General features: G+C 37.2%; 36 protein-coding genes and 4 long non-coding RNA genes across 74 annotated transcripts in view; 21 read left to right on the top strand and 19 right to left on the bottom strand.

The window, feature by feature from the left end:
- Positions 1-13,479: 13,479 nt before the first annotated feature.
- LOC116649785 (uncharacterized) lies at positions 13,480-14,641 on the top strand. The gene is made up of 2 exons (XR_004302732.2): positions 13,480-14,220; positions 14,326-14,641. It is a non-coding gene; the product is annotated as an uncharacterized lncRNA (long non-coding RNA).
- A 12,956-nt stretch (positions 14,642-27,597) lies between these two features.
- Positions 27,598-29,078, top strand: LOC138910988 (uncharacterized). The gene is made up of 2 exons (XR_011416246.1): positions 27,598-27,733; positions 28,676-29,078. It is a non-coding gene; the product is annotated as an uncharacterized lncRNA (long non-coding RNA).
- A 17,994-nt stretch (positions 29,079-47,072) lies between these two features.
- VhaM9.7-d (Vacuolar H[+] ATPase M9.7 subunit d) lies at positions 47,073-47,642 on the top strand. Its single transcript, XM_002055785.4, has one exon. It carries the CDS (start codon positions 47,119-47,121, stop codon positions 47,383-47,385), a length of 267 nt encoding a protein of 88 aa, XP_002055821.1. The 5' UTR covers positions 47,073-47,118; the 3' UTR covers positions 47,386-47,642.
- A 1,476-nt stretch (positions 47,643-49,118) lies between these two features.
- AhcyL2 (Adenosylhomocysteinase like 2) lies at positions 49,119-53,086 on the bottom strand. The gene is made up of 9 exons (XM_032432882.2): positions 52,869-53,086; positions 52,310-52,723; positions 52,176-52,248; positions 51,129-51,198; positions 50,495-51,054; positions 50,320-50,426; positions 49,693-50,255; positions 49,507-49,627; positions 49,119-49,279 (listed from the first exon to the last, which is right to left on the bottom strand). Exons 3-9 carry the CDS (start codon positions 52,224-52,226, stop codon positions 49,273-49,275), a joined length of 1,479 nt encoding a protein of 492 aa, XP_032288773.1. The 5' UTR covers positions 52,227-52,248; positions 52,310-52,723; positions 52,869-53,086; the 3' UTR covers positions 49,119-49,272.
- A 3,571-nt stretch (positions 53,087-56,657) lies between these two features.
- Positions 56,658-61,107, bottom strand: LOC6632255 (uncharacterized). 2 transcript variants are annotated; one of them, XM_015170478.3, is made up of 3 exons: positions 59,052-59,193; positions 57,918-57,955; positions 56,658-57,146 (listed from the first exon to the last, which is right to left on the bottom strand). In XM_015170478.3, the coding sequence occupies exons 2-3, from the start codon at positions 57,928-57,930 to the stop codon at positions 56,875-56,877; spliced, it is 285 nt and encodes a 94-aa protein (XP_015025964.1). In that variant the 5' UTR covers positions 57,931-57,955; positions 59,052-59,193; the 3' UTR covers positions 56,658-56,874. The 2 variants fall into 2 exon arrangements, with proteins under 2 accessions (XP_015025964.1, XP_002055819.1); XM_002055783.4 differs by lacking the exon at positions 59,052-59,193 and adding an exon at positions 60,799-61,107 and having other exon boundaries at positions 56,660-57,146.
- On the top strand, positions 59,780-60,802 carry LOC138911003 (uncharacterized). The gene is made up of 3 exons (XR_011416275.1): positions 59,780-59,888; positions 59,961-60,066; positions 60,348-60,802. It is a non-coding gene; the product is annotated as an uncharacterized lncRNA (long non-coding RNA).
- A 3,403-nt stretch (positions 61,108-64,510) lies between the features above and the next one.
- On the top strand, positions 64,511-65,977 carry LOC6632234 (uncharacterized). 2 transcript variants are annotated; one of them, XR_011416274.1, is made up of 4 exons: positions 64,511-64,677; positions 64,746-65,189; positions 65,255-65,744; positions 65,815-65,977. XR_011416274.1 is itself a non-coding variant. In XM_002055782.4 (3 exons), exons 1-3 carry the CDS (start codon positions 64,628-64,630, stop codon positions 65,691-65,693), a joined length of 933 nt encoding a protein of 310 aa, XP_002055818.1. In that variant the 5' UTR covers positions 64,512-64,627; the 3' UTR covers positions 65,694-65,977. The 2 variants fall into 2 exon arrangements, 1 of the variants encoding a protein (XP_002055818.1); XM_002055782.4 differs by having other exon boundaries at positions 64,512-64,677; positions 65,255-65,977.
- On the bottom strand, positions 65,254-68,315 carry EMC2A (ER membrane protein complex subunit 2A). The gene is made up of 4 exons (XM_002055781.4): positions 68,147-68,315; positions 67,593-68,001; positions 67,375-67,531; positions 65,254-67,314 (listed from the first exon to the last, which is right to left on the bottom strand). Exons 1-4 carry the CDS (start codon positions 68,178-68,180, stop codon positions 67,033-67,035), a joined length of 882 nt encoding a protein of 293 aa, XP_002055817.1. The 5' UTR covers positions 68,181-68,315; the 3' UTR covers positions 65,254-67,032.
- A 694-nt stretch (positions 68,316-69,009) lies between these two features.
- LOC6632487 (xylulose kinase) lies at positions 69,010-72,107 on the top strand. Of its 2 annotated transcripts, XM_002055780.4 has the most exons (6): positions 69,016-69,309; positions 69,958-70,079; positions 70,142-70,969; positions 71,100-71,321; positions 71,382-71,571; positions 71,644-72,107. In XM_002055780.4, the coding sequence occupies exons 1-6, from the start codon at positions 69,247-69,249 to the stop codon at positions 71,878-71,880; spliced, it is 1,662 nt and encodes a 553-aa protein (XP_002055816.1). In that variant the 5' UTR covers positions 69,016-69,246; the 3' UTR covers positions 71,881-72,107. The 2 variants fall into 2 exon arrangements, with proteins under 2 accessions (XP_015025940.1, XP_002055816.1); XM_015170454.3 differs by lacking the exons at positions 71,382-71,571; positions 71,644-72,107 and having other exon boundaries at positions 69,010-69,309; positions 71,078-71,216.
- On the bottom strand, positions 72,028-75,318 carry Sf3a1 (splicing factor 3a subunit 1). The gene is made up of 7 exons (XM_002055779.4): positions 75,109-75,318; positions 74,853-75,017; positions 74,620-74,791; positions 73,098-74,566; positions 72,864-73,042; positions 72,311-72,481; positions 72,028-72,248 (listed from the first exon to the last, which is right to left on the bottom strand). Exons 1-7 carry the CDS (start codon positions 75,215-75,217, stop codon positions 72,147-72,149), a joined length of 2,367 nt encoding a protein of 788 aa, XP_002055815.2. The 5' UTR covers positions 75,218-75,318; the 3' UTR covers positions 72,028-72,146.
- A 2,456-nt stretch (positions 75,319-77,774) lies between these two features.
- Positions 77,775-83,497, top strand: Irc (Immune-regulated catalase). The gene is made up of 11 exons (XM_032432865.2): positions 77,775-78,079; positions 78,748-78,856; positions 79,939-80,269; positions 80,320-80,512; positions 80,574-80,752; positions 80,818-81,392; positions 81,450-81,597; positions 81,673-81,840; positions 82,732-82,849; positions 82,916-83,078; positions 83,308-83,497. Exons 1-11 carry the CDS (start codon positions 77,968-77,970, stop codon positions 83,339-83,341), a joined length of 2,130 nt encoding a protein of 709 aa, XP_032288756.1. The 5' UTR covers positions 77,775-77,967; the 3' UTR covers positions 83,342-83,497.
- A 1,253-nt stretch (positions 83,498-84,750) lies between these two features.
- Positions 84,751-89,897, top strand: LOC6633106 (epidermal growth factor receptor kinase substrate 8). Its single transcript, XM_002055777.4, has 7 exons — positions 84,751-84,879; positions 86,848-87,247; positions 87,300-87,538; positions 87,942-88,629; positions 88,697-89,081; positions 89,151-89,491; positions 89,554-89,897. The coding sequence occupies exons 2-7, from the start codon at positions 86,849-86,851 to the stop codon at positions 89,647-89,649; spliced, it is 2,148 nt and encodes a 715-aa protein (XP_002055813.1). The 5' UTR covers positions 84,751-84,879; position 86,848; the 3' UTR covers positions 89,650-89,897.
- Positions 89,898-90,996: 1,099 nt separating this feature from the next.
- On the top strand, positions 90,997-103,540 carry Pxd (Peroxidase). The gene is made up of 9 exons (XM_002055776.4): positions 90,997-91,395; positions 100,811-100,983; positions 101,046-101,252; positions 101,320-101,531; positions 101,593-102,337; positions 102,473-102,629; positions 102,702-103,071; positions 103,127-103,232; positions 103,287-103,540. Exons 1-9 carry the CDS (start codon positions 91,393-91,395, stop codon positions 103,393-103,395), a joined length of 2,082 nt encoding a protein of 693 aa, XP_002055812.2. The 5' UTR covers positions 90,997-91,392; the 3' UTR covers positions 103,396-103,540.
- Positions 103,541-105,250: 1,710 nt separating this feature from the next.
- Positions 105,251-106,952, bottom strand: LOC26531402 (uncharacterized). Its single transcript, XM_015170800.3, has 3 exons — positions 106,596-106,952; positions 106,305-106,535; positions 105,251-106,239 (listed from the first exon to the last, which is right to left on the bottom strand). The coding sequence occupies exons 1-3, from the start codon at positions 106,831-106,833 to the stop codon at positions 105,296-105,298; spliced, it is 1,413 nt and encodes a 470-aa protein (XP_015026286.2). The 5' UTR covers positions 106,834-106,952; the 3' UTR covers positions 105,251-105,295.
- A 571-nt stretch (positions 106,953-107,523) lies between these two features.
- On the bottom strand, positions 107,524-109,962 carry LOC6633130 (peroxidase). The gene is made up of 5 exons (XM_002055775.4): positions 108,619-109,962; positions 108,219-108,558; positions 107,964-108,162; positions 107,791-107,896; positions 107,524-107,712 (listed from the first exon to the last, which is right to left on the bottom strand). The coding sequence occupies exons 1-5, from the start codon at positions 109,935-109,937 to the stop codon at positions 107,631-107,633; spliced, it is 2,046 nt and encodes a 681-aa protein (XP_002055811.3). The 5' UTR covers positions 109,938-109,962; the 3' UTR covers positions 107,524-107,630.
- LOC6632874 (uncharacterized) lies at positions 109,862-123,240 on the bottom strand. 4 transcript variants are annotated; one of them, XR_011416037.1, is made up of 14 exons: positions 123,072-123,240; positions 122,805-122,940; positions 122,621-122,731; positions 122,387-122,546; positions 115,140-115,175; positions 114,300-114,429; positions 113,915-114,163; positions 113,044-113,859; positions 112,809-112,980; positions 112,583-112,754; positions 111,484-111,609; positions 110,876-111,020; positions 110,304-110,809; positions 109,862-110,247 (listed from the first exon to the last, which is right to left on the bottom strand). XR_011416037.1 is itself a non-coding variant. In XM_002055774.4 (13 exons), exons 1-13 carry the CDS (start codon positions 123,158-123,160, stop codon positions 110,581-110,583), a joined length of 2,571 nt encoding a protein of 856 aa, XP_002055810.2. In that variant the 5' UTR covers positions 123,161-123,240; the 3' UTR covers positions 109,862-110,580. The 4 variants fall into 4 exon arrangements, 3 of the variants coding, with proteins under 3 accessions (XP_002055810.2, XP_032288785.1, XP_070062844.1); XM_002055774.4 differs by having other exon boundaries at positions 109,862-110,809; XM_032432894.2 differs by lacking the exon at positions 115,140-115,175 and having other exon boundaries at positions 109,862-110,809.
- A 577-nt stretch (positions 123,241-123,817) lies between these two features.
- bdwf (bedwarfed) lies at positions 123,818-125,369 on the top strand. The gene is made up of 2 exons (XM_002055773.4): positions 123,818-124,284; positions 124,349-125,369. Exons 1-2 carry the CDS (start codon positions 123,892-123,894, stop codon positions 124,919-124,921), a joined length of 966 nt encoding a protein of 321 aa, XP_002055809.1. The 5' UTR covers positions 123,818-123,891; the 3' UTR covers positions 124,922-125,369.
- An 838-nt stretch (positions 125,370-126,207) lies between these two features.
- Patr-1 (Protein associated with topo II related - 1) lies at positions 126,208-131,639 on the top strand. Its single transcript, XM_002055772.4, has 5 exons — positions 126,208-126,362; positions 126,550-127,279; positions 128,216-129,729; positions 129,797-130,042; positions 130,110-131,639. Exons 1-5 carry the CDS (start codon positions 126,318-126,320, stop codon positions 130,386-130,388), a joined length of 2,814 nt encoding a protein of 937 aa, XP_002055808.1. The 5' UTR covers positions 126,208-126,317; the 3' UTR covers positions 130,389-131,639.
- Positions 131,640-138,386: 6,747 nt separating this feature from the next.
- On the top strand, positions 138,387-157,311 carry Dad (Daughters against dpp). Of its 8 annotated transcripts, none has more exons than XM_015170459.3 (8): positions 138,387-138,667; positions 139,739-139,953; positions 144,910-146,305; positions 151,526-151,579; positions 151,637-151,771; positions 156,328-156,540; positions 156,603-156,753; positions 156,815-157,311. In XM_015170459.3, the coding sequence occupies exons 3-8, from the start codon at positions 145,243-145,245 to the stop codon at positions 156,981-156,983; spliced, it is 1,785 nt and encodes a 594-aa protein (XP_015025945.1). In that variant the 5' UTR covers positions 138,387-138,667; positions 139,739-139,953; positions 144,910-145,242; the 3' UTR covers positions 156,984-157,311. The 8 variants fall into 8 exon arrangements, with proteins under 8 accessions (XP_015025945.1, XP_032288911.1, XP_070063515.1 ...); XM_032433020.2 differs by having other exon boundaries at positions 139,622-139,953; XM_070207414.1 differs by having other exon boundaries at positions 139,504-139,953.
- A 2,015-nt stretch (positions 157,312-159,326) lies between these two features.
- Ns1 (Nucleostemin 1) lies at positions 159,327-161,914 on the bottom strand. Its single transcript, XM_002055770.4, has 5 exons — positions 161,788-161,914; positions 160,843-161,728; positions 160,070-160,332; positions 159,613-160,011; positions 159,327-159,554 (listed from the first exon to the last, which is right to left on the bottom strand). Exons 1-5 carry the CDS (start codon positions 161,807-161,809, stop codon positions 159,379-159,381), a joined length of 1,746 nt encoding a protein of 581 aa, XP_002055806.1. The 5' UTR covers positions 161,810-161,914; the 3' UTR covers positions 159,327-159,378.
- Positions 161,915-161,959: 45 nt separating this feature from the next.
- mRpS11 (mitochondrial ribosomal protein S11) lies at positions 161,960-162,941 on the top strand. The gene is made up of 5 exons (XM_002055769.3): positions 161,960-162,225; positions 162,290-162,420; positions 162,486-162,586; positions 162,646-162,711; positions 162,781-162,941. The coding sequence occupies exons 1-5, from the start codon at positions 162,020-162,022 to the stop codon at positions 162,886-162,888; spliced, it is 612 nt and encodes a 203-aa protein (XP_002055805.2). The 5' UTR covers positions 161,960-162,019; the 3' UTR covers positions 162,889-162,941.
- Positions 162,942-163,846: 905 nt separating this feature from the next.
- Positions 163,847-170,268, bottom strand: Keap1 (kelch like ECH associated protein 1). Its single transcript, XM_002055768.4, has 6 exons — positions 170,187-170,268; positions 167,221-167,537; positions 166,892-167,149; positions 166,144-166,826; positions 165,883-166,088; positions 163,847-165,060 (listed from the first exon to the last, which is right to left on the bottom strand). The coding sequence occupies exons 2-6, from the start codon at positions 167,527-167,529 to the stop codon at positions 164,261-164,263; spliced, it is 2,256 nt and encodes a 751-aa protein (XP_002055804.3). The 5' UTR covers positions 167,530-167,537; positions 170,187-170,268; the 3' UTR covers positions 163,847-164,260.
- Positions 170,269-170,523: 255 nt separating this feature from the next.
- On the top strand, positions 170,524-171,303 carry LOC6632467 (lysophospholipase-like protein 1). The gene has a single exon (XM_002055767.4). The coding sequence runs from the start codon at positions 170,593-170,595 to the stop codon at positions 171,289-171,291; it is 699 nt and encodes a 232-aa protein (XP_002055803.1). The 5' UTR covers positions 170,524-170,592; the 3' UTR covers positions 171,292-171,303.
- Positions 171,304-171,306: 3 nt separating this feature from the next.
- LOC6632466 (probable histone-lysine N-methyltransferase set-23) lies at positions 171,307-172,293 on the bottom strand. Its single transcript, XM_002055766.4, has 2 exons — positions 171,554-172,293; positions 171,307-171,496 (listed from the first exon to the last, which is right to left on the bottom strand). Exons 1-2 carry the CDS (start codon positions 172,236-172,238, stop codon positions 171,348-171,350), a joined length of 834 nt encoding a protein of 277 aa, XP_002055802.2. The 5' UTR covers positions 172,239-172,293; the 3' UTR covers positions 171,307-171,347.
- A 686-nt stretch (positions 172,294-172,979) lies between these two features.
- LOC26530357 (protein midgut expression 1) lies at positions 172,980-176,161 on the bottom strand. Its single transcript, XM_015170754.3, has 4 exons — positions 176,094-176,161; positions 175,931-175,989; positions 173,342-173,542; positions 172,980-173,272 (listed from the first exon to the last, which is right to left on the bottom strand). The coding sequence occupies exons 2-3, from the start codon at positions 175,963-175,965 to the stop codon at positions 173,350-173,352; spliced, it is 228 nt and encodes a 75-aa protein (XP_015026240.1). The 5' UTR covers positions 175,966-175,989; positions 176,094-176,161; the 3' UTR covers positions 172,980-173,272; positions 173,342-173,349.
- Positions 176,162-177,910: 1,749 nt separating this feature from the next.
- Cad86C (Cadherin 86C) lies at positions 177,911-240,069 on the bottom strand. 7 transcript variants are annotated; one of them, XM_015170477.3, is made up of 13 exons: positions 199,352-200,050; positions 188,665-189,332; positions 187,864-187,947; positions 187,687-187,812; positions 187,474-187,623; positions 187,241-187,355; positions 184,375-184,567; positions 182,433-183,759; positions 182,218-182,366; positions 181,495-181,585; positions 180,942-181,144; positions 180,427-180,881; positions 177,911-180,342 (listed from the first exon to the last, which is right to left on the bottom strand). In XM_015170477.3, exons 2-13 carry the CDS (start codon positions 189,328-189,330, stop codon positions 178,235-178,237), a joined length of 5,667 nt encoding a protein of 1,888 aa, XP_015025963.1. In that variant the 5' UTR covers positions 189,331-189,332; positions 199,352-200,050; the 3' UTR covers positions 177,911-178,234. The 7 variants fall into 7 exon arrangements, with proteins under 7 accessions (XP_015025963.1, XP_015025960.1, XP_015025961.1 ...); XM_015170474.3 differs by lacking the exon at positions 199,352-200,050 and adding an exon at positions 239,128-240,069 and having other exon boundaries at positions 177,911-180,881; XM_015170475.3 differs by having other exon boundaries at positions 177,911-180,881.
- On the bottom strand, positions 210,236-212,235 carry TTLL15 (tubulin tyrosine ligase-like 15). Its single transcript, XM_002055764.4, has 4 exons — positions 212,059-212,235; positions 210,816-211,996; positions 210,555-210,759; positions 210,236-210,486 (listed from the first exon to the last, which is right to left on the bottom strand). Exons 1-4 carry the CDS (start codon positions 212,110-212,112, stop codon positions 210,370-210,372), a joined length of 1,557 nt encoding a protein of 518 aa, XP_002055800.2. The 5' UTR covers positions 212,113-212,235; the 3' UTR covers positions 210,236-210,369.
- Positions 214,120-219,864, top strand: LOC6632418 (cyclic nucleotide-binding domain-containing protein 2). 4 transcript variants are annotated; one of them, XM_002055763.4, is made up of 9 exons: positions 214,123-214,414; positions 214,945-215,049; positions 215,104-215,247; positions 215,309-215,420; positions 217,207-217,340; positions 217,403-217,543; positions 217,606-217,749; positions 218,992-219,318; positions 219,412-219,863. In XM_002055763.4, the coding sequence occupies exons 1-9, from the start codon at positions 214,205-214,207 to the stop codon at positions 219,781-219,783; spliced, it is 1,689 nt and encodes a 562-aa protein (XP_002055799.2). In that variant the 5' UTR covers positions 214,123-214,204; the 3' UTR covers positions 219,784-219,863. The 4 variants fall into 4 exon arrangements, with proteins under 4 accessions (XP_032288923.1, XP_032288924.1, XP_002055799.2 ...); XM_032433032.2 differs by lacking the exons at positions 218,992-219,318; positions 219,412-219,863 and adding an exon at positions 218,132-218,272 and having other exon boundaries at positions 214,120-214,414; XM_032433033.2 differs by lacking the exons at positions 218,992-219,318; positions 219,412-219,863 and adding an exon at positions 218,544-218,603 and having other exon boundaries at positions 214,122-214,414.
- Positions 221,745-234,326, top strand: LOC26531126 (serine-rich adhesin for platelets). 2 transcript variants are annotated; one of them, XM_032433026.2, is made up of 17 exons: positions 221,745-223,039; positions 223,914-224,449; positions 224,518-224,590; positions 224,696-225,246; positions 225,316-225,388; positions 225,492-226,048; positions 226,117-226,189; positions 226,294-226,850; positions 226,920-226,992; positions 227,709-228,232; positions 228,302-228,374; positions 228,471-229,027; positions 229,088-229,160; positions 231,168-231,227; positions 232,628-232,702; positions 232,773-233,999; positions 234,070-234,326. In XM_032433026.2, exons 1-17 carry the CDS (start codon positions 221,806-221,808, stop codon positions 234,231-234,233), a joined length of 6,480 nt encoding a protein of 2,159 aa, XP_032288917.1. In that variant the 5' UTR covers positions 221,745-221,805; the 3' UTR covers positions 234,234-234,326. The 2 variants fall into 2 exon arrangements, with proteins under 2 accessions (XP_032288917.1, XP_032288916.1); XM_032433025.2 differs by having other exon boundaries at positions 232,625-232,702.
- LOC138910915 (uncharacterized) lies at positions 234,030-235,366 on the bottom strand. Its single transcript, XR_011416122.1, has 2 exons — positions 234,388-235,366; positions 234,030-234,207 (listed from the first exon to the last, which is right to left on the bottom strand). It is a non-coding gene; the product is annotated as an uncharacterized lncRNA (long non-coding RNA).
- LOC6632417 (abnormal spindle-like microcephaly-associated protein homolog) lies at positions 236,087-236,886 on the bottom strand. The gene has a single exon (XM_002055762.4). It carries the CDS (start codon positions 236,711-236,713, stop codon positions 236,252-236,254), a length of 462 nt encoding a protein of 153 aa, XP_002055798.1. The 5' UTR covers positions 236,714-236,886; the 3' UTR covers positions 236,087-236,251.
- Positions 240,070-240,558: 489 nt separating the features above from the next.
- On the bottom strand, positions 240,559-243,305 carry Mcm5 (Minichromosome maintenance 5). Its single transcript, XM_002055761.4, has 4 exons — positions 243,059-243,305; positions 241,891-243,001; positions 240,920-241,741; positions 240,559-240,855 (listed from the first exon to the last, which is right to left on the bottom strand). The coding sequence occupies exons 1-4, from the start codon at positions 243,211-243,213 to the stop codon at positions 240,739-240,741; spliced, it is 2,205 nt and encodes a 734-aa protein (XP_002055797.1). The 5' UTR covers positions 243,214-243,305; the 3' UTR covers positions 240,559-240,738.
- Positions 243,306-244,177: 872 nt separating this feature from the next.
- Positions 244,178-246,137, top strand: Art1 (arginine methyltransferase 1). Its single transcript, XM_002055760.4, has 4 exons — positions 244,178-244,318; positions 244,371-244,682; positions 244,933-245,162; positions 245,229-246,137. The coding sequence occupies exons 1-4, from the start codon at positions 244,316-244,318 to the stop codon at positions 245,848-245,850; spliced, it is 1,167 nt and encodes a 388-aa protein (XP_002055796.2). The 5' UTR covers positions 244,178-244,315; the 3' UTR covers positions 245,851-246,137.
- A 1,058-nt stretch (positions 246,138-247,195) lies between these two features.
- Rbp1 (RNA-binding protein 1) lies at positions 247,196-250,219 on the bottom strand. 3 transcript variants are annotated; one of them, XM_015170472.3, is made up of 3 exons: positions 250,069-250,219; positions 248,494-248,866; positions 247,196-247,576 (listed from the first exon to the last, which is right to left on the bottom strand). In XM_015170472.3, exons 2-3 carry the CDS (start codon positions 248,820-248,822, stop codon positions 247,483-247,485), a joined length of 423 nt encoding a protein of 140 aa, XP_015025958.1. In that variant the 5' UTR covers positions 248,823-248,866; positions 250,069-250,219; the 3' UTR covers positions 247,196-247,482. The 3 variants fall into 3 exon arrangements, with proteins under 3 accessions (XP_015025958.1, XP_070063107.1, XP_070063106.1); XM_070207006.1 differs by having other exon boundaries at positions 250,058-250,150; XM_070207005.1 differs by lacking the exon at positions 250,069-250,219 and adding an exon at positions 249,963-249,984.
- Positions 250,220-250,734: 515 nt separating this feature from the next.
- mRpL37 (mitochondrial ribosomal protein L37) lies at positions 250,735-252,922 on the top strand. Its single transcript, XM_015170777.3, has 4 exons — positions 250,735-250,978; positions 251,036-251,383; positions 252,108-252,388; positions 252,449-252,922. Exons 1-4 carry the CDS (start codon positions 250,803-250,805, stop codon positions 252,871-252,873), a joined length of 1,230 nt encoding a protein of 409 aa, XP_015026263.1. The 5' UTR covers positions 250,735-250,802; the 3' UTR covers positions 252,874-252,922.
- A 669-nt stretch (positions 252,923-253,591) lies between these two features.
- LOC6633110 (uncharacterized) lies at positions 253,592-255,380 on the top strand. The gene is made up of 4 exons (XM_015170463.3): positions 253,592-253,884; positions 254,249-254,404; positions 254,473-254,639; positions 254,695-255,380. The coding sequence occupies exons 1-4, from the start codon at positions 253,751-253,753 to the stop codon at positions 255,303-255,305; spliced, it is 1,068 nt and encodes a 355-aa protein (XP_015025949.1). The 5' UTR covers positions 253,592-253,750; the 3' UTR covers positions 255,306-255,380.
- Positions 255,381-255,860: 480 nt separating this feature from the next.
- Desi (DM4/DM12 domain-containing protein Desiccate) lies at positions 255,861-258,115 on the bottom strand. Its single transcript, XM_032433001.2, has 5 exons — positions 257,928-258,115; positions 257,227-257,362; positions 256,994-257,147; positions 256,732-256,921; positions 255,861-256,167 (listed from the first exon to the last, which is right to left on the bottom strand). Exons 1-5 carry the CDS (start codon positions 258,020-258,022, stop codon positions 255,954-255,956), a joined length of 789 nt encoding a protein of 262 aa, XP_032288892.2. The 5' UTR covers positions 258,023-258,115; the 3' UTR covers positions 255,861-255,953.
- A 1,319-nt stretch (positions 258,116-259,434) lies between these two features.
- On the top strand, positions 259,435-265,383 carry LOC26531016 (cylicin-2). 5 transcript variants are annotated; one of them, XM_070206732.1, is made up of 4 exons: positions 259,435-259,576; positions 259,720-260,961; positions 261,021-261,164; positions 265,180-265,383. In XM_070206732.1, exons 1-3 carry the CDS (start codon positions 259,533-259,535, stop codon positions 261,091-261,093), a joined length of 1,359 nt encoding a protein of 452 aa, XP_070062833.1. In that variant the 5' UTR covers positions 259,435-259,532; the 3' UTR covers positions 261,094-261,164; positions 265,180-265,383. The 5 variants fall into 5 exon arrangements, with proteins under 5 accessions (XP_070062833.1, XP_015026271.1, XP_032288732.1 ...); XM_015170785.3 differs by lacking the exon at positions 265,180-265,383 and adding an exon at positions 261,615-261,754; XM_032432841.2 differs by lacking the exon at positions 265,180-265,383 and adding an exon at positions 261,583-261,754.
- On the top strand, positions 265,240-278,047 carry LOC6632885 (protein anoxia up-regulated). Of its 5 annotated transcripts, none has more exons than XM_002055756.4 (7): positions 265,241-265,383; positions 269,669-269,695; positions 270,760-271,251; positions 271,363-271,475; positions 272,006-272,136; positions 276,710-276,911; positions 276,972-278,047. In XM_002055756.4, the coding sequence occupies exons 1-7, from the start codon at positions 265,309-265,311 to the stop codon at positions 277,768-277,770; spliced, it is 1,839 nt and encodes a 612-aa protein (XP_002055792.2). In that variant the 5' UTR covers positions 265,241-265,308; the 3' UTR covers positions 277,771-278,047. The 5 variants fall into 5 exon arrangements, with proteins under 5 accessions (XP_015025953.1, XP_002055792.2, XP_015025952.1 ...); XM_015170466.3 differs by lacking the exons at positions 276,710-276,911; positions 276,972-278,047 and adding exons at positions 272,314-272,472; positions 272,841-272,933; XM_015170464.3 differs by lacking the exons at positions 276,710-276,911; positions 276,972-278,047 and adding exons at positions 272,314-272,472; positions 272,835-272,933.
- A 1,236-nt stretch (positions 278,048-279,283) lies between these two features.
- LOC6633108 (synaptic vesicle glycoprotein 2C) overlaps positions 279,284-281,934 on the bottom strand; it is a 4,583-nt gene continuing 1,932 nt past the window's right edge. For both annotated transcript variants that reach the window (XM_002055755.4, XM_070206731.1), the window contains exons 5-9: positions 281,371-281,788; positions 280,566-280,698; positions 280,222-280,505; positions 279,738-279,865; positions 279,284-279,421 (exon numbers count right to left, since the gene is read on the bottom strand). In XM_002055755.4, the coding sequence (XP_002055791.2) occupies positions 279,375-279,421; positions 279,738-279,865; positions 280,222-280,505; positions 280,566-280,698; positions 281,371-281,788 (1,010 nt within the window). In that variant the 3' untranslated portion in view covers positions 279,284-279,374. The remainder of the gene's footprint in view (positions 279,422-279,737; positions 279,866-280,221; positions 280,506-280,565; positions 280,699-281,370; positions 281,789-281,934) is intronic.

Here is a 281,934-nt window from a genome sequence, read left to right as displayed (position 1 = left end):
TTACCGAATCGAAGTTAAGAATCTAGTCTTCGTATTTGTATATTTGAAAACTGAAAGAAAGAAAAGAAAATATAAATAGGTAAATCAGTTGCAATAGCCCGACTATATTATATATGACTCAAAGAAAGAGTTTGATTGATATTGCAGGCCAAAATAACCCAACTTACATAATTAATGACTAATAAATACTTCAAATACCAACCTTGCCAATTTCATGTTATCGACTTTATTTATTTTCAAATATCTTTGTAAACTGTTTTTTGAAACTTAATTCTAATTGGGGATTCCAGTAAAGATGAAGAATTTAAAATTTATATTGAGTGGAATTTGGGTGGAAAAGTCTAAATTATCTTGTCCGGGCACGGTGGCTATTCCCGCTAGTAAATAGAGCTCTACCCATATTTTTGTTATTAGTTATTTGATATAAATAATCGCAAGTTTCAAAACGAAACAATAATAACCTTATGTGATAGAGTAAGCTAGTATTCTTATTTTGTACATTCCAACGGCCTAACTAAACGAACTAAAGGTCTTCGTTCAAATTAATTTCCAAGGATCTTTAAGAAAATTCACTTGAGTCCTCGGTTGAAAATGAAAATCAAATGGTGGAAGTTTTGATAAGAACTTAATGAATTATGTTTCATGGATTTTAAGCAAACTTAAATATATTTTTGCTCAGATCGGTTTGAAACTCATTTCGAATATCTTTTAATATATGTTTGCGAAGCATTTCGCAAAATTCATCCACTTTTGACACAAATTTCAGGGCAAAAGTCGAATGTCAATCGAAAGTTCATTTCGTGACGTGAAGTTTGCAATAGTGGATAGATTTAAATTTTCCACGAGCTTCGACCGGGTAGAGCAAGGAAATATCAGCTGGTAGTAGTATATATATTAAGTTGACATAACCACAAAAGCTGTTGCATAATTGAATTATAAATAATAGCACCTATATATATATAAATTTATTAATTTAACATGACCACAAATGCTGTTTCATAATTAATTGTCATTTAGAATACAACTTAAATGAATTAGTTGCATTGAACTCACCGACTCGAGGCGTTGATAAGGTTGCTCAATAATTTATACAAATCAATACAAATTATGGGCGGCCAACGTAATGTTTATTTAGATTGGAGCCCTCGTAAAACTAAAAATAAAACACACAATAACGAATTTAAGCGTCGTAAATTTGGTGCAGTTATTTAATTATTGTTGTAGTATTATTGTGTTATTGTATCGATTCATTAAGTTTTAAACATCATAATACATGAAGCACTGATTTTTATTGCCATTAGCCGCAGCGACCCGACCAGCGATAATACCTCTGACTATCGATATCAAGTTGTACGACATCATTTATGAGTGGCTGGGCACTCGCGCGCAGTCAAATCACGCACCAAGGTCCCATCGATGGATGCTCAAAATTGGCCAAAACGGGAAATGGGAGCTTAAGGAACGCGCGATTGTGGGACGGCTATGAGGGGGATAGGGTTGGTTGGATTCGTAATCTAAATAGGGATTAACACAGACACTCACGCACACAGGCCCCAAGGCAAGGGCCAAAACGAGACGATGCACAGAAATTGAAATCCGCGACGCGCATGCGAGATAACGACTCCGAAATTGTTAGAGAGCAACTAACACTAAAAAAATTAAATTCAATATTTTTTGTTTAGACAAAAACTGAACTGAAACGAAACCCGAAAACTGGCGAACCGAATGCGAACGCGAATGCCGCGAGAGCGAGTCTCGAGCCAGCCAAGAGACAAACGCCGTGCCCAAGTCAGCTCTCACGTCAAGTTAATGCAAAGATCTCACCGGGGGAACACACAGAGAAACACACAAAACATTTTTACATAGTGTTATTTTGGTTTTTATTGCCCTACCGATGGACGCAGAGGGTAAGGGGGCATGGCCTGGGGCTGCGGCTGCGGCTAGGGCTGGGACTGGGGCTGGGGCATCCAGAGAGCGGCTGGCGAAGCAGCGAACAAGTGAACATTTAAAAAGCAGCGCGCGATCTTGCGATCTTGGAAGCGAGCAGCACTAGACATGGGGGCGGAGTGGAAATGAAAGCGAAATTCGGTTCAGCCTCATATTAAAGCTCGCCGACAAAGTTCACAATATATATATTTTTTCTTCATTTTATTTTATTTTAATTATAACATTTGTGCCCTGTGTGTTGCCTGTGCACGTGTATAGGTGCGTGTTAACTTTGTGTGCGCTTATTCAAAAATAAACATGAACATATAGCACACTCATATATATATAAGCTATATATATATACATATGTTATATATACAAATATGCTTGGTGTACACGGCTCCGTCGGAAGAAGATCCAATCCAAAAGTCCCAACTACTTCTCATGCCTCAACGAACTTTACGGATAGTTGGCCACGCTCCAGACCCTTGTCCCTGTCGCCATTTCATAAAGTGTCGCAAGAGGAGTTGTATAGAAATACAAATAAAAATGGAAGAGAACGTTGCTCAAAATTGCCGCCATTCTAGGTCAGATATAATCATGTTAAAATGCCTTGTTGAACCTATTCGACAAAGGAATACCCTGCATTAACTATTATAATTCCTGCTCATATAATGCATAATTTAAACAAAACTTTATTTAACAATACAGTAACTATATTCTTGTCTATATACAAAACTTTTCCTCCTGACTGACTGCCCATCTAAGCTCTAGAAGCCTCATATTTTTACGGTATTAACCTTATGTGTAAATGACGGAAAAGCTTTGTATGAAAGTTTTCTATTTTCCATCCGATCGTCCTCAAACTTGTTTTCAAAGATACTAGTGAACATTTATTGGAGACGTGCTTTAGAGTTTTTCCTTCGACTTAAAGCTGCTCAACGAAGTACATAAATTACTAAAAACGTCAATTCCCATGAATTGAACATGAACAAAAGAGTTTGTCCAGACTAATTGGTGATCAACGCACAGCCCAAAAGGGAATGAAGACTCCTTGTGGGTCGAAAGCGAGCGCTGAAAAGGGTTTTAAAAAAGTTGACGAGCCCAACGGAGCCAATTAAATCCTATCTGCTTTTCTGAGGTGTTTGAGCGTCAGGTAGCAGATAATCGGCTCAACATATAATAAATAAAAACAGATTTATTTCTTTTTCTAGCACTAACATTTTTAACCTAATTAAGTTTCTATATAAACAAAAAAAATGTAATAATTCGAAAATCCTTGTATTTCATTAATACTTCTTATAATCATAAATTGCCAGAGATATGTGTATTAGCATAAGGCAATATTTTCTTCACGTGAGTTTCGATGTGCTTATGTCAAAAATAAACATTATTTTATTTCATTTAATTTAATTTTAATATACAGACATGCCGTTTTTTCCTGCTTTAATGTTGACAGATAGAATTAGATGTATGTCCTAAAATTACAAGTTTTTGAGATTTATGGGTAAATCAGTCTGCCTAATCTAGCAAGAGTCTGAGACCGAATTAAACAGATTTTTGTAAGAAAAGCAACATAAATCTCAGCAGAAGCCATTATAACAAAAGTAATTGTTGTTGTTGTTGTTGTTGTTGTTGTTGTTGTTGTTGTTACTGCTGCCGCTGTCGTTGGCATCCCTATGTGTTTGCAAACCCGTTTGGGCTGACAACGCTGTGGTTGCCAATCAAACCTGTTCAGCATCAAGTGCAAAAAAAGCAGCTCTAAAATTGCAACTTAAACGAAAATCAAGTTAAGCTTTAATTAAAAACCTGGAAAACACAATTAAAACCCAGCCAGCAGCAGTAGCAGCAACAAAAACAACACATGCAATTAACAGCGGCTGAGGCGAGAGAAAAAATAAAGTTTAGAAAAATCTTGCCAAAGTGTTGTGAGTAATTGGCCAACGGGGCTAAGCGGCAAGCCAACAAGAGGGCAGCGAGGCATCGGGGAACGGACCAAGCCGCTGGCGGGGTATCGGAGTCGGGGCTGACTGTTTGCTAATGCTGTTGCCGTGGCTAGCGACGACTGCTGGCCATGAACGAACATACACACATGCACATGCATAAGTACATACACACACATAATTGTACATACATACATACGGTGATCAGCGGCGCGCACATCAACTGCCCCGCCCCGATCCTCGGAGCGTGGCCTTGAGGCGGGCCGATTGCGGCTGCTTTGTTACCTGACGCAAGCAAACAAGTTGAGCGGGCTGCCGCCGCGAACAACCCTCCCACTTGCCTCCCAAGGGGGGTCGAAGGCAGCGTGGCAAGTAATAAGCGTGTTTCATAAATTGAAAGCTGCCGCCGCGGCAAAAGTTATGAAAACGGAGGAAAGCAAAAAAAAAAACCCATTTAGATTGCAATCTGGCGGCCAAACCGGCGAAACGAGCGGTGACCGTCCACTGGACGCCGCACTGGCCGTCACTGGCGAGTGGGAAAAGCGCTTGATTCGAAAATGGCCGTCAGCAGCAGCAGTACAGGTCGCCAGTCACTGCAAGTGGATGGAAGGCTGCGGGTAGTAGGAAGTGAAGCCGGTGGGCAAATGTACAAACACGAAACGAAACGAAACGAAACGAACGCGGCCATAAAACGCTTCAAATTTGCGGCTTTCAGCAACAAACAAAGCAAGAGCAAAGAAGCAGCACAACAACAACAACAACAACAAAAATCAAGTAATTATTTTTATTAAAGAAACAGCAACAAATACAACAAAACTGAAACACACACACACACATATATATACACATACAAGCAAGCGATCTTTGTACCTTGGCAGGCCAGAAAAACTGACTGGTGCAGGTTTAATTGGAGCTGGTCAAATTCGGAGAAAGGAGATGGAGGCCGGAACCCAAATAAGTGAGATAAACCAGTTCTTCTGAGCTATGCTACTTGCCCCATGGTTGCCCGAATACAAACTTCACCAACTCAAGAATATTAACAGCATTTGACAATCTTAAATATTTCAGTATTAGAAAGAAACGTCCACGCGATGGTTGTTTTAATACATCAAATAAAAAGTTGTTATTGTTTTTTTTTAACAGTTGGATGAATATGATTTCTTGCTAGGCAGGCTCAATTTGAAGACGTAATGCTGTGTTAGATCAAAATTATGATCGATATTTTAGAATTCAAAGTCTTTCAAATGCAGACCTATTCAGTTACAAGGAATAGTATCCCAAAAAAAAGCAATTATTTAAGTCCCATCCCTTTGCTACAGTTAGAATGTAAAATGAAAATGTAATTCATATGTTTCAGTACTCTATTCGATTATCAACCCTTAGTATGAGCACAACCAATCGAATATGTAGTCCTATAGCATTAGGCCATGCCATTAAGCCTCTGGATAAGTGTAAAGTCAAGTTAGTTGCAATGACAAAATCAATAGCAATCAGACAAATTCAGTTATCAACAGAAATGGCGGTGCCGCAAAAGAGCTGTCAAATTTTATGGCTGACTGGATTACAAAATGGTTAAACAAACATCGGGACTGCAGTCAGCGCAAGAAGAAACTTGTGCAAATATTTGAAGTATGCAACTGTAGCAACAAAACCAACAAAGGCATCCCGCCACTGACGGCCAAAGAGCTGCAGCTGAAAAGGAAGTTGAAATGAAAAGAGAGCAAAATAGTAATTTTCCATCCTCCATAAATAATGTTAAGCGCCACGGCTGAGGGAAAAACATGCACGGTCCATTAACTTTCTGCGCAGTGCGGAGTCGGGGGCACGGAACACGCTGCTTGCCACGCAGCAAGCAGCAAGCAGCGACGTCAACATCAATGCGGCCTCGACATCAGACCCACATGTGGGTCCCGCGAGTGCGTGTGCATTTGTATATGCAAGTGTATTTGTGTGTGCATGTGTGTGCGTGTGTGACAGACATTTCAAAAGCTACGCGAAATTTGTACCCCAGAAAAAAACAAAACCCCAGAGATACAAAACATAGTTAAAAACTTGACTTTTTAAATGCGATTTGCAGCTCACTTTACCAGCCTCGACTTGTGTGTTTGTGTGTGTGTGTGTGTGTGTGTGCCCGCAAAGGTTCACCTGAGGTCCGGCACTTAAGTAAAGTTGAATGTGGCAAATGTTTCTGCTCTGTCGGAGGCCGCCGAGTAATTGTCTTAATTTTTAATATTATTTTAATTATTTCTTTTCGCTTGCACGCTCAGATGTCATGCTGAGCTTTGCATTTAATTCCTAAGAGCTTATAAATTTAACTGTGCGGCGATTAAGTCGGCGGGGAAATGCATTCAGCTACTAATGCGCAACGTCGTTAAGCCGCACCTCTGTCTCTGCTGTGACTCAGTTGGAGGCTGATTGAAATAGCTCAAAAGGTTAAAACGTTTGGGCTGCCTTGTTTGCCGTAATTGCGGATAAGGGGCTGGCTTAAGCTTTGTAAAAAAACACATGCTTATTATTTGCATTTAACGTTGTGCATTTTTACATACAAATAACGCGTGTGTCAAATTTTTTAATTTTTAATCATAGTTCAATATAATTAAAATATAAAAATGTACTTCTTTAAAATCTGGAACTTCACTTAAAACTAAAAACAGTTGTATTCTCAATACAAATTTAACAAGAAAATAAAAAGGGTATTATAATTTGTGCAAATGGCAACGGGCAGAAGAAGACGTTTCCGACTTCATAAAGACAACGCAAATATTCGATCTGGCATTGGCCGTCCGTCTGTCTCGCTTTATGTATAAAAGCGTCTATCAGCTAGAGAGTCAAATTTCTCTCAGTTTTCTTTCAGGAAAATCTCATAAAGATCTGTCAAAAAACACTCAAGCCGAACGCGTTTCCCATAAGAACAGTTGCGCTTTAAATTCTTTCTATTAATTAAGAAAATTATTTGCAGCACGATTAAACAATTATTGAAAATACTAAAAACTATTCAAATCAAAGTATATCATATTAACCTACATATGTAAAAATAACCTTTTTAAATGATGCATCCGTTGGAAGTACATAAAGAGATATATACATGCATACATATGTGTATATTGTATGTTCATAGGCAATAGGTGCAGCAGCTGCAACAAACACAAAAACAAAACGAAAAAAAACTAAAAACAAAAAATGTTATTCAATGGCTGCGTCTCTGCCGCCGTCGCAATGACAAACTCAACACAACCAGCAAAACTCACCATAGCCAACAAACACGCAGGCATGCTGTTGCTGTTGCTGCTCTGCTCTGTCTGCTCTGCTCTGCTCTGCTGTTACTGAGGAACATTGGTAAGAGCGAGGCGACGATCGGTTGATCGCAGCCCTGTTACGCATTGACTAGAGCGAGATGCAAGACCAATGGCTGACACAGCAGGGACTGCCCACTTCAATTGGGAGTAGAAGAATACAAAGCGGTAGAAAAGGCAATGAGAGGCTGTACAGAGAGGAGATCAAAAATCATGGAAATACTTATAACATGCTTAAAAAATGCAAGCGCACTTTGTGGAATTATTGAAAATGATAATAAAATTAAGCGTTTTTTAATTGTTTGGCATGCTTTTGTTGTTGCCGGCGATGAATTACTAATAAAATGTCAAAGCAACTCAAACGACGCTTAAAACGTACAACAAATCACATCCACTTTTGTTGCTTTTGTTTGCGCATATTAAGTGCCATGCACCAATCCCCGCGCCACCACAATCCCATCCGTGTGCCTAGTGAAATTATTGCTAATATAAAAATATTTTGTAGGCTCATAAAAGCGACCACGCCGGCACAGACACTAGAAGTGGGGGCTAAAGAGTGGGGCACAGGAACGCTGCATATCAGACTTGGGTATTGATGTGGGTGTGGATCCTGCTGTGTATGTGGTTATGGTCTGTGGTATCCAGTGAGTGGGCGGTGGTGTCTATTGATGCTCGTCGCCTGCAATCGCCAAACGCAAATCGTACAATATTTTAAGGCCTAATTTTTTGACGAGTTTTTAAACGATTGTAAAACTCTTTTCTCGCTCGCCCGTTTTTACGAGTGCGAGGCCATTCAAGTGTTTGAGCGAGTGAATTATGGGCCAGGCCCAAGATAGCAACGCCCGCCGTCGTTCTCGTTGTTTGTTGCTGGCATTGTAGCTGTTGTTGCGGTTTATGTGCTGCCACAGTGGACCAGGTTGGTGTGACAAAGCCGAGTAAAGTGAGTGGCGTTTATTACGTGAATTATGACACCGTCATCACCATCACCCGACTGCTAACAAGAGTATCACTATTAATAATAGTTAATTAATTTGAAGACAATAAAAGTCGTAGCAGTATTGCACAGAAATGAGGAGTTCCCTTCAGTCCATGAACCAAAGTAGTGCCCTCGTAAATAATCCAAATCGCAATTAATTATACAATTTTTTAATTGCCAGCAATTCTAGGCGAGCCTTCACATTTGGCACATCAACCGCAATCAATCACTTAATGTAGCGTGTGACTAATTGGCCAAACAAAATATTGTGTATTTATCTTTAGATCATCTTAATAGTGATCTTAAATGCTTATATCTTTTATATTCATTCAATTTTATTAGCATAACAAAAATTTATGACGATTTCAGATGAGTGTTATTTCTCGGTTTATTTCTTATATTTTCAGTTGGGCCAATTCAGTAAACTATTTAAAATCAATACGCATTTATGACTGATCCTGAAGTCACTTATAAATACACTTGTTCGTTGCTTTCGTTCAATATCCATTCCCGCATAAATATTGTAAAACAATTATCACCTGTTGCAAATTATTCCGATTTTATGGCCAGCGCGTAATATAGGTGGCTGTGCTACCTCGACTAACACGCGCCGCCCCATTCCCAGTCTCATAGCGCTCATAAATGCTGCAGAGACATCATAAAAATGTTTGAAGCACCGCCGACACCAGCCCTACAACATCATGAACATTAACAACAGAAGCAACACCAACAGCAACAAAAACAGCATCCATAAATCCCGATTATGGTTTTTGGATTTATTGCAAGCAACGGCAGACACGCAGCCTAAGGCGAACTGCCCAAAAACACGATCCTTGTGTTAATGCAGCTTTTGCATTTCGAATCTGTAGTTTGAGGAAAAGAGAACTCTCAACTTCTCAAGAGTCTCTTTATGAAACATAAGTGATACCAATATTTGTTGTATTCAGTCAATGTTTCCTTACATCGACATTACCAACACGACCAATCAACAGATACAAGGGGAGCACTCTTACACCTAGAATATTTTTAACGTTAGAACGATTTAACTAGGTTATTGGCAGGATCTATCTATATGCTCAAAGTTATAGCTACGTTATTAAACACACACATTCCAAATATGAATAATCGACTTAAGCTATTGATATATGTATAATTAAAAGCCTACATATTTAAACTACATTTGTATAATTACACTAAAAACACTCAACAATAAGTGAACAAATATGTGACACTGGGAAAAGTTAAATTAAGTTACTGATGAAATTTAAAATATATTCCAGAAGTATTTTAATCGGTTCTGCGGCAGTAAAAAGAGCTTCTCAAATTGGATGCCCTCCAAAGTCACGGTATCAAAAAACGGGCAAATATATTAAAATCCAAAAAAACATTTGTACATTGTTTATGGAAAGAATTCTGCGCAAACAAACAGCTCCAAGTCAATTGCGATTGCCAAAGGAATTTCATTGTATACGTGTTGAATCGGAGAATAACTTTGCAGCTTTGCAGTTTGTTCACCTCCAGTATCGAGGAAGATATTTTAAAAATAATTTTAAGGATACATATAAACTATCTATGTGTATTTGTGCATTTGTACTTGCACTCAGCATACAAGTCTTTGGGCATGTGGGGAATGTGGTTCCGCCTCTGGAAAATTGCGTTTCATCTGACAAACGAAATGCTCATTTGGGTGTTTCTATGATTATACGGCCTAATCAGATGCTTGGCATTACCGGCGATGATGACAACTCCGAGCTGACCAAATAAAATGTGACACTTTTATGGGGCACTTGGAATGAATTCCGTGAATTTTCGACAATCCCCCAACATTTCTGGTCCGTTGAAGACGAGGATGCACAGGCGAAGACAACAGCGACAGCGGTTGATGCGCATTTGCATACGTTAAATTTACATATGCATCTAACAGACGCGGCCCCATGCCCCATGCACCATGCCCCATGCCCCATGCTCATGTCCATACCAGCATCCATTAGCCGCTCACCCAAAAAGATGCTGAACGGGGAATGAGGAGATACGAACATCATTGGTTGCCTGGTTTGTATTGTACAAAAGCATTTTACGAGTTTGGTGCTGCCAGGCACAAAGCGAGGGTAAATCTGTATTTGTGTTTGTGTTTGTATCTTTATCTGTAACTGCATCTGTGACTGGCAGATGCCCAGGTCTATGCGCCAAGGCTTAAACAAGAGCATAAGCTGCACGCGCATCAAATCAAAATATGTACATCTAAACACATACATATAACAAAAATGTCACAGTACTCAAGTCGAACCTGCTGCTTTCTGTTGCCCAGCCTCAGCCAAGCCTTGCTCCCGATTCCTTTGAGTTTTCAGTCACAGCTCCTGTCGAGCTCTATTTGCGTCCAGTTAACGCGACGGGCCATAAAAGGCAATCGGCCGTAGAGCTAAATGCCGGCGTACAGACACTGTAACAGCTCCCGGGGCTAGAGGCGAGATTCAAATTTTCTGTTTAGCATTCTTTGCGCCCCGCTAGTCGTCTTGCCCTCGTCCTAGTTGCCTTACACAATTCGTTTTATGATTTTATTGCATTTACGCATATTGCGATGCCGATGCGATGTCGATGCCCAACTGATTTATGGATGCGACGGTTAGACGAACCCTTTCGCCAGCCGCCTTTCGTATTTCCACTTTTGCTTATGCACAAATATGGAACTCGGGCTATTCAAAACTTAAACAAAGGGCGAAGAGACCGTGAACAATGAAATTAGAGCAGCGTATTGAGGGAGGTACGTCGATTCCAGAGATTGGGAATACAGGATGAAGGGCTGCCGAACTGTCGGGACGTAAAGCGGCCGTGCCACCGGGGTGCGTCTGCAACGTTTATATGCACAAAAGGATTGTTTGTGTTTAAGGCTCGCTTATGTAACTTATTGCCGATATATCCGTTTACCCTCTGCTAGAAATCATTTGCAGCCCAAAAGTTAACAACTTTCTGTAGCCTTCGCTCTGTAAGCATGACAGGGCAAATGGCACAGACAAAGACATTAAAAAAGAGGGAGGGAGAGAGAGGTAAATACAAATAAACAGAGCATTCGCAGCTTTAAAGCTAAAACAAATGCTAACTGATGTAATCAAAGAAAAGAGACTACTTTTCCAACTTATCAAGAAATATAAATTTTCTATATATCCCGTAGATTATAATGAATGGATTATAGATTTGGTGTTCTGTCGTGTCATTTATACAGATCCAAAATATGTCTTTTTGTTTAACAGCAAAGCACAGCTTAACTTAAGAACGGAGCCTCGCAATGTGAGACTGCTTTCATCGGCATGCAGGGCATCAAACGAAGACCACTCTGAGGCACGACAATCTTCAAAATGCACACAAACACATAGGGGAGACCGAACTGAGAAGAGATAAACAAACAACAAAAGCACCTAAAAGCATAAAAATTGATAGAAAAGAAAAAAGGAACTCAACATTAATACCTATAAATCCATCGAAGTAATGGATCGGATAAGAGGCGCTCTATCAAAATGCACACAAGTTTCAGCGGCTATGCCGATCCCCCCGAGTGGGTTGATATGCTCAAAAGGGTACCCGTGACCGAGCTTGTCAACTTGGAACAGGGCAATCAAGCCGCAACGAATCACCCGGATGCTAAAAGTGCCCTGTAACTGCCCCAAGATGGGCACGAATAGCATTGACTATCGCAAAGTATAGGCAAAGGCGTCGGCAATGGCATCCCTGGCTACATATTTGCCAACTAGTATTCCTTGAAAATGGGTGTCACTCTTTCCTATAAAGCCGTGTATGCGCCTGGGCACCATATGACACTGGATGTCCTACCACCAACCCGTTTCCCATACCTACCCTCTGATTCCCTCTCAATATAATGCTTGCTGCTGTCGCGGGCTGATCAAAAATTCTATATACGTTTCAAATTTAATATGTGCATTTATCCCAGCCCCGTCGCACTTTTATTCCCCCTCACTGCACGTGTGTATTCACGTAATAGTCACTCATATACGCACGGGGAGAACTCCACTGATTGTTAGTCGCTTCGGTTATGGGAGCGAAAGGGATGCAGTGAATCAGGCAGCCATTTGATATTTTCTTTATGGGACTTAAATATGTATAAGCCCGGACTTGTTTACGTGCTGGTCGCATACGTGTGTGTATATCTGTGTGTATGCGTGTGTGCGTATAATATTTCGACTAAAAATTCACGCCCTGTATTATTCTATCAACACCTCGGCATTGTCGCTGTATTCGACCCCAAAGCCCAAGCAGCTCCACAGAAACAGAACCACAACCCGCGTCCTAACCCCACTGCGCGTATCAGCGGCAGACGCTGCATACAAAATGAGATTTGTGCCGCTCGTGTTAAGTCAGGATTTTTGTGGACTGACGAACACCAACTCGTACCGACTTGAGAGGAGGGAATGCAAACAAAGGGCGGCGGGAATTACGCTTTTATCCAAGCTTTGCCAAAGAGAAGGCCTGTTGGAAACGCCTGGCTGTACCCAATTATATATTCCACTGCTTCGTAACCTAAGGCAAAATCAGGTTGATGTACACAATTTTTTAACTCGAAGAAATTATTTAAAAATCGTTTTATATAAGTCAATTAATCTATTTTCATAGTTATTCAATTGTCGATATATGTTCCCTGATTATCAGTGCCTTATGTCTTGCCTTATGCAAGCTACGCCCATGCAGCGCGATATGAATAGTAAAAATCGAAATTAGAATGATTAGTTTGTAATCTTTGATTTTGGAACAGAACTATCCATATTTCTCTATTCTGATTTAACCACAACCGATTGATAAACATATCAGCGAATAAATGAATGAAAATCAAAGTGCTTAAACGCAAAAGGGTTATAAGAAATATTTGCTGGGATCTGGGAAGGTAAATAAAACAAATTGTCAGTCAGTGTTATTACTATACGGACTCTTACAAATTAGCCCTTGAAAGTTTTGAGACATGGTCAACAAACATTTGAAATAAACGGAATCTTTTTGTGCACTAAATAAAGTCCTGCGATGCCAATTAATAAATATTAAATGCCGCTCATATAAATTATTTTGCTTCAATGGCAGAAGAGATACCCCTTTTGTTTGCTTTTATAAAAAAAAATACATATTTTTAATTTGATATAAGAAAAACTTAATATTCTAGCACCCGTATTTTCGTGCATTCCCTGTGATTCACTCTCCATTTCATTCTTGTTTATTATTAATAATAATTGTTTTTATTTGTAAAAATTAATAAAAGTTGACTCATACTATTTGGTTTTTGAAGAGGATTACAGTTAAAATGTATCAAGACATTTAAATTACATTTCGAAGCTGGCTTAAATCTATAATTCATAATTTGCCTTTAGAAGGCAATAGGAAAAAACTCAATACAGAGAAAATATATAAAGTTGGCACAACTCGGTGCGTGGGAGCAATTCTGAACACAAATCTAAATTTCTGTGAATGGACATTTGAATATTCTTTTGTACTATTCTTGGGCAATGGCAGCTCAAAGTTGACATTTTAAGTGCCGCGTGTGGCCGGCTTTGTTTTTCCCAAAATATAGTTTGTGTAATGAAGTTATTACGAGTCTTAATGCTGAAATTTATGCGCAGCCATTAAAAATCGAAAGACACGTTTTTTGAATATTTTAGCTTTTTGCCGTCGCCGTCGTATAAATTAGGCGACGTGACTTGTGTGTGTGCGCTCGAAGATAACGAACCGCATTCACAGGGGGTGTGCGGGCATCTGGCAACTGGCAACTGGTAAGCGGTGAGCGGTGAGTGTCCAGCCTATTATCGGGCATTATATCGCAGAATTTACAATGCAAATTCCAAGCTCTGGCTTAATCGAAGTGTGCAAAATGGAGTCCAAGACAAAGGGTCGCCGCTGCACTCCACCGAGTCACCGATGATGATGGCAACCGTGAGGATAGAGGCGTGCGATCAGTAGTGGTTGCTCTTGATATTGCCATTGGTGGATGTTGTTTTTGATTCAGCTGCGCTTGCCACAACTCGTGGAGTGGTTTGTGCGAGCTTCAAGAGCAGCAAGTTATCCGCGGCAAGCAAGAACTTTGTTGCAGGTTGGCGGAACATATTAATTGCATTTTATTGGCCTAGCCCGACAACTGGCAGGGGCTGCAACTGCTTGCAGTTTAATAACGCGCATTAAAATCACAAATTTATAGCTACACGCAATCCGATTTCACGACTACTATTGCCATAGCCTTAAAAAACGAAACCGCATTGCCGTCGTACTGGCAACGTGTGTAGCCCCAACTGGTAGCCCCAATAGTGGTAAAAACAGCGTGGATTGGAATCTTGTGGTCCAATGCATATGAAAGAGGCCGTGATTGCGAGCTTGGGGCCCCAGGTCGCCCTGTCTTAGCGGCCATTGCGATTGCCTTGTAAGACAGACAGACAGAGATACAGACAGATGCTAGAGAGAGAGGCCGTAAAACAAACGTCAAAATAATTAAAATATATCCATGCCTTTCGAAACAATCCGCAACACAAACGGCTTTTTGCCAAATTTCATTAAACATTTTAATTGCTCCCGTTTTGTGCGGGGACTTTTGTTCCCAAAATTATTGCATTCCTATTCGGGCCAAATTAAATACAATTTCATTTGTGCTGCTCAAAAATGTGACCCAAAAGGGTTGCCGCCCCCTGGCAAAAGACCCCCTTACATTTCCCCATTTTTAAGCACTTCAGCACGCAACCAACCGCCAGCTCAACTCGAGGCCAGACTTTCCGCCACATTGCAGCACGCAATTTTAAAACAACAAGCATCACGCGCCAGCCTGGCACCCTTTAAGCCTCTTGCCCCTGCACAACAAAGCAGCCACACCCTCTTGCGGGAGTGGGTTAGAGTGCGAAATGGCCCAAGGACCAAGAGGACCAAGACCGCCAGCCATGGCATTCTGATTTGGCGCTGCCTTGCTTCGATTGCGTAACTTGCGTTTTGTCAGGGTGCGGGCAATGCTGTCTACTCAATCCTCCCCTAAGTTGCTGTTGTTCTTCTTCTCCATGTAAATATGTAATTTCCTGCCGGGGTGCCATTGTACACTGCGACGACAGTGCCCGGCCCCAGGCCTCTCCGACTAACCTTCCGTGGCCGCAACAGCCGTCGCACTCTAAATTTAGTTAATGAACGCTGTAGTTGTTGTTGCCATTGTCGTTGCGAGACAGCAGCACAGAGAGGGCATCAACAACTGCGGAGCGTTCACACACAGTCACCCACGCGTGTAGACACAACATGCTCGTCCATGCAGCGTCAGCCATGTCAGCCACATGGATACACTCACGCACACACACATTTTTGAAAGTAAACAAAATTAGACATGATTATGTTTGTGCCTCAGGACATAAAATAAATTGGCCTCCAACTAATCCCGGAGTGCACGTGAAGCTTCAGGGACGCTTCTCCATAAGTTTGTGTTCCTTATCTTGGGCCCCCTCCACCGGACGAGCCAGCAAAGTTTGATATTTGTTTTTGCCGCCATTGAAATCAAAATGTCCACTTGAAAATTACAATGTTAGTTAAGGATTAAGTGGCAGCTGAATACTAGAAAATCTTCATCTGTAACACAACCTATAGCACCTACACATAACTATATAATTATACATATATAAATATGCGCTACAAATCGATTTAAAATCTTGCAACAGAACAGACACTCGTAGAAATGTATGAAAAGTACTACTTATTTAAATGCTATCAATTTCTTAGAATTTGTAATAAATTTCCAAGCTTGGCTAACAAACAATGCTACTTCAAAATTATTATCCGAATAACATATATATGAAGGAAACAACGAAGTCAGCAAAACTAAAAAGCAGCATATCAGCGTACCTGTTGTAGAACACCTTACGAATACCAATACAGATTTATTGCAATTCTAATGTTAACAAATGCAACCACCCAACAAGTAAAATTGTATATAAAGCGCACTCAAACACATGGAGAGAACAGCAACACGAATTATATGAAGTAAAGTGCATCGCAAAAGAGGGGGAGATGTGCAGCGGAATATGCAGCAAAAGGAAAAATATGTCAACCGCACTTGCAGAACATTGCAGAACAGTGCAGGCCATACAAATAATGACAATGAAGAGAATATAAGCCATAGACAGACGCGCAAAGACAAGACTAAGGCTAGAAAGCCTACTAATCCAACGAAGAGAAGATATATATATATAAGTATATATATATAAGTTTATATATATATATAGTAATTCACAAAGAATACATTAAACTCACATTAAATCGCTTGCTAAGCAAGAAGATGACACAAAATTAGAATTAATTTAAAAAGAAATGGAACATAGAATGTTTATTCAGTGTTTTTAAAGGCACAACTTGTATGTTATGTGACTAATATATATTTTTATATGTTTTGGAAAGAATTCAAATGTAGATTCCTTGATTTATATACATTTTACTATTATATTGACTTGTCATATATCATATAAGAAAGCTGCATTAAGTTGAAAGAGATCACAGTTACATTGACAAAATATTCATTTGAATAAGTGCTGTGCCGACGGCATCGATTCTTGGGACTAAAAGCCCCTGGCGAACACAATCTAGAACCAACAAAGAGCGCAAGTTATGCTGTCAACCCGTGAATAGCCTTCAGAGCCAGTTCCATATGTGATCTCAGCGGAAGTCAGCCCATGCAGACGCACAGGCGTACGTAATATGGAGCACTCGCACTCGTGGAGCTGGCTATTCCACGAAACTGCCAGCGGACATTTGAGAAACGGCTGCACGTTTGCATTTTCCTTGGGAATTCAATGTGCGGGAAATAGAAAGAAATGAAAATGTTCGCGACGCTGATGCCAGGTTCTTAGAAGAAGTTTCCACATGTTCAACGCGCGGCTCCCGCCCAATCCCTGTTCCGTCTCCGGCTCAGTGCCCGCTGCTGTGCCTACACATGCTCTGGATATTTCTTACTTCCTTCCTCTGTTGAGGATGCTATGTAATGTAATATGTAATTCGAATTCTTCACCTAAAAACGATTTTATTGAGGCTCGCTCCTTTACGAGTCGTTCTGCTTGCTATCTACCATAAGGATAACTCTATCCAGTTCGTCAGTGTGTACTCTTTCGAAGAGTATTACAATTTTAGCAAATGACCACAGCGAATAGCTTCTGTTACAAACATTCGAACTTGCTTCAACATGTAGTTTGATTCAATCCGTTTTGAACCAACGATATAGTATTTGTTTTTTTTTTTTTACTGTCAAAAAATTGACTTTAAACTTTGTTCGAAAGGTCTTTGTTCAAATTCATGCCTTAGTCGGGCTTCAACACATTTGGAATAATATTAATGACGATTCACTTAAGCCGTGCTCCACACATACTAGAAAATGCACCATCCTAGGGAAAAGTGGGGGTAATTGGTTATTTGAGCAGAAAATTTAGTTTTATCCATTTCCGAAAATTTCACCATGCAATGTGGAAAATGTCTCAAAGAACTATTTAAAAATTCATTTGAATTAGTTTTTGTTATTTTTTCACCGGCGGGAAATATGTCGAAAATTTTAATGAACAAATCTTGGACCGAGCATGGCCAAAGAATCTCTAGTTCATATTCGGTTAACTTTGATTAAATACAAATAAGTTTATTCTAATTTGTATAATAAAGATTTTGCAAGTTTATTCTTGAGTTTTGCTAACGAGAGTTCGCCCATAATCTACGTGTCAAACACATTTAAAATGAAAACGTTTTACTTTGAGAAAATATTTATAAAATGTTTCGGCAATTCAAACTTCCAGGCTCAAATATTATTCAAAGGAGTTTCACTGTAAAATCAAGCTAAGTAAGACTCCACTCATAATTGTGATCAAAAATACTCAAAAGCATATGATATATAACATATGTATGTACGGCCACTTGGAGACGGATATCGCTTAATCAACACAGTTTGTCGTCCCGATCAATAATATTTATAAATAGCTTATGGAATCGAAAATGCCCGTAATTCAAGGCCAAACTATAATATTCTCTGCGAGGATATAAAATGCATGCCCAACGGATAAAGCATACATAAATATATCATCCAGTCAGAATATTTCGAAAAAGAGTAACACTCCATCTATCGTCGGATAAGAATTTACGTATCTTCCCGTTTATCGTAATAATATATGACGAAAAATACAATGGTCTTTTTCTTATTTATTACGTTCTCTTAGTATTATAAAGTTATAAGAAGGAATTAAAAAGAATGGTCAAATGCATATGCCATTTAATTTATAATAGCCGATTGTTTTCGCAAAGAATTATAAGTGACTCTAGAAGTGTTCGGCTAACGAACTGTTTAGCTCTACATTTTCCAGTGCGCGCTCTGTCGTCGAGTCTGCGCACTAAAGTCAATGCGCAGTCTATACACAAACCACAGTTGCCAACGTCCCTAGCGGGGAATAAGTGTACTAAATAACAGAGTTTTTAACTCCAATTGCAACCTACCGTTGATATGATAACATTCTGTAATTATTACTTATTTATTTATTTCCCTGAAACTCCAATTGAAAGATTTTAATTCTTTCGTACATTTTATTCATATTTGAACCTGTAAACCTAAGTGAATTTAATTGTATTATTTTTTCACAACTTTGTTTAAATAGGCTTAAAAACTTTTCGCTATTCTTTTGTTGCTTGATTGTTATTTTTAAATATTTTAAATATATTTTAAATATTCAGAAATGACCATAACACTAAACTTAAATTACCAGCTAATAAATTGCGTATTCTTAGTATCTCGCAATATAAAGTTTTAAATATTTGCAATTTAAAATAAAAGTAACTTGAGCTGACCAATGGAAAACGTTCTACCTACCAAACAATTTCTCTGAGTGTATGCACAGCCGCAATGGCAGCAGAACCATCATGGCTGCCGCTGAGAGGGTTTGGCCAACCACCACCGCTGACTATGCTAGTTGTACGCATGTCGCCTGAAAAACGATACATACACAACACATTCATTTAGGCCCTGCCCCTTCTCAGCAAACTGCTTGTATCAAGAAGCTAACGTTTGTCCGGTCAGCCGCTTAAAAGTTTTCGTTTGATTTCGCCTTTATCAACCCGTGCGACTGCAATAAGAGTTGATGGTGCCCCGCTCCAGCTCCAGTACAGCTAGACTGTTAAGCGACCGCATAACGATTAGACACATTTATGAAATTATTGCCCCAATTACACTGCTTTCGAGGTGCAGGTGCGAGTTGCCAAGCGCGACACGCAATGTATTGCAAAGCACGACGGGGACGGCGACGACGGGGACGACGGCGACGATGACTGGTGCTAATGACTTTAGTGGGGCCAATAAATCCATTCAAGCGCACAAACAGAGCAAGCCATTCCTTCATCGAGTGGCCGAGCTATTAAGTGCGCCATCAACGCTCAATTAAGGATAGATTTCGTCATAAAACGGGCACAGGATAAGGCCACAGACTTTAGCGGTTTCTACTGCTATTCACACCTGATCGTTAATGAAGTGCACGCAGTATGAACGGAAGAGCACTTCATTGATCCTAATTATTGCTCTTTAACATTTAAGTTAAAGTGACTTTATTGATCAATTAATAATTATTCCTTCAAATGTCAACCATAAGTATTTGTGGTAATGTTAACTTATTTTATTAAAAACAAAAATGTCAGATAATTGGTATATCTACACATATATTGTAAATATACTGTGGACAGCTCGTATTCTATATATAAAGCCATTAATTGCATTCAAAATAATTCGTCCTCTATTATTTCTACTATAGTTTTAATACTCTGCACACAAAGTTAAAAATGGTTTATTGACTTTTTCAATGTCCGTCGCGCTGTCTGTGTACACCGTAATTGAAGCCAAAGTCTTGAAACGTGGTAGCATAACTTTAACATTAACATTCAGCGGACACTCCTCCCATATTCGAACATTTATGAAAAAATGCATGCCTGAATTATTTTGGCAGATATCCAGGCAGATGCACAAACAGCCAGAAGGAGAGACGGACCGATACGGATAACTACATTAGGCTAGAGAGATGCTTATTGGATTGCGGATGCGTCGGCGCCTAATAGTCTTAGAATTCATTTGAAAGAGCTGTGGCATACTTTAAGTAAGTTTCAGTACTCAAATGTATAATGCAAGGCATATTTTACTTTTTAGGTACATTTGTACTTCAAACACAAAGATAAAAGCAAAGTTCTATGAAAAAACCTAGCAGTAAGCGCACCCACTGCAAATCTGTTTTTTTCATCATATTGGCTTAGCACTGTTGTGGGCGGCTCGACTTGCCGCACTTAAGGCAGCCCATTTCATACCCGATTCATATGCAGCTACGGCAATTGCATAATACAGCTCATGCATATGCATCCAACAACCGGTATTGTCGGGGTAGAGGTAATGGCAAATGGCTGCGACGTGAACCTATTAAGTGACAGCAACCTTGAAGCGTAAAAGTTAGCACCTTAATCGACCTTTGCCAGAGCAGGGACTGGCCGAGGGCACAATTTCCAGCAAACAATCGCGTTCACATTCTCATTCACATTCACACATTTCGAATTCGACAGCAAACAACAATCCACAGAGACATCGGGGAGACGACGGTGTTACTATATATTTATAGAACTTTTATCTCCGCTTAGAGTTAACTTACATGACGTCCGCTTAATAGCTGTGATTGCAGTTTGCAAGTGCAGTTGCAGTTGCAATTGGGGTTTAGAGTGCAACTGGGCCGCATTCGCTAGACGAGTGCAGCTGCCATCGACGGCATTTTTTTGTCAGTCTGGCAGCTTTCTTGCATTTTCACTTGCGGCACTGTACGTTAAGATACTTAATGTGGCACTTTTAAATGTTGTATTATTTGTATCTGAAACTGGTGATACAGAAACTAAAGTGCTAGACCGAATTGTGCGAATGTTTTGTCTTATTGTTATTATTTGTCGTGTGTATTTTTGTATTTTTATTTTTTTTTTTCTTGTACTTTTTTTTTGCTTCGTTAGCGTTCGGTTTGCTGTGCTCGGTTCTCACGCGCTGCGATCCGCTCTACACTAACAAGAAGTTTATGACCAAATGCCATAAAATTCGTTGTAAAAAGTCGACGAGGCTGGAAAATGTGTTTTCCGTTTGCTGCTGCTCCTTTTCTTCTTCGTCTCTGTGTACGCCTTGCTCTCGTCTTATGCTCTTGCCTCTGCGTTAGTTTTTAATTTTGTTTGCGTGTGTTTTTGTTTTTGCATTCGCCTTTTCGTATGGCCTCTCCGCAGTCGCGTCGCGCTGCGTCGTTGGCTCCGTTGACTCTTTGCGGTCGACGTCAGCATATTTTCGGCGCTCTGCCCGCCCCTCACTTGCCCTCTCACTCTCTCACAGCTGGCATCTCGCTTGCTCCCGTGCGCAGGTCCGCTTTGCTGTCACACACACACACACACACGCACACACACACTCACCAACAGCTCCCTGGATTCGGCTATGTATGTATCACTATCTGTATACGTTAATGCGCCTGGCATCCCTATCTCCTGGTTCTGTGTATTCTCTACATAAGAACGAAAAAACTGCCCCTGTGCTCAGACGTTGTTCTCCGTTGTGTTTCATTTTCGTTCGTAGCCATTTTATTGCTCCCTCGGCTTGTGTGCGCGCCTTTGTTTTGTATCCATTTTCTCGGTATTTGCCTGCTGGCGCTGTGAGGCAGTTCCATTCACTCGCTCTCTCAGCTTATTTCTAATCAGTAAGCTGTACGCGTTGTCTTTTTAAATTAACCTTACACACACACATGCATATGTCCACATACATATGTACTTTATAAATAGCCAACTGAAGATATTATACTATTTGCCATTGCTTAAACCTATTTATTAAAATTTTAAATGAACAGTGCTGTTTTGAATATGCTGATGAGGCTCAGTTCAGCATAATTATTATTTAATTAGTATTTACACGAGCGGTCAATATAATTTTATTAAATTCTGTTAACAATGTTTAGCAACTACACATTATATATAATTCCAATTCGAAAATGACAGCTAAATTCATTAGCAAACAAATATATTTTAAATTGTCTAAAATAATATATGTTGCCAATACTTTGAGGAAACTCATATAAATTTAGGTCCAAGAAATATAAGAATAGTAATACGAATTTTAGCAACACATTGGTGATTTAACAATAAGCAATATACGATGAGCAATATATTAATTTTAAATATTTTCCAACAAACACATTTTCATACCATGAGCCCATTAAAAATGGGCCCGTCTGCACGTCCGTCTGTCCGCATGTATGAACGCAAGGACTTCACAACCTATAAGAGCAAGAGACTTGAAAGAAGAAGACTGTGGGTTCAATGCTATTACCACCTGCTCGCTGCTACCACATTGATGTAAATCAAATAAATAAACCTATTTATACCACCAATATAAGCCACAAGTTAAATGCAATTGACTTTTTGAAAATATACAAATATCATATACCACAATAAGACCTGCTGTTTAAAATGTTATCAAGATCAGTTAAGAAACACATAAGTTATAAAATAAAACATGTTTTGGCTGGCCTCAAGTTTGGAGCAGCAAGCGTAAATTGCAAGAATTTCTGTATACATTTACATACACATCCATATCCGTCTTCTGTGAATTCTATTAACAGCATTGCAATTGCGATTATATTGTTTTCTCTGCTCTATTTTAATTCGTTTCTTTTTTCTCTTTAATATGTAATTATTGGTGTGGCTGTTGAGTAGAGACGACGGCAAGTCTGTTGCGAGTTCGAATCTTACCGAGGCATCTACGTTTGTGGAAAGAAGAAGGTTCAGGGTATCTCTTAGTCGGGAGCTCCCTACTAGAGCCTTTTACTTGTCAGATTATAAATATTAGCGAATAATTAATAAATTATTTTCTTCTTTTTCTAAGAGTTTGGAGATAAGTTAAAAGGGAAAAAAACATAATTTGTAATATAAATTTCCGCTATGTTAAATTTAAGCTGATGGTGTTTTAGATCGGGGAATTAAATAATGCTCTGAATCTAACTATATGTAAATTGTATGAAATACACATTTAGATCTTAGAAATTTTGCTTATACTATTATTGACACTGAGTGAGATATTTATCAATTAATTTATGCATTGCTTATGGCGTTAATAGTGCTAACTCCTGCAAGCCTAATAAAGAATAGGTGTCCAGAAATAAAATGAACTTTACAATACACGTTTAATTAAATTGATGGAAGCATATTTAACATTAGCAACATGAAAGGAGCCTTAATAAAACACGTAGCTGATAAATTGACAGCCCACGCAGGCTTAATTTTCGTATGTTTGTGAGTGTCGTGTAATTCATAAATAACAGAAATTAATGTTTGTGTGTAACCATGTAAGTATGTTAGCACACATATATAATACCTACGTGTGTCTGCTGATGGGCAACTTAATTTCCGTAGCATGCTAATGCAGATTTTGTCTCGCCCCACACGCATTGTAGCCGTTGTTATTGTTACCGCCATTTTCGGGGGTTGCAAGCTTAATGGATATTTCCCCCTTTTTACGAGCTTCCCTTCTGGCGGGCTCGACTCCACGGAAGCACAAGCAGGGCGGAAGCCTCAGTCCACAGTCCCCAACCGGAGAAACCCGTATTGTATTTGAGTATTTTACGACATTAATTCCTTTGCAAGTGGGGCCCAAGGGTGAAAGACGCCATTTGCAAAAGCAAGAGCATACCAACACAAACACGAGCCCAGCCGCATCCCGCATCCACATTCCACATCAAAACCATTATTATTTACAAAATCCGAAAGTTAATCATACGAAATGCCTTCTCTGCCAAGCAGAGCGGTACTTTCGCATCTGGATTTGAGCCGGGTCCGGGTCCGGATCCGGGTCCGTACCCCGAACGGAGAGTTTTCCAATCGTAAAAGGCAGCCACAGCTGCTGCATGTGGCTTTAAGCATTTAATACTTTTGGTTTGATTGCCAAACACTCCGCCAAACATTGGGTGAACAATTGCGAATCAGTTTGCATTATATCCACGCCAATTTTAAAACTTTCGGATACCCTGTAAATGTATTTCAAGAAGCTTGCAGCAAAGCAGAGATACTCGCTGTCAATCTTTATTGATCAATTTCTCTTTTTATCAATTTGTACGCTTTTTGGCCCTCTTTGGCCGGTTAGCGCTCGCTCGCTATTCAATTTCCATTTAACGAGTACTTAATTTGAGCAAGTGTTTGCTTGGCTGTAAATATTTATTGCCGTTGCCCGACGGCTGTTTTGTCTCTCCTTGACGTTGGCCCATAGCTTCATAATTTTATTGTGTTATTGCTGTAGTTATGCATTAATTTTATTGAGATAGTCGTAAATGGTGGCACACAGATCGACAACAGCCAAAATGCCTGCCATAGGAGCCAATTGGGCCATTTGTAATTAGCCAAACACAGTTTTTCTTCCCTAATTAGCAGCAGTAGCAACAACAGTCGCTTATTATCGTAATTAATTAAACGCCAGTGCAATTAAAATTGTAATTGCTATCATCACTCGTATAGCTCAGGACTCTAGAAATATTTGAGAAACCCTTCACCAATTGGATTGGAATTAATTAGATCGACTGGGAATTGGGAAGGTAACCCTCGGCTTAAATACCTTTCACATAACTTTTCAAATAAATAGGCATTCGACCTTTACGAATTTTCTGCTCATGCTTCTTAAACGGACACACAATTGTAGTAAAAAGTTATTCTGAATGAGACAGAATATATTTATGTTTAATTAGGACTACGAAATGAGTCGATGTACATATCATTGTCCGTCCGTCTATTTAAGCGATTCGACCATAGACTAAGACTAAATACCCAACATTCATCTGAATGCAGCTTGAGATTATTAGTGCATATATTCTTTTTGAATGAGTCCTATATTTATGACAATAATTAGAAACAAGTGAGAGGTATTAGTCGGGAGCTCCCGACTAGGGGATACCCTGAACCCTCTTCTTCCAACATCAAATGCATATATATATTCTATTTTAGAAGCTATATGTCAAGTTTGGGGACTCTAGCTCTTATTATTTACCAAAATTGCCCAAAAAACAGGATATCGATATCTATTTTTATCGATTGCTTGAAAACGGAGTAAGTTATCGATTATGCTGATCAAGAATATATATACTTTATGGGATAAAGTATACAGTATACCCTTATACCATTTTTAATGGGTTCAGGGTATAAAAAGCACAGTCGATCCGAAATTCAATTGAACTTGCAAAATATCATCCTTAACTGCTGTTGATTTAATTCAAAAGTGTGAGTGTTATTTTATTGAATTGAGTAAAACTACTAAAGTTTTACATGATTAAGAAAAATTCAAAATAATAAACAATTATTTTGTTCTTCCAACAACTATATTGGTTGAATATGCCTAGCTTAATAAGAAACGAAAATATAATATATATATTTTTTCAAAACTGAAAAATAATTCCACCATTCTAAAATATTTTAATTTAATATCTAGGGCGGCTCATTAAATTAAAAACTTAATTGTGTGTTTTGCCCAATAAAAGCTTTGAAAAGGCATTTACTTTGAAGTTTTATGATAATGACTAAAAAGTATAACACTAAAAAGTATAAATGCAATTTCAAGCACCAGTAAAATTTCAATTTTAAGTCAAATCTTCCCGATCGATTGACTTTGAAAATGGCTCTTCGTTACCCAAATATTCCATTCCATCTAAGTAATTGTTTGACCGGCTACTGGAATATCAATTCAAAACAGTCTATAAATTTAAAAGTTAAGTGAATAAGGGGAAATAATAAATGAAGAAAGCATGTTTTTAGCATTTGAACACCTGCATTTTTAAATAATCAATCGACCACAACTAAATCAAGATAATACGAGGAGCTATTGTAAACAGACATACCGACATGGCTATTGATGCTTCTCAAGAATATATGCTTTGTCGGATTGGATGTGTCTCCTTCTAAGCGTGACACATTGACATTTGACAAGATTTTAATGCAAGGTTATATTGAAAACTATGTGAAAAACAAAAGCTAAAACAAATAATGAACATATTGACGCCGAATATCATCAATTGATTGTAGAGTTTCAGTAGAAAAAATCGACCAAAATTTAAGTGATATAAAGAAATTTTTTCAATGTACATTGAATTTTAAGCAAAATGTAAATAAAATCTTCTAATCAGGCCAATTTAAGATTTAGCTGTTGAATATGAACTAACTACAACACAAATATCAAATTGTTCTTAGAACAGCTTGAAAAGTTAGATACTTGCATCGAGTATCGAGTCGACTAAAGAATATTTCTCGATTCGAGAACTCTCTGCATATAATATAAATGTTTGATACCAAAAAATAGGAGACAATCAGACAACAAACATAAGAAAATAGAGTTTAAAATTAAAGCTGTACTTCGGATCTGGTCGCAGCCATATCAAACCCCGAATTTGTTTTTACAGTAACCGAATATTAAATCGGATTAGTTGGACAAAAAAGAGACGTTTCATAGCTCGAAGGGAATCAAATTTTTGATAAAGAAGAGTTTAGTTTAAATTTTATTTGAATATTTTCATATTTTACAATATTGTTATCCAGTTTTATTTTGTTTTAAAACTTTTGACAATTGGATATTCACAAACAACTTTCGATAATTGCCTTTCAATGAAGCATTTGTACCAGTCTAACATTTAACTTTATTTGAACCATAATACGTTACTTATTTAAAGATAAACTGTTTTTGTTTAAGTAGAAGTATTTGATTATCAACTGATTTTTATTCCCTTGTTATTTTTTTTATTGATAAAAACACATCTTACATTTTACACATACCTTTAACATAACTTTATTCTGGCAATGCAAAGAAGATTCGTTTGCTCCAATTGGACCATTTATCGTCTGACTTATTTGCACCTCCAACGGAGCTTCTTCATTTTATATGAGTTTCTTATTGAACACACACAAAGCACTGCTCTATAGTCGTAAGGTTCAAGTGTATGAGATAATAACCGACCGATAACTCGGTACTATTAACGATTTGCTTGCTTAATGCTCTGTATGGATTACTCAAACAATTAACTTATTGAAAATGGCTTAACTGTGATTGGCGCTGATAATATCGAGTTAAGATTCGGTTGACTCTACGGTTTATGGCTGACACACCGCGGTTTTAATTTCGACTTTATGCGGCGATGATGACGACGACAATGACGACTCGCGGGTACTAAAACTCCATTGTAAAGTGGTAAATACTCGGGCGGCGCACCGTAAAAAACGCCAAGCGCCAAAACCAGAACAACAACATTAAAGAGGTATACACACACACTTACAAACTCACTCGCACACACCTATGCACATACGCAAACACTAACAGCCAGTGGCTTGGTGTGTGTAAGCCAAATTCGAAATCACCACTTTGCGAGTTGAAATCTCTTGGCTTTCGGTCGGTTCGCTTCGCTCTCGTCCAACTCGCTGCTCGCTCGTGATTTCCTGCGAGCGACAACCTCGGGCCTCCAGCTGCAGCCCTGTCTCCGAAAGGCCCGCACTGTCGCTCACCATACAAAATGGAAAATTCGAATTTGAATGAGGTTCCATTCAGCGCAGAGGTAAGGCGGCATTTTACAGGCTCTCAGATTGACTAATTGGTAAAAAACGTAAGAGCTAGGAAGATAGAATTTTCTCAAAGGGTAACATTTCTTAAATATTAAGAGGAAATAGTTTATTGTATAATACATATATATATTATTTAATAATATATAATCTCTATAAATAGTTTTGAAAATATATTTGCTTCCTCAGTGGAAAATGCGGATCAAGTCTTGGCTGATTAGCTTTAAACTTATTTTCGTGTTCCTACATAAAAACTCAATGAATACGAACTTGGGGATTTTGGGAATCCCATCTGAAATTTTGGTAATTTGGCGGAATACGGTTCCAATTTTTCTAATGGTAGCCAAGTATATAATTATCCTTGGATAATTTAATTTAGTTATTTAATAATGTCTCATATACCATATTTTGAATTTGAATGAGATTGCGAGTCAAGCCCATTCAGAAATGAAAAGTTTAATTGGAAATTGTTGTCCGTGTTTATTGTTGTAGTTATTTCATGATTTGATTCAGCGGAATTGAATTACGAGCCAATAATTTACGATTCGATTCAGTGAGCTTGAAAATATTTTGCAATTTAGTGAAATGTCGTTTCCAATTATTTTGATATTTTTTGGCGAGCAAACAAAAATGCCGCACAGCAACCCTCGAGTCGGCCATCTTGAACGGATATTTTTGCCCATTTGCCCGCTTCTCTGGTCGCAATGGCGCACTAGGGGCTGGCAACTGTAACTGCAACTGAAGAGTATCGGAAAAGAGGTTGCTACTGTTTCGTGTTTCAATATCCAAAAGGCGGCGACGACGACGGCAACGGCTGCTAATCGAATGGCATACATTTAGGAAATTGTCCCACACATTTTCGCATTCCAATTTCGTGCCGTCCAAGGAGCAGGCACAGAACATTTTACGACTCAAAATAATCGTTGTTTTTCTTTTAGTCGAGCTGCTTGCCGCAGGACACCCAGAAGGGGCGAGTTGCGGACTTCTGACGTGCTATTGCGGCCAGATACCAGGGATTGGACGCAGCTAGCTGCTCGCTGCTGGCTGCTGATTGTGGCATAAATTTAGGACAGCCGCCCCATTAAGACAGTGACAGGCGCAATTTATGAGCTCTGCCAGCGCTGGCAGCGGCCGCAAGGCTTGGCTCTCATATTCTTCGCTTGCCATTTGTGTTTATTTATGTGCGCACCCAGATACAGAAACACACACACAAGTTGGGCTTGGTCTACCGTATTTTTGAAAGGGCACAATTAAGCTGGTAAATTTTCTAACCCACCGCGCAACCATCGAGAAGGCAAGGACATCTGCGTATTATTGGACGCATTTAAAATCTCTTAAAGCCTCTAAGCGGCTGCAAGCTTTTCTGCATTCACTTTACGCTTCAGATGGAGCGCAACCACAAACCATTATATGGTTCGCCTTCGGCGTAGTCACGAAACTTTCTGGCGTTGGAAATTAAATTTCCTAGAATGAGTTGGATCACTGACCGCTGTTTATCCATGCCTGCTATTTGCCTGCTTTTGATATATAAATCGAATAAGATCGGTTCTACTTGCCAAACAAGCAAATTAATGAAGTCAAGAGATGCCCGTAGAAGTAGGTTCCAAGGAATTTGGGTTTAAAGATCATTTTATATAGATGATCATCAAATTGCATTTATAAAAATTAAAAAAAAAAACCAGAATTTATATCGTATATATTGAAAATGAAATTCGTATTTCTCAAAAATGTAATCCATTCAAAATGGGGAAAAAGGTTATAACAGTTTTGTGCAAAACTCTGTTACTGGCATCAATTATATATATTCTTGATCAGTATCAAAGGCCGAGTAAATATGCAACCTAGTCTCTCCGTTTTTAAGCTACAGTCTTTGCATAGATCTCTCTTTCTGTTTCAGGCTCGTATGTCGGATCAGACCACTTAATCAGGAAGCTGCCTAAGAAAGGTTAGGTCGGAAGTTAAGTTCTTATGATATCTTGACAAGCCCTTGCATTTATTAGTCTCATTAATTAAGATTGAACTGCTATCTCAAAAAGCTTTTTAGCAAGAATCGGTCGAAGAATGAATTTTCGTATGGCAAAAATTCTACAACATTCTCTCAAATTGGGCAAAGCCGTAAGCCAAATGCCGACAAGGGAAAAAACATTCACCTATTTTTAAGATTTTATTTTTTAAAACGGACAGGACTAAGAATCTCAATTACTCAAATCCCAAAACATATATGCGTATCGAAAACATGATTATATTTGGGACAGCTATTTTAAAATATTTGTTATTTGCGTTTGCGACGTTATTTCTTATGCGTAACAACATAAAATAACGTATGTAAATGACATTTTTCAAAAAGTCCCATAAAACTGAAAGATTTTATTATAATTTGTTTCTATACTCTGTTAACGAACGAAAAGCAGAGTATATCGGCTTTGCATCGTCAGCCTCACTGTTCGTTCGCCAAAACGTTTTTCGATTTTGCGTTCTCCGAAACTCGTGTATTAAAAGTTTGTTATTCGTCTCCGAAAATGAATATCTGCCGCTATTTCACTTCAAACGTTTAAAAATTTGTTAAGCAGACACCTTTAAAGATCCAAATTAAAGGCATCAATCATTTTAAGCAGAGTATTGTGCAGTCGATTACACGCGATTACAACAATCTTAGTTGTTTTTTCGCTTGCTTTGTGTGTCATACATACAAGAAAAGTTCCTAAAATAATGCGATGCATTTGACATCAGCTGTCTGCGCCCCATTTTAATGTAGCCGAAAAATGTAATTTCCGTCGTCCACATTTTTGCCACAGGGCCATTAAAATGATGCACAGCTCCATCGGCTTCATCAGCGTAAAAATTGAGGCTGGCAACAATGACGGCAAATGAAATTAAGCGACTGCTGCGAACGATGCGGAAGCACGGAAGGCGGCGGCTCACAGGCAACAGGATACCAACAAAATGCGATGGTAGTGGTATCTCTCATTTGCTATTAGCCATTGAGAATACGCCCCGTGCAACGATCTCGATAAAAGCTTTGACAGAAGCGGATGACTTTATATGTGTAGGTGCATATACATGTGTATCTTGTATATTCAGAAACCTATAGAATCTAATAAATATATTCTGTTTCACTGTGAGGCTGGGCAGTAGTAAAATTCTGTATATAAATATAGATGAAAATGATAGGGCGAGCGAGAGAGCGAATAATACGAAACGGGTTTTAAAATCACGGCAGCCATTTATTATTTCTTTAAATTGCCTATTACAATTTTTACTATCGAAAGAAGAGAAGTTGTCGTCTCTAGTACTCAAGCTCGTCATTGTCACTAAAGCAGAGCTTGCTACGGCTCCCATTGGATCTGGCGCTTCTTTCTTTGTGCACAACGGGTGAATGGCAAAAGACACCCATTTGTCAGTTTCCACCCTTCTATTACACTTCTAGGGTTGAATATCCGGATTGAATCATTGTGGAACTTGAATGAAACTTAAATGTAAATAGCTAACTCCAGCCCTGCGCTTGCACAATTTATGAATGAAGGTTTCAACTAATTGAGACATAAAGTTCATTTAATAGCTAATTTCAGAAAGCCACCAATAAGTCATGAAATCAGTGTAGACTATCGCTTAACTAAGTATTATAACGTTGCGAGGCTTGTCAACTACATTTTTGATTTGCATAATCAGGCGGAAGAGCACAATACTTTTCTGAATTCTACAAATCAATAGACAACTCTAATTAATGTTCCTAAGTTGTTGGCAGGAATGCGAATTATCGAAACTTTTTAGTTCGATATTCAAAGAACGCTAGCAGATTTATAGCGGACCAATTAACAAGCTTTAAATCTGTGATCGATATATGTTATACTTTCACTCTCTTTTTAGCAAGCATAAAAATCGATAGACACATTTGTAGTCATCAAGCAGACCCACAGAGGTTTCAGGTCCACGACCAGGGCCGTGCAAAACCCGCTTGTGTAAATATATATATTTATACAAATAAAATGTATATATATCAATATTAATGTATGTATGGATTTTCCAAAGTGCGCAACTGCGGAGATTAAAGTTTTTAATGCTATTGGGGATACAAAATGAAGAGCTTCTGTATGGTAGAGGATCAAATATGGTTAAAAACAATTTTGTAATATTTAGTATTCGCACAGACAGCTAAAACAATACTGGAATATTTAAGGATTAATAAAAATATGCTCTTTCTTTGTCGGAGATGCTCACATTGCCGGCAACAGTCATGCCAGGTAGACTTTCTGATGGCATGGCAAGTTACTCAAGGAGGGTATAATTTATGTAAATATGGTGGATGCAGCACCATCATGATGCGGATCATGTTCGAGGCTCCAAGATGGCCGCGTAACGTGCTGGCATCGGCTGGGTAATGGACGCTTCCACAGTCCACAGTTCTTCAGTACTCGAATTCGAGATTTGTTGCCGTCCTCTGGACTGCACAGCTCGCGGCATGCGTTCAATTACAAACACATAAATTCCCATTTCCATTTGACACATGACAACCCATAAAACTTGTTAAAAAGTCCAACAACAAAGGCCATCAACCTTTTGGTGGTCAGAGGCTGGGACTGCGACTGGGACTGCGGCTGTGAATGTGGCTGTGGCTGTGGCTGGGGCTGCGAATGGGACCTGGCGATGGACGCGCGAAGAAAAAGAGCCCAGAAAATACAAAAACTGTATTCAAAATGGTAAAATCTGCTTCACAATATAGGCGGGTCGCACATAAAAGACGCGGGTTCCCTTTTTAACGGACGTTGAATGATATCAGATTTCTTTTCATTTCTGTATTTCGTTTCGATTTGGCTTTCAGTTCGGGTTTGGGTTTGGGTTTGACTTCGGTTCGGCTTATTTAACTCAAGATAAAAGAAAATGGCGGAGTCGCATTAATTTTATGGAGTCCACCACAGGCTCATTATAAAAATCCCATTGATCAGCCATTAAATGCACGCTCAATGTTACCGGGAACGTGGAGCACCACAAAGAATATCCCAAACGCGCTACCTAGTCACATTTTATGTGACTAAGCAACATGTGTAAATGCATTTGCCTATTCGAAAAGATGCCTCAAAGGCCGATGCCTTGCCCGTACTTCTTTCTGTTACCAAGCCCCTACAGCATTTACACTTAGTTCTTTGTCTTAGATATTGTATTATATATTTTAGTGTAACTTTATTCAATAAATAAAAGTTTCAGATAACTTAAATATACTACTTGACGACCCCTCTAGTCGATGTAATTTTCTTTTATACACAAAAAATGCATGTAGCACATAAAAATGATGGCCTGAGCTCTATTTTTTTTCGGTTTACATGCGCTCCAATAGCCGTGGCTGGACATTAGACAAAGAGGACAAGCTCCCGATAATTTAAAATACAATTCCTTTAAGTATGTCATATGATAACTTCATGTTAATGTTGTTTATACAGACCGGCAGACGGATAGGGAGATATATCAGCTAAAAAAATTATATATGTATATATGGAAAAATTATTTAAAAACGGAAAAACAGTTTTTCTTTTATGTACTGAACAAAATATATCCATGCAGAAATGTTAATGCAGAAAACTGAAACTGGGATAAGATTGATTAAATGGCAGTCACTCATATAATAATAGTGAATATTCCCCGGCCTTGCCCGCGCCAACTTGAGTGCTGGCCAGTTCCCGCCCTTATAAAATTATAATCAAGCTTATATTCCTTATTCTCCTGCCTTATTCTCCAGGTCTTAAGTTATACCTTATAGAGATATTTGAAAATAAGTTGAGAGTCCATCGAATAAAAAACCAAAAGTTAAAATGAACGGTTTCTAGCCATACTTAGCCATACTTAGTCTTGTGGGGACAGCCAACAAATAAACTTTTTTTTTCATTCAATCTTTGACACGCATTTAAAAATGAAAAGAATCGAATTATGTTTTATTAAAGCTGTTAATTGCTGTGTTTGGACTGCATCCAAAAGAGTTTGGCATGTACGAACTGGTTGTTTGAATATGATCTATATTCGACGTCTGTGGTATCCATATGATGGATTATTTGTGCAATGTGGATTGTTGCGGCATAGTTAGGCTCGTATGTGCTTAGCTTAGCATGTATTGAAAACCAAATTCTGTTTTCATCTAACTATATGATTTATTATCACTGAAAGTATACATTATATAGAAAGGGACAGGCAGATGTAGATAGGCTGAAATAACTATACACTTTACATTTACTTCTTACTATGTAACTTATATACAAGACCTATACGCCAAAAATTGGTTTATCTAGCTCCTATTTGGATTATATTTGATCTAAAAGTATGGTTAGACGAAAGTGTGTTGTCGACCTAATCAAGAATATACCAAATATACCCTTTTTAACCCATGTTCATCGGCTTGAGCGCATACAAATAAATTTTGTTACCTTACCTTTAATTCAAAATTAATTAAATATCAGCTTAACCGTCCTGAAAAAATCTGGAGAATGTTGCGCTATGCTTTTTCAAATTATTCGACAAAGTAAACAAACTTGAAATCCACTTTGTGACAGCAATCCACATAATCTTCCCAAACATTTGATGCCATTAAAACGAAATTGACATTTTCGGAAACTTCGTTGTTGGCAATAAAATCGCTTCTTTTCGTTTTTGTGTCGTTAATTCCTACGCATTTTTTTCTCTTTTTTTTTGGCATTCGCAGACAAAAGCAGGTTCAACATTGTCAGAAATAAAGTCTTAGACGTTGAATGGTATGGAGCACTTTTTAGTTTAAGGCAATGGCCGAGCCGCGTCCTTTTACGAGTTCACGTAAACGGACTGGACCCGCCAGACGGGCGATTTGGATTTACGATGGCAAAGGCGCTCTAATTTCGCTTAGATTTTGCAATCGACGGAGCAGAAGCGGACACTTAAATGCGGAAACCACGCGCAGTACTTTTATTACTGCCAGCATTTTGGAGAAGTGTCCTTTGAATTTTTAGAACTCACACTCTAAAGCGTTCCACAACTGCTTGCAGCATGCACATGAGTATATCCAAGCCGCACTCGCACGTAATATAGACCGATCTGGAGGCAACACATGTCGAACACCGCTCAGCCCGAATGTCGCACTGATTTGCATCTTGGGATCTCCAGACTTTGCAGCCCAACTGTTCCACATCCGCAAATACATACATAGACCGTTCTCGCTGGCCTTGAAGCGCAGGCACCACTCGTCTATATCCCATTCTCAAAGGCGCACCCCTAACTCTTTCATGTTCCGAAATGTGTTTAGAAATCGCCCCTTTCATACAGAGCGCATTGATCTCAAGGTCACACACCTCACCTGACGAGCTACATTCGGGGCTCAGCTAAATACTATTTTACGCAATATTACACGCACAAAGTGTCAATAGTCCTGCTTTCTATTTTCGCAGATGAGTCACACTAAGTGTGTGCCAAGGTCGCCATTAAGTTTGCTTGCAGAAAATATCTATAAACGTAGCCAAATGTCCACTGTTTCCGAAAATACCGTCAGGATGAATTTAAATTATTATTAATGACTATGCAGAAATTAAAAACTCAACTGCCGACGGTCTGGCTTATGACCCGAACTTAATAAGAAAGAATAAAAGGAGAATATCATGGAAAATGGCAAGAACAATTCACTATAGACTATAGACTATCTCTCTATCTATCTATCTAGACTATCTATCTATCTATCACTTAAGATAGATAGATAGATTGACCTCTTTATTACGCCAAATGCTCAGGCACTGTAATAAAAGTTGTTCGAAAAACCACAAGTCTCTATTTTAGTCTGAAATAAAAGCAAATGTTTCTTATATAAAGATATTATGTTATACATTTAAGATTGATAAATAGTCATGTGAAGAATGTCCGCTTTGTAAATGCATAATACATTTTAAATCTATTACCATCTAGACTTTCCCGAACCGATTTTATGCACAAATATACCCAAAAATGTGTCCGTTGTTTGTGTTTTATATATATATTAATACTACCGAGAACTGCCCGAACTTTTTAGATATTTTCTTTCTACTAAGTACACGCCCGTGGAAGTCAGTCAGGACAAACAGTTTTATGTATAGAGATATATATGTTATATAAACATATAGAAGAAGAGACCCGTTGTCGCAAAACTCAACTGAATAATGTTGCAAATGCAGGTGCTACCGAAATTGTTTGCACTCTACGCATTCAACGTACTCCCACGCAATCTATTATTTACCAATCCATTGCAAATTTAAGCATTAAGCTTATCAGATCCACTGGTCTGGGTGGATGGAATTTCACAAATCGCTGAAACAGGTATTTATTAAGTTCTCATGTAGAGCTTTGAAAATAAGTCTGAAGCAAATCGGACAAAACTAAAAACTTCATCAGAAAAATCTTTAAATCGCAGTTTCCAAAAAGGAAGCTGTGATTTTGCGAAAAATGTGAAATACGTCTTAAATGATTTTTTATATAAATCCTTGGATATGAATTTGAGCGTGGAGCGTCATCAACCAAATCCTTGACTTCCACTTCCACCACGGAGGAATGCATTTTTCGAAAAGTGTGAAACAACCCTCAAATGAATTTGAGCAAAGATCTTTGAAAATGAGTTTAAGGCTAATTGAATGGCAAACAAAATAATTTCATAAAAACGTTTTTCACGCTTTTTCCATACTTGCGGGTGGAGTTTTCCTTCCACATTATTTAAATCATAAGTTAACTACAGTCAGCTTCTTAACTCTTACAGTTTGGACTGTGCGTTAATCCCCAAACAGTCAGTCAGTCAGTCAGAACAAACAGTTCTATATATGGAGATATGTATATATACATATATGCTAATGGTTTTGGCGACCTTTCCATATTGAAAATATTTGTTGGCTGTAATAATCATAAGCAGTGAAAACTCAATTGTTTTAAATTATTTTCAATATAACTGAATAATAAAGATTTAGTGTTATTACATATATATAATGAACCAGTTTATTAAATTTGGTCAACAGTGGCAACCATGTTCACGACATTTGGCAGCCATTATAAAGATAGGCTCCGCCCCTTATACATGTTAATGTATCTCTTATAAATTATACTCAGCCTCCTTCTCCATTACAGAATTCGACGTCTTAACGCTACTGCCGTAACAGTTATACTCCACATGTAACCAGAATTACTCCACACATTACGAAAGTGTTTTACATCCTGTTATTTCGTTAAGTACATTGAATTTGTCGCGGCAATGTAATGCGCCATCTATTGTTCGTGGTCCAGCATAATGTTAACTTAATGTTAATTGATATCGAGGAAGTTTAACAGCCTGCTATCCCTGGTCTCTCTTACGCTCATCCCTACTTTCTGGTGTAACAGATCATCCAACTAGCGAGAGCTTGTATATATATATATATATTTTTTTTTTTGGTAATAAAAATAAATAATATAATATAAAAAATAAAAAACACTCCCAAACTCTTTCGCAATAACGCAGATCTCCACATATTATTGACCAAAGCGACATCTATCGTTAATGTAAGACTGTACACTTAACAGAATTTGTCTAGATAAGATAGAATAACATTTTTCTAGAATCAAATTTTGTAAGGTCAAGAGCTTAAAAAAAAAAAACATTTTTCATATAAAATAATGTTTACTCTTTTTAAAAATTTAAATCAATTTTAATATAGTAAAAAGTTCTACTTAAACTATTATTGTGGAATATCACAGATGCATTCTTAATGCCCGTTTAACAAACTGCTAGTTGAATTGACGCATTGAGCAACACTACACACAGCCTGTCGACAGACTGGCAGCTCTGTTAGCCACAATATCTTTCTTTTGCTTATGTTTTAATTTGAGTTGATTTATTTTTACCTGGATGAAACTTTCAAAAATGTTGGAAAGGAATATGTTATAATATATATTATGATGTTTTTGAAAGCCCTTATATTAATTTGCCTAATTGCGTCAGACGTGAACCAGTAATAAACGTTTCTTTTTCGCCCATGATGCACACATTTGTGTGTGTGTGTGGTGAGTTCGAAGTTCAAAGATTCCCACTAGAGCACGCTCGTTCGCTATGTCCGCTGATAGCACGGACAATCACAGCACAATCCGACTAAATTTCACATAAATATTGTGCACTGCTAATAATAACAAACTTGTCTACCTTTAACATAAGTATCGGTTCATAGTCCAATTTAAAATAGATATATCTTTAAAAAAAAACCTGATCGCAAAGTATGAATACCACATGCACGAAGATAGATACCCTAGTTATACATGTACATAAACCAAATATTTCTTTTTTGCCTGTCTGGCAACTCTGCTGCCTTAAGCACGCCATTGCATTTATATACATACATAAATACATTCACATTTCCACGCAGCAAGTCCCGCCCACAAACTGTAAGCGCAGCGTAAATTCTTATCTGTGCCCTGCAACATTGTTTCAGTATTTAATGTGTGTGTATGTGGTGTGTGCTTGTGTGGGTGCTTTTATGTGTTTCTATGTGCGCGTGCGTATGTATTTGTGTTGCGCTTACAACAGTTGGTCGACGGAGAAGAATGAGTTTGATGAGACTGAGGGTTGCGAGCCCGTGGCTCCATTTTGCAGAGCCGGATTAGGCAGCAGCAGCCCTTAAGTGCCGCCATTGCCATTTACCGTTTACCGTTATCTGTTACAGTGTGTGCGCGTGTGTTTGTGTGTGTGTGTGTGTATCTGTCTTACGACTGTACGTGATCTCTTTATTCATTTCTCGCCGGATACCGTGTGAACATTTATATTGCACAAGGCACCCGCTCGCCTTTTATCGCTAGCCATAAAGCATAAATTCGAAATGTTGATAGGAAGTATTTTGTTTGCAGTCACGAGTGGAGCAGAAGGATTGCCAGAATTGTCTCACGCACGCTTGAATAGTGCAATTGACTTAAAAAGCAATAAAGCAGAAACTTTATTCTTTTTAATGGCGATTCAGTTTACTTTTTGCCTCATGTCCTTGATAAAGGACTGGCAGACCTTAAAAATAAATAGACAAGAATCTGGTAGTCGGCTGCAACCGACTACATAATACGCTCTACACATTGTAAAAATAGCACAGTTGCGAAAAAAGGAAGAAGATATCTTGAAAAACCAACTTTTCCCACAAAAAGTTCCAAATTCTACCAATTAAACCTTTTGAATGGATGCGTACTTGTGTCTGTGTGTGTTCATGTGTAAAGGAAGCTTAAATGATAACTCGACTCTAAATACAGGACACTTCCAACTGGAGCGCTCTTGCTTGTTTTTTCAAACTTAATACTATATCTTTTCCCTTTAAATATTTCCAGCCCCTTAACCCATATTTTCACTAAGCGTTTTCGCCATTTACTGCTATTACAGTCACGGCGACAGTTTTAAAAAACACAACATAAAAAAAACGTTGCCTTAAAACCCACATTAAAATTAAAAGACATCGATTTTCAATCAAAGTAAAAATTAAACGTAATAACCAAATTTAAGCTGGCGATAGCTTTAAAAATAATAATATTTATTATTATTATTTAATTATTTATTTTTTATTTACCAAAATTTCTCAAATAACAAGATTTTGATATCGAATTTTATCGATTACTCGGAAACAATGTCGATCTGCGCGCAATAGTACGACCTACAGCCAAATTAAATTTCAAGTCTCTAGCTGTTATAGGTTCTCAGATCCTTGCATTCATACATACGGACAGACAGACGGACGGACAGACGGACGGACGGACAGACAGACGGACCTGGCTAGATCGACAGGGCTCGGTCGGATACTTCCTTCTGCCTGTTAATTACATTTGCCCTCTTTACCCATTTTAAAGCGTATAAAAATATTATACTATTTATTTATTTATATCTATAAAAACATTGCGATCAATTAAGACATTCTAAACGAGAAAGTGTGGTACTTTGTTGAGAGAGGAAGATAGTAAACTTGAAAATAACTAAACTTATGAATACTTAGCATGGAGTTAATAAACGATAACAAGATTTAAGCTAATGTAAATAAGTGGGTAAGCCTTTTTTAACAGTGATTGGCTTAAACATAATTCCAGTATAGATTAGGATAAATTTAGCGTTATAAATATAACAATCAAAATTGTGCAATACAAATGCAAAACACAAATTCCAAATAAAAGTCTGTAGTTTTTGCAGCTTCCAAGATAGACGCATTTAAACAGACGGACGTGGCTAGAGCGACTCAACTTATAAGGATGAATGTGTCTTTTTGCCTGTTTTGTCACTAACCAAATTATAAATATAAAATCTGTCTAGTATTGCACTACTATATCTAGCTTTATAGGAAGAATCGGTTGATTAGAAATAAGCATTATTTCTATGGAAAAAATACGTCGTTTTAAAGATATCTCCACTAAACTCATCAGTTACGAGCTTCAAGTTTCTTCAGACATTTGTATTGCATTCTTACAAGAGTATTTAATCTTCGGCTTTATTAAGTTGTTCTTAAACAAGCATTGTTTTTTTAATTTTGCCATTTAAAGCATACAACATTAATATTCAATATTGGGATTACAATCTGAAGTGTTGTGATGTATTACATACATAGTTTGTCTACAAATCTTTAGGTAGATATGCCAGTTATATACGTTATACCACACATATTGACCAAAAGATCTGTAGGACATTGTCGACAAATGTTCCTGGACTTACCGGTTGATTGCCAAGTAAAGCTATCCCATGCAACTGTATTTTGTCGGCTTTCAAGAAACTGGCCAAATCGAATTGCGATTAATTCATCAGTGAACACTTAACCAGCATACGAGATGGATCACACACTTTCAGGAAAGTCACTTGCCGTCGGCATAAACAAATATTCAAATACTCAACACGGTGGCGATAACCATATAGATGTTAATTGGCTATTGGCCACTAACCATTAACAATTCCAGATGAAATCGAGGAGTCTTTCAATGTCACTTCACTGGCGAGTTCGTGTTCGTTTTAATATTATGGCGGTTGTAATTTAAAAAGGGCTATGGAAAATGGCGCTAAATATTTATGAGAGTTGTATATACAAATTTTGATATTTTTTACGGTACAATATGGTTTTGCTGAACGGCGGTTAACGTCCCTTTTATTGTTATAATTGTTGTAACTGTTATTGCTGTTGGTTTATTATTTTAACACTTTCGTAAAACAGCGCGCCGTCGGCCAACTGCTCAGAGTCAGTTGGAGTTGGAGTTTGAGCTTTGCGATGTGCAGAACGGAACGTCATCGGGAAACGCTCGAACTGTGAATGCGATGTGCGAGTTTTCTGCTGGGTGTGAATAGCTGTTAGATTCCAAGAATTGAATCACATCCACACCACCAAAGAGCAAAACAACACAAAACTACGCCGACTCCGACGCCAATGCCAACGCCAAAGCCAAAGCCAACGCCAACGCCAACGCCGATGCCAAGAGTCACAGTCACAGTCACAGTTAAGGGGACAGTGATACCGATACCACTGCCAATACCAATAAGTAACAACAACAAAGCGAGCGTAACGAACCGACAACCGAGCGAAGAGCATCGGTATATGTATTGGCAAGGAACTGAACCCCGCTGGCAGAGGCAGGGGCAGGGGCAGACATAGCACACGGGCTCGTAAATAGAAGATAAATAAATAAATAACTGGGCAGGGTACACGGATACACTCCTTAGATATACGACAGTGCTATATATCTTGCATGCTCGCTGACTGCCAAACATATTTACCCACACTCTCAGGCCACAGAGCCTCTGAAAGACATTCAACAAAAGCCGACATAGCCTTTAACTTCGATGTATCGGGAATTTGGGGGTTGCAAAATCGCTCCACTCGCGACATCACCAAAAGCAACCCCCTTCAATAGTGCCGGACCGCGGCGCAGTGCGCCATACATGCCTCCGGAACGTGGTGGTAGAAGCAAGTCTCTGGAAAATCAATGGCGATTGATTGATGCGTTAAACAGTGCGCAAACTCCGTTCCTTCTTGTACGCATGTGTTTTCATATGTGCATACATACACTTTGTGTCCACTTTATCGCGTGGCATGTAAACTTCTTCGAAATGTTCGCCATATCCATCAGAAATCAAATCTAAATTTAAAAAAATTAAATCAGTAAGATATCTACATATGCAAACACCAACGTCTCAAGCTACACTCTGTTGCCACACTTAATCTAGTTGGAAGTACCCGACTAGCAGATGAATCCAGCACTTTCAATATTAAGAAAACAATTTAAATATGTAAAGTCGAATTCCCGTCGCTTGATGCACATTTTAAGTTGCGGCTGTTAATAACTTCGGTGTTTATAGTCCGATCTTTCGGAAATTTCCTGTGTATATAATATATAAAATATATATATATAAATATATAAAATATATTTATTCCGTATATATAACAAGACCCTACATGCCAAGTGTAGTGCAACTGACTCTAATAAGTTTCATTCATGTTATGCCTAACAAACCGTGTCAGCATTAAACTGGTAGGAGATATTGACAGTAAATGATACCAATAAGTACTACATATATCCTGGACCCATTGGAAATTATAAGGATTATTTGCAAATATATATATTGTTGTATACAGAAGGAAACATCTCCGACTCCATAAAGTATATATAAGTATATATTCTTGTTCATCCTCAATTGTCAAAGCAATCTAGCCATTTCAGTCAGATGTCAGACCCTTTAAGCTTCAAATCATTGATAACATGACTTGATTCCAAGAGAATGAAATCCTTCATTTCGTATAATGCATTAAATATTTTTTTGGATACTGCCCCACCCATCTATTACATCACTCAACCCATTGAATAAGTAAAAGTGTATTTTTTTTGCTTTAAGTCGGTTATTGATATAAAAAAGGTCTAGGACATCGCTATATTTCTATAAGAGTCTTTCAGTCTGTCTGTCCCTAATTCGAATGAGATTCGAAAAAAACTATATCAAGTATTGGACGTTGTCGAGCTAGACGCGCCCCTATTTCTAGCCATCGATACAAATAATAAAAGAAGTGACTCAATAAATAGCTGTATGAGTATGAGTGCTCTAGTCGGGAGTGGCCGACTAAACAAAAACTCACGTTCACAGTTACAGTTTTCGCTGCGGTTGTGCTACTTTACTTTGGGCCATAGTGTGGGATATCATTTCTAGAATATCATCGGATATTATTTTCCGATCTTTATGAATTTTTCAAGAGATTAATATATCAAGGATATCTTCTATTCGAGCCATTCTTACCGATATGATAGAAACTTACTTTAAAATTCTTACAAACGAACTACAAAATTATGTTTTTAAGCGTTTTTGAAAATTCAACCTGCAACTATGGTAAATGTTCGGAAAACGGTTGCATGAAAGTTGCTTGTTTACAATACTTCAAAAACAATTTCAGGGTTCATTGTGAAAATTCATCTGTTCTTGGATGATAAGAAAGTGAGGGGATAAGCTCATTCGAAAAGATACTTTCAAAATTAAATTTGAGACGCTAAAATCGCTGAAACACATATTCATTTAATCTTATGGGCTTTTAGAAAAGTTTGACGCCGTCCTTACAACCTTTCACCCGCTCTTCGGGGCGGATTTTGGATATATTTTTTAAACAAAATAGTATATTGAAGAAGAGATTAACTTTTGCGAGTTGACTATTTACACTTATAAAGTCCTCTGCGTCCAAGAATGCGTTCTAGCTCGCACAACGATCCAGTCTCATGAAAGAAGAGTTTGTCTCCAGTAACTTGAGATGTGACCCGCTTAGCTCTAGTCGGGAGAGGATGGCGAGATTGTACTGTCCCAGATATATAGAATACGGCGCAATACGCTTTTTCTGAGGCATCACAAAAGTCGTGCTCACTCTATATTGAAATGTTGGTGTTTTTTAAGTTGAGCAGTTTGTTGAGAAGTGATTTACATCTCAATCTCCATTTCCTCTAAAAGGGCTTGACGCTGTGTTCTCCTTGAAAAAGATCTTTCACATATATTTGTATTGGCTTAACTGAGTTGCAAAGTGTAAACGGTTGTAATAACATTTTTCGTTCTGTTTTAATTTCAATTGTACATCAAATGCCAAACGATGGTAACCCCTTTCTGTACATTTGCTATCCTAGTTTGGGGCACGGCGTCAACGCAACAGCTGCGTCGCATAAGAGTCCAAGCCGTACGTAACAACTGACGCCATCGAACGTGATCTCCATCTAACAAAGGTCGGAGATCAGTTAAACTTCTTCAGCAGCCAATACGCTGACAAGTTACTGCAGCACACAAAGCCAAGGCCTGGCTGACCCCATCCGAGAGAGGCGCCTCCGGCTACACCCAGGCGACCTCCCTTAGAGGCGTATTATCCAAACGTCTACTACCCCATCATTGCAATTTTTAAAATTTTTGTTTTAATTTTCTTTATTTTAATTTTTCTGTTATCAGGAACAACTTATATTAAATTTCTATGAATATTTACTAACTACTTATTCTACTGGTAAGTCTTATATACAAATTTACAGTGGTGACTATATAAATCGATCAGGGAGATCTATTGGGTGAGACCTTCGCAGTCTCTCCCGCGTTCGGACTCCTCCAATTCTACGCCTATTTAAAAGATGTCTAGCCAGACGATTAGGATGGTTTCTCAGTCGCGCTACAAGGTCTTTTTCCGAATCGAAAGTTCTCATATACTAGGGGGCACCAGACAGATTTTGATTTTCGTTAGACGTGACTTTGCAGCAATACCGTATACCTGTATTCCTTAACACCAGGCGGGAGCTATGAGCTGCATTGCAAATTTCATATAAGTAACTACACATTTTTCCCTGAGCTATTCACTTGATAGAGGTCAGAATGCACTGTTTGATTCCAACGCAAAACATATAATGAGACAAAAAAGACTCACCATTAAACTAAAATGGGAAACGGAAATTCTGGATTCCAATTTTTGGTTTATTAGTCGATGGACTTCAAACATATTTATATAATATACTTCTTAAATAAAATTCAATATAGTAGTGGTACATGCAGGAAAATGGGTGGAAAAAGGTTGTCTAAAATACGAAGCAAAAAGCGTTGACCGACAAATGCCAGACAAATAATCAGAAACAGAGCAGCGCATCTTCTATAAAAATTGTTAATTTCAAAGAAACTATTTCACTTTAGCGAGGAATACAATCCCTAAATTTAGGTCAATAGAGATAAATAAGAGAACGTAAGACGATATATTTACAAGCCGCTTCAATGAGCATGACCTGACATGTGCCAACAAAGGCCGGGTGTACAGAGAGCTTATATTTGCATCCAACGTCAACTGAAAGAACTCACACTGAGCAATTCGCTGCGCTGCAACCGTTCTACACGCTCTCTACCAAGCAAACCGTCGAGGAGTTTTTTCAGGCTGGCAAAGCGAAGCGCCAATAACTAAAACAGCAAAACACAGCAACGCGACCGCTGGGCTGATATTTACCTGTGAGCTGTGTTGCAAGTTCTGCGTTACAGCCGCCAATGTTGCCGCCGCGGGCACTTCCTTTATTGGTGTTAAAACTGCTAATTGATGGAACAAACAACGCGTGCTGGCTCTTTGTCACACCACTAATTCAAATTTCAAAAATCCCACGGCGGTGTTGAGCATATTTTTCATAGTAAGCAACAAGTAAAGAGAACGGTTTATATTTCAGGTATTGAACATAAAACGTTCGCGCAGACATACATATGTAGTTCAGAAGCACAATTTACTGTTCTACTCTGCATTAATGTTTAATTGGCTTCATGATAAACATTTTAAAATTGCTAAATTATTGATGATCGCCTGTAATATATAAGCTGTATGGGTTTGGAGATGTTTCCTTCTGCTTGTTACATACAAAATAATTATACCACTCTATGGGCTTAGGGACAAAATTATCCAGTATAAACAATTGTTAAGCACTTATTTTGTATTCCTCATACATTTATGTATTTTTATTCTATTAGAAATTGAAACGCAGTTGACAGCTGACGTCGAAACTCATTGATAAGAGGTTTCTCCTTAAAGTATTAAAATAAAGTTGAATATAATAAAAATAAAAAGCATAATGAATACACATATATGATGTACATTCATACCATTAATTATAAAAATAATGAGTTGTACAAAATACAAATTTTTTCTACAAATTTAGCAATAAACCTTATTTTACCACTAGCATGTTAACAAAAACGTTGGCTTTGTATCAAAGTTAAAATTCTCGACCTAAACGAGTAGCATAATAGAGGTCACGTAGTGTGTACAAACTATCTGAAGTAAATCTTCCAATTACAGTCAAATATTTTGACTCTGTGATATTAAAACAAAGAGAGGAACACACCGGAACAGATAGAAGGTTTTGTTGCCTTGAGATCGAGAGCGACGACTTTGTTTTTTCTTGCCGCCGAGAAGGGCGCTGTGTAAAGGTGAAATCACACTTCACGCCGGATTTGCATTTGCTTGCGATCCAAAAAACATGCGAGGCAACGTCTTGAGCATGAGAACCGTGATTTATGGCATGCAATCAATCCCAGACCCGTCAAGTTGGGCATGTACTCCAAAACAGATTTTAGTTGCAAGTTGAATAGTAAGTAAGGGATTTATAAAACTGCGACCGTATTAATAATTGTTGCAAAGACCAGAGGAAAACAGGCGCACTAGCATTTGCCATATGATTTCGCGACTTTGGCGTGCTTCATCGGGGGCTGATCCGAAATGGAATTTAAGATGGCCGCAGGAAGCACTCCACCACTGCGAAATGACTTTTGTTTGTCGGGTTGGAGGCGGCACCGGCTGTCTTGATACTTATGGCGAGAAAATGGAAAATTCGATGTCGCCATAAACATTTATTGCTACTTTGGGAAAACTCGATTACAGCCGGCCGCCGGCCGCCGGCTGCCGGACTCAGTCCCCCGTGCCAATGCGCAGCCGCCATTTTACGAGCCGCGCCTGGGCACTTATGGCATCATCAGAACAGGGGCAGCACCACATAGCACATGGCACGCATGGCCTGAATATTGGACCCATGCAGGCAGTCTACCGCTCATCAGGCCCCGTTGAGCTGAAACGGATTTTGTGCTTAGTCAGGATGCGAGTATGATACACATACTAGTACTCGCATCGACTGCAGTTTTATTGGTCCTGGCACTCGGGAAAATGTATACAATTTTCATTTTTATAACATTTACGCTTCAGCGCATGTCTTCAGCCTCCGCGTACGGCAATAAAATGAGGAAATGTTCGCAATCATAAAAGTTTACGAGCACAAGCACCCAAATTGGGTTTGCACATAACAAAGTTTTAAGCGAATATTTTGGCGTCAAAAAAAAAGCATTTCATTCGCCCTGAAATCCCTGAGTATAATAGGGATACTTGTCAAAACATTCTATACAACACAAATGTGAATCATTCCAAAAATGAACAAAAACTCTAGTCTTATATTATTTACCATCTTTTGGGTCTTATTCGGCGCAATTGGCTGGATGGTGGCTGCTTTCTTTAAGGAGAGGACCCTTATACGTTGTTGCATCTTACTAACCGCCGCCTGTTGCTGGCTCGTCTGGCTGGTTACCTTCCTAATGCAGATGAATCCCCTGGTTGGGCCACGCGTTGGTCAATTGAATATTTTGGGAATGATATCATACTGGGAGACCTCTTACATGCACAATGAACCGGACCCATAGCCAAGCGCACTTTCCAGCAATGTTTTCCTTCATGCGAATAGCCGGCTTAATTGCCTTTCAATTAAGTTATAATGCAGATAATTTAAGTAAATTATATTAGCGCCTCGTTATGTTAATATCAACAATAACATTGCTGAACTTGAGCATTGGCCTATATTGTCACCTGTTGAGCCTATTGTTGTTGTAATGTTATCAGTAGAGTTCCAAAAAACTCTAATTTCCAAAGATATAATATAATACATTTTCCTAAAACACAAGCAATTTTTCGGTTAGACATTCTAGTCCTTTGCCAAAGGTCGACGCCTTTAGGTGGACCTCTAGATTTCTGCTGGCATTTAGCATGTCGCTACAGAAAAAAGAAAATACCAAGAGTGTCAAGACACCTCCTAGAGGATGTCTCATTTTATACCTTTGAAGACGGAAGTAGTCCCGTCAACGATACGTGGAGTTGGCGTTCTCAAAAATGACAAAAAATAAATTCCATATAACACCGTAATGTGGAAGAGCACTTAAGTTAGTATGCTAGGGTGTGAGGGGTAAGGAGCACAACGGCACGAGAAAAGGAGGGAAAAGGAGGAAGAGCCTGGCTGAAGCATCAAGTTTGGTGACGCTAGCTCTTATTCACCCAATTTTCTCACAAAACAGGATTTCAATATTGATTTTTATCGATTACTTGAAAACGTGGCAAGTTATTGAATATCGGAAACGAGTTCTGCGCGGGCACTAGGATGACCTACAGCTAAAATTTCAAGTCCTTGCGTTCACACATACGGACAGACGGACGGATAGACAAACGTACTTGGCTAGATCGACTCGACTGTGATGCTAATCAAGATTGTAAGTATATACTTTATGGGGTCGGAGATGCTTCCTTCTGCCTGTTACATACATTTGCACAAATACATTATACCCTTTCTACCCATCTTCGATTGGTTCAGGATAAAAAAATAGAGCTATATTCCACTCTTTGTGTTTTAGAATAGTCGAATATTATGATTGAGTTCAACGCAAAAAAATATAGGTCATTACTTTTCGATTCGATACAATAGCTCAGTTGGACCATTTGTGTTTCGTGTCAGAGTGTCGCATACAAAAGTATATTTCTGTAGCTCGAGCCTTGCTTCAGGGTATCTTTCAGTAGGGTATTCTCTTGTTTAATTTTATGTTATAAGCTGCTGTACATAAGGTTGCGCCACCTGTGGCTTATTGTATGAACCTTATTAGCCAGAACTCAAACCAACTGCCTGTTCAGCCTGCCAAGAGCTAATGGCTCTAAAACTCTGGTGAGAATCAAAATGCAGAGAATGCTGAGTTTGAAATTATGATTTAGCTATATAAATATATATTCTATATATAAATAGCTACTTCAAAGGCGTAAAAGACATTAATTTTAAATTCTAGTGGTTGTTCCTTTTTGATTCTCATATATAAATAAGCATAAGCTCTCATAAGCCTGGTCACCATGGCATGAAAACGGTTGCTTAACCCACCCCCGTTTGAGCTCATTTTATACCTTAATGGGTAAGCAAGGTATAATGTATTTGTGCAAATGCATGTAACAGGCAGAAGGAAGCATCTCCCGTCCCATATAGATATAATCCATAACTCCCTGCTTAAGTTATTGATAATGCTAAACCCATACCCATAATATTATATCGATTGAGGAGTATGGGGTATTTTATAGTTGAGCAGACTCCACCGCAGCTTTCTCATAATTCAAAACAAGATAAGTGTTCAGTAAATTTCTCTATTTTATTAAAATAACAACAAATAATAACATTTTTGTGAAACTCTTAATTAATCTACATCTCTGATTTAAAATCCCGGGTCAAAATGAGTCCAGATAATCCAAGATGCGTTAAACAATTAAATGACGCCCAACATTGATTAATATCTATAAAGGTAATATGAGATATATATGTTAACAAACTTTTCTTATTTTACTTAGATAATATAATATAATTATTTTTTTCAGTTTGAATTTGCTTCATAGCAATTAAAAACCTTAATTTTTGGCAGCTTAGTTTTTTGTGTTGTATAAGAAATGAAATATATAAGCAAATACATATGCATTTGCTATTTTAATTTTTTAAATGTTAACGTCTTTTAAGACTTATTTACCTGTAATAGTTGGCTTTGAAAGGCCCAGCCTTACTTAAGCCCAGGAATTTCGCCTGTGCGTCGGTCAACTCGGTCAAATGAGCATCAAACGTCGATAGATGCAAGCTAGCTACATATTCATCTGTGAATTTGCATTGGTAATGAGTTAACAAATTTTATCAAGTCCAAAACAAACAATTGACTTGCCCATTTTCTTTGGCAGTAAATACACATCCGACTTGTAGCGCCCCGGTGCTGAGTAGAGTTCAATTAGAGCTAGTGCTTGCGTGGAAGAGGCCACGGATACGACAAAGGATGAGATGGTGGAACACGACAGATTGACCAAACGTCCTTCAGCTAGGAGAATGATCATCTTGCCGTCTGGCCAAGTAATATGTTCCACCTGCGAGCGCACTCGCTCCCAAGTTAACTCCGGTGTATGTAAGCTGCTTACATCTATTTCAGAACAGGAATGGCCCATGTTGCAAACGATGCATCCGTTCTTCATGCGATTCATATGATCACGTGTGACGACATGCTTATTGCCGGTGGCGGTTACCACCACATCTACGTTGCGTATGACTTCTCCCAAGCGGACTACACGAAAGCCGCTCATGGCCGCTTGAAGTGCACAGATTGGATCTATCTCTGTTATGTACACGATACAGCCCTGCCCTCGGAGGGCTTCAGCGCAACCTTTTCCGACATCGCCGTAGCCACACACCACAACCTGCTTTCCTCCAAACATGATGTCTGTCGTGCGCTTCAGACTAGTTCAAAAATAATTTATTAGCAATGAAGGCAGATTGCTGGTTTTAGCAGTTATATGTTTACCTGTCCAGTATTGAGTCCCGACATGTATAATATGTGTCAAACTTGTTCTTTGTCACCGAGTCGTTGACATTGATTGCCGGCACGGTGAGCTTGCCTGCTTTTGACATCTGATGTGGAAAGGATATCAGATTAGCTAGCTTGCAGGGGATGTGTACTTGCGCAGTCGAATATGCACCTGGTATAGCCTGTGCACTCCTGTCAAACTCTCCTCGACAATGCCCTTGATCGATTTGAAGTAGTCTGGATACTTCTTTAGCATCAAATGGGTAGCATCCCCTCCATCATCCAGTATCATGTTAGGTTGCCAGCCCTCGTTGTGTATGCACCTATCCAGGCACCACCAAAAATCCTCTTCGGTCTCTCCGCGCCACGCAAAGATCGGTACTCCAACCTCCGCCAATGCCGCCGCCACTGCATTTTGTGTCGAAAATATATTACAGGCCGCCCACCGAACGGATGCACCCAGTTGAATCAGAGTTTCAATGAGAACTGCTGTTTGCGCATTGATGTGAGTGCAACCCACTATTTTCGCATTTTTCAGCGGTTTGTCTGCAGCGGCTCGTTTGCGCAAGGTCATGATTCCCGGCATCTCCTGCTCGGCGATTTCAATCTCCCGGCGTCCGAATGCGGCCTTACCAATATTCTTAACGCAAAAGTCAGAGCTGCCATGGGAGTTGTTCTGCTTTACGTCCTTTGGCGATATCTCGTCCTCATCTGAAGTTTCTGTGAAACATGCTGTGTGGTAATAGTTGGAAAAATAATCATCAATAATCAGGTCACTTCTTTAATTAATTTTGATTCTAACTTACCTGAACTAAATGAACAGGTGGAAACGTCGGAGAATCGACGAGCTACGATACTTGATTTCTTCACTGCAGTCTAGAGTAAAAAAAGTTGAAATCTACAGTTTGTTATATTTATCCAATTAATAGAAGAATTTCAACAAACAAAGCTTAAAATATTTATAGTTTTCAACTAGTTTAATTGGACTCTGTGTCCAATTCGAGCTCCACTGAGAACTCAAATACAGTTCGCAGCTGGTATTTGGCATCGGTTAGAGTACCGACGATAAATCCCCGAGCCAATTGAGTCTGTATAAGCGTAAAGCAGGTCGAAAATTGCGCCTTCATAGATCACATGCCAATATCTAAGAAAGCGGGCACATTAATTGATTCCATAAATGTGTATTTTATGTATTTGTATCCGTATCCCAACCCATCTGCTAACTGTTGTGTAAATTTCCATAGCCGTATTCATAAAACATTTAACATATATACATATAAATACACATATATATACTATTTAAATATACATGTATATGCGAATGTAAATTGCAAGAGCTGTTGCTTTATATCGACTCGCAGCACTTGTAAATACTTTTAATACTCTGTTCGTTAGTCGAATATGAATATATTGGTTTTATACAATGCACGTTTTGCTGTATACTTATTCTCGTGTATACCCCTTTCAACTGTTGAAATATTTGTGGCGTTGTTTATTAGGGGGCCGGCTGACAGAGCAAATTGGGTTGAATGTATTCGACATTTGAACACCGTGTACAGAGTATTGCCCAGTCGATTACCTATCGCTATTGCAACGTTTCTCACCTATTTCATTCTGGATTTTTTATTGATTTTTTACTGAAAAGCCTCTCGTGCCAAATGTTTTATAGCCAAACTGCTAAGATTGGCGTTTGTTTTCATACATTATTTAGTAGTACGCGCAGCAACTTGTAAAATTTGTTGTTCTATATACCAAATGCAGATATACATATGCGCATATATATATATAAGTGTGCCAACCAATTACGAACCCCTGAAACTGCAGATGGATGAATGAATATGAATATTTTTTACCTTATCGGCCAAACTCAGGTCGGCAAATGTTGTCTCGGGCATTTTACTCATCTTGAAGTCAGTTTTTTTTTATCTGAAAATTATTGCGTCAATATTATTTACATCGTTGGCTGAGTCGACCTTTGGGAACTTACATTTGACAATGTCAAAACTGGTTCTATGCTGAATATGTTTCAAGTTTGTCAACAATCGTATTCGTTGTTTGTTTTTTGCTTGTTTTCAGTCTGCCTTTTTATGCACACACGAGACACACGAGACCGGCTCTTCGGATCGGGGAGTACCAGCGTCGATACCAGTGGAGATCAAACCATTTACTAGATCTGCCTTTGCCAAACTAAAGCTCAACATTACCACCGCGCCTCGAATGTGATCGCAGCGGAATCGGACTCAATGCACTTTGTTCAATCTCCGTCTCAGTCTCCCTCTTCGCATTCGTCTGCGTCGTTGTCTGCGTCACTATTACTGGGTCGAGTGCGGAACGTGGAGTGCCGATGCCTTCGTGTGCTTTCGACTGGCGTAAGCAACAAACTGATTCGCATCAACTGGTACTGGTTATGTTTATGGGGAGCAGAGCGATCGTATAGAAATAAAGAAATAACACAATTAAAGAACGAGAAACGAGTGCAACAAAAAGTCGAGCAAAAAATTTGCTCAAATAAAAGCGCACCAACAAAAATAAGCATGTTATCTTACTCAAAGCTGTTAAACGCTCTCGCACACTGTTCCCGTATTTCGGCTCTCAGCATGAACAGAGAACCCTTGCCGCCTGCCATCTTCACCTGTGCATGGCTTGGAACTACGCGCTTATCAAAGTTGACTTGACTCATTTAGTGACTGTTCCGATTAGCAAAATCAATTGGGGCTTCGACGTAGTACGTAGCTAGATGCCTAAACCAAAATAACTATGTGATCGCATTATAACAGTGCAATATTCCTTACAAGCATACGTTCACAATCTTATATTCAAATTCAGCTTGCACCGATAACTGATTGCCGCCCTCTCAACTCAAATACTTACATACAATGCTGGACCATCTCAAAAAATCTCAAAATTAAGTAAAATTTTCATTGGATTAAACGATAAATTAGTAATATATATACATGTATAAGATCGATTATTTACACCGGCAAAAAACAAATGGAAAATCTAAAAATATAAAGTAACAAGTACGAGTGCTCCAGTCGGGAGTGCCCGACTAGGGGATACCCTGACCCTTCTAAAATTTAAAAAAAAAAACCTTTTTCTGCTTACACTGTATTATAAAGAACATAAATTTGATGACTACATTCTTTTTAAGAGTCAGATACACTAAATGCAGGACGTAGCACACACAGATCACTTTTCACTTTTTGGATATCTCATTTTAGGGGAAGTAAGAAGCAAGGATCGAACTATAAACTCCGAATATAATCAAAAATTCATTTGCAATACATAGTGTGGGGCCAAAAGTAGAAACAGTACGCGGAAACAGTGCGTTTCTGTTATACGCCCCTAGATACGGTAAAAACATTTGAAAATCTATACGTTTTGTGGAAATCGACTGAGCTATCGAATAAAATTATTATAAACTTGATCCAAGCCAGTAATAGAAGGACCTATGTCTAAATTTAAAGCCCTTAGCTTTTCTAAACTCTAAGCTTGAGCCTTTGCTGAACTGCTGGCTGCTAATGGATGCGATGTTCTTCTGGAGCCTGTTCAATATTCTTCTGTATATCCTGTGCAACCTTAGAGCTCCAGTGCGCACGTAATCTGTGCGTAGCCGCCTTTTCAGTGCCAGAAGTGGGACTGCCGCCAGGTGGATTGAGTTTCGAGGGGGGTTGTCTGAATCGGGTCTATCACATGAAAAGCATGTTGGGCTGCTCGTCGAAACTTCGCCAAGAAATTATCGACATTATGGGAATCCTCGATGTCCTCCAACGATGTGATCATATGCAAATGTGGTTGAGATAAATGATTAAAATGCCGGCACCTCCTCAAGGACCTTGTGTAGTTTAGTAATAGTATGGAAGTATTAGTTGTCTTTTCAAAATAATGAATCGTAATCGTCCATTGTGTACATATACATAAATTGTTTTATCTTAAATATGCGTGTACCTTAAAGTTAAATAACGCTTACATTTAACTGCACATTATGTATCTAGGGTATTTTTTGCTGTCTATGAGTCCTGTTATATTAGGGGTTGCTCATTAACTTTATATACTACGTGCCATTCCGCCATTTTTGCTGTCAATGCCCAATAGCTTGATTGCAGAACATTTAATTAGATGCCAATGTACCTTTTAGCATGTTCATAAAATGGAGGGAATTTAATAAAAGAGTCTTTAGTGAATCATCCACCATCAACAAAAAAAAAAAAAAACGCTGGGGATGCTGCGCACCAGTTATGAGACAACTGTCGGGAAGGCAGCTGAGGGCGTAGCAAAATGGCCCGTTTAGGTCGAAGTGATGAGAAGGGATGAAATACATATCAAAGAGTTCCTAATAATATTTTATTGGGCACTTCCTTTTAGAAATCACTTTGCAAAACGGTGTCACTATTCATTGTGCATGATAAATAACTATTATACTAGGTGCTTCTGTTGTGATTTATTTGTAAAAATTTTGCTATATAGGCTCAACTGAGCCGATTGAAAATTAGTAATACGGGTATATTGGTTTTCTGTTTCTTGTGGCTGGTAAAAGGGAGCATTACCAAACCTATAAAGTATATATTTTTTTAATCATCATCAATAGACAAGTTGATCTATCCGTCTATCCGCAGTATGGTTTTTTTCGATAGCCTGCTCCGCTGCAAAAGAGTCGATAAGAGAACCGAAATAAAAATTTCTTGATTCGTTCGGTTGAAGGTGGTTGTGGTGCAACAACAGCAAAGAGAATTAAGTAATTAAGTTTTTTTTTTATAAATTTGTTTATTGTATTGAATCAAAAATAGCATTCATTTTTATTACAACACAGTTAACTTAGGTGGTATTTCGCCAAGTCTGGCTGGGTCCTCAGGCTTTTTCGTAGACAAACGTAGTTGGGGGTAGTTGAGGTGGCTCTAGGACGTATCCTGTGTCGTGGTTGGAGGAGATCCTTAAAGAATCTTTCCTTGAGTCGCCTGACTCCCAGCGAGGTCTCTTGCTACCCGGTTACAGTGTTACAAATATTTAGATAAGATATTTTTATAAAATTCAACATTTACGAGCAAAACAAATATCTGCAAGGGTACAAATCTTGGGCGTGCTGAAAATAACTTTAATTTTAATTTCTCTTTTATTCGGAATCAAACTGTATGAGGGATTTGTTCGGCCTCCAACCTATTTATAACGATATACATAAGAACTTATCGGAAAATCCACTCTTTTGGATCAAATATGCAGTTCAAAGGTTAATAAACGAAAGTTTTTTCTACTATAAGCTACACACCACGAATATAGAATGGATGAAATATTTTGATTTAAGCTTTTTATACCCTAAACCCATTAAAAATGGGTATAAGGGTATATTGCATTTGTGCAAAATCCAAATGTATGTAACAGGCAGAAGGAAGCATCTCCGACCCCATAAAGTATATGTATATATTCTTGATCAGCATCAATAGCCAAATCGATCTAGCCATGTCCGTCTGTCCGTCCGTCCGTCCGTCCGTCCGTCCGTCCGCCTGTGCGTATGTATGATATCAAGGATCAAGGAACATATAAGAGCTATACACTTGAAATTTTAGATGTAGGGGCTCCTAGTGCCTGCGCAGATCGAGTTTGTTTCCGATAATCGATAACTTACTCCGTTTCCAAGCAATCGATAAAAATCGATATCGATATCCTGTTTTTTTGCCAATTTTGGTAAATAATAAGAGCTAGAGTCACGAAACATGATATGTTGCTTCTAAACTAGAATATATATAGAATATATATATATGAATTTGATGTTGGAAGAGGAGGATTCAGGGTATCCCCTAGTCGGGAGCTCCCGACTAGAACCTCCTACTTGTTAAATGTTAAATGTAATTTGAAATAGCACCGATAAATTAAAATTTGTATGCGTTACGTAAATGAGTAAAACAAATTGTAAGCAAAAATATAATATAAATTCACTTTGTTTAGTGAAATGTTAACAACCTTGAGATACAATTAGCTAAGCTCATTGCACGAGCTGAGCGATCTAAAACTAAATATGCTCTCTACACAGCTATATTCAGAGATACAATCTTTTCAATTAGCTTGTAACTTTCAATGATGATTTGTCGTATTTTCTGACCATAAACAAACTTATTGCTACGAAGACATGCAGATACTTCTTAAATTCTAATTCATGCATTTATTTAATGCCGAACCCTGCACAGTACAAGGGAAACTTGTCTATAGATTTCTTTTCATAGAGCACTTTACAGTTCACACGGTATCACAGCGGGACAAAAATCTTATATGTACATGAAGAGTGGGATATATGGCATTTGTTCATTATATTTGTTTATCTTCAAATAAGTGTTTGTATATGCATTTGAATATAGTTTGTGTTCATTAATGAAATCATTTTATTGCAAACAGTCTGTTATAATTTGCATTTAAAGCCTTAGTTTTAGGTCTATTACGCATTATTTACACTCATATTTACACATTGTAATATTACTTAAATCTATGCATGTTTATATACATAATCCTACTTAATACCGTCAAGTGATATACAATGCACATTCGCATGCCATCGCACTGCTTCTACAACGATCCGACCTTTTCCATGAGGTACCAGGGCAGGAATACAGATGCAGCAACAACGGCTACACATGTGGCACAAAGGGCAATCGTTGATGATAGGTTTGTGATCGAGAAGTGCTCTTCTTTGTGATCCAGTTCCTCGTTTGGGTGTTTTTCGAATTCCAAGACCTCCACATCGAAACGAAATCGTACCTTCGATGATGGTGACTCTTTACGCCACACCAAATGACCTGAAGATTCTCTCCGCTCCAGGCTCCATTTCGGATCGTGTACTGTAAATATTAATACAAAAGTTTATATTTTAATAATTCAAGCTTAATATTTAAATAAAATCAGTAATCCACCAATAACAAGTAAGAAGTTCTATTCGGAAATGCCCGAAAAAGAGATACCCTGCACCCTGAAAGAAGCGCTGAGCAATAGAAATGTATGAATTGCCTCGCAGATCATGTCCAGTCAGCATCATGATTATCAAAGGGAATCCAGATGATATCTGTCATTCATAATTTCCTACTTAGACTTGTTGTTTTGGATTCTGTTTAGGTTTAGGCACTAAACGCTTGTCTCGTCGACCATTCATAAATAAAAAATTAAATATATTGAACAATACAATTTAAAAGCTCATTTCTTTAGACAGCGCTCCTATCTGGCGAATCCCACGCTTCTTAACAAGGAACTAGTTTTCATAGAATCAGATATACATATATGTGTTTAATGGGGTCGGAAGTGTTTTCTTCTATTTTGTGAAAAAATTATAATAAGATATAAAATTGTTAACATTTTTTATATTCGACGGAGTCTTAAGGAACTTGTAACCAGTAGACTGAGCCTCTAACTCTTATAGGATCCTTGCATTCATACATACGGAAGGACAGAAAGACGGACAGACAGACGGACATGGCTAGATTGACCCGGCTGTTGATGCTGATCAAAAATATATGTAATTTTTGGGGTGGGCGATACTTCCTTCTGCCTGTTACATACATTTGCACAAACACTTTATATCCAAACATTCTCTTAATACTAATAATGCATATATTCACCTGATCCAGTCATTTCACTAATTTTCAATAGAAAAATTCTGAAAAAAATACAATAAATAAAATTAATATAATCGTGCAATTGTAAACAAACAGTTCTTAATTGTAATTCAATGAGTGAGCGGTGCATCGACCTTCGATGTTTTTGCGCCCATGAAAAATAAAACCGCCACCTCGAAATCTAAAACGACAATCTAATTAAAATTCTGGACTTGTAAATCATTTAATTAAAAACATGGATAATTTGTGACTGCCCGAATCTCAAATCTCTCTCTCTCTCTCTCTACATTTTTGTCTGTCTCTTAAGTTCGTACTTATCCATTGAATAATCATGTTAACTAATATGACTTTATAGGAGTAGCTCGTTAGCAGACAGAAATTATTCGGGTTCAACCCATTCTTGACTATGAACGCGGCTCAAGCTTTGTTACCAAGACTTTAACTCGCCCCACCACCGATTTTTGCTTAGCGAGAGAGGTAGACCAGGGGGCCAAGGTCTAGACAGTAGTGGAATATTGACATCTACTAATTAAAAAAAAGAGATTCAAATGAATTACGTTAAATAAACAAAAACAACAGCTAATAATTTCTCGAAATTCACAAAGCATTTATAAGGACAAAATATTTTTCAGATTTTCCAGATTATTTCAAATGCATTGCATTTTGAAAACCAATTGTATGTATTTCTTAATTCAAGCTGAAAATAATAAAAAAAAAAAAAAAAGCAGAGAACAGATGCGGATGCTGCATTAGCTAAAATCTCAACGTTGTGCATGACGTAAGACAAACAGATTTATGGAAGCGAGAGCGCTTTTTATATTTCACTGTAAACACACTCTCACGAGTGGGTCACAGTGTCACAGAATTAATTTGCATACGGTTTGAGTTCAATAACTGAAAGTGTAGTAACAAGACCTTTAAGAAACAGAAATTGAAATAAAGAAATTTCTGTTAATCAAACCAGCACTTATATTCATACACATCTCTTTTGGTTTATGCATGCATGTATGTAAGGCGGCCTTAATTGACGACATGTTAATAACTTTTAGTTACATTTATTGCTTTGATTTTTTTTGTGTACATTTATATTATTTATGGTATGTACGTATGCCTATCACACACGAACACTAAACTGACCTTTGGCATTTGATTTGTTTGCTTATTTGTTCCTTTGTTTAGCACTAAACAATGCCGGTTTTGTTGGGACTTGTTGCTGCTGTCACTTTTTAGCACAACTCGGTAACAAACCGCACGAGGAACTTTGCCCAATGAGTGACCACTTCATCGAAATATATATGAATGTATGTAGGTATGTATGCAAGTATCTCAGCTTACGACGGTTGCCCATGATTCAAATAAAATGTCTCTGGACTTTGAGCAAACTGCGTGCTCTAGAACATCCACATGAATATACATACGTTGAAAATACATAAATATAAATATAAGTATGTATATATACATATAGCAACTTACGCAGCAACAATGATACGGAATCCCATAAATACGTACGTACGTATGTACGTACGGCGTGTATGAATGTGCATATACTACATAAAGTTCATGATCATAAATCAATCATTTTATATTTAAGCTGAATTTATTGCAGTGACTGTTTTTATATACTTCATATTCAATATATGTACACCGTATTCCTACATTTACAGATACATACATATAAAAATATAGTCATATTTTAAATTGGTTCATGCTATTGTTGTTGCTACTGTCAGTGCCGCCGATATGATAAGATTGACAAAGAAGGAAACGGCAACGACAGCTGGACTTTTTCTTTAATCAATGAACTCGCCTGCCCACCATCCCCTATTTATATCAGCTGATTTCAGGTCGCTCGCCAAATTCCCACAACTAGCAAACACTAGAGCTTACACAGTAAAGTTTCCGTAGAGCGAATCCTAAAATACTATTATATTAATATATATCATACAATTGGAACTGGAGCCATCGAGTGAGGGGGTGGGTAATCAGACAATACCTAAGTATAAAGGAGATATAGGTATATAAATATGTATTGTATGTGTCTTGCAGTTCTTTGGTAAAGGTCATTATTTTGGTTTTATACTGTACTCGAACTATCAAAGTAGAATAGCACTAAAGCGAAATGCGGACAAATCAGCACAAAAATTCGTGGAAGGTAAACACGCGCCAGCCCCATCAATTGATAAGCGTACAAATACCTCTTTAGGTTAATTGATATATGCACATACATATATGGTATTTTGCATTCGTATGTGTTTTGTATATGAACACACACAAGTAGCTTTTGTTTTAAAGATTTTTTTAAAGTATATTTTTGTATACGAATGTATGTACATAATTGTGCACGACTGACACATGTATGTATGTGTATTTGATATTTTTGTTTTGGTTTTTAAATAACTATTTGACAGTATTGATTTTTTTATTGTTTTGCAGTGTACACTACAAAAAAATACAATCAAACAATGCAAACATGCACTGTTAAAGTTCTAACGAAACAAAATATTTAAAAATTAGTTTTAAATAACAAAACGCCGACTAGAAAATACCCTAAGACATACTTTTTACCAATTTTCAATGGGTTCTACTAAGTAATTTTTCAAGTGGCAGCCGTGTATAATGTATGTAATATATGTATGTATGTGCTTATGTATGATGTGTAGAAGTGGCGCGACCATCAAATTATGTAAATCACTTTAGCGTACAACGCGGTAATCAAAATAGATTTTTTATTTTGTAGTTGGTTCAATTGCATTTCTGATTATTTACGCGTTGTATGTATTTATGTAATGCATATATGTAAATACATAAACATGTTGTTGCACACACATACATATTCACATATATTTATACGCAGCAGTGTGAGCTGACGTGATTTTGTTATTACCGTTTTGATTGCCAAGCCGAAAGTCGACTAAGGCCAAGCAGTGCTCATTAATTTGTCAACAGCTGATGCACGCACACCAGTCACAGTGGTAGAGCGCAAACGCTTTAATGTATGTAGACAATTGAAAAGGGGGCCGAGGGCAGTCGCCGTTAAAGTCGATCTTGGATTTGCGTATTCGGTCACGTTTACACGAACTACTCGCCGCGCCCAACTATCGAGGTCTAAGCATAGACACAGACTGTCGTTGCCTCGTTCCATTGTATCTCTAGCAGCCGGGCTAGAGCGACCGCGGCCCCAACGCCAGCTGCGAATGAGCAAGTAAAAAGAGCGAGAGACCGAAACTGACTGTTTGGAGGCTCGGCTCCATGGCGCTTTTAACGATAACTAGCCAGCGCAGCTCAACATGTACATATGCATGTATTAATGTATGAATGTAACTAGGTCTGTGCATATTTATATGCATACATACTGTGAATCCAAATAAACAGTGGTACAAGTAGTTCTGCCCAAATTGTACCCACGTCGCCAATAACAACGACATTTTATTTTAAATGCAGTATTTGTTGCTTGAAACGATAAATTGATTTTGTTCAAATCTAAGTAACAAGCTGAAGGAAGCATTTCCGACCCTATAAAGTACATAGCCACATATACATATGTATTTATATATACATGTATATATGGTACTTGACTAGGACGACAAGCCAAGTGAATATAGCCATGTACGTCTGTCTCTCTGAATTTATCAGCTCGTCGATCTTGAAAGCTATATATGAGCGATTTTAAGTTTGAAACAAAGATTTTCGTATATCATATCTTAAGGATTTTCAGATTAGGTTTAAAGCCAGGATAACAGCCGAGGATACCAAGGTTTGTCTGCAGGCTGTCGTACAGCAGATACAGATTCAGAAAACTACATTTTTTGAACGCCTTCCCCCTCTCTTAACATTACTGAGACACTTTATTTTTACCTTTGTTTCCGGATAAACGATATGCTGAAACGACATGCTGAAATTCGTTCTTCCTATTCATACATGCGCATATACTCAAAGTCGTACTTACGCCAACATGTACGCCGCTGGCTGTTTTCTTTATGATCCGTCTGTGCTTCTATTTCTCTTATCCATCCATAATAAATTATGGATACTTCTCCTGTGGAGCATAATTGGATAATTGCATAATTGTATAAATCCACTTTTTCAAGGTTTTTTTTTCCCAGCAGCTTTAGCAAATACTCTTCCTCTATTAGCTTTTCCAATTCTTTCTCATGCTAAGTTCTCATACTCATTCCTGTTAATATCTTAAACGGAGATATTTTATATTTTAGGATTTACTAAGTTAGTTAATAATGCGATGACTATTCTATTAAGTAGCTCGACCTGGCCGTTTCCTCATGGGGCTCCAGTTGCTACGAGTAACTTCTGGATTTTATGTTCCTGACAAACTTAATTTTCTTTATTCTTTAAGCACATTAAAGTTAAATCTCTACTTATAATCTTGAATTTAAAAAAAACTTCACTGTTATATGAATCTTCAATTCCGTTGGACATCGTAAAGGTTCACCAGCCTTGTCGTTTGCATTCAAATGCCCTTCATACTTGCGTTGTTTGGATTCACCCTCTATACACTCCATACAAGACTTAATAGCCACGTAGACTTGAAAGTTTTGGAATATATCTTGCTTATGGGCTGTGGAAATTATCTCATTTTACATATTAGAAACTTTTCAAAACCTACACGAATTTGTCTAGTTTGGGAGTAAAATACATTTCCTTAGATGCGATTTCTTTCCGGCCTATGTACTCACCAGATGACATTAATGATCCTCAGAATTATACTAAAAAATAATCAGGGGATTAAGAAATCACGAATGGTACGAACCAGAATTCGCTATATGCTAAATCTAGTGTATTATATAAATCTAGCATTATTATATATTATTTATTGATAACCCAGATGGGACGGTACCAGATCTGGTATGGATTCCTCACTTATAACCACTATTAGGAACTATTGAAAGGTATTTGCCAAGTCGGAACTTAAATTAGACGAGATAGTCAAATGCGTAACACTATGAATGTCCTTAAGCTTGTAACTAATCGATGCATAGAATCGATTTTTACATTTTTAAACGCTCTATTAATTATTAGCAATACTTTGCACGTTGCATACTTGCCCCCTCTTCTCTCTTTCGTGATTTGCCTTGTATCCAACTATATTACACCAATTTTTTGCAGTCTTTCGATAAATTATTACTACTTTCACTCCTGAACAAAGTCTTTCGACTTTAAGATAATTATCTAGATTAAAAAAAAACATAGTTTCATCTTAATTTTATTTTATTAATTATTTTTTTCATATATATTATATAAGAATATGAGCTGCATGGTATACACATACTAAGTATATTCTGTTTTATATCTGGAATTCCCTTAATAACGAATTATATCCTACTTTCCTTATTCTAATTAGATTACTAGCGTAGTCATACTATGATAATATTCAAGTTAATTTTTCCTTATGGAACTTTCATAAAGCTTCTGCCCCTTTTTTTTGTTAGCTTTTCAGTAAATTAATTCTTCAGTGCCTTTTAAAAGAATTCCGATCCCTTAAATTATGTTGACTGTTAAACAATAACTGCTCTGCCCCTTGGAGTTGCTTCCTACCACAAATGAACTTTTGTAAGTCGGTCCAATGAAGTTCGAGCTCTCGGAGCCACTAATCAATGCCTGGAGAACCAAATTCAGTAAGTGCTATAATTGAATCCTCAACATCACTCAATGTGAAGGTCATGGTTACAGATCGATAAATTGTTCTAGTTTTCAGACTTATATTTCTTCGAATATAGAAACAAGTGATACTTTTATGGATGAAGATTCCAGTTCGATCGAAAGATATGTGGCGGGGGAGGCTTAAAAACATGGATTTCATTTTTGTCGTACTGAAAATCCGTCCCTTTTCATTGCTATTAAAAATAGCTATATAATGGGCTCGGTTGTTTTTAGGCTTTGAGTTTTTTGGTGCTCGTAAAAATACTCATAACCAGGACATAAGGCTGAATATTTATCAACGTATGTATTAGAATGTATTTGAGAAGCTCGCTCCTTATTATAATCTGTTTATAAATTTAAAAAGAAAATATGAAATTTTGGAACTTCTTCTAACTGTCTCGGATTTCCTGCAGCCTTAGGGCCACCAAATTTGATAGATTACTGATAATCTTTGTCAAAAATATGTAATATGCGCCCAGATTTATGTGAGCTGATATGCCTTTTATTTAACTTCAAGCCTGAGAACAGCGAGTATTCTAGATTCTAGATATACCGTTAATTTATATCGTACATAGGCAGAAAACCTACGATACAGATGAAACAGAGTCAATGTGCAGTCATGCCCCAACTAGTACAAGTAGAGTATAAACAAAGACGAAACCCTGGCTATTAAGCAGTACGTTCTCCTATTGTTGTGCTGTGTAAACACGCTTGTGTGGATGCTTTACGATGTGAGATTGTATACGAAGAGATATGCCTACATGTGCAAGCATACATATGTAGCTGCTTTATATGCATGTGTAATTGTGTGCGCATATATATGCACTTTCATACATGTATGTATGTACATACATACATATGTATATACTGAGTCTAAAAGACTCAAAATCTTCGCTTTTGTCACTTGCTCTGTTCTTGTCGCTGGGTGGCGAGTGTTGTGTGATTATTTTGTTCAGTCTGCTGAAAGCACTGGACCTAAGCCCAGCGAACCCAAACTGACGAAAGCAAACGCTATTCAAAATTAAGATTTAATTATCTGGTAATGAGTTGGTGCAGGCATGTCTGAAGAATCAGCGTCTGCCCGTTCGCACTCAGAAGATCTTTCTAGGTATCTGTCTATTACTTGTAATGGTTTAGAGTGGAAGTTATATTTATTGATCGTTATGCCTTACACAGCAACAATTGTCGCTTGCAAGAGGTGCTTAAGACGTGTGCTAACATTCAGTCGCTGGAGTCGCTGTATCCATGCCCTCCGCTAGACAACGACTTTAACGACGTGTACATTTCGTCTACTACAGGGGAGAAGATGATCACTCCCAATCCATGCTCGTTCAGTGGACTTATATCGAACAGCAGCTGCGGCAGCGAAGAGACTTTTACGGACATCGTGCTCGAGGAGGACAACCGAATCTCACTGGCCTACGAAAATTTATGTACCATTCCACGAAGACTGGCAGACAAGTTTGCTGCGCAGACCAAATTTCTCGATCTCAGTCACAACAATTTTCAGAATCTAAAATTTCTTTCTTTTTTTGAAGAACTACATACGCTCATTTTGGACCGCAATAGCAATCTAGATGTCAACACATTCCCCTACTTGCCCAACCTAAAAATTTTGTGGTAAGGATGAAATATCAGTTAGCCGAAGTAATTGCCATGTGACTATTTCTATGTTTATCGTGTAGGATAAACAACTGCGATATTTGCAATATAACCGACTGGATTCATCGCATAGAGCGTCAATGTACCTCATTAGAACAACTTTCCTGCATGGGGAATCCTGGAATTCAGACTGTGTTCAAAAACCAGGGCTCCGAGATGCCTGCAGCCCATGCCCGCGAATACATATTTCAAGTTCTTCCTAATCTGAAGTTCCTGGACGGTGTATCACGGTATGCGTTCAATAATGCAGATCGCAACACGGACCACGTCAACCGAAATCGTAAGGCTGAAGCATCGTCTTCGTGTGCCTCTATGATTGGACAGGGGCACGAATCAACCAGTGCATCTGAAAAGCCATGTAGAGGCAAAAAGGTCACGTCACCCACGATCAGCTTTAAGGAATTTTTTCGCCTTAAGCCGGGAAAGAAAGCACAGAGCGGATGTGGCTCCTCTTCAAACTGAAATCTACAGAATATATTACACTGGCGAACGACTTGTGCAGATGTAGTGCCAGTAAGATGGTGTCTTGGGCTTTTATTTATAGTTCGGCTGGGTAACATGTGCTTATCAGTGCCGCTTACAGGCCTTTGTCATGTCCAAGCTGGCAGTCTACTGCACCCGATTTCACCTACAGACATTTATAATCTATTTATATGCATATGTATTAATGTGTACATACTAAGCTTTGTTTATTGTAATGGATTTAAATTGCTTTGCGAAAACAACAACAAAACATTTGAAAATAATACTTCTGTTTGATTTGATTTCCATAAAAACCATGATTAGCTACATCTTTTCAGTTCATGATAATATTAAACTACGTGAGATTATTTGATTGAGACGCCCAAATAGAGCCTTGCTGAAAATTCATTGAAAATGGCAAAAGAGAGTTTCATACATTCGAATTCACCGGTCCGAACACCTACTGGCCCAAGCGAATATACTTGGGCAAGTTTCATGTTTTTATTTGTCAGACGAATGCTTGGACTTGAAATACCAGTACATCAATTTATTTGCGTTGAAGGAAAAAGTAACAAATAGGTATTTAAAATGATGTTTTTTTTTGTCTTTACTTATTGTCCTATACCAATGCAAACATGCTAAACTAGCAAAGATAAACAAATTATTATTAAAAGGAAAGATGTGTCCACTGCATCAGTGATCACAAGCTTTAAATGCACATGGACAAAACAAAATTTCAGCTAAGGTCAGAACAAGGAACACAATATTTCGCTTATATTTAAAAACAAAATATTCAGGGAGTCAGCTCGTTATTGCTGAGTTTGAGAAGTAAAACTAAGAAATACCAACCTTGGTTTATATGATGTACAGATCTGATCCGGCCTATTCGCTTATAAATACTGGCTGCAACAATGCAAACTGATCAAGAATACTTTATATTTTATTATATTTATTATACGTGAACGATCATTCAATTTGATGAACATTTTGATTGGTACGGCAATATGTGATATTCATCAAATAATGAGGCTGACAATGAATGCTAAATTACCAATTTTCCTAGCTATACACATTTATGCACTCTACGCTTACAAGTTGATCGAGCTGATGGCAAAAAAAAATAACAAAATTATAACATGAAATATAGGTTGGCTAAACTGCAATTTTTGATTCAATTTGAATTTCACTTATATTAAAACTCATGAACATGTATTATATGTGTATATGGTATGGTGGTTACTGCTTTAAAAATTATAGTAACGTTTTAAAGCATATTTGGAAAAGTTTACGTTTAGTTGGGTAACGCATCTATGCTAACTATATCAGCAGCAACTGCAGGTCAATTTGACTTGATCTCCAGAGTACCAAATGCAGAATCCAATGACGTTATCCATTTGTCATTGTTATTTATCGATGAGCGCTTGGCGGTGTGGTCCAATGCTTGTTCCAGTGCCCATTGTGCCAATTTTTGAGACTCTTTACGCTTGAAGCTTACAGCTTTCGAATTAGCCAAAAAGCTGCAGCACAAAAACAAACCGTAAAGTGCTCGCAAATTGTGAGGATTTAGCTTGATAGCCTGCGAGTAATACGTGCGTGCTATTTCTATATTTTCTACTCCTCCCTAAATGTATAAAGTTGTAGATAAAGTGTTAAGAGCCGCAATATGACGATGCACACTTACCATAGTGTAGCGAATGTCAGCAAGTCGCTGATGTATCAGGTGACTGTGGGGGTTGTGTAGCAGGACTTCTTCCATACAAAAGGCGGCCTTGCCGTACTCACCCTCGCTCAAATACAAGTTGCAGAGCTCCTGCCATGCTTCCTGATCGGACATGAATCTAACAACATAAATTTCATAATTAGCACTTACTCACTTAAATATAAAATATATTTCACAACTTTTTCAGATATGCATTTAGTTCCTTTATGGCATCCAAGCGCAGTCCCCGTGCCTTCATTATGGCGATTTTCCTTTTGCGCGGCGCCGCATTTGTCTCGTCCTTCTCAATTATACCATCTAATACTTCGTTGGCGGAATCGTATTGTTCAAGCGCTTCCAATCGCATGGCCTTAAACTTCATCACTCGCAAGCTACCAGGAAACTCGGCACTGAGCTGCTTTGTGCACTTTGTAGCAATGTCGAAACGTGCGGTATCCAAAGCAGCAACAATGACTTGCTCGAGTATCAAGTGTCTTTCATTGCCTGTTTTATGGACTTTGTCTTCGAGCACGGCTACCCATAATTGTACCACCTCCTCGCTGTGTCGTCCAGACTCCTCGCGCCATTTTCTAAATTGATCTCGGACATCTGAAAATATATTCCACGTAATACACATTTTATTTTATCAATAAGTACTAACAAAATTTACAAATCTATTCAGCTCTAATAGGTGTATAAAGCATTTTTATTCAACTAAAAGTTAATAGTAAGTGTCTCTTATGTGAACATTTACCTGACCAACTCATTTCTTCGTAGTTCAGCGACATTTTACTTTTAACTATTGTAATTTATTAATTGTCAATTTGTAAAATAATAGATGAGTTAGAGAAACATCGATAGGCAATAATCATACTGTGTACACGATACTTATGCTGGTACTTTTTCGATATTCTTATACGATGTCTTGTCGATAAATGTAAATGGCTGTAACTTTTTTTATATTTCTATTGAAGTGTGTTATTTTTTATGAGAATCTTTTATTTTTGTGTAACTAGACAGAAAATCTGAAATTGAATGCAAATGATAGCTGATTTACCATTTTATATTTAAAATTTCAATATTATTCTTATTATGGAATTATTATTGATTCCAACTAAAATTTAAATCACAAGCATTCTATGGACAAACCGGAAAATACCCGCCAATATTTTTCAATGTTGATTTCATATATTTTTAAAACAATGCACTTGGGGGGTTTGTTGCCATTTTGTGATAATAAATGCATACAATACTTCTTACGTCATGAGCAAATAGTACTGTTAACAAAAACAAACAGTTTAAAGGAAAATAAAGACGAGTGTGACCAAACAAATTCACAAATATAAAGCAATTAAGAAAAAAGCAAGCCAACAATAATTATTTAGCTTTGGCGCAATCTCAACCCCTTACCGAAATTGCATTGAAGGTGTCATATTCATTTTATAAGTGAAAAAGAAATAGTTGTGGACAATAGTTCCTATATTATATGACTGTAGAGCACTACAGTGGGGATATTCAATTTCTTTTACTTCGAATGCAATATATTGATTGTCAGAGTTGATATTAGATGGTTCGATATATCGAATCAGCCCCACTCATAAAAGTAAAATATCGATGAACAGCGTGGATCCCACCAATCCGACAAAAAATAATAAATGCTTACACCTGTGACGCCAAGATTAAATCAGTTGGGTGTGTGTTCCTTCCAAAGCGTCAATGGTAGTTTATTAGCAAACCCAAGGTGCTCACAAGTGGACGATACTGTTTAGAGTTTACGCAAGCTAATAATTCTTAGAAAACGACTATAAAATAATTATTTCAAAAGCGGATCAACACAAACGCTATATAAACACAATGCCTCAACAGGAACAGGACTCACAACAAACATTTTTGGGCTTCGATTTGAGTACGCAAAAGGTAAGAAATGCTCATGCAAGTTTATGGTTTGCTCCTGTACGGTTTGTTTGACTTTGAAGACACCACCTCAGATCCACTTGCTTACGCGGCACGCGGATGGTGCCTAGTCGATGTAGCCTAGTAAATGTTATTGTAAAAGGTCAAATGGTTGTTGCTAAAATTACTAACACTTCTAATCAGAAACAAATTTTTATTAATATGCATATATATTTAGAATTTGCTTATCGCTCAGTTCGTACCCTCGAACTTGACTTTTATATGTAAACCTGTACGTAATCTTCAAGGTGCCTCCGCAAACTGTTTATTTCCTTTCAATAGCCTTTGCTTACTAACTTAATATGACATCAGATCTACATACCTTTGCTTAAGCGCCGACCAATTCGGAGGTTTTCTGTGCAAAAATTTAGTATAGGGCGTAGGGCCATTTGTCAATGATTCTTGTTGTTTGTTTAGAGATTAGGTAGGCAAAATAAAATGTTAGCGAACTTTTTAGGAGTTTATAATTTTTAACTTTTTATTTGCAAATACGACGCTATAAAAATGTATATGCTGGGATAGCCAGACGAATGCATTGACATCTAACTACCCTTTAGACCGTCTTCTAACGATAGTTGATTGTGATTGCTACTGACAACTTGATTTTTTCAGCTTAAGGCGATTCTCTTAAATGCCGAACTGAAAGTTATTGCCTCGGCAGAGGTTAAATTTGACAGTGATTTACCAGAGTTTCGAACCACAGGAGGCGCCAACCCGGGCCCAAATAAGTTCGAGTAAGTCAAGTAGATTTTATGGGATTTCAAGTTCGTTGATCTAATTTAAGAGACCTTATTAGGTACTTTGTTCAGCCTGTTATGTGGGTAAAGGCTATGGACATTGTTCTGGATCGATTGGTAATACAGGAGGTTGATCTGAGCACTGTTGTTGCCATTAGTGGCTCTGCCCAGCAGCATGGCTCCCTGTACTGGTCAAAGCACGGCATTGCTGCTCTACAGACTCTAGATGCCGAAAAGTTTCTGCATGCGCAAATCGACGATTCAGCGTTTGTGGTGAACAGAACGCCTATCTGGATGGACGCATCAACTTTGAAGCAGTGCTTCGAAATGGAAACGGCCATTGGTGGACAGACTGAAATGGTTCAGATGACTGGTTCCAAGTGCTATGCGCGCTTTACGGGGCCACAAATACGAAAAATTTACCAGCAACGTACTCACGCATACGAGGACGCGCAGAGAATCTCGTTGGTTAGCAGCTTTCTGGCTTCGCTGTTCCTTGGGAAAGTAGCGGCAATTGACTACGCTGATGGCTCAGGCATGAACTTGTTGGATATTCGCCACAAAACGTGGTCAAAAACTTGCCTTAATGCTTGTGCGCCCGATCTGGAGGATCGCTTGGGTGAAGCAGTGAGTGGGTTTTCTATCCTGGGAAATGTCAGCGAGTACTTTGTGCAGCGCTTTTGCTTTCCGCCTACATGCAAAGTCGTTGCCTGCACGGGCGATAATCCTTCTGCTCTGGCAGGAATGCTTGTCGACAGAAATTGGCTGAGTATATCACTAGGTACCAGCGACACGCTGATGATGAGTCTGGAAGAACCGCCTAATCTAGAAGAGGGACACGTACTATGCCATCCAACGGAATCGCATGAATATATGGGTCTTTTGTGGTATGTATACAATAATTTTACAAAAAGTGCATTTTCCCTATGTTTAAGTGGATACATTTTTTGTATTTTTGTTAGAATATATAGAAACCAGCTTGACATTCTTTTCAGATCTCCTACTTTCGTAATTTAGTTTCAGAAACGGGTCAATGGTTCGCGAAGCGATGAATAAATCAGAGGCTGACGGCAACTGGGAGAAGTTCAATGAGTTGCTGGATTCTACACCACGTGGTAATTTTGGCAACATGGCTCTGCACTTTAACGAAATGGAAATCATACCCAAGGCGAAAGGAACGCTTCGCTGGAACAAGGACATCCATCCGAGTTCTAATGACGCCGTAAAGGGTGTACTTAAGTGAGTGTAAGATAAGAAACATTTGTGACCCCCTATAACCTCCTGTATCTTGTCTAATAGATTTAGCTCGCCGCAAATTGAAATTCGTGCATTAGTGGAGGGTCAAATGCTACATCATCGTGCTATTGCGGAGGACATGGGCTTCCACTTCGGCAACCAGACTAAAATCCTTGCTACCGGTGGTGCCTCAGTCAACCAATCTATTCTTCAAGTAATTGCTGATGTTTTCAATGCACCTGTCTACAAACAAGTGAGTGATACCTCTTCCGTTTACGAGAGACCCTTTTTAAGTGTGTTCCTTATATGCGTTGCTCTGTTACAGAATGAAAGTGAGGCGGCGCTTCTTGGTGCCGCATATCGAGCAGCGTATGCTTTCTATTTAAATAAGAATGAGCAGAGGGAACCCATTAACAGCTATCGCGACTACATCCTCAGCAAGACGCCAAATCACCTTAAGCTAGTTTGCGAGCCGAATAAAGATAGTGAGACCGTATACACGCCTATGTTGCAACGATACAGGGATATGGCGCGCGTTCTCGAAGGTCAATTGGCTCACTGAACCTTTGTATAATCCCTACGTGGTCGTCTTTTGTAACTCCGCGCTCCACGAATTAAATATTGAATATCACCCAAGCACTTTGGACACCACATTCCATACTCCAAATTTTATATACTGATATATACAACTAAAGTGCAATTAACAAAATTATTCTGTGATTAACCATTTTTATATTGATTGATTGTAAAAGCATTCACAAAAATAAACTTTTACATGTTACAAATGAATTTTATTAAAAGGAGCAAACTCCTTATTTCTTTCCTTCGTTACTTCTTGCGTCCGCCACGCTCCTTGACTTGAAGGTGTACCGTAGTACCACTTAACAGGTTGTAAAAGGCCATGGTATTGCTATCCTTAAAGAACATACCCTGAAAAATAGAACGAAATAAATCGAAGAATTTTGTAAAATCCGAAGTCGAGCAATGCTTACCTCATAGAATATTTTTTGTTTTGCAGGTGGCATGCCTGTTTCGTCCTGCAATTTGGCCTTTAGGTTTGCAATAGGGTCGGTTAGCGCCAGTGTAACGGCAATCATCTGACCATTAAGCTTCCATTCCGATTTCTCGGTGTTTGGTACCTGCACCTGTATGGTTACAGGGCTCTGCAAAAAAATTTTAATAATTTTTCAGAAAATTTGTATTAAAACAAGTAAGTTTTCTGCAGTCGAGAATGCCCGAGTAGAAGGTACCCTACACGATACACACGACCGGAAAAGCCTCCTTCTACCTGCGCTCCACACATTTGCACAAAATCAAAACATACTTGCAATAAATTTTATAATAAAATGTGTCAGGGTCTAAACCAAAAAAGCTATATACATAAATATAAAAACACTAGTGTCAAATTAATCAATCCTGCCCGTCTGACTACTGGTAGTATCTTAAATATTTACATATCATAATCCTATTATCATCGACTAATACATACAATAAAGCATCTATGAGTCGTCATATATATATATGTATCAATAAGTCATAACCAACCTTATGAAGAGCTATGAATTCTGCTTCGGGCACCAAGTTATCCTCAGAACGTATTTTCTTAGTAGGAGGCTCATCCTCAATAGGCATTAACTCAACTGGCGGCGCAGGAGAAATTTGCTGCGGGCCGCTTCCAGATGGCATGCCCATGTAGCCACCAGTGCCAGCGCCGTAAGGTGTTGCTAAAACAGATCCGATTCGATTAGATGTAAATTACAAGTCAAGTATGTAACATACGTATCATGGGTGGTCTCTGCATCATCATTACTGGATTGGACTGCGACATGCTGTGTTGCGACTGCTGCTGGTGTTGATGGAGCGACGACGGCTGCTGATGCGATTGGTGATGATGGTGCTGAGCATGGTGATGAGTGACACCACCACCTTGATGATGCTGTGCCTGGCTATTTGTGTGGCTGGTGTGTTGGTTCTTTGAAGATAATGGTTGCGGAGGCGCGGAAAGCGTCGCTTTGTTACCCACAGGCTTTGGTCCAATTTTCTCTTTTTCTTCATCGTGCAGCAGACCTTTCACTTTGTGAATTTGATGTATTTGGTCTTCGAGCGTGATATTAGCACGTGCTGCTCGCGTGGCCGCTTCCACACTGGATGTGTGACCGTCCCAAGTGACGCGATCATCCTTTTTGGTCTCTTCTTCCCCAAGCTTTTTTCCAATGACAGTCTCTTCATCACCCACACCAAAAATATCTGTACGGCGCTCCGCCAACTGTTTTAAGCTGGCCTCGATAGCCGTTCCTGCTGCGAAAACATTGTCTTGGTTGATCTTCTCTACTGTGTGCTTGTCACGCTGCTCCACCCAGCGTGGATCAAGTAGTCCAATGCGCATATGCTCCGACACTTTAGAGGCTGGGATTTTCTCGCCTGTGATTGGCGATATAAGGTATTCATCTGTTGCCACTGGCACCGGCTTCGGTTGGACCGCCTTTGGATCGTATTTTTTAACCACAACCTTGTCGTGTGTGGGGGGTAGCATGGGCGCGACAGTTGGCTGCATTTTTGTAGTTGGCGTATCCTCATCACTAGAGGCCTCGTCCATGTCCTGAACCTGCGTGTTATCACGTTTTGCGTTTGCTGGCTGCCCATAAGCCGTAGCGTTCTTCATTTGAATGCCTACGCGATTCTCCATTTGTGAGAGTTTGACACCACCGTCCATGTGACTAACCAATGGAGAATCTACCTCTTCATCAGACTCGATTTGCATTTCAATGTCGCCCTCTTCCTCCATTAAACGCTCTTCCATTAACACACGAGCACCGACTTCATCGGGGTTAGTTGGTGGTGGGAAGTTGCCGCTTTCAAACGGCTGATAGTCAACCGTCTCTACTACGACAAAATCATGCCAGTCGATTTGCGCGTAGGCTACACGCTCGCGTTCTATCTTTTCCTCTTCTCGGCGACGTTGCGCCTCCTGGTGTCGTTGCCAATTGGCACGGTATTTTACCTGTTCCAGCACTAGAAGCATACTAGCGCGGCCGGGTGCGCTTTCGGTACGCAGCTTGCCCAGAAGATCTTTTGGAGGAATAAGTACCTTAGTATACTGTTCTAAAAGCTTGGTAAAGTACTGAAATAGTGAATGCTGCGGTCGTAGAAAATCAAATTGAAAGTTTCTTTGCTCCCTGCTCATCAGATTTGTAAGAAACTGACGTCCATTTCGGGCCACAAATTGAGCGGTTAACTTCACAATGTCTCTAAAAAAAAATCTCAAACATTATAGGAATCATTTTGGTCAGCTTCAACTCACAAGTCTAACGCAGATATAGAAGGCGGATCAGCAATGAATTCGAATTCCGCCGGCGGCTCTTTTGGTACAAACTGTTGTTCTACTACCTGTTTTAACAGCTCCTGCTGCCTCTGCTGCGCCGCACTCGTCACTGACAGCTGCTTAATACCAGTTACTGCGGCGTTGCTGGAATCTATTTAAATAAGGAACACATTACTATACAAGTCGATATTTGACCAAGGAATAATACTTGCCGTTTCCTTCGCGGAACTCGTTCACCTTATGCCTGTAATAGGCATGATACGGATCGCCTCCATTTAAAAAGTTAAATTTCGGGTTACCCAGCTCGTTTTGCCGGATGCGAGCCTCAAACTCCGGACCGTTACGAGCCACGAAGCTAGCGGTCTTGTCAACAATATCTAATTAGTTAAATATAGTTTACTGAGCATAAAGAAAACCTTCAGATTAAAATAATTATATGTATTTAGAGTTTGTTTTGTAAAAGGATGCTTCTAACTTCCGGCGGCGGATATATAATGCCAATGATGGGCCCAGACATTGGCTTGGATTGATCATTATTGAACTGATCGTTGGAGATATCCGTTTCAAGTAAAGGCATTGTTAAAAACTGCTTCACGCTATTTTATGTATTTATATATAAATGCATCAACACGAAAACTCGGCAAAACCCAGCTAACTAAAGTGTGACCGTATTATGAAAGAATGAAAATACTACGAGACAACTTACAAATACTTATTTCTAAGTGTATAATACCAAAACTAATACTACCAAAATGGATGTTTTTGTACCCGCATTTTGGGTCAATAGTAAAATTAAATTAAGAGAAAACTAAATAAACTTATTTTGAATTTTTCAGCGGCTTTTATCATATAAAATTATAAAATAAAATTAAATTATGTAAAACTCTGGTCCTTTAATTTTTATTTCATACTACTCTTTTTATATAGTTAATCATTATGTTTTGGTTGTGCGAACTTAAGTCTCGACCTCACCAAGTCGATTCATAAAGTGGCCGTATTTGATGCCATATATATTCATTGCATTTTGATAGACTTCTGGTATTTTGTAAGATAGGCTTTTGGAGGAATTTAATAATATAGGCTTATTTCTAGTATTTACATTAATTTCAATTAAATTAATAGAAAATTGTGTGAATCTTATTTTAAGCGAATAACGAAAGATATATTTCGAAATTACAATTGCTTGCTGTTAATAACTATGCATTTCTACATTTTGGTATTTTTTTTATACTGTAGTGCTGTAACAATGACAATGACATTTGATGACAATGACATTTGATGACAAACGAACACATTTGGTTTGAATATTGAGTGCGCGTTTCTCTTCATTCTGTGTTTAAACCATCAAATTAGGTTGTAAAAGTTTTTAAGTGTCAACTGGGAATTCTTAATATTCGGGATATTTTAGGCTTAACTGTATTCAAAACATTTATTATAGTCTTTGCTTTTTCAGTAAAAGTGCTTAGTCAAAGAAAGCTACCTATTTAGATCCCCTTTGGCCTTTGGAAGGAGAGCATATAGGGGCTTCGTGGTGTATCTAGCAAGCCACCAAATGGAAAGAGCCAAAAGACTCGCTTGGCCGCGATCGGATGTAGAAGATTTATCGGTAACTGTTGATGTAAACAACTTATCTGTTACTATTGGTGTTAAAACATACATGTGCAAACTTTACTCAACTGGAAAGCTTTAAATAAACTCATAAATATGGTAATATGTATTATTTTACAAATAAATATGAATACATGTTAAATAAAACTTCAACTTTTCATAATTCCATGTCTAATGGAATTGCTGCTGGCTCTACCGAAGACGAGCTTAAAAAGCCAAACAGCTTATAACAAAAAATATTCTTAATTATAATGTTATTGGCTTGTAAGTTAATACAAAGATGATTAAATGTCGTCAAAGCTGGATAGGTCGTAGAAAACATATTGGGAGCAAACGGGTATAATAGCAATTTTGAGGATGTAATATAAAAATTTAAAATTGCTGTGCACACAGTTGGTCAACATATGCATACAATATATGTAATTTGTATAAGCTCAATTAAAATTCCTGCGAGCTTTAATACAAATTGAGATTATATTTGAATTAAGATAAACATTTAAAAATTGAATTCACATGCATTGCCAGAAGCATATTAATATGCACTTGTACATCATCACGTATGTTTTGTTCATATATGTACATCAGTATTTATGCATGGATGTTTAGTGGCAGGCATATTTAATTTGAATAACAATTGGATAACGTTCATTTAAATATGCGTAAAACAAAATGAATATATACAATTTGTGTAGTCAATATTGTATTAAAAAAATGTTTGAAAAATAAAAATATATCAAAATTTGTCTTGTTAAAATAATTATCCCGACCACTGTCCATATATTCATTTGTATGTTGGTGGCGTTTGAATAACTGCTTTGTATACAAAGCGAAGTTTATATTTCATGTATTTAAAGCCACACACATACATACATGCATATGTAAGTATACTGTCTTTGTATGAGCATGATTATCGCAATTGTACAGTTTCAGTGTATCCAAATATAAACATTTATACATAATAAATTTAAATGTCCCCAACAAAGAAAGATCATCCATAAATAAGTGTAAGTACAAGAGTGTACATATGTGCGTATTTGGCGAAGAATCAAAACAAAGTTTATATTATTTTATTTTCCGCTTAGACCTATGAATACCCTATTCACGAAAGTGTCGTATGGAAATTTACTAGACAAATATAAACATAGTAAAAATATTCTGTATATTATATCTAGAAAAGATAATGTCAACATGAAAACTTAAACATGCATATATATGCATAGAAAATTATTTTAAAAATTATACAAATAAACAAACGGTCCGAAATATAAAACTATCTATTTAAAATTAAAATTTGAATCTCTTACAATATAGATAGCTTAATACTAATTTTTTAGATTGGACCATTGATTAATAAGCTTGTGAAGAATGCAACATTGTGTAAAGGGTATATCGAAGTCAAGCTTCCAATCAGAGCATTACTACTTGCTCTTCTCTCGAGTGTTCGATGAGTACTCATTCTGCTGATAATGACTAAGCGCAGCTCAGCTGCGTAGTCTGTTGAGATTTGCATATCGTTCAGTAATATACGAACCGCCCGAGAGATACCACTGAGCGGCTTGGGTAGAGATTAGCATCGTTGAAGCGCAATTACATTTCTTATCAACAAGCTGTGAAGTGGCTTCAATTGTATATTACTTAATGTTTGTGTTGATAGAACGAATCTTGTTTTCGTAGTCACTTTTTGAGATTAATTTCGTGGACAAGCCAATATTAAAAAATATGAAATTCATAATGGGGCTACCTATTTATCTTTGCCTGCCCGTTTTTCTAATACTCTTGACGCTAGCAGCGAGACCCGGCAATAGTGCTAAGGTGCTTGAATTTCCACAATGTAAGTTTATTTTAGAGTAATGCAATTGCAAATATAAGTGAAAAAGTGTTAATATTCTGTAAACCGTATTCTAGGATGCATGATTATTAATATTTATCTGTATATAATCAATAAATAACACTAAAATTATTATTTACGTATTCAAACGTTATGCATGTATAATCTTGTATGTAAACTTGCGTGCATATTCATATATAAAATAGCAGCATGGTTCCTTCGTTTGTTATAAAACTTTCAGGACTTGTAATTCGATCGTGTTTTTCAACTAAAGCGTGAGGCTCCAAATTAAATTTGGTTTTTATCGGGATGGTCATCAAAAAAAAAAGAATATATTTTTGATCAATGCATACTATACGATAACCTTTATAAGGCAGTTTGCATCTATACCATTTCTTAAGTCCGAGACATGTTCAAAAACTCTAATCTGAAGATCGATATCTATCGAGTTCGGAGAAACGAACTGATTATATAAAACACACCTATTCTGCAATGTAAGAAGGTGGAACTGCTTCTGATTAAGGATACATTTACAGTAATTCGTCGAATCTTTGTCTTTTACATGTATTTTTACAAACTATTTAACAATTTTTACTTATTTCCCATGGTTACACTAAGTGTAAAGAGTTCACTTTAAAAACTTTAGTCTAATTGGATTTATTTTCTTACAGCTCATCTTACTTTAAGCAAGAATGTGAAGGAGTACTTAAATGGAATTTCGCCAGCTCAATGGATGGAGTTCGTAACTTCAGGAATTGACTCTATCAATAGACAAAAAAGGTTGTATTTAATTAAAATTGTATAAGTGTATGCTTTTAAGAGTAATATCGCTTTAGTCGCGAGAGTCCCGCTTAGAGATGCACTGCATCCACCGCCGAGATGCCGTCACAAACATTCTACCTATCCTATATATATATACTTGTTTCATATCTAATCTTTATGAAAGCCTTTTTTGCTTCAGTTTTCTTGTTATATCCTTGTATTGGGCATGAATTTGTCGCGAAGAGCGGTGGAAACGCCTTCAACCCTATAAAGTATTTATGGAAAGTAGGAGGAATATCAGAATATCATCGTAACCTTCTATTACATCAATCTTTAGGATATAAAGCTTTTGTCTAAAGGAAAGTTTACGGTATCCTATATGGGAATTTCTTCGTCGTGTCGAAGATAACCGAAGGTTGCCAAACAAAAAGAAAAATATATACACTTTATGGGGTCCAAAATGCTTCCCTCTGCCTGTTACATACATTTGCACCTCAAGTCCTCATATATATATTTATCATGTGTATCATGTATCATATTTCCAGCCTAACTTGACCTGTTTTTAAGCCCTGACCCAGTTGAAAATGAATAAGCTTTCGACTTTGGGTTTCGGGTATGTGGGTCTGCGGATGGATCGAGCTTTCACCTTTTTTGACCAGTTCTACTCGTACTTTCTTAGATTACATGGCAAAAATGTATGAAAATAAGGTTAACTGGTCATTTTATATATTTTTAAATATTTATATATAGTTTATACATAATCTCATTACATGATCGTGTGGGGTTAAAAAGTCGGGTTAACAGGCAGTTTCCCAGATTGCGATAAACTGAATATTTAGCTTTATATATTATTATTTTGCATCTATGAACTGATTGCTGAGATGCTGTATAATCAACAATTTTTTTTATAATTTTATCTTACCAATGGAATTAGTTGCAAGCTTCACTAAGCACGAATTTTGTCGAGCAAGATCCTATTTTTAATTGTAGCTGAACAATCTAAACCAAACTATCCAAAGCTTTACTATGCTTATTAAAAGTATACGAATGAAATCAATTTCTCTTACTGATTATTTTGCAATTTCAAATGCATATTATAGACTCGAAGATAATCTCTTAAACTCTGACATCACTGTCCAGCATGGCAGCCTCTCACACGCTCAATTGCTGGATACTTTACCGAATGAAAAAACGAAGCTTGACAGTGACATTGCGCTAAAAATTCTGAAGGCGAGTCTATTCATGTATAACAGCAAGTGTGTCCCTCTAGGCATCTCTAGTGATGAGTGCCGTGAATACCTTCGGACAAAGCCGCTCCCCGAGGGCAGCGCTCTCAAATCCGAGTGTGATAGATTACTGCACAGTTCACGCGCTGGCCACTATGCTTTTAGGCGTCTACTGCCGCGCCACTACAAGGATGGCTTTCACGAGGTGAGTGGACACTCAATTTGAGCTATTGTTGATTGTAATTTGGTTTCCAGATGTTCGACGAGGATAAACTACCCGCTGCTTGGTCCATAAGCATGGCTTTGTATGATCGGGAAAATGCAGAGCAGAAAACTGGCTCTAGGGCAAAGAGTGAACTAGATAATGGTCGAAATTTGAATTTAGTTCTTGTTCAGTTTGCACAGTTTATAGAGCATGATCTAAGCAAGACAGTTTCTCAGTCGATGAGTAAGTGGCCGCAAATTTATTTAGATACTGCATTGCCAATAACAATCATTTCTTATGTTAGGCAATGGATCCCCGATCGAATGCTGCAACCGTAATCAAAACAATCTGCAGCCCCGTTTCCATCATCCGTTGTGTGCACCAATTCTCCACAATGATAAATACAGTTGGCCCAACTGCCTGAACTATGTAAGAAGCGCCCTTGCTGTGGGGGAGAGCTGTAGCTTTGGGGCTGCTGAGCAGGTGTGTGTGTTTAAGAAATATCAATGCCAGTCAATGAGTTCTTAGGTCAAATTTTTGTATGACAGCTCAACCAAGCGACTGGCATTTTGGATCTGTCCCAGCTTTACGGTTTCACAGATGTAGCAGAGCGCAAAATGCGCACGTTGATCAACGGCACCTTAAAGTCCAGCTCGAACAGAAGCCTCTTGCCCATGACTTCAGAAGATGAATATCACACCTTCTGCGCTTGGAGCGACAATGCAAATGCGACCACCTGTTTTGTGGCGGGGGACTCGCGTGTTAACAGCAATCCCTTCTCTATTCTGATATATACAATCTTCATGCGCAACCACAATCGCATTGCCGCTGAGCTGCTGGCACGTAACAAGGGCTGGAATGATGAGCAGCTATTCCAGGCGGCAAAGGCAGTCAACATCGATATTTATCGACGAGTTATCATGAGGGAGTGGCTCACAGAGGTTCTAGGCGAGGAGAGCGCCGCTGAAGTGCTTACTACACCACCAGTAGTTGCTGACCAACGACTGTTTGAGGTTTCCAATGAATTTGGAGTAGCTGCTATCCGTTTCTATTTCTCAATGCTCCCAGACGTGCTGCACGATCTAGCCACCAATAATGAAGTTGACTCAAAGAGAGTTAGCAAGTAAGACAATATACATATTTTTGTTAATATACTTTTCATTTTTGCTGATCATTACAGCAATATCCTGCCGCTAACGAATCTATTTGAGCTAAAAAATGAAATATACAAGCCCCAACTAGGGTATACGGCCAAAAAGCTTAACGTGATCCTGCAAAGCTTACTCCACGAGCGGGCTATGAAAATGGATGCTTCCTATGTAGGCTCTGTAAGTATTTAAAACAATTGATAAAGTTCAGTTTTCTGCTATACAAATTAAGATATTATTGAAACCTCATTACAGATTGTGTGGCATGAACAGACGAAACCGGCGCATGCCGATATTTTGGCATTTGACATTCAAAGAGGTCGGGATCATGGCTTACAACCCTATTACAAGTATTTGGAGGCATGCAGTAATAAGACAAAAATTACTGATTGGAAAGATTTTGAGCCGCTTATACCAAAGGAGGTAAGCAAATGACTTTACACACTTAGCTTGGTAGCTAGTGAATGCATTTTAGAATAATTACGGTGCTGAATATTTATGACCGCTGTGCTCAGGACTCAAGTATATTTGATTCCATGTGTACAAAAGTATAAGGCTGTTACTCAAAACATCAATTTGTTATGCTCTGAACCCATCAAAAACGGGTAATCGTTGTGTGCCAATGTGTGTAATAGGCAAAATCGAGAATCTCCGACCCCATTAAGTATAGCATATATACTCAGCTGTGATGGTAGCTCAGCGCGCAGTTCAGAGAACTTCCGAAACTTGCCCCGTTCTAGGCAATCAACATAAATCGGTATTGAAATACGGGGTTTTGAGCACTTCTCCTGGCTCTTCTGAGCTAGAGTCATTAAAGTTGACCACTAGAATTGCGCTAAGTATGTATACTTACTTACTTACTTACTTTGTGTACAAATGTAGTGTATTTCATTTTTTTTTGATACCGCCCCCTTTCCAGCAAATTCAAAAATATTAATATTAAAATTCGATTCACACATCAATTTTAGCCAAATTTGATCAAGATCGCTTAAGGAACACAGAATTCTTGTATAAATATGCATAATTATGTTCACATGAGTGTTTTTGTATACCCTTGCATGGTTAATATTGTATTATAGCTTTGTCGTGAAATCGGCAACGCATAGAAGGAAAGATCTTCGTTAAGTATATATGTTCATGATCCGTATCAACAGCCCCCTCGATATAGCCATGCCCGTCTGTCCCTCTGTATGTTTCGATGCGAACTAGTCTCTCAGTTTTAAAGCTATCGTCATTTAATTTCATTCAATTCACTTTAATAAAATTAACATTTACATAAATATTTATTATTATATTATTTGACTCTAATTAAAGCTCGTGGATAAACTAAAGAGCGTGTACAAGAGCTGGACAGATGTGGACCTTATAATTGGAGGCATTTCGGAGCAGACTATTGCCGGAACTGTTGGGCCAACCTTTAATTGTATATTGGGTAAGAGACTGGAAATAATTTCTACAGATACAGTATGCTTTAACCCATGAAAATTAACCATTTCAGCTGAGCAATTCTCTAAAATACATCAGCGTCATCAGCAGCAGCAAACGCAAGCTCATGCCAATCTACTAAATGCATACAGTTCCATAAACGGTACCAAATTGTTGTGTCTGAACTCCAATGTAGAGGCTGTACCAGAAAATATCTTCCGATTGCAGTCCGACAGGTGAGTGTTGCTGAAGTGCGTCTTAGTGAAATGTACTTGTTGCACAACTACAATCGCAAATCTCAACTCACATGTCAACAAAAGTCGCTATCAATAAGACAGGCAGCTCTGAGTCACGATGCAGTGCAAAAAAGTTGATTTGCTTTTAATATTCAGTTAAGGGGTAGTGTGATAAGCGACCAAAGTAATTACATACGTATAATGATTGATTTCTTACTTTCATTTGCAGCAATCGCCTGGTTAATTGTGATGATGTGCTATAATTTGGCGATGGCAGACGCGAAAACGAATTAAAACAGAAACCCAATTTATACAAAGATGATTTGAGGTGATGTTCCTAATCTTGACTGATACGCCAGATTACGCAGCCACTTGTAAAATATCATTGAACTATTCAATAAATATTTTAACAAATATAATCTTTTAGTTACTTGTACTTTTTCAAAATATACCCATGTAGTTGTAGTTAATATATAAAATGTAATATGTTTCTCCATCCGTATGTACAAACGTTTCATTCTAAGAGACTTTATATTTGGCACACAGGTGCGTTTAATAGCTCAATTCCTTATATTTCTCGAGAATACTCATATTTTATAAGAACTTTTTTATATCCGGACTCAAAGTGGGAATGCTATACTACCTCACTATTTTTATACCCCGAACCCATTGAAATGGGTAAAAAGCGTATAATGTATTTGTGCATGTTGTATGTAAGATGTGTTGTATTCTTGATCAGCATTAATAGCCGAGTCGACCTTGCCAGGTCCGTCTGTCTGTCTGTCCGTATGTATGAACGCAAGGATATCAGAACCTTTAAGAGCTAGAAACTTGAAATAAGTAGCTGAAGTAGCTGTAGGTCCTCCTAGTGCCTGCGAGGATTGAGTTTGTTTCCGATAATCGATAACTTACACCATTTTCAAGCAATCGATAAGAATCGATATCGACATCCTGTTTTTTGGGAAAATTGTATTGTTGCTTCTAGAATATTATATATATCGGTCTAGATTTCAATGCCTGATTTGATTATTAAATGGCACTTTGCTACTGATTGCTAAGGCGTTATTTGGTCGAAAGCATATCTATTATATAAATATACCTAAAATATATATGTGTGAGTATCGGTGTTGACTATTTTTTGATAATGTTGCTAGTAAAATATGCGGCGTCAATAAGCAGCAATGAAAACAATAACAAAAGTTTGCGTGCCAAACTTGGGTCTGCCCGACTAGGGGGTTCCCTAAACTCCTCTACACATACACACGCACACGCCGCCTGTTGCGCAGTTTACGCTGCGGCTGCGGCGGGGCTGTTTCTTCCCTTAGCCACACACTATGGGAAATACTGGTGATTAAATTTGATTACAACATTTTTTTAATTTGAAAAAAATTTAAATATTAAAAACGCGTGCTGCACGGGCACCAGGATTCAACTTCAAGCCTCTTACCGCTATAGTTTCCGAGATCGAAAAGAATATATGCACTTTATAAGGTCGGAGATGCTTCCTTCTTCTCGTTACATACATTTGGAGATAACCATTATACCCTATTTGATACCCCATTTTCAATGGGTTAAGGGTATAAAAAGAACAGGTAGATAAAAGTGTTTTTTTTTTCGTACGGAGAGATAAGACTTACCCGAAACAATTTCGAGCAATCAATTAATAGTCGCTGCGCAGAGAACCAACTGATATCGCTCCATTGGGAGATTGCCATTGGCAGTTAGTTCAACTTTGATTCGCGGCGTGTCGAGAGTGGAAGTTTTTGAAAGAGCAGCTCAGTGCCTGAATATCTCCTCTAAGGTAAAGCATTGCTCATCTCGCGTATGTGTATTAATAGAATAAGTCATTCGCTAACCGATCGATAAGAAAACGGCAGATATACAAAATAAATCAAGATCTGCAAGATAAAGGCGATATGGATGTCATTATCGCATGTGGTAATGATGTCATGACAAAAAAAAAGTTTGAAAAAATAAAAAACGACTTAACCGTCATTAGGGACTAACGATATGTTGGTTTACCTTTAAACAAATGGTTTATGTAACGGGCGGTTTATAAAAATTGCTTCATTTGCCAAGAATTTTCTACCAAAATGCGATAACTGGAAAACTGTGGCATTGACAATAAGGTGCAAAGCATAACCAGGCGATATATGGCGTTTATCTAATCAGCACGGCAGTCACGACATTCACAAGCGTACAGGTGTATTGCAGAAACAATACCCCGCAAATAAATATATATTTTCGTTTTTCTAATAAATCATCATATTTATATATGTTCAAACTTATTGGTACGGATTTTTGTAAATTGAAATTTACTTCGTTTAAGAATCAGTCGCACGGAGTTGGTTAAACGCATTAGCAACCGAATAGAACTCTTGTCGCATTGCAATGGTCAAACCAGGTTACAGGACATTAAAATATTTTCGATCCCTGGTGGTTACGCGTAGGTGAATATTCATAGAACACAAAAGCATAGCCCGATTATATTCATTTTTGTACATCGGCACAAATCAAGTAGGAAGTTTCCATTTGGCTGCGACCGACTGAACAATACTTTGTTCTCCTTGTAAAGAGCTTCAGCTGCACCTTAAGGAAGTATCGATTTTGCGTTTTGTTTGGGGGTATGTCCACCAAATTTGATCACTTTGTCTGACGATATATTATTCAAGTCTTCAGTTTAAATATCATCCAAAAATTGTGCTCTAGCACATATGGCTAAACAGTAAGTCGGACATTGGACAAAAACCAAACGAAAAGTGTGACGGCGGAGATGTTTCCGACCAATATCATTTCATAATGCTGCTATTTTTATGCACAAAATATTTTTGAGTGCCGGTCACAATATCATATGGCTGCCGTACGAAAGACCCGTGGAAGTTATATGTGAGCAGTTAAAAATGAACAAAATCTTATCATTGTCGTTGTACAATATCAATTATAAAGAATCGATCAAAAATGAGTTTTTTATTGAAAATTTTTATATTTTTTTAAGCGATCAGCAATAAGGAGGTTCACAATCCTCCTTTCATTCGTTTATTCTTGATAAGGTATTTTTAACTGAGACTTGCAAAGGGATGGACGTTAAGGCGGCCCACGCAGCATTAAATTTTATAGTGCATTTAGTCATAATTCTACAAGGGTAACTAACCTTCAACGTGTAGAAAAATACCATTCTTTCCTTTATATAATTGTAATTAATATTATATATGGTATAGTTCTCTCAGGCTATAGCCTTATAACGCCATGTGAATTAAACACTCTTTATGTTGGGTGAGTGTGGTACTGTTATGGGGTTTCTTAAGAAATATTACAATAGGGTTCTAGGTATGTGTTAAGGGCAGTAGTCCGATGTTGGTAAGGTACGCCAGAAATGCGTGCTTGGCTAAGTGCTAAATTGAGCTAATATCGAGAACGTCTGCAAAAAGTGTGTATAAATGAATATTATTTTTGACCGATCGTTTTTTAGCAGCAATTTGTGGTAGTGGTTAAGCCTTGCCGACTTCGAAAAATGTACTGCCTACATTCACAACACTTGTATTACGATGTGTAATGCTTACAGACACGTGAAGATAAACAAACAGACAGTTTAACTATATCGTCTTTGATACTGTTTAAAAAATATCTACTTTATAGGATTCGCGCTCATTTAAATTAATATCTAATTGATAGAGGACCATGCGGTGATAGATAGAGTACAACTTTACAACTAAATGAGTATATGTGTTTTTGTGAAAATATTAATTCCCTTTAACTTGCCTTAAAGTAGCATGCTCCGCAACGGCTATGAAAATGGTGCTCATTCCGGTGATAAGCACAATGACGGCTACGACAACAATGATAATAAGCCTACATATGCCTTGGAGCACTTGGTCACCTTTAAATTGAAAAATGAGTCTGAAGTCAAGAACCCAAAAGAGAAAATGAAACTCTTAATTGAGTTAGATAAGACGGGTGGCATCTGGCCGCATAAGATGTATATGTGCTTCAATGGCCAATGGCTGCTCATGCTTAATAAGGATATGAAAGAAATTGAGAACTTTCCGGGTAGTCTAATAACGGAGCCAACAGCCTTTATCAGCGACGATCCATTGGAAACATACAATAATATATTGATTTTTTCTGTTGCGGGAATCTCCTTGGGCAATACTGAAATGCACATTTTCCAAGTGAGTTAAGAGTCTTGTAACAATATCCAGTATGTAAAATTCTTTTCAATAGGTTAGTGACGTAAATGCAGTACATTTGGTGGAAGACCTGCGTCAGCTGAGCAGCGGCTCGACAGTCACAGTGGACCGGAACAAAACGCCCATACGCTTGCCCAAGCCCGAGCGTCCCGCCAATCAACAGGCTAAGGATCAATACGGGATAGCAGCGGCCGTGGCAGGAATTGCCGCTGAGAAAAATGCACAAGATCGCGAGCAAACCGATCGCGATGTGCAGGTGCTCAATCACTGTTTGTATGTTATCTTTCTTTTGTATTTAGTTTAGCTTTAGTTAGAAAAGTTAGAAAAGTTAAACCTAACGAAAGTCCTCACCCTTATTTGTATATGGTAAGTAATTTCGATCTCAACCGAATTATCAAAGGGAAGAACTTGTTTTCTATAAGCCGCAGCTCAGTCCTCCAGCTTTACATTGTACATCAGTCCAAATTAATATTTCATTGATTTGTAAAAATCATTGGATTCGGGGCCCTTGAAATTAAAGCATATTTCGCACTTTTCTGTTGGGCTAAAATCAAACAAAAATGTTAAGAAAAATATCTCTTTGATATGTTATTGATACCTCAGGTTTTAACTAACTTTCAATTTGAATAAGTCTAACTAATATTTTTTGGTTTCTTCTTAATTTTGTTTAACGTAGCGAGGATGTGGAACGATTTATTGCAAGATTACACTATGCAGCCGAGGCATTGCATGAGTTAGAGTCTCGTAAAAATCAGCATAACCCTCATGGAGAAGGCCTACTGGTATTACGATCGCGTCCGCCAATCGAGAGCGAGTTCTGTGACATATTAGCCAAAATTAAGTTGTCCCTCAACTATGCGGTCAAATTGCAGAACCATTTCAGCAAAAGCGCTGATCCAATTCACAATGTTTTCATTTCTCTGCAAACTATTGTGAACGTTTGCAACGATGTTTACGCCGGTGCTCACTTGCCGGAGAGCGTCGTAAATCCACTATTGCGCCGAGAAACAATTGGCTTTCTGAATTGTACATTGGACTCTAATGAGAAAAGCCTGTGGCTTAGTCTGGGCCCAAATTGGACAGTACCAAAGGATCAGTTTAAAGATCACGTTGGGGTATATCACCCCATTTTCTATGACGATTGGTCGCCAGATTGGGTAGTAGATGAGGAGGTGCAGTACTTAGCACCTGCGATCAAGAATACACAAACATTCCCATCAGAACCCATACCCCTAAGTCCAGCAAGCAACCGCACCTGGCTAAGTCGTCTTCAGAGCCGTAACGTTAATATCGCAGAGGTGGCTTATAATAAGAAGGCCACGAACGATAAGGAATTAAGTGTTACAAAGGGCGAATATCTAGAGGTACATTCGAAGCCTTTTATTAAATCTCTCAACAATATTAATACAAATTTTGTTATAACATATGCAGATTATTGACGACTCCAGAAATTGGTGGAAGGCGCGAAATTCTTACGGAAGCATTGGCTACGTACCGCATACCGTGTTAGTTCCATACAATTTCGAGCACGTACCTAATCGGAATGCTCGCGATAATGAATCGTTGGCCTCTGTATCTATGGAGAACGGAGAAGGAGAGAACAATAATCCGCTTTATCGTAATACGATGGCGATGTATGTGCCAGCTGCTGAGCGTGAGTCTCAGCAACCGGTGGGTACTTCCAAAAACATGCCTCGTTCCTACTCAATGCCGAATGTGCCCATCCCACCACCGATGCCTCCGGCTAGTGAGAGCCAAACTCCTACCCCAAGTGGGACTTTGAAACGAAACATGGCCGCAGCTGGCGCACTTGCAGGTGGGTTTTAAATTTACTTATTCACTAGTAGCCTAAATTTCAATAAAATTGTGGGCTTTTCTATAACAGCAATGCGCGCTCGAAATGACTGCGATGCCGATGATGAGACGTACCTTATACAGGGTGATGTTAACGATGAACTGAGAATCATGCTTCAGCAGAGACAGCATCGCAGGGACCTCGAAATTCTTAAGACACCTGAAATATATATCAACCAGAACTCCAAGCCCAGGGAGGTGGAGGAATGGCTGCGCGGAAAGGGCTTCTCTGACAACATTATCAAGCGACTGCATACGCTCAGTGGCGAACAACTATTTGCGCTTTCGCCCCACACCATCGAGAGTTATTTTGGCCAGCGGGAGAGCCGTCGACTCATATCACAAATTGTGCTACAGAAAAACTTCTGCGAGGTAAAGATATTCAGCCATCATTAAACACACTATTGAGCATTTCTAATTGTTATCTTTCACAGTACAAAACAATTCGTTCATCCGAGTTGTCGGCTAAACTTGCTCGTGCTAGGCAAAAGGCTGATCAATCAAACGGTGATCAGAATGAGGTATTTTAAGCGTCCTTACGTTACTCTATGTTTACTTTGAAGGAAACTTATACCCAGTTCCATGGAAGATTGAGTTTAACAATTCGATCGAAATAAGCGTTACGAATACATGGTGTTAAAATATTAAGTCAATATTATTCAAAAGAACCCTTTAAGTTTTGCCAATTATTTATTAATAATGTTCCGTTCATTTATTATAAAAATTTGAAATATGTCTGTACATATATGCTACATAAAAATACAAAGTATAAACCACATCCGCGTCTTCTTTAAATCTTATCAACAGTATTGCAATTGCGATTCTATTGTTTTTTGTGCTGCTATTTTAATTCCTTTTTTTTTTCTTATTAAGACTAAATTGTTGCTTTTGAGTCGAGGCGGCAGCAAGTAATGCAGTCAATTTCAAACTCTGCCAAGGGAATCATTTTTTTGAAAAATCTATCTTTACTATCTCTACTACAAACGAGCGGGTAGCGCGTGCTGCACTTACTGTAGGAATGAGAGGGTTCAAGGTATACCCTAGTCGGAAGATCCGGACAAGAACCTCTTACTTGTTTTACATTGAATAAATTATTTTGACACATATGTGGGTTTGGCTATTGAATTTTGGAAGTAGCAGAGGCTGCAATACAATCGGAAAATAAAGAGCTAATACTTGTAAAGGTTAGTCATATGTAGGAGTCTGACAAATATAGGTCAGATCTTGAGTATATGACCAAATGCTTAATTAATGCAATAATTACCTATATATCAACGTTACACAAACGTAACAATTTTCGTAACATTTCCGAAAGAAAAACTTTCTAGGTCACATATGTATGTACGCCGTTTCCATTCCACGTTTTGTCGCATTACAACAGCCTCACTCCGAAAAGGTCGATGGGGTTACTAATGTGTATCTGTGTGTGTGCGTATGTATGTACAACTATCTATTTTATATGTGAGTTTACCTCAAAGTTTTACAAATACCATTTGGCACAGTTTGTTAAGCGCTGCTCTACGGGTCCTAGCCAAAAGTGACAACCGGCCCATGGACTGACGTATATACTGCAAGTATAAGCCATTAAAAACTATTGCTGATCGCATTCAGTAGCACTTGCTATGTACATATTTTCCTCGTCTCTCTAACCCGCGGCCGCCGGTATGAGTATAAATTAGAGCAGAGTAAAAACTAAGCAAGCTTCTTCGCAGTCGGCGGCAATTCCAGCGCATATGCCTGCGCCTGCAGCGCCACCAGCGGCAAACTGGCTTTTAACAAACGCAAACGCAGGCAGCCTCGTTGGCCTAGGCGCTGGCGTTGTGCAGTCGCCGCGGGAACCGATGTCGATTCGTTATAAAAGCTCCAAATTCAACGGCTGGCCAGTTAGTTTGCCGCTGACAGTAACTTGGGGCCTTGGTAGAAAGAGATTTACCAACGGACCGAAATCAAGCAAGCAGTGGATTAAAGCTCAGCGCTCACCTATGAACAGGTGTCGAGTTGTGAATGGGTAGCTATTAAGGCTGCATGTTTATCACAAACAAATCAATATTACTCGCCTACAATATTGATATAATTTTCTCAACTCTCCGTGGAATTCGCGTTTTCGATTCGGTAATTGCTGAATTATAAGCATTGTGCTGGTTGGCCCATATTCGCGGTGCAGTTGCAGTCGTGAGCAATTAAAAGTGAAATATTTGTACTAAGTTGATGCATATTGGGCGAGACGTTCACATTCGCAAGTGCAAGTTTGCCTGAGGAAAGAACAGTTTGGCATGGTAAGTAATAGACATTAAACAAAAATAAATCTATTTTTGAATAACGATTGGTCAGTTATCATTGCATATGCATATCATTGAACATTGCTAACACTAGATAGCAAAATAGTTTGTATTAGATATTTAATATATTTTGTTTGACAGAATATAACAATTAAATAAATTCCAAGTGTCTGTGGCTTATTCTCTATCACTTTGCGCATATCACTGCATATTATATAATTAACTAATATATATTGTTTAATTATTTATCACTTGAAAAATAATATTTTCCTTTGAAACTTCGGTAAGTCTCGTGTCCACTTATAAGTTTATCCCAAAATATAAAATTATTCCAATAAGAAGAAACGTTAAGTCAAACAATATGTTATACAATTTTTTTTGTAGATTTTACTAAGCTTTTTTCCTGCAAATATTTTTTTGAAAAAGTAAACACTTTTCGGATAACAACTAGTCTTTAAATAGATAAATATTACACTTTCCACAAAATCAAGCTTTATATTTAATGAACCAAAATATTTTAAATGATAGACATATAAGTTTTGATATTGACTTACTGTTGTTATTGTTGTCGGAGTACACAATACATTACATATTTCACAAGAAACTTAAAATACCCACTCTTAGGGCATAAGTAACATTTAATTAGGGGTTTATACATAGATAATTTGACATTATTTGTTAATCTAGCTACTCATACCAGTTTCTGTTGAGTACCTCTAAAAGCATATTTAAAAACAAATTACGAACTATTGTTTATACGAGACCTGCTCTAACTGTAAGACCACACTAAAACCACGCTACATACAAACACACAAGTTTGAAAGTGGCATAATAATTGTGTTGAAAATTGCATTTGTTTTTATTAAAAGTAAGGTAATTAATTTAAGATACCAAGCAAATGACCTTCATAGTTGAATTCGTTTAAATTTTTGTGGTGCTATTGTTGTCCCCGTCACGAGTTGCAGACCCCAACAGTTAAAAGGGCCTGTAGCATGCCTTCAAGTCAAATATAAAACACATAACATAGCTCCTCGAATTTCATTCTACTTATTACTACCCTCGCCCCAGCTTTATTTATAAATAATCGAATTGAACCATTTGTAAGCTGCGCATGGTCAGCAATTTACGCCATCTAATTGGATACGCCCCATTGTTCAGCATCGGCTCTATTCAAGCCAACATTGAAATTGTTAGCTGATACTAATCAGCGCAGACAGTCAACAAGTCTTAGCTGCAACCATAAATTATTCATACATACTTATGCCATTATATACATCCATATTTAAATTGTTCAAGTGGGGCCAAATGGTGGCACTCGCCGTCGCAAATCGACAATTACGTTGCTTGTATTGGATATGTTTTGATTATTTGACGTGTACCATTTGCATTGAAGGGGCTTTTAGCATTCAATAGAACGGTGATTCGAGCTCCGATACAGTTGTGTAGTGACCTACCTATCCAGGTGGTAAGGTAAATGGCTTATTGGCTTACCTGTGCGTACTTTCTCTCACTCGCCAGTTGTATCTCACTCCCAACTGGAATCTTAAGCCAGTTATGTAATCTACTTAATTATTACGTATTTATATACAAACTTCATTATGCCTAAATGAGAGAGTATGTGTGTATGTTGTTTATTTATTCACTAGTATAACCACAATTTGACGACTTGCCATTCACTTGGCGATTACATTCATTTCAGTTATGGCTTTTTAAAACCAAAACCCAGAAGTCAAATATGCAAATACACGTAAATATTAGACATATAAATTTTGAATTATATACTTTCTCAAATTGTATACACTTGGCCCGCGTTATACATAAAGAGATGAATTAATTACCTCCTACCTATTCATGTGTAACATAAATAGTACATGTTATTGCGGCTTTTTTTTTTAAAGTCACGTCATCTCAGGGCGTACAAAACAATAGCCCATTATGGTTTTGGGAAGCAATCCCACAAAGACGATCCAAAGATCCAATTATCTTTCAAAAATTTTGAGGGACATTATTTCTGGTTTTCAATTATTTGGCAATACTAGCGAATAATTATGGCAGCCACTGTTGAAGTGGCTCACTTAACCTACACGTGAATATCATATAGTTAAGGTGTATCTATTATATTTTTCTGAGTGCACACCTTGCTAATTAACGCGTACCTTACCCATTTGGTTGCACATGCTTGCTTATTTAAGCGTACTTATTTGCTTAGACAAAAATATGCTTTGTCTGCACGAAACTATGGAGCCCCATGCACCTAGCATATTGGTAAACCAAAATTGAACGTAAAAGGCTTTTCGACAAGAGTATTTTTGGCTCGAGAATCGACAATTCGCCAGCGAATTCAACTATTGTTTGTTATAGAAATAAATTAATTTCAAAACAATTAAGAGTACACTTGACGGGAGTGACCAACTAAAAGATACCCTGAATCATCTTTTACCAAAACAAGCTTTAGTCAAAAAATACGAATTTTACTTTAAAAAACAATAACATATGCTGGAAAAAAAATTAAATATACTGGCTCTGTGTGTTCTATAAGTGAAGATATATCCCAAATTTTGCGACTATTACGGCTAGAAGAAGTTTTAAAACTCATTCGATATAACATAGAATTATGACCATGAATATATATACTTACATACAAACTGTTACATACATTTTCAAACAATCATTATACCCTAGTTGTATGTTTTGAATGGTTAGGGGCATAATTAATTAGCTGAACGTTATGAGCATTGCAATTTAAACAGCTGCAACTATTCCAAAAATTTTTTATTGAAATTTAAATATAAAAAAATAATGGTTTATAATATTAAAAATGAGATATCAAAGTGAATAATAAAAATGTATATGTTAATAAATTAAGTCTCATACGTTAGTTCATCTTTCCAATAAAGATAATTATATGGTAATAAAAAAAATGATATCTTTGAATACCCCGTAAATATTTTATAAACGATTTACCGCAGACAGAAATGATATATCTAATTCATTCTCGTATTAAGAAAAACACTTGCAATTGTAGATAGTAGACAGTAAATGCCTTATTTAAATAATATTTACATAACAATTCAGCGGCATGATTTTAATAAATTTGCAGCAAGCGACATTAAAAACCAAAGAGTATTAAACAAGTTAAATTGGCACCGAAGAAAGCGAATGACACGTTGAGATTAACCAGTTTGGGTTTGGCCTTTGCTTTCGGTTTCAGCCACGTTTCGCACCGACCGCTGATGCAACTGCACTAGCAACTTATACGCTTTCAAAGTCAAGGTCTATATTAACAACAACAACTGCAGACGAATGCTTGACTCAGGCAGTGGTAGACGGTAGACGGTGCGGCTACCGGCTACTTGTTGCTAGCTACCAGCCAACGAGCACGGGCAAACCCCAACAGCATCTGGCCATAATTTGAGTCGATTACAACTTCATCTCGCCACAAACGGAGGTATGTTGTCGGCGCATGAATGGGGGGGGGCGGCTGCAGCAAGCGCCAAACGAATAGCGTGCGAAATTTGAATGGAGTTAACAAATTCACACTAAAATTCGCACACTCCACATTGAGTTGTACCAATGTAATTATGGATAGATGTACATATGCACACATGGATGTACATTCGAAATATTTCACACACTGTGTCTTGTGCTCATTGCTTATCCGTCAACTGTAGCTTACTAATGGGGACAAAAATAATGTCTGCGATCATACTATGGCATACCATATACCGATACCAATCACATACCGCTTTTGAAATCATTATTGCTGAATAACATTCATACATGAGTACTAGTCGCTAATCATGTATATACATACATATGTGCACATGCATACAAATGATATTCACATGCATGTATGTATTTGTTTGATCGGTGTATATCATCATTAAAACTAAAGAAACTGAAAAATGAAAAGAAAGTAAAAGAAGTGCAGTTGACCGCTTCTAATGCCCAATTTACGCCTGTTACTTCATTTATACATACATACATATCTATGCATATATGTACATACATAAATATGTTGTACACATAGATATGGTAGCGGTACGCGTTTATTTAATCGTCAAGTCGTGATTGTTTGTCTCGCGTGTTTCTTATTATTGCCGCCTGACAATGTCTTTTTTGCTCGCTTCCGTTACAAAGACAACGCTGATGGATCTGCTCTGGTTGGCATTGTCAGTGCCGCCGTCGTGGGGCCGGAACCGGGCCGGACGCGGCAATTGCGTTAAGAGCATCGTAATTACCTTGATTATAATTGCAGGTTGAAACATGTGAACGTGTGATGTCCAAAACACAACCAAGCAGCGGATCGTAAGAAAGTCTCTCATTGAATCAACACATTCATAAGGTGTACAAATTATGTACCAATAATTGACAAATTACATTAGAGCGATGAATAGTACCTTACACATCCTCGTAATTGTTCTGATTGTACCGTAAAATTTCAAGCATTACATCACTCTATTAAAACAACTTTCACTGAACGAGGACTCAATGCACATTGATAAAGATTTTCAATCGGATTTAAACCAATTTTCAAATCTTTTTATAAGAAATAAATAAGAGTGCTCTATTCGGGAAGCAGGTTCCAGCAGGTTTTTATGTGGTTCATGGTACAATAAAAACGGAATCCCGGAATAGGGGAAAGTCGAAAATTTTTATTTTCTTAAATTAAGATTAAGATTGATATCTTGGATGGATAATGCAGGTCAAACTGCTTAATTGGAAATATTTTAAGTTTCATCTGATGTAATTTCCAACACTTTAAATAAAGATGTAATGAATACGTGTTTCGGGGATTTTGGAAATTCAAAACATCACAGAGGAAAATTCCCATAAAACAGGTTGCATAAAACTTTTCCGTTGACCATCCAATCAGCTTCTCACTCATTTTCAAATATGTTTGCTGAAAATATTTATTTTAGGTGATCCACACCTTTAGACGGAAAATGCCTACTGACGCTGAGATTGAATCAGCTAAGGTAACTTTTCCATTACGCGATACTTATAGCCCGTGCTGCTGTTTCTCCTACTTCTGATATGCAAGTTAATATGAAACATATAATTTGTATTTAAGAAGTTTCTACTCATGTGCTTAATGACCAATTCATAGCATTGGGTTATTTGAATTTATCTAATCTTACCTCACATTTCTTGGTCATTGTTCACTGCCGACAATTATCTAGTACCCACCCGGAGTGCAGATGACTTTATAAGTAGATGGGATGCTAGACCTTTCATTGCTTCAATTCAATTAAATTTCAAATCGTTTGATCTTGTATTTGCCAACGATTGCCTTTTTGCTAATGTGTTCTCCAGTTCAACAGCTTTGCTTTCGCAAAGTACACTTTCTCTGGTTAATCAACGTATTCATGAAACTGACTTGTTTTTTTATTTGACTCGGCTTATATAAATATTGGTAATAATTTTTGTATAATACCCTGAACGCACTCTTAGATGTTTGTATTCCAAAAACAATTGCTTCCGCAAAGCCACCCTCGTTTACTCCCAGACTATCGAACCTAAAAAATAAAGTATAGATATTTTAGCCGGCTTAATCACATCGTTCGCGGACAAGTTCGCGGCGGAAAATGGTTTAAAATAATAAATGTATAATATATTAATATTAATAATTGGTTTTATAAATTTACATAGATATTCTGTATATTTAAATTCTTTCCTTATTCCGATTATATCCCATGCCGATAATTGGTATTATTAAACAAGAAAATACGATTCCTGATTCTAGCCTTGCAGTAGTATGGCTTATGCTTTTGCAGATGAGTGAGGAGAATCATGAATTGCTGAGTTTAGCGTAGAAATCTTCCTTCGACTGCCTTCAACGGAAATATAAATAGACTGACGGACATAGCATAGCTATATCAATTTTGTATTGATGCAGATCAAGAATATATATCTTCGATATACTCACCTCTTCTATTATACTTAAACTATAATTTCGATTGCATCGACATGGAAGTTGTCAAGTACTGGCGGCTTTATTTTTGTATCTTTGCGAATCTACAAACAGCGGACACCAAAATTGTCATGACGCTATGCATGGTCGGTAATTAAAAGTAAAGCAGGCAACTCTTGACTTCATGGGCCTGTATTAGAGTCGGAATCGTGATATGTCAGACTGAATGGCGAAAGGCACTTGCAGAGTGGCTTTACCTTGGACCTGGACCTAGAATGTTAACTCCTATGCTAGCTGCTGATGACTTTTAAGGCTAAGTCTAATCGCCAATGCACTTGGTGACATTTATTCAATTTGATTCGAAATTTAAAAATATACGCCTGCATATTTAAGAGATCTAATAAATATATTTAATACGAAAATGCATAAAAAGCCTATAACTAAAATTAACAGTCAAAAATAAATTATAAAAAAATATGACAAATATTTTTTCTTAATTTGAAATGCCGGACTGTTACTCTGTCCCATAACTTGGACCTGTTGTATGGTAAGACGATTGTATATCGCGATTTGCAAAACAAATTCAAGTACATTGCCCTGGCATAAATTTGATAATTTTAATTTAAATCCATCTGCAAATGAAAGGTTACTTGACAATTTCAATTGACTGTATTATAATTTCCTTTAAAACCAGTTACCTCGACTTGGCTAAAGCAGGCCAAATCCGTTAAGAATCAATTAGTTCGTAGCATCTTAATGTTCGACGGCAAAGGCGACTGCAAATTGCGCTTGCAATTAATGAAAATACCAGCGCTGTGCTTGTAATAAACTCGAACACCAAAATGCGACCAGTCCTGCCCAACGGGTTCATAAATTGCTAATCACCCGACTGCGTGAGTGTACTAATATTGAGTGTTTCTGTCATGTGACTTTTGGCTAGCTGCAGCAAAGCTGAGCTACGGTTTACCAGCCGCAATTTTAGCGGGCTGGTCACAAGACTTTTTGGCTACAAACACCTCACAGAGTGTGAGAGTGTGTGTGTGTGTGGCTGTAAGTGAATATGTATGCACATTTGCACTTCTACTTGCCAGTCTACTTATTGGCATCAATTATACAAAAAGCAGACATGTCGTTGCATAAAATGTGTGCCTTGATTTCGATCACAAAATAAGGCCAAATATTTTGTAATTTTCTTGTAGATCCGAGGAGTCGCTTAAATTTACACAACTTATAGCTGCAACTGCGATGCCCGACAGCCTCCCAATCTGCACTTTAAGGTGCTGGGTACTCGGTTCTCTGTATGAGGCACTTTCACTTTAAATGGCAATTTCAATTAGTGCTTGTTACTCGAACGCATTTTACCTACATAGATCAATCGGAATGTTTTTCTATTTGTGTGCACACCACGTCGTCGTATCGAGGTTTTCACATGCCTTTGCTGAACCCGCTTCCCAACGGATTGCCAGAAAGATATTGACAGATATGTACATCTGTATCCATAATGGCAAAGGCGCAACACTGTTGATCCCAATAAGGTTGTCGATGACAGCGACCAGTGTGCCAAGCCATCAATAAATCAATCATTTGGTATTAATTTCTTTGCCGTCTTGCGGTGAGCTATTTTACACTTTAATGATCACCAAATTTCTTTGCCGATTCGGCAATATAAATTTGATTTTAATTAGAAGTCGTTAAAGTTGTAAAAAATTTGCTCGCATTTACCGAATATGGCCATTATTGGCTAGTCATTGGGGTCGCCAATATTGCCCCACTTTAAATGCATGTTTTTCTGATCAAATATTCGAGTATTTTGCTGACTTAAGCACTTGGGAATGTATGCCATTAGACTCGGTACATACAAAATTCTGTTATTAATACGTTTATACAATATTATTTTTTTTTTTAAGTATTAATATTTATAAAATAACTACTAAGCTGATTTTTCTTTAATTATCACTGTTGCTGTTGCTTTTTCGATCGAAAAAGAAAAACCTGCCAAATTTTAATGACCCTATCTGTGAAATTTTGGCTGATATCGATTTCCACTCGTTTGTCGTCTCCTTATCTGATACGAGTATACATTCAAGAACGGCAAAAATTGTCAATACACCACTGAAAAGACGGGCAGAGAGACGCACAGATCACAAAATAAAAATATCCCTTTTTACTTTGCAAACAGGGCATGCAATGAATGCAATCGCTGTCTAGGGACAGATGACAAATTCATATCGATATTAGAGCTCTGGTCAGTTATAAACCATGATCTGGAAGAGCGGATAGACAACTCATATACATATATGTAGTATATAAATATTATTAGTAATATGCTTAACGATCGTAAATATATACAAAAATAAAAATGACTGACCCTGAACAATGGCAGTTGTTTGCAAATGCCTCGTTTCTCTAATTTAAATTACAATTCAAAATCGTGAATTTACCCGTTTTTTTTTTTCTAATTTAATTCGCCTGATGTTGAGATTGTTGGGGCTTTGGTTTTAACTGCGGTAAGAGTTAGGCAGCTTAGCCAACTAGGAAGCCCTGTCAGAGCCTGTTGGCATATTCAAGACTTATTACAGCTTTGCATGTATCTAAAGCAGTCCATTCGTATTGCCTGGGCCATTGTTCTGCTTGCCATGCAATTAAAATATACACCATGTTGCTTGTGTTAGTTTCTGTCACGGCAGCAACTGGGACGGATTGGCCGCCAATATCTGCGCATTTGCATGCAGCTGGCATTTTACCCAAAGGTCTGACTACAGATTGGGACTTATGGTTAGCCTCAGCTGTGGCGCTATTGCTAGATGAATGAGTCTAGGTCTAGCCCCGAGGCCAGAGAGCTAGGAAAAATGCATTGTGTACAGCCAGCCATCTATTAAAGACCTGCGATTCAGTCTGTTTACATAAGTAGCCTGCAAGTTGGCCAAATATATATTTATTATTTTAAAACAATTATGAGACTTTTCACGCTACCATGCTTCATTGCACGAGCATATGTATAAATAAATTCCTATGTATGTATATATGTGTGTATTCAGTTTAGGCAAATACCAGCAACAAATGGTTGGCATTCGAAATGTCGCAATGAAAATGAATAATAATGAATACATACCAAATAGGTGATGAAACCAGTTCTCTGACCATAACTGCAGGAGCCTGTGTCGGAAAAGCTAAGATCGATTGTGAATTGTTGCAGCTAGCTGTTCCCTAGCAGCTGAAAAGCTCGGTGCATGCAAAAAAGCGCGCTTGCAGTACGTGTTTGTTGGCAGTTCACATAAATCGAGGCCTTACCAGTTCCTGCTCTACTATTTAAGTATCATGATTTATTTACTGGCTTTCTAGGCCAATCGACAATTTCATACATGTACATACAGATAATCATAAACCTTTTAGGAATATATAAAAAGAATATATTTTTATAGAATATATTTTACCTACTTAATCAGACTTGCTTCATAAAGCTAGCTCACTAAGAATGAATGGTAAACTCAATTTCAGATGAGCTATACGCAGGAGCTAATTTTAATTGGAATTTTGGGCATTGTCTCTAGTATTGTGGGACTTAAAGTGTCTACTGGCTATCACATCGTACACAATGAGCAACCGCAGGCTCATGGACCAAACTTCCATGAGTTCAGGTATATTCACGGTGGAGATCAATTTTTAGTAGGGTAAGCCTAATATGCACTTCTCTTTATGTAAATAAGTCTACCAAATATACTTTTATTACTAGAAATGCGCTACCTACTGCAGGGGCGGATACTTCGTCAGCGCCACAAAATCCCTTCCTTTTAGTTGCGAATCCTCCACCGGCTCCGCCAATGCCGGGGCGAGTCACATGTGCTAATCCTCCAGCAATATGTACGAAGTCGGCCTATCGATCGATGGATGGCTCTTGCAATCATTTGGAACGCGCAGGGCTAGGCGTCCCTAACACTAAGTATGATTCAGACTGGCTTTTGCAAAGTTTTTTATGTGTTGTTATATATAAAACGGTTTCTTTCTAGGTATGGCCGTCTTGTGACGCCCAAATATGCCGATGGAATATCGGCACCTACTCGTTCTGTTACCGGAAACGAGCTGCCCAGCGCTCGTCTTGTATCTTTGGTGGCGTTTGGTGAGCAGGACGTGCCCGATCCTCAGTTTACGCTCCACAACATGCAATGGGGACAGATCATAACCCACGACATGAGCATGCAAGCCGGTGGCACCCAATCTAGTATACCCAAACACTTAACTATAATAAAGTACTAGCTCATTGCCTCTTTTTTCCCTTATAGAGAAACATCCAACACGTTGTTGCACTGATGACGGACGATTGGTAGGCTTAGACATAGCACATAAAACCTGCTTTGCTATAATCGTGCCTCCCCATGACCCGGCTTACTCACAAGTTGGTACAGAATGTCTTAACTTTGTTCGTACGCTGACAGACCGCGACTCTAACTGTCAATATACTGGTGGACCGGCGGAACAGTTGACGGTAGTCACCTCTTATATGGACCTCTCGTTAGTCTATGGTAACTCTATACAACAGAACAGCGACATTCGTGAGTTCCAAGGCGGACGCATGATTGTTGAGGAACGCAATGGTGCAAAATGGCTTCCTTTATCACGTAACGTCACTGGCGACTGTGATGCCATTGATCCCAATGAGGTCTGCTACAGAGCAGGCGATGTGCGTGTCAATCAGAATCCGGGACTAGCTATATTACAGACCGTGCTGCTACGTGAACACAACCGTATTGCCGATGCACTAGCGGCCCTTAATCCACACTTTGACGATCGCACTCTGTTCCAGGAAGCACGCAAAATCAACATTGCCCAGTACCAGCATATAAGCTACTACGAGTGGCTGCCAATATTCCTGGGAACTGAAAATATGTTGAAAAATCGACTCATCTTTAAAGCTCCTGGAGGAAGCTATGTGAATGACTACGATTCCAACATAGATCCCAGTGTATTAAACGAACATGCGACAGCTGCTTTTAGATATTTCCATTCCCAAATCGAAGGTAGATTGGAGTAAGTATTTGCTGTTCAATAGGTTGAATGATTGGAAGTGAAGCTCTTTCACTTACATTGTGTCATATACTCTCTTGAAGGTTTGTTCTTGATAAGCATCCACTCAATGTTTTCGAGCTTATTCCTTATTTGTAGCCTTTTGTCCGAGCTGCGTTCAGTTCTTGGCTCATTGACTCTTAGTGATTGGTTCAATCGACCTGGCATTCTTGAAGTTGGCGACAATTTTGATTCCCTTACCAGAGGTCATGCAACACAGCCAGAAGAGCTGACGGACATTAACTTTGATAGACAGGTGTGTATGCATATACTATGTAGTATCAAATAAATAAATAACAGCCTTTTTTTGACATTCAATATTTGTTAGATCAAGCATTTTCTGTTTAGACGAAATATGCCCTTCGGCTCGGACTTGCGTTCTTTGGATATTCAGCGCAATCGTGATCATGGACTTGCATCATACAATGATATGAGGGAATTTTGTGGACTAAGACGGGCACATTCATGGGAAGACTTTGGCGATCTGATCAGTCCGAAAACGCTTGATGCACTTAAGTCGCTCTATGATAGTCATGAGGATGTAGATTTAACAGTTGGAGGCTCTTTAGAGGCACATGTTGCCGGTGCGTTAGCCGGTCCAACTTTTCTTTGTATTCTTACAGAACAGTTCTATAGAACTCGTGTGGGCGATCGTTTCTTCTTTGAAAATGGAGATAAAATCACTGGTTTTACTCCAGGTATTATAAAAACCACAATTACATGTATTAATATTAATGTATTATATATTATTAGATCAACTGGTAGAGCTGCGTAAGGCAAGCATGGCACGTTTGCTCTGCGACAATGGTAACAATATTGCGTCAATGCAGCCTGCTGCTTTCAAAACAATATCTGGATCGTAAGTACAATAAAATAATGGTTAACATAAATAATAATCATAATCGTTTACTAGGAACCCTGTTGTGCCGTGCACAAACATTCCGCAAGTTGACCTCACGAAATGGATCGACCAAAGTGCACATCCCTCCACAGATCACTCAATTCTATTTGGAAAGAAATGATCGCTGGCAGTTCATACACACGACATCAATCATTAACTAGTTCAAAATATAATAACACTTAGATTAATCAGTTTAAAGATTATGAAATCAAACTCCATGTATTATATTGTCCCTTTTTATGTACATAAACAAATCAATATAAGAACTTAACAGTCTTTATTATATGGTCCCGATCAATGCAAAGGAAACTAGATGCTTGACTCTATTCTATTTATGCTCCTCGTCTATTTAAAGTTGTATGGTATAATAAACAAGCAGAATGTAAGAACATTGGCAGCTCGGCATCAATTACGACGCCGCCACACATATTTTTTAATAATGAGGTATTTTTTGTAATAGAAAGTATCTTAGTTCTGGCATAAAAACCGAATACGTTTGTGACGAATTTTTAATAAGCAGCTTAATTTTATTTGGCAAACTAAAATCTTATCGCTGCCTATATACACTCCGCGTCATCAGGTTGGCACGCTCAACAGGAAATTATATACATTGCTCTAGTTCTGTGCTTTGTTGAAAACTAGCTACTTCTTTATTCTATATAATAAGTATGTTTCTTTTGATCGATAGAGAAGCAAATATCGAAAGTCGAGACTAGCACAGTCTGTGCTTTGTTCTATACTTTTTCATTTTGCTCTTTGTCATTTCTTCTTTCGTGTTCAAACACATAAATATATTTATATATGTTATTGAGGCATTTATTTGTTGTTTGTTGTTTCTTTCTTTCTATTTGTTTTGGTCTATCTGTTTACGTTTTTGAGTAAAAATGCTAATTGTATGTTAATAAACAAATTAAACTAAAGAATATATACAATCTGAAAGCTATATAACAAAAGGAAAATTCAAATTTCGACCGATTGCAGCTTAAGTTCGAGTGGCCTTGTCTAGCTTTGTACCGAGATTTCATTTGAGGTATTAGAAATTTATTCGCCTTTTCTGAGCATGCATATAGTTTATGCCCATAAACAGACAAAAAAAAAAACGTTCGTTTATTAACTCTTTAAAAAAATTAGCACAAAGATCTTTGAAAATGAGTTTGAAGGTGTTAGCAAGCAAGTGTCAACTTTTTAGCCATACTTCCAAAGTCACATATGGAATTATCAAAATTGATAAAGCATATATTCATTAAGTTATTTTGTAGAGCTTGGAAAAAATGTGAAACACGTCACTTTTCACAAAGATTTATGTAAACAGTGTCGCAGCCGACTGGATGGTAAAATATAAATAAAATCAACTTTTCTATAATCGCTGAAGCACGTATAAAGTTCTTATGTAGGTCTTTAAATGTAAGTTTAATGTCGATCGGACAAAACTAAAATCTATCCCCAAAAAATCTTGCACCAAGGATTCTTGGATTCTGCGAAAAGAATGAAACACGTCTCAAATGATTGTTCATAAAGATCCTTAAGATTTAATTTAAATGTGAAACTTCACTTTTGAACTATGAGCAAAGATGTTTGAAAATGCGTTTGAATTTTAGAAACTCCCATCTTAGAGTGCATCTTTACCACGTACAGTAATTACAGTACAGAATTCATTTAATATAAACCTTTTGCCCATTTTAATTAATTCATTGAAACTATTAAAAAAAGGGGGTTAATCATTTTGTGTGCATTATTTTAACAGCCATCTGCAATCAGAAGCTAGACGGCTAAGGATTTGTAATGTTGTTTCCGATAGGCGAAAACTTAACCCGCTTCCAATTAATCAATAAAAACTGGTACTGAAATTCAGTCTTAAAGCAAATCATTTAAGAACTTTCTTATATATCTTTCAGGTGATGTCTACCCCCACGCACCAATTTAAGCAACAAATTTAATGTTGCCTTTTGTGTGAATATGGTATACGAGTATTCTAAAGTCGGGCACGCTCAACCTGAGCACACTTCTTTTAATTGATTTAGTTAATTTGTATTTTGTTCCTTATCATATGAATACATTTGAAATGGATGGCGAGGGGTGCTTATGGCTAGGATAATTGGACCTTTGCTGCTTCGTTCTTCGACGCTATTATCCTCAATAAAATCGTTGTCGGTGGTTGCTGGCTTGTTTTTTTGAATGCCATGCTCATTTGTGCTTGGATCGCTCATTTCTGAACTATCTTCTGCACTCATGTTATCTGTATCAGACATATTATCACTAGATTCACCTTTATCGGACAGGGGGTCTGTTAGATAAGTCGCTTGCGCCATCATTTCGTTTTGGCTTAAGGTATTTTCATCGTTAAGATTTTCAAAAGTATTTATATCGTTTTCTGGAAGCTCCAGAAACACTTCGTTTTCCATGGAAAGCCCTGTAGAATATTTTCGCGGAGGTCCCCATTGATGCCAATTATGACCTGGATGTGTGTGGTCTGAATGTGGATGTCCTGGATGTGGATGAGTTGGGTGGGAATGTCCTGGGTGTGAATGTCCAGGATGTTGGTATCCTGGGTGTTGATGTCCTGGGTGATGATGTCCTGGGTGCTGATGCCCTGGGTGCTGGTGTCCTGGGTGCTGATGTCCTGGGTGAGGATTGTCTGGATGAGGATAATGTCCTGGATGAGCTGGATAGCCCGGATGACCTGGATAACCAGGATATCCCGGATACCCTGGATGCCCTGGATATCCTTTCTGACCATCATTGTGATCCCCATGGTGGTGTCCTTTTTTTGACGAATGAATAGGAAAAGGTATTATTATAGGAGGTGGATGGGGATAAATAGGGGGATGTGACGGCCAGGGTTTGCTGCCTGGATAGCCAGGCGGTCCAATAGGACCCTGAGGTCCTGGTACTCCTTGGGGACCAAGGTGTCCTCTGTCGCCCTTTTCTCCTTTATCTCCTTTTTGGCCAGGATATCCTGATCTTCCTGTTGAACAAGCAGAGCAATAATAAAGACATGCACGCAATCCTCATCTTGAGTAGAATGCTAACCTGGAGGACCTGGCGGACCAGGTAGACCCGGCGGCCCTGGTGGAGACGGTGGACAAAAACATTGTTGTGGTTGATGTGGATGCGGATAATATGATGGTGGTATTTTGTAAACCACATGCGGTGCTGGGGCTGGCGCTGGAACTGGAGACTGAAGCGTTGCGACAAATCTTCCAGTTTCTTGGTCGCTATTCTTCCTGCTCGCTGAGCCTAAACTGCTGGCAATGAAGAAACCTAAAAAAGATGGTTTCGTTATTTTTTGGGCATTTCTAATAATTAATGAATGTCGCTTACCGCAGCAGAAGATTGATATGATCAGCTTCATGGTGAAAAAGAATATGCTGCCTTTCGCCGACGAATCGTTCACTTTTATATTAATCTGTAGCATTTTTTCCAAACAAATTACTTTCAATAATTCAGATTCTATAGGACCGTTATGCATCAAGTCCGCTGAGAAATTTTTCTGTTCAATGAATTTAATAATAGTGTGAATATGAATTTCATTAACTTTGCATAATAAAAGGGGTGACATCTAGCTTGTTAGTATTTCGCCTAATACCAAAGGTGTCGCGCGTCAGAATATCATTAGCCCACATTTAGAAACTTAAATAAAACAAGCCAAGTATAATCAAACCGCAAGGTCAGAGCGAAAGTTAAAGGTTAACTGTTTTTGTTACTTATATTACGCAAGACCCAGATTTAAGATTTTAAATACAATTCACTGGCCGTTATTTCAGTATGTCAATTGGTACTTCATGTTCCAGTTAAACAAGTAAACGTGCTTTGGTCGAAAGCCGATTCCCTTCTTTTAAGAACACCTGAACACAAGCACACACGCCGGAGCAAGCTATTGTTAATTTCAAACAAGCCCAACCCGTGCTTGTCGTACAAATATTATACAAATTTCATCCGATTTCAATAGGTCTTAAGTATAATTAAATTTGATCATCGAATTCGTCAACTAATTTTATTTGTAAATAATATTATTATTATACTATTACGCATGACACCTAACAGGTGCACATCGTAATGCACATTCCTTGACATGCATTGGCCAAGACCTAACCTAACATATGGATTATCATACTTTATCTCAATTCCGCTGCCCTAAAAATTCCTTAAAATTATTCCTGAAAGTCGATAATAAGAATAAGTATGTTGATGTTCTAGGTATTATTCAGTTGGGCTTTGAAATCTAACGTAAATGAAAGTTTTTCATATATATCTTTTAAAGTAATATAATATTTAATAGTTTAAGCATAAGATAATTGCTATTAGCTGTTCATTTAAAAAAGTTAGTGTCATTAATTTTCCGGAGTTTTGATTGTTTTAAATAGCCAGTTGAGGGCTAAGGTCTTGCCATTTGCTAAGGTCAAGTTGAGGAATGTCGTTGCAGTTCAGCAGAACATTGCTAAAAGCAAATGAGTAGTATGATTAATATGACATTTACAAAATTCACACAACTTAAGACCCATTGAATGCGACTTACCGAGTATTAGGGAAAATAAACACATTCGGCTGAATATAATGTAAGCTTTGAACATTGTTGCAGAACAAAGAAGCCAAGGTAACCTTCCGTATCTCTGCCAGTTGGTCTATATGGGTGGTTAACAATATATATAAATACTAATAAATCAATAAATAGTATAAGTGATAACTCACTGCGTGAAAATCCGCTTAGATGATTTTCTCGTTCAAAAAAGAAGCGATCTCCTCGACGTGTATTGAGAAACTGCTTGCCCACAATACAAAGCAAAGTTGGTCCAAATAATGAGTCAGGGACATGAAATTCAAGAGTACCTCCCACACTTAGCTCCACATCATCTGGAGAGGCGTACAGCTTACGCAGTAATTTAATTTTCTGCAAATAAAATATGTTAAGTTTGTAATAAGCATTACCTATAAAGATTGTCCTACCTCATTAGATATTTCGGTAGCGAATTCTGACCATTCGCTGGCTCGGCGCAATCCGCAAAACTCACGAACATCATTATAAGAAGCGAGTCCGAAGTCGCGCGCACGTTGGATATCCAAAGCCTTTAGATCGGAACCGTATTCCTGAAAATCTTTCCGATTGAAGTAGTGTTTGATCTCGCGATCGATATTACTGTCGGCCCGCTTTTGCAGTTGAGTGGCCATTCCACGAACCAAATCAGCTAGATTAAAATTGGAGGACAATAGCTGAATGGTCTCAGCACGTTCAAAAAAGTCGCTGAGTCGGAACGTCTGATTCGCGTACCGGTTGGGCGCAACCATTCTGTAAATTTATAAGAACATGCTATTCTGGGATTTTTATGTACAAGATTTCACTACTCACGAAAACCATCCGGGAACCTGGGTGTGCGAATAGCGAAAAGCGGCTGATGCAAACTCTGCGTAGGCATTGGGATTAACACCCTCATCATAGTCGTTCACAAATTCGGTTGAATCGTCCGAGTAGGGGTAAGTAAGTCCATTTAAATGCGTGTAAGCGCTTCCCAAAACAGCTACCAGATAATCATAGTAGGTGATCTTCTGATACTGCGCAATATTGATCTTGCGAGCCTCCTGGTATAAACGCTCGTCGTTGAAATGAGGGTTTAATATAGCCAGCTGGTCCGCCAACCGGTTGTGCTCGCGCAGAAGAACCGTATGAAGCACGGCAATAGTCGGCGTGAAACGATTGCGTTTATCCGGCATGCTATAGCACTCACTATTAGTGCCGCATTCACCTTCAAGATTCTGACTCACGGGCAACCATTGTTGGTTGTTGATGTAACTCGTAATGAGGTGGCCACCTTTGAAACGACGCACTCGTCGACTCTGCGCTTGCGAATTGCCATAAAGTGATGACAGATCCAAAAAGGCTGTAACCACAGACAGCTTCTCGCTATGAGAAAGGCCACTCTTTGGGCAAATAGCCTCCGCGTCGGATACAGCACGGGCAAAGCTGAGACATGATTTCCCTGTATTAAAGGCGATGGGTCCACCTGCTGCTAGTGTAATGGGTTGGCACTGTGGATGACGAGATTCGGCGCAACAGTCTTTGGGTGCTCCCTTTGTAGTCAGCTGGCTGATGTCGTGTGCAACGAACTGACCCCACTGCATAGCAGCCACCGTGCGAAACTTGTCCATCAAAGTATCCTCGCCGAACACTGAGAGCGATACAAGTCGTGCGTTCGGAACTGTTTGTCCATGCTCCATATAGTTAGGGCGTAGAATCCGTTGGTACCTTGATGTGGCGATACCAAACTCTGGATAGAGCAAATTATTACATGCGCCATCTATGCTGCGATAATGCAAATTTTGTGTATCATTTAAACAGTTCCGTGGTGGTATGCCACACTTTATTAGCTCAAGAGATCGCTTTTCATCTCCCCGTAAGTTCATCCAACTTCTGGGTCCAGAATTGATGCTATACTTGGGCAAAATGCTTTTTAGTAGATCGTCCAGGTTATGATCCGCGCTCACGGTAGACCGCACATCATACGGATCGCTACTTCTCTTCTTTCTACCAGCGGATTCTTGCTGTGATCCCAAAGTATCAAAATCCAACGCATCCAATTGGCTAAACGGGCAACCTGTATGTTGGTTGTGCGCCTTTGATGCGCTGATCACCAACAAAAGCAGACCAACAACCGCAATGAATACTCTCATTGTTATCAAGTCAAGCCAATTATGATGCACTTTCACCAGAGACTCTGCATATATACGGCGCATCATCGGCTAATATTTTGAGTTTTCGCACGATCATCAAGTCCCAACATTCGTGTCATTCACATGATGGTATCTTCCGCATAGCAAAGCACGCACGTGATAAATTCTTAGTTTGATGGCAAAGATTAAACGACATGCTTGATTTCCAGAAAAAGATAACAAGATAACTTGAAAGCTTGTAGACCACCAGATTATAGCACTTTCACTTCGTGTCGTTTATACTTTGCAATTCTTTCCGCATTTCAGGGCTCTTAACAGATAAATATATATTTTATTATTATTATATATTCCAGTATGTTTGCTCACCCATTCTTAAACGCAAATGTGAGGCTAAAGACCAAACCAACAACGATCATTTTCTTTTGTTGTCAGTTCACACACACATGTCGTCGATTGCCTCCGTCAGCACTACTGAGGATTAGGAAAAAAATACTTGCGACCACTTTTTGTCAATTGATGACTACTTTTTGTGTATGCTTTGTGCTTTATGTGCTTAACTTCTATTTAATATTTTTTTAGCTGCGCTCTTTCTATGATTAATAATAACCACAATTTTAACTGTACCCTGTATCTTATAAACAAGCTAAATAGTTTTCAAAAATGTTTGCAATGACATTGACATCGTAAGGTTAGAATTAATTATTTTCTTCCATTTATAATACTGCGTAAAATTGTCCACGAATGAATTATGCGTATCGATATCATCTCTATATATGTCCAAATAAGCACCCATATTGCTTAGAATGTGCCAGGTTATTCCCAATAGCATTTTGGGATAGTACGGATTTACATCCAAACAGCAATTACTAAAACTGAAAAAAGTATATATGATTCCATGTTCATAGAAACTGAATAAAAATATTTGGTATTTCACTTACATAGTCTCAATGTATCGTTCCATGATTTTCTGAATAGTATTTAATATCCTAACAAAAACATCTTTGTTTAATTGATCGTATTTGGAGTAAAAGTAATCAGAACTTTGCAGCACGAAAATAATGTCGCAGGCATGGTTTAAGAAATCTAATGTAAAAATAAAAATTAAAATAATTTAAATTCTTATTAATGCAAGTTTATTTTGAATTTATACAATCCTATCATCAACTGATACGCTTCCTACATAAACTCTGTTGCACATTGTTCTTCTCTTAATGGTCTATACATGGTCTGTTGACGCTAAACGCATTGAAAATAGGTAAAAAAAAGGTGAACAACGCTTAATCTTATAACTATCGATCCACTATATCTTATAGCTGCCACAGAAATGATTGGTCAAAAACTAAGTTCTTGTGGAGTTAACGTTATGGAAATAAACCAATAAAAAAGGATTTTCTCTTTTTTTGACTCCTTATCCCCCGAAAAAAAAGTAATCTGGCAAATTTTAGCACCATAAAAGCTTTCCTTATCTGTTACATTTGAACAAACTGTATCTCTATAGGTCATTTAATGAATAGATAGTTTAAAAATAAAACGAAAAACCACAAACCATTCGATGTGAGAAACTCGATGAAACTTAGGACGCCCGATAGACGAAATGCATTTCCTTCAGAAAAATGCATGGTAACATAACTGTTGTATGTGCCATACAAGATTGTTAAGTCGCGTCGTGTAGCTGCAAAATGAAAAATTTAAATAAATAAATCATGATTATATTTAAATAAATGTAGTTACTTGTGGCTAGATAAAAAAAAAGAAAATTGTGCTCAGATGTAATAACAGCTTATATTATTAAAATGGTTAATATACAAAGCTTAACGCGCTGAAGTGGAATCACTCGGAGTGGGGACATCTTCGGGACGTATTTGCACGCAAAACAAACAAAAGGCGCAAAGTGGAGCTTATTTGGCAAACAACACGAAGCCGATCTGTGAGTAAATATCCCATAGCTTGGGTCAGCGGTTAAGACTTGGATTTAAAGCTACACATAATTTGGCTGACAGACAGACCTTTTGTGTATTCCACCCAACCATACTGTCTAAGGTGCCTTAAAGTGATCATAGTCCGATTTACTACTTAACTATTACTATAAATCAACACTTTGTTAAATATCCAAGCATTCGAATGTACACACAAACATAAATCAAAAACTATAATTGGTCAAAGCTGTTGCTGACCGTCATACTTACAGACGCTACGCAAGTAGTTCAGCCACCAAAGTGAACGGACTTTGTGTATTTTAGAACATATAAATGAATTTAACACTTTACTTTGTAGACATAAGAACACATGCACTTGCATGAGAACGCCGCCGTTCTCCTTTTGTTTCTTTTTATTTAATCCAATTCAATAAGTGCAAAAATATGACATTCAACTGTGTGTATATACCAAATAATAAGGAAAATAATGATAAACTCGCTTTGCGTATGATATAGGAGCATCAATATTTCAAATTTTAAGTCTGCAGGTCTTGTTGTTTCCTTGACCGTCGCGTTTATACAGACGGATAGATGGACTCCGCTTGGAAAAATCTTATAACTGACAGACAAGATCTCATAGACACATACAGACGGACGGACAAACCAATCGACTTCAGACAACACTTGGCAAAGTCGGAAACGAAATAATTTTTGAAATATATTACATACTTTTTGGATTTGATACCTTGGTACGTATCTCAGTCACAATAGTTGATATAAATGTGGTATATTGCTCAAAAAGCTCAGAATAAGTTATTTGGCATTGCGGGCATTTACCAAGAGCAGGTGTTATTACTGTCTCCTTCTCGCAGAAAGCACAAAATATACCATGGCGATTATTCTAAAAGTGACAATAAGGTTAAGAATAGAGTGAGATATTTTTATAATTTCTTACAATTGATTCGGCCACAGTTTGGTTAGAGCATGATTCCCTTGTGCAGTCTTCCATGACTTCGAAATACGATGTGTTTTTCAATTGATTGACAGAATCAGGAGTTACTGTCAAGTCTACATTAGCTTTTAGATTCATGGCGGCCATTAATTTAAATTCATCCCTATTTGAGTTCCTGTGAAACTGACTTATTAATATCTGAATGGTTATAAAACGAAATCAAAACATCTTAAATTACCTGCTCTCACAGTTTTCAAAACAAAAATTTGTGAAACTTATTACATTCCCACAAATTGTTGTAGTTTCCTGTCGCCGACACCCATCAACGCAAAAATAATCATAGAGAAACTTATGAAAATATTCTGCAAACTTTGAGAGAAGTTTGCAACGCTCTGAGGTATTTAAATTCAAAAGACATAGCTCGAAATAAGCCAAAGCTTTTGCTTTAACATCATTTAAATCGCCAACAGACTGCACCTTGGCGTTCTTAAGACATACAATAGAAATTTTATTGATATAATCAAACATTGTTTCAGGATTGTGTCTTTCGGAAAATAATCCTTCTTGATTACTCGAATGCTTACTCGACGAAATGCGTTCTTGCAGCCTATTATAACAATTCACAAAATCCAAGTGGGCGTTAATGGAGTGATAGCTAAATGCATTCGCGTTAATACGGGCATCAAGTGGACCTTGGTATTCCAGAATATCGAAGCTATCAGGGAATTTTTGCTGATATTCAAATTCATTTCTTTGAGAATTGAGTGTTATGTAAACATTCAAACGCATTAACAGTGCTGCAATAAGCTTAATGGTTTCAATTTTTGACATTTTAAGTTGGGAGAAAATTCTGTCATTGATATCTGTATCATTATACACGAAAACAGCCAGTCGAAAACCAGTTGTTACAAGCTGACGCCACTTTTCCGCTGTCAGTTGATTGCAGTCGGGTTGACAGGACAAGAACTTTGCGATACTATTATTAAAGTTTGCATTGTCAGCTCTTGCATATTTAACTATGAAGTCCCACGCAAAATCTGCATTCCGAATGGCTCTACAAAACAAGTCGTAAAAAAGTACATTTCATTTGCAATAGATTTAATACTCACCCATGCTTCTGGGCTAAGCTTGTTAATGCTGCTGACAAATATTTTGTGGCTTGTATAAATATTTTAAACAACAGTGTTGCATCCAGCATCTGTATTATTCCAATTTTGTAGCCATAACATTCAGTTTGGTGTTCTTCCCAATCAGATTGTATGCATTTTAAAGAACAGTACGTCTTGTAACGACATTCGATACATGTGTACAAAGAATCTCGATAATCTCCACACACTTCGCAATTCATAAACGGTGTACTAGATTGAAAAGAAAGCTAATTTTAAGATGACTTCTTCCTTCTTCTTTAGATTTCTTGCATAAGCAAGAACCATAATACTTAAAATTACTTTTACTTACCCACGTTTTCACTTACTAATTACTACAGGTGCTTACTTGTAAAATTTCGATCCGTTTAATGGCCCAGAGCTGACACCTTCCTTATTAATTTTGTAGTGTATATTCCTTGGAGATTGTTTAATTTCTTTTTTATATTTTTCCAAGAGCTTTAAAAACGTCTGCAATTCTAGATGAAGGTATTATATTCCATTAATTATTGTATGATAATTACTATTGCATTTACTTAATATCAACATTTGTTTACAAACTTTAAATGGTAGTAAATTGGTAGTGAAATTTCATTAAGATACCCACTAAGACTTAATTTTAAAGCTCTACGTAGATTATTAAATAAATGTATTTTTGATTATTAACCGATCTTTATCAGGGCAGAAATATGGTATCCAAATGTATGTAAATATCAATTTTTGAGAGAGTGAAGGAGGTATATACAAAGGAGGTATATACAAAGTAAAATATTTTTTTATCTATACCCGTATTCCCGTGCAGGGCTTGGAGAATAAATTGAAAGGCAATCGGACGAATCTTAAAACTTCGGCCAAACAAACTTTCCGCATTTACCAGCAAACAAACTTGGATTCTGCAAAGAAGTGTGAAATGAAAAACCTGTCTAAGCGTTCAGTCACGGCACATATGGTACTAAAAAGGTTCTAGTATCTGTTTGTACCATACGAAAACATGTAAAAAAAAATTTCTGAAATACACCTTTCTTATAACTTCTAAATAATGAAATTCAATTTATTAGTTAGACTCGATCTGACTCAATAAGCAAATAAGAGCATAACTTCTTTTGTTAATAATAACAACAAAAATCGTGCACGTTAAAACCTGCAGAGAATAAGAATATATTATTATTTATACACTTTTCATATTTACCGAAGATTTCGCGAAACAAATTTGCTGGCAATTTACCTGTAAAGAGAAATCAAACTAAATAGCGATATAAAACAAAACCAAAAATTAGTCTTATCGAGAATGTCCGGCCAGCAGATACCCTCTGCAATAAGGGTCATAACATCGCTCTCTTAGTAACGAGTCGAGAGAAAAGGTTTGACAAGCACTTTTAACATGGGCATGGGCAAAATTGCATATTCAGTTAATGCACGTACGTATCATTGGGTTCACGTGGTCGGTGAATAAATAAGGCGAGATGGAAGCAAATATCTCGAAAATGGACAATTTTACCTATAGGGATAGAATAGTTCCTTCGGACTGACATTGGCAATAAGAAGCTTATACTGATAAATATACTTTTATTAATTAATTATAAAAACCCGAATTCGGTCACGATATCTCGATAAACAAAAAAGTTGTTCGACTGATCGCACATGAGCGTCACTAAACCATGAGCTATGTCGTTTTGGAACGTCATATCTCCCCACGGAGCTATTTCCATCCGAGCGGAGGGAGTTATGTTGTTTTGGAACGTCATATCTCCCCGCGGAGCTAGTATCCATCATACCGCGCGGAGTTATGTCGTTTTGGAACGTCATATCTCCCCGCGGAGCTATTTCCATCCGAGCGGAGGGAGTTATGTCGTTTTGGAACGTCATATCTCCCCGCGGAGCTATTACCCATCATACCGCGCGGAGCTATGTCGTTTTGGAACGTCGTATCTCCCCGCGGAGCTATTACCCATCATACCGCGCGGAGTTATGTCGTTTTGGAACGTCATATCTCCCCGCGTGGCTATTTCCATCCGAGCGGAAGTAGTTATGTCGTTTTGGAACGTCATATCACCCCGCGGAGCTGTAACCCATCATACCGCGCGGAGTTATGTCGTTTTGGAACGTCATATCTCCCCGCGGAGCTATTTCCATCCGAGCGGAGGGAGTTATGTCGTTTTGGAACGTCATATCTCCCCGCGGAGCTATTACCCATCATACCGTGCGGAGTTATGTCGTTTTGGAACGTCATATCTCCCCGCGTGGCTATTTCCATCCGAGCGGAAGTAGTTATGTCGTTTTGGAACGTCATATCTCCCCGCGGAGCTATTTCCATCCGAGCGGAAGGAGTTATGTCGTTTTGGAACGTCATATCTCCCCGCGGAGCTATTTCCATCCGAGCGGAGGGAGTTATGTCCTTTTGGAACGTCATATCTCCCCGCGGAGCTATTTCCATCCGAGCGGAGGGAGTTATGTCGTTTTGAAACGTCATATCTTCGCGCGGAGTTATTTCCATCCGAGCGGAAGGAGTTATGTCGTTTTGGAACGTCATATCTCCCCGCGGAGCTATTTCCATCCGAGCGGAAGGAGTTATGTCGTTTTGGAACGTCATATCTCCCCGCGGAGCTATTTCCATCCGAGCGGAGGGAGTTATCTCCTTTTGGAACGTCATATCTCCCCGCGGAGCTATTTCCATCCGAGCGGAGGGAGTTATGTCGTTTTGAAACGTCATATCTTCGCGCGGAGTTATGTCGTTTTGGAACGTCATATCTCCCCGCGGAGCTATTTCCATCCGAGCGGAGGGAGTTATGTCGTTTTGAAACGTCATATCTTCGCGCGGAGTTATGTCGTTTTGGAACGTCATATCTCCCCGCGGAGCTATTACCCATCATACCGCGCGGAGTTATGTCGTTTTGGAACGTCATATCTCCCCGCGGAACTATTTCCATCCGAGCGGAGGGAGTTATGTCGTTTTGGAACGTCATATCTCCCCGCGGAGCTATTTCCATCCGAGCGGAAGGAGTTATGTCGTTTTGGAACGTCATATCTCCCCGCGGAGCTATTTCCATCCGAGCGGAGGGAGTTATGTCGTTTTGGAACGTCATATCTCCGCGCGGAGTTATGTCGTTTTAGAACGTCATATCTCCCCGCGGAGCTATTTCCATCCGAGCGGAGGGAGTTATGTCGTTTTGAAACGTCATATCTTCGCGCGGAGTTATGTCGTTTTGGAACGTCATATCTCCCCGCGGAGCTATTACCCATCATACCGCGCGGAGTTATGTCGTTTTGGAACGTCATATCTCCCCGCGGAGCTATTACCCATCATACCGTGCGGAGTTATGTCGTTTTGAAACGTCATATCTTCGCGCGGAGTTATGTCGTTTTGGAACGTCATATCTCCCCGCGGAGCTATTACCCATCATACCGCGCGGAGTTATGTCGTTTTGGAACGTCATATCTCCCCGCGGAGCTATTACCCATCATACCGTGCGGAGTTATGTCGTTTTGGAACGTCATATCTCCGCGCGGAGTTATGTCGTTTTGAAACGTCATATCTCCGCGCGGAGTTATGTCGTTTTGGAACGTCATATCTCCCCGCGGAGCTATTTCCATCCGAGCGGAAGGAGTTATGTCGTTTTGGAACGTCATATCTCCCCGCGGAGCTATTTCCATCCGAGCGGAGGGAGTTATGTCGTTTTGGAACGTCATATCTCCCCGCGGAGCTATTACCCATCATACCGCGCGGAGTTATGTCGTTTTGGAACGTCATATCTCCGCGCGGAGTTATGTCGTTTTGAAACGTCATATCTCCGCGCGGAGTTATGTCGTTTTGGAACGTCACATCTCCCCGCGGAGCTATTTCCATCCGAGCGGAAGGAGCTATGTCGTTTTGGAACGTCATATCTCCCCGCGGAGTTATGTCGTTTTGGAACGTCATATCTCCCCGCGGAGCTATTTCCATCCGAGCGGAAGGAGTTATGTCGTTTTGGAACGTCATATCTCCCCGCGGAGCTATTTCCATCCGAGCGGAGGGAGTTATGTCGTTTTGGAACGTCATATCTCCCCGCGGAGCTATTACCCATCATACCGTGCGGAGTTATGTCGTTTTGGAACGTCATATCTCCCCGCGGAGCTATTACCCATCATACCGCGCGGAGTTATGTCGTTTTGGAACGTCATATCTCCGCGCGGAGTTATGTCGTTTTGGAACGTCATATCTCCGCGCGGAGTTATGTCGTTTTGAAACGTCATATCTCCGCGCGGAGTTATGTCGTTTTGGAACGTCATATCTCCCCGCGGAGCTATTTCCATCCGAGCGGAAGGAGCTATGTCGTTTTGAAACGTCATATCTCCGCGCGGAGTTATGTCGTTTTGGAACGTCATATCTCCCCGCGGAGCTATTTCCATCCGAGCGGAAGGAGTTATGTCGTTTTGGAACGTCATATCTCCCCGCGGAGCTATTTCCATCCGAGCGGAGGGAGTTATGTCGTTTTGGAACGTCATATCTCCCCGCGGAGCTATTACCCATCATACCGCGCGGAGTTATGTCGTTTTGAAACGTCATATCTCCCCGCGGAGCTATTACCCATCATACCGTGCGGAGTTATGTCGTTTTGGAACGTCATATCTCCGCGCGGAGTTATGTCGTTTTGAAACGTCATATCTCCGCGCGGAGTTATGTCGTTTTGGAACGTCACATCTCCCCGCGGAGCTATTTCCATCCGAGCGGAAGGAGCTATGTCGTTTTGGAACGTCATATCTCCGCGCGGAGTTATGTCGTTTTGGAACGTCATATCTCCCCGCGGAGCTATTTCCATCCGACCGGAAGGAGTTATGTCGTTTTGGAACGTCATATCTCCCCGCGGAGCTATTTCCATCCGAGCGGAAGGAGTTATGTCGTTTTGGAACGTCATATCTCCCCGCGGAGCTATTTCCATCCGAGCGGAGGGAGTTATGTCGTTTTGGAACGTCATATCTCCCCGCGGAGCTATTACCCATCATACCGCGCGGAGTTATGTCGTTTTGGAACGTCATATCTCCCCGCGGAGCTATTACCCATCATACCGTGCGGAGTTATGTCGTTTTGGAACGTCATATCTCCCCGCGGAGCTATTTCCATCCGAGCGGAGGGAGTTATGTCGTTTTGAAACGTCATATCTTCGCGCGGAGTTATGTCGTTTTGGAACGTCATATCTCCCCGCGGAGCTATTTCCATCCGAGCGGAGGGAGTTATGTCGTTTTGAAACGTCATATCTTCGCGCGGAGTTATGTCGTTTTGGAACGTCATATCTCCCCGCGGAGCTATTACCCATCATACCGTGCGGAGTTATGTCGTTTTGGAACGTCATATCTCCCCGCGGAGCTATTTCCATCCGAGCGGAGGGAGTTATGTCGTTTTGGAACGTCATATCTCCGCGCGGAGTTAAGTCGTTTTGGAACGTCATATCTCCCCGCGGAGCTATTTCCATCCGAGAGGAGGGAGTTATGTCGTTTTGAAACGTCATATCTTCGCGCGGAGTTATGTTGTTTTGGAACGTCATATCTCCCCGCGGAGCTGTTACCCATCATACCGCGCGGAGTTATGTCGTTTTGGAACGTCATATCTCCCCGCGGAGCTATTACCCATCATACCGTGCGGAGTTATGTCGTTTTGAAACGTCATATCTTCGCGCGGAGTTATGTCGTTTTGGAACGTCATATCTCCCCGCGGAGCTATTACCCATCATACCGCGCGGAGTTATGTCGTTTTGGAACGTCATATCTTCGCGCGGAGTTATGTCGTTTTGGAACGTCATATCTCCCCGCGGAGCTATTACCCATCATACCGTGCGGAGTTATGTCGTTTTGGAACGTCATATCTCCCCGCGGAGCTATTTCCATCCGAGCGGAGGGAGTTATGTCGTTTTGGAACGTCATATCTCCGCGCGGAGTTAAGTCGTTTTGGAACGTCATATCTCCCCGCGGAGCTATTTCCATCCGAGCGGAGGGAGTTATGTCGTTTTGAAACGTCATATCTTCGCGCGGAGTTATGTCGTTTTGGAACGTCATATCTCCCCGCGGAGCTATTACCCATCATACCGCGCGGAGTTATGTCGTTTTGGAACGTCATATCTCCCCGCGGAGCTATTTCCATCCGACCGGAAGGAGTTATGTCGTTTTGGAACGTCATATCTCCCCGCAGAGCTATTTCCATCCGAGCGGAAGGTGTTATGTCGTTTTGGAACGTCATATCTCCCCGCGGAGCTATTTCCATCCGAGCGGAGGGAGTTATGTCGTTTTGGAAAGTCATATCTCCCCGCGGAGCTATTACCCATCATACCGCGCGGAGTTATGTCGTTTTGGAACGTCATATCTCCCCGCGGAGCTATTACCCATCATACCGTGCGGAGTTATGTCGTTTTGGAACGTCATATCTCCCCGCGGAGCTATTTCCATCCGAGCGGAGGGAGTTATGTCGTTTTGAAACGTCATATCTTCGCGCGGAGTTATGTCGTTTTGGAACGTCATATCTCCCCGCGGAGCCATTTCCATCCGAGCGGAGGGAGTTATGTCGTTTTGAAACGTCATATCTTCGCGCGGAGTTATGTCGTTTTGGAACGTCATATCTCCCCGCGGAGCTATTACCCATCATACCGTGCGGAGTTATGTCGTTTTGGAACGTCATATCTCCCCGCGGAGCTATTTCCATCCGAGCGGAGGGAGTTATGTCGTTTTGGAACGTCATATCTCCGCGCGGAGTTAAGTCGTTTTGGAACGTCATATCTCCCCGCGGAGCTATTTCCATCCGAGCGGAGGGAGTTATGTCGTTTTGAAACGTCATATCTTCGCGCGGAGTTATGTCGTTTTGGAACGTCATATCTCCCCGCGGAGCTATTACCCATCATACCGCGCGGAGTTATGTCGTTTTGGAACGTCATATCTCCCCGCGGAGCTATTACCCATCATACCGTGCGGAGTTATGTCGTTTTGGAACGTCATATCTCCCCGCGGAGCTATTTCCATCCGAGCGGAGGGAGTTATGTCGTTTTGAAACGTCATATCTTCGCGCGGAGTTATGTCGTTTTGGAACGTCATATCTCCCCGCGGAGCTATTACCCATCATACCGCGCGGAGTTATGTCGTTTTGGAACGTCATATCTCCCCGCGGAGCTATTACCCATCATACCGTGCGGAGTTATGTCGTTTTGAAACGTCATATCTTCGCGCGGAGTTATGTCGTTTTGGAACGTCATATCTCCCCGCGGAGCTATTACCCATCATACCGTGCGGAGTTATGTCGTTTTGGAACGTCATATCTCCGCGCGGAGTTAAGTCGTTTTGGAACGTCATATCTCCCCGCGGAGCTATTTCCATCCGAGCGGAGGGAGTTATGTCGTTTTGAAACGTCATATCTCCGCGCGGAGTTATGTCGTTTTGGAACGTCATATCTCCCCGCGGAGCTATTTCCATCCGAGCGGAGGGAGTTATGTCGTTTTGAAACGTCATATCTTCGCGCGGAGTTATGTCGTTTTGGAACGTCATATCTCCCCGCGGAACTATTTCCATCCGAGCGGAGGGAGTTATGTCGTTTTGAAACGTCATATCTTCGCGCGGAGTTATGTCGTTTTGGAACGTCATATCTCCCCGCGGAGCTATTACCCATCATACCGCGCGGAGTTATGTCGTTTTGGAACGTCATATCTCCCCGCGGAGCTATTACCCATCATACCGTGCGAAGTTATGTCGTTTTGAAACGTCATATCTTCGCGCGGAGTTATGTCGTTTTGGAACGTCATATCTCCCCGCGAAGCTATTACCCATCATACCGCGCGGAGTTATGTCGTTTTGGAACGTCATATCTCCCCGCGGAGCTATTACCCATCATACCGTGCGAAGTTATGTCGTTTTGAAACGTCATATCTTCGCGCGGAGTTATGTCGTTTTGGAACGTCATATCTCCCCGCGAAGCTATTACCCATCATACCGCGCGGAGTTATGTCGTTTTGGAACGTCATATCTCCCCGCGGAGCTATTACCCATCATACCGTGCGAAGTTATGTCGTTTTGAAACGTCATATCTTCACGCGGAGTTATGTCGTTTTGGAACGTCATATCTCCCCGCGGAGCTATTACCCATCATACCGTGCGGAGTTATGTCGTAATATCTCCCCGCGTAGCTTCATGGTTTAGTGGACCGAACTGGCCGGTTCCCACAACAGAAAGAAGGATCTATGCAATGGTTTAGGACAACAGCTTGAATAGGAACAGAAGAATAGACAGACAGAGATGGCTCTATCGACTGAGACATCTACATACTGAGCGTGATCAAAATTTGATATATCAAGCGGAATTCGGTATTAATTAATATCTCGTACTAATAGGGAAATATACTTAATCTGTTACATATATACACAACTTTAGTGTACTCGTTTAATATCATTTTAGCTGAAGCCGATATAAGAATTTATATATATTTACCCAAAACTTCCTCCAATTGATATAAATGAAACCTAGCATCGTGCATTTTTCTCATCAAATACAAAGACAGGCATAATAGAGTTTGTACGATTAATATTCCGTCTGTTGTCATAAGTTTGGGATTGAATCGCTTATAATATTCCAAGTCGCTTCTTGCCAACTGAAAGTATACATGGTACATGCTTAAACATTAAGCCAAATACTTGGCAAGCTATTTCAATTTTCGATACAGACGGGATACTTCTGGATTTGCACAAGGTAGACGCTGCGTGCCAAAAGTGCATCTAGAAATACAGTCGTATTGGTAGGAGTTCGACAAATAATTTTATTGAGTAATTGTAGTCCCTGAAAAGATAACATATTTAAATACAATGCAAATGGAAATAACTATGTACTTATTTGTGGGAATACTACTTACTTTTAGTGACGTCTTAATGTCGTTTGACTTAACAAATTTGGTGGCCATGTTCAGCCAATTTTCCGAATCTTTGACAATGCCATCGAAAAATGCATTTGATGCATTTTTAAGTATAAGCACAAATAGTTCAGATTCACTTGATGGATTAAAAGAAATAAAATGTTTGTAAGTATATTAGCATACCTATATGCATGTGTATAGGAAGGTACTACATATGTACATATGTATTTACCTAGTCAGAATGCCAACCAGTTCAATAACACTTACATCAGATTTTGCGGACACGTAACACGACTCATGGTTTCAAAATCGTCGTCCCGAACGTCCGTCAAAATGTTTAAGTACATCTTATCCATTGCCACTAACAATCTGCAAATTAATACTTTAATTTAGCGCGTTGTAGGAATCGATAAGTGTGACCGAGTTGAACCAAGGAAATAAAAACCGAAACGAATTTCTCTTTTACAAAGGCTTTTATTATTGTCAGCAGCAGTATATGCCGAATCAAAAGTTATTCAAGTAACTCTTTATTTAAAAATAAAAAATTTATTAATTTATTGTTTGGCACTTGTTTGTAAAAGATTTACTTGATTTTTGAGGTTGTTTCAACACTTGCTTTGTATAAGAAACCACATACTTAGATTTCCATGGGTTTGTTTGCTATTAACTATGTTACATTTTAAATTTACTTAAATTTAGTTTTACAACTAACAGCCGTCAAATTAAATTCGAGCAATATGGTATTATTATTTCTAACGTTCACAGCATAAAACCAATAATTAAAATATTTGTTAAATAAGATGTTCTTAATAAGAAATACAAATACAAAACTATTACTGTGGTCAAGCATTGGCATAAAGCATTTCATTTATATTTGTACATCGAATATTAAAATGATAATTAATATTATACCCGAATGTTAATGAATAGTTTTCAAAATGGTACTTGTTTCGCTTTTGTGTAAGGTTCAAGAATACCCTTATGTTTTCCGTGATTTGTGCGGCAGCCCTATTTTTGTACTTACCAACACTACGATTATTATTAAAAAAATTGTTCACTATATTAAGTTGTATTAAACAATAACAATATGAAAAGAAAAACAAGTGAAATCTGGTGCTTCTTTCGGGCAGTTGACGACACATTTGCCCTGTGTAACATATGCAAGGCCAAGTTGTCCTACAAAACGACAACAACCAATTTAAGTAAACACATGAACAGAATGCACCCAAACGCAAATGTTTCGGGATCGGCACAGAATCGCAAGTATAAAATGTTGCCCCAGCTGAATGATCGCCATCGAGGCAAACCTCGAAACCCTGCGCAGGAGTTAATATTACTTAACTTCATAAAGAAACATCCCGTTTTACTGCAAAATCCTTCATGGGACACACGCAACGCATTCGAATCGCTTTGGGACCAACTCACGTTGGAGCTAAATGGTAGTGGACCGCCACAAAAAGACGTGGCGACTTGGAAAAAGGTAAGGTGTTTATTTTATCGTGCGTTTCTTTCTTCTAATTAACCTGCGATTCTCTTTTGCGTAGGCTTTGAAGGACTGGAAAAGATTTATAATCAAGAAAGTGGAAAAAAATGAAATGCACAATATTCCCTTAGCAACCGGTCTAAGCTCCGCGGAGGAAACTATAGCTAGTTTGTGTCGTTTGAACGATGATGTCAGCCAAATTATAATGAATGCATCCGAGGATGACCTACAAGACAACTCCAATGCGACATTTGACATGGAAGACGTTGAGGACGTTGTGCCTGAGGAGGAAGATCATAGCGCTCTGCAAGATGCTTCCGGATTCGCCTATGAGCCAGAAGATTCAAAAGCCGAAATTGATATTGACCCACTCTTCTTACAGAGTGGCAAAAGTTCGAAATTTGGTGCGAGAGCCATTAAAAAAGAACTTGAAATAATGACTAAACAAATCAGTTTGGTCAGTGATGTTGCGAGCAGTACGCAACTAGCGCTAAGTGAATTTTGCGCGCTTTATAAACAAAAGTTAATTGAGAACAAGAGGCATAACTCAGTAATTGAACAATTGATGGCCGAAAAAATAGAAATAAAAAAAAAACTCTTGGAAATTGAGCAACGGAAATTGTCGCTGAAATGACGAGATTCTATCTATCAGTTACCAATATAATTTTTTGCATATAATTAGAAAATAATTAAGGTGAATTTGATTATACGCCTTTAAGTAAGTAGTTTGTAATTCAACATATTGTGTCTAAAAACAAAATGTTTTAAACCAGTCAATTTAGTGAAGATAAAATTTATTTCCGTGCATGTCAAATCAAAAGTTACATTTTATCTTAAATCCAAAATTTGAAATGTACGTTAGAAATACGGACTTCTACCCATTATTGAAACAACTTTTGCGATGTTTGTCACGACAGCTGTAAAAATAATAATAATCTATGCCTACATGACATACAATACCCGAAACTTTGTATCTGATGTATGTATTTAATTCGATCGGATTGAATTCTTTGAGTACATGATTAATTTTAATTTTTGATTTAACTGCCAAATATGAAACTTGCGATAAGTACCACAAGAAATTAATACTTATTTGTTATTCGCCTCTTTTGTGAAGAACAAACTATGATTCCGTTGTTAGATCTTTGTTCAAATTCATTCTCACACATTTCGAAAAATCGATGCACACTAGTGGAAATAAAGGTGGAAGAAGTTGCGGGTTCAAATTCATTTCCAAAGGTTTGTATAAAAATTGCTGTGAGACATAAAATTTCTAGATCTTTGCGAAAGTTCGTTTGATACTGTTTCACACTTTTCTCAAAGTCCGTCCCACTTCGATGCGACTTAAGGTTGTAAAGGCAAAGTTTAAAGTTTCGTCCGATCGGATTTGAACTCGTTTAGAGAGATCTTTGTGAACATTTACTTGACACGTTTTTTGCATAATCCACTGCTAAGTGAACGAAAGTTTTACAAGCTTATACACAAGACTAACATGGGCGGAAACCGCCGATTCCAACTTTTGGTTTTTTATTCGATGGGCTATCCATGTAAAATATAACTTTAGAGGTGGAGCTCAATTTAGTAATATATAATTATAGACTTAAATTGTGAACGAGTGGGAAATGGGGGCAAAGATTGAAAACAATAATTTAAAATATTACCTGCGCGCCTAAGAAATCGAAAAATTAGTTTGAATAATGCGGAGTAGCGCTAACAGAAAAATACGTATTTTCTTTATTTTTGACCACAGTATAAAGTTTCTAACCGAATAAAAAACGCTTTTTTACCATTTTCTATGGGTACAGGTATATAAAGTAAAAAATATGTTTTATTCCCAACCAATTGTTATCGCAGCTTATTTCGCAAAAGTTATCGATATGCACATGAAGGCGATAGTTGTAACATTGTAAATAAATGTGGATGTGGCCTGTGGATGGTGTGGATTGCATTCAACTTCTTCTTCTCAACTTAACCATTCATGGTGACTGACAAGTCATGATAATTTTTTATAAAACAAATAGTTTTTCGCAATGGACGATTCGTTTTTCGGGTTTGATACAACTACAAGTGTGCCGGTAAGAAATTTAATGGACAACAACTATAGTAATGTACCCAATGTAAAGGAAGCCATAGACTCGTTTTCGGCAAAAATCACAATTGTCTGGAAACAGAAAAATGCATCTAAATTGCTAGCATGCTTATTTTTATATTATTCAAATGTAAAAATGTTAAATCAATTCAAATGTTAAACATCATTTATAGGATGAAGATGGCAGTGACGGACGAATTGCAGAGCCCCCGGAAGAAGAGTACGACGCTCTTAACGATGAAACGTTTGGCTCGGCTATAAATGGCGACTGGGAAGAAGCCCACGAAACGCTTGTCCTACTCGGGGGCAATGGCGAAAAAGCTCGCAAAGGGTCTGACTTCACAGATCACAGCCAGAGCGGCAATGGCGCTTTCCAGAGTCAGCATCAGCATATGCACCTGCGTGGTTTCCAAAGCGGAAGCATTGACGACTCGGACTTGGAACTGAATTTGTCGTCAATGAAATTAGATGACGTTGATGTAAGTTCGTTCGGAGAAAGCGATGGAAACAACCGCATCAACTTGGACTCGGGTGTTTGGACAACTCATCCCCCCTTTCCAATACCGAACAATCAACAGCTTTTTCGAGATAACTTTCGCAGCGCATTTAAGTTCCAACCACAGGCAACCGCAAGCACAGGCACACAAATGAAGCCATTACATGAATCAAATGCCAATTTTGGATTACCCCCAATGCCACCACCCGCGTCGGCTAAAATCTCGACGCTTGAGGACATTGAACGGAATCTAATCATACAACAGGCAATACCCAAACAGCAGATACATCAGCAGGTGCAACCTTTGCACCAACAGGACTTCAATGTGGGCAATCGGCAGCATGTGGTGGTAACGCCAACAATATCCCAACATCAGCAACAGCTACAAAAGCCACCGCAGCACAAGGGTAAGGCCAAGTGTTTTCGTATTTATTGTTTAACCTATATTGCAAAAACAATTGTTTATTAATATTATGGACTTGGCAGCTAATAGACCAAATTTCGCAATAGACTTGGCTCGGAGAAATCCGTGCTGTCATAATCTCACCCGGTCAAGTTATATCCGTTGTGCTCTTTTGGAAACTTTAATCTTTCACGGCCTCGTATGTCTACCCTAAAAGATTTTTCATTGAGGGTAGTATAATTTTGTCGTGAAATATGTAAAGCATAGATGGGAGACATCTGCGACACCATAAACTATAATTTGTGGATATGCGTCTACAGCTGAGTTGAAATAGGCATGTCCGTCTGCCTGTTTGAATGCAAGCTAGTATCTCAGCTTTAAAGCTGTCGTCTTATAACATTGCTTGGGTCCGACATTCAACAGAAGAAACAGAACTTTTGCAGATAGTCCATATGTCGGAGCCGTTTGGATCACACCATTCTATCATACAGCTGACATAGAAACAATCGGTCGTGTGTAACAAAATATTTTTTGATTGAATTTCATTTATTTGTTTATCTTGACCAAAATCGACATATCAATATCGTTTTTGTATGGCAAAGTATTCTGTTATCCACGATATTTTCATTAAACTCAGCGTTTCGGAGCTTCACTATTCGGACGTATCTGCAAAACCGTGAGGCAAATGTGTACATATTAATACATCATTTTACCGTACTGTCATGGCTCATAAATATATGCTCAAATTCAATATTTAATGTACTCACCTTGCTACTTTCTCCAAGAATATAATGAAATGGGAATCTAGATTACGATTTTGTTATATAACTAAATGAATCATTTCAAATGTTTATGCATACATAAGTTATGTAAATAGAGCTCATTAACATGATACATTTAAACAATACGATAACAAGATTTAAAACTAATGTAATTTTAGCACCTCCTGGATTTTTGTCAACGCCGCAAACACCGCCACCAAGGCAAAATGTCGGATTTCATGGTCCACACCCGCTGGGTAGTGCTGGTCCAATGCCGACAGCCGGCGCAGGCCTAATGCCGACGCCCCAATCACAACAGCATCAACAGTTAAACGGTATCAGTGGGAATCGTGTTCCGCCTGGGTTTATATATCCAACTGGCCTGGCTACGAACCTGCCGCAACACCCATTGCTGCAACAGCATGTCTTGCCGCCCAGTTTTCCCCGTCCACTGCCAAACCCACTTTTGCCCACGGCGCTCAACAATTTTGCCATGCATCCGAGCTTTAATGCAATGCGCGCCGTTGGCATGCACCCGGCGGCCTTTATGCAGCCTATTCCGCCGCCACGTCTGCCGCCACACAATCTGCTCAATCAACAACCCAACTCTATGTATAACATGTTTAATATGCGCCTTGTGCAGGAAATTCAGCAGAACCATCCGCTTCTCCAGAACGCAGCTGTTGCGCGTCAACAGCAGCAAAGTCGTGCTGGCGATCGCCAAAAGCAACAGCAGCAGCCCCAACAGCAGCCGCAACAACAGCAGCTAAATCGTTATGGCGGCAATCTTCCTCAGGAGGAGTTTGATGAGTACGCCAATCTGATGAGTACGCGCGATAAGCATTGGCTCATAGGAATTCAGCTCTCACAGTTAAACACGGACACACCATATATTGACGACTACTACTACACGGTGCACAGGGAGCGCAGAAATGGTCAAGTGCGTCACAGTAAGGCACATAAGGACAACCAGTTGAACCATCCACTAACACAGCCGCGGGGCCATGCGCAGCTAATATTGGTTCAGTTAGGTAATAAAAATGGATCGCGCAATGGCCAGCAACATCGTGAGAGACGGAATTCAGACAACGCGAACAGCAGCAACGCTAGCGGCGTCACAAATAGTGGCAACAACAGCAATGCTCTACCGGGCTATATCTTTTCGCCCTTGAAGTTCGAGAATTCGCTGGGAAAGCTACAGTACGGAAGTGTTACAGCGCCCCGCAAAATTATTGATGCTGATATCATGGGTAGCGATATAAGTCCAATGGATAATGCCTTGTCGTTATCATCAACAACTGGGCAAAATACCGATAAAACCAATGAATATCAAAACGAAGTGGTCCTGGTGCCGAGCAGCATGCGTAAATCTCGCCATATTTTGCTACACATAGAGACCCTGTATCGATACCTGCTTAAACTAGAGGACCTGGAAAGTCCCGAGGTTATGGCGACTATTATTTTGAAGAAGAAGAAAGAAAGCGAACGCATTGCCGCTGTAGAACAACTCGAAATGGCTAATAAAACGGCCGAGGAGCGCGAGGCTGAGGCAGCTAATCCGCAAACAATGAATCCAGCGCTAAAAAATAAATTCAACTATGAAATTGAGTCGCGCCATGTTTTAGTGAACAAACTGAAATCCGGCCTCACGTTTAATAAAGTTGTATCCATGATGAATGTGCGCAAGGGCAAGGTATATGCTACAAATGTATGGTTTCCTACACGTATTCATGGGGTTTTTTTATTTTTGCTTTCTTCAGATACTTTTACGCCGCATCATGCCATTTATTGCTGATCAGACAATACGCTGGACCGTTTGGAGTGGAGTTTTCTGTTCACTACAAAATGTCGTTAAGAAAGATCGTGAAGACGTGGAGGGTGCGCTTTATGCGCTTTATCCGGAGTTCAGAAAGCACATACACGATGCAAATTTGGAAACAATTATCAACATTTCGGTTGCGTTTACATTGAATGACAAAAAGATGTCTGGCATTTTCTGTAGTCGCGTAAGTTAAAATGATTTGCCTTTGACCCAACCTAAAGCTCAATGCCACGCATTAACCGCATTTTTAGTTTGGCATTCTGTCGCTCGTCGGATTAATAATACGGGTCGAGGCGATTTACATTTCGGGCATTGATGCAACGCTTACTGAGGATAACCGACAAAAATGGCGTGAGTTTCTCGCACAGGTTGCTTCCTGCCTTAATCGCACCATACAAAATCAAACCATCTCAGCGGCAATTGAGTCAGATGCCATTCAGCCAATGATGAATCATTTTGCACGTTTCAAAGACTTGAAACTAGATGCGCTTTTGGCTTTAATTACAGAGGCCAAACATCAAATTAATTAAACAAAGGCATTATTTCATTTCAATTGATTTTGTAATTGAAAAGTTATATTTTCCTTGCATTAGGTCTGTCATTAATGTTGGGTTATTCAGCAGTTAATATATGTATGAATTATGTATCTACATATACATTTGTGTTGTGTTTAATTTTACATATACATAATACACGCGCACAATTTGTAAAAGAAATCCATGGATACACCAAGTACATATATAAATAAACATGCACATGTATGTACATTATACATGTACATTTATCACAAGCAGGGCTCATATACATATAAACTAACGCGAAACAATATTTGAACTACACAAAAAAAATGTGAATCATGTAAACAAATTCAAAATCTGTTTTTTCATCCATAGTAATATGCCCCTAAAAATCAAAATACTTGTTATGGCATCAAACATTTTGCTCATTGTATATATGCCATTCTGTATTTAATAGTGAATACATGTCGACAGCTATATTTTATTGAGGTTTATAATATTGTACTACTCTCTTTTATTTTAACTTGTTTGATTGATTTACATATTTTATTTACATTTCCATTAAGTAAACTTGTGCGTAATTAAAAATTTAATAGAATTAAAATTGCTCCCAATGCACATTTATTTATTGATATACATTTCTAAAGCATAACAAATTAACATTAGCGTGATTTAAAGAATCCGATCTATTTTTGTTCATATTTACATTAACAATTTCCTATACAGTTTCGGTAGTTTGTAAATATCAAGCCTATACATCCACTTGGAACATATTGTGCGATGTGTTTTTTTTTTAAAATCAAATTTGTCTCACATGCGCACTTTATTTTAAATATAAAAAAAAAACTGACGTTTCTAATACAAGAATATTCAAAATTGTGATACATTTTGTGTATTTTTAAACTTAACTTAATAGAAAAGAAAAAGCATTCAGCACAGCAGAAGTGTTTTATTGCTCATTTCTGTTTTATAGAAATAAAATAAACAAAAAGCAAATTGTGAGATTCCAAACAAAATTTGTAAATTATCTTTGTTTTATGTATTCAATAATGTAACCGGTTACCGCGATTAATAAGTTGTATGTTGTCTTTTTCGCATAAGTTTCAATTTATTCGTGCTCTTTATTTCATTTTAAAACAAGATATTTTCAAAAAAAAAAAAAACCGAATATGTCGGCTTTTTCACAATTAAATTACAGTTTTAAGTAAATACACCTTGAATGGGATATATTACATATACAACAGCAAGTATATGTTGTGTTTATTTAGGTATTGAAAGCACTTTAATTTTTGGCATAACACGTTTTTTTATTGTTTTTAAAACCAAAAAATAAGCATAACAATGTACTTGACTTGGAATAATAATAAAAACAACATGACGGCCCACACATAATAGAATAATATTTATTTCAAATGATTATATTTTGTTTTTTTAGTAGTGTAATGGAACATTATTAAGAAGATTGCTAAAATTGTTTGTGAAAACAAACTAGTTTGTAATAATCTCTTTTTTACTTTCATGCATTTGTGTGAATTATTAAAAAATATTTAAAAATCTAAAATGACATGGTATTTAAAATAAGAGAGTCTCAGTCGGGAGAAGATAACCTCAGCCTAGTGCCGAGACGTCATTACAAACATTCTGATTTCCGCCCAAAAATATATGCACAACAGTGCTCAAGTCGAGACTGCCCGACTCGGAGATACCCTGAATCCTACCCTCCACATTGCCCCACGCTATAACCAATAAATTCGTTATTAACTTCGAGGTTTATCATTATCAATTTTAAAGGGTAACATGATAAAATTGATATGTATTTCAAATGTAAAGTCAGTAAGAGACTTGACAAGATCGACGAAACTCATCATCGTATTGATAAATATATTATATATATTATATCCCACCATATCTGTGAGGATTATATTGCATAGAATGTGGCATTCAAGACTACAAAAATGTTCATTTTTTTTTTTTAAATTCAAATAAAAAGGGTATCTAATCTTTGTCAACATTTGCTTTCACTAAACTCTTCTTTCTCATATACCTATAAACATACAGGCCTATCAAGTGGAAATCCAATACAACTCGTCTTCTTCGACGCCTCAACTATTCTTGCTTCTAATTAAAAAAAAGCGGCGGCATTTGTCGCGACAATGGTGGTAATAATGGCGCCCAATTCGCCACACCCTGCCAATGTCCTTTTTAAAATCAAAGCTGTGCGTACGAGTATCCGTATCCGGTTAGTCCTGCATGTTCCTATGTATGCTCGAATGTGTATTCGGCCTGACTGTAGCTCGTGCCACAATCGCCCTAACTGTCGCGACATGAGCACAATGCGGCAAGGGAATTGTCGCCACAAGAGCAAGCCGTATCTAGCTTTGGCTGCTTCATACTAAGCATGTGGGTGTGTGTGCGCGTAGCTTACTTCATTGAGAAATAATAAGATGCCGACAAGTTGTCGTCGGGCTGGTCGTCGTTGGCGCTGACATCATTAGTTGTGCCCGCTGTCGACGCCGCCGATTCTGGGTTTTGCAAAACATCCGAAGTAGGCGACACTTGTAACACACTTTGGTGCCTTGTTGGCAGTGATAACAAGAGCATTCAAAATTTGACGCTTGACATCTACAAATGTGTAAGCAAATGCACCAACTATTCATTTGCAAATTAGTCTACAATAAAACGCGACACCTAATTTGCGCAACCTACTCAAAATAGCTACATTTGGGGAGGAGTATTAAGGCAATGCAATTGTGGGCATAGCATACTTCAATTCGTATATTAATTACTTATGCCATTAATTTGTTAATTAAAAAATGCAGCAGTAGTGAATCATGTAATAGTTATACAAGTAGAAATGTTGAACTCGGGTGCAACCGATTGCTCGCAGTTATATATTATACATATATATATATATATATATATATAGATTTCTTGGTTTTTGAAGAGTTTTGCGGCTGGGGCAAAAAGAACAGCCCCTAAATGTTCAGATGTTTGTAATAGTAGCTCGGAAACGATCTCGGAATCTATAAGAACTGGGAGAAAACCGGAGAAAACAATTTACTTTCAGGTTCTTCAAAAAATTTAAAAAAAAAACGGATAGGTACAGACATCTTTGTCACGCCGAAAATTTAATACCCTTGTAGAAATTTGCCTCACGGTTTTGTAGATACGTTTGAGAAATAAAGAGAGAGGGAGAGAGAGAAGATCGTTAGTGCTAAGTTTGATGAAAATATGTTAGAAAGAAGAATATTTTGCAATAAAAAAACTCAACTTTCAACCGATTCTTCATAAAGAGCTGTTAATATAGAATTGCGATTTAGATAAGCATTGACTCTGATATGAGCAGCATAGTGAAACTTGATAAAACTATTATCTGTTCGCAAAAGGACTTAATTTTCGACAGATCGTTTCTATTGTAGCTATATCAGATCAGCTTGGAGAACGTGAGATGAATCATCCTTTAATGACAATACTTTTAATACTCTTTATAAGCTTGAAAAAAACACTTTTGTTGTATTTTATTTAACAATTTTATTTAACTATTTATTCTTTAGAATATTACTGAAACAGTCCTTGCTGCCTATTTCTACGGAATAAGGCCTCGGTTTTCAAAATATAATTTCAAAGTGTTTTTTGTGCAAGTCCTTATAACGAATTTTATGATCGCTTATTGTTTTCAAATTGGTCAAAAACTAAGGCGTCCTGATATGATTAAGTCTCTGACTCGGCGACATTTTTCTGTGTGGCGTCTCGCGGAATTCTCGAGCGGCACAGTGGGTTCAACACGAAAACAATTGATGTGAATAATTGTTAACTTTAGTTAATATAGGCTGTCATAGGCTTGCATATGCATTAGCATACATAGAATCATTAATTATTAATCGAATTATATTTGAAGCACAGGTGAAGCATCTTAGTTGTGTATACGCTCGCCGCTCCACGGTACAAGCCCACATCAAGCTGCTGGAAGGGCTTTTTGCCAATGCGACGCCAAGGATGGACGCGGGCATTTCTCCAGGGGGTTGTCGTTATGACTGTTATTGTTGCTGTTGTTATGGCTGGCGTTGTTTAGTTGACTTCGGCCGCCAGTCGCCGTCTGCGTTACCGTCGCCATCGCGGTTGCCGCCAGTGTAGCTGGAGCCGGCACCCGGCAGACCGGCAGCCAACATTCGACAACGAAACTGAGCGCAGATACAGATACAAATAGGTTTAAGATTCAACACCATGGGGACAAGAAGCCAAGTGTCGCCAACTAGAAATTTATTTTCTATTACTGTTCAGTTTTTAGTCTTTCATTTTTATATCTTTGCAAGTCGCTGACATGACTTAACCCTTGCTGCTATTAATTGGATGAAATGCAAAAGCCAATCTGTACAAATGTGCAGGCATGTATTAAACAGAGAGGATATTCAAATATAGACTCATTAAAAATCACTTGATCCTTATAACCAAATCCTGGATTGGTACTCGCCATGTAGGCATTGATAATGCCTGAGCATAAAGGATTCTGTCCATACTTAGGAAACTTAAGCAACAGCAACAAATATCTTTGTGTGCTGAAAAGTGGATTATAATTATCAATAAGTAAATTCAGCCACACACTTGTGATTTTCAACCATAAATAATCTACTACGCATGCAGGCTTACACGTTAGGATGCCATATATATGTCAACACATACATATGTGACAATGAGTCAGAAATCAGGATGTTTGGCAGCGGCGACGGCGCCTTGTCCAACGCTTCTGTGCCGCCGTCTGCGTCAGTCTGCAGAATGCTCTGCGCAGTGGTCACAAGTGCGCACTGGCGAGAGCATATAAAAGGATAACCGCGTACACGGCTGGCATTTAGTTCGCAAGGAATCATGCCGCAGGACACAGCAGTTCATTGTGCGCCGCCTAAATGAAATATCAGTGAATGCCGCTCACAAGCGCAATAGATAACAAAAAATAAAACGCGCAAACTTCCGTTGAGCAGCTAACATTTGGAAATTGATTTTTAAAAAATATTTCAAATGATTAATGCACATGTTTAATTTCGAAATATATATTACAAAATAATATACGACAGTGTTTTTGGGAATTCGGTAAGTTTAAGATAAGGTGTTAAAACATAGACAAAAGTCTGAAAGACCAAGTATCTGCTATTTAATACATTTATAATATAAATTTGAATGTATTTTAAAATCATTCTTAAGTTAAGATATACAAGCCGCAGCCTACATAGTTTTTATTTACTTATACCACTTACTTGTCGTCTCTAGTGATCTCCCAATAAAACTTTAAGGCGGCTTTCAAATGGCAGACGTGTTATAGTTATTGAAAGTTATTATAATATCAATATATTATATCGTTTTCGAAAATGCTTCCATTCAATTTGAAAGGTGCTTAAGGGTGCTTTCTCCTTAATGGGAAAGGGGGAAAAGTTTCGGATTCAAATTCATTTTCAAGGATCCTCATGAAAATTCATTTTAAGCGTGTTTTACACATCACGACAAATAGTTTTTTATATATAGAGATTTGTCAAATAAATAATTGATAGGGAGCTACGAAGCAGAAATATTTACTTAAGCTTCCCTTTGGGTCAAAAGACCCTATCTCCACCATATAGAAAAAGAAGCGATTGTTTGCGTTTCATTCGTTTGATCAAGAATAAAATTTTTAGGAATTTAAAGGGCCATCTTTTTGTGCCAACCAAAAGACTGACCTATTGATGATCAGCGCGGGAAAATGAGTGGATTGTGTAAGAATATACAGTACCCGGGGCAGTACCCACTAGTATTAAATAAAGGATTCTGCAAGCACAACATCAATAAAAATAATACCCATTTCATGCATAATGCTACCTATTTTATGACATGGTCGGTAAATTTTAGTCGTGTTACATCCACCGTTTTTGTGTCACAAAAGGCAATTTGGCTCTCGCACATCTCTACACCTAACCCCACGGGTGAAATGCATTCTCAATCGTGAAGTCGAAGAGACAGACACGCAACGATTGCGCTGAAGTATATACAGGAATAAGTTGACGATTGCGATGTGGTGATGGTCAAACAGGTTCCTGACTGTGTGGCTACTTCTCTGTTGCTCTGCTCTTTAATGGGTTTTTAACAAGTTTGCTTTAGCAGAACTTGTGCGCTGATGATATCTTATTTGTTTTAGGCTCCTAATTGCGCTCATCTCATAATATATATATACGGAATTTAGCAGGAATGCGTCATCGACCACCCAAGTTATTCTACTGTCTGGTTGGCACATGATTATCAATGCCAAGATATAAGGGTAGATTTAATTTTTACACAGCTGAAAATGGTTTTTCAATCATTTTATATGGATGTTACTTTGTTGACATGGTGATAGTATGGGGTTAAAAGAGATCGGAAGCAGAGGCATAGTGTTTAGGGGTCAATCCGAGATATGGGATATTAATAACGTCTCGCAAAGTTCGCTTCGTTAAAAAAAAAAAAAACAAACAAACAAGTGAGATGGACTAGTTGGGAGCACCCGACTAGGGGATGCCCTGAACCCTTTTCTACCCACAACAAATGCTGCTGGCGGTCGTTTGTTTTAGCATTAATAAAAATAATTTGTAGGGGGCTCGAGCTCGCAACTGACCGTACTACTTGCTATCGCCTCTACTCAACAGCCACACTATAGGCCTTATAGAGTAAAAAACAAATTAAAATAGGAGCACAAAAAACAATACAATCGCAATTGCAATGCTGTTGATAGCATTCAAAGAAGACGCGCATGAATGTGTGTGACGGTTTTTTAACAACTTCTGGGTTTCTTAACCGATCTAGATGAAATTTCCTACAAAAGGTCTCATTGTGCTATAGAATATTTGATACTTGATATATATATATAAACTATTCTAGAAGCTACATGTGAAGTTTGTTGACTCTAGCTCTTATTATTTACCAGAATTATGGGGTCGGAGATGCTTCCTACTGCCTGTTACATACATTTGCACAAACACATTATACCCTTTTTACTCATTTTCACTGGGCTCAGGGTATAAAAACAGTGGCCCGGTCAAAGCTAAATATATTCGCTAATTATGAATCTCATATGCACTTCTGTTCCGTGAACGTACATCAAAATAAGGTCCAGGATTTAAACTATGGATCCGAAACCTTCACATAACGTTAGCTTCCTGTTTCATAAAACAGAAACATATTTTTTGAAACTTCATCTGAAATATTCTGTGGTGAAGTGAGTCAGTATTCTGCCAACATCCTGCAGTCGTCTCGCCATCGTCGTCGCAAGACCCTGCGTTCACGACCTGTTATTATCGTAATGACAGCAGCCTATTTGCTTTTATGTTTTCAAGTCGTCCAAACCCAAGACAATTATCTCTGCTGGAGCTGGCCATCAGGCTGTCCGATGTTTCTTTGATCTCTTTTGGTCACTAAGCGTCTGTGTGGGTATGTATGCATGTACATATGTATGTGTGCGTCCTTAAAGGGGCGCCACTGGTCCGGCAGACCGGAACGCAGTGACTGCAACTGATATGGCTATTTATCAGTTTTTGTTGAATTCTTCGCTCAGCTCTCCTGAGTACGCAATTCTTAAAACTAAATTATATTATCGGCAAATTGTTTGATTTTTTTATTTTATAAATAAAGATGTATTCTTCTTTAGCTTATAAGGATCTGTTTTATGGAAAATCCTCACAAAACGTTATACTATTATTAGATATAATACATACTAGTTTTAAATCATTTAAGTTAATTTACAAATGCATACATCTCTACATATATATATTTATTTTAAATATTGTGTTCAAGTTATTGAATTACCCAGTAAAATTCCAAAACACGCGACTTAAAATTGCGCACAGCCAACTTAACGTGAGTCACAAATTGCGTGCGGCCAACTTCAAGTGGCTTAAAAGTGCGGAGCGTTATGCTTCTGTATTAGTACAACGGGTGTAGCTGTGTGCGAGAGTGAGCAGTGGCAAATTCACCACACATCCGACAGATACAAAAACACACATATGCATACTCTCTCAAAACGCAAGAAACTTTCGTAGCGAACGGACGTGGTTTTTCGGTTTCTACACGAACATTTTTTGTTGTGAACGCGGGCGTTACCAACAAATAAATGCAATAAACGTAGACAAACGACAATTGTTTTCACGGCGTCCGCGTTTCCATGCTGTTTTGACATTTCGTTTTATAAATATTTCTTAGTTTTTATAATCGAGTATTGTACAAGTAAAAAGTGATGTGAAATATTATGCGTTTAGTGACAAACAAACGCAATTTCGCCGCCGTCAACGTTCATAAATGTAAGCCGAAGCGAGAATAAAATGATGTGGAATAACGGCACCCGAAAAGTCCGATATACAAATATTAACGATAAACAAAAATATAGGTGTACGCAACATGATTGCAGCATTGAAAAATGGCTATAACGGAACTAACCGAACGTAAAACGTAACGAAGATTGATCAATGCTACTTGCAAGCGATAATACGTCTTATATACACGTACATATGTATGCGTATATGTATATATATGTGTATATGTGTATTGTATGCAAAAACATACAAGAAATATCATATCATATTTTACGACTTTTGTACATTTCGACTAAAATATTTTGATTTTATCGTAATTTAAAAGTTTACCAACACTTGGCACTTTACTTCCTTTACGTGAGGATATGCCTTTGTCTTCGCTTTGATTTTTTTTTTCGTCTATTTTCATTTAGTTTCTATGCTTGATTTTCTTTGCGTTGTTGATTTCAGTGGTTATGTCATTGGGTGAATTTTTTTATTTCTTTTACTTCTGTTTATGCGTATCTGATTGTGTTAAATAATAGTAGGATATGTTGCGTGTGTTCTTTCCAAAGGCGGGTCTGGAAATTATTGAATCACTTTTGTAATTTGTGCATAAATGATATGTGGGCAAAATAAAATACAGAGTATTGCGCAGTCGCCTTCAAGTTCTCAAAAGTTTTTGCGACCAAACGACAAATAACATTTTCCGATTTATTAAAATTTTAACAAATAAATAGGATCAGAATCAGAACTGCTTAAATATATGAACAGCAGACATTTGACATCCGAACTTAAATAAGCCTCTTCACTACAACAATTAATTTTAATTTTTATTTGTTTAGCAACGACAACTAACTTGGTCAAAATTTACCACGTACGAATTACATTTCTTCGTAAACACACACAATAATTTAAGTGTTTATTTATGGATATGAATATATTTCTTGTATGTATGTAAAGTTGTTGTAGGCTGAAAAATACAGCTGACTTGTGAAGAAAGATTGACGGTCGGTCAGTGCTAAACTAAACTAAAAATAATCAATTACCCTTTATGCCTCGTATTTTGACGCGTAACAGTTTCTGTGGATGTGAATCAAGCAAACCCCAAATGTTTGCCAATGAGTACGATATAATATTTCTTATCAATTCCAATATGAATCTTTAAATAATTGTGCTTGAACCCCGCGCATACATATCAGAAATTGCAATACACCAACATATCACAACATAAGATTGATCTATTTTACACAAAAAGGATAATAAGGATGTCATGGATGAACCCTACCAATAAAGTAAGTATGTTCATTATATTTGTTGCTATATTATTTGTATTGTTATATATAGTTTGTATACAATTACATTTTTGGACCGTTATATGAATATCATCTATGGGAAATGCATTCCTAAAAAGCATCGGTGCATATAGTCCGATCTCTATAATATTTTCAAACCATTACATGCAACATATAAGCGGAGCTCGACCTTTAAACATTAGTTTTACTTTTCCAAATTTGAGGGAATTAGGGATGGCATACAAAAAGGGAAATATTTAAAATCTGTATACAATGCGACAAAAAATGAAGAACAAAAATATCTATTTAAAAATAATACTCGTGATACTAGAGATGCACACAAAAAATACTGCTGAAACCAGGTGTGTTGAAATACATACATATGTGATGCATGTTTTTCTCGATGTACATTTCGTTACTTCCGAAAATTAAACAACATTAAACAGATCCCTCGTCTGACAAGCTGACACGATCAGACAGTTTATCCACGCAGTCTCATGATGTCACATGTTTTCATACAAAGCTCTACAACCGTTATCCTACTTGTAAAGTAACTGACAAACGAAGCAATACACAGCCTTGTGTTAAAATCCACACAGACTCAGCACCCACACAGATATATATGCATATAAATATGTGTGTATACCGTCTCGCCTCAATTGCAAACAAAAACTTCTGTTTTTAATTATAAATGAAAATATTTTGATTACCGACTTAACGGAGGTACGATCCGGCGTTTGGCCGGAACCTGACAAAGACGATTTTATCAGGTAAAAATTCGATGAAGCACAGTCGATGTTTCGCAAGAAATTAAATCGAAGAGTTGGAATAAAAGCGATGTTGAGATTATGCAATGAATGCAGGTCTCGCGATTAGGATTCTGAAATAATGACCCAGTTGATAAATCCGCGCGTGTTTAAAAAGCGCCCATCTCTAGTAATTCTGCACATAGAAAATATTTGGCGTATTTTACCGGCGTCACTAAACATTAATATTAGTGGCGCCAAAAGTGTCGCATGCATATACATTGTATTTACATACATATGTAGGTGCATTTGAAAGTATGGTGACACACATACATACATACGTACATATGCTGACGACGGTAATCTTTTGTATGTACGTACTTGCATACGCATTTTCCATGAGCCCACCCGGACTTTTATTTTGGGCGCAATCTTTTTGGCAATATAAGCGAATATCCTTGTTCCAAATTGTATATGCGGTTGTTATCACAGTTTCGTTTATGTATGTATGTATGTGTGTATGTATGTACTTGTTGAATTTTCAAAAGAATTCGGAAATGTGTTGTTTTTCAGCCACTGACACACACTCGCATGCGCGCTTACACACACACACATACACACGCGCGCACACACACACACACAAGACAACACACTCCGACACGATGCTCTCTTGTGCACTTGCTTTTGCGCTCTCGCTCTTTTTAATTCACCTCAAATTGTTGATTCTTCAACTTGTCAAACCGGCTGACAAACCGACTGAACGAGCGACCAACCGACCGTCGGTCTATCGTATCGTTGTTGTATTGTTGTTGCTGGCGCTGTCGTTGTTCGTGTCTGTCTGATATAAGTTTATATTGGTGGCGCCATTGCGACGACGCCGCCGCCGACATCGTTACTATTATTTCTTTTATTACGTTTACGTCAGTGGCGCCCACTGTGGCGCCTGTGCCTCATTGCGTCTCGTCTCATCGCGTTGTTGCCCTGACTTTGCCTCTAGCTGGCACGCAAGCAAGTATATTCAATACGTGTGTTTGTGTGCGTGCGTGTGTGTGTGTGTGTGTATGTATGTATACAACGTACATTTGTACATGCATGCATACGTACATATACATTTGTATGTTCGTCTGAGCGTGTAGTCGTGCCGTCATGTTGGCGGCGCCACTGTTGCCGTCGCGATAAGGAGCGCAAGAAATGCCAGCGAGCAGCCAGCAACAAAATGGTCGTAGGGGCCACAGTTTTGTATTTGGGTTGTTAACTTGCAGCGGCCTTTGTCAGCGTTAGCGGTAGTCGGTGATGCTGCGCTGTCGGAGTCCGCTGTTCTGATGGGCGCATTACTCATGCGCCTTGATTCTCAACTTGTGCGTTGCGTTTGAGCTTTTTAAAGCTTTGATAAGAACTACACACATACATATAATATACATATATGCATACATATGTACATATAAATAAGTCTGTCCATAGGCGTGTGTGTGTATTACAGAATAGGTTCGGTGCATCTGCCCATGGAGCATACATACAAATGTATGTATGTATATGTACAAACATGTAAACTGCAGTCAAACAAGCGGTAAACCGAATTTTTTGTTCGTTTTATTTTGTTTATATGTATTTTTTAATATATAAAACTGTTTTCTGTGTACTCTTTGTCTGACTGAATGACTGACTGACTGATTGGCTGACTGACTAATTTGTAAGAGCTGGAAACTGAAATTTTCACTAAAGTTACCTTATGTGATGAAGGTGAACGTTAAGACGGGACTTCGGAAAATTTCACCAGCAAGTGTGGAAAAACGCGAAAAACGTTTGTATAAAACTTTGTTGTCTACCATTCGATCGGCCTCAAACAAATGTTTAAATATCTTTGTCAAAATAAATCTAATGGATGTTTTGTGCTCAAATTAATTTCCAAAGATCTACATAAAAAATCATTTGAGACATTTCTTGGAAAGTGAATTTCAAAGATTTGTTTGGAGAAGTTTTAAGTTTTGTTCGATTTGCTTCACACTTATTTACAGAGTTCTAATTGGCGGAAAGCGTTGGTATGAAAGTTCTTTGTTTACCGTCCGATCAGTTTTAATATCACAAAATAGTAAAAATAGTTGGGTTCAAATGTATTTATGTACATAAGACATACATTTATACATTAATACAAAGCGGATCTTCCCGGCTTTGTGCGAGACGTATTTAAATCCCAAACTGATGATGGGCGCGGGCCACATTTAATGATTTTGTGCCAATGCACATATGTGATAGGTGGAAGCATTTCTGACCATAAAATGTATATATTCATCAATCCCAGATCTTATACGAACCAGGAATTATCGCCCCTTATCCTACTTACGTGCACAACAGATTGCGCTATGCAAAAATTACAATAGTTTGTATCACGTTTTCTCTGTCGAAGTTTCTCTACCCCTAATTAAATCGTTGCTTTCGGGATACCTTCGAGAACTCACCGACCATTTCCAGCTATGAGTAGGGGCATAGCTTGCCGGACAGGTTATAGAATCCACACCGGGTCGATAATTTCCTATCACCATTTTCTTAAACTATTTACTTAACACTCCGTATATCTACTATAAATTTCCTTACCTTGTTAATAACTTCATTCTTTCTTGTTTCCTTAATGATATAGTAAATACGAAACATCTCCATCGGTGTGAAGCTATTAGAAAATTGTATTTCTAATTATTCTTTTTTTAATTTTTATAATTTGATGTATTAAATAGTAGTGAAGAAACTCGAAAAACTAAAACAGGATAAAATAAATAAATAAATACGAGCTAGAGTCGTAAAATTTGTAACGTAGTATGTATTGTTTTAAATCAGCGATAACTTACCCTGTTTATTTGACATTGATAAGCATTTTTTTTAGAGTCAACTATATTTTGGGCACCGCCTTGCCGTTCCGCAAAATCAACTCAATAATTGCCATTACATTTAGGATGTAGCCTCTTTGCAACTAAACAAATATGCTATACAATAAAATCTACTGTAGAATTCTATCAAGATCGGTTAAGCACAGAAATTATTTAAGAACACTTGTGGTCATATAAGTAAACCACGTGGCAGATAACGCAAAGCTTAGGCACTTTCTGTGTACGTGTGTACACAAACATTCATAAACCCGCGATCTTTTAATAATTTTATTAATAGAATTTGCAATTGCTATATTATATGTATATGGATGCCGCTAATTAGTTCAGTAAATTATACCATGATGATAGTGTGTAGATCGAGGGCAAGTAGTTGATGGTTGATGGGGCCTAGCTAGGACCCCAATCAATAAATATTTGGATTTTTAATTTTTTTGAATAATGTTATATCCCTTAGCCACGAAATAGCGAAAGTTGTTGCTGGTTGCAGTTTACGAGTGTCTAAATATGCACCAATTTATGAAGAAAACTAATAATTTCAAAGTACATCCGGTGCCCATATGTACCCTGAACCCATTGAAAACAGGTATAAAAGGTATAATGGCTTTTATGCACGTGCATGTAAAAGGTATAAGGAGGCATCTCCTCGTCATGAACTATATACATATATAGGTTGATCTAGCCATATCTGTCTGTCCGACTATTTGATCGCGTCGTTTTCGGAAATCTACTGAAGCTAGAGAAATTTAAAAATCTCCTATTTCCATAATATTGATTTTAAGTTATGACTTTGAAATATTTAATAGCTATTTAACCCAAGCTTGGTGTCTAGGTTTTCATTCACAGATTGGAAATGTTTCACTTTTGTATATTCTAAATCGATAACTTGCCTTGTTTACACGAAATCAATAAGAATTGATTTTCAGCTTGAAGCCTGAAAAAAACTATGTTTACGTCTGTCAGAAATGAAGTACTTTCTTTATACCTTCGCATATTCCATTAAAAATTACAAAGATTCAATAAAGCCTGGAGTTTTGGTAGCTGCATCCATTTGCAATGCAGGCCCCGAACAATAAATAAATATTGGACTACAAACAACGAAGTAATTTTAGAATAAAACATATGTATGTTTGACTTTATGGGCTCCTGCGTATATAAAGTTCGCAAAGGATCATCTTTATAGAGGAAACTATAAATCCGAGATTTATTCATGTATATAGACGGATACAAGTAGACTAACTTAGTCCTTCGATCTGATTAAAATTATACACTGACCATACAGCATATGTTTATGTATATAGAAATAATGAATTTGTTCTTCTCTTTTTTTGCAGAGTTCATATCAAAGCAATTGAATCAAGGTCATATCACGGCTTAAAGCCTTATAAGCGAAACAGAGGAACTAGAGACTACAGTGATACCCTAGTCAACGTCTAATAAATATATGTATATACATTCATGTACATATATGTTTGTACTAACTCTATAGTTACTCTAATTAGAAACAAGTAACAGTAACATAAACCACTCCTAACCCACCGTACATATCACAAACCAATCCAAACCTCCACTAGCCGGGCCTTATGAGTGCGTTCTAATAAAGTTGATTAACTTAAATAATGCACATTCGATAAGATCGATGTTACCAAAAAAATTGATGTCTCTCCATGATATTCCCAAGCGAAAAGAAAAAAGAACTATGGCGTTATGCGTCAAGAAACAATCCGGCTACGTGCGATGCGGATGGGACACCGATACCCACGCAGCAACTACAGCCGCTTCACCCTCCACATCAACGCCACCTTCAAACATGCGCCAGCTGCTGCTGCTGTGCGGATCAGTCTTCGGTGATGCGGCAGCTGAACAGCCCCCCGCCACCATACTGTTCAATACCCTGCTCCATAGACTGCTCAGGCTCTTATCATCTCATCCACTGTCACCAGCAGCCAACACTGGACCAGCAGCCACCTTCGTACCGCACAGATGGGGAAGCAGACATGTCCGTGTCCGCCTCGGCGACAGAGGAATCGGACTATTCCTTTATCAAAGATGGATGCAGCTACGCAAGCTCTGGCGAAGACATGTTGAGCGACGAAAACGGACCTTGTGGGGTGCTGGTGCCTCCGTGTTCCAATGCACACCCATCGACTCCCGCGGCGACCTTTGCGACGACAGCGGCGAATATGTTTCGCAACTGCTGCGGGGGCGGCGACGCGACAGAATCGAGCACTGGATTCTTTTCGAAAACGACCCCGCCCGACAACAGATGCCACATCCTGAGCCGTCAGTACACATCCACTCCCACCTGCCCAATGCTACCCCACTCACCAGCGTTGTCCACAGGTGGAGCAGTAATGACTGCAACTTTTCGCCACCGTACACCGAATCAGATCTTCAATGCGCTGCTGAAAAAGCTGAAGAACAAGCAGATAGCCGAGCTACTCCAGGCAGTAAAAAGCCGCGTAGATCCGCCTCACAAGCGCGACTCGCTTGCGGCAAACCGGGCTCTCATATCCACCTGTCCGAGCTATTTGCAGTGCATTCTGATCAAGTGCACTTCGCCCATGGACGAGCTGCAGCACGTAACCACGTGCCAGCTTTTTTTTTGGTCCGACCTCAGGGATGCCAAAGAGCTAAGGCGCCTGCCCACTTGCCCCAGTGCGCTGGATTCCGTCTACATCTGCTGCAACCCACTGCACTGGTATCGCATACACCCTCCAATCGATACAGGTAAGTCATGTTGGAAAATGCTACATGTATATTTAATTTATAAATCCTATTTTGATAGCTAGACAAGAACTATTAAATAAAGTTCTATATCGCAAACATTATTATCTTTAAAAACCTGTTTCTTTCGTGTCGTGTTAAAAGACTTAGAACGAGCCTACCATTTTTTAATAGATTTTCGCATTTAAATAATTACGATTGTAGGACCTAGTTTTTTAAGTGTAACTAGGACATAAGAAGAGCTTAATACCAAATATGATTTGTAGACTCGTTATAGTAAATTTCATTTCATTTTGGGATGCCTCTCATTAGAAGCGGACAATAAAAAATTTGCAAAGTATGTGGGTGGATTACGATGCGATGTGCTGCGATAAGCGCTAAAGAAGTTTGCCCAAAGATAATATAAATACGTGAATACCTATTAATATTGGTTACATCTATATGCATAAACTGGCGGGTATTGCCTGGCCTTGTCCATGACACATTTTGTACTAACAATTTTAGATATTATATTTCAACTAAGTACAAATAAGTTCAAATAATGATCTTTGAAATGGGTTTGAAACCGATAAACTTCAGCTTCCCAGCTCTAACTGTATGGGCTATGCGTTGTCAGTCAATCAATCTTTGTCCTGACTGACTGACTGATTGGTAATCAATGCACAGCCCAAACTGACTAGAAGATATGTACTTATTATCCTCAGAGATTTATGTTCTTCTAAAGATTTAACATCTTCATGAAATGAGTGATTTTTGAAAAGTATGAAGTCACTTTCAATTTCATGATCAGTTGATGATCTGAATTGATCTCAACACCAGAGAATATTATAACTAAATATCTATAGTTTGTTAAGTTGGATTTCTACTCAATCACGATAAATTAGATCTGATTTGTATTTGCCTTATTTTAATTACTTGTGCTTAATGTGTATAACCTTATCAGATTCGTAGAGTTTACATATACATGCATTTTATGCTGTGTAACATAAGCAGGCAATTACTATAAAAACTAAATGCTGTTCGTTTTTTGGTAACAACCATTGTGCTTCCTTGCCTTTAAAGTGCATGTTAAAAAAAAATAAGTAACGAGTATCTCCCTGATACACGCTGGTAAGGTAAACATGCCTTTGGAAGTATTAAAGCATGGTTCGTGCCGCGTTTACCTGCTCGCAGCCGCAGCCGCGCGGCATCAGCATCTCTCGTTTGGGGTCTGTTGTCGGTGAATCAACTTCCCGATACTGACTGGGACAGGTTTCTTTTCTTTTTTTTTTTTTCAATGATGGCGCCGAGCCCGTTGAACAAGACGCTAATGTAGTTCCTTCCACATGGGCCAAGGGAGAACAGTTCCTGGAATTGTAGCGAAAGCGCTGCAGCTCCAAAGATCGGGACATATTAAAGAATTTGAGTATGTATGTATATGTATCTGCTGCTTATCTACAAAAAATAGAATGTCCGTTCGCTAGAGTTCCAAAAAGAAAAAACATTTTTGCAGCAGTTCTCACTCTCTTAATAAACCATGTACAAATGCTTAATGCTTTTAAATGATTGACTGGAGATACTCAGTAGAAACATTGTCATTCCCTTTGCAAACCGAAAATCAAATTGTATATTTAAATATGTTCTGGAGACTAGTTAACATATAGTCAAGATATCTAGATTAGAGCATTCTTGTTTGATTCTTATAACATTTTTTATTTGTGGAAACAATCCAATCAATCAAACCAATGTCGATGGCGGCGAGGCAAGCAAAAATCACTTGATTTTTTAGACAGCCAGACACGCCACGCCACGCCACGCCGCTTCTTTGGGGCGATTAAGGCAATGTTGGAATTTTACTGCTCCCTTTGCCTTCGCCTTCGCCTTGGCTTGGCGTTTTCATTGGGAATCGTTCGTAGAATCGTTCGTTTACGCGGCGGAGGCGGCGTGGCGGCAGCAGCGGCATCAGCGGCCAAACGTAATCAGGTTTAACTGGTACCCGGGCTAACTAAGTCGACGGCGCCGTTGCCGCTTCTAGCACTGCTGACGTCTGCAGCGCCAGCTTCCTCCGCTCCCAGCGGCGAACGCCGCACATCAAACGATTTGTGCGCCAATAAAATGTCCCCCAGTGCTGCTGGCTGATATGCAAACATTATTTATTTTATTTATTTATTTTTATTTAGCCGCGCTGATGTTTGGCCTGGCCTGGCTCAAGTTTGTTGCTGTGTTTATACCCACAAAATGGGGAAATTGGGTATATATACTTGTGCAGTTGTGTCTGATCGATGCATCAATAGTTGATCCAATAAAGTCCGATCCGTCTGGTTGGACTGGCCAGCCGTATGTGTATGCACACTTATGTCACATTTCAGTCATAATATATGTACTATTGTTCCAATTATTTATCTTTGGAAGCATATTTATGTGTGAGTACAGGGTATCTCTTAGTAGAGCCCTCTCGTACACTTCTACTTGTTTTCTTTTCAGATTTTGTTGTTTTTGTTTCTGTTTCGGGTTGGCTTTGCTTTGGTTTTTGTAGTATGTACGTGCACGTGTATGTATGTATGTATGTGCATGTATTCTCGAATACTAATATTGTACTATTTCTGTGAAGCATGATCTCATCGCACAGCTTGTCTTAAACACGCGCATTTCAACCCGTAGTCTTGGTTAGCTCTCCAAACTATTTACATTTAATAGACCATGATCTTTATTTATTGAGCCTTAACTGTTCAATAAGGACACTACACTTAGGTATTTGGGATTGAAGATAGTAGGCCGGATAGAACCACAATATTATGTTATTGTAAAAGATTCTTAATTGCCATCATGATATATTAAACTGTGCCCTTACAAGAATATCTTGACGAAGATTAATAAGCCGGAAATTTTGTATGCAAGCACTACTAAGGACATATCGTCGCCATACCAATGACAGTCGATCTGAGTTCTCCATGGTTGCTCTTACCGCTGCATTCCCGACTGGACCAGTCCAAGTTGTTAAGTTGAAATTGCAATGCAAAACGCGGGCGAAGGGGGCCTCGGTGTCTCTCGCTGTCATAAAAAAAAAACGTGATTTTTGTGACATGTCTTGGGATTGTACCCTGTAGCGCCCATTGGGTTAGTACTAATAGAAATTTCTGGAAACCTGTTATAAAACAGCTTCTTTTGCCTGTCCAACTTTTGACATTTGAGTTTGAAACATGTTGATGCCGTCAAAATAAAGTAGTTGCGGCACATGCTATTTGATTAATTGATGCATTTAATACCCATTATGAAAAATATATGGTTTTTAAAGATATGCTTTCGATAATGCTAAAGTTATCCTCAAAATGGCAGGCAATGCTTGCAACGTACGATTATAGTTATAAACCATTGCAAATAATTGTATATATACCTGTCTTTATGTATGAACCAGTCGATCTCAAAGGCAATTTAGACTAGAGATCTAAAATGTTGAGCATAGCTTCACCCGACTAGATCAATCTTACAATCTTGTGCTACGAAATCTCTGAGATCGACACCCTTATACAAACGAATAGAACATTCATCGGTCTTATAGAGTGCTTAGTTAGTGCTTAAATTTATTTAAAGATACAGTAGAAATACATGACATATTTACTTTCTTTTAACATATTCCATTTTAAAAAAAAATGGTAATGCATTCGTTTGTAAGTTTGAAAAGCAATATATTTAATGGTTGTTATTATTAATCAATTTACTACTGCGCAGACGCAGAAGCATTTTAGAAAAGAAGACTCAAAGAAGATGTCGGGCAAACGATTTAAGCACCTGAGACTAAGAATGCACAAAAAATGACTGGATGCACTTGGGGATATTTCTTAAAAGAAAATTCAAAAAATTAATTGACAAACATACAATAAAAAATATTAATAAATAAATGCATGTCTTTTGATATCGATAATATTAATATATCGTACTATGTAAGAAATGGGTGCAGTATTCGGTTCTCTAGTCCCTGTATAAGAACGATAAAAAGACCTTTTGTTGTTGTTAACTGTAGCTTCTGTTTGAATATATCCCAAGTTATACTGAGTTGCCAGATAAGGCTGCTTGAAACTATTTTGGGAAAAGCTGTATGGTTATTTGTACCAATTTTGACTTTATCCCTATATTTTTTGTGTAATTCGCTACAATTTCAAAAATATACCATACCGCTCGAAAAAGAAGCTATGCATTTGCCATACTCCAATCACAATCAACTAAGTAAATGCTAGATAGGAAATGCATTGCTGCTCTCGTTCCTAATATTAAATTTCTATTTTATAATTGACCCGTCTCAATTGAACAACGCTTCTTATTGAATCTTTTCAAACAATCATATTTTTAAAGTATCAGTCCAAAAACCTAATTCTCCTTATGACATTTATGTTATTTGATTTCCCACTTATTTTCCATTTGTGTTGCTTTAAATTTATTCTTATTGTTACTCTGTGAATAACTACATAATAAAAAATAATATATATATATTGACATTAACTGGTGGATTTTAACCAATGTCCTCCCCCTAGTAGCCCGACGCTAAGTCACCTAAGACACACAAAATCATATGACTATGTTGTTTTTGATGCTTACAATAAAAGCAACGATCCAAAAGGAAGCTTCACTAGTCGTTCAGTCAGTAAGGATATATAGATTAAGATAAAGATATAGATATAGATATAGATATAGATATAGATATAGATATAGATATAGATATAGATATAGATATAGATATAGATATAGATATAGATATAGATATAGATATAGATATAGATATAGATATAGATATAGATATAGATATAGATATAGATATAGATATAGATATAGATATAGATATAGATATAGATATAGATATAGATATAGATATAGATATAGATATAGATATAGATATAGATATAGATATAGATATAGATATAGATATAGATATAGATATAGATATAGATATAGATATAGATATAGACGCTCAAATTTTTTATATAGAAACCGACAATAAACGCAGAAAGAAATCGCGAAACCTCTTTCCACAGTGTGAGTCTTAAGGTAAATGAAGAAAAGTAATGGTATTTTGGCGATAGGTTCAGGATACCTGCTAGTCGTAGTATAGACTATTCTTACTTGTTGAACATCGAACTTAAATATATGTAAATGGGCTATGAAATACATATGTATGTCAAAATAAATAAACATAACATGCGTGTATATCTCGCAGAATATTAAAAACTTGGTTTCCTTTTGCACTTTCAGAATCCGCACTCCCGCCGTATCATCGATCAAAAATGTTGAGACTAAGAGATAAAGGTATGTAAATGGTTTTCTGTCTAGGGTACTGAACTGATCAGAGTTCCACAATCCTAGATACTGAGGAAAGCTCTCAAAACAACGAAAGGCTGTCAGTGGCAGCGTGGGGCATGCAGGGCAACAATAACATCAAGCAAATGGAATCGCAGTTGTATGTCCCGAGAATCGAGTCTTTTACCACAGATGGAAAAGGTGAGTTTGTAGCCATGCCGCAGTCGGAACGTGGCCTCTTCTGGCTCTTTTCCTTATCTTTGGAGCGGCTTTATTAAGCATTCAGCGATATAGCAAGCACCTCTCTTTCTCTAGGTGCTCAGTTTTATATGTATGTATGTGCATTGAAAACGTATGTGTGTGTGTGTATACACATGCATATATACATATATTTGTTTTTATATACAATGTGTGTATACATGTTTATGCATGTGTGAAGAGAATGTGTGAGAGCTACGGCAGCGGTCGCGTGCGTGTGTTTGAGCACGCCGGCACGGGCCGAGCCAGGCAGTCAAGTTGTTCGTGGCGCCAGTTTGCCGCGTCAGGTCGTCACTTTCTATATTGATATTAACTTTTAAACGAAAACAGCAAAAACAACACGAATATAAATAATGAGCGCAAAACAAATACAAATAGTGCGAGGCGAATGCGAATGTGTGTGGCGGCAGTGACGACGTCGGCGTCGCCGTCAGCGTTGACTTCGAGAGCGATGGCAGCAGCAGAAATCTTGGTCGCTTGCTTACGAGAGCTTTGTGGAGCAGCGCGGGTTGCGGGAGTGTCAGTGGCTTGGCTATGGCTGGTTATCGCCACCACCAGCTGCACGGCGGAAGGGTGATCGGAGGTAGTGGCGTTATGACAATGATATCATTCATGGCGCTGCCGCTAACGCCTTCGTGGAACTGGACAGTTTCTTTTTCACTCTTTTTCTATACTCGGTTTAAATGGGTGAATAGTTATATGAAAATGTATGTAACAGACAGAAGGGTGCATCTTGGTGCCCATAAGGTATGTACATATATATATACATACATATGTAATTATATTGTTAATCAGGAAGCCGAGCTGAGTCGGTCTACCCAAGTCCATCTGTATGAGCGTATAGAACTCGGAAGAAAAACCAATCGGCTAAGAATTTTAAAAATATGTACATATATGTATGTATATGTACGTATAATGAATTCTCGTATATTTCGCAGAACGAGTTTATTATTTTAGTCGATATCTCGCAATTTGAAAGCCAGAGCCTTGTCCTTTGATATTGACACGCATTTCGCTACCATATCTATCGCCTGAAAATTTCACAAGTTTATATACATCTTGAATGTTTGACACAGGGAAACTACCGGCTAGAGCAATTCCTTGTTAAGGGAAAAAAGTTGCCGAAAAGAATTTCCGGCAAATGATCCGATCCGACAATCAGTCGCAAAGTGAGTTCTTGCATGAAACTATTTTGTGGTTTTCAAGAGCTCCATTATTACGAGCTTCACAATTCGCCACAATTCTCATAACTGAAAATCAATAAACCATATGTCTGAAAGAGTATTTAATGTTCAACGAGTCAGTATTTTTAGTTCTAAAAATATTTAGGAATTCAGATGTTCGTAAATATTTGTGGACATATTTATGTATGACCTATACTGCATGCGTTATTAGAACGGTGCGGAAAATTATAACATCGTAATCTGTGTTGTTTTTATTATACAATTGTTTAGAAATTATATGGATAGATTTATTGGTCCTTATACATACATACTTATGTAAGTATGGATGCATTTACAACTGTATTTACAATTAAGATTGTTCTAGTTGGGAGTGCCCGTTTAGGAGATTCGTACACATACACACACACACTTCCATTTATGTAGCGCCTCGTCTTGTCTTACACTATGCGAAATTTATTCTACAATAGCTTTGGTATTTAGAATTCGCGTCTTTTTGTAAACATATGTAATCATTATACACTCCACAGACTCTATAAAGTATCATGTATGTCGCCTTTATGAGTATCTAGCTTTTGTACTTTCGATCAGACAAGTCGCGTTCTGCCTATTACATTCATTTGCTCGAAAGCATTATTAACTTTTATCCCATTTTCAAAGAGTTTCAAAGTATATATACCTTATAGATGCGTATGGTAAGGCAAATATGTGCCCGTGATTATTTATGTACATGTTTAACATGTATTTACTTACAATACCGACATGTGTGGTCACTAACCAATTTACACTGCGCGCACACACACACACACACACACACACACACACATAGATAGATTTTAAAACATTCTAAATTTAAAGATGATGTAGTAGCTCGTCGATGCGCACTTCTGTTTGTAATTATGTATTTATGTGTAGCTACGTGAATGTACATATGTACATACCGACGCATGCAGATCGACTGAAAAATACAAAACAACGCCTAGCCGGCGCTATGAATCCCAAAGAGTCAAATACGAGATCCCGAAAATACCGCTCCTCGATGGCGGTTGCCCGAGCAGGCGGCATCGGCGCCAGAGCCGATGGCAGCGCCCCACCGAGTCCGTGCACTCCCGTCTCGCCATCATAGCTGAGTTGCAAAAGCTATACAGCGTATGCCGTACATTACATTTGATTATTTGTACACAACATACACACTTTAGTATGCACATTAATAGCATTGTATAGAACAGTGTGCATATCTACTTATTCAGATACATACATATGTACAAATGTGCAGCTGCACGCATGCATCTTTATAGAAGACAGTGTACTCGTGTATTATTGACTAATTATTCTATTATTCTCGTTTATTGTCATTTGATTTCATATCAAATCATGGGAAAAAGAAAGAAAGGCCTCCTTCGGCATGCCGAAGATAAAACACTCTTCAGGTTGTTTTGATACAGACTAATATGTGAGGAGCATGGTGAAACTATAAAATGTCAAGTTAGGTCAAGATATCTTGATTAATACAAACAAGTTTTTACCTACTTCAACCCAACCGATCATTCCCATAACATATACTTATGTCGTTTGATTCGACGACTTCCGATATTTGAACTGCTTGTAAAGAAAGACGGACCTAGGCTTAGTTTCTTGACAGGGTGTGTTTGGTTCAGATACATAAATAATCTTATTTCTTTTAATGCCTTGAATCTATTGATCCCATGGATAAAAAGAGTATATTGGTTTTGTGCAAATGTATTCAATAGCCAGAAGGAAGTTTCTTCAATTCCAGAAGTTTTTTTTTTTTTTTGCAAGGCACAATTAATAAGATTGTTTCCACTCCACTTGTTTTCCAACCCGCACTATCTTAAAGATTATTATATCCAAAGGTATTTTTTACCTATATAGCTATTTATTGCATTCGCACAGTTTCCGCTTAATCTTTGACATATCGAAGATAGTCGGTTCCTCGTGCTATACACCTGGTCATTCAAACGCTTGCCTTATGTCAGATTGTCGAATAAGTAAGAAATTGAAAACTATCGTGTTAATAGTTGGTAAACATAACATGCTTCTTTAGATGATAGACAGAAGTTAAAATGATATAATATATATAAATATTGCTTGAAAAATTGCAAGGTCTACACCAAATTAAACAAATACTAGTTTCAATACAGTTAATACAGCCTATTTAATATCTATTTTCTTTATTGAGCAATGCCTAGAATTTGGTCATAAATAAGAATACGCTATGCTCGTTGTGCTTTTAGCCAGCCGTATTATAGGCATCCGAAAGCCAAAAGGCATCGGCGGCACGTTTACGTAACGATGTGGCGCCAAAATTATTGCCATTAAAAGACTATATATATATATATATAACTGCATTGGTATTTGTGGATGAGATTGATCGAGTGATGAGATTGAGGCACGGTTGAATTCGAATCGTATACGAAAGCCTTTGCCGCTCGATTAGATCTGCATGCTCTCTGCATGATAAAATGTAAAAATTTACATTATCTTTTCAACCTTGTTCAAAAATTTGCCAAGTTGTATGAAACGCAATTAGATCGGATTGTTTGGTTTAGTTAAATATCACGTAAGAACAGGTTAGATCGGTGTGCTAGCGAAAAAAAGCCTTGCATCCACACATATATCAGATGTTTGGTATATTTGTCTACATCATTTATTTGTATTTGGAATATTACTTGTTCGTATAGAAATATGACAAAAGAACCGAGCTGTATCGACTCAGCTGTTGATGTAGCTCAAGAATATGCTCTATTGGTTCGGAGATGTCTCAAACTATTCGTTACAAACTTTATGACAAAATGATCATATCTCTACAAATGGTAAACAAACAACATTTTTACAACCGTTTTCCGGCAATTTAGCATACATAGTTGCAGGCGGAACTTTCAAAATCTTGTAAAATACCTATTATTTACGTTTTTATGTGATGCCTTACAAATTTAATCAAAAATTGGTCAAAAAACGCAACTCTGAAACACCACTCAAAGAAAATGAATCAACGAACTTTGACAATGAATTTAAGGTCGATTGGATGATAAACAAAAAATGTTCATACAATCCTTTTTTGTTCTTTATCCGCATCTTGCATCCTCTCTTAGCTTGCAGTTTTGGCTGTGATCACATGTCAGTGAGGTTTTGACGATTGTCGCTACAAACAAATTAAAACCAAATTTGGTTCAAAAAAAATTTTACTACAGCTTTGGCTACTTTGTTACGATAAATTGATTAAAGAGAGCTTGATGTACCAATAGGGCTTTTCTCTAGATAGAGAACTAACAAAAATTATTGTTCTATCAATTTTAGATCGGAACGCCACCAATTGGGTATGGTGTCAGATTGCCTATTGGGAACTGGCCCAGCGCGTTGGTGATCTGTTTCACGCCAGGAAGTCAGCAGTCAATATATACGCTGATGGACCAGTTGACTGCGCCGGAGAGAGCATGTGTTTGCGTGAACTGAGTGGGAAGAGGAGACCGCTGGATACTGTGCAAAGCACGCGTCAAAAGGTCGGTCTGGGTAAGTAACAATAGTGGGTAATTAACTAAATGTGCAAATATAACTTAAATTTTATGTTATAGGCTTAACTCTTAGTCTGGAGTATGGTGACGTGTGGATCTATAATCGCAGTAATGTGCCGTTATTCGTGGACTCGCCAACGCTGGCCGAACGCTTGGACCGGGTTTGCAAAGTGATGCCTGGCTATTGTCTCAAGGCCTTCGAAACACAAAAGTAAACTATTTTGGTAGATGCGTTCTTTAATACAGTCATTATTAACTCAAATCCTATTTAGCAGGGCTCAATGGCTGGCTGGAAAGCAGTCGCAACAGACCCATCTAGGGCCTATCGACCGATTTAGCATGAAGATCAGCTTTGCCAAGGGCTGGGGTAACATGTACAGGCGACAGGATGTTATGGGCTGCCCCTGCTGGCTTGAAGTTCACTTCAACCATCTGCGGTGACAGTTTCAGCTTCCGGTGGGCGCCAATTGCTTTACGGCAGCGGCAGCGCTATGTTTAACTGGGATGGTCTGCACGAATCCAATGTGCTGTAGGCCACATGTGCTCCACCGGTTGCGACAGCTCCTTCAAATAGTTCAAAAACGGATTTCGGGACTAGGCAGTAAAGCAAGTATACTGAGACTACAAGCAATTGTTACAAAGAGTTTTAAATTGCGCCAACTGGACTAGCAAACAACTAATAAGTTGGGGCAACAATGGACTGCAAATTATATACTTTTAAAAGTTTAACTCAATTATGGAAAATGTTTTAATAAATGCTATATCGAAATTAACTTATGGATAAAGCATGCGCAGCAACGGAGATAGAAGTGTTAAATTCAAATAGTAATTGATTGTTAAACATAGCTAAAAATAAAATCCTGTGATTCACTGTATATGTACATTTGCATATGTATGAAGTATGTATGAATTACAATCTAAAATATTTAAGAATGTAGGAAACTATAACTCGGTAAGAGTAACAATTTCTGATTTATGTACAAATACTTAATTCATGTACATATGTTAGTATGCATAGTCTATACACGTCGCTCATTCACTTGAAGACTGTCGTAAGTCACAAAATGCGACTATCATGTATATATTGTACAAAATTCATATTTATATCTTGTATACTCTTTAATTGAGAAGATATTTATTTAAAAATTTGTCTGCAAGGCGGTACTCAATGGAAAATATTCAACGTATTTTCTGATAAATCGTATATTTGTTTAAGTTTTGACAGTAGTCAAGTAAATGAGTGATATGTTCTTAACAATGAATGAAACGATTGAAAAACAGAGGTGCACATTTCAGTAATAGCGGATGACATACATACAGGCATTTGACCATCACAATAGTAATGGCTTATGATGGTTTTCGCATTCACATTATTTTTTTTTAGTGGGAACTCAAAATACAAATTATCTTTTTTTTTTTTAATAACAATCTAATGCTACCCTCAGGCATACATAGACTCTATTAGCCAATTATTAATTTGTTAAATCACAATATTTTGCTCAATCATTTTTATGTTGATGTCTTAAAAAATTGCTTAACTTTCGCTGAATTTTGTAAATGTTATAATTCGCGTTTTAGTTTTCATCGAGCCCTTAACCCCATACTCAGTTGCCTTTCAATGTGACGGAAACGCAAATTTGAGCACGCGTAAGGCATTTTATACTACACATTCTTAAAATAAATTCTCATTTGGTTTTTGTTAAGAAAAATACATGTTGAATAAAAATTTCGCCCACTGTAGATAATGTTGCGGTTCCAATTCCCTCATAAAACTATAAGCCTTCAGTGTCTGCACATACATACATACATATGTACACATGTACATTTTAATTCCAAAAATATATTATTGTAATACCTATACGCCCTTTTATGAAAACATAAGTACATACGAGTTAATAGTAAAAAACTAATTTTAAAAACTGCTTGGACTTCAGTCATTTTGAATTTATCATATATACATGCATATGTGCTTATGTATGTATGCCTGTATATACTTCAGTATCTTCGAAATGATCAAATATTTAAGCATCGTTAATAGTTGTAGTTTTACTGTTATGTTTTAAGAAATATTTTGTAATAAAATTTCAATATATTTACAGATTTTGATTTTTCACTGTCATCTTTGTATTTGCTATCCACTCAATGTTACTCAATGCCATAATTAATATTAAAAGAGTTTGTAATTCATTTTATTTTAATGTATTATTTATATAATTTAATATTTCAATATTTAAGTGCTTTAAGATAGCTTCTTTTAGCACAGTCACAAATATTAAAATTATGAAAAAAGAAGTTGCATATTTTTTCTTACAAGTCGACAATTATTATTAATTTAAAAACCACCGTTTAAGATTGACAATTTTAAGGCAGCAATCTGCGTTTGTAAGCAGATCTTGGTAAACGCAAAGAACTAACAAAATTAGTTTAGTTAGGCAGCCAAACCCACTGCAGGGAATAACAACACATTCATGCAAACAAAATTGCTTGCACGGCTCATAGAGCAAAAGCTGAGAGTACTTTAAATTTGTAGTATTTTCGCTCTATCAGCTATGAGAGCGCAGATTTCGTTTTAGTCTTAGTTTTCAAAATATAAAGCTGCATAGTAGCATTTTAATGGATGGCGTGACTTATCTTAGTGCTTATATTGTCTTTGGTTAAACGTAATAAGCAGCAGCTTTCAAAGGTTTTGTACACAGTGTTAGTAACAAAGTGGATCAAGCAGGTTATCAATTGTATTTGTATAAAAAGTGCTAATAACGAAATCGAAATGTTGATTTCAACAAATTAAGTAAGTATAGAATTTTTTTATTGTTATAAACACGTTTTTATAGTTTAATCATTCAAAAACATAATCCTGGTCGAAGTCGTATTTATCAGCATTAGTTGATGACGAACCTAAACTAAAGCTGTCCAAAACGTCGGTTATTTTCGAAATTTTCTTCTCGTTTCGAACATTTTGCTTTTTCTTCTTCTTCTGCAGCTCCTTAATGTTTTTGTTAAGCGACTGATTTTCTGGAAAATATATTATATATTATATAGATGAGGAGAAAAATAGTTTTCAAAGATTTACCCTCTAGAAGCAACACAGGATCTGGTTTATCCTTCTTATTGTCGTCCAATTTTCTCTTGCGACCCTTTAACGGCGTTTCACTTTCTGTTATTTCTGCGGCAGCAATCTGCGTATCTTCAGGCGGCGACCTCAACTCAAGTGGGCCAGTCGACGTTATCTCCATAACATCATCTGATTTCTCTGGACATTGGTTCAGTAAGTCAGTCTCCATAGACTCAAAGTTATGTACGTCAAATTCTCGCGCCTCTGCGTGTACAATCGAAGCACTTATATGTACATTTGTATTATCGATTATTTCAGGCGGTTGAGTACAGTATTTGATCTTTCCGGTGTTCCAGTCGTTCAGCACACTACGCGCAGCGGACACAACATCTGGAACCCCCTTTTTTAAAAATTTTCCTGAATATCGGAATGACATATAAGAAATAATGACAATAAACTTAATAAATTGACTGACCCATTCTGGCAGCCTTCTTGGCGAAGAATTCTTCAAAGGTGTCATAGCTGGTAATATCGTACATTTTACAGAAATAATCTTTGCTGGCCCTTTTCAAAACGCTCTCTGCTATGCTAAAAGGATCCTTAACGTCGCCTACACGCTGGGCGTTCTTTAACACGGCGTGCGCGTTTTCGTTTCCCTCGCTGGCAATGCTGGTAAAAACAATGCCAGGACAATCAATAAGCTTGATCTTTGAATCAAGCTCAACTTCTTGCATAGCTCTGAAAAATATAGAAAGTTAGTAACCAATTAATCGACAATTATGTTTGATTTTAACAATTAGTTAATCATATGTAGTTAATAATTTATCAGATTTAGTCGTTGTAAGAATACTTCGTGTAAAAAGTGCACTCAACATTACATGTAATAAACAGAGAGTCTAAAGTTAATCTTTTCATTAGTAGTTGGGGTTGGAGTCATTGATTCTATTTTTACATTTCATTCTAAGGTTTACATTTTTATGTAATTTTTAGGTAACGTAAATTCTATGTAAATGCTTTGCAATATGTTCTTTAAAACGTAATTATAAATTAGAAGTTGCATATTTTTTGTTACTGAAAATAGCGAACCACAGTCGAAAATCGAGGAACAACGAGAATTTGTATATGTAGGAGACAAAATAGATAAATTGTTTTCTTATTTCAGTGCATAAAATCGAGGACCTATATAAAAATCTTATAGAAAGTATTTTTCTAGGTAATTGCATAATAATTTCATACCATATTACTTACTTAGTCACTCCAGGAGTGCTCCCAACCATGCATGAACGTCCTCGGGTTAGCGAGTTTATAATAGAGCTCTTGCCCACATTGGGTATGCCAACAACTCCGACGCGTATTGATGTTTTGATGCCCTTATTGCGACAGTAGTTGGCCAGCATAGACATGAGCAGCTCAGCTCCAATGCACACTGAACCCTGCATTGCTTTTTCGCTCTTCATGTCGCGTAGTTTCCTTCGTCCCAACTTTGACGCCTGATCTTGCGTGGAAGCCTTAAACGCTGTAACGGGCAGGCTGCGCCGAAAGAATTTGATCCAATTGTTTAGATTTTCCCTTGGAACAAGGTCGGCTTTATTCAGAATGAGTACCAGCCGCTTGTTACCAGGCGCAGCGCGCACAGCTCGCTCTACTTCATTGCAACGCGTACCCAACGGATCCCGTGCATCGACCACTTCCAGAACAACGTCTGCATTCTCAATAACCTTACGAAATTCTTTAAAGTACTGCTTCAGAGATTGTTCCTTGGTGGTGGCGTTCTTGTATTTCTTCTCGTTGGAATCAGCAGCATTATTTTCATGCATTATGTCGTGCACAGTGCTCCGAATGTCGGCATTTTCAACCATCGACTCCAGCGACTTGAATTTGTTCTGATCGCGTTCTGCTTTATAGGTTTCCCGGCGGGTTTGCCGCTCATGCTCCTGGCGTTTTTTTGCTTCCTCCACCTCTTTAAGTATATCATCTTTAAACGGGCATATGTTTGGTATTTGTATCAGTTTTTGCTTTTTACTGCCTTTCTTAGGATTCTTTTTGGCCTCGCGACGTTCCTTTCGGTTGTGTTCGCGTACTTTTTTGTCAATTTTGTGCTTGAGCCGACCAGTTAAACGCTTTGATTTTTTTGCTAAAAGTGTATTATATTAATAATTTTCTAGTTTTTAACAAACCACGTGGGACACTTACTCTTTAATCGTTTAAGAGCCATTTTTTAATAATTTCCAGCCTCACTATTGTATCTAAGCACGTGTAAATAAATGTGCTTCTTCTATGCACCCATTCAATGACCATTCACAAAGTCCACATTTACCAAATGTATTAATCAACACTGTAAAATATTTATAAGCGCTGCCAGATAGTTCAGTCTCGTGATGTAATTATACAAAATACCATTGTTGATAATTTATATTCCGTAAATATGTTTATGAAAACCACGGTTTTGGCTGGAATACATTTTATTAAGAAATGTACAGCAAATGCAGTATCATCAAGAAGCTCTTATATACACACTAGTGCATTTTTAAGCAAATCGGAGGACCGCAAAGAAATGTTAGCCTCCATGCCGGCTAAAGACGAAGGCACCATTGGCGAAAAGTCTGTCGATATTGACACGCTTCTTAACCGGTTAGTGCAGGCACAATAATTGACCTAATTCAATGTAATAAATAATATCTATTTATATCAACAGAAGAGCGAAGTCCTTTCCTGACGCTAGCACCGCCACGCAGCTTTTCAACGGTATTCCCTTTAACGAATTGCCAATCTGTAACATACGCGTGTCGCCCAACAACACAATTATTTCAGTAACGGACTACAAAGGTTAGTTGCGGGATTAAGTTCGACAAAGGCTTAAAAGGGTATTAAATATTATTTATTTGTTCTAGGTGTGCCAAGACTTATACGATCTTGCGGAGTCGAAGGTTTCAAAAATACCCGAAAAGGGACAAACATTGCAGCACAAGCAACAGCTGTTAGCATAAGCGGGGTAAGATGCAATATTTTAGCGGTTTCTAATTGTATGCTAATATTTATGCTCAACTTCAGAAAGCGGTTGAACTTGGCTGGAAGACAATTAGAGTGAAAGTTCGTGGACTTGGCCCAGGCAGAATGGTAAAATTATATTACGTTTATAGCGTATAATTATGTTTATAACATATGTTTAAATGTTTATTGTTACAGTCTGCCATCAAAGGCTTGCAAATGGGCGGCTTAAATATTGTTTCAATTACTGATAACACACCTGTATCCTGGAATCCACCGCGCCCTAGAAAACAACGAAGTCTTTAATTGAAGAGAAACACTATTGAAAATAGACAATATAAATCATATAAAAATAAAAATACTTGCTCGGTCTATTTTATATAATACCCTGTACTCCTAAAAAATGGGAAGACAGTCTACACTAGTTTTGTGGAAAGGTATATATAATAGATGGAAGCATTTCCGGCCCCATTACGACGCCCCATGCCAACGGCACAATTAGATCTTCATACAATTTTAGCAAGACAGGTAAGGAAATACAGAATTCGAGCATTAAAAAAAAAGTTGATTTAGAACTTTACTGACTAATCGAATTCTTCAGGTTCAGTGGCGGTAAGCTAATCCCTTGCCCTTGTCGGCTTGCCGGCTGTAATTATGTAGCCTATGCCATAGCTCGTTGATGGTTTTAGTTTTAGTTCCTATAGTACCTTTAAGAGCTATAGACTTGAAATTTAAGATGTAGGTGCTCCTAGTGCCCGCGCAGATCGAGTTTGTTTCCGATAATCAATAACTTACTCCGTTTCCAAGCAATCGATACAAATCGATATCCTGTTTTCTGGGCACTTTTGGTAAATAATAAGAGCTAGAGTCACCAAACTTGACACATAGCTTCTAAAATAGAATATATATATGCACTTGATGTTGGAAGAAGAGGGTCATGGGTATCCCCTAGTCGGGAGCTCTCGACTGGAACTTCTCACTTGTTTTATTTAATTATGTAAATGTCCTTTTTATACCCGAACCCATTAAAAATGGGCAATACGGGTACAATGTTTGTGCAAATATATGTAAATGGCAGAAGAATTATCTCCAACCCCATTAAGTATATGTATTCTTGATCAGCATCAATAGCCGAGTTGATCTAGCCATGTCCGTCTGTCTGTCCGTACGTCCATCCGCATGTTTGAATGCAAGGATCTCAGAAGCTGTAAGAGTTAGATCTAATTTTCTTCAGAAACTACTGTCGAATGCTTAAATAATGTTTATCTAAGATAATAATCTATTTTGTTTATGAATAATATAAAAATTGTAGGTGTTAACTATAATACGCTTACCAACTATAGTGGTACAATTTTTAAATGCGATAGTACGTCCATTCCGTTTATATTTATCCTACTTAATGTAAGCGTTGTTATAATGACGTGCAACTAGAGTGTGCAAAGACAACTTAAGGCTATGAAAGGCTTTATATTACATTGCATATCCTTGAAAGCATACACACAATCACCTAACTTTTTTAAATAAAACTTTTTGAACTATAAATTGTCGTATGTATGTACAAATGGTTGGCTGGAATGGTTATTGATATGGAATATAAAGTAAACGTAAATGGAGGATTATCGGATTTACAAAATGGAACTTTTTGGATTTAAAGTACGTTTGGCGGTTCAAATAATTGTCATGATGCTGTTGTGAACTTTTTATAGCGCCATTCAAAACTCTTAAGTATTATGTTTTGCATGGCTATACACATAGGGGTTAATATGCAACGACGTCGGTTATTGATTTGATTACTAGGCGACATTGGCACGTCGTGTGCTATAGGCATAGAGAACAATGAATGGCAACTGTTAATTTCCTGGTCCCCAAAGATGTTATCAAATCGTCTTATATCTTGCCATCGCCTTGACTTTTTAATATTATTTTGAGCAGAATATTTAATGCTGCGTAATGCCGTCATAGGATCGTCTATTGCTTTAATATCCGACTCGCAGTTGTGACAGCCTCTTGCACCATAAGACGCATGAAACTGCATATTGGATGTAATGCCGCAAATGTCTTGACTTCTGCCTCCACAGGGATTTTGAGGCGATTCCGTATGCCTTTCATCATTGCTGTCATCCCGCCTTGGCATCACACTTTCTTCGTAGTCCATGAAACTAGTGGCGCAGGAAGGCTGATATATAACCGCGGAAGCGTGGCCAGATCGACCAGAGTTTAATGGTGTACCCTGTTCCCATGTGTTTGTGCGTGGATCGTAGACTTCAACGATAGAAAGAAAATTGTTGCCGTCAAATCCTCCAATAGCGTACAGCTTGCCATCAAGTGTTGTAAGCGAAAGAGCACTCCGTGCAATTTGTATTGGCGCTACCATATCCCAGGTCTCGTTCTCAGTATCGTATCGTTCTACTGTAGCAAGTTGTCGTGTGCCATCAAAGCCTCCCACGACGTATATGAAGTGATTAATGGCTGCGACACCTAAAATTAAAGCATGGTAGTGCATTACAAACTGAAATAAATTAAACAAGTAAGAGGTTCTAGCCGGGAGCTCCCGACTAGGGGATACCCAGAACCCTCTTCTTTCAACATCAAGTGCATATATATATTCTATTTTAGAAGCTATGTATGTGTCAAGTTTGGTGACTCTAGCTCTTATATGTTCTGAGATCCTTGCGTTCATACATACGGACAGACAGACAGATGGACATGGTTAGATCGACTCGGCTATTGGTGCTGATCAAGAATATATATACTTTATGGGGTCGGAGATGCTTCCTTCTGCCTGTTACACACCTTATATCGATTTTTAATGGGTTCAGGGTATAAAAATAATTATATTTGGCATTTTCCGAGGCAATTTTATCAGTTCAGTTCTTGGTTAGGTCACGTCTCGCGAGCTTCCCTGCCCTACTCGTCCCGCGTAGGCAAAGTAGTAAAATAACATACATAAATCTCATAGAAGAGATTACCCGTCGTCACCGAATTTACCATACTCGTGTCCAGAGATCTCATTATATCGGACGGTCCTAATACATTCAACGGGCCTGTTGCGGCCCAATTAACAAAGTTAGTAAACAGGTCGCGAAGCTCATATTTATTTTCGTTTATATAAATTCTTTTGCCTCAATTGCAGGTTGGTTTTTCAATCCCCGTCTTAGTACTCACTCTCGACCCCAAACGAACTTTCGGTACAAAATCGAACTAATGCAGCAAAAATGGATTTGGCTGGGCAATAATCAGAGTTCAGTCAGCCAGTCAGGATTAACTCTTTGATATAAGTAAATAAGGTAAAGATTTTACCTGCTCCGCTGCGGCCAGTATTGAGGGACGGCAAATAGCTCCATTCATTATTTTCCGGATGGTAGCACTCTACACTGGCCAAACGCTCGTTGCCATCAAAGCCACCAATGGCGTACAGAAGACGATTAACAACCACAACGCCAACGCCCAATCGTTTGGAATGCATTGGCTGAACGAGCGTCCAGCGATCCTGGTCTGGGTCATAGCTACAAATAAAACGGATTAATTGTAAACTCATTATGTATGTTGTAGAGTACCTACTACTCCACTGTATTGTGGTATTCCATTCCTGCGGATCCACCCACAGCGTACATTAGCTCGTCCATGACTGCTACGCCGACACGATGACGCGGGACAGACATTGGCGAACAGGGCCGCCACGTTTCGCTTATAGCACTATATCGATCTACCCAGTCGGAATCGTATGAGGAGCCAATGTTGTTATTGCGCCCGCCCACTGCATAGAACTTTCCTTTGAGAAATGCAGCGCCCAGACCGGAACGTGGAATGCGCAGATTTGGTAAAGTAGTCCAAGTCTTGTCATCGACATTATATGCCTCCAGTATGTCCAATGAATGTCGGAAAAAACCGCCAGCGACGAATATCATACGCGTTGTATTTGGTGTGCGTTCTTTGACGCCTGGGCATTTGTGCAATGTTAAGTCTTTAAAGATCTTGGCTAGATATTCGCGACAAGCCGGAACCTTCCTCAGTACATCACAGTTTTTCATTTGCTCCTTAAGAAAGTTGGGCGTGAGAAACTGGCAGCGAACAGCGCCAAGAATGTGTTCCATCTTGCAATGCCGATTGTCCTCATCGTACTTCACCCATTTCAGAACGGCATTGTATACCTCGCGTTCTTCCTGTACGTTCAGCTCGTCCCGCCTGATAAGTGCTATCAGTTGATAAGCGGACAACTGTAAAAACTCTTCCTCCTGGCAAACCTGCGATGCGATCATAGAATGGAGGCTAATAAAGGTAAGAACAACATTCAACATACTCAACATACTTGCATAAAGTGACGTTCAATAAAGTAGTTTGCTTTCTTCTGTAGCTCACTGCAGCTGTGCTGTTCGGCAAAATTAGCAATGCCTATAGCGTTAGTTGGATCTAACTGGCGCTCCAGGAAAGCACAGCAGGCATCAATAACATTTTGGACTTGGAACATTGTCGCTGCAGGCAAAAGTTGGCAGACAGTTACTTCTGTCACACGTATCTGTCCAGTGTACATAAAGTAAAGAATCCGGGCCATTGCCGTGGGACACACCTAGCGAAATTGATTATGCTGTTCATATATTATAGCAACAATTTGGAGCTATATAGCTAGACTTTACTTACCCCCTGAAGTTGCACGCGCGACATCTCAGACTCCTTCAGTCCGCCAGTAAACATGGCCTTGAAGTACGGTGATGCAGCAGAAAGAACCACCTTGTGGGCAGGAAAGAGCTCCTTCTTCACTTCAAGCACAACGTCTGTTAGCATGCCGTGTGAACGCATCATGAACATCATTTTAAGTGCTTCCTTGGCGTAGTTCGACATGCAGAAAGTCATGTCATCATCTGTTGCATCGTGATCATCTATGGCACGCGCAGTATCGAAACGCCCGCATGGCGTGGAGAGGGAACAGCTGTCTGAGTTTTCGTTCATCTCTAAGTCTATACGAAAATACATATATTTAAAAAAAAACATTATAACTCTGGCTGTTAGAATAAGATTGGTCAAATTTGCATAACCTCCAGAAATTTCATCATTGAATATATATAATAACTCTCTGGGATGCTTGCCTGACTGCGTCTTAGTAAACCTCGTTAATGGGATATTTCAAATCAAGCAGACGGCGCAAACCTAAGAAAAGTCTGCTCGGGAATGGCCAACTATGGAATATTCTCATACCTAGTGTTAAGTTAATATCTTCAGCTAATACTATTGGGAAATAAATAAAAGTTCACCAGTTAAGATGACGGGTAGTTCATTTCATTCACTTCTGGCTAGCAAATCGAACGCTGGCCTGTTACAAATTATAAAAATCGATGAACAGAGTATGCCAATTGATTATTTATAGGAGTTGCGCCGTCTTGTCGATTTATAAAAAATAGGCGATAAGGCTCGCCAACATTAAAAGGTGTGCCAAAGTCCAATCACAACACGAATAAACAAGTAAGAGTGGTCTAGTCGGGAGTTGCCGACTAGGAATTTCCTTGATATCCTCACTATGAAGTTGTTGGGCCATAAATATCTTATCATATGTTTCTAAATTTCGTTTTGATTTTTAGCTTTAAGATAGATGTTTTTTTTTTTGGGGGGTTCGGGAAAGTTATCCAAAAAGTGAAATATTCTGGATCTGCGTATCTCATGAGACCCGGGGGGATATGTTCAAAAACACGATTTCAACTCGACTTTTTATAAACATTTTGTTTTCTCTGCTTATGTTGTTGTGTGTACATATGTATGTGTGTATTGAAATAAGCTGGAATGTTTGCTATGACAGCCGGCGCGTAGTCAGGGTATCTCCTAGTCGGACACTTTCGACAATAGCACTCCTACTCGCTATTACATACCGTACTACCAAATGGGATAAGAACATACTCCTGTATTGTGGATTGCTTTTTTCCGCGCCTTTTTCAAATGGAAACTAGGAACGTACAAACTAAAAAGATCAGCTCACTGAGCTTGTACCTTCGACATCGACTGATTGTGCGTACGCCGGAATTCAACTGAACCAATTTGCTTTGTCATTCCCTCACAAAAAAGCCACACAAAACAGGTAGCGGTAGCGTCGAAACGTCGCTATGAAATAAGTGGACTAGACGGGAATGTCCAACTGCGGTATACCCTGTATCTGTATCTGCCTCCGCACTGTTTTAGCCCACACAGCATCACCTTCATTGCTATACAAAAACGTCGTTAAGTTGAATTCAAATTTGATTATACTCAAATATATGTCTCAAAATAAAAGATTAGAGGAAACAATCCATCTGTGCATACTAAGCGAGATCTGAACTTTATTTTCGATACCAAATTCTCAATTTCACGTCCTTGCTTTTACAGTTATCGTTGCGTTTATACACACGGACATAGCTTTGTGATCGAAATATCTCTTTTCAGGCATTGGCATTACTTTAATTTGCTTCTTATTTTTAGCAATTTTCAGTAGGTGTAGGGTATAAAATCGTGTCATGTGGTGTAGTTAATAAGTGCAGTGTCATGCTATAAATACGAAAACTCAGCGCCTAACTGAAATAGCAAATAAAGGTGACTGTATTTTTTGCTTACATGCCCGCCCCCCTGTGCCTTCTATTAATTCCGAGACTTTAGGAACTACATATCTAGGTGCTTTATGTAGTGACCGAATGGAGTCATCTGACCTAGACTAGGATTAAGATCCTCACGTTTTAAATTATTAATAGTTACAGCGGACCTAAGTCTAAAGTGATCAATTATGTCAGACAAATCCCAGTTGCCACAAACATTTTAAAATATATGTAAGTCTGAATATAGATAACGTTCATATATATTGTTACGTGCATAAGTGTACATGTATATATGTATACATGTGCGTACAAAATTGGAAATGTGTGGGTAAAGTGACGTGCTTTTTGAATGACTATGCATAAAAATCTGCGTATCTTAAGCACAAGGAGTTCCCTTCACGGTTTTTTTTATCAAGTTTGCGATAATCACAAAGGCAAAGTGTAAGTGAGAGAGGGAAGGAGAAATATTGTCAAATCATGATGAGAAGGCACAATTGCACACATGTTCATATGCACACATACATGTGTAGTATCTTCAAATACATAGATGAGTATGTGCATATAAACAAATGCTCGATATATAGAAGTATTCGGCAGTAGTAAGAGCGAAAGAACTTTTGATTAATTATTATGAAGGCTTGTTGATATGTAAATGCACATGTTTATGTACATTATGCATGCAATTGATTGAATGTTCAACCAACAACTTGTTGATTTTCTGGATGGAACTGGCGTGTCATAATAGAGTACGCGTAGTTGAATATTAGCGAATATTTATCAAGATTTCAACATTTTGTGTATGTAACTTATTATGTGCTTTGAAAAGAAAATATTTTTATTGAGTGTATACACAAATGGTAAGACTATAGTGTGTGTACCAACAGCTGATAAGTTAAGCAGCGCGATGTATGTAGGTATTTTTTCAATCTTAGATTTTAGAGTTTCAATGGATAAGACCACGTTCATTTATAGCAATTTGTTTGAATAAAATCTGGCACAAACATGAATATCTTTTTTTGTATTTATTTGCAGTTCATTCATTAATAATAGTACCGTTTGTTATTATTATTTCGTAGCACTCACAACTGCAAACGGGAACAACTATCAACTAAAGCGCTCGCAGTGTTGCCATAAATCTTAAAATACCATTATGGGTATTCCAATAAAATATTTGTAATTAATTGTATTTGCCATTAATCTAAAATGCAAGGAAACTGTACGCATATGCTTAAGTTAGCCAGTATTATGAGAATATATACAATTTATAGTGTGATCTTTTAAAGTTAATTTTAAGTGCAAATGTGCCATCGACATCAATGGCAGAGAGGATGGTATTTTCAGTATATTTATGTCGGCAAAGAGCATGCTCGTATTTTGGACTCTTGGTCATACTGATTTTTTGTGACCGCTTTGCATCTTACGTGACATTCCTTATCGCAACAAAATAAAAATATCTAAAATGTCAACATCAACGATACGAAAATACAGCGCTTCTGTTATATTTTTTCACGGCTCTGGTGATACTGGACAAAATTTACTAGAATGGGTCCGGTTCTTATTAGGCCGAGATTTTAACCTCGCCCATGTAAAAATTATATATCCAACTGCTCCAATGCAAAAGTACACTCCTTTAAATGGACAGCTTTCCACTGTGTGGTTCGATCGACGATCGGTAAATATTGCAGCGCTGGAAAGTAAGAAGAGCATGTCCCAATGTTATGATATCGTACACCAACTCATCCAGAATGAAGTAGACCACGGCATCCCGTTGAATCGCATAATTGTCGGTGGTTTCTCAATGGGCGGCGCTTTAGCCTTGCATACATGTTACCACCTAAATACTGGTTTAGCTGGTGTATTTGCACACTCATCGTTCCTTAATCGTAAATCTGTGGTCTATGAATCCCTGGAAAATCAAAAGGCTCCAACAAACACGCTTCCTGAACTTCTTATGCTCCACGGAGAGCGCGATACATTAGTTCCCCTTGAATGGGGGCTAGAAACATTTGAATCATTACAAAAACTGGGCATAGTAGGCACATTCACCCCCTTAAAAAACACATTGCACGAGCTAAAGAAACGCTCGCTGCTTGATTTGGAGGATTGGATATTGAAAAAGTTGCCGCCTTTAAGTATGGACATTTCTAATAAACTTTGATTGACTCCCAAACTATTTGCGTTTGATTAAACCAAGTTTGTATTCGTACTTATTTTCTAAATGCGACTATTTGGAATAAAACCGATGCAATGAGGAGCACCACACAGACAAGGTTTTCCATTAGACATTCCATCGCGATGCTCCTCCCCCGCATAGTGGAAGCATAACTCCTCATTGGCATATATATCGTGTTTTGCAAAGATTCCTACAAGCATTTCAAACAGAAATAAGCATGATTTTACTTTTTGTAGACCAAGCTCACCAATTTTTGGTATGGGGCAGTTTGTTCGCACGGGTAAGATCTCACAGTTTGGCTGACAGCTGTGGTTTAGATACCGACCGATATTTCCACGTTGAGCTGGATCTACAATAGTTAGTAACAATTTCTTTTGCACCAGATAAGGACTTTGAGGTGCTACATGCTCATTAAGACATAATATGTAGTTCACAAGGCAATTTTTGTCAATGTGTTCCAGTCGCCGCCGAGCCTCTGGCAGAGTTAATAGCTCGCCTGCATACTCACAGATAAAAGCCCCACTAGGAATATCAGCAGTAGTGCGCAAACCTTTTGATTTATACAATGGCGATTCAAATACTTCAAGATTTTTGCGTGGTCCATACTGCACTCGTCGGTTTGTGCATAGAGTAATCCGGCATTCACATAGATCATTGCATTCGATAATAGATGGAAATTGCTTATCTGCACTTGATAATAAAACTAATTCGCCTTTCACGCGAGTGTATTTAATGCCGTCTCCGTGGTAGCAAAGAACAATGTTACTACAGTTGTCCGTACATGTACATGATAATGTCAGCTGAGAATTGTAATCATCCTTCAGGCGTCTGTATTCTGGGCTTCCATCATCAGGCATGAGTACGTTTTCCAAAATATATTCTACATTCCCATTGTGATCGTAATCATCAATAATTTCAATGTACGCTGGCATTGAATCTTAAAGTTATTTCTCTCATCAATACGTTGTTAGCATGCAATACCAGGGATACGGCATATTGACTTTACATCGATGTATCGATGTTTTGCGTACGATTAATCGAAACGATTCGATTGTTTAATGAATCAAATTTTATTCGATGTAAGCTGTGTTGTTTTGTTTGTTGCATTTTCAGTCCCGTGGGGCGACAGTTATGATGACACAGTGTCTGATTCGATGTTCAATTATAATCTGGTTCTTCTGGCATGCTGCATACACAGCAAACCTAACTGCACATTAACTCAAGCTAATTAATTGTCACCTATGGCTAAGTGCCCAAGATTAAGTGATCAAACATTTAGTTTGCGTTAAAAATTTGTAAGTATTCGATTTGTATCGATATAAAAAGACGCGCTCTATCGATGTTAAAATTGAAAAGCTAAGAATCGATACAAGTTCAAACTTTTCTTACTTTTGAGCGGTTGAACTGAGTGCACCCTGAGTTGATTATGAATTGTTTGAAGTAAAAAGCAATGTAAAAAATTTATAGTTTAAATTTATAATAATAAGGGTGTAATGGCTGCTCTAGCGTTTGTACCAGTTGCAGAGGTATCCGCATATTGATATGGAAATGCTGTTTTTTTTTTTTTGGGATGTAGAGTCTCGCTTAGTATAATTTTTACCATCGGTTCCAATAAAATCATAAGTCATTTGTGGATAAATAAGCTGTCCTTGGTATTTGCATACATTTGGATGTCATATAGCATAATTACTTTTTATTTGTATAGTTATGAATTGAAATAAATAAATTGTTGGAGATTCAAAGGATCATTTTATAAAATATATAAGCACATATATAAATATTTATCAAACCCTATATTATGTTTGTACGGAAGGCTTAAAATGCAAAACTTTATCAAGCAATTACTTGCCCAGCTATTTCAATGCTTTGTTTGAACAGCATTTGTAGGTCAGCATGTTAGTTAATTTGAATGGAAAAACACCCGGTAAAGGCCAGTTAAATCAAGGCTTCTTTCAAGTTATCGGCACTAAAACGTAAAAAAGTATTTCAATGGGTTTTCTTTTATATATAGAAACAAAAATTGTTTTTTAGCTACCTGTTGTATTATTGATTTAAGCCACTTTTCAGTTTATCTATAGTATTTTTAAATCCATCGTGAATATCATTTTTAATCTTGCTGACATCGTCCTCTTGCTCGTGGTAGTAAAAAAAGTAGACTAGTAAGCCGACTATAACAAACACAACAAAGAACGCACTGATTATGGACACAAGCATGCTAAGTGCGCAACTGAAGCAGCTGAAAATAAACAGTTTTGGAGTTAGTTAGTTAGCTGATATGGATGTATATAGCATAGTACAAGTACAATATAAATAAATGAATTTGTATATGTATGAAATTTTTTGTTTACAATCCGATCAGCCTCAGAGCACTCTTTCAAAGAACTTTGTTCTCTAAGAAAAGATATTTGATATATTGATATATTAGATATATTCTCAAAGAAAGATATTTTTGCAACATGCAACATGCCTTTTCGATGTTTTAGGTTTCGTCCAATCGACTTAAACTGATTTCCAAACATCTAAATTAATTTATTTTAGGTTTCAAGCATCTCATCACGAAATCAAAAATCATTTTCAAATATTAATGGAAAATTAAAAGTGCGAGCTTTAAATTTAAAATCTAAGTCATCATTTTAGATAATAGTTCAATGGTGTTATGATAAGAATGGAGAATAGTAGAGCATGTTATTGTTGAGTTTTGTTAAGATATCCTAGTTTTTTGTTGTAGTCCTATGTAAGGCTTGTGGTTACTGAGCGAGGTCATGACGTCATAAGAAAAGCATACAAAATGTTTGTTTTTATTTCCATCCTCTTGTCCCCACTCCTCGCCCAACTGACCGAGGAGCTCAGTCGTACAAGGGAAGTATTCAGTTATATGATAATGTGGTTTGATCCGGCCGCTCCCGACATAATTACCCTCATTAAGAATATATATATTTTGTGGTTTATGAGCAACTATGATATACATAAAGACCCAAATATACGCTTTGCCAGAAATGAAATAAGTAGATATAAATAGGTTACACCATAACAACATAACTTGAAAAGATTATTTGTACAAATCGTCATAAATTAAGTAATATAAGCAAACTATAATTTCATATATATTATTTGAACAATTAGTTCTCAAACATTCCTGCTAAGTTTTATTATATTTTAGTTGCTAAGCAATTTGTTTATTGTCCTATGACAGATTACAAATATTGTCCAAATTAATAAGAGAAAATAAAAATATTTTATGGAGTCGAAGATGTCAACTTATATGCGTTACTCGCTTCGTGATAATATTACAATATCCTCTGCAAGGCTAAAGTAATGAAAATATATGAAAAGGCTATTTAGATAAAGTCCCTAAGTTCATTTCCAACCCTTGTTGTCACGAGTTATTTAGTTTCTGCGTGCTTATGCAAAAATGTCAAGTTTCCGCCCAGCTGTCGGCTAACTGAAAGATATCCTTGATGAGCTCTTTAGTGGGGGTAGCACAAGTAGTAAAACATCGTAATACTGTCGCGCCCGAGTGGAGCCGGGACTTGCTGGAGCCGGGCAAATACGCATTTCAAATAGAGATACACAACAAAATTACAGGCAAACATGCGTTTATGTATGTATGTATATATATAAGTTAGCTGTAGAAAATAAGGGTGACATAAGTATGAGTATAGTATCATGATGACTATAGTTTAAATATATACACTTTATATTTACATGCCACATATATAATACGATATTGGCATCGAACCGCATTCAGAATGTATGCCTTATGCTTGCATTTCGATTTAAAAACATTTCCATGTATGTACCTAGCTATTAGCTATACATTTCTATGCTCATTCACTGTACATACGGCAAGTATATTATGTTATGAAATATTATGTTATTGGAGACAGACTTGACAGTATAGACGCTTATAAATGCAGTCCTCGGAGTGTTCCGAAATCCAGAATAATACTATTTATAATTTCATTATATACATATTTAAAGAATTGGTTTGATATTTTCTAGCAGAAAACTATACAATTTTAATAATAAAGACAAATGCATTTAAGGGAGCATAATAAAAGCATGTTGCTCTTGCCCGCAGCGCCAGCCCGGAAATAAGCTTCCTTCTATATACTTACATACATATACATATAAGTTGTTTCTTCGCCTACAAACTATGGGAAATTCATTCTTGAAGGACTTCATGTCCGATCTTTTTGACATTTCCGGGGATTACATATGACGTCCAACATTTGTTTCCGCACGGCAAGGCATATCTTAAGACTGTGTAGCTGCCGCACCTCTCAAGTACTGGAGATTTTTCCAACTATTTGGTATATTTCTACTGTTTTTTCTAGCTGTATATGCATATGCATATGTATACATGTACATACATAAGCACAAACATAAAAACATAAAAATTACATATTACACACACATGTACATAAATCTCCATCTACATATGCGTATACATTTCATATGCATGTACTTATGCATGTGCGAATATGTGTGTACTCTTACACATATATTTATATTTACTTTTAAGTACGCAAAGTATTTGTTTATGTACGTACATATATGCAGATACGTGTATACAAAGGCAATGCCAAGAGCAAAAACTTTTTGTTTATTCATTTAAACTTACCAGCATGCGACATTTCCGGCCAGACATTTACACATTTTGAGTTGGTTATTTTACGTTTGCTGTAATATAATTAAATTATTAAACTGCTGATATTATTTGCCAGCAACTGTTCAACTGTATCGCTGAGCTTGTGCACTGACGTACGTAGCCACACACAACTTACCACGCCTGAAGTTGTGGAGAAACTGAAAACGAAAACTGTCTGGCAGCTACTCGTCGGCAAAATGCGTTCTGAGAGAGGCAGACTATACAAACATACATTCACACACATGCATACAATACAGCGAGAGTATACGTACGGTTTACTGATCTAAAGCATAGTAAAATAATATAAGGTGGTATTAGGCGATAGCAGTTTTCAGTTGCTCAGAATAAAAGAGAGCGAGAGAGAGAGAGAGAAAGAGAGCGCAAAATTAATTAGTTTGCTTTGCTCTAATATTTGTGTTGCTTGTGTGAGTTCAAAAACAAAGCAAAGAATGTACTGTACTTTTAATAACGAAAAATATAATAAATGGAAAGTACACTTATATCGCGGTTTGTTTATGTTAATTTTTAAAAAGTTATATAATATGTCAAATAGAGTAAAATTGCAATTGTAAGATTGTAATAAATGCAGTTCATTTTACGACGCTTTAAGTCAACAAAAAAGACATTGTATGTATGTATGTGTACAGAATGCCGGCACTGTAGCGGTTGTTAATTGTCTGTGGTGAATATGACCGCAGCAATACAATTTTCAACCGATTATGCTCAACATGAACATGCATATTTAAAAATACATTTTTTTAAGAATCACAGTTAAATTCACAAACTGTTTTTGCATCCCGTCTTCAGCACCATAAGGTAAATATTTTCTTGGTCAGTAACATCCCATTCTGCACTTTGGATTGCTTCTATGTCCTCCAACTCGTTTGAAAACAGGTGGATTGGGTCATTTAACAAGTCGATGTTTGTTTTATAGCTGTCCTCGGTTTTTACATTATCTGCGCCTATGATTCTACTAAAATCGTCCACAAATAAATATGCTGATCCTTTTATACAAAACTATACCATATTTACTATACTAAATTTTCCATAGTCGGGGCTGTAAATTGTTGGTTTTAAGATTTATTAAACAATACTAACGGTCTATGTTCAGTTTTTGTCATGAAAGTCCTTCCATGTACATAAAGCTCATTTTCTGTGGTACTCTAGTGTAATTTAATCTTATTTTATAGCATCCTTACAATCTGCATTATATCTTCTGATATCTTTATACCCTGCACCCATTAAAAATGAGTAAAAAGAGTATATTGCTTTTGTAAAAATGTATGTAACAGTATATATATTCTTGATCAGTATCAACAGCCGAGTTTGTTTCCGATAGTCGATAGCTTACTCAGTTTCCAAGCAATCGCTAGAAAATTGATATCGAAATCCTCTTTGTTTTTATACAACTTGGATAATTGATGAGCCAGTGCCTCTAGTACACTTCTAGTATTAATTATCTTTCATTTTATACCTATCGCCAGTATACACACATAATTTCGATTGTATTTTTTTCTGTGCTGATATTTTAATTCGATTCTTTTTTTTCCTCAATAAGAGTCAATTATTGGTGTGGCTGTTGGGTAGAGTCGGCACGAAGTAATGCGATAAGTTCCGAGTTCGAATCCTGCAAAAGGATTTTATTATTTTATTTATCTTTATTATTACCAACGAGCGCGTAGCGCGAGCTGCATTTGGTGTTGGATTAAGAGGGTTCAGGGTATTCCCTAGTCGGGAGCTCCCGACTAGAACCTCTTACTTGTTGTTAAAAAGAAACGATCAACTCTACCCTACCAAAGGTCATATTTGTTAGGCTATATTGTTAACCAATAAATAACCACAAAGAGTACAAAAATAGGAACAAAATAAAATGATAAAATCTTAGAGTTAAGTTATGACAAATAAATATCATAACTGTAATCCTTAGAGTGATAAAGTGAAATCGCCTAATAATACTATTAACATTTTAAATTTAATTATTAGCAAAAAACTCTTGACATTACATTGTGGTTTTTATGCATAAGACAACTAATAAAATAGTTGTCACTCGGTGTTATTAATGTATTTAGATGTAATTCGTAGAGTAAAACAAATTGCAAGTTCCTCATATACCTTATGAATAAATAATACATAATATAAATAGTATGAAAGTATATTTTTAAGGCGCGTAGTGGCTTGCGATAAATCGTAAAACGATTTGTTGCTTCAAAGATAAAAAGCCTTGGAGGCTATCACATACATATATTGATTACTTTAAAATGTTTCATAAAGTTAGCATTATGAATATTGTGGAGACTCTCCACCTGATGGCATTTTCTTAACGCGGCTAACATCGTCATATGCAATTGAGAAAACACTTTTCTTTTTGGCTATTGGATTCCTACGGCCCATACTATTCATTAGAGAGTTCATGGCAATGCCCGAGTCGTGGTCATCTTCCAGAGTAGATGCATTCAGCTGCTTTTGAGCATGAGAAGGGAGGTGTACAGCATTTTGATCTTCTATATAAAGATTTATCTTTGATTTTGTTAACTTTACTTCGTTCTCTTTTATGGGCGACGGTTTCGGCTTGTGCCTCTGGGATAGTTGATCTTTTTCCGTTGATGTCGCATGGGGCGGAGTTTCTGGATACATATAGTGTGGCAACTTGGTGGGAGGAGGTGGCACGTCCGGAGCGTTTTCACGTTCGAAACGATGTTCAGAGTGCTGTAAGAGCGGATGGTTGGTATCAGTCTCTGTTTTGGGCTTGTGTTGCTTATTTAAATCTCTATCCTCTTTGAGCAGCCGACTGCCTTTTGGTGGAGATCGTCGAGGTGCGGGTTCCGGTTTAAATATCCCTTCAGCATCATTTTGTGCTTGATCCTCCGACTTTGAGTGCATTCGCGTTTTCGTCACACGTTTCTCTGGGGCAACATTTTTCTTTTTGGCTGACAACTGCGATTTGGACGACTCCGTAGAAGTGCGCCCGCTTAAAGAGGGCTTCTTCCTACTGTAATACCATTCCATATATTTAGGCACATTTCGTGAAGTGGTTTCATTGTGACCGGCTAATTCTGTTTCACTTTGATAAAATCGATCATTTAAGGAACGTTTCAAACCACTCATTTCAATTGAATTGGTAACGCGGCTTCTGTCATTTCCGCTCAAATGCATTTCAGACTTTGAAATTGAAGCTCGGTTATGCGGTGGCTCCGAAGATGTTTGCTTTCGGGAAATATGGCTGCGCTTAGAACTGTCTCTGCGTGAAAGTCTTGGCCTAGCCTCTGGTTGGATTTCTCGTGACTCCGATGGCGAAATGTTTATGGATTTACTTTGGTGTGAATTCTTAATTTGTAGTTCATTAAGCTCTGGATCTCTTGACTTTTTAGCGTAAATATTTTGTTGATGCGCACAGCCAGATGAGCTTTCATTTGTTCTAATTACAATTTCATTCTCATCTGAATCAATTGAGTATTCAGTATCGTTTTCGTCATCCAAGTTGTCATATAACTGTTGACCTCTTCTATGCTCTCTTGGACTTCCGAATTCATCTAGAGAGTCCGATATTTCCATAAGTATCTCTCGGCTTAGTGCTTCTGATTTGTACTTTCTATTAGATTCATTGTGCTCGTCAACCTCAATCCTTCGATTTTCATTGCTCAACTGCTTACGCAAAATACTTGTTTTTGTTTCGCGAAGTGGCTTTTTAGGTGGTACACGTCTCATTTTCTCATATATTTCTTCTTCCTCCTTTATAGGGGTGCGGATTTTGTGCTTCACCTCTTCAACCAAAACAATTCTATTTCGAGGTTGTGAGTTGCCGCGTAGCCTTAGACGCCTTCTGGGGTGATGACGCTTTATCCAATAGACGCCTTCGGGGCTATTTGGTGGACTAAAACGCACATATTTGTATTCATCCTCGGACATTGAATCGTCATTTTCGCTACGTGCTCGACGGCGAGTAGAGCCCACTTTGTAATGTGAATTTACCAATTGTTTTTCAATGGAGCCATAAGCAGGCTCAGTTTGAGTACCAGCGTCGCAGTCGGTTTGTGTTCCTATAGCCATTGATTGGCCCGGAAGACTTTGTGTTTCTAAAATTATTTCCTGCCGGCTGTATCTAGTTTCTAGTTTTTCCTTTTCAAGCAATATTTGTCGCAAGAGCGCATTCTGTTGCTTAAGCGAGTGCTCCAGCTCATGTGTAAGTGATTGATTTGATAAAACAGGTTGGAGCTGGGATATTTCCTCAGCACCCTGAACAGACTGGGTATGTATAACTTTTACTTCAGGTTCCGTTTGGGAGTAGACAACACTATTTGGTCCCGATTTACCCAAGGGAAATGTATCGCCCTTGAGTGTTGATCCTTGTTGTATTTCGTTTGGCATTGACTGAATATATGTTGCACCTGGGACAATATGATAGTGTTCACGTATTATCTGCTTTCCATCGGGCTGCTCTTCAATAAATCTTCTCATTAGAATCTCCTTACCCGTGTTGTCCACCATTAATAATTGTGGATGAGAAAGGTTTATTGACGACTTCACTGGAACATTTACGTAGATATTGTCGTCATCCAATACAGTATCGTCTCGAGTCTTATCTCTTGTCATAAGCTGTAAAATCTCAACATTTCCGTCTTTTATAAAAAGTTCGCGCTTATTCTTGAGACTATTTTGTGCAGTATTAAAGTCGACGTCGCTTCCACGGTCTATTTCGTGCCTTCGTATAGAATCATCGTCTATTTGTCTAGCTTCCGAGTCGTAGTTTTTCAAGCGACCATTATCCTGAGGTCTGTTCTCTTTGCCACGAGAAAAGTTTTCTTTTATTTCAACTAGGTGGTGATCATCCATTACGTCTTCAATGTAAACGTCACGATCGTTTATTAAATTAGTTCTAGAGTCATGGAAACTATGATGTGTGTCGTCTTTGGTTGTGTGGCTATTTCTACAAAAAAACATACATTGGTAATTCCATTAAACAAGTATATCAGATATAGGGCAGTACTTAATGCGGACGCGTCTTTGTTGATATTCCGCGGATTCTGCACGCCGAACTGCCTCGCGGTCGTTATTAATAATGGACTGTTGCGTTTCTATGTTTTCAGGCTGTTCACGTCCATCGCGGAATTCCCAGCGGGTAGGCTTCGTTCGTGTATTTGATGGTTTATCCGCTGACCAAGCCTCCCGTCTTCCCATCCACTCGGCGACCTGTAATTTGATGGTTATTTCAGTATATAGAATCACTTTGCTTATATCTTCCATTTTAAAGAAAGTCTTTCAAATGCAATCAACTTCAATCGTTTAAGAAAGTGAGTAAGAAGGAAAAAATAAATTCAAGCAGTGTTAATATGATGTGATTGCAGAGCCATAGTAAATTGTAAGTACGAGTTGTTAAAAGTGTTACAATTTTGGGAATTTGTGGTGTGAGTAATAATGGAAATATTGTTGGAAACTAAAGAATAAGTTAACTAACGAAATTGCCACTTTGCAAGCGTGTTTGATGCTTTCTACATTTCGAAATTCTAAGTACTGTGTTATTTGAAATCGATCAAATCTACCTGAACAGATTTTGTATGTTTTCCATTTGCCATTTCTCTATGCACTAGATGTACATCGTCTTCAGTTTTACTGATATTAACTATTCTTTTGCTACAAGAGAAGAATAAACAATTAAATATGAGATGAGTAATGTGTCTTAGGATAATGATATGAACTTTAAAGAGGTATTCTCTTCCTCACTACATTGAATTCTGTACTTAGTCTTTGGTACGATACTGAGTGAATATTTTTGGGAATTGTATGCATTTGTTGAGCGATTAGCCTGCTTGTTTAAGTCTTAATATAAAAGGTTTACGTTAAAGTTGAAATTATCACCTGTGCGGAAGTATTATCGGTGACATGAATCAAAGGCACAAAATACTTATTTATTTTGTGTGCTTGACAGTGTTGGCGATTTTTTAACCTATACGCTGAGTTATATACGGTTGTTGTTTTTTAAATTATATTAAATTAGGCATACCATAGGCAAAAAATTTAAATTTGTATAAAATCTATGTTGAAGTTTGTGGCTTGATTTCGAGTTTATTGCACACAACTTTAAATGACAATTGTGTTAGGTAGTTTATAAAGCGATTTGGCATTTTTCGTATAGCTTTCAACGGTATCCTCTCCAGTGTCGAACTAAATACCGAGACTAAGTTACCGATCCAAGAAGCAAGGGTTGAAAATATAGAACATCTTGTAATGCTCTAGGTGAGCACGATTTCCCCTATGTTACTTACGTAGTTGCATTATATAGAGGGCACCACGAGCATATACAGCAAAGCAGTAAGATCAAGATCGTGAGGGCAACCAACGTGGCCAGTAGTATAAGAAGCCAAAATAAAACTTTATTTTCAGCCTTATACTGCGTCTGCAAGGGAGTGAGATTCTATTAACGCACACTAGTCATCAATTGTTCCATAATATGATTTAGTTTTTAATAACGATAACTTACGGCTGTTTCGGCTGTGTCTTGTGGCATGATTGTGTAAGAGTTATTATGCTGCGAGAGCCGCTGTTGTATTTGCGAGATATCAACTACTGATGCCCTGTCATAGAGCACCGTTGCGGTGACCACACTTCGCTCTTTGATGTTTGGATTACCGTCGAGTATGTCTTTTGCACCAGGCTCATCGGGTCTGAGGGGTCGAATCTCGTGAATAAGCACCTTGCCTCCCGTTATTGCAGATAGCGTTTCCTCTGTTTGGCGCTTGTCCAGCTTAAGACCTGGTATTACAAATGTCACAATGCGCTTTCTGCTCTCTGGTGGATAGATGCGTATTGTCGTGGTCGAAAAACGCACTGGCACTCCTAGATCGTAGGCTCTAGCGGTCAGAATAAATAAATCGCTCTCATCGTCGGATAGTGGCATGGTATGTACATCTCGGCGTCCTCGCTGATCGATATGCTTTTTCGAGCGAAGATGGACCTTTTCTCGGACTGTCAACTCGCCCGTCAGCTTATTCAAAACAAAATTATTTTCATAGTTGCCATTGATTAGTTCATATCGCACTTCATTGTTTGGCGCTGTAGCATCCTTGTCAGTGGCATGTATGACAGCGCTGGTCGTAAAACCTAGTAGGTCGGTTGCCAGTATAAACTCGTATAAATCCTTGTCAAAGATGGGTACCTCATCGTTTACGTCAATGAGCTTGATTATGAGCGGAACTTGTACCCGATTGCCAATACCATCCATGTCCCGGGCCTCCACATACAAGTGATACTCAGGCATTATTTCGCGATCAAAGCCGTGTGTATTGGTTGCAACTGTGATTAATCCATTTTCCGCATCCAGATTGAGAGAGGTATTTAGATATCCCAAAATAGCAGTATAGCGCACCTTTCCACCCAAACCCGAATCCAAGTCTCCTGCATGAACCTGCACGACTTTTGTGCCCACTGTCATGTTTTCTGGGAGTTCCACCGTGTAGCTCGGCTGATCGAAAACCGGCGTATTGTCGTTAACGTCGTTGATATATACAGTGACTTTCACCATTGCCGATAAATTAGTAGCTGGTCCCAGCTCCTGTGCGAGTATACTAAACTGAACCGATTGCCTTTGCTCGTAATCCAACCAAGAATTGTCCCTTACTCTGATGAGAAACGATGCGCTACGCTCGGCTACATTTGGTGTGATCTCAAAGGTGCCGTTATTATTTAGTAATGTCAGTGAGAAGACTCCATTTTTGCCAGTATCGTCGTCATACACTCGTGGTACATATGGATCCACGAACGATAGCGCTGTACCTTGCAGGGCATTTTCATCCACCCTCGAGACGTAACTAGAAGTACAGGGAGGATGATCACCATATGAGAAAGATATAAGTGATACAAATGAACATATAAAAACATCAAATATACTTGTATACTCATTCATACCGTGAGCCCTAAACACATCTTGAATAAAATTATGCGACCATTGTTTCAATTTTCTGAAGAGTGTCTATACATTGGGCAAAATAGCACAATATTTTAAGATGCATGGTAAACATTTTTCGGCTGTGAAAGGAATCAACTTTGACCCTTTAAAGTGTGTACCAACTTGGTCAGCATCAACAGCCCTTTCGGAAACCATGAGCTACAGTTTTGGAAATAGACTCTGGACAGAACATTTCACTTTTGATGCCTTCCTTCGTTCACTACAAAAATAGAGAAGAGGCATTTACTTGCCCTGAAAATTTCATAAAGATCGGATAATGAGCACTGAAGTAAATCTTAGAAACATTTCCCATAGTGTGATTGTGCGTTCGTGTGTGTAAGACTGACTGTGCTTATGTACGTGTAGAAAAAAGCTAAAATGTTGTTGTTTGGCGCGGGGTGCATCTCAGCGTATTTCCTGGCCAGAGGGGCACCCGACTAGAGCACTCTTTCCTACTATATCTGTTTTTGTTACTTACTAATCGTTCTCGAAGTAAGGAGGTGAGTTGGTACGGTCCGGCAGAAAGAACGCTAATTGCACTGTGGAAGCCATTGCTGGAGGTTCGTCACGACCAACTTTAACTTCTTCCGCAATTACGGTGAGCAAAACGGGATCGCCCACATGTGTGATTGCCACAATATCTTCCAGTGGTCGCATCAAAAAAATTTCACCTAGAAAGATATAGAATTTACGTCGAAATTAAAATAATAGTTTTAAAGAAGCTTCAATCGTTTTTGGCGATTGATTTTTTTAACGATTGTTGAGGGTCTCGTTTTTGCCATCAAATACACAAGTCGTAAAAGCAGACATCAGACCACTATATTATATTCCAACATTTGACCGACTGGTCAAAAATTAAGTTGCTTAATGAACAAATTTTTGGAACAAACTAGGCATTGCCGAATCTCATCAATACAAGGGTAACGGCTGGCTTCCCAAAATGAGACATTGTTTAAAGTCAAATTAAATATGCTTGTGGTAGTTGTAATCTTTTTTAATTAAAAATAGCCTAAATAGCCTGAAGGAAAGAGTATAGATTATTACACTTCGTTAAAAAATGCAATATTTATGCTTTGGCAAAAAATAAAAATGATGCCTTGGAAAAAATAAGAACACTTTTTTTATACTTTGTCATTATTTTAGAAGAGCCCCTTATGGCTAAAATCCCAAGAGCGCAGAAGAACTTAAGCCTGACAGCCCTGAGAAGAAATTAGTATTAGCACAGAAAAAAAAAATACAATTCTTGTATAAACTGACTAGGTCGATGTGAGTTGCCAACGATTATGCCCACTTTTTGCTTGGCTTGGAATTGCTTAGCAAAAAAAACAAAGGAAACAGAAAGTAATCATACGATGCCTTGAGAATATTTATTGCTTTTTGCATTCGTCTCGTTTTCTTTATGCATTTATGTATATCAAAGTTATCTATACACTTATATAAATGAGTTTTTCCCGAGTGACTAAATAAACGGAGACTAACGCACAGTCCAAGCCGTCAGAGCTAAGAAGCTGAAATTTTTACTCAAGCTTTTAAATGGGTCGAAACAGATCTTAGGACGTCATGAGTGAGCAGTCGCCGCTACATAACCGGGGATGTGTTTTCTATGTTTAATCGGGACCGACCTATTGAGTAGCGAGTATAATGTATAAAGTATAAACATTTTTGCTCTGCATCAATAGCCAAATCGAATCGAGTTGATTGGGTGTAATATTATGTAGCTCAAGTCCTGATACCGTTGGTCCTCCTAATAGCATACAAGTATATATTTTATGTTTTGGGTATTCCATAAAATAAAATAAATAATACTTAGCATTTATTGGTTTCACTCTGCTTCCTATATATAATCAAGCTCTTATAATTAAATTATATAGCTCCATAGAAAGAATCAATCGAAAATCAAGATTTCGTATAGAACCATTTTCGGTATCTTAAGATTTGTTCACCACTTTCAGAAATAACGAAGCAGCTGCGTAACCTTAAGCCATATATTTGCAATAGCATTTGCTATGGTGATTAGTGCGAAACTCGAAAGCTTTAATCTATCGATTTTTGGTTAAATTGATGGAGCATTCGCGTTTGATGCAAATAAGTTAAGATGGAAGCAGTTTAGGGCGTTTGCAAGTCGGTTCATCTCGATTAGAGCCATATTATTACTTGAATTGAAATACAATATGTGCAGATGCATTCTACGAAACTAAATTCCTATGTGTTTGCCGAAATGCGTTTTGCCTCATCGAGAATTCTGCCAATTTTTGCAAAAACAAAGACTGCCCCCAAACGTAAGCCAACAGATACACACGTACACAGATCCGGTTGCGCAAAGGACGGCTAAAGAAACTCCTCAGCCTGGCCCAGAGTCATTGCCATCAAACTGGTAATGAACCAGACAAGCACGATACAAGGAAGCTTAAGCGCAATCATTGCGGCTTGATTGTGACGTTGAGCAGCTAAGGGCAAAGTCGTTGCTGAGAGCTAGAACTTGGTCACAACGTACATTGAAGATGAGCTTTGCCATCTAACGAGTCTAACGACGGACCGGATTGAAGCTTACCCGTTCGATTGCTGGTAGTTATGTTAATATCTTTTTTATGTTGTTGCATTGTTGTTTTTATATGCTCTGCACAAAATCGTTAAAAAGAATAACACCGTTTTTTACAATTGCATACAACTGGCAGCAATAGTCACTTTTAATATACATATATCTTAGTACCTAGCGCATTCATTAGCAGCGCCTAAGCACCGCTGTATAAGTATGTAGACTAGAAATATAAATTATGCCACTATTGAAAATGGCTAAATGGGTATACCATTTTCTTTCAAATATATATTTAACAGACAGAAGGAAGTATATCCGTCTCTATAAAGAATGTATACAACTTTGCCGATCTAAACACATCTGTGACAATAAATTTATATGAAGAGGTACCGACATTTTGTCAGTGCACTCGCACTGGCTCTAAAATATTCAGCTTTTTTATGATCCCATGTTCTCTACAAATGAAATACAATATACAACCAGTTGGGTGCCCTATTTGGGTTCAATAATTTTCATAATGACCGAATTGAACACACGGAAGCACATACATTCATATGCAAGACTGCAATTCTCATAGAAGAGACAGAGCCGCTGTATAAAGTGTTTGATTTTGTTAAGAAATGTATTTGTGTAGTTACAGAAGAGGGTTCAATATTTTGTAAAGATGGACCGGCATAGGCTACAGGGTGCTTTCTGATCGAGACCTACATATTAGAGCACTTTAATATTTGGGAAAGGGTAAGTTGCTTAGTTTAGTTTTATTTGTATTGTACTATAATTGTAGTATATAATTTTTTATCGCACTTACCGCTTGTGTCGTTGATATCGAAAAAAGAAGTAAAAGGATTGTTTTCAGAAACTAAACCATATCGTACTTCCCGTGGATTGCCCTTATCACCGTCCTCCGCATGAACTTGCAATATCTTAGAAATACGATATATTAGAATACAATTTATTTTATTATTATTATATATAGTCACAAATAAGCAGCCTAACTTTTGTCTTCGACTGAGATTATAGATTGCATAAAATATAAATCACCTTATCACCAGGCAGAATACCGGGCTGTAATTTTGTAACGGGCGGTGCCATAGTAAACACAGGCGGTTGATCTTGTACATCTTGTACAATAACAACAATTTCTATTCCTGCAATATTTCGTCCATCTTGACCAGGCTCGGCATATGCATCCTAAGTGGAACAATAATTTGTTGTTATACATCACAAGCTTTCACATAACCCTAAATGACGTACATTAGCAAGAATTGTTAAGTGGTACATAGCTTGCTTCTCAAAATCCAAAGGTCCTAAAAGGAAAACTGTTCCTTCCGTTGTCTCAGCTGATATAATTTTTTGTCTTATAGCAAATAAAGGCGAACCCTGAAGTTAAACAATTTAAATATGTTTTTTCATGCTCTCAATATTACTCACCCATAGCTCGAGGTAGACTGGCTTTTGAAAGAGTGGGTTCTTCCGGGAAATTACATAATCTAGTTCCGTGCCTCGCTTCGCATCCTTAAAAAGAATTAAAATTGGGAAACTGTCATCATACATCGAATATATACATAAACCTAACTCTATATACAACAATTTTTAATTTTTTAAAACGATTTTAAATTATTAAGCACGATTTTAAATCTTTTGGGCTTACATTTTTTTGTCAAATTAAATTTACTGAAATATATATCTCAATTGAAATCTGTTAATATTTTGTGAACTAATATATCAAGTTTAGATCTATCTTGAACTGCACTTTTTTTTTGTGAAAATATCTTTAAAGTTTATTGAATGTAGAATCATTAGTTGAAATCAACGGTTTCCGCCTATAGCTGGGCGGAGAGCCAAAGGATTGGTCGAAAATCGAGTTCTTCTTGAAAAACATTTATGTTTTTACAGATATCTTTTTCGGAATAAGATATGGCTGCTATGGGTCATGTATGAAAAGCTTTCTTTTTCAAAAATATATCTTCGAAACTGGAAAAGTAAACGATTTTCGGATTTTTCTCATGGGTTCTGAGATCAACGCGTTCAAATTGATGGACATGGCTTGATCGACTCGGCTAGTTGTGCTGATCAATAATATACATACATACTTTTTGGGTTCAGAGATGCTTTTTTCTCGCTGTTACATACATTTGCACAAAAATATTATACCCCTTTTACTTATTTTCAATGAGTATAAATATACATATATAAATTTAAGGACAATGGATGTTTAAGAGGTTTACTCACCTCAGGTATCATGATGATGCCTGGCTTATGTGGAAATATGAGGTCATGGGGCGTGCTAAAGTTGGTTGCTGTAATTGAACACAACTGCGTGGCCGTTCCACCGTTTGTGTCCTTAACCGAGACTTGAAAGTCGTAGAAGCGGCCTGGCTCAAGGCGTCGTTGCAATACAATATTAGCTTGACAGACAGAATTGTACTTGGTGCATGGAAGCGATTCCACCTTGACAGTGGAAGAGGATACATCGCCCATAAACTCAAAGGTCAATGGATAGTCGAACTCCTCGTCAGTTGCACGCAATCTGTAGATTACAGAGCCGACCTGTGCGTCTGCCGGCACCAGTACTAGCTTCATGCGTGTAGAGGGGTCGAATTTGGGATCCACTCCGTGAACGTGATGTAGACACAGAATTCCAATTAGGATGCTGATTGTCAGCAATCGATAGGCGGTCATTGCGCTCAACCATGGGCCAAATTGCAAAGTTGGTCGACACTGACGTTGTTGATGGTAAAGCTGGGAGGTAGGTGGTTGATGATAGTAGCATTCTTCTTGCCTTCGCTTGCTCGCATCTGAATTCGTGTTGCTTGCAGCGGTTCTCAAACCGCGGTGCGGCGCATGTGTTGGGTTGTGTCTTTTTCTGCAGAAAATGTTGCTACTGCTGGAAGCCATTGCTATTATAAAAAACAGAGATATATTATGTTAAAAGTTATGTATTTTTCTAGTTCACTTAATTGCAGCGAATACACATTTGAATAATGTAATTTAAAACATATATCAAACAGTAAATATACATCAAAGTAAAAAATCTACATTAAATCAAACTGCAGTTATAAATATGCAGCAAAAGATTATTGCCAAGCTTGTTTACTAAAACAGAAGTTATAAATAAATAATAGCTACAATTTCTGGTTCCAATAGTCTTCATACACTTAAACTTATTTAGGAATTATTCTTAAAAAGCAAATAAAAATAAATTTATTAAAAATGTATATTTGATAGGCTATACTCTATTTTTAATAACAGCCTTAAGTCGATTTTGCACGGATAAAACAAGTTTTCGGTGTAGGATGGTCAATTTCCACTTTTCTTTCAACACCTCTATTATCTTGTACTTCGATTAATTGCTAATTCCTGATTATCTTTTCCAACATCTGCCAACAATTCTTGATGGGATTTGAATCAGAGCTCTGGGTTGAGGTCTTGAGTAAGTGTGACTTTTTTAATGCACAATACATTCGCTTTATATTAGAGATATTCTTAGGATCATTGCCTTGTTGAAAATAAAATGAATTCCATGCTCCAAATTTTTTCACGCTTGGCCTAAACAATGTTTTTTAATATCAAGATGTGGTGGACCATCACTGCTTCAATTATTTCTTAGTTGCGACGCCACCACAACCATATTTGTCTTGATTGTATTTTTTGCGCAGTATATTTTGTGAATTCCAAGCGTCTTTTTCTATTGACAGAGTTAACGAATGGTTTTCGTCTGGGCGTGCGAGACTTTTCGCGGCATCTACTACGGCCTTTTTTTAACAGTATCGGGGTTCACTTGCCTTTTGGTTAAATAATAAGAACTAGAGTCACCAAACTTAATATGTTGTTTCTAGAATAGTATATAAGTATGTATCAAGTGTCTTCCATTTTATACCTATCACCATCTCCTCGCTACCACCACAAAGCTATAAATCAAGTTAATAACCCAACTTGTATTGCCCATCAATAAAAGCTTCAATTAAAATGAAATTGTCATTTTGAGAATACACGAATATTTTATAGTGCACTAAGATGTACAGCTGAAAATTTCATGAAGATCGGTTAATAAACACAAAAGAAAATGTGTTTTGCCTGCTCACTTGCTTGCGGCAACTAGCGCAAATTCCAAGAGTTTCTGAATACATGTACACACACATTATTAAACATACTGGATAATTTTCGCTGGTCTTAAAAGTAAGAATCAACAAATTTGACATGTACATATATCTAGCAGCGTACCGTGTAAATATATCGTGTATGTATGAAACAGGTAACCGAAAGCATCACGGACCCCATTCTTAGTCAGCATCAATAGCATCAAATATGAATTTGGAGATATACCAATATTCTATAGCACAGTAAAAACTTCTACAAAAAATCATCTGAATCAGTTCAAAAACAGAGAAGTTATTAAGCAAAACGTGTAGATATATGCATATTGGAAAGTTTTGCGGAAACCAGCGAAAATTGAGAAGAATTTATGTATACACTCATACATTCACATGTGCGATTTTTTTAAAATTGTATGTTAAGAATTGTAATTGCGGTTGTACTGTATGCTGTGCTGTGTGTATGTGCCGCTATTTTATTTGTAATTTTTTCTTTAAGCCCCAATTCTTGGTATGACTGTGAAGTATGAGGTTGTGGAAGTTAAGCTGAAAATAGTTCTCATTCTAAACGAGAAAGTACTTCTATAGTGAATGCAACGTGACAATTCCAGATAAAAATCGATAAAGAGTTCCTGTATTTTGAGTATATCTCAGCTTTTAATAGTTAGAGTCACCAAATTTGGTAAGTAGACTCTAGTATAGTATGCACAGATGCAAAATATTTCACATTTTGGTTGCAATATATTACATACCCTTAAAATGTTGTTAAAATCTGACAAAAAACACGGAAGCAAACTAAGAGCATTTCCCATACTGTGGGAATAAGAAAAAAGCTTCGCGGCGTTCGTGCGTGTGAGTATGTCTGATTTTATGTATGTGTAGAAGGAAGCTAAAATGTTTGTCGGTAACTCGCTGGGAGGTTCAGGGAATCTCCTAGTTGGTCACTCCTGACAAGAGCCCCCTGACTTGCTTTAACGAACGTAATAACGTTAGTGTAATAATAACATGACTTTCTGGCGTTGCCTACTGTCCCTTGTGAACTAGACAACTTTTTTTTTTTGGGTCGTGTTAATAAAAAACTATCTTCAAATAAATTAAACCTTTTGGCATAATTCCGAAATTTTTGGATTGAAAATTGAAATATATCTTAATTCAATATGCAATTAAATGAATCATCTACCAAATGTTTTGGATCGGAAGTAATGTAAACTGGTTCCATTTGTTGACACCAAATTCAAATCAAAGTCAAGCCATGTAGTGTGGACCGTGTATCACATCTGGGGATTACAAATTTTGCCTGAGATTGCTTAGGCAATTGGCCCTCAACTCTAAAGCACTACGCTACCACTCCACAATTGGGAAATGGCCGACTGCATCTATAGCCGCAGCATCTCCATTTGCGTCTTGTTTTATGCTGCTCAAACTTCAAACTCAAACTTATTGCCAATCCGGTTTTGTCCGTCGGATCAACCGTCTGGCTTGTATGCTAGTTGCATTCGCGAATTTCCAGTTTGTGCAGCTGCACTGCGCGGTACCGTCGTGTCCTTAGTTGCAGCTAGCTACATGCGGCTGACCAGTTATGTCAGTCGATTTGGATAGAGTCGAGTTGAGGCGAGGCGAACCAGCTTGGCCACCCTCGCACCCTCGAATTTGGCGCTGCGTCGTTTGAATTTACGGCAAAGTATGTTGCAATATTATGTTTTGCCCGCATTTGGCTTAGACAGGCTCCAGTGTTATATACACCGTACTGTGAGTCTGCATTTGTAAGTAAAGCGCCAGTCTCAGTCTTAGTCTCATTCCCAGTTCCAGTCCATGTATCTGGTCCCTGTCTGCAACTTTTCCCGTTTACTGGTTTTAAGGCGACCGCCGTATTGCGCAACAATTGTAGCACACAATATTTGTGCCAATTGGTTAAATTTCTCTTAACACACATACGAATCGGAAATACCAGCCGGACTGAATGATTTCGGTATTATTTTCTAAACGTCAGAAAGCCTGGGACCTCAAAGATTTCTGTCAATCCTTAATTATATTTCCCCAAAGCTTTGATTTCCATCATAAACTCATTAGCAATTCGGTTGTATTGATATACATATGCATATATATATATATATACGTATGTACTTTTAATTGTTTAGTAATATTTATTTTAATTTTTTGTCTTGTCCATATGTAAGTTTTTCATTTTATAGTCAAGGCTGAGGATTATGCAAAAACTATAAATGAGGTCAACACGAATTTGTATATATGTACCTATGAAAATGAGTTTAAAGCTTATAGGGCCCTTACCGAAAATATTAAATCGTTTTGCACCACTTTTATACCCTGACTACACGATAATTGGTAGATACCACCGAAAGCTGGCCCCGTTTCCATGAAATATAAGTAATTCGATATTGATATGCTGTTTTTTGAGCATATCTCCGAGCTTATAAGAGCTAGAGCTAGAATATTTGTATATTTTAATATATAAATGGTCTACAAATTTACTAAAAACTCCTAGACGGACACTCCCGCCCAAAACACTCACATATTATTATTATTACCCTAAAAAATATGAGATTAGAATTGTTTTTTGATTTTCTGAAAAGCTGTTATAATCGCCTAGACATGCCAAAAAGATCCATTAGTTTTCCCTTAAAATTGATTTTTTATTTAATATATAATCATTTCAAAATTTGAATAATTCCTCTGTAATAATATATATATTTTCATATTCATGTAACTAAAATTACTTGATAAAGCGGTTGAGTGTGTTGTTTCGTTCACAGCAACCATGATATCCGTAAGGGGTATGTAAACTTCGACCCGATCGCGCCGGGTTCCACGGTACGATTAATGTCCTTTCTTGTTCGTAGTGTGTCTGGCCTGCTTCGCGACCGCGACAAAAATCGTGAGTTCACTTTGCAGCAAAACAAGATTTTGGGCGTTGTTCAATTTTTAGGCTGACTTCGCGGTCTACATGCGGAAAATGCAGCAGCTTCGTGAGCTGCGCAACTTTTGGCTGTTTTCGGTTTGCAGCTTTGGCCGGCTGTGGTTGCATTCAACTAGAATGAAAATTTGTGTTGCAAATAAAGTTGAACCCGATGGCAAACTAATCTGCTTCACGACAATGCCAGTCATATAACCAGCAAGCCATGCCTGGCAGGCAGGCAACTAGCCAGCGACGCAGACTCGTAATCAACTTTTATTTAACCGCGCTCATACTTGCTTACCCCGTTCCCGTGATATGACCGTCCTTCAGCATGCTAGATGCCTGGCCATGTTTTCCTGCCTTCACTATTACAGGGGATTGTTGGGCGCAGTCCGTCTTTGGATTTTGTCTATCCGACTTTCAGTGCGTCTGGGCACTCGTCAGTGGGCTTATGCCCGTCTACTTTTTCAGAGTGTGTATCTGCATATTTATGTGCATATTTATGGCGTACATGTGTGCTTAGACTTTTTATTGGTGCAGCTGCGGGAGTGGTTTGGGTGTGTCTGGGTCTTCAAATTTTGAGTATTAGGCTATGGGATATCCTATATATTGTTACTTTAAGTGTTCATACTGAGGGTATTTGGCATAAAAAGTCAAACTTTTAGAAGCAAAAATAAGAAATTGGTATGAAATCGTGAAAATCGCTCGCATAATAATAAATGGCTGGACTCAGATGAAGCAGAAAAGTAATGCATTTACAATATTGAGTATTTTGATTATTGTGTCTTAAACCTACTAATAATAGCTATACGAATTAGCTATAGAACGAGAAAATATGATATTTCGACACGCCGAAGATTTAATACCCTTGAAGACATTTCCCTTTTCTATTTATCATATAGGATTATGTTATTCCAGCTATCGTTTTTATGGCAGATCTGATATAATAATCCGATATTAATAGGATTTTGTAAGTGTGTGTAAGAGAGCTTAGTGAAACCTACAAATGGCGAGTTTGGGTAAGATATCTTAATTATTCAATTACCTAGTATTGAATCGATCGTCTTATGGAAGTTATATGATATAGTGGTTACGATCCGATCGGTAAGGACATATGTACTGTCTGCAAGAGAAAGACTAGAGACTAGAGACTAGAGACTAGAGACTAGAGACTAGAGACTAGAGACTAGAGACTAGAGACTAGAGACTAGAGACTAGAGACTAGAGACTAGAGACTAGAGACTAGAGACTAGAGACTAGAGACTAGAGACTAGAGACTAGAGACTAGAGACTAGAGACTAGAGACTAGAGACTAGAGACTAGAGACTAGAGACTAGAGACTAGAGACTAGAGACTAGAGACTAGAGACTAGAGACTAGAGACTAGAGACTAGAGACTAGAGACTAGAGACTAGAGACTAGAGACTAGAGACTAGAGACTAGAGACTAGAGACTAGAGACTAGAGACTAGAGACTAGAGACTAGAGACTAGAGACTAGAGACTAGAGACTAGAGACTAGAGACTAGAGACTAGAGACTAGAGACTAGAGACTAGAGACTAGAGACTAGAGACTAGAGACTAGAGACTAGAGACTAGAGACTAGAGACTAGAGACTAGAGACTAGAGACTAGAGACTAGAGACTAGAGACGAGAGACCAGAGACGAGAGACTAGAGACTATGCTGATATACCCACTATAAGGGTATAAAAATATATAATTAAAACGCATCGTAGTGTATATTTACGTTTATGGTTGTCTTTTGTTTTCTCTTGGGCGGATCATCCAACTGCATCTTCCACCGATTTCTAATTACAATCGAAGTGGAAGAAATAAAATATATTTCTCTCCTTACTGGGCCTTCATAATTAACAACGCACAACGCCTAACAAAAACTTCAAGTTGAGTTGCGTTTTACGGTCGATTGTAAATGAAAAGCACAAACAATACGCAAAATATGCGCGTTGGCCTGTAGGCTCATTCACGGGGGCTGGGCAAGGGCCAGAAAGTCACTTGATTCGATGCGGTGCCAAAGCCGACGTCGGCTTCATCTTCCCAGTCATGATAAGCATTAAAAAGACTTCGGCGTCATCACCTGCGCCTTCTACCCTTCGTCAAAACCTGTGAGTGCGTTTTGGCCCCTTCCTTTTTATACCCTGCATCCGCCGAAAATGGGTAAAAAGGGTATAATGGTTTTGTAAAAATCTAGAGAACAGTACAACGAGCTGATTCAATCAACTTCAGTAGTATGTCTGCTAATGTGACAGCGTCTATCTCTTGTAATTACAAGAGCTCAATTTGAAATTTGAAACTTACTTACTTACTAAAGCTCTAAAAATTTCATATTGATGGGTCTATAAGTATCAAAGATAATTATTAATTATAATTAATATAAATATGTCAATATACTCCTGGTAGGTTACTCCCGAACAGAAGGAAGTATCTCCCAGCTCATAATGCACATTTTTTCTTGATCAGAACGAAAAGTTAAGTCGATCTGACTATCTTTACCTGTCTGTCTATATGAATTAGACAATCTTGAAAACATTACAAGTTCGACATTTCTCATGTATCATACGAAGAAAATGTAAAAATGTTTTTTGATGCTGTATAAATTTCCTTTAAAGCGCAAGTATCGAATAAAATTTTTTTTTTATTTTTACATAAAGGCTGGGAGGGTCACGTTTCTCTCATTCTACATATTTTGATGTCTTAAATACGCTGCGACGATTGAGAAAAATGTTTTGAGTATGTGGGTATTACGGCTAGATTGAATTGGTTTAGAGCTGGGTCCAGGTCCAGGCTATCTCTTAGTCGGGCATTTACGACTAGATTACTCTCACTTCTGGGCTTGTCATGTTGTTTTGCTCTGTTACTGTTTTACGATTCGATTCTGTGCATAGGAGGATGCATGCCGAATGGCCACCAAGCCGCCGAGTTGTATTGAAATGCAGAAAAAAAGTAAATAAAAGTCTCACAAATGAATGCAATAACAATAACAGCACAAGCATCAACTAGACTTATAAAAATGTGCGTGGGACTGCCAGCGGCAATGGCGACGAGACCCGACACAGAGGGCCAGCTGGATAGCCTTAACAAGACTCACAGGCAGTTTGTTGTTGAGCATGCCGATCCGCGGTTGCAAGGGAGCTAAAGCTATCGACGTCGAGGTGCAAAATACTCAAATTCAATCCCAACTTTATTGATATAGCTGCTTTCTTTGGCTGGTTATGGCAAACATGACAATAATTGATTTAATTTATGTTTTAGGAAATGCACCAAAATGCAAAGACTAATGTTACAGTAATTTAGTATTTATAAATTTAACTCATGGGTTAAACTAGCTATTAATACATACTAGTATAATTACTGTATATTGCGGTGATCCAGTTATTTCTGCAAAGTTACAACTAGTTTCGAGTACAGGATAGTTTATGGATCTTGCAATTACTATTCCAAGTCTCGAGATAGTCGACGAGATAGACGGATTGGGCCAGATGGACTGCTCGCTAGATAGGCTATTGATCCAGACCAAATATATATCCATTTTTAACCATATTTATGGGTTCAGGGTATACAAATAGTCATATATATGTAAAAGCGAGGGTTTTCAAATACTTGAACAATAACATGTTTTGTAAATTGCCATCTGCGGGGGAGGGAAGCTAGCTAGACGGCCAAACAAAGAGTGAGACTTATGAATACGAGTGCATAGGCGGCACTCGACCTGAAGCATAAGATTGGGCATGGCCACAGAGGCGGCACTATGGTGCAAATATATTTGCAGCCATGGTTAAGGGTTTGCCGTTGCGCTGTCTGTCGCAATTACTCTGTTCAAAAGCTAAAAAATTATTTTCACTTTAGTGTCAGTGCAACAAATACGACGAGTTGAGGCTGTCCATGGCTAGAGCTGTATGAGAATGGGGCAGGACTGCCAGCTTGCCATATTGCTGAAGTGGCGATGTTGACGATCGTAGCCATAATACAGACAACGACGACAACATTGTGGGCGTCAGGCATTAAGATTGTCTTTATGTGAGCTCGTGCTGTTATTGTTCTTTATTTAGCGACTGGTCGTTTTACTCGAAATTTTAATTTCCAACTGCAGTTGGGCAATACTATCTACTTTAAGCTGCACAGCTGATGCATGGGAAACATTTTCGTTACACGTGTTACACGTGCTAGAAAACAAAAGACTTAAGCAGCATACGCGTATATATATTTTACACCCATTTTATTTCAGTTCTTGTTTCTAAAAGTATTGTTAATGTCAATGCGTTGATCGAACGCGTATGAACTACGTTCTTGTAGTTGGCTTTCATAATGCGGGAACACCATTGGAGCTTTGTTGATTATGTCTTGTTTCTTTAATCCAATTTAACTTGGGCGTTAAAAGAATCATTATCGTTATCATTGTGCCCCTCTGCGGTGTAGTACATTTTTATTAATGAGATTCTTTTTAAACGGAAAAATACGGCAATGTTTGTTGTCTTATGGCCTGTACTGCATAGCTTTGACTTGCCGGTATTCTACAAGCCAAAGCAAAATAATTGCAAAACTCGCAACACGCATGGGGTACCACATCAAATGTTTGCGTTATACTTATATAAGTTTGTTAGTTTCGTACATAAATTTTAAAATGCCGCGCAGCTGTCAGTTTGGCACTGCGGCGTCTAAAGTGGGTCAGACAAGGTCGATTTCGAGTTGTTTTTCTCTACTTTAACTGAATGAAGCCGGCGTCCATAGCTACATAAAAATACGCAATATATATCTATATATAAAACTGTTTGCTCTCACTGACTGAAGCTGACAATTGTCCGAAAAGTGCGAAACACGTCTTAAATTATTTTTTATAATGATCCTTGGAAATGAATTCGGACGCGTAACTTTACCCGATCTTTGAAAATGATTATCCAGTTGCAGCTGGAATTTTCAAAATATCAAAAGCACCTATATATTAAATTCTTAGAGTTTTTAAATTATGTTTAAAGCAAATCGGAACAAACATTTTCCACCTAGGAAAATTGGACTGGCAAAAAGTGTGAATCACGTCTCAAATGAGTTTCTAAGTATGAAGAAGAAATACAATTTAAATTGAACCTTCATTCACTTAATCTTTGAACCCCCTTCTCCCCATTAGCTTGTACGCCTTTCACATAAATTACATATGGTTAAATAAAATATATTTTCAATTATCTTGAAGAAATTTAATTTTCTAGGGCAATTCTCATTTTGTGGGTTGGATAAAAGCGAATTTGCTTGTCAGATCAATGAAAATATGTTTTCTTATTTCTTATGAATTTTTAATAGAATTTCGGAGTGGACAAATTTAAATGTTCCAATTTTATAATAAATATAATTTTAACGCTTTTTGATAAAAGGTATATAATTTGTCCTGAACTTGTGATACATTTAATTTACATTAACTTTTATCAAGGAGTGTATATTGTTGTTGTTGTTGTTGTTGTTTTTTTTTTTTTTTTAAATTATTGCAATTTGATCAAATATAACAAAACTATTTGCTCAACAAAACCGGGTTGTTTAAATAAGCTTAATAGATAGATAATAGATATAAAACCAATCCCCTTTTTTACACACGATTAATACAATTGTCTTTAACTGGACTGCAACTACTGTTACAAATTAGGTGTTGTCTGTTGGTAATTATAAGAATGCAAAGCAAATATCTAACCAACTAGACCAGACATTTTTTCAATTTATCTTGGAATGTAGGCGTATTGGCACTATCTTTGGAGGAGATTGCGAGTAAATTTGGAGAACCTAGTCTAAGAACTGTATGTTAAGAATATTGATTATCATGCCCTTTTTTTATTTCGCCTATATACAAAAGTAAATTTCAATTTTAAAGTGCATTTTTATCAAAATATTAAGTGATAAAGCCTGTTATAAATACCTTATAAACGCAAGAATTATGATAGATATGTTGAAGTCCAAAAACAGGCCAGCTTTGTCATTTCCTTACTGCAGCTAGTATATTATGTTATAAATGTTACATTTATGTATTTTTCAACATCTGAATGTTAAATATGCAAAGGCTGCGACATTGTGTAGTTTTTATTATTGTTTCTATAACTGAATTGTGTGCTTGGTATGCTTGCTTCCAATTTGACTTTACGCCAATTGTTTACAATTTAACACATAATTAAAATGCTGTACGAGAATCTCAATGGTGCGTTTGTAACAAGTACTTGAGCAGTAGAATGGAGACAGGCAGTAACTTGTTTAGCGGTTCAGTGGCTTGAAATCGACCCTGCTCGCAGATTAAGCAAACTGGATAAGAAACGAGCACATCACTTTAGACCTCTTTATAATGGGTTATATGTATTTCTCTACTCAAATTTCTTGTTTTAAAGGGGTACATTCCGCATTGACAACATAACAAATGTGTATTGCGTTACACAAAGTACTTAAAATATACGAGATTTATATCATTATTCACTGCACTCCACTGTAAGATATTTATTAATTAATTTAAAGATCGTGAAAATTATACCGATGACCCCGAGCCTGTTCTGTTATACATTAAATAGATGCAATACTTCGATTTGATTGTTGTATTCCGCGTCGTTGTTAAAATGGTACTGCAGGTAAATCGAGCAGTAAGACCATGCTGGAGCTCTGGCTGAGCAGTTGCCGATGGAGTCTCAGTTAAGCCGAGACGCATTCGTCAAGAGAACGCCCAGAGATCGCACACAGAAACAGAAAGCCGGTTTTCCTGTACTAGTATCAGTTTGTAAGTAGTTGGTATAATATCATTGCGCTCTTCCTGTTACGTTTACCAGCGCTCTTTGCTGATGGCACATTTGCGAGCCAGTTTCTATTCTGTTCTCTTTATTTAACCGGCCAACGTTCAGCTACATATTTAAGCAGCAACAAAACAAGTATATTGACGACGACAGTGTAATATTACATACATATGTCTAGTACATATCTAAACTGAGTTCTTATACAGCTTTTATACAAAAAGTTTATGATTGAACTCGTCTTACGAGAAATTACTCTCTTGTAATCAAACACTCTCAATATAAAAAAACTGTTTGTCCTGTTTGGGCCTAACATCAAAGCTAAAGAGTTTACTTTTTTTCAGTAATGTTGCATGGGGAACGTCCGATTGGGTTCAAACTTATTTTCAGATTTCTAAAAGAATGAATACGTGTTTTCCACCCTAAGGGATAACTCAACCCATTCATTACTTTAAACTAACTGACCAACTAATAACACCGTAAACTTATTGAGCATAAGGTAAGGGTTTTTATTTTGCAAATGTATGCAGCTGGCAAAAGACGACGTGCTAAGGGAATATAGCCATGTCTCTCCGACTGTCTTTCCGTGTGTATTAGCGCGAAAACTAAAAAAGCTTGAGACTTGATATGGAAAATATATTCCTGTATAGTATTTGCAAGGCAAATTTATAGTGTATTGCTGAAGTCTTCTCTTCTTCCTTTCCGCAACATCAAAATATATCGATTTTGTATCATTCGTTTCAAGGCATAACTCGAAAATTATTAGTAAGAATAATACACTTAATTTGGTATGTAAATCGGCCGTAGGCAAGTACTTTTTGGATATCTCCTCCCATTGCCATAAAATTAAGTAAGCCTTCTTTTATTAAGTATCGTCTTGCGCAATGGGTAATATATTTGTGCCGAAGATTTACAAGATCACATTTTTTATAGGAGATAGAATGACGTGTCGGTATACTTGTTTTTATATGCTGAACCCATTAAATCATCTTATACCCTATAACGAATATATATGCTTGTTCAGCAGCTCGATTTATGTCCGCAATTCAAATATTTTCCCATTCCCAATATCAAATTTATATACATATATATTTCCACGTCATCGCCTTTTTCTTTCAGATCAATTTTATTTTTTAGTTGCAAGCAATATAAATAGCTTTCATCCTGGGCTGGGACGTAAAAGAAATTCAGTTAACTGTCTGCTTTATTGTATTTGTGATAATAATCTAATTGTTAACGACCTGACCTTGTTAAGGTTTCGTGTGACCCTTGCATGGTCACCTTTGTGACGCATTATTACCATTATTGATGCAGCCTTAAAGATATGTATTTTATATTTTAAGAGTATTTCCGGATCGACTGATTGGTGATAGGGATCTGAAATCTTTATAGAATCTTGCATTTGGTTCGAAAGAGAGTAGAATTCGACAAGATGTGAAGTCATAAGCCTGTGTGTACAAATTCTGTATTCGTATAAATATATAAATAAATATTCACAAAAAAAAAAGAAGAACGGGTCAAATTATTGATTATTTGAAACCAACTCGTACTACGTTATCAAATATATAATATAAAATTTTCCTTTTGCTTTGAATGTTTTCTTAACTACAATTCTTGTACAAGTTCTGGCAATTGGAACAGCCTAGTATACTTCTGGCGCTAGTTTATTACGTATACTACATAATTCAATATTATCATGGCTGCGGTTTTTCCTTGCGTTCATTTTGTTGAGCATTATCGTGTTAATATGCTCAGCATGCAAAGTACATTCTATTGCTGAACTCACGCGATTTCCACGAGAGGTGTTTTTTTACAAGTTTGAATTTTGACACCCATTTAAACTATTACGTAAATATAAAAATAAATATCTGCACTGAAGTTATTCTCTATGTTGTTTGAGTAGTCTTGCGGTATGTAAAAGAAAATAAAATGTTCTAAATAACAGAGAATTTACTTCAGAATACAGGTTATCTACCCAACTTACACGCAACCAAAAATTGTATTTAGATTTAGGTTAATTGCATTGCCTGTTTGGAAGTTCACACATACTAACACAAGTATATGTCGATGTAAAAAGCAAGTAAGTTCTTACAGTTGGTACTAGTTTATGCATTTCGATTTATTGCTTATCTGCGTTGATGGGATAAAACGTCAGTTCACTAAACTACATTTTGAGTACAACAACCTCGGCGATCTTATCTGTAGGTTGTACTTAAGGCCAAACTTTAATTACTTGAGCTGTTTTAAGTAAATCAGTAAGTCTTGGATGTGTTTAGTTGTTAGTTGTTAAGAAATGAGTATCCGACTAAGATATACCCTCTAGTGAGCTGAAAGTTACATCAACATGTGAAACACTTGCAACACTTTCTTCCCCGCATAATGACGAATGCATTCTTGAATAACCTGAGCTTATAAAATTAGCGAGATTTCAAGCCGTTTAAATTGTCACCATGCCCGTATGCATTTGCGCTATAATTATTTTCATATGGGCCAAAGGGTTAAAAGGGTTTTGTGCAAATTTATATAAAAGGCAATAGATAACATCTAAGATTCTAAAAAGTTTACATATTTTTATTTAACAACAAAAACCGAGTCTATCTATCCACGTCCGGTTGCCTGTATATCCGTCCTTTGTGATTTGTGCACATTTGGACGCCATACTGATGCCTCTAAAATTTCATAGAGATCGCACATTTAATAAGGATAGACACTGAAGGCCGTACATGTGTGATGTTGTGTATAACGAAGCTACAATGTTTGTGAAGGCAGCTTGGCTCGGGGTTCAGGGAATCTCCTAGTCGCGCACTCGCAACTAGAGCAGTCTTGTTTATTAATATTCTATATGTATGTTTATTAGGGCACAGGTGCCCTTTATGTCCACGTGTGATTAGAGATCCATGTACGGGTATCTTAAAACTAGATCAAAATTAAAAAAAAAAAAGCCAACAGTTGAATTCAATAACCACAAGCTAAAGAAGGTCAGCCCTGTCTGGCTGACTACGAGTTTGGCAGCAGCTGATGTGCCTTTTACGAAGCCGTTGATTATTTTCAAAATCGATGAAACAAGAATACATAAGGTAAAGTTTTAAATTTAAATATAAGTTTGAAGCCGAATAGAAGAAAGTTAAAGCTTCCCCCAAACAATTTTATGTCCGCATTTTTCAGCGGCTTGAAGAGATGGATTTTCCGAAAAGTGTAAAAACAGATACAGAATGAAATGTTAACCAAAAAGTTTCATGCAACCGTTTCTTGCGATATTTTCACTTGTGGAATTTCACAAAAAAGTTCGCCTTAGCTTGCACTTCCGTCAAATAATCACATAAGAAGATTTTAATAAAAGCAACTTCCTAGTTCTTACGGTTCGAGCTGTGGGTTGATCGTCAGTCAGTCGGGACAAACAGTTTTTTATATAGATAAATTAATTATTTTGATTATTTAGTAGTTTCAATATTCCGTTGATTAACATATAATTTAAATAAATATTCATCACAACAATGCATAAGAAATATGTTTCCTTTTAAATTTTACTTTTAAATAAAATTAATACTTTGTGCATATGCTTATGCTTACACGAAATTTATATTGCAGTTAGATCATATTTCAATGATTTAATAGGTATATTTTAAGAGCCAATGTTATCTTATGATTCGCTAGCGCAGCCCACTTAAATTTTGTTAAACGCCCGCACAAAACACAATTTAACACAAGCTCTTGACCACTTCTAAAGGACTGCGGATTTGATTTGCGTATCGCTTGACCGAGAGCGCCAGCTTGGTGTATTAAGTATTTCTAGTCTTGGAATATGCACTAGCGTGTCTGAGTCAACGAACAAACTGGAACTTGGAATGGCCATGGCTTTCGTAGTTGGTAGAAATTCAAATTAATTGCTTACTCAAGAATGATTTATGACCTCAATACAAAAACATCAGGAATTTTGTTTGCTAGCCTTATAGTTATCAGTTCATTTATAACGAAATAAAATAATTGGCACAGATTGAGAAACCTTCGCAGTGCTAAAATTTTCAAAAGGATTTGAAGGGCGTTAGGGCCTACACCAAAAATATTACTGAAACACCCTGATGGGGAATTCTAGCAAGTTATTCTAATGACCTCTCTGGCTCTCGCCGTAAAGTCTACAGCCATGGTTACCAGCAGTGGTCATAACAAGCAACTGGACTTTCCATTAACTCGTAGATATTCATGAATTCTGACCTGGAGGCCGGCAACGAAACTAAGGGCTAAGTATAAATATCGTGGGGACGAAGAGGAATTGTGTTTTGGGGTCCACCGATTTATTGTGTCCAGCTAATAGCTAAAAAAGTCAGAAGTTATACATATACATATGTATGTTTGCTTAGTATGGCAAACTAAGTGAAATGTTTAGGTTTAGCTGTGTGCTATAACTAGGGTTGACTTGTTGAGGTTTCATTTGCATGCTGACCCTATATTCATAGAGAGTACGTTGGAATATTTAATTACTTGTTTGCCTTAATTTTATTCATATGTCCACGCAAGCAATGTGACCGCCAACTAGAAAATCAAATTCAGCTTTAATGGCATCCAGAAGTATTTTCGCTTTGGTTCGCGTGTGTAGATGCACCAAAACTACCAGTTCGCCATATTTTTAGTCAGAATTAAAGGATTTATTTGGGTCACAAAAAATATGGAAGAAAAGGAGAAGCATTTAGTATAATCTATGATGGATAGATGTTACCGATCGAATCATGGCTTACCATATCGTTAACCCACGTTTCTTTTCTTCAACTAATTATGGGCGCGAACATCTAATTTTCGAGACAGGAACGACTGGAACGACTTTGTTCTCGACGTCCTTTTTATTGTAGAGTAGTAGTAGTAGAGTAGAGATAATAAAACATGTTGATGCCTGAATATATACGATTAAGCACGAAAAATAGCTACGCCGAAAACTGGCTAATATCTGCATAACGCCGCTAATCTCACCTCTATGTCGACCTATTGATGCAAATAAGTGGAAGAATTGCGCAATTTGAACATTCATATTAACAATAATGCAATTTACATTAAATTACTTTATCTGCATATACTTTTCTAGAAGCAATGTGTCAACTTTGGTGACTCTAGCTCTTATAAGCTAAGATATTAGCTCAGAAAACAGAATTTTGATATCAATTTTTGTCGATTGTTTGGAAACGGGGCAAGTTATCTAAAGAGAAGAATTAAAGAAACCTTTTGACTTTTTTAACAACTCGTTATAACGCGTATATGAACCAAAACTTATATTATTACCCTTTTGAACACATTTTCAATGGGTATAAAAACATCAAACAAATGGAAATGAATAAGCCTACAATTACAATAAAATTATTTCTATTCGTTTGATAGTTTTGTCAACTTTAATGATGTCATATGTTTTTTTGGCTGGCCCAAATCAGTCTATTGGGTAGTGCAGTGTGAAGTATAGTGTAGCTTACATGGCAGTCTTGATGTCTCAAATTTCATAGGTCTTTTTTCGTCAATAAGTTTGCGGGATTGCCGGGAGTATGGTGGTTCATTTTCAATATCACTCAATTGACTTGACGTCAAGAAAGGCAAGTTATATATAAGATAAATATAAACATATATTTTTTTGTATGTTCCAATTGATTTATAGCTCTAGATGTTATAATTTTGTCACTGCATGTGCAAAAAGTATAATATAATAATAATATAATATAATATAAAACATACATCTCACAAGAGATAGGTCAATTTTGTAATTTAGAATTTTTTGATGATCAAAAAATATAAGTGTTCAGTTCGTGTCTTTTAATGTATGTAATACATAATGTATGTCCATACTAATAAGTGTTTAAGATAGTAAATACGATAAATATGTACTTTTATAACATACGCACATTCAAATAATTAAGTCTATTGAGTTCTAACTGGGTACGGAGCTTCGCGCCTAAAGAAGGCTGCCTCCTCATCGAGCAGCCTATAAGGGTACAATAATTCGCGGTAGAACACGAATCTGCGTACCGGGGAAAATATGTAATTGACGTTTGCGAATGGCTTCATTGTGTTTTGGAATTTTTAACTCAAGTATTTCTTTTTATATTTCCGTTGAGTTGTTTTCATATGAACGAATTTTACAAATGACTTTTTAACAAACATCATTCGACGACCGCCTGAAGGTAACTGCCGAACGCAACAAAATTTAATTATGCATCTTCACCGTTGCCTTGGTAAACTTTTGGGCTCAACTGCAAATATTCAAAGTTCGCGTATGCAGCCAACTCCAAGCCCGCAGCGTTTGCTTTGAGTTTCACGTGCTGACTGTCAAAGCAAATAAAAATAACAAAATGGCTTCACCTGGCACCTGTATCCTGGCAACATTCATTTAAACACCTTAGACGGAGCGGTAGAGTTGTTGGCAGCGCACTTTGTGCTCCGACAAATTTGGTGATGGGGTGCTTGGTCCGCCGAGGGCTTTCTGAAGCTTATTAATATCCATTTGCATTCTTGGTTCAGCCTTTGATAAGTTCGCTCTCAATACCCGCCAAAGCCGAAGCATGCTCTACAAATCGGACGAAATATTTAATGATCCCGTTTGTTTATTGAATTGCAGTCAAAAGTTTTGGCACGGACGGAAACCCTACCCACCACCTCCATTCCCCACCCAACCTCCATCAGTCATTGGCCGCAAGTTCGTACGCATGTGAATGTGAGTTGGGAGTTGCCGCCACTTCTGCAGTTGTTCGCGGCAACAGCCAAGGCAAATGCGGCACTTTTATCCTGGTGAGAATACTGCGACGTTGACGCCCAAAAAGTGAAATAGCTTCTGTCAATATTCTGTCAATGAGCATGTTTTCGCTAAGCCAAGTGGGTAAATGGGAAGGTCTAAATGTTTTGTTTTTATAGGACATATTTATGTATATGGGTCTCTGTTGCTGGGATTTCGCTTAGTACTATTTACTCTTTATAAGCGCAATCAATCTATTTAAATATATTTAAGGACTGAATGATTGACTGAACAGCGCCCAGTGCACATTGGAAGCTTTTGTTGGGGTCTTAGAACAGTGATCAAAAACATAAAAAACAATGCAGCCATTTAATTGTGCTTGGAGCCGTAATGTGGCTTGAATATCTGAGCGCCAATTTGACGTCAGTAGGTCTCAATTTGTTTCTTTGCTTATTTAATTTGTTTTAATAATTTACAAGTACATTTTTTATTAGGTTTTATTGTTTTGCATGGAAATTAAGGTACCAGCCGACGAGAAGAAGAAAAAGAAGAAGGAAGGCACATTTATTTTTTATGTAAAGTAACCGAAAAAGAAGAATCTTCGGCACGGCGAAGATTTTATACCCTTACGAACCCAATCTTCTTAAAATGGGCATAATGCTTTGCCCGTATCTAAGAACTACTGGGAAAAAGAGTTAATGCCGAGTCTGGTATATACCGATCTTCAGTTTAGACCGATCGTTCCTATGGCAACCAAATGATATAGTGTTCCGATGTAAATAAAATGTTGCATGAATCCTGAGAGCATATTGAAAGTTTGAGTTTGGCAAAAACAAGTAAGTGTTCCATAGAACAATGGTCCTTCCTATATAGTCGTCCTATGTTAATATGATTTTGCATATAAATTCTTGATAAACAAAAAAGTTCTTCATACAACAACCGACTTTTCGACCGATTGTTCCTATTACGGCTATATGATATAGTGGACGACAGCTACAAAACTGAGAGACTACAGACGGACATGGCTATATCGACTCGGAGATTGATACTGATCAAGAATATATATTTTGTGTGGTCGGAGATGTCTCCTTCTAGGTGTTACACATTTTGAGACAAAATTATAATACCCTCTCTAAGGGTATAAAATCATATTTACTTAGTGTGTTGACTGGGCAGCAACGGCAATAATGGGCCCGTTAAATGTTGGCACCGCCAGAAGTCAAGGACAATTACCTTTCTAATAGATTATCAATTAATATGGTTAGATGGGTTTTTGCCCGGCCTTGCCCGTGGAACGTTTTGTGCTACAAATTTAAGAAATTACCTTTCCACTAAGGAGACGCCCGTGGAAACTTAAAATCTCTCCGTACCGTATACAACTGACATAATTTTGTAACAAATAAGAATATATTTGTGCAATAGTATGTAACGGGCTTAAAGAAGGCAGATTCGACCCATAAAGTGCAGAAAAAGAATACTCTTGCGGCGAGCATGCATAATTGTTTTATTGTGCGAATATACATAAGTATGTAGAAGAAAGTTCAAATGTTTGTGCCGGCAGCTCGGCTCTGTAATAGGGTATCTCCTAGTTGGGCACTCTTATTTGTTTTTAATGTGTCTTGGTAAGTCAAGTTGCCTACTAGCTTTTTTTCCCATGAACGATATGCAGATTCAAAATGTCAAACGAAGTCAGCGATAAATTCAGCTACTTAATTAACTGTTAGAGCATTATATTAGTCGCTTCGGACCGGAAAGTATTTGGCTATAAAAAACGTATTCATCTCCATCTAAACAATTTACCCATGTTCTCAAATTTGTCGATACAACTGTTCTATGGAATATGAAATTGAGCATATTAGGTAAACAAGAATGTTCTCTGGACAATATTTTATTAGCAATGTGATTTTCCGAGTGTAGCTTCTATTGCACTGTGCAACAAACTGCGTTAAGGGTGAAACTTTTAAAGTTGACCACGTTTGTGTACCTTGAACTTAGCAATTATCTGCTCTAGAGTTATGTGCCTACTACCAAACCTAATATTTGGCGCGGATGTCTAATATAGAGCGATATAGAGCAATCCGTTGATTGCCAAAAATATACAAATTCTCTTTCCTATCGCGTCACTTCATTTGATTATTGATGATGGAAATTAGTTAAATATGCTCGATGATCGTGGTGTTAATGAATAAGGTAGGCAGCAGAAATGACAATAGTCTAATAAATTGCAGCTTGTATATTCGGAAGCCCTTCCAATCGAAAATAGTTTTCCAAAATACTTGAGTTGCTTTTTATGCGTCGCATGTATTGAAAGAGGGTGAAAACGTGTTAAGTGTTTTTGTATAAGTGTATATAACAAGCGGAAGGAAGCTTCCCCAACCCTATAAAGTATGTTGTATTTACGCAAGGATCTCAAGATAAGACTAATCTTACAGACTTGAAATTTTAGAGCCAGTACGAGTTTGTCTCAAATCATCGATAACATTTCCCATTTTATTGACTAATAAAAGCCAAACTAGACTTTGTGTATACCTTACGTTAGTATTTCGACATTGAGGACAATAATCCGTCGCGTTTTGCACAATATACTACCTTTAGAAATCTACGAGCAATCTATGAAGAACCTTATACCCTTTTTCTGTCCATAGAAGCCCCCTCTCCCACTGGATACACAATTCCGGCTTGAAAATGGGATACACGTCCGTGCCGTTAAAGAAGCGCAGCAATCGGCGTGCGTGTGTGGCACATGTGTGATTCCGTGTAGAATAACGTTTTAATGTTGGTGATGGCAGGAAATCTTCGAGTCAAACACTCCCGAGTAAAATACTCTTACCGGCTAAATTCATGGTTTTGCGCTTTCCATTAAATGTAGTCGTGGCACGTATAAAATAAATGAACTAAAAAGCGTTGAAAATGGTTTTGAAACTAATCGGACGGTAAACAAACAACGTTTTCCGCCAATTTAACACCTTTGTGGGTGGTATTTCCCAAAGTGCTGAAATAACACGTACTCGTCAATTTTTATGTAGAGCTTTGAAAATAAGTTTGAAGCAAATCGAACAAAACTTAAAAATTCATGAAATAATTCTTTGAATCGCACCAAACACCGAGGAAAACGTGCGAAACACGCCTCAAATAAATTTGCGCAAAGATCTTTAAAAATGAATTTGAGGCAATACAAACGTTTTCCCGATTGCAGATGGAAACGCTGTCTTAATTGCACCAATCAGTCAATAAGTCAGTCAGTCAGTCAGGACAAACAGTATTATATTTAGAGATTTATCATTTAAGGACATCGCCAGATCAATTTAAAAGTTGTAACTGATAAAGAAAATAATAATAAAAAGAACTCTTTACTTATGTTTGCACAACTTCAATTATAAATATCTAATAAGAGATAACTGTATAAATAATATTATAATAGTAATACATATATTTCCATATTGATTTTCGACTATTTTGGTGCTGTCAGGTGCACCATGTTCGGTCATATTGACATTTATTGAAAAACCAACGTGTTATCCATGCATTTCTTTTGGACATTTGTGTAGTTTCAATGTCGATATCAAATGTGTGAATATTATGCTGAAAACAAAACATATTAATAAACATATTAATAATAAATAAAGAAAGGGGCTTCGAAATGAATTTACTATTGGCTTAGGAAAGATGCGCTTCATATCAACACGATGCAAGTGCTCATCGTGAGCTTCTTGTAGCCATTTATATTCTGTTCCACTTATACAAGGCAGGCATAGGCTGCATTCTTCTTTATTACATGACTTGTCGCAATCGTTGGATGCACAATTATTTAGCGCAGTTGCCAAATTTTTATCAGCTGTTATTACTTCTGAAAGTCTAAAAAATCTAAATTAAAACCAAATACCAATTATTTAATGGCATTCATAACATACGGGAATTGACTGATTTCTGATTTAATAACCGGACGAATGCCTACCAGGTTGAACACACTGTAAAGCACTTGTTTGTACAAAAGTGAGTTTTCTTTGAAGTGAGCGGAAGAAAGATTCGGTGACATGTTGGCCTCCATTAGGTGTACATTTAGTTCGTCATCAATAAAAAGGTCGAAACGCAACAAATCGAAGAAATTATGCCTTTTATACATACGCAGTGTATCTATTAAATCTTGTTCTTTCGTCAAAATAGTGGTACGTATAATGTGTTCCACTTGTGGCCATATTTTTGAGGGATCCATGTTTTGATCGCGTACATACGCTTCAAAAGAAGCACGCATGCTTCCCCCATAGTTGTTATAATACTTGCGTAAGGACGGAACCTCCCAGGTGGGTAAATAATTGTCAGCAACAACATATTTGTCGAGAATTTCGAAATCGAAGGGATAATACTTGACAGGGCAATACCGAAACAATACATCGCCGTTGTATATGTAAACTCGCAATGGATTTATGGAAGTGATCACAACATATACTCCGATATCAAATTTATGACCATCGACCAAAAATGGTTTCTGAATGAACTCCTGGACAAACGAATCATTGGAATGGAAATCGATATCATTTAAAGCCCGAACTTTAATGTGACGATGCTCGTTGTGCTTCTGTACAAAGAGTGCCTCCGGATGCGCTGACGCGTATTCCAAAAAGGCGTTTCTCTGATCTGGCAGGCGAAAAGCACGCGGCAAAAAAGGTAGCCGCGTCGTACACAAATCAACTTTATTTGTTAAGTAACCACAACCAGGTAAATGGTTAACAAATTGATGCGCTTCTAGATTCTTTAGTTTGGGCATGACGCGGAACGGATAGTCATGGGCCCACAATAGGTCCCAGTTGTCTTCTAACGCAACTCTTTTATAACCGAATATGTTCAAAACTTCCAGTACGTGCACCAAGTGTTCCTCTGTGGGGCTAGTAGTATAAATTGAATACGCCCGTTGACGAACCAAGGCATTTTCTGTACCATTTAATGGGTCAAGCTCAGTTTTTGTTTTAGTATAGTGAGGTAGAATCTCAAGAAGTACTGCAGTAAACACAGTTGCCGCCAAGAATAACATAACTGCTCGTAATGGTATTGTGCCTACAGTGAGTGCTGACGATTTTGTCGGTTTCTCTGATAACTGAAATGGAGAAAGTTTGAATTGGATTCGCAATGAAATGTTTCATTAAATATGTAATTTACATTAAATTCATTACGACTTTTACTCTGGGTTTCGGATATTGATTGTGAATCCATTTCACTTTCCAATATTATAGTTTAAATTCGAAAAGTTTTAAATATTAAAAAAAAATGAAAATAATATTTGCTTAAAAATATATTCACAACGAAACCCGTATTTTATTAATCAGCTGTTGTTCTTCTTCTTAACATTTTCAAATGGATGAGAGAGTTATCGATAGGCATGAATAGTGCAGGGCTACAGCCGCAACATAAAATACCGCCATCTAGCGGATTTACTATGCGTAACAGAGGGGCACGATGTGCTTACATACAGAGCCACCAACAAGGCAGTACATACTACTGAGCTGTTCCTTCTATTTTATTCTTTTATGTTTAACTATTCCTTCTATTTTATTCTTTTATGTTTTACTTAAGTATGAAACAAATTTAAGTGTAAGAATGTAAAAATTCAACACATACCTATGTATATAAATTTTAACAGAAAACTTGCGTGTGTGCTTTAAATAACACCAGCTCGTTTGTTTTTATTTTTAAATATATAGCTATATTATTTTAATTTCGTATTTATTTATATACATTTTAACTAACATTTGTTTAGATCCCATTTATAACGAATAATCGGTCGAGCTTTTAAATGAATCAGTGGTGGCAGAAAGATGACATATTGCCTAAAGATATAAATGATCTAAAATAAAACTGTTCTAACAGAGCCAAATGAGTTAATTGTCCTATCTGTTGTAAGATGTTGTGATAATCTTTGCCTATCGGTTGCAAATTTAAATAAATATCGTTAAATTCACATAACCGATTAAGGTAGATTTACGTTTCCGCTTAACTTAAATATTGGCAGATTAAATAAAATCATTTTTTATTATATGCGACAAACTTTATGACAGGAAATATACAGGAGTGGACTGGACTTCATAAAGGCGTTTTTAAAAAACACTTAACCTAATAATTAAAAAACGACAAAATGAAAATCGCACCCTTTCGTACCTTTTCTTCGATGACGAAGATTGTAAACACTTTGTAGGGTTATTAGGGTCCGGTAACAAGAGCGCACACACAAATATCAAAACGAATAGGATGATCTAGATAAGCTTCCCATTAAGAGTTTGCAAAACTTTTGGAGTTTAAATCAATTACATCCAATTACATCTTCTGTTTCTTTTACAATTTATTATATATTATGCTCACAATGGGCGACTGAGCAACAGGAACGACAAATGTATAGCTGATGCTATTTTGCTGGGGATTACGGAAACCTACTGCTGCTGCTGCTGAACTGCTGCCGACGTCGATTGCCCATCGCTGTCTCCCATTATGCGCGCTGGGTTGGAAGCGCATTATCAGATGCACTTTTAATGTACTCTATCCCGCTCTTAAACCTTTTATTCAAAGTATATATCTCCTAGGATCACTGAAGATTTCTCTATTTTGTATTTTTACAGATACACTTGCACATAAAGAAAGGGGCGAGATAAGGGTGAAAGGCGGCTGCACGTTGGTAAAGCTATACTACAAGTAAAAGGGTCTAGTCGGGAGTTCCCAACACAACTGTAATTTTGTGAACACAACTTAACCAAAGCCTCCTCAGTGGAAAATGTAGCTCAAAGTTTTTTTGGGAACATCTGTAAGTTTCGTCCGATCGGCCTCAAACCTACATTCAAAGCCCTAAAAATAACTTAAAGAATACGTGTTTCGGCGAATTTTAGAAATTCCATTCGAGACTGTGGTTAATGATTCTATGAAAGTTTATTGTTATTCTATAATTGTATAATGAATTTGACCCAGCTTCCTTGCTCCTGCTGTTTGGGCTGTGCGCTGATCACAAATCATTCAGTCCCGCAGGTAGAACAGGTATATAGAGTTAGTTTAAGCATCCTGATCAAGAATATATATTCCTTATCAGATCTAATATGTTACCATCTGAATGTTATATGCATTGGCACAAAACAATTATAGCATGGGTTTTCCCTAGTTTACTGGGTTCATCGAGATCAGACAAATTCACAAAGAGTGCTTTTAAAACAACAACATATATCAGACACAACATTTAAATTTGTATTGTTATTTTGGTTTGTTTGCAATCTTCTTATGTCAATTATAATTTGTATCTGGTTTGAATAAAAAAAGATATTTTTAAATGATATCTAAGCGTGTGAGAGATGCAGAAGATGTAAAAAAAAGAACGATTCTTAAAGCTTTATTTAAGAAGGTAGTCCGTGTAGTCATTACTAATAACCAGTGGCTCGATGGTGAAAGTGACGATGTTCCGAAAATTTCCGCAAACGTTAAAAAAAATATAGCATTGCTGATGCGTACGAAGCGAAAAATGGGAATGCTTACAGCCGCTGTAAGTAAATATATATATATGTATATTTATTGTGATCCAACGGCTTACCAGGCAGCAGAGCAGCGGCTAGGCTTTCCGAACCATTTTAGTTTGTAGTAGCCCACAAACAAATAATTGTTTAATTTTTATATATGCATTAACATTACTAATAACAAAAAGTATCATTAAATAATTGAGTTTCCAAAATACAGAACGCGCAAATTATGTAAGATATATTAAAGCCAATAAGTACCTAAACAATAATTAAAATTAAGGTTCTATTTGGGCGCTAACTAATCATGTTTCGTTAACGATGAGTCCAGTAATGGGTGTCCTTAGGCGTCCTGTTCATTGATTGTCGTTGATGTCCTTCGGACTAATTTCAGCAAGATACCATGTTCGATCTCACTTATACATATATATCTAAAGCTGGTGGCTCAACAGTAAAACAAATGATTTAAAGCAGTACTCATAGTGATGCTTTAAATTTTTATTTAATATAAAATCTACTCGTTTCAATAACTATTATCTTAAATATTTTAATATATCAGGAAAAATCCCTAATACGTACACCACATTTGGTACGGACAATACCTGACCGAAAGAAACTATGCGTTTTATTTGCTGGATTGAGATGTTTTTTTCTTATTCCACCAGTAAGTATTAACTCCTAAAATATATTTGGTTCATGCAATTTGTATTTATTTTAGAAATTACGTGCTCGTTTGGTGCCTGCTATTAAATTTTTGTCACTCAGTTCAGGTCGTACAATCATAAGACAGGGTGATTTGCCGCTTACAGTTTATTTTATCGTAACGGGAGAGGTGGAGATGATAAAAATCTCTGGCAATAAGGTAACTAAAAGTTAAAAACGGAGACAAAATTGTATTTCTTTTAATACTACTTTAAGTACAGTTGTCTAAAAAGATGGAATCGAAAGGGGAAATCATTTTTGGACCAGGTGATTGCATAGGCGATGTAGCGATGCTCGAAGACTGCACACGCACTCACACTTTCATAACTACATGTAAGTGGATGTTAATTAAATTCGTTGTGACTAACTAAACTAACTGTCATTTCTCGGCCTTGTCCAGGACCCTTTTTTGTTTCGTATTTTAGGTAGTAACACTAACCAAACAAGATACAACAACGAGAGTAGAGACTACATTTAGAAAACCAATAAAATTCTGAAAATAGGCTTTTTAGTTATATTTCTTCCAATTGAGAAAAACAAAGAGGTTTACGATATCGAAGGCCTCATTAAAAATGAGTATAGTGAGTATATAGTAAATCAGTCTAAAATCTTTCAAATCAATTACTAGCAAAGTAAGAAGATTTAGTGGTTAGGATTTACGCTTTAGAATTCAAGGATGCTGAAATAATAGACCTGCATAAATGCTACATCTGATATATACGATTATTACAAAGGCTATAGATGATGTGTAGGTAGTTTTAAAAAAAGTTTGCGAGCATATCGGCAACAGTGCAAACTTAATCGAAATAGACGTCATGCGTCTGGAATTAACGAAGTTAAAAATTGTTTGCATAGACAAAAGTATTTATAGTCAAATTTACAGTGCAGGCCGAATACACCTTGTTTAAGGGTATTACGATAGTGTAACATATAGACAATATAATTATACTGGATAAGTATTTTAGACCAGAGATGTATTACTTTTCAATATACATATGTAAATATGAGTACTAAATAATATGATCCCAATCTTAAAAGTGAAGATTCACTGGATTACTTTTTTCTTCTTCTTCTATAGCCAGTTAATAAATGTGTAAAACATATTCATACGTTCCGGTAATTCGAACGAAATAAGTATTACATGAAAAATCATTAAGATAAGTTTATCGAAAAGCAGAAAAATAATAGAGTCACGGCTAAAGTCAATGAAAAGCACAATGCATAGAGATATACAATTAGTTCAAAATAAATTTAAATAAAATGTTTTTCCGGACTCGCATCCATCTTCAAACGAACCAATTACTTGCCGTCGCTTCACATCTTACAGCCATGCCAAGAAATGACATATGCACATTTTTGCAGGAATTCTTGCGCTATCTGTTTAAGCCATGTTGCAACTTACATAAAGCCCTTCACATTCTTGTAAATTGTATGTTAAGTTATTGTAATTGATTAAAATAAATTAACAACAACCAGCCAAAGGTGTGTAGTAGCCAGGCTATATTCAAATAAAATAATAAATATGTTAATAACGACTAATGAGCTCTCTTGATTGCATATACATTTTTGGGACATGCAAGATATTTAATTTTTTGGACACTGTTTGCTTATGTACAGATACAGATTGTATATTGCACAGATATATACATCAAAAGCAAATAAATAAGCCCGACACGCGATATCATAAGTCCGTTTGTAAATGACGGAATACTTCGTGGCCAAAAGCAAAGGCATGCACCAACCAATTTAATCAGCAATAAACAAAGTTAAGTCCTAATTCGATTCAATCAAAATGAATAGCAAAGTAGAACCCCCTCGCCAAAATCCTTCCAATCGTGTAAGCGATTGCGACTGCAATACGTAGGCAGCGAATATATGTAGGTTAGCAGCCTCAATCGACCCCAAGGACCTCAGGCCGATTCCCAATTTAGCTTTCACTTCGCAACGTGGTGTTTATTTTACTTCTTTTTTTTTTTTTGCTTTCGACATGTTTTCCTCTTTTTGGTATATTGGATGGAAATCTTGAAACGGATTGATGTACTCTAACTTGTATTTCGTTCCCATTGTGCATTTGTCGTTCCTACACTTCAAACGTATATTTTGTGTGACGGCTCCGTAGCGCAATGCGAACTGCTAGTTTTGTTCGACAATGATTTCATTTCAATTTTAAAACCTTACATGAAGAAGATTTGGAATGAAAAGAAAACAGCCTTGATGGCTTTAGACTACTTTGAGTTTCTCAGCGAGGATCAGGTGGGTAAATTGGATAAGAGCTATTTGAAAATATATAGATCCAAGCTAACTCTTTATTATAGATTTTAAAAGCGTGTAAATTATGCACCCTTAAGCAATATAAGCCTTTGGACACAATTTACATTCATGATAAAGGTACACTTACAAATGTTCATTTTGTTTTAAGTGGAGAATGTGTTATACTACAGTGTCTGGAAATGAAGGTAAGTATATCAAATATTTATTCTGAAGCCAACACGCCTACCCATTTCTCATTTTTTTCAAGGTAATCATAAAAAATGGAAGAAAGATACACCAGCTTGTAGATCAATTGGAAGATACTTTTTTAAATTTTGATAGTGATTTTAAAACCGGCAAGCATGTAGGCAAAAACTCTTCGGATACGAACAACAAAAGCCGAAATAGAAGGGTGAGTTATCTAAATCCAAATTGATAATGATATCGATATCAATTATTCTAGAACGCTCTTAAAATGTAGTTAATTATTATTAGATCGTTATCATAACTGTGTTAGTCATCTTTAATTCTAATGCAAGGCGTACGATAAGTACTATTGCCTCCTACATATGATATATGATTTAAATGATATCTGAAATATATTTTCAGGAATTTCATATAAATGAAACTTTCACTGTAATTACCTTATGTGATAAAGGTGTGCGTTAAGGTGGGGTTTCGTGAAATTCCATCCGCATGTGTGGAAATATCGCGAAAAACGTTTGTGTGAAACTTTCTCGTTTACCATCCGACCCGTCACAAACTCATTTTCAAAGATCTTTGTTTAAATTTAGATGATGGGTGCTTTGCATTTTTTGGAAAACCTATCCTTGCTTTGTGGACATGTGGAAAAAAAGATTTGGTGGATGACGAAAGGCCATATTTATTTCAAAGTTCTATATATTGAGACATGTTTTTAACCTTCCGTAGAAGCCTCGATTGAAAGATTTTTTGGACGTAGTTTTAAGTTTTGTCCGATTTGCTTCAAACTACCAGTTTGCAAAGCTTTACGTAGAAAATTAATTTATACTTGTTTCAGCGATTTAGGAAATTCCATCTACAACAGTGATAATAGCGAAAAATCATTAAGTGAATGCTTTTGGGAACCATCCTATCGGCTTTAAAGTTTTTGTAGGAATTTATTTGATACGTTCTTGGGTGGCAAATGCGGGTCAAAAGCTTATTAAACGAGAGTATATTCTTCAGCTTCAAGATTCTTACCGCAAAACTAACATGGGCGGAAAACGTTGATTCCAACATTTGGTTTCTTTACGATGCAGGTAAAACATATTTTTAATTTAAATTTTACACGGGCGTGTGATTAGTGGAAAGGTAATATCTAAAATTCTTAGCTTTAACTTTTTTCCTTATCAAGAAATCTGAACCAAATTCATGTCATATGTTTAGAAGGGAATTTCGTTCTTAACCCACCAAAGGTATCCGTTGATTGAAATACGACTTAATAGGAATTGCTTAAAGTACTTTATTAAACTACTTTATAAAAATGAATGGCTACAATGGCCTTCGCTTTCCGCCCAGATTTTTGATTTTTGTTGATGTTTTAGAGCTTGCAAGGCAGTTTAATTCACTCGTTTACAAACATACATAACTGTTCCCTCATATTCAATTTAAATAAACTTATATTTTTTTAAAGCTTGACAAACTTAGCTTAAGTACAGAATTTATATGTGGAATGGACAGCAGAGCTTCGACCCTGATTCCATTAACATATAGTAATTCGCAAATGAATAGCCCATATTCCGAAGATGAAAATAAGTATTTCGTGGAAGAAGAAATTGAAGCCATTGACGAAAGTCAACCAAGTTCTCTAGGGTCATTTAAAGACAATTTAAGAAACCTTACCTCTGATTCAGGGCCAATAAATAGTTCCGAATCTCAGCGCAGTAAAGTGTCCATTGAATCTGAAATATATACAGCTTCAACGTCATCATCGTCATCAACATCAAGAGCCAGCATAAATGTAAGTTTTATACGAACTGTTTTATAGTTATAAAATATTTACATTTGTCTTTATAACTTCTAAAATATGTTCCATAATTATATTTAATTATAGACGGACATCTACGAAAGTCATTTTATTGATGTTGGATCGCTTACGTTTGGTGGAATCTTTGGATTAGGCGAAAAAATGCATCATCGTGTGATAATGGCACGGAATACAGTGCAGTGCTTGTTGCTTCCCAGATTTTTTTTATTAGATAAAAAACAAAATCCGGGAAACATATGGCAACGGAGACTTTTCTACCTAGATTGCATCATTCCATCAAGAGAAGCACTATTTGATGACTTTCTGAAAACTCTCAAGTGGAAAAAATTTAAAGCCGAGTTCATTCAAGAAAATATATTATCCAACACAGTTGATATCGCTAGAGATGATGACATACCTATATTATGTCGCATTGAAGAAGACAGAGAAACCTATTAATTTCTGAAATGTCTAAAAAATTATAAATGTCTAGTTTTATGCAAATTAGTCTTAAATCAATACAATGTATCATATTTAAAACTGACACAAATCCCATTTTTATTTTTTATCAGCTGGTACTTCCTTGTCATCATCTCAATATCAAATCAGTTCAGTTTGCTTTTAAATAAAATTAAATGTAAACTCAATTCAACTTTTAAGTATTTTTTTATAATTCCATTATTTGTCTCCATAATTGGTTACACGCCACAACATCTTCATGGATGGTATATCCTTATTGATTTACCCGAACGGCTTCGCCAGTTGAAAAAACATGTGAGAATTTCGACAAGAACTAGAATCGAGTTGTAGAGAATCATTAAAATTGGAAATCAAATTGTGCTAATGGCAACGCATTTATGCATTAATATCATTGGACCAATAACAAAATAATAAGTACAAATCTAATAACCAAGTAAAACAACAGCATGATTTTATTGGATCGGTGGATCAGGATTATTGCAAGAATAGGGAATATATTACCCCCGACTGTTGGAAATATTCGGTCAATATTCTTCCCAGTGAAAATACACGTGAACTCCAACTATTTTGCCTGAATTTTGCAGCAGGCACATCGCATTAAAAAAAGCAACATTCATGTAAACATAAGAAGAGGTCGTAATCTTAGTTTAGTGAAACAGTTGTTCTTAAAATTCTTATCTTCTTCTATTACCCACAAGTAATCTTACAATTTTTATAAGTTTGATAAATAAAACTGAATTATAAGGTGTTGTTTCTTGGCTAAAGTGTCAAAACAGTTGCTAAAAAATATTAGCAACTCAATAAGTAGTGAAATAAATAAATACAATACAGCGGCTTCTGCGGGAGTTGAACGGAGCCATGCACGAGCCAAAATGTCAACGATTGTAGCTTACATTATAAGAAATGAAGTTATTTAGAGTTAGTTTAATTAGGGACGTAGCTACCCCAAGAGGTGTCAAGCTTTTTAATTTATATACAAACACGGGTTCAATAATGGCACATGTTTTATTTAATTCGTCTTCTGTGTTTCTTAAACGATCTTAATTGGTTGATCCGACGGTACGATGGATTATATTCTCAAAAAGACAACAGCGTTAAAATTGTATCCTAATTTGTTGGGTCCAATCTATTTGTTTATTTTATTTATAGTTATGAGATGGAGGCGGAAGGGTTTATACCCATTGAAAATGGGTAAATAGGGTATAATTTTTTATGCAAATATAAAGTACATAAAGTCATGTCCGTATGTCTGTTCGCCTGCCAATCTCCCTGTCCATCCGTCCATTCGTCCGAATGTGAAAATAATTGTTTTCTTCTTGTTCAAAAACAATTTTTACTAAGAACTTTAACTTGTGATTATTTTAAAAGCATCTTCGGCTACATAAAGTATATAAGTATGTTAGCCTGTCCGAACTCGATAAGCAGCATTGCATTGCATTTTTTTTTATTGTATGCTGTGCTGCTATTTTAATTAGTTTTATTCACTTAAAACCAATATTTGGTATAACTCTTAAGTAGAAGCACTGCAAATAGTTTGGGGCTTTTCTTTTTATTTTTATTTTTTTACCTCCATAAGCTCATACCACTAATATTACTAGCTCATGGCGTGTGCTGCATTTGGTGTTGGTAGAAAATGGTTTAGGGTATTTATGAAATGCCCCAAGTCGGGCACTTCCAACTAGAGCTTCTAAACAAATTTGGTCTTATTATTCAAATACCTAGAACTTCAGATATAAATGATGTTACTCAGAAAGTACATTTGGGCTTGCTTACGGACTAACTAACTAACATAATAACTAACAGTCTTGAATTTCCTTCTTAAAAGTGAGTCAACAGCACAATGTGACGTAAGTTGTTAGATGTTGTGGCTTTCATTTGGTTATCATGGAAACAGTCAGCAAACGCCGTCAGGGTTTTCAAGCAAAAAAGTTGAAATCCTTTGTCAGTATTGATTTAACAATTGCAGTGAATGGTCAGTAGTTTGCAAAATATATTTTTAAAATGGTAGACATCAATTTACCAAGAGTTCCGGAAGGACTTCGCGACCTGGTAAAAGCTTACACAAAGGAAGTTTTACACGAAAAACCGAAAAACCTATATGAATTCTCAGTTCAATATTTTGAAAATATTGCGGCTCAAAGAATGGACAAAAATGTCGTCAAATACGAACCTCAGCAAACTTATCAAATCATTATGAAAAATCGCATTCGACAACAAGTACCATTGTCACTAGCTTTTCAAATTATTCCAGAAAATCTTACCGACGTAATAAAGAAGTTTATTAAAGCTGTCCTTAAAGAGAGACCACAGTTCTTAATTATTTTTGCTATAGAATATTTTAAAAACCTTCAAACCGATTCAGCGCAAATAGAGGATATTAAGTATGCAGCCTATGAAAAATATATTTTACAAAATAGGATGAAGTCGCCTCCAACCAAGGTGACATGTGAGTGTGGACGTATATTAAATCCAAAAGAAATTGGAACCCAGTTAAAAAATACACTATCTGATGCAAGTCAACAATATACGTCATTAGAAAACCACAAAATGAATCAATATTCAAAAGCAGTTTACATTATACAAAAACACTTTCGACTATATTTAAAACGTAAAACTGAAAATTCAGCCAAGGTCAATTCAAAAACTCCAGACATTTATAACAAGCAAGAATACTTAAACGCCATAATTCTGATTCAAAGACAATTTCGCCGGCTATTATTAAAAAATCGAGCTAACAATACGAAACTAAATAACGTAAGCAGGGAATCCTATAATTCTGTTAAATATATAAAGGCCACACTCATTATACAACGATACATCCGACAATATTTAAGCAAGAAGAATCAGGAACGGTCATTGCTTAAATTTATAGATTCTACTGCTGGCGACAATGTTTCCCATATAGCAGCAGCATTTGTTATTCAAAGAGTATTTCGAAGAATGGTTAAGGCGCGGAAAACAAAACCGAATACAAATACTGAGCTAGAGCAATGCGATGATATAAACGACAATGCCTCAGAAGCAGCCTCATATACGTCGGCTTCCACGGCTTTAATTTCATCGGAATCGGCAGGTGAGCACAATGAGTTTGGAAACGCTAGTTACGAAGAGGGTGTCCATCAACAAACTATTAAGGAAGATGAGGAAGTCGAAAATGACAATACAAACAACAAAATGGAATGTGTAACAGGATCTATAAAATCAAGTAAAAAATCAATAAATTACAATGGAAAAGGTAAAGAGTTTGTGTATTATATTATTTATAAGCTGAACCCATTAGAAATGGGTAAATGGGTATAATGTATTGTATGTAGCAGGCAAATGGAAGAATCTCCGACCCCATAAGTATATATACATATATTCTTGATCAGCATCAATAGCTAAGTCGATTCAGCCATCCATGTCCGCCGTTCATCTGTCTGTTAGTATTGTCCACCAATTTGTGGAACACGTTTACATTATCTTGGGTTGATACCGGATTATATTTGATTGAAAGGAGTTCGTTAACAATTAATCTGACGAAGTGGTGGGTCTTTTGGGTGCACAAATTAACAAATTTTCCCCCATCTAAGCTGATTGAATTTCTGAAGGAGCTTATCGGCTTTCTATTAAATCAGTTGCGACCAGCGCACGTACACTTCACTTTATATTGTCGAATCGGGCACATTTTTTTCAAACGAGCTTATATTCTGCTTGACAAAGCATCAGCAATATTACTCTCCGTATCTGATTTGTAAACGATATTAGTGTAAATCTACCAATACGAGCTTTCCAGCGTTTAACTTTTGCATTGAGGTTACCTTCCTAAGCCGCAATTTATTTATGCATTTTGCTCCATAGAGATCATGTGAAAGCTTGTTGGTATATAAATTTTAGTTAGATCTTATACTTACTATCTCATAAAAATAATCAATTTTGAGATTTGGGTTTTTTTAGCGCGTGTCTATGCGTAGATAGAAATTAAAATATTTGTATTAGCGCTCTGGGGTTATATGGGTTCCAGCAGCTCAGTCCTGGGAGCTAGATATATATTACTTGGGTATTCTCTACTTCGCCACCCAACAAAGTCTCCAAAAACATATGCAATTTTCCATTTTATTGCTTTTCAGACATAAGTGAACCCCTATTAGAAGACCATGGAGATGAAAATGCAAATGGGCAAAAGGATCAGCACAAGGATACAAAAACAGATGACAAAACTGACAAAACTTCAGAATTTCAAACTGAAATACATAACGTTGATATTACCGAATATAATTTTAATGTAAATGAGCAAGCCGATGACAATATTAAAACAGTTCAAGACGACATTAATATAAAAGAATCCATTACAAAACTTAGCCCTCAAATAGATAGCTTGGAATCTATAGAAGAGTCGCAAGCGGGAGTCATCATACCATCACTAAAAAGCCCAATTGGTGAAAATAATGAATTAGTTTCAGAATCTATTATAAGCCCAATGAAAATTTTGCTTGAGGAAGCAAATATGAAGCCACTCAGCCAAACAAGTACATCTATTTTAGAACCTGAGAAACGGCTAAGCCCAAGTGATACAAATGATACAGCACCGGTTTGTTACCAAAATGCACCTTTAGAAGCAACCAATTCTTCTATGGAAAGTGCTGATTATAATAAAGTCAACGAGGTAAACCAATTTGAAGTTTGTGTACTACTGACGAACACATAATGTATTTTAAAAATTCTCTTTTTAAGAATCCACCAATTTTGACCGCGACCACTTCAGCTAAATGTAACATTGAGAATATTGTCAATGCTAATAACTTAGGTAAGCGAGCCTGTGCTTATATATTGCATAGGAATCCCCTTCCTAAACCGCAATCATGACTGGCAGGTGATTATTAAAATTTTTTTTCGTGTTTTTTTTTTTCAGTCTTAAATGTTCATGATACCTTGAATGAACCACTATTAGAAGACCATGGAGATGAAAATACAAATGGACAAAAGAATCGGCAGAATGATACAAAACCAGATGCGGGTGACAAAACTTCAGAGCTTCAAACTCAAAAAGATAACAATAATATTACCGAATATAATGTTAATGTAAATGAGCGAGCCGAGGACAATATTAAAACAGTTCAAGACGACATTAATATAAAAGAATCCATTACAAAACTTACCCCTCAAATAGATAGCTTGGAATCTATAGAAGAGTCGCAAGCGGGAGTCATCATACCATCACTAAAAAGCCCAATTGGTGAAAATAATGAATTAGTTTCAGAATCTATTATAAGCCCAATGAAAATTTTGCTTGAGGAAGCAAATATGAAGCCACTCAGCCCAACAAGTACATCTATTTTAGAGCCTGAGAAACGGCTAAGCCCAAGTGATACAAATGATACAGCACCGGTTTGCTACCAAAATGCACCTTTAGAAGTAACCAATTCTTCTATGGAAAGTGGTGATTATGATAAAGTCGATCAGGTAAACCACTTTCAATTTTTTTGTAGTATTGACTACAACGTAATGTAATCTAAAACTTCTCTTTTTAAGAATCCATCAATTCTGACCGCGACCACTTCAGCTAAATGTAACAATGAGAATATTGTCAATGCTAATAACTTAGGTAAGCGAGCCTGTGCTTAGATATTGCATAGGAATCCCCTTCCTAAACCGCAATCATGACTGGCAGGTGATTATTAAAATTTTTTTCGTGTTTTTTTTTTCAGTCTTAAATATTCATGATACCTTAAATAAACCACTATTAGAAGACCATGGAGATGAAAATACAAATGGACAAAAGAATCGGCAGAATGATAAAAAAATAGATGCGGGTGACAAAACTTCAGAGCTTCAAACTCAAATAGATAACAATAATATTACCGAATATAATGTTAAGGAAAATGAGCGAGCCGAGGACAATTTGAAAACAGTACAAGACGACATTAATATAAAAGAGTCCATTACAAAACTTAGCCCTCAAATAGATAACTTGGAATCTATGCAAGAGTCGCAAGCGGGAGTCATCATACCATCGCTAAAAAGCCCAATTGGTGAAAATAATGAATTAGTTTCAGAATCTATTATGTCTGTAAGCCCAAAGAAAATTTTGATTGAGGAAGCAAATATGAAGCCACTCAGCCCAACAAGTACTTCTATTTTAGAGCCTGAGAAACGGCTAAGCCCAAGTGATACAAATGATACAGCACCGGTTTGTTACCAAAATGCACCTTTAGAAGCAACCAATTCTTCTAGGGAAAGTGCTGATTATAATAAAGTCAACGAGGTAAACCAATTTGAAGTTTGTGTACTACTGACGAACACATAATGTATTCTAAAACTTCTCTTTTTAAGAATCCATCAATTCTGACCGCGACCACTTCAGCTAAATGTAACAATGAGAATATTGTCAATGCTAATAACTTAGGTAAGCGAGCCTGTGCTTAGATATTGCATAGGAATCCCCTTCCTAAACCGCAATCATGACTGGCAGGTGATTATTAAAATTTTTTTTCGTGTTTTTTTTTTCAGTCTTAAATATTCATGATACCTTAAATAAACCACTATTAGAAGACCATGGAGATGAAAATACAAATGGACAAAAGAATCGGCAGAATGATAAAAAAATAGATGCGGGTGACAAAACTTCAGAGCTTCAAACTCAAATAGATAACAATAATATTACCGAATATAATGTTAAGGAAAATGAGCGAGCCGAGGACAATTTGAAAACAGTACAAGACGACATTAATATAAAAGAGTCCATTACAAAACTTAGCCCTCAAATAGATAACTTGGAATCTATGCAAGAGTCGCAAGCGGGAGTCATCATACCATCGCTAAAAAGCCCAATTGGTGAAAATAATGAATTAGTTTCAGAATCTATTATGTCTGTAAGCCCAAAGAAAATTTTGATTGAGGAAGCAAATATGAAGCCACTCAGCCCAACAAGTACTTCTATTTTAGAACCTGAGAAACGGCTAAGCCCAAGTGATACAAATAATACAGCACCGGTTTGCTACCAAAATGCACCTTTAGAAGCAACCAATTCTTCTAGGGAAAGTGCTGATTATGATAAGGTCAACGAGGTAAGCCAATTTGAATTTTTGAGTACTATTGACGAAAACATAATGTATTCTAAACATTCTATTTTCAAGAATCCATTAAATTTGACTGCGACCACTTCAGCTAAATGTAACAATGAAAATATTGTCAATGCTAATAACTTAGGTAAGCGAATCTATTTCATATTTTTTTATACTTTCTGTCTCGAATGTGTACCTTTAACATGTACAATAACGCTAATAATGATATTTACCTGACTATGCCTTTTTTCTTTTGAAACCCTTAAGGCAGAAATCAAACACAAACTATAATTAAGAGTTAAGCCAGTCGGAAATACAAGACATTTATTCTGGTTGATGTCTTCTATTCAATCTACACATAAGGACTAAAAATACATTAGAGAATTTACAGCGAACCCGTGGTTAACTACTTCCCCTCTTGAAGAAAGGGCGTCCTCGGACTCCAAGTAGCATTTAAAGCTCACAAGACCTCGTCTTCACCAATTGTATTGTCTGCACTCTCATCTGCTAGCCACTTAATTGTGGCTATTGATGTGGCCATGGTATAGTTTGCGAATGTAATAATATTAGGAATCCAACCACGCCCATTTCCGCTCTGCCGTCATAGCTTACTGTCGACCACCGTGATAGGGTCAATGTAATTAAGTTGTTATTGACAGCTTGCTCGCAAAAGCTTGTAGTAGCTGTCGGCCTGTTTATATTCTGCCCAGACAATATGATTCCCCTCTTCTGGCTTATAAACGATACAATCTCTTTAATGCTAACACTCTAGCGTTTAAATATTGCATAGAATCCCCCTTCCTAAGCCGCAATCATAACTGACAGGTGATTACTAAAAATTTTAATGTGTTTTTTTTTTAGACATAAGTGTTGATGATAGCTTAAATGAACCACTATTAGAAGACCATGGAGATGTAAATTCAAATGGACAAAAGGATCAGCAGAAGGATATAAAAACAGATGCGGGTGACAAAACTTTAGAGCTTCAAACTGAAATACATAATGTAAATGAGCAAGCCGAGGACAATATTAAAACTGTGCAAAACGACATTAACATAAAAGAGTCCATTACAAAACTTAGCCCTCAAATAGATAGCTTGGAATCTATACAAGAGTCGCAAGCGGGAGTCATCATACCATCACTAAAAAGCCCAATTGGTGAACATAATGAATTAGTTTCAGAATCTATTATAAGCCCAATGAAAATTTTGCTTGAGGAAGCAAATATGAAGCCACTCAGCCCAACAAGTACATCTATTTTAGAGCCTGAGAAACGGCTAAGCCCAAGTGATACAAATAATACAGCACCGGTTTGCTACCAAAATGCACCTTTAGAAGTAACCAATTCTTCTATGGAAAGTGGTGATTATGATAAAGTCGATCAGGTAAACCACTTTCAATTTTTTTGTAGTATTGACTACAACGTAATGTAATCTAAAACTTCTCTTTTTAAGAATCCATCAATTCTGACCGCGACCACTTCAGCTAAATGTAACAATGAGAATATTGTCAATGCTAATAACTTAGGTAAGCGAGCCTGTGCTTATATATTGCATAGGAATCCCCTTCCTAAACCGCAATTATGACTGGCAGGTTATAAAAAAAAAGTTGTTTTTTTTGCAGTCATAAATGTTCAAGATAACTTAAATGAACCACTATTAGAAGACCATGGGGATGAAAATACAAATGGACAAAAGAATCGGAAGAATGGTACAAAAACAGATGCGGGTGACAAAACTTCAGAGCTTCAAACTCAAATAGATAACAATAATATTATCGAATATAATGTTAATGTAAATGAGCGAGCCGAGGACAATATTAAAACAGTTCAAGACGACATTAATATAAAAGAATCCATTACAAAACTTAGCCCTCAAATAGATAGCTTGGAATCTATACAAGAGTCGCAAGCGGGAGTCATCATACCATCGCTAAAAAGCCCAATTGGTGAAAATAATGAATTAGTTTCAGAATCTATTATGTCTGTAAGCCCAAAGAAAATTTTGATTGAGGAAGCAAATATGAAGCCACTCAGCCCAACAAGTACATCTATTTTAGAACCTGAGAAACGGCTAAGCCCAAGTGATACAAATAATACAGCACCGGTTTGCTACCAAAATGCACCTTTAGAAGCAACCAATTCTTCTATGGAAAGTGGTGATTATGATAAAGTCGATCAGGTAAAGCAATTTTAATTTTTGTGTACCATTGCCGAAAACATAATGTGTTCTCTTTTTAAGAATCCACCAATTTTGACTGCGACCACTTCAGCTAAATGTAACAACCAGAATATTGTCAATGCTAATAAGTTAGGTAAGCGAACCTGAACAATACTTTTTATACTTTCGGTCCCGAATGTGTACCTTTGAATTGTACAGTAACGATGATAATAACATATCCCTGACTTTGCCTTATTTAATTTTTGAAACCCTCAAGCCAAAAATCAAAAACTGAACAAGTGAAAGGGCATTAGTCGGGAGTGGCCGATTAGGATTCACCCCGAGCTACCGATACAAGAACCTTTCTCTACATGTAACATATGTACATGTATGCTTAAAGTCACACATACATAAAGACAAATACGCAAGCAAGGAAGCTTCCTACATCGTACTAAAATTGCTCAAAACGCAGGACTTTGATATTTGATTTGATATCGATTTTTATCAATTACTTAGAAACGGAAGATCGGAAACAAATTCGTACTGTGCAGGCACTAGGGGGCCTACATTTAATATTTCAAGCCCTTAAACGGTCTGATATTCTTGCGTTCATACATACGGACGGAGAGACAGCCGGACATGGAAAGATCGACTCGACTATTGATGCTAATCAAGAATATATATATTTTTTGGGTCAGATATACTTCCTTCTATATACATTAAAGTCTTTTTATCCATTTTAAAGGGTTCACAGTATAAAAAACTAAAAAAAAAGTTCCAACTGCAGAATTTTGTTTAGCGTTTTAATAAAACACAAAAATATTAGTATAATTAGCGGAATGTTTACGAAATATTATTAAACGGTATAGCTAAATGGTATTCGTCATACATATTCTTGATCAGGACGACGAGCTTAGTCGATCTAGCGTTCGGCTGTGTGAACGCGTCCATTTCAGAAACTATAAAGGCTGAACTTGTAAGGAATTTGCATTTTGCCTGTCTTGGATTCCTATTGACTGGTTACCTTCTCCCAATATATTGCATTCGAGAATGTTTACTGAGAGTTCAGAATGACCCTGTTGGCCCGAGGTGCTTTTCGGCGACCTCTGAAATTGAAAGGGGGAAATTGTATGATCGAGGTAGGGTGATATAAATGTAGTGGTACGACCGTGGTGGTGTGCATACATGGGCACCTTATTATACTTTTTCTTCCGGAGCTAATAGGTTTAGAGACACATGAGAAGTATCCTTTCAGGGTAACAGATGTGATCAGTTGACTGATCGCAGTTAGGGGAACAAAAGCGGTCTTAAACGTTGTCAAATGGTGTCGGTAAGAGTTTACATCAATTCGCACTATAATCCATGCAGCAATGTTTAATCAGTTGGGTTCACGCCTAAACTGTTTGGAGCTGAAATTATGAGTATTATGCTGCTGCCTGACCAGAGACAAATTTCGTGGAACTTTTGGTTTAAAACACAAATGCCGGTACAGCGATTGCTATACTTGGAGTTGCGTTATACAACTGGGTGCCGTGGTCCATAGATCGAAAGATGTTTAAGATAGATCTCCCGCCAAGCCACGATGGAAGGCACAACCAAAAAGTGATGTCTTTAGTTAGTACCTGCGCAACTGATATTAATCCTATAATCGTACTATGAACTGTGAGATTGAGCAATCTTTGCAGGACTTCCGTTTGGTCCATTGAGTCTAAAATCTGTCTGTCTTTATATATGTTGAATGAATGTCCTTCAGGTATATCAGTATAAGCATATCCCGGCTCTTATAAGTAGCAAAGTCCAGAATATTTTACTTTTTTTATTCATATTCCCCCAATAATCAATTTTAGTTGCATAGCTCGTCCCAAACGCTTTCAAATATTGTTTGTCCGGTATATTTACACACATTTCTTTCTAAGGCGTTCGGTTTCGGTTATTTGGAATTATTTTGTATTGCTTGCGTCCGTCTAAAAGAGTCCCAGGATAAGTAAAAGTATTCGAAAAAAAAAATATTTTTAAGAATGAAAAAAAAGAAGTTTCAATTTTTGTGATAGAAGCTTAGAGGTTGGCCCAGGTTATCTCCTAGTCGGACGCACCGTTATTTTATTTTTTGTTATATAACATACAAGATAACGAACTAATTTACGTATAACTATTTTAAAAGCATCAAATAAAAATAGCGAGGAAGAGGAAACTGGGCCTCTAGTTACCGAAGTAAATACTGGTGAGAATTTAAAGCAATGTAGTATTCTAAAATTTGTCCTTAACATTAGCAGAACCAATCTTCGTTGCCTTTAAGTAATCAATTAATTGGCACACATATCAATAAATGTACAACAAATACAACAAAAAAGAAACCGATCGCTAAGGATAAGCTATTAACGATTTCCACATCGAGCCGGTTAATGAATCCGCCCATTGCTGAACTGCAACTTAAGTCATTTAAAACATCCGAAGAAGGCTCATGGTATACAGTTTATAATGCACCCAATGAGTTAAACATTAGTACCAATGAATCCAGTCAAATTAATAGCTGCTGTTGTAAAAATAATAATCTGGATTTCAAAGAAATAGACCCACCCAAAGAGGTTGAGCGAAGTGCAAGCTATATATATGGAGAGCAAATTAAAAACAATGAACCCCTAATGCATCAGAAGTCAATTACATTTTTTATTTCATTTGATGGAAACGAACACAAGAAAACTTTCAAAATACCAAAAAAATTTTTAAGAAAATCAGAAAGTAATATAAACGAACTAAAAACATCAACAAAAAATACTAAAGAGTACCACAAAAACGAGGTCCCACAAGATGAAAAGAGGTTCGATCGATCCGCATTATCTGATTCAAGCTACCAGGAATTAAGTACACTAAAGTTACAAACTATACATGAGCTCAATGAAAATGACCCGAGTGACCCGAGAATTGATATAGTTTATAAACAGCCTGAAACGAAAGATGAAGAAGAAATTAAAGATAATAATCCAGAGGCTAAAGTTACCGCTCAAAATGAAACTAAAGAAAATAATGAGCATAATAATCCTTTTGCTAATAATATTAAACGCAAGATAAGCGCAAAAATTATAGAAAGAGCTTATATCAACTACAAAGCTCGACAAATGCACGTCGAGGTAAACACTGTGAATGACAGTGGAAACAAAAAGACTGCTCTTCTCAGTAATGATGACTTGACAACTACAAAAATATATTCAAAAAATGAACAACAAAAAATCCTTGCAGCCACTAAAATTCAGACATCATTTAGAAAATTCCTGGCAAGAACTGCACAAAAGACATCTGAAAGTGGGTATTACACAAATGAAAAATATACTAATGTAGGTACACCAATCAAACAAGCAAAACCAGAATGGTTTGTAGGTTCGCAACGTATATCAGTTTTACCAAGCGAACCTGCCACGTTTGAGCCTATTGAGGCTACCACAGCTTTTGAAACCGCTTTATGCATACCTGAGTCCGTTAACAGTACATTTACCGAATTAAGTAATTTAGATACCCAAATAAATGGCTCACCAAAATTGGCTACTGATATTGGCAATATTGTTGATGAATTCTTTTCAACCAACGTATTTCAAAAAGATAATGGAGCTTATAATAATTTAGCAGGTTCAACAAACGAAGACGAATTCGATTTAGTTAAGGATTTAAAAGCATGTTCAGAAGCGGGCCCAGACTACAAAGGTAAGCTATATATAATTATATGCACTATTTCTTTATAAAAACTGTAACTACTTATTTTTTTTTTTAATAGAAGGTGTCCAGACCAAACTGTCTTCTAAAGAAGAACCTAATTCCCATGTTCCACTGCGGCAGGATAATGGATCAAATGAGTTGCATGAAATCGAACTTGTTAAAAAAACTGATTCATTTACTAATATTTATGACGATAGAGCAGATAATGAAACAGACACTAAAAAAGAATACGAACTCCATCCTCAAAATGAAATTCAAAGTGATTTGGATAACTTGAATAGTAGAACTTTGAAATTATCGCGACCAGATGAAATAATTGAGAAAATGTCACAACGACGCTCTTCCGAAACTCAAGAGAGTCTAGAGAAGGAGGTTTTTCCTATTACTGATGCAATATATGAGAAGCCTTTTGTTCAACCCATGAGCTCCTTGCAAGAACAAAATTCAGTCGATATCGAGGATGCTGATATAATAGTATATAATCGCCTACAGCGCGAAGAAACTCGGGAAAGCTCAGCTCAAAGCGAATCTATTGTGTTTGGAAATGCTGATGACGACAAAGCTCTTACAAATGATGTAGAAATTACCAGATCACACCTATCACGGTATTACACAATTGCCGGTGACGATCCACATAGTATTTTTAAATCAGGAACAATAGTTGATCCAGTCAAATACATTGACGAGGGAAATGAACAAGGTGTCAATGAACCAAACATGAGCAGCAGTTTATGCTTAGACGATGAAACCTCTGAAAACATTCGTAAAAAGATAATGGCGTACTCCCTGTCAGAAGCGGACTCTGATTATTATGATACTAACAAAACGATTAAAGATGATTATCATATAGACACTGCAATGACAGATGTTATAGACACATCCACAGAAACTGAATCGACTATTGTATCAGCAGCTGCTAAAATAAAGCCAGGAGCACGAGGAATTTCATCTAGACGAAGGTTACGAGGTGCCAGTGCAGGTACAAAGTCATCGACACAAGATACAAAAGCATCTTTCGGGAACGATGCTTTAAACGAATCATTAGAACGGTTTATTGAAGAGGAAGCTGCTAAGAAAATTCAAATTGCATATCGTTTACACAAAAAGAACCCCAGAAAACAAACTAAAGGTTTGGAAAGTGTCAGTTTGGAAAACAGTTTGGCAGCCAAACGACAAACACTGCAACGTGGCGACGCATTGCAAAATGATTCAAATTCTACACCAGAGGATGAAAATACCGACCATCTACCAATAATTGTCAGTAAAAATGATGGGCCTAATAATGGTAAGCTACCAACATTATTTAAAAAACTAGCCGATTTCATAATTTTATTATCATGCCCTTTTTACAATAGAAAGAAGCTCAAGTAAAACAAGCGGCATGCGCGTAACCTGGACTGCCTTGAGGCAAAACTCCATGCCCGTCCAAATTGATTGTGAAGTTCTAAGAATTATTCCCAAACACAAGCGAAGACGCATAAAAAGTGCAGAAGCTGGAAAGCAAAAACATAGAAAATAAGTTTTATTTAAGGAATACAATACTGTCACATACAAAAACGTAAAGCTGTTCCAATATAAGAAACAATGAAAACTATCGCATGATTAATATTATTTATTAAATGAAAATCTATCTCTTTATAGTTTAAAAAGTTTGTATTGACTGACTGACTCACTTTTTGGTGATCAACACACAGCCCAAAACGCAAGAGCTGCAAAGCTGAGGTTTTTACTGTGCAACTTTAGCACGCTCAAGCGGAGATTTTCCAATATCTTTGCACCCGCAAGTGTGAAAAAATCATGAACAACTTTTGTATAAAACTTTTTTGTTTTGTATCCTATCAGCCTAAAACTTATTTTTAAAGCACTTCATATAAACAAAACAAAAAAATACATGTTTCAGCAATTTTGGAAATTTCACCTATTGCTAACCATCGGATCGGCGTCAAAATCATTTTTAGAGAACTTTGTTAAAATTACATGTTACATTTTCACGGAAGAAAACTGGGAGAAAAAGAAATATATGACATTTAAAGCAAATATGACATTTTTGAAAAATGTATGAAATGCGTTTTCTTATGGGGACGAATTTAATACATTTTGCAAAACGTGACAATGTGAGATTTTCAGAGATGTGTAAGAAATGTGCTCAGTGGACAGAGGCTATAAAACGTTTACACATTAAACGACGACAAATGTGAGATACATATCTAAACAGACAATAACCTTTTGGAGAAATCAACTACATTTAGAATGTATCAGTCCACGTGAAATAAATACCAACGCCATTTTCAAGCAACGTTACTAAGATGAGAAAATTCTTCGGTCTTAGTAATGATTTCTGAGCCATTGCGTATTCTACCATTTAAAATCAACAGTTTGTATCGGATCAACAATAGAATGATGCGATTATTTGAAGTATAAGACTTGCAGTTTATCGATTGAACGCTGATCACAAGCTGAACACGGATGCAAGTTCTATTGGATTGGCCAAAGGGTTGCTTCGGGTAAAAGCCAGTTTCAGCTGATCGCGTCCTTAAGTTGAGCAACATCTAAGAATGAGAGACACTTTCATAGCTATGAACTGAAAATAAATCCATCGATCAGGCTCTCGGTTGGAACATGTCGACGTCTTAGCCCATGCTCCAGATAAGATGCACGTGAGATGAATCAACCACCCTAGTGGCCGCGGAGTACGGTTTGTTTCCGATATTTGATAACATGCCCCGTTACCAAGTAATCGATGAAAATCCATATGAAAACCCAGTATCTTGGGCAGATCTCGTTAGTTATAGAGAGTTATAGAGCCACTTCATTTAACATATTGCTTCTTGAATAGTATAATTGCATAAAATATGTTTAACTTTCAGCTCAGCGTAGTTTTCATTGTATTGCTATTGTATTATTTTTTTCTGAAGATGTACCAGAAACGAAATAGAGCTAGCCACTAATTGGCCCTATGGATTGTTATTGAGAATCTGAGGAAAACCAAAGACGTACTTAATCTTAGAGAGGGAGCAGTTAACACAAATGGTCTACGACCGATCATATAGAATAATAATAATAAATTGGATCTTTACGTTCCACATTTGAAATCGCTCTTAAATTTTTTGGTATCAAAGAAGCCACACAAACGGCGAAACGGACGGATAGGCAGACACACATGACTAGATCAACTCCGTTGTCGGATTGCTAAGTCAGACGCTGAATATATTTCCCATTTATAAAATATACATGTATGTATAATAAAAGACGAAGATTGTAAGAAGACATTAGCAATCCCATAATATACGGATGTATGTTAACATATGTATAGTATATTTGGGTGACCGCAAGCACATTAAAGATTTTTAAATGTACTATATATAAGTACTATTACTTAACAAAAGTACGTTTATATTTATTTTCATGTTTATATTTTTCATGACAATAATCTACTTCTATATATGTACAAGATGTATTTGCATGCTAGAACACACAGAACTAGAATGTATATAAATAAATTTAAAATATACACGTTACGAAGATTACGCTTCAAAACTACGGCTGCTTGAATTTTTCAGCTTCCTTGCGTGCCTTGAATCCACGAAAACTCGACTGTATTTTAACAGCTGCATCCGTCGCAATTTTCTGCTTCTTCCGCACAAGAAAGCCACGAAAGCCAGCTTGAATTTTTGTTGCAGAACGGTTCTCCACCGAGCTTACGTCCGACATGACGGGGGCGTGCTGTCCGTCAGCAGCTTTAGGCAACTGTTGATTCTCTTCCATGAAGTCGTTGATGTGGGGATGCTGTTGACGTTGCTGACGTCTAACACCACTCGAATGCTGATTTGCGTAGCGCTGAGACAAGTGGCCGTTGGTACGAGAACTATTAGATTTGGATAAACGGTATAGCTGTTTGCGTACACGATAGCCACGAAAACCAGCTTGTATCTTAATGGCTGCACTTTCTTCAGACTGTAAATTTAACTCTGATTCGGGCGAGCTCGGATATATGTACATGATCTTAAACAGCACCAAACACAGCTGAATTTATTTCCAGGCAATTAGGTAAGGCAGGGGTCACATTTACAATCAGACAAATAGACAATAGGTTTTCACTAATAGTTTTCTGATTTCCCTTGGTAAATGTATGAACTGGCTCTTACGAGAGCTATAAACGTACTGACGTATATATAACGGAATTGGCTGCTGTATGCCGAGAATTTTCATTTAATTTTTCCATTCACAAAACAAAAGGCCCCACTCATCGTTTATGCTCTCGTACATAGTCACTTACCCCGCCGTTGTATTACGTATTTGTATCTTTTATATTTGTGTACATTGTATACAAAATACATTTATGAATATACACATATGTATATGTATATACAAATGTATACGTATGCACACTCTTGTATGTAAATATTGAATGTACAAAAATGTATGTACATATATACACATATGTATCGAACATGCTTTGTATATGTTTGTATTTTATTGTATTTGTGAGTTTACGTATTCAAATCTATGTCCTATGTAGTATGTATGCAGCCAGATTTGTGTGTATCTTTTGCTCTTTTGAAAACCTCGCGGATGTTCATGACGTTAATGATTGTACTCTGTTCCCAATGGAAATAAACAGTATATTGGACGAAGCAAATTCGCATGTAAGGTCGTATACAACATTTTTGGTATGAAAGTATTTCAGTTATTCCTAAAATATCAGAAAAATATTTTAAAATGTATTATACATTTGGAAAGCTCCTTTACGTGCCAAAATTGGATTTGGAATACTGTTGGACTGATATTACTTAGTCAACAGAGTATTGTAAAGTTGATATCCTACAACTGCATCGTTCTTTATGTGCTTAATTGAAAAATATAATCAAAAATCCCGACAGTTCTGTGAACTAGTCTTGCATATTCAATTGCAATTGCTGTCTCAACTATGTATTTACATAAATATGATTCGAAATGGCATATGGCGTCTTCATTTGCTTACGCTAACCTCTTTACCTTTTGACTGGATCAGCACACAGCCTTACCCGCAGAAGCTTGAAAGCCAAAATTTGTATATTAACAGATTCACGCCTATTTTTTGAGTCTAACATCGCTGATATACGCTTTCATTTATTGCTTGTGTATATAAAGGCGCATACAACTTTTGATCTCCACTTTCTACCCCAGGCGATTGATTTTCAAGCCTTCCAAATGTGTTTTTACGAAGATTTCTTAAATGAACTTAACATTTTGGAAGAAAAACATAAATGTTTTAAACAAAGCTTTTCAACCAGTTTTCTACAAAAACAGAAGAAATTCACCAAAATGATTTTTGTGCACATACATCACATTCAGTAACTTAGTTACAAATTTGGCAACTTCCTAACTGATCACCGGCTATTGAATAGCAAGTACACGAGATGGCCGACTGGATCTAAAGAAAATACTCCAACAGCGAGGGGATACTTACAAATTCCAAACAAAACACTCAGTTGCCACCGCCTATACTCAACAGTATGGATCTTACTTACACAGGAAAAAATACAATGTCCATACTGTTCATCGAATTCCAAGCAGACGCGCATGAATGTGTGCACGTGTATACGGAAATTCAAGGAATTTGCACTAGCTGCCGTAAAAACGTGGGCAGTCAAAACACATAACTTTTGTATGTTTCTTAACCGATCTTAACGATATTTTCTAGATATAAAATGAAAGATACATGATATATATGTACTATTTTATAATAATTTTGTTGACTCCACCTCTTATTATTTACCCAATTTCCTCAAAAAACAGGATTTCGATATCGATTTTGATTGCTTGGAAACGGAGTAAGTTATCTATTATCGAAAACAAGCTCGATCTGCGCAGGCACAAGGAGGACCAACAGCTAAAATTTACCTAGCTCTTAAAGTTCATACACACGGACAGACGGACATGGCAAGATCGACTTGGCGAGGCTTAATAAAAAATGAAACAAGTAAGAGGTTCTAGACGGGAGCTTCCGACTAGGGAAAACCCTGAACCAACACCAAATGCTGTACGCGCTACGCGTGCTGTGCTGCTATATTAATTCGTTTTTTTCTCAATAATACTCAATTATTGGTGTGGTTGTCGCGAGCCCGGGGAAAAAGCTTTTTCCTTTTTTTTTGGCTGGAGTGGCTGTTGAGTAGAGGCGGCAGCAAGTATAAGTGTGCGGTCAGTTGCGAGTTCGAACCCTGCCAAGGGAACTTTTCATTTAAGTTTATCTTGATTACTTCAAACGAGCGCGTAGCGCGAGCTGCATTTGGTGTGGTGGGAATAAGGGGGTTCAGGGTTTTCCCTAGTCGAGAGCTTCCGACTCGAATGTCTTACTTAATTTTTTTTAATTAATGCTGAAGCAAAACGAGTGCGTAGCGCGGGTATTCCCCCTTACTCTTACTATTACTTACTTTTACTTGTTGCCTTTGTACTGCATGGTTCAGGTGAAATTTATGTTATCGTTGGCTTCATTGCAAATTCCGAGTATATTTTTCACTTCACTGTTTCATTTGAGCGCGTACCCGTAAATCGCGACAAAACACAATAATTACTTTTACACCAATTATATTAAGTTTGCTCAAGCTCCTCGTGAATTTCTTCCCTGCTTACACTTGAACTAAATTTTGTCGTTTGGGAGATTCACACGTAATACGAAGAATTTCGCTATCCCTTTCAATGTCCCGTTTGCGATCAGAAACTGCTAGAAATCGTTCTAATACATGTTACGTAGTCTTCATTTACTTATATCCACTCTTCTACTGGTATTCTTGTATTCTTGCCGTCAAAACATTGTATGCTCTCTCCCACGTCGTGAAAGCTGATCGCAAAGTGAGGAGCTATTTTACCGTTTTTAGCAACTCTTATATTTTTAATGTTTTCATATATTGAAGGTCAGCGGTCTGGAATCCAGCATTGTCTGATTCTTTCTTTTCATTTTTGTTGCATTTTTGACGAATTCCATGAATGAATGAGGATCGCCTCATTAAATTATTATGTTTTCTCATAATAAAAGGCCAGCCTGCGTTAAATTGCTCACTGGGTCTTCTTTGCCTTTATACTCTTCGTTTTTAGACGTGATATTGATTGCGATTATTCTGTTTCGCTCTTTTCAAAGATATGGGATATATACATACATACACATGCATGCAACGCAGTTGTATTAATTTTGTTAAGCTTAAGCCATCACTTATGAAATACCCACAAAAGGATAATATTTATTTACGCAAATGTATGTAGCAGGCAAATGGAAGCACCTCCGACCTCATAAAGTATGTCTACTCGTAATCGCCATCAATAGTCGGGTCCATTCGTCTGTCAATCATTTTTAAATGATTTTGTGCAAATGTATGTACGTATGTAACAAGCAAAAGGAATCACTTCATACACTATATAAGCTATGCATAGATTCTTATCGATTGCTCGTAAACGGGCCAAGTTATCGATTATCGGAAAAGAGCTCGTACTGCGCGGGGGGACTTTTTCTCTCTCTTCTTGCTCTTATTGGTTCTGAGATCCTTGCGTTCATTTACACAGGCGGACAATATACGGTTATGGCTAGATCGCCTCGGCTATTGTTGCTGATCAACAATACGATCGGAATTGCTGCCTTCTGACTGTTACATCCATTTGCACAATAAATATACCCATGTTTAATGAAGTTAGGGTATAAAAACCAGGTAGTGTGCTTCCATTTTGCTCACTGGTTTTATTTCATGAACTGTCGGAAGAGCTAATAAAATGGCGCAAAAATAAACAAAGGCATGAAAGCAAAACAAAATGCCGACATGATGTTGAAACTACTTTTCTAAGACTATTCAAAATAATTTAATCAAGAATGAACATTGTAAAGTCGAGGATATATATAATTAAGACTAATTAAAATTAAAATGTATAATTTGTTGAGTATAGCTGGTATAAATTTCATTAAAAAAATATTATTTGTTGATAAAATTATTTGTTTAATAAGCTGATTAAAAATTGTATTTTGGTTCAATATTAATAATATGAAAGAGTTGTGTTTTTCAGCAAATGCGATACAGCATCTTGCGTTGCATTCTATGTTGAAGCTCCCCGCGGCGAATCATCGTATGAATAACTTTCATTACAGTTCGCTCCTCGTATTTTTGACGCAAGAAATCCTAAATTGCAAAAATATATTTAATACAATGATATATTGTGGTGTTCTACTGTACTGCTAATTACCTGCATAATATTTTGTTCAGAAACCTGCGATCCGATAGCAAAGCGCCTTTTAAGTTGCTTTTCTATTCGGTTTAAAGTTTCCTGGTCTTCCTCAGTGGTGAATCCCTCGGCACCAGCCAGACTGCCTGACATGGCAGCATCAAGGGTAGACACTTGGAACAGACGAAGTGCTTCATTTACATGGTCATCCATGACAAACGGAAGCAAACGCATTTTCGCCAATGACTCCGATATACGAATGACAGCTTCCAACTGACGCACGGTAATTGGAATACAATGACGTTTATCCGCCGACTTTTCCTGCTGGCCAGCACCACATCGCATTAAAACGTAGCGGCTTTTCAGTTTTTCACCAGCAGCTTCGCTTAGACGCGGACCGCAATGAGTGCGACAATAATGGATGTACTTTTTAAACATAGGCAACGAAATTTCGCCTTCTTCTGGCTCAAAGGGCGCCGACTTGTTTGAGCTCAAATGAACGTTTATTATGTGCTTGGCTAAAGTGATGTCTCGAGTCTCGTCGTGCACATCTTTCACGATAAAGATCATGTCAAAACGTGAAAGAATCGTCGGCATGAAGTCAATGTTCTCTTCACCCTTTGTATCATCCCAGCGACCGAATATAGAGTTGGCAGCTGCAAGCACTGAGCAACGAGAATTCAATGTGGTTGTAATACCAGCTTTCGCAATCGAAATCGTTTGCTGCTCCATGGCTTCATGAATGGCGACACGGTCATCCTCACGCATTTTGTCGAATTCATCAATGCAAACTACGCCACCATCAGCTAGAACCATAGCTCCACCTTCCATAATGAAATTACGCTGTGGAAAAAATAATTATATTGAATGATTATTTACTGCAGTTAACATTGCGTATACAATTATATATTATGGTAATTAGTAGCGGATTACTAAGCATTTTAATATGTTTATATTGAATTTTAATATTAACCATATAATATAATACTCACTGTGTGCGGATCCTTCATAACGGATGCCGTAAGACCAGCTGCGCTTGAGCCCTTTCCAGATGTGTACACCCCAATGGGAGCTACTTTTTCAACAAACTTTAGAAGCTGCGACTTAGCGGTACCTGGATCGCCCAAAAGCAACACATTAATATCGCCACGACGACAAAGTCCGTCGGGGAGACGTTTTCGTGAGCCTCCAAATAACATGCAAGTTATGGCCTTTTTAATGTCGTCGGAACCAAATATGCTCGGTGCCAAGGATTTTGAGAGACGATCATAAATATCTGATGAAGCGGCGATGCGCCGGAAGTTCTCCTCCTCTTCCGTGGATATGTTAGTATAACGCGAAACTGCACCTGCTCCTTCTGCATCAACGGTTATGCCAACCACGCGCATATATGGCGCACGCACTCCGAGAACAGCCTTCTCGCGACCATCTTGTCGCGACGGTTTACCAACCTTACGTATTGAATAAACCCCTTGTATAAGCACTCGATTGCCGGGAACAACACGTTCGCAAAGTGAGCGATCGCAAAACAATTGCAAATGGCGTGGAATCTCTCCTTGCGGCACGAAATCTGGCAGCTCTTGAAGCTTGAGAGTTTGAAAATCAACGCACTTACATTTGTCCGGCATTATGAAGAAGGGATCCAAAGGACATTTGGGCCTGCCGGCCTGTTCGGTAGTACACTTTCGTGGCAGAGCATACCCTTCAAGTCCAGGATTGATTTTCAGGTTCGGTATAACAGTACTACATGACCGACACATAATCGACATTCGCGTTGCCTTTGCCTGAATGCCTGAAGCGGCAACTATTATACCGGCAATTTTAACCAAACGCGATACACTATCCGACTTCAGTTCACGTATATTTGTGGGATTCGCACTTGACATAAGCAGTATTTGAACGTCGTGCATGTGTTCTTCATGCTCGGGACGAGGTGCTGTAATTTCATCAGCTACTTCACGGGCAGCCTCTTCAAAGATTTGCAAGTGCTCAGTGGGCTGTTTATTTAACTTGTCGGCAAGCGTCTCATCAAAACCCACCACATCCTCCATTTCAACCTCCAGAAAGTAGCGTCCATTAAGATAGTTCCGCTTTAAATTGTCTCTACATAAATATAAAGCTTGACAATAATCATTTTACAAATCATAAAGCGTAACTTACCGATATTTATAGAAAAAATTGTCTTCATTAAAGGTACGAATGAACTCTTTATACTTTTTTTTCACGGCTTGTAAGTTTATTTGGGCGCCATCTGGGGTCTGATCATTTCCAAAATTGTCGGAGAAAAATACGCCAGCGTCATCGAAGCCCTCCATTATGATAATGTATCAGTTTAATAACTATAGACGACAAAAATTGACCACTTCCACAAATGCCGCCTCAAACACAATGTGAAGCAAGAATTGGCCGCCAAAAATATGTATGTAATCGATATATTAAAACCGATTCAACACAGCATTGTTTTTCCGATATTTAATTTCATTAACAACAGTGGTGTTACTCCAATTAAATAAAATCGTAATTCCAACGCACAATCACTCATTATTTCAATTCTTTCAGAATCTACAAAATAATTAAATAACTAATTTTTAACAAATCGTGAATACACACATATATATATATACTATGTCTTACAGCAAGCCTGAAAGACACTGTTATTTATCAGACTATTTTCGATTGATTGACTCGGTAATGATGAGTCAACTATTGCGATGGCAGATATACCACACTGTAACGTTTTCTTGTTTTTAGCCCATGTCACGGAATGTAGGCGACGTAGAAGACGACAGCGACCTCATAATGTTTACATGTTCTCTATCAACAGTCTTCGATAGCTTAAAAATAAATCTGAGCTCGTGACTGTACGCATTAGATAACTAACTAAATTTTATCCCACAGCTTAATTGTTTTTTTCACAAAATAAGTCTGTTTATGTACTGATTGCTTCCTTAAAATATGGAGCCAAGAATATGTAGTCTTGCCGACTTCCGTTTCCATAAATCGCATTAGTCGATATATTGTCACAGTTTGCAAGTTACTGCCTTACTAACAGAAATACTGTGCAACTTTTTCCATGTCTTTCTTGAAAATTAAAATATTGAACAAAATAAATATTGTTGTATATGTATATTACAGTTAATATATAAAAATAAAATCAAACTGTGTTAAGTATAGTGTGACTATTCCCATGCAATTCTAATGTTTTTATTGTTGAGCATTCTTATCGATATTTTCATTAATTTTATAATTCATATCGTAAAGTTAATTTTCATATATCGATATGCACTTACCATCCCTAGTAGTGGACTGCTGGGTAGCACTTTTTCGCGTGTGTTTGGAGGGAAGCAGACTGGTATCTTATACATTTCTTAATTTCTTTCAGTTGTCGCAAGTCACGCCAAGTAAAATTAAAAAAATATGGTAAGTACGCCTTATTGAGTTGCGGCATCATGACTGAATTGAATTTTTACAGTCGTCAACAGATATAGCAATGGAGTCGAGTGTCGAGCTCGAGAGCGCGCCCGCGACCGGCCTCATACCAATCGGTATTACTAACTCGAACAATGTGTTAAAGAAACTAACCCACACCAACGCCAGCGGCGGTGGCACGGCATCTCCTGGCCCTGGCGATGCAAGTGGTAATGCAGACGAGATGACTTCGAGGGACTATTATTTTGACTCGTACGCTCATTTCGGCATCCACGAAGAAATGCTTAAAGACGAAGTCCGGACCGTCACATACCGTAACGCAATGTACCATAACAAGCATCTTTTCCACGGAAAGGTAAACTATTTAAATTGGAGTATGACACAAGTTGGTATGTTGTGTAATTTACCAAAGTAGATGTTTTCTCTAATCTAATATTGATATTTCTTAAAAAAAAATACATGTTTCCGGTTGTTCGCCTTGCCAAAAACCAGCAAATAATTAGTATTGTTACAATTTTGCATGTTAAACACAACACCCAACATGTCTTAAACCCACATTGAGATTGAAAAAAACTCAGACGAGCTATACATTAAATTGTTTGCAGACCGTTTTAGATGTTGGATGCGGTACTGGAATACTATCCATGTTCGCTGCTAAGGCCGGAGCCGCCAAAGTTATTGCTGTTGACTGCTCCAATATAATAGAGTTCGCTCGACAAGTGATTATTGACAACAATTTGCAAGACGTAATTACAGTAGTCAAAGGGAAAATCGAGGAGATTGAACTTCCAAATGGTGTCGAAAAAGTGGACATTATTATTTCAGAATGGATGGGGTATGATCTGTTGCGTTTGCTAATAATAAACTACTATTAACTAAAGTTACTCTCTCAAAACTTTAGGTACTGCCTATTTTATGAGTCAATGCTGGACACGGTGTTGTATGCGCGCGATAGATGGCTAAAGCCGAATGGTATGATGTTTCCTGACAGAGGCACACTCTATATCACAGCTATTGAAGATCGCCAGTATAAAGACGAGAAAATTAATTGGTGGGATGATGTGTATGGCTTTGATATGAGTTGTATACGCAAGGTGGCGGTTACCGAACCACTCGTTGATGTTGTGGACCCAAAGCAAGTGGTTTCCACGGCGTGCATGGTAAAGGAGGTGGATTTGTACACAGTGCAAAAAGCCGATTTGAACTTCTCTTCAAAATTTAATCTTACTATCAAGCGTAATGATTTTGTGCAAGCTTTGGTCACATACTTTAACATTGAATTCACCAAGTGTCACAAACGTCTTGGATTCAGCACTTCCCCTGATTCCACATATACACATTGGAAGCAGACTGTCTTCTATTTGGATGATCACATAACTGCCAAGAAAAATGAAGAAATTAATGGAACGTTTCAAATGAAGCCAAATGAACGCAACAATCGAGACTTAGATTTTGTCATCGATATCAATTTCAAGGGCGAGTTATCTGAAATTCAAGAATCAAATACATACCGCATGCGCTAGAGTAACGCCATTTTACCAATGTGGCCTTAAGGCTACTTGCCTTCTTTAGACAGAGGGAATTTAATGATGACTAGACGTAAGATATAATCCAGTGCGAAATGTGCAACGAATTTGTGTTGCGTCTTCAACTAAGTTTAAAGTGTACCTTTTTAGTATACATTATATTTTTACAAGTGTGCGCCTGTTTAAATTATGATTCAAGAATACTTCTAAGAAAATTGTACAGTGGCACATTAAGTCTCACATAAACAAAATAAAGTGTGCGGTAAGCACACAATTTTACTGGATTTTAAGCGCCTTTGCTGTTTACATGTTTTAATTGGTTTAAGATAAATTGTGTTCGTTTTCATACATTTTATGTTGGCGTCGAACTCTTAAGTTATATGAGCTAGAGCCTTGAAACTTTGAACGTAGGTAGTTTGTGCAATCGGAGACGCTTCCTTTGACCGGTTACATACATTTACACAACACATACTCATTTTAAATTTGTTTTTTCTGATCGTCAAACAGTAAGCGTGCTCTAGTCGGGAGTGCCCTATTAGAGGGTATCCATAACCTTTTTCTACCAACCTCAAATGCAGCTCACGCTAGGCACTCCTTTCAACTTTACCATCATCTCATACTTTCTCACAGCCTTACGAAAATAAAGAAAAATGTCTCGGCACGCGATTTACGATTATTAAAGGTTTTTAACGTGGGACCAAAATGGGGGGAAACTAAATTTACCTTGCAGAGGGTATTATAATATGAAACTTTGCAGAAGTCCCTCTTGCTGTTGCACGCATTATATATGTCGGAGCCAGCTGGAGCGGACCACTATATCATATGGCTGCAATAGGAACGATCAGTCAAAAACTAAGTTGTATGAAAATTTATTTTGTTTTTCAAGATATCTTGACCATTCTCGGCAATAACTATTTTCCCTGTGCTTGTTAGATACGGGAAAATTAAAAGCTTGGGCTTGCGAGGGTATAAAGTCTTGGGCGTGCCGAAGATAGCCCTTCTTTCTCGCTTTATTAAAACCTGTATAAATTTTAATATGGAAGTTACGAGCTAAGTCTCTTTTACCAAAACTGGCATGTATCAAGTTATTTGCTTAGGGGCTGAACCTCCCTTAAAATTAATTTCTTATTTTAGAAAATTGTTTTTGAAAATTAGTATAGTTTGTTGCAGCCGATTTTGCGGCAAAAGGTTTGGTTTAAGGTTCGGTTCGTAGTTAAAACTAAATTGGAATTCTAGTCTTGGACCGTAAAGGACGACACTGTGTTTCCTATTGCTTCACTTATCTTGCGGATGCATGTGTAAGAGTGTGCAAAAATCGGGGTAAGGTGTCACTGGAAGCAACAATTTTTCAGGTGCTTTATTATTACTTTTTAAAATTATTTGAACCGTGCAACACCGGGTTATTTCTTTCAGGATTATCAAAGAATTGCCATTTAAAAGTAAAGTTTTAATATTAAATAAAATAGATGTTTAAATACATGAAAAAAAGGTGTACTTAATTTAATTACTTAGTTCAGTTAAATGCTTGTTTTGATCCATTAAACACAAATTTGTTATTATGGGTTCCAAGTGGTTATATAAGTAACTAAGTTTAGAAAGGTACAATTTTGCTTATAACTAAATTGCTAGTTAATGCTTTTTATATCGATCACGTGAATTGGAACGACTTCTATTATCTCTAGAGAAGCTTCGAGGTGTCCGAGAACGCCTTGGTGAACGGGATCTGAAAGAGTATGTGCAAGAAAACAATATTATCAGAACACCAATTAAAACGTTTAAAGTAAAGTGGCGTTGCTGGGAACAATTTAATTTGAATACTAAACCTAACACATAACTTACATTGTTTCTCTTAAAATTTAGTTAAGTCGTAAAATTATACCACTTTATATATATTATCACATTTTTTCTTTTTTTCTCCCTTGTCGATAGATTGTGATCACATTGCTAAATAGCTTGAATATAATAAAATCAGGGATATATTTGCTTTAATCTTATTTACAAAGCTCTACATAGGAACTTAAGCAATACATGTTTCAGCGATTTGGGAAATCCCACCAGCAACAGTGGTAAATTGGCGAAAAACGATTGTATAAGTTTTTTGTTTTGAAAGCCACGGGCAAGCCCGGGTTATATCTGCTAGTATATTTTTAAATAATCACGTAGTGTTTTGTTTTTCGCTGAAAGACGGAATTTAAAGTTGGGCATTCAAAATATTGCCATTAAACATTTAATAAATTACTAATATTTCTTCCAACAGGCATTTTTAAATATTTATGTCAAATATAAACCTTATCGGTTGATAATTGAATAATTTAATGGTGCGTCTAGCTTGAAAAATGTAGGTTTGAGATAATCGCGTTTAAAATTGTATATTTTAAAGGTCGCGTCCCTTATAGTTAAAGGGGAAGGTAATTGTATAAGTAGTTTTCCAAACACAGCTAAATATATTTTTAAATACAAAAAAATAATTAAAAGAAACTGATTTAACTAATCTAGAGCATTTACATAAAATAATTGCAATACCGAATTTTACATTTATCCATCTGATCGATCGCATATTTTCAAAAATTGTAAATGCACGCGTATTTATCGATAGCAGTAATATTTATATTAAATATAAGCATGACTTTATGAAATTACCTAAATCGTCCATTACCACGCCCACCACTATTGCCACTTCCTTCGGCAACGCCACGAAGAGCTCTGTCGCGAGAGCGTCCTGAAGACATTTCTACACGGATTCTTGTGCCACAGCAGCGTGTTCCATCAAGTGCTCGGGTAGCATCTTCAGCATCTCGCCGATCTTCGAACTCAACAAACGCAAAACCAGGCGGATTGCGTGCTATCCATACGTTTCGTAAAGGCCCATATTTATTGAATGCATTTTCAATCTCAAATTTTGAAGCTGATGATCCCAAGTTTCCAACATACACTTTGCAGGTCAAGTCCCATTCCCGATAGCGTGACATACTAGCTAAGTGTTGATCTGGTTTTATTTTTGAATATGAACACCCTTAAAAGGGAAATAAGCACACAAAGGCAGTTAAGAAGTAGGACAATATTTGATACTTTTGTAAAAACATAACTTATAGTTTTTCAGAACGGTGGAACTGGTAAATATACATACACACATTCATGCGCGTCTGCTTCGAATTCTATTATTGCAATTCCGATTGTTTTCTGTGCTGTTATTTGAATTCCTTGTTTTCTCAATAGTACACAGAGGCATAGCTGTCTGTCGCGAGTTGGAGGAAACTGCTTTTTTTTTGGTCAGTTGCGAGTTTAAGCCCCGCCAAGGGAACTTTTTTTATTTATGTTTATTTCTTCAAACGAGCGCGTTGCGCGAACTGCTTTTGGTGTTGGAATAAGAGGGTTGAATAACCCATTCTTTCTGCTAAAAACATAGCTGTTTTGCGTTTATACCTTTGCAGAGGGTATTATAATTTTGTCGTGAAATGTGTAATGCATAGAAGGATACATCTCCGACCCCATAAAGTATATGTATTCTTGATCAGTATCAACCGTCGAGTCGATATAGCCATCTACGTCTGTTTCTATGCGAAATAGTCTCTCATTTTTAAAGCTAGCGACATGAAACTTTGCAGAAGTCCCTCTTTCTGTAGCACGCAGCATATATATCAAAATCAGCTGAGCACTATATCATATAGCTGCCATATAGCGGCCAAAAACTAGGTTTTCGATTAAAAATCTTTTTGTTTATCAAGATATCTTGACCAAACTCGGCATTAAGTATTTTCCCAGTGTTTCTTAGATATGGACAAAGCAGTATTAGGATAATGAAAAGGTTGGGTCTGCAAGGGTATTAGATCTTCGTTGTGCCGAAGATAGCCTTTCGTTTTCGTTTAAAAACTCAAACCGTCCTTAGTAAGTTGCTTTTTAATAAAATCAAGTGCATGCCCATAAATTTACACTCATGTAGAAGCTCTAGCTGTAGAATATATGATGCTCTAATATTAGTGGTAGAAGTTGGTATGTACATATGTAGATTATCATATTAATACATTATTGTATGTATGTATGTATATGTACGTACATGAGTTACAAGATTTTTAAGCGTGTGTTATTTTAAGAGTAGCCTGAGCACTCACTTCATTTTTGTGTCTCATACATAAATGTACCGATATTTATTATATTGAATTCAATTCGTATCAATGTATCAAAATTTGGTTGAGAACAAACTTACGATATACATACTTTTTAAAATATTTTGCCACCAAGTAATAAAAACAAACAATATTAAATTGCAATTGCAGCAAAGATGCCAGACTTTTACAATTAGTGTGACCGTAGTCAAAAATAAATAAATTGGTTTCTTTTTAAAAATATGTTGGGTGTTCCTTTCATTAGCTTATTAACAACAAATATATTTGGGAAGGGTCGATTTTAAATAACATAAATAAAACTTGTTTCCACGTCACAAATTGCAAATAACGTAGATATAACTTTAAGATTAATATTATAATATTTGTGTATATATCAGTGCCTATTAGTGCATAACATATTAAAGTGGCTAGAGTGTTAGGTTTGGCGAACGCAGGCATATGAAATTACTCAAAATTTTAGACTTTCTATTATTGCAATGCTATATGCTATATATATGCTGTAAAAATGGCATGTATATGTATATATAAATTGTATATATAAGTTTATATGCATATAAACATATAACATATATAAACATATATCATATATTTATATCACATCTTCAAAGAACACAAAACAAACAGCAGCCAATTGGATGTAGAAGTGTATATGTACAGAGTAGAAAAGCACTATGAAAGAAAAATGTTCATAGCAATCGATTGCAGAATAATTTTTTCCGATAAGCCTATCGATTGCATCAGTAAATTTTTATTGATAAAATCAGCTGGTACAATTTCATAACCCTACGCTGTGAGACTAGTGTATTTGGAAATAAAAAAATTGAAATGCGGCTTACAAATAAATTATATGCACAACATATTGGTTGGCATTTTAAAAAGCACTGGCAGGTACAAGGAAGACGTGTGCCGAAGGAGACAGGTGCTGCCGCCGAGCTTCTGAAAATGGGAATTCAGCTGAAGACCCCGGAGGAAGTGTTGAATCCACCAAGAGAGTTCCAGTCGTAAGAAAAGTCAATTTGATCAATTAACAATTTTCATTTACCATATTGAACGGGCAGTGTTGACATTGTTGGAGCAGTCCGGAAGCCGATTTCTGAAGACCAATCTCATCCAAACTGGCATTCAACCGCGTGCCATCTCTTTGGGAATAACAATGTGTTACTTGGTGGATTGCCGCAAGCCCAGGTGCTGACAAATACGATTGAAATAAATAGTTTTCCACAAAATATAGAGGATGCTTTACGAAGTGGACAGCATTCAAAGGCTGTTGATCGAAATGTTCAAAATGCTATATTTTCATCTCATTTGCTGGATGCACAACAAGTGAAACTGCCAAAGAGACGACTAATTGATCGACCAGCATACATTTTGCCTCGCCTTTACGGAGTCTCTCACGAAAGACGCAAGTATGTACCTAGTTAAAAAATCTTGGCTTGTTGTACCTTTGTAGAGGTGGTTTTAATTTTGAAATGAAATGTGTAACGCAAAGATGGGGACATCTTTGACCTCCATAGCTTCGTCCACCCAGTTTGAATCATAATATTATATATCTTTGATATAAAATATTCTGTTTTCCAAGGCAGGGCACATGCAAAATCAAAGACACGAAACGCTGTTTCTATCTCTCTCTCAGTTTGAATTCAAACCAATCTATTAATTAAATATTAAATATTTCGGCCATTTCGGGCTACTTGATATTCATGAGTTTTTTATTTCGTTCTATCTTGTCCCTAATAGGGAGTCTACTAACACTAGACTACTATTTAATGTATGTAGTGTATTTCTTGTATTTAGTTCTGCTTGATTTAAAAGCTAAATGCGTCAAACTCATTCATTGCAGGTTTTTTGATGAAAATAATGTGAAATGCGAAAAATATATTATATTTTTGTCTAATAAATAAATAATCACTAATTTGCTTTATAAATCTCTGTGCTGCATGGTTAAGATTGTAAATATATGATATATGCTATACATTAAAATAAGTGCTTAAGTTAAGATGTCTTCTTTGTGCGTTACTTATTACATACAAAAAACATACCCTCTAAAAGGGTATTTAAATATGCCGATATTTTGAAATTTTCCGTGTACTGTATTAGTGCAATTTTTTAATTTAATAATCTATTTTTCAGTCGCCTCGTAATAAACAAGCTTATATTTGAAATTGAGAAATTATGTGGCCGCTCTGTGACTGTGAGTCGGAAGCTAACTGATGATGTCAAATTTCAAACTTCATTAACTAAGGACAATGACTTACTCGCATTTACAATTGGTGGAGATAAATTAATAAGCTCCACCCGTGCTTTGGATGCTGTTAAGGGTAAATTTAATGGAGAATTACCAGATTTGTATCCGGTCAAGTGTACAGTTTCAATGCAAAAGCAGCACATTTACACGGAAAAAAATTTCTATCGTAAGTTAACTTTTCGATTTAGTCGAAAACTATAAAATTACATTATGCTTAAAATTTTAGCAATTCGCGCTGAAGTAAGCTGCTCCCATCCACATACAATTATAACGTTTTTTGATAAAACAATTGTGAATAACGTACACGGTGCTGATGTAACAAAAAGTCAATTCTATGGACGTACAATGCTGAAGGCTTTTATTGCAGCTGTAGCCCGCGCTAAGCAGTTGTACGGTGGTTCTGCCAAAGGGGATCTCCAGAAACCTATTGTTGTACAATGCGTTCAGACGGACGGAAAAGTCTTTCATTTTGGGGTGTTCCAACTTAACACTCTTAATCTAAACTCTGACAGCACAACAAAAAACTATTGGTTCCATCGACAAAGTGTAGAATTGTTTACAGAATGTTGTTATACATCTGGAAGACCACACATAGAGGGGTTCAACAGCGAACCTTTTTATATATTAAACGCGTTTTATCACAACTTTTAAGTAAAGCCTAAACTTCCTTTCAAACAAATAAATATCTTTTTGTTATAATGTGGTCGTGTCTATTATTTAAACGAGAAAGAAGGGATATCATCGGCATGCCGAATGGCCTTGCAGACCCAACCATTTCGTTATGGTCGTAGTGCTTTTCCCGTATCTAGGAACCACAGGGAAAGTAGTTTATGCCGAGTATGATTAAGATATTTTGAAGAACCAAATGTTTTTCATACACTTATAAATGGCTTTTAACTTTTTGAGAAAACACAAATATTCCATGGTACAATAAGATATACTGTAAAAAATTTGTTAAGATCGGTTAAGAAACACACGAAAGTTATGTGTTATGTGACTGCGCACCGCAAGTAGGGTAGATAGCGAACATTCATGCGTGACTGCTTCCAATTCTATCAATAGCATTGCAATTGCGATAGTATTATTTTCTGTGCTGCTATTTTAATTCGTTTTTTTTTTCGTTCAAAATTAATAGTTGGTGTTGTTATTGAGTAGAGGCGGTGGCAAGTGGTGTGGTCTATCGGAGCTCGAGCCTTGCCAAGGGAACTTTTCCTTTTTAATTTAATTACTTCAAAGGAGCGTGTAGTGCGAGAAGCATTTGGTGTTAGAATATAAGGGTTCAGGGTATTTCCTAGTCGCTAGTTCCCGACTGAAACCTCTTGTAATGCTAGTTTTTTTATTGAATTTGTATGTATTTATGTATACACCTATAAAGTGAATTTAAACCACGCTTTTATGCAGGTGGTATTTTAAAAGGCGTATCCCATGGCAACGTAAATAGTGCAAATAGTTTTGTATCAATGTATTGGTTACGATAAAATCCGCTCCTAATTTAGAGTGGTTAGAAGAAAATAAACAAGTCAGTAATATGAGGAACGTTCAGCAACAAGAACAAACTATTACCAATAACAGTGCAACATCATCCGAAAATAGTGAGACGCAAAGCGTGGAAGAGCTTCAAAAGGGTTTGCCAACAAACAATCAGAGTGCGGCTCTAATCAGGTGCGTTTCGAATGTCAATTCATGATTTAAAATACTTTATCTTATTTAAATAGTTTTATTTATAATTATATTACGCAATCTTTTCTATTTGTGAACCCTCAAACATTATAATGGTTCCATGGCTTATAAATACATATGCAAGCAGCGGACCACGCTTTTACATTTCATAAATCACTTTTTTAATCAAATTTTCCCAGCACACCTAGAACCCCCAATGCCACTAGTGATATGGATTTTCACGAAGAACAATATATTCGATATATTTCTACACCTTTTTTTGTTCATAGGATCGAATTTCAAATACGTTTTATGTGTGCATATATTTAAACTAAATTAGTTATCAATTTAAACAATTTTTATTTAGAGCGAAAACGAGTTGGAAACGCATGAAAGATCTAGCCGCAGAAAAAGAAAAGGAAAATGAAACTAAACGACCTCCTTGGCGAGCTGTTAGTGTCTCAACTCTCTCTAAGCCGGATAAAAATGCATTGCTCCGGGCTAAATTGCTTGATGCTTCCAGGTTTGTTAATAGCACCTCAAAGCATGAAAACAATGTGCCCTCAAACTGTTGACTTTTACTGGATATAGACGTTTACGAGCTGGCAAGACCAATGTAGCGCTACAAACTGATTTCATTCCCACTAAAGTGATGAAAGAAGCTGTCACAGGTGTCCAGGATGATATGATTTTATTTAAAGATATTGGAATACTAACGGATGGTCAATACTCAATTAAAAAGGATAATAATCAACAATGTATGAGCACAAAATTTATAATAATCCCCTTAACATTAATTCGTAATTCTTTCAGATGTATTAACCTATTCCATATCGCAAATGACCGACCGTGTCGACAAAACAGACGTCTCAACACAAACGCTTTTACCCAAAGCATATAATAAAAACATTATCGACTCAAGCCTATTTGACTTTAAGCATCACGACAAGGATGCCACTTGCGACTTCAATAAATCAAAAGAGTTTCGAGCGTTTAATTCAACTCTGGGCATACGTGATATACCCTTGAATCCTACTTTATTATCGTGGCAATTTGACGATGACGCTATTGAAATGGAGGTCAAAGAAAGTTTCATACCCTATACTATTGAGTCTTTTAAGCCGTGGCGAAGTTTTATTCCTATACCGTTTTATATAAGAAGCAACACCTTGGTGGGCAGGCAGAAAGTCGACTGGGGTTTCCTGCTCCAGTCCATTGATGACTTAGTGCGAGAGTCAAATAATTTGCTAGATAGGTTGCAAACAATAATGCATCAAAAGAATTTGCAACGCAAGCATGTGCATAAAACAATGGATGAAATAAGAAAGTTTCAACCAACAAATTTCAGATTTCCATCTGACTACTGGCTACCGATAATTGAGAAACAGGAAACACAGCTACAACTATTGCTGGACCCAAAATAAAAACATAGTCTAAAACTAAAACTATAAATAAATATTCCAAGCTATATTATTATTTGATGCACTCAATAAAAACATTAAGACATATCATAGTGGCTTTGTGTATATACATATAATAGAAAGAAGATAAAGTAAAGTTTTTTGGTTAATCATATGTCTCTGCAATACTTCATTATTGAAAAATATGTTTCCAACTAGAAACATTAAATTTGATATGTATTAATCGCAATTGCAATGCTGTTGATCATTGAGTAATGAACGGATGTCTGTTGATAGAATTCAATATTGAACAATAATTGTTGCATTTTTAGCCAGCCAACATTTTTTTAAATAACTTTTGTGTTTCTTAGCAGTTCTTGAAGAAATTTTTAGTAGTAGAGCTTATGGTATGGGGCAAGCTATCGATTATAGGAAACATACTCATACTGCACGGGCACTAGAAGGACCACCGTTCCAAAATGTTTTTTCTTTGAAATGTTAAAGATTAGAGCTGGTGCTGCTATTCGCATAAGTAAATTTACCAAATACTCATAGTAATTTTAATTCAAATCTCAAAACTTCAATTTTTTATTTAAATATCTTTAATTTCCCCTTTCCAAGTCAAAATTGTATCATTTATATGATATATAATTTATATTCCTCTAACAAATTTTATGCTTTTAGTTCGGAATCAATTTCTGTAGATTTTAACTTTGCAAGTTTGTGTTTCTTGGGTAGTAATTTCATAAGAATGCTGGTGGCCGATTTACTATCTAATGGACACGATAGGTAAAGCTCTTCACATGCCTTTTCGTTTGTCTCCTTTCCATGTTCCAATGCTTCTTTAATTGCAGTTCCGTCCAAAAGGTAGTCTACAAGCGAATTTCTACAAATAAAACAGAAATAACAACATTGGATATATTTATATAAGCGCAATTTTGCCACCACCTCCACCTGTTGGCCATAGCAACAATTCATTTTCGACGAGAAATATCGAATTCAGATAGCTATAAAATGAATGGAATGTATATATACTATTCTAGAAGCTACATTTCAAATTTGGTGACCTCGGATTTCGATAACGATTCTTATCGATTGCTTAGAAACGGGACAAGTTATCGGATATCGGAAACGAACTCGTGCTACTCATTTCAAGTCTTTAGTTCTAAGGCTCAGAGCTGCTTGCGTTCGTACATACGGACGGGCGGACAGACAGACGGTTATGGCTAGATCGACTCGGCTATTGATGCTGATCAAGAATATATATACTTTATGGGATCGGGATGGTTCTGCCTGTTACAAATATTTGTAGAAATGTTTCTAACCTTTTCAGGGGTATACAAATTGCACTCATAATATTAAAAATATTCTTTTTTTTTTATTAATGAGTTTCACTAGTTCAGGACGAAAACAAAACACAAGTTCTTAAGTATAGCTTATTTAAACTTACCTGGACAGCATGTGAATAAATTCATCCATTTGGTCGGATACTCCAGACTTTATATTCTTTTCCGTAGAGCGCACATAGCCACAGACAGCGCGTTGCATGCAGCTTGTTGAGTCGATGTTATTTTGCCCAAGCACACTTTCAATTTTGTTTATCATACTGCTCAATGAATCCAAATCATTTTCGTCCTCACCTACATACGTACGCATAGTATTGTCAGTATTGTGAATGGCTAATACGATTGAAATATAAATTGTTTACTTACTTCGTCCATAGCCTCCGTAACCACCATGAAATGCTGACAATATTTTCGGTATTAGAATTATTGCACCAATGCCTACAAGGGTGCCCAGCACAACCCCACCTAGATCCAGTTTAATGGGATTATACGCAGAAAGTCCAGAGCTACTAGGGTATCCCTATATTTATGTTCACCATAAAGAAATGAATATCAAATGTCACACATTTGTGTTAAAGGCTCTAATTTTAAAGACATACATTTAAGCTTCCATAACCAGTCGTATAACCAAGCCGTTCCAGTCTATCTTTTGTTGATGCAGCTTCCGGCTCATTCAGCCGAGTTTTGTTTTCATTCTCATATGTTCGACTCCATTGCGTATTTTCTGTGTATGTTCTGAAAATCAATATTTAAAAAAATCAATTATTAAATATGCCCTGTGTCGAGTTGCCGTTATAAACATTCTAACTTCCTTCTAAATGTATGTATGTATCTATGTATATATACAATTAAAATCACACCCACACGCCGCTTTATGCGCTTTACTTTTGGCCCAAGGCATAAATATGACACTTAAATATGCGTAAAAAAAAATTCAAAAGGAGAATGTTTTAATTTTTGATGGTTGGGCTAGGTTTCCAAAAAGTGAAATCTTTTCATTCTGTATACAATATATATAAGAGAAAATATATGCCAAGTTTGGAGTATCTGGCTTAGCTAATTTTGAGCTATGCTTAAAAATAATCTCAAAAAGGATTTCTGATTGATATAATATCATGAAAATAATGGAAATATCGAATAATAGATTAACACACATTTATAATTTCAAATGTGTAGTTTTCGAGACCGACCTCGCGTCATACAGTATATAGCGTAGATAAATTTTTAGTCACAGTTTGAAGTAATATTTTAAGCGACTTGTACATATATGTACTTGAGTATAAACATTTGGCAAACTCACTTTGGTTTGCTTTCAAATTTTGGAATCCCTTCTGCCATGGTTAGGAAAAACAATATGCAACTAAGGTGCAGAACGGTTAACTTTTTAGTATCCATTCCGAAATTTATTGTGAGATTTTCCTTGTGTGTGGTTTTCCGCCCGTAAGTGTGGCCTCAGCTCTGCGACTTTAAATTTCAAACTAATAATTTTTAATATGTCTTCGCTTATATTTATATGCGCGCAAGACACTGAATATGTTTAGTGAGTTACTTAACGATTCCAGCAATTTGTAAAAAATATAAATCGTAAGCCAAGTGCTGACTATTATTCGGTTTATGCATGTGTGCATACACACATGCATATATATAAAACATAGCTATTAGGCATAGAGTCGTATGCTTGCAAGCAGGTTGTCGCACATAAAGTACTAAGTTAAAAAGGAAATCATTGTAGCACAACGACAAGTTATTACATCTACCCCAGCATACCTATAAACATACACACTACGTTAAATATGCCTGAACACATACTCTTCATACTCAATTATTTCGCAAAATACACACAGAATGTGTGTATGTCTGAAATGACTTAAAACGACATTAAATTACACGATATTTAAGTGTGGGCTTGTGACTATAATGCGCAGCAACATCTTTGACAGTTGCTGGAATATGTGGAAGTCTTTGCACCTGCAACTCGCACAATCATAGGATGCACTCGACCAAAAAATGTCTGGTATTAAGTCACTGACTGTTGCGCTACAGGGCTTCCTATTAAGTACTTAAATATGCGAATATTTTTATATTCATTCAATTACACAGATGGAGCTACAGTCTTTGCAACTTTGGCAGCTGTATGTCGAAATTTCCGAATCAAAGGTGTCTTGCTTATTGGTATTATCGACATCACATACCTTTTATCCTGTGGATAACTGGCCACCTATGATAATAAATAGCCAAGGTTATGTTGCTGGAAGTGCCATTTTCGTTTGATAACTTAATAAACCAAACAAATTAATTGTATTTAAAAGCTCTAGTTAATAATTGTCGATTTTCAGAGACAAACTCTATCTGCGCAGGCACTAGGTGGTCCTACAGATAAAAGTCTCAAGTCTAGCTCTTTCAGGTTCTGGGGGCGGGATGGACGGGCGGACGGACGGACGGACGGACATGGCTAGATGGACTCGGCTGATCAAGAATATATATGCTTTATGAGGTCGCAGATGCATCCTTCTGCCAGTTACATACATTTGCATAAGTTATTATTATTATTATTATTATTATTATTATTATTATTATTCTTATTATTATTATTATCATTATACCCTATTACCAATTGAAAAGGGGTAAACAAATTGTTTTCTCGGTAGGGCTTGCACCTGCAACAGACCGAACCACTTGCCAACGCCATTTGAAAATAGCTTTAAAGACAATCCTTTAAAATGGTTAGAATGTTGAAAACTGTCAGTCAGAACAAAAGTTATAAGTATATACATATGGAATTTTATATGTACATATATTCAATTGTCTGGGCATTTATTGTCAAACTTCACAAAAATTGGCGAACAAAATTTAGTAACGAACACAATATTACAAAATTCGAATTAAAAATGAATATTTTAATAAAATGGGTTTTGACTTAGAGCGCATTTGTTGTAATCCACCATCTAGGTAAGTATATCAAAGCGATTGCGTTTTATACTCTAAACTCTTTGAAAATTGGTAAAAAAAAAAAAGCATAAAGTGCTTGCAACTGGCCGAAGCATGTATTTACGTTCCCATATATTTTATCTTATTATTTATTTTGTATGCAGTTCATCTAGTACAGAAAATATTTTTGGCAACGAAAACTACAACAAATGCAGTCCATGCGGTTGTTATTCCTGCTGTAGAAAATCCTTTTTGAGTGACCATACCTATTCGATACTTAAGCGCGTTTGCCATAAGATAATCAAAAGTTACAATCGACAGCAATGCCGTGAAAAGTATACAATATTCGATGGAGGCAACAGCATAAATAGCCGATGGTCAGAGAGGCAAGATCAATGTGATAAGAGCAAATTTAAATTGGATGAAAAGTCTTGTAAAGAGAGAGAGTTCGGAGAAAAAAATAAAAAGGGAAAAGATCGTGGCGAAAATGAAAAAGATGATTCAAAGATGGGAAAAGGACGTGGAGATAGTCGAGCCAAAAAAGATGCCGATGATAGCGATCCTAAAAAATCGAAAAAACCAGCCAGCGGTGGAAAGGAGGCCAATGATGAAAGCGATTCGTTGAAAAAATCAAAGAAGCAAGGAAGTGGTCGAAAAGACGACAAAGCTGAAAAATTGGATTCTTTGAAAAAATCAAAGCGCGGTAAAAAAGATGGGGATGAAGGCGATGTTGTAAAAAAATCAAAGGTTCCGGGCACAGGTGAAAGAGATGATAAAATTAACGATGATTCATTAAAATCGGAAAAATCAAGAGGACGCGAAAAGAAAATTGGTAGTGATTTAAAAAATTCAAGGCCATCGAATAGCAATGCCGACAAAGAAAATGGTAAAAAAGGAAAAGAAAAAGCAAACAAAAAAGAAAAGCAAACACCACTAAACGAAACTGACTTAAACGCAAAACCTGAAATAGAAAAAAAAGGCAAACAAACAAATGACGAGAAAGGACAAGGGACAAAAAATAGGAAATCTAAAAATCTTAATAAAAGTGAAAATACAAATATAGATGCGAAGGCTTCCGGCCGCGAGAGTTCAATAAAAAAGAAAAATAGAAAATCTCATAGAGACACCACTGGTGTACATGAAAGAGAGAAATTGAGTCGCAAGGGTGATATCCGTAGCTCAAGAAGATCGGGTCATAATATAAGAAATCGAAAATCAGGTCGTCCATTATCTAGAGGAAATAGCAGATCGAGGTTAGGGAAAGGTATCAAAGGATCGAAATTCATACAGGACAACAGGAGATCGAACATAAATGAATCATACTCTCGGAGACCTAGTCGCGTTGATGAAGTTCGGACCTGTGATATCCTTCGTGTTCATTTGGAGAAACGCGACCTTTCAAGATGGTACTCACTCTTTATTCTGAAAATCTCAGTTAAATATTCACTTAATACCTTTCTTATAGCATTCCAAATGGATGCAAAGTTTGTCGAGTGTGTATTCATAATTGTATGCCGTGCCCACGAGTTATCTGTTGAACACACGATGGCTGCTGCGATAACATTCGGCTGTATTCTACGGACTCACCTGGAAAAAACTCTTTATAATGGTATGCCATTTTTTATTCCTTTTCACTTTTAATTCATAGCACTTCCATATATATATCCCTCAGCAGGATATAGAATTTTGTTTAAACTGTGTGCATCTCACAAAGTGGACATCTCAAACTTTGTTAAATACATATGTTTATACTTATTTATAATGAGCTTCAAAAACTAAGTTAATTAAGCCATGTCCGCTTGTCTGTGTGCTGATTTTTGTTTAATATAGTCCCCCAACTTCCGAAAATTAGAAATAATTACAATTTTTGAAAATAAAACAAAATACCTAGCGACGAGACATTTTTAGCAGCTCATTACGGATGAAGAGGTTTTAGGTCTATCACAAATACGGGGTTCATATTTGGACATATTTTGAATAGTATAAGTATAATACTTATAATATAATATATGTATATTATTTAACAGCTTGATAACTTACTCAACGCCTTAATTTCCAGAAAGGATTATAAAATATGTCAACGAGTAATCGAGTTTCAAGAGCATTTTGGGCTGAATATGGTGTTTTGCATTAAATATTTTAAAATGTCTTAGCTTTTGAATATAAATAAATATTGTTTGGTTGTTGGAAATGAAGAAATCAGTATATAACATGGGCGTTAAAACTCGCGGAATCTAGAGACTTTGTGATAAGCTTACGCTTGGCGCTGGAATTAGGTGTGAAGGTTGCGGTGTGAGTGTGAGTATATATGGTATGAGTATATAATGTGTGTATAAAAACACTAACAGAAAAAAAAGAAAAATATATATATATATATCAAACAATATTGAGCTTAAAAAATAAGTCCGATATGGTCGATGTTCTTGTTGGTTTAGTAATGTAGTTTTCTTGGATATTTTATCAGTTTGCAGTTCGGAGAGTTTGTCATTAAAAATGCTCTTGCTACCGTTTGTTAAATTTGGACCAATCTTTCTTTGAAAATGTTGTTTATTAGATTTCTAAGGAATCATTTTAACAAAATTAGTTCCGTCTTATCGGCTTTCAAAACCGTCAAAAATATTAAATAAATACATGTTTCGGAGGTTTGGAAAATTTCACCCTCAACTGTGTGATCTTGACAGAAAATTCGGTACTTGTGTTAATTTTCGGTTTCACGCTCATTCTTAAAGATCATTATAAAAACTTATTTGATACGATTTTAGCAAAATTCACTCGGATGAAAAATACGATTCAAAGGTTAAGCTTTTAACCACAAGAATCCGATAAAATAAAGACATTGATTCCAACTTGTAGTTCCTTTTTTTGGTGGACTTTAGGCACATTTTTTAATAGACGTGCAGTTAAAAATATAATAAAACTATATCCTAATACTGGTTTACCTGTTAAGAAGATAAAGTAAAGCATAAGTGAAAATGCGCTTAAGATGCATTTAACATTGATAGAAAATTCAGGGTATTCCCTAGTCATACACACCCGCCCCGAGTACTCTTTGTTTTTTGTGTGTCATCTTCCTCTCCCGAAATGAACGGAATGTCTCGAAAAGAATAACAATTTAATAATATCGAATGTTCTAGATTTCTGACGTGAGTCTGCATACAAAATTCTCTTTGCTTCGTTTGTCGCTATTCGCTCTCTGTAATCGTGCTATTGATCTTGAGATTTCAAGGTAGAATATCTTTGTTGAAAATTAATTGTAATTTTGACTATTTACTTTTAATTTAGGCAAATTAAAGTTGTTTTGTAGTGCAAGTGAGGGAGCACATAACTATTATACCATATTCTTGATGGCACTTGAGCACTATAAAAAAATTTTAAAATAAAATAAACGTAGGTGTAGGTCACGTATTTGATTTACTCAAACATCATCATTTTAATGGTTGTTGACATCCATGATATACATATTTCTATATACAAGCCTATTACTACTTTTGACCGAGAGACTAGTTTACCTTTGTTCGTTAAACATTTCGTGAAAAAATTACAATGCCCTCTATAAGGTATTTAAGGCACACCATCGATTATATCGATAATGCCTCGCAGTTTTTATCAGATCTTTATAAAGTTTGGGTAGGTTAAGGTTGAAATATAGCATCTAACCAGAGTTTTTATTAAATAAAAATAGTTATTTATTGTTATGGCAAGCTAGTTTTGCGTATTATATTGGAAAACATAAGTATCTATCTTTCAAGTATCTAGATTATGAAGTTTTTAGATTAACGTATTATATGCAAGGGTTATATAGATTTAATTGATGATTTAGAAATCGGGCGCATTAACATATTAATAAAAACATAAGTTTTCTTTCGCTTTATATATACATTTGCACAAAATTATATTATTTCAACATTTTTCGCCAACAGGCGGAAAAATGTTGACATTCACTGTTATCTTTTCTACAAACATGTTAATAAAAAAAGCGATTTTAGCGAGCTCCAAGGTCGGAGAATATGTGAAAAAGTGTAATATAAATCTCTTTTAAGTTTTATAATATATTTTCAATGACTTCTTAAAATTAATCAGAGGTGTTTCACACTAAAAATAAGAAAAATTCACTATTTGGACGGGGTGATAGGAGGGGTATTAGGCAGGACTGCAAAATAACAAATTTTTCATTTACAAAAAGTTGAAGGCAAAAATGTATCTGAAAAATCCTTGGCGTCGCCAAGGCCGCGTAATATCTGCTAATAATACCGACATAAAGCTTTAAATATATAAACATTGTTTATTATTTTTTGTTTTTTATTTATTTCTGGACACTGATTAAGGTTAATGTCATGAATATGTCGTCTTTTCGCCATGTTTTTATTTATATGTCTGTGTGTGTGCGGGTGTGTGTAAATGGATATAATAAGTATCTACGTAATATACAATATATACATTATGGATATAAATATAATTATGCATCTTATTACCTTGACTAATTATATATTTGTGTCTAAAAGTATTTTATAAAAATAGGTGCTCGAATAGCAAACACCCTGTAGCAATGCTCTATTCGATTACGTATATGCATTTCTGGTGCCCGACTAAGAGATACCCTGAACGGAGCGCCGAATTGCCTTTACACATATTTACCCGTCCTCTGTACATATATACATATTTATATCTTATTTTCTTAGCTCCACACTGTGGGAAATGCATTTCTTATTAAGTTGCGATTCTTACAAAAATTGTCAGTGTAAGAATTTTGTGTCCGAAATGTCAAAGTCCAAGCCCAAAATTAAATTTTTGGGGCAAAGGTACATTTGTGTATATTATATGAGATGCTATACTGCAACCTTGTTGCATCTAACTCTTTTAATTGTCGAGGTATGCCCTTAAGACAATGTCTCTTGATATTTATGGATAACTAAAGAATATAAATATTAAGATGGACCTTGATTGATGGGCCTTAGATACTTAAATAAGCTTTATGTGGCTTTGTTCTGCAGAAATGTGAATACAACTTTTATACCCTTCTTATTGTAAGCACGCTAGAGTGCTCTATTGGGAGTGCCTGGAAAGGAGATATCCTAAACCCGCACATAGCTTCCGTTACAAACAATGTAAATACTTATATAGAATCATTAACAAAATCACATGCATAGCAGATCCCGTTTGATTTAGGGTATCTTCTAATCGGGCACTCCCGTCGAGCGTACTCTTGTTAAATGTTAACTGTTTATTGAGCATAAATCATGAGTAAAGCAAGGTATTTTGCTGCATATCTTTTTCTATTATTTTTTATCAAAATGCGTTCATATGCGTTCTGTTTTTCTACGTTTTGCTGTTCAATATTGTAATATACGTTTATAGAATGTGTGTATATGCAACAATATATAGTTGTTTATTTATGTACATTCATTGGAATATCTTTGCGTGTGCAAAACGAAAAGTTTAACGATTTTACATATGTACATAGATACAAATTATAAAAGAAATCGCACGCTCTTCATTGACATGAGAGATTTAAATTTTTGTTATTCCAAAAATAAATTTAATATAGCCAATGAAAGAGAGAAAGAAAGAGCGAAAGCTTTTCAGATTTTTGTAATTCAAAAATTATAAGAAACCATTCTATCCAGCTCTCTAACAGAACGACTCGAACGGGCATCAAGTTAAGAACACGAAAATCGAGATACCTGAATCGATAATAACGAATAAGTGATTCTTACTGTTACATTTTAATCATATTTGAAAATTAAATATTTAAAATGGTTTACGAAAGTGGATTTACGACCCGCAGAACTTACAGCTCCAGACCGGTGACTACGTCATATGCCGTAACGGTAAGTTTTAAATTTTAAAGCAACGCCAATGTTGGCTTGGCCAACAAGAGTTATGAGATTTTCATTCCATAAAATCTGTTAAATTATATTGTTTGAGACTTGTGCAATATGTGCAATTTTTCATGCATGCATATACATAGAAAACCGATGCAGCAGATAAGTTTAACGTTTTATGAAGTGAACTTCGTCATGTATGGCATTAGCTACACTCCAATGAATATGCGAAGTACGTTTTTTTTTTTATTGCTTCTATCCTACTTGCTGTATTCCGCAATTTCATTTGAGTAAATTTCAATCAGTTAAAGAAATTGAAACACGTTTGAGCACAGAAATATCTTATAATTTAGTGTAAATAAATACATATGAATATCGTATTAGGATTAAAAAGCACAAATGCATACATATGTATTTGCCTAAATACATGCACATGTAAAAACTTAAGCTTACAAAGGTACTTACATACTTACTAATTTGTGTTTGAACACTGGAATTTTATATTGTTTTGATATTTTTTTTATACACTTTTTAGCCATTTTTAATGGAAATAGTTTTATTTATATATGTAGCTTGCATATATGCATGTATATTTACATCTATATATATATAGAGTATATATACATTCATACATTGTAAGCTACGTATATATATAGTTATATATATAACTAAGTGTTCAATATTTTGTTTGACTTTCTCTGTTTCTGCATACAGATATAGGCAAACGCCCGACCCACTTACGAACTGACTATGAACAAGTACATGAGTACTATATATATTACATGCCTGCGCAATGTAAATGTATTAGTTGAGAATTTAATAATAAGCATTAACAAGTTCAAAATTGTGTAAGTATGAAGGTATATATTTGAAATGAAGTACAGCTAATCAGTCAGATTGAAACATAATAATTTTCTTGACAAGAGTGATATATTTTTCCGTTACCTTGGAATGCACTGAGAATTTTTCAAGGTTATGACTATTTTCTCTATCGTAATAATTTCTAAAAATGTTACGATTGGTCATAGACTCGCCAACATCATTGGCAAGCATGCAAATCAAAAAGCTTTTCTGCTCTCAAATTCCAAATTTAGCTTTGTGTATATACACCCATGTTTATATTCATAAAAGTTTGTATGTCCATCATGATGACCAATAATTGTACAGACTGATATATTTTAAACTGAACTACAGTATTGATGCAAATTTGGTGAATTTTGCGAATAGTAATTACTAAAAATGGTTATAATTTTTATTAATGAAATGAAAATGTTTATACATTTCTGTTTTTTATTATGAGTATAGACAACTTTTGTATTCGAAAATAGTTCTCTTTATTGTTCTTTCATTGTTTTGAGGTCGATAATCTATATATACTATTAATAATATATATAAATTGTATATATGTATATATACATAGGCGAATTTATAGATACATAATGCACATGTGAAAGTACATACTTCTGTGTATACATACATATGTGTAATATAAGCTGTTTGCGCATTTCATTTTCGGGCTGATCTAAAAATATCTCTTCGCCTTCCAAAATACATTAAAAACAAACAAGGCAAACCAAGCAAATCGTCTTCATCGTTAAAAACGGCTAGACTATTAACAGAAAGGAAATATTCAAATTATACATTTTCAAGAATAAGAGTATTCGACTGGCACACATTGACAATGAATATTACGTATAGGCGATATAACTCTAATTAACTTTATTTACCTTTTTTTAATATTTAATAAGCCAAGCGCAAAAAGATTTTATTAATAGTATGCTCTTACATTTGTAAAAAAGCAAATGTTTACTAAAACAATACATCTTTAACAGACATATTCACAAAATCAGTAGTCACACAACAAATACTTGTAAATATATATATTTGTACACAAAATAAACTCACTGTTTAAAAACATATAACTGATAAGACAATTAAATAAAGCAACCACGGAAATATTTTGCCTAAACATAAGCCAATCATTTAAATTTCTGGCTTCTTAACTCGATCCTCGTGCATTCATGTACATGTACATGCGTAAGCTTGCATGTAAATTTACATGACAAGCGTTCGCATGGAAAGATGCAACGCAAGTTTTAGATTTGTAGTCGATTTTGATTTTGGTATCCACAGCCGTTGAACTTCAAGCACGTCGCAAGCCAAATCTGCACTGCATACTTTAACAACGTAAAATTGGCTTTCTAAATTAAAAACCCACATATGTGACATTCTGGGCATTACAGAAAACAAACAGACCACCAATTGACTGGGAGAAAGTTCCTTTCGTGCCAAGGCCTTCACTCATCTCTGATCCGGTGACTGCTTTTGGAGTGCGTCGTTCGGACTATGAGCAGCGCAAGCGATCGATACTTGATCCAATAAATCGAGCTGCTATTAAACCATCCTATAAGATTGCCTATCAGCCTATCGAACCATACGTGTCAACTCGTGACAAAAATCGCTCGCGTATTCTAAGCATGGTGCGTCAGCACATCGATACTGTGGAAGCCGGTGGCAATACAGCAGCACGCACCTCACGCGACTCTCTCGATAGTCAACTTCCGCGCTTACATCGCGCAGCTTCCGAAAGTCTGCCGGTGCGTCGAGAAACTTATCGCAATGAAAGGTCGGGAGCAATGGTCACAAAGTACTCTTACTAATTAATCAAAGAAAAAAAAAATGTGCAACGAAACTCAAATATTTGAAACCGAAAGAAAAGTTAACGAATTGACTGAAAAGTCTTTGATATTACAATTAGCATACACGATGTACATGGCCATATACAGACATTCAATTGTATACAACAAATTTACATACATACATAAAAGATCTGACATTCTGTTCGTTTTTTATCTAATATTGCCTTTAATATTTCATATGTGCTACATGAGATTTTCTTTTTTATATTTAAAATCTTTGCAACCAAAATAGGTAACGCATTAATTTCTTTAAGATACGAACCTGTTTCAATTTCCTTCGATAAAGACCATGACTTGATTGAATTAAGTGAATCTAACATTAAAATACACATTTTTTCGTACTTTGTTATTTATTTATTGTGTACAAACTACTCTAAAAGAAATTGTCATAATCTCATATTTTAAAGCGTTTTTCCTAAAGCTGGTTTGCTGACAACGTAAAATTTGTACATTTTTGCTTAAATTAAGAAAGTGTCTTCATTCTATGTGATGCTTTTGACTTTCCGCAGAATAGAAAAGATCTTAAACAAATTCATTCAAGTCATTAATTCTGGTATATTAAAATAATCAGCGGACCAGCTTTAAAAAATTAGCTTTCATTTAAAGGAACAGCAAGTTGGTTTTTTTAGTTGCATATCTTTTATGCTGATTGTTCATTTTCCTTTACAATTCTTACCTAAATGCATAAATCGGAATTTGTAGACTCCACGCTTAGATCTGTGCACGGATAGGCCTGGCTCGCATCGCAGTCGTGCCTCCTCGGACTACTCGTACACCTCAAAGTCAAGTGTTGAGAAAAGCAGTTATGACTCAAGCAACCCTTATGCCAGGCCGGAACGATCCACGTATACTTCCTCTGTCGAGAAAACATCGCGTAGCGGGCCAGGTGGTGCCTACAATTATAGCACCGAACGGACCAGCACTACTGGCGCTGGACCCGGTGGCTACAGCTACTCCTCTACTACTTCTGGAAACTTGCCCGGTGGCACCAAATACCGTCACTTTTCGTACCATGTCTAGGAAAATGATTGAAAAAAGCAATAGAATATATGGTTTATGTGGCTCTGAAATTAACTACACTAAACGACCCGCTTAAATTGTTATATATTATTATTGCAACCTGTTATTTCTAACCACATACATGCATACACACTCGTGTATGTAAGTATAATGTTTCTGTAAACTATCTTTTACCAGAATTGTGTAAATTTTTTGATATTGATTTTATTTCGATATTAACATAACTAATGATTCATTTGATTGTTAATTAGATAGAAGTTTATAAACCAAATCTTTTTGATGTATTTACTCATCATCAAGTCATTTCAAGTATTTGTGAGACAATAAAATGAAATCGCGTTCACTAAAAATATACGTATTGCATATGTACAAATAAACTGCATTATTTTTATTTCACATACGATATTCATATGAATTATACGGATGCATATAAGAACAAAATTTTCCTTAGAATGTGAATTCTTTGCTTCACAATATTAGGAAGGGGGCCTAGGATATCATTGAAGATATCGATTGGAATTTCTATAAAACACATAACAAATGAAATATAATGTTGTATAATTCTATTTCAGTATCCATCCGCTCATAGAGTCACCCGAGTAAGTATTTAACAATTCTTTTTTATAATCATTAGCTGCTTGTCATTCATTTCTTTAATGCTGTTCAAATTTTACTATCATATTCTGTTATCACACTGTTTATACTTCAATTACTTCATCGTCACCTGGAATCATACGTGGTTAGTATTTTGACACTATAAAACGTATAACAAGTAAGATATCTCTATTTGTAAGTACCCGACTAGGAGATGCGCCGAATATTCATCTACCAAACTTAAGTTAGATAAGATAAATTCTGCATTGAAATACTCATTTAGTTGTCAATTGCATATTTGTGCAGCATATATTTGGACATATACATATATACACACGTGAACCCTTTGGGCAATGCACTTTTGAACATTTTAAACGGACAAATAGGACAAAAAGAAATTTTTTAAAAAATCAGTTCTCTTTCATGGGATCGAAAGTGCACCCATCACAAATGAGGGAACTACATTCCATCGCCTCATATCTTACCGCCATATAACCTTTTTAATTATTATGGGTCTTTGGGTTTGTTTAACATCTCCAAATTCTTGTTTTTTGCATTAGACTTATACAAATGCTCGTAACAGCAGAAGGAAACATCTCCAACCCCATAAAGTATAAAAAATAAATGTAATAATATAAATATACATATATTAGATAGAACTTGTTTACTTATCTAATATATATATATATATTATTGTTATTTGTTGTATTTTTTTGCATAGATCATAGATAGTACGAGCTTCCGATTTTTGACAGCTTGTCGCATTTCCTGTTTATTCAGTATATCTCTGAGTTATAGCTCCTGTACCCATTAAATAGACAAAGTTTTTATAACTTGTATGTTGGTAGAAGAAGGTTCTGAGCTTCTGAGTCGGGCACTCCCGACTAGAGTAATCTTACTTGTTTTTTTTCTTGTTTTTTGTTTTTCTGCTAGATCTTACTATCATGTTTTCCACAGTTCTCAACTGCCTTTTGTACTTGCACTATTCTGTTGTCTTAGTACATGCACCATTATCCATGTTTTTTTTGTTATTAATATTACTAACTTACAAAACTGCCAAATGTATTAGGTATACAAAACAAGCTATCCAATCTACTCGAGCTATTCAATCCCAAGACGTATCGTTAGTGGAACACGTGTTATTACTTCGCCTATTCGGGTTGTTACCTCTCCCACCCGAGTTTATTCGCGCATTTTACACTCTCCATCACCTGTGCGTGTTGTGCGTACTACAACGCGTGTTATATCATCGCCGGAGAGAACGACTTCTTACACCTATACTACGCCAACTACATACTATAGTCCAACATACTTGCCATCGACATACTACTCCTCCACCTATCTCCCAACATCGTATACAACGTACACACCTTCGTATACAACGTACACGCCATCGTATTACTACAACCCTACAACTGTAACTCGTACGTATGCTCGCTCGGTATCACCGATAAGGATCACAACATCTCCGCTTCGTGTGACACCTTCATACCTGAAGAGACTACCACCTGGATATGGCGCACGGGCCTTAACTAATTACCTCAATACCGAACCCTTTACCGTAAGTTTTAAGATTTTAATATTGAAATACCTTCTTAAATAGATTTATTAAGATCAGTAAAGTAGCTTTAAGATAAAATTAATTTGTAATGTTTTGTTTTTATAAATATAGACGTTCTCTGAGGAAACGAGTAGAATACGCCATCGGGCCCAATCATTAATCCGAGACTTGCATACTCCTGTTGTGCGTCGTGCACGAAGCTGTACACCGTTTCCAGTGACTGGGTAAGCTTACCATACGAGAAAAGGGTGACAGGGCATGTCCTGGAAAACCATTGAAACATGTATGCATTGGGCTCATATTTAGAGATCTGAGTAACTTTAAGGCGGATCGAACGCAATAAACTTTCAAACAAAGATCTTTGAAAATGAGTTTAAGGGCGATCAAATAGTAAACAAAAAAGGCTTATACATTTGCGGATGAAATTTCGCAAATTTCCCCTTCGCATCAGCTTAGCTTTTTTTTGGGCTGTGCGATGTTCACCAATCAGTAATTCAGTCAGGACAAACAATTTTATTAAGAGAATAATCGTTTTTCTGACTTATAATAAACTTTTCAAAGAGCCTCTGCGCAGTTATCGCACTATTAAAATAAATACATTTTTACTGCTCGAAATCCAAGTGCGATAGCTATAAAATGAAAAACTCTTGGTCTGTATTTAATATGCTAGAAGCTACTGAATTTAAACAAATTTGATTTTCATCACATAACGTAGTATTTTAGCTGATGTAATAAAATGGTGCTGTATTTTTAGGTATTCATATGGCCCGACATCTCAATTAGCTTTAGATGCCTATGTAGAACGCATAACAAATCCCGTACGCCATATTGCCAAGGAAGTTCACAACATATCCCATTATCCAAGGCCAGCTGTAAAGTATGTTGGTGAGTAACTTAATATATATATTTATATATATATATATATACATACATTTATATGTTACCTCAGCTAAATTTGGATTACTATTGTGATATTAAATATATTGTAGTCGCAATTAGTTGCAGCCTGCATTGTTTTTGAACTTGGTATTTAATGCTGTTTCTTAAATATTAAATAATAAGGTAAAAGTCATCTTGCCTCTGTAAGGATATGTGGCGATAAGGCTTATAATATTAGAAGGCCTATGTACGATTCGGACAAAGTTCGAAACGATATTAACCTTTTGTCCTGGTACCTTAGACATCCGACTTGGAAAAATGAGAAGCAAAGCAATCAGGAAGGTAAGTACCGTTATAAACGGAATATTTTATTACACGCTTGTGAACGGCACTTGTATATAGCAAGAATCGAGTTAGTGATCCTATTAATCATAATCGTTTAACGTAATCATTTGCTGGGACCTGCCAGTTCGTTGAAAGAGTAGTCAACTTTAAAATAATTTTTTTGTAAAAGTAAATAAATATTTTTTAAAAGTTTACTGCATATTTTTATAATCCCATAATTAAAAAATCTACAATCACCTTGTAAATGGGATCAAATCTAATTCAAATATATGTAACTAACGCATTTTCGCATCCGGATTAGTTTTGTTCCTTGTATTTGACTAACTTAATACGTTTTACGATTGATTGATTCTTTCCAGTTGCAGCTGTTGAAGTTGAGGCCTAAATGATAACATGCCTGACTTTATAATATGGACATACACATTATATTATTTGAAATAAATAAATTAAAAGAAAAACTCTTATGTTTGCCTGTTAGAAAGTAAGGCCGATATCACATTCGCTTTACATCCAGACTAACGTGAAAACTAATCTGAACTTTTCCATTGAGATATTGATCAACAAAACTCAGAAGAATCGTTTTCAACACTAATATTTCCACATACTTACAAATAATGTTACACAACTTTTACATTTTTGTCTTTGTATTACCCATATGTATCGACAATTGATATTAGTATTATTATTCCCTGATCCCAAAATGGATAAAAATATTTAATGTTTATGTGCATAAGTATGTAACAGAGATAAGAGAGCATCCACGACCCCATTAAGTATACGTATGTAGTTTTTGTCAGCTCCAATAGCCTAGTCAATCCAGCCATGACCGCCAGTCTGTCCGTCCGCATTTATGAACGTGTCGACAGACTATAATCACTAACCATACAATGCATAGATACATAAGTCAAACAGCCAAATAATCTAAACACGGTAAATAGCAAGCGGGAAAAACCAAGGCAGCTTTCGTCATTTTGTTATGCCCAAAGAGAGTAAGACTTTTGAGAGTAGCAGCCGAACGATCAGTATAGAGTCGCATCTCACTCAGCGCACAACGTTGCTGCGGCTGATACCTTATCCTTTAACTGTAGAACATATAGACTGGACACCTATGCATATTTGCATATTTTTGTAGGCAGGTCCAAGGTCGCGATCGTTCTTGTTCAGGTTCGAGACACGCTCGCGTGCTCATACAGCAAGAGAGTAAGAACGATATCGGTGTCTTTTATCACGCTCCCTCTACACGCAACTGCTTTGGCTTACTCTCATTCATATGATTTGTGCCATAGAGAGGCATCGGTGTTTTGTGATGGAAATTCATGCATTTTAGCCCTTTTTTTCTGGTAAGGGTGGCTAAGCGTTGGCATGTGTGCAAACGCCGTGATCTACTTGCGCGCAAGTAAAAATTCAAAAAATATTAATTTTTAACGAGAAAAAAACGAACTAATATAGCAGCGCAGAAAAAAATACAATCACAATTGCAATGCTGTTGGCAGAATTCGACGCAGTCGCGAATGAATATGTGTGTGTAAATGTACATAACTCTTGTGTGTTCCATAATCTTAATGAAATTGATACATTTCTTATAGTACCATAAAATATTTGTGTATTCTCAAATTGATGCTGATCAAGAATATATATACTTTATGGGGTCGGAGATGCTTCCTTCTGCTTGTTACATACATCTGCCCAAATACATTATACCGTTTTTGCCCATTTTGAATGGGTTCAGGATATAAAAATGAGGTTCTTTTTGGAATCCAAAGTGTACAGTCAGGAATAAGGGGACCACCGGCTATCCAGAATTTTAACAACGGACATTCGTGTGTACATATTGTGTATTGTTTGTATGATTATGTAATTGTAGAAAAAAATGTACGTATTCTTATCTTAATGCCAATTTACAATAATTTAATTTATTATCACATGGGAGTTCCTATGACCTTGACCTATATATATATTTATTAGTCATGATTTGCTGTTATATATTTATGTTCATATATCTCTGCATATCCTAACATACTCGGTACTTAGGTAGCAGCTGCACTTTTTCCTTAGACTCACAATGTTCGCTTAAGTTCACCATCTAAATGAGTTCATATCTTCAAGCAAAGGGCGATAGTACACTAATATTAAGTTAACTTTAAACGGTATTTACAAATTAAATTACGCTTAGTCTTATATGCTTTACGACTTTGCTTTTTAGCTCTTCTAATCTGCCAGATAAACTGAAACTCTATGTCCTGTCGGACATAAAAAGTTTTAAATTTTTAAGAACTTTCATTTAGATGCTCCCTCGGATATTTAGAACGAAGATTATATGAGCCAAAGACACTGATATTAGTATATATTGCAGTAAACACAAACAAAAGGATCTAGTCTGGAGTTCCCGGTCAGGGAATACTCTGAACTCTCTTCTACCAGCACCGAAAATGCAATGAAAATAAATTTAAGAAAAACGGGAAACCAGTTCGATACGATATAGAGGTCCGTTGTTAATAGAAATCTCCCTTGCTGCTTGAAAGTTGAAAGCGAGTGAAGAAAAAGAAGTCATGAACCACAGCAATGAGTTAGAAGAGTGCAGAAGCTTAGATTATAGGCTTCAGCCCCAAACCAAAATGGGAGAGCAAGGTCTGAAATTGTGGTGTGAATTTTTATTGTCGAGTCGTTTGTTTTGATTATTGGTTGTTGTTATTTCTAATAGAACATTATCTGAAGTTGTCTTTAAGTTTTGGGCATCGGCAGAAGTAACTGTGTTGTTTTGTTGTGTTTGCAAGTTTTAAGTATTTTGAAAAAGACATTTTAATCAAAAATCCCTTTCTGTATACTTATTACTCAATGGCTGAAGCTTTTCTTTTTATTAAAATTTTATTTATTTACACTCTGTAGAGATGCACGCCAAGATACTTTACAGAGTTGCTGAAAAGTTAATATAAATATTATTTGATCGGACTTTAGTGCGTTTACTTTTAATTTCTAACGGAAAAGCCAGGCTTCAATAAATTTGATTACAGATGTTGTGAAGCTTCCTCTTTAGATGAGCTAGTAGCTATCTGTATATATTGGCTGTGCCATCAGCGTATATTGTAACAGTTGTGTAATTAGAAACTGTCAGCCGAGACCAGGATATACAAGACAGGTCCTAAGACATGTTCCTTGAGAAACATCTGCATTATGGGAAAGAGTGGCAACGATTCACATTTTTGCTGCACATGAAAGTATCGTTTACCCAAGGGATACTTTAAGAAATGCTGCAGAACAATATTTTTGTTTTCAATAGATGTTATGATTTCATTTTTGTGGCACTGCTGCAAGCGTGGATTTCGTGCCCTCCTCTAAATCAAAACTGATGCCCAGGAATGATGGCAATGGCTGTGGCTGAACCTGAAGGCTATTAAACTTTCAGAAGTTCAATCCATTAATATAATTTGTAAATGCTCTGAGGCGATCTTGTATTATTATTTTATAGTTTATTTATAGTATTAGGATGGTTATAGATGTGGTTAATAATGCTAGAAGTAGTTTGTGGTAAATTAAATTTAATGTCAGATTTAATGAGTAACATATGCATGCGTAGCCTACGAGATTTCGGCATCGACTAACCTTTTTTTTGCGTATTACATGATATTTGCATTGTAGGCTATGAATCAATAGTACTGATTATTTTGATTGTCAGATATATATATCGATGTCGATGTCAGAATATATATATGTATGATTTTCTCCTCGTACTTAAAGGATGTATACGACTCTTTCAAGTCTCTTGTACATATGTAGCATGTATTATATACGTCTATTTAAGTTCAAAAATATTTATGCGCACACTAATTTTATGAAAAAAATTTCACTTGGTTTGCTCTAACAATTCACATGTACATCTCATTTCTTGCACATTTAAACCCCAAGATTCCAAATAATAAACTCATTAATTACGAAACGATTACTCTATTACTGGAGTCTTTCTTTATCTGCAAGTCTTCATTATTGACGTATAGGCCAAAATCTCTGCAATCACAAATAGTAAGTACATTTTTATTATTTTATTAAATGTAATGCAAATTTTAAAGGTTATGATATACATACATATGTATATATATATATATGTGTGTATATAAATATATATACATATAAAAAATATATATTTACAAATAAAAAAAAAAAATAAATAAATAACAATATTTAAATTCTATTTTTAATTGTAATCCTAACATTTCTTATAACGAGATTTGGCTTTCAGATGCCGAATTGGATCCAAATCGCCCCACAAGAAAATTTTCTGCTCCCCGACCCCTCGAAGATGCTATCGATCTCGAATCTAAGGAAAAGCAACGTCTACGTCAGGAGCGTCTATTGACTGTAAACGAAGAGGCTTTAGATGAAGTAGACAAGAAGCAAGTAGGATATCAGAGTGCTGCTGAAGCAAAACATCGTGAAGATAAGTAAGCGAGCTAGAACTTAATAATTGGCTTCACTGGTTTTAATGTTAAGCCAAATTACAGCGCCGCTAAAGCAAAAAAGGAACGTGAAGCAGCGGAGAAGAAGGCCTTTGCCGAGGAACAGCTCCGCCTGGCGGAAGAAGCCCGTGCTGCGGAAGAAGCTGCTAAGGCAGAACGATTAATTAAAGAAGCCCGTCTTGCTGAAGAGGCTCGTTTAGCTGAAGAATCAGCACGAAAAGCTTTAGAAGAAGCCAGAGCTGCTGAGGAAGCTGAGGCCCGTAAAGCTGAAGAAGAACGTTTGGCTCAAGAAGCCCGCAATGCTGAAGAAGCTCGTTTGGCTGAAGAAGCGGCTCAAAGAGCAGCAGAAGAAGTCAAAGCTGCAGAAGAAGCCGCAGCACGTAAGGCTGAAGAGGAAGCCCGTATGGCCGAAGAAGCTGCGCAAAGGGCAGAAGAGGAAAAAAGAGCAGCAGAAGAGGCTGCTCGTAAAGCTGAAGAAGATCGTTTGGCTGAGGAGATTCGCTTAGAGGAAGAAAAGCGTTTGCGGGAGCAGGAGTTGGATCGTCTGGCCGAAATCGAAAAACAAGCGGAGGAAGAGCGTGAAAGCGAACTTGCACGCCAAGCTGCTGAATTGGCCGAAATTGCCCGTCAAGAAGCTGAAATTGTGGCTCAAGAGCTGCAATACCTTCAAAAAGATGGTGGCGATGTTGTAGAGCCTTTAATTGATGAGCCCACCACACCTGTAGAGCCCATTGAACCGGAAACAATCATAGATTTGAATTCAAAGATGAGAGATATTTCTATTGAACTGGAGAATTCTGGTGAAAGTTATGTAGAAGTTGCCGACACCGAAGAAGAAGAATAATCTGTTTAATCCGTTATCGATCATTGCCGACATACATTAAATTAAATCTTTTTATTTATATCTATTGAAATTAATTACATTTTTTATGAGAATTGGACAATATAATGGTTAAAAGTTATTATTTATTAATACTGTATCTGCTGTAAACTTACTTGAAAATTTTAAAATCAAATTTTATGAAATTTATTTTGGCATCGGTTTTAATAGAAACTAATATTTTTAGCTAGATGAAAAATTATTTAAAATTAAATGTCTTGAAAACTAAAAGTAAAAATCATTTAACAAGTGTACTCTAGTCGGGAGTAAAAAAATGCAAACTTCTTTTCAGGAAAGTGAGAACGGCTTCATGGCATCGATTGCTATTAATTTAACGCTCCAAGCTCACTCTTCTGTGCCCTGAAGTATTGCAGCACTGTTTAGATTGACTAGATTTATATCAAAGATATACCAAATGTGTTTAGATTGTCTTTGGTTATACTACTTTAAGCCGAGATAACTAAATAGTACTAAAGCCAACATGGGTGTAGATCTGTTGAAGTAACTTTAAATTTTTAATTTTAGCAATAAGCCCGTTGAAGCTAAACTTACTTTTTCCTTCTAAGTCATAATGATTGTTGATGGGCTATATTACTTTACCCATCACAGTTTTGTTTAGTGCGAAATTTAGGAGACAGATCCCTTTATTTAATCTTTGTGTTTGATTCATTCATTGCACTGAATTCTGTGGATATGTTTGTCAGACTACCAATGCACGAGTTAATAATGGCATTAATACCAACATACCGAATCCGTCGTTTCTTAAGGCTGATTTTGAACAGTGTAACTTGCTATTTACATATTTTTATGTACTTGTCCCACATATACAATTGTTCAGGTATTAATATTGACATTGACATTGATATATTATAAAACGCTAAACTCTCTCTTTTGTATATGTGTTCCATTTGATTAACCAGTTGGGTCTGATAGGATTGTCTTGCTTTTAAAACAACTAACGAGAATAAAATAAATTTTTAATCTATGTATTATACAAATTTCAAGAAACCATGCCTGATCAATATTATCTACACAAAGTTGAAGTCGAGCTTAAATTAAATTTAGCGCATTCGCCTTGCCTCGTCACAGTAACTTCATCTACGAAATTTAAATTAGATAAATTAAAAAAATTAACTCATTATAAATTTTCACTTCTCGCTTAGAAGTTTTGCATGTCGTATGTTTGAAAAGTGTAAATTCAATGTTGTCATTTGTAGATGCATCTTTGTTTGATGGTTTTCTAAATTCAATTACCAATATAATATTTTTAAGCCTCATAACAAGTCAATGTATACCTGTAGCAATTATGAGGTTTCTTACTTACTTACTTCTGTGTGCCAAAAAAAAAGTTAGTTATCAAATGCCCCCATTCATACTGTTGCTTCGTTAAATATGATCAGGTTGTATTATATATGAAAAGCAACTGTTAAAGTAAAATTTGAGACAACATATAAGCCCCAGCCAATTCTCCGCTTTCACAACATTTAATAATTTCGAAGTATTTTTTTTAATGCAAGAGCAACTTTATTTGTATCCATATTTTTTCGGTTATTCTTAACTTAAATGAATTATGCAGAATTCCTTATTGGTAGACGAAACACAATCACAATACAAACTGGAATAAAAGTTGAAGAAAGAAAGGAAAAAAGTATACAGAAAAAAGGATTAAATATATTTGTAAATATTATATGAGTTATAAAAAATAACTACTATAATTGTGTCATGCACACTTAAAGGATAAAATTAAAAACAAGTAAGTGGTTCTAGTCGGGAGCTCTCGACTAGGGAATACACTGAAAAATTGAATTATGTCATTTTTCATCTGATGTACAACTCGAGGGTATCTCGAATGAAACTTTTGATTTCTTGTTATCCTTAGATTATGTATCGCATGAGGGCTGCTAAAAAAGGGGAACATTTGCAGTACTTACCGAAAAGAATAAAGGTAAACAATGCAAAAGTTGTGTTACAATACGGGTGTAACATAACACCAATTAGATTAGTTGCCGCAATAGTACCAAGTCGTCCCAATGACATGCACAAACTAACAGCTTTTCCTCTAAAATAAAAGAAAAATTATGTATTTTCCATATATGCAGATGGAAATATATTATGTAATATATTATGTAAGCCGGGAGTGGCTGACTTGAAGAGCCCTGAGCCCAACGTCCATATACATAGAAAAAGACGTAAGCACACACTCTGAATGTGGGGAAAGTATCTAAACGTAAAATATTGTTATGTACAATATATATACAACGCTTGATAATATGTAGCTAATACAGTGACCGAGATGAACTCAAAAAAGACTCTGAGTAGAAGTGAGCATCAAGTCACAAAGTTAAAGCGATAACCATTTTGTTAATTATTCTTAATTGTATTGATTGATGATTTCATATTTTGCTTGTTTCTTACCTTAAGTTTGTTGGTACCAGATCAACGACTGCACCTAACATAATGGATATCGATAATCCGGGCAACAGGATGTAAAGGCAAAATAGAACTAGTACAGCGATGGGGTTGGAAACAAAGTGCAGTAAAATTCCACTAGCAATAGAAAATACTAGAGCGGCCATTAAAACGTTTTTACGACCAAGAGGATTCAATAGAGTGCCTTGTATTGAAAACCCTAATAAAAACGCTATTCCAACGATCATATTATCAATGTATGTTTTAGTTGATATTGCATCTGAGCAGATCTAAAAGTTAAATAAAATATGTAAAATCGTTAAATGCCTAGGGTATAGTTGGTAACTTACCACAGTGCTATTCGTAGAACTATTTTGTTCAACATAGGAGCTGTCTAATATTTGACAAACTGTTGAGTTTTGATTTTCTTCGTTGGATGATCGGTTAACGATTTCTGGAAACCAAAACTGCATTCCGTTTGAGCTGAAAACAGATGATTATATGATGATATTTTATATAAACAGATGATATTTTATACTAACTCCTATATATATATTTTCTTTTAAAGCAGAACGATGGTGAGCCCACTACAAATGGTTAAAAGGCAGAAGTAAGAATCTTAGACCCCAGAAAGTGTATATATTCTTGATCAGCATCTAGCCATGCCCGTTTGTCTATGCGAACTAGTCTCTCAGTCTTAAAACTTTCGTCGTGAAAGTTTGCATACGTCGCTCTTTCTATTGCATGCAGAAAATATGTCTGAACAGGCTGGGTCGGACTACCATATCATATAGCTGCCATAAGAACGATCGGTCTAAAAGTAGGTTCTGGTATATAAAACCTTTTTATTTATCAAGATATCTTGACAAAACTTGGCATTTATTTGTTTTCCCATGCTCCTCATATATAATCAATCCTATCAACATCGGACTACTATTTATATATGTAGCTTTTTTGTTTCTCAAGATAACTTGACCAAATTGGGCACTTATAAGTTTTATTATCTTCGGCATTAACATTAACTATTATTAACTATTATCTGTTAATAGTTTAAGTCCTATTGAATGAGTTTTCTTTTTTTAGATTTTCTTGTTTTTGCGTGCTTTTAACTTCGAATCTAATAAAAACACAGTTATTTCTCACTTATTATCTTACCTGAAAAACAAACAAACGATAGCCAAGTTGCATAATACAAAGTTTAATCCATGTGGCTTTTGAAACAAAGGACGGGTAGCACGTGCGATGTTTGTCAAAATATGCCAACCTTTGTGATTCGACAATACGTTTTCTTCATACTGTATTTCCGGCTTTAGTGTAAATTCATTACAATTAAGAACGCGAGTAATTGGTAATCCACGATTAAATTTACTGATCCAATCTACAGCGATTAGTGCCTGGTGTTCTTTATTTTCAGACAGCAGAAATTTGGGGCTTTCGGGATAATATATAAGTAGTAGTCCTCCAATAACTCCGGGTAATAGACTGAACAGCATTATTAAACGCCATGGTCGAAAAATAAAGTCTCCAAGTATATGAATAGACCAGTCCGACGATAATATGGCCCAAGCGGTCGCTGTCAACGAAATAATTAAATATATAAATATAATCAAATATATAAATTGAGATCGGCTGTGGAAATGGGATAGGAACATTAAGAACTTAATTGTACAGAGCTTGTCCAAGAAACCTGCCTACCATGCTAAGTAGATCAAAGCACAT

The sequence above is a fragment of the Drosophila virilis genome, chromosome 2 (assembly GCF_030788295.1).
Source record: "Drosophila virilis strain 15010-1051.87 chromosome 2, Dvir_AGI_RSII-ME, whole genome shotgun sequence".
In the NCBI taxonomy this organism is placed as follows: domain Eukaryota; kingdom Metazoa; phylum Arthropoda; class Insecta; order Diptera; family Drosophilidae; genus Drosophila; species Drosophila virilis.
This window is presented reverse-complemented; position numbering and strand designations above follow the sequence as displayed.

Coding starts and splice junctions, on each gene's coding strand:
- mRpL37 (XM_015170777.3), top strand. CDS start 250,803: ATGCGGCTTACAAATAAATTATATGCACAACATATTGGTTGGCATTTT. Junction 251,384..252,107: donor GTCTCTCACGAAAGACGCAA/GTATGTACCTAG, acceptor TCTATTTTTCAG/TCGCCTCGTAATAAACAAGC. Junction 252,389..252,448: donor CACGGAAAAAAATTTCTATC/GTAAGTTAACTT, acceptor TTAAAATTTTAG/CAATTCGCGCTGAAGTAAGC.
- Rbp1 (XM_015170472.3), bottom strand. CDS start 248,822: ATGTCACGCTATCGGGAATGGGACTTGACCTGCAAAGTGTATGTTGGA. Junction 247,577..248,493: donor CGTGGTAATGGACGATTTAG/GTAATTTCATAA, acceptor ATACTCTTTCAG/ATCCCGTTCACCAAGGCGTT.
- EMC2A (XM_002055781.4), bottom strand. CDS start 68,180: ATGTCGCTGAACTACGAAGAAATGAGTTGGTCAG. Junction 68,002..68,146: donor CGAAGAAATGAGTTGGTCAG/GTAAATGTTCAC, acceptor ATATATTTTCAG/ATGTCCGAGATCAATTTAGA. Junction 67,532..67,592: donor CTAAATGCATATCTGAAAAA/GTTGTGAAATAT, acceptor TTATGTTGTTAG/ATTCATGTCCGATCAGGAAG.
- Dad (XM_015170459.3), top strand. CDS start 145,243: ATGATATTCCCAAGCGAAAAGAAAAAAGAACTATGGCGTTATGCGTCA. Junction 146,306..151,525: donor ACACCCTCCAATCGATACAG/GTAAGTCATGTT, acceptor TTGCACTTTCAG/AATCCGCACTCCCGCCGTAT. Junction 156,541..156,602: donor GCGTCAAAAGGTCGGTCTGG/GTAAGTAACAAT, acceptor TTTATGTTATAG/GCTTAACTCTTAGTCTGGAG.
- mRpS11 (XM_002055769.3), top strand. CDS start 162,020: ATGTTTATGAAAACCACGGTTTTGGCTGGAATACATTTTATTAAGAAA. Junction 162,226..162,289: donor ATTGACACGCTTCTTAACCG/GTTAGTGCAGGC, acceptor TTATATCAACAG/AAGAGCGAAGTCCTTTCCTG. Junction 162,421..162,485: donor TTCAGTAACGGACTACAAAG/GTTAGTTGCGGG, acceptor TATTTGTTCTAG/GTGTGCCAAGACTTATACGA.
- LOC6632874 (XM_002055774.4), bottom strand. CDS start 123,160: ATGGATAAGATGTACTTAAACATTTTGACGGACGTTCGGGACGACGAT. Junction 112,981..113,043: donor TTTGAAAACTGTGAGAGCAG/GTAATTTAAGAT, acceptor TCAGTTTCACAG/GAACTCAAATAGGGATGAAT. Junction 111,021..111,483: donor CGAGTTTCTCACATCGAATG/GTTTGTGGTTTT, acceptor TTTTTACATTAG/ATTTCTTAAACCATGCCTGC.
- LOC6633106 (XM_002055777.4), top strand. CDS start 86,849: ATGCTCCGCAACGGCTATGAAAATGGTGCTCATTCCGGTGATAAGCAC. Junction 88,630..88,696: donor CAAAGGGCGAATATCTAGAG/GTACATTCGAAG, acceptor TAACATATGCAG/ATTATTGACGACTCCAGAAA. Junction 89,492..89,553: donor TACAGAAAAACTTCTGCGAG/GTAAAGATATTC, acceptor TATCTTTCACAG/TACAAAACAATTCGTTCATC.
- LOC26531126 (XM_032433025.2), top strand. CDS start 221,806: ATGGTAGACATCAATTTACCAAGAGTTCCGGAAGGACTTCGCGACCTG. Junction 223,040..223,913: donor AATAAATTACAATGGAAAAG/GTAAAGAGTTTG, acceptor ATTGCTTTTCAG/ACATAAGTGAACCCCTATTA. Junction 234,000..234,069: donor AAATGATGGGCCTAATAATG/GTAAGCTACCAA, acceptor TTTTTACAATAG/AAAGAAGCTCAAGTAAAACA.
- Pxd (XM_002055776.4), top strand. Junction 101,253..101,319: donor CTAGGCGTCCCTAACACTAA/GTATGATTCAGA, acceptor GTTTCTTTCTAG/GTATGGCCGTCTTGTGACGC. Junction 102,630..102,701: donor ACATTAACTTTGATAGACAG/GTGTGTATGCAT, acceptor AATATTTGTTAG/ATCAAGCATTTTCTGTTTAG.
- LOC6632234 (XM_002055782.4), top strand. CDS start 64,628: ATGTCTGAAGAATCAGCGTCTGCCCGTTCGCACTCAGAAGATCTTTCT. Junction 64,678..64,745: donor CACTCAGAAGATCTTTCTAG/GTATCTGTCTAT, acceptor TGCCTTACACAG/CAACAATTGTCGCTTGCAAG. Junction 65,190..65,254: donor CCCAACCTAAAAATTTTGTG/GTAAGGATGAAA, acceptor TTTATCGTGTAG/GATAAACAACTGCGATATTT.
- Mcm5 (XM_002055761.4), bottom strand. CDS start 243,213: ATGGAGGGCTTCGATGACGCTGGCGTATTTTTCTCCGACAATTTTGGA. Junction 243,002..243,058: donor AATTTTTTCTATAAATATCG/GTAAGTTACGCT, acceptor ATATTTATGTAG/AGACAATTTAAAGCGGAACT. Junction 241,742..241,890: donor TTATGAAGGATCCGCACACA/GTGAGTATTATA, acceptor TTTTTTCCACAG/CGTAATTTCATTATGGAAGG.
- LOC26530357 (XM_015170754.3), bottom strand. CDS start 175,965: ATGTGTAAATGTCTGGCCGGAAATGTCGCATGCTG. Junction 173,543..175,930: donor GCCGGAAATGTCGCATGCTG/GTAAGTTTAAAT, acceptor GTTTATTTTCAG/CTGCTTCAGTTGCGCACTTA.
- Desi (XM_032433001.2), bottom strand. CDS start 258,022: ATGGATACTAAAAAGTTAACCGTTCTGCACCTTAGTTGCATATTGTTT. Junction 257,148..257,226: donor CTGGTTATGGAAGCTTAAAT/GTATGTCTTTAA, acceptor ACATAAATATAG/GGATACCCTAGTAGCTCTGG. Junction 256,922..256,993: donor TTACGGAGGCTATGGACGAA/GTAAGTAAACAA, acceptor GTACGTATGTAG/GTGAGGACGAAAATGATTTG.
- LOC6633130 (XM_002055775.4), bottom strand. CDS start 109,937: ATGAGAGTATTCATTGCGGTTGTTGGTCTGCTTTTGTTGGTGATCAGC. Junction 108,559..108,618: donor CAGGTTCCCGGATGGTTTTC/GTGAGTAGTGAA, acceptor ATAAATTTACAG/AATGGTTGCGCCCAACCGGT. Junction 107,897..107,963: donor TCTAAGCGGATTTTCACGCA/GTGAGTTATCAC, acceptor CCACCCATATAG/ACCAACTGGCAGAGATACGG.
- Patr-1 (XM_002055772.4), top strand. CDS start 126,318: ATGGACGATTCGTTTTTCGGGTTTGATACAACTACAAGTGTGCCG. Junction 126,363..126,549: donor ATACAACTACAAGTGTGCCG/GTAAGAAATTTA, acceptor CATCATTTATAG/GATGAAGATGGCAGTGACGG. Junction 127,280..128,215: donor AAAGCCACCGCAGCACAAGG/GTAAGGCCAAGT, acceptor ATGTAATTTTAG/CACCTCCTGGATTTTTGTCA.
- LOC6632467 (XM_002055767.4), top strand. CDS start 170,593: ATGTCAACATCAACGATACGAAAATACAGCGCTTCTGTTATATTTTTT.
- VhaM9.7-d (XM_002055785.4), top strand. CDS start 47,119: ATGAACAAAAACTCTAGTCTTATATTATTTACCATCTTTTGGGTCTTA.
- LOC6632417 (XM_002055762.4), bottom strand. CDS start 236,713: ATGTACATATATCCGAGCTCGCCCGAATCAGAGTTAAATTTACAGTCT.
- Keap1 (XM_002055768.4), bottom strand. CDS start 167,529: ATGAACGAAAACTCAGACAGCTGTTCCCTCTCCACGCCATGCGGGCGT. Junction 166,827..166,891: donor TTGAACGTCACTTTATGCAA/GTATGTTGAGTA, acceptor ATCGCATCGCAG/GTTTGCCAGGAGGAAGAGTT. Junction 166,089..166,143: donor TACCACAATACAGTGGAGTA/GTAGGTACTCTA, acceptor TTTTATTTGTAG/CTATGACCCAGACCAGGATC.
- LOC6632418 (XM_002055763.4), top strand. CDS start 214,205: ATGATATCTAAGCGTGTGAGAGATGCAGAAGATGTAAAAAAAAGAACG. Junction 215,050..215,103: donor GTTTTTTTCTTATTCCACCA/GTAAGTATTAAC, acceptor TATTTATTTTAG/AAATTACGTGCTCGTTTGGT. Junction 215,421..217,206: donor TCACACTTTCATAACTACAT/GTAAGTGGATGT, acceptor ACGGCTCCGTAG/CGCAATGCGAACTGCTAGTT.
- LOC6632466 (XM_002055766.4), bottom strand. CDS start 172,238: ATGCCAGCGTACATTGAAATTATTGATGATTACGATCACAATGGGAAT. Junction 171,497..171,553: donor CTGCCCCATACCAAAAATTG/GTGAGCTTGGTC, acceptor AAATGCTTGTAG/GAATCTTTGCAAAACACGAT.
- TTLL15 (XM_002055764.4), bottom strand. CDS start 212,112: ATGGATTCACAATCAATATCCGAAACCCAGAGTAAAAGTCGTAATGAA. Junction 211,997..212,058: donor AAAGTCGTAATGAATTTAAT/GTAAATTACATA, acceptor TCTCCATTTCAG/TTATCAGAGAAACCGACAAA. Junction 210,760..210,815: donor TCAGAAATCAGTCAATTCCC/GTATGTTATGAA, acceptor TAGATTTTTTAG/ACTTTCAGAAGTAATAACAG.
- Art1 (XM_002055760.4), top strand. Junction 244,683..244,932: donor AGCATCTTTTCCACGGAAAG/GTAAACTATTTA, acceptor AATTGTTTGCAG/ACCGTTTTAGATGTTGGATG. Junction 245,163..245,228: donor ATTATTTCAGAATGGATGGG/GTATGATCTGTT, acceptor TCAAAACTTTAG/GTACTGCCTATTTTATGAGT.
- Ns1 (XM_002055770.4), bottom strand. CDS start 161,809: ATGGCTCTTAAACGATTAAAGA. Junction 161,729..161,787: donor GGCTCTTAAACGATTAAAGA/GTAAGTGTCCCA, acceptor ATACACTTTTAG/CAAAAAAATCAAAGCGTTTA. Junction 160,333..160,842: donor AGCACTCCTGGAGTGACTAA/GTAAGTAATATG, acceptor TATATTTTTCAG/AGCTATGCAAGAAGTTGAGC.
- LOC26531016 (XM_070206732.1), top strand. CDS start 259,533: ATGGGTTTTGACTTAGAGCGCATTTGTTGTAATCCACCATCTAG. Junction 259,577..259,719: donor TGTTGTAATCCACCATCTAG/GTAAGTATATCA, acceptor TTTTGTATGCAG/TTCATCTAGTACAGAAAATA. Junction 260,962..261,020: donor AAACGCGACCTTTCAAGATG/GTACTCACTCTT, acceptor CCTTTCTTATAG/CATTCCAAATGGATGCAAAG.
- LOC6632487 (XM_002055780.4), top strand. CDS start 69,247: ATGCCTCAACAGGAACAGGACTCACAACAAACATTTTTGGGCTTCGAT. Junction 70,970..71,099: donor GAATATATGGGTCTTTTGTG/GTATGTATACAA, acceptor TTCGTAATTTAG/TTTCAGAAACGGGTCAATGG. Junction 71,322..71,381: donor GCCGTAAAGGGTGTACTTAA/GTGAGTGTAAGA, acceptor CTTGTCTAATAG/ATTTAGCTCGCCGCAAATTG.
- LOC6633110 (XM_015170463.3), top strand. CDS start 253,751: ATGAGGAACGTTCAGCAACAAGAACAAACTATTACCAATAACAGTGCA. Junction 253,885..254,248: donor CAGAGTGCGGCTCTAATCAG/GTGCGTTTCGAA, acceptor ATTTTTATTTAG/AGCGAAAACGAGTTGGAAAC. Junction 254,640..254,694: donor AAAGGATAATAATCAACAAT/GTATGAGCACAA, acceptor TAATTCTTTCAG/ATGTATTAACCTATTCCATA.
- Irc (XM_032432865.2), top strand. CDS start 77,968: ATGAAATTCATAATGGGGCTACCTATTTATCTTTGCCTGCCCGTTTTT. Junction 81,841..82,731: donor AGCCGCTTATACCAAAGGAG/GTAAGCAAATGA, acceptor CTCTAATTAAAG/CTCGTGGATAAACTAAAGAG. Junction 82,850..82,915: donor AACCTTTAATTGTATATTGG/GTAAGAGACTGG, acceptor TAACCATTTCAG/CTGAGCAATTCTCTAAAATA.
- Sf3a1 (XM_002055779.4), bottom strand. CDS start 75,217: ATGCCTTTACTTGAAACGGATATCTCCAACGATCAGTTCAATAATGAT. Junction 74,792..74,852: donor CGAGTTCCGCGAAGGAAACG/GCAAGTATTATT, acceptor TTATTTAAATAG/ATTCCAGCAACGCCGCAGTA. Junction 73,043..73,097: donor GCAGAGACCACCCATGATAC/GTATGTTACATA, acceptor GATCTGTTTTAG/CAACACCTTACGGCGCTGGC.
- LOC6632885 (XM_002055756.4), top strand. CDS start 265,309: ATGGTTTACGAAAGTGGATTTACGACCCGCAGAACTTACAGCTCCAGA. Junction 271,476..272,005: donor ACACCGTTTCCAGTGACTGG/GTAAGCTTACCA, acceptor CTGTATTTTTAG/GTATTCATATGGCCCGACAT. Junction 272,137..276,709: donor GCCAGCTGTAAAGTATGTTG/GTGAGTAACTTA, acceptor TTTGGCTTTCAG/ATGCCGAATTGGATCCAAAT.
- AhcyL2 (XM_032432882.2), bottom strand. CDS start 52,226: ATGAGTAAAATGCCCGAGACAACATTTGCCGACCTGAGTTTGGCCGAT. Junction 50,427..50,494: donor GAGTGCACAGGCTATACCAG/GTGCATATTCGA, acceptor TTTCCACATCAG/ATGTCAAAAGCAGGCAAGCT. Junction 50,256..50,319: donor CGGGACTCAATACTGGACAG/GTAAACATATAA, acceptor TTTTTGAACTAG/TCTGAAGCGCACGACAGACA.
- bdwf (XM_002055773.4), top strand. CDS start 123,892: ATGAAAAGAAAAACAAGTGAAATCTGGTGCTTCTTTCGGGCAGTTGAC. Junction 124,285..124,348: donor ACGTGGCGACTTGGAAAAAG/GTAAGGTGTTTA, acceptor TCTTTTGCGTAG/GCTTTGAAGGACTGGAAAAG.
- LOC26531402 (XM_015170800.3), bottom strand. CDS start 106,833: ATGTCACCCCTTTTATTATGCAAAGTTAATGAAATTCATATTCACACT. Junction 106,536..106,595: donor CATATCAATCTTCTGCTGCG/GTAAGCGACATT, acceptor CATCTTTTTTAG/GTTTCTTCATTGCCAGCAGT. Junction 106,240..106,304: donor TGGTCCGCCAGGTCCTCCAG/GTTAGCATTCTA, acceptor CTTGTTCAACAG/GAAGATCAGGATATCCTGGC.
- Cad86C (XM_015170474.3), bottom strand. CDS start 189,330: ATGGCTTCCAGCAGTAGCAACATTTTCTGCAGAAAAAGACACAACCCA. Junction 187,356..187,473: donor GTATTCTGCCTGGTGATAAG/GTGATTTATATT, acceptor CGTATTTCTAAG/ATATTGCAAGTTCATGCGGA. Junction 183,760..184,374: donor CCTTACTTCGAGAACGATTA/GTAAGTAACAAA, acceptor CTGTACTTCTAG/TTACGTCTCGAGGGTGGATG.